The 247,710-nt window shown below is 37.7% G+C and overlaps 1 protein-coding gene and 2 long non-coding RNA genes across 6 annotated transcripts; 1 reads left to right on the top strand and 2 right to left on the bottom strand.

Annotated features, from left to right (window-relative positions):
- The first annotated feature begins 5,195 nt into the window (after positions 1 to 5,195).
- Positions 5,196 to 23,192, top strand: LOC112676151 (uncharacterized). The gene is made up of 4 exons (XR_007407410.1): positions 5,196 to 5,273; positions 5,809 to 5,897; positions 20,551 to 20,713; positions 21,434 to 23,192. It is a non-coding gene; the product is annotated as an uncharacterized LOC112676151 (long non-coding RNA).
- Positions 23,193 to 55,846: 32,654 nt separating this feature from the next.
- LOC112676153 (uncharacterized) lies at positions 55,847 to 81,905 on the bottom strand. Of its 2 annotated transcripts, XR_003146328.3 has the most exons (7): positions 81,779 to 81,905; positions 78,521 to 79,289; positions 78,337 to 78,429; positions 78,138 to 78,250; positions 71,943 to 72,030; positions 65,305 to 65,353; positions 55,847 to 55,982 (listed from the first exon to the last, which is right to left on the bottom strand). It is a non-coding gene; the product is annotated as an uncharacterized LOC112676153 (long non-coding RNA). The 2 variants fall into 2 exon arrangements; XR_003146327.3 differs by having other exon boundaries at positions 78,337 to 79,289.
- A 2,426-nt stretch (positions 81,906 to 84,331) lies between these two features.
- On the bottom strand, positions 84,332 to 205,440 carry SPRED1 (sprouty related EVH1 domain containing 1). Of its 3 annotated transcripts, none has more exons than XM_025473244.3 (7): positions 205,268 to 205,440; positions 144,017 to 144,191; positions 127,638 to 127,806; positions 123,975 to 124,024; positions 107,667 to 107,819; positions 93,302 to 93,403; positions 84,332 to 90,268 (listed from the first exon to the last, which is right to left on the bottom strand). In XM_025473244.3, the coding sequence occupies exons 1-7, from the start codon at positions 205,297 to 205,299 to the stop codon at positions 89,618 to 89,620; spliced, it is 1,332 nt and encodes a 443-aa protein (XP_025329029.1). In that variant the 5' UTR covers positions 205,300 to 205,440; the 3' UTR covers positions 84,332 to 89,617. The 3 variants fall into 3 exon arrangements, with proteins under 3 accessions (XP_025329029.1, XP_025329030.1, XP_025329031.1); XM_025473245.3 differs by having other exon boundaries at positions 144,017 to 144,185; XM_025473246.3 differs by lacking the exon at positions 93,302 to 93,403.
- Between the last annotated feature and the right edge of the window lie 42,270 nt (positions 205,441 to 247,710).

The raw sequence follows: 247,710 nt of genomic DNA, 5'->3' as shown, positions 1-247,710 counted from the left end.
GCTTTGATTTTGGCTCAGGTCATGATATCTAGGCCATGAGATCAAGCCTGCATCAGAGTCTCTTTCTCTCCTTCTCCCTCTGCCCCTCCCCATTGAGTGCTCACTCTCTCTTGCTCTCTCTCTCGGAAAGAAAGAAAGAGAAAGAAAGAAAGAAAGAAAGAAAGAAAGAAAGAAAGAAAGAAAGAAAGAAAGAAGGAAGAAAGGAAAGGAAGGAAGGAAGGAAGGAAGGAAGGAAGGAAGGAAGGAAGGAAGGAAGGAAGGAAGGAAGGAAAAGAAGAAAAAGAAAAAGAAAAGAAAGAAGAAAGAGAGAGAAAAAGAGAGAGAGAAAGAAGAGAAAAAATTCTGTGGACCAATTACTCGTAGGAACAGAGAGCTACACTTAGTTAATTGAGTGTGCAAAAGTCACACTCAGATCTTTACAATACGTGGTGCTGGGCCAGTGGGATAGCCAAATCTTGACCTATATCTCATTCTACATACAAAAAATTAATTCCAGATGGGCTGTAGGTACAAGTTAAAAGATTACCAAAGTTTCTAGAAAATAACACTAAATAGCTTCATGTACTTGGGATAGGCAAAGATTTCTTAAGCCTATTGATTAGAGCTTTTGTGTCTATCTTAGGAAATTTTTGCCTAATTCTACAGGACATGAAGGTACTGTATATTATCTGGACTACTTTTTCTTTATTAAAATCAAATTTGTGAAAAACACCCTATTACAAAGTTGAGAAGATAAGCTACACAAGTAAGGGAAAATATCTGCAATACACACATCTGACCGGGGTTCATATTCAGATCATGTAAAGAAATTCTTCAAGCCACTTAAGACAACTCAAAGGGGACAACTGGTCAAAAGACTTGAATAGGCACTTCACAAAAGAGAGTGTTCAGGGATCCCTGGGTGGCGCAGCAGTTTGGCGCCTGCCTTTGCCCCAGGGCGCGATCCTGGAGACCCGGGATCGAATCCCACGTTGGGCTCCTGGTGCATGGATCCTGCTTCTCCCTCTGCCTCTCTCTCTCTCTCTCTCTGTGACTATCATAAATAAATAAAAAATTTTTTAAAAAGAGAGTGTTCAAATGGTCAGTGACTATATGCAATAGTGCAACCTCACTGTCAGTAAACAATGAAAATTAAAACAATAACTGTCTACAGACATAGAGATCTCTATATACAATTTCTAACTACATAAAGAATGGTTAGAATTTCACACACACAAATAATTGATGATACCTAGTGTCAGCAAGAATGTAAAAACTAGAATTCTCATACATTGGGAGTGTAAACTTTGGCAGGGGTTGGTGATGAATTAAAGAGTATTTGTTATGGCTAAATCTATACAGGCTTTGTGGCCAGCACCAACAGCCATGTGCATGAATGTTCATAGCAGCCAAGGATTAGAAACAATCCAAGTATCTATTTACAGTAGAATGGATAAATAAATTAAGGTATAGTCATACAATGAAATGCTATATGCAATGGAAATGGGTAACCAGCTGCTACATTACAACATCAATGAATCTTACAAACACAATATCGAGCAAGAGAACACAGGCATAAAAGAGTTCTTTATATAAACTGCATGATTTGAAAGCAGACAAATGATAGAAGTCAAATAGTGATTTTCTTTGGAAAGGGATAACAACTAGCAGAAGTACAAGAGAGGGGCTTCTCTGGTGTTGTAATATTTAATATCTTGAACAGATGTTTAATTTACAGAAATTCACTGCACTATACACTTATGAATTCTTTACTTGTTTCTATGTATGCTTAACCTTAACTTTTAAGTTACTTTGAAGAGAGTGCCATACACCTAAAAATGGTTAAAATGGCAAATTTCATGTTATATATATGCTGTAATAAAAAAATAACGTAAAGTGCTTGAAACAATGTCCAGTATACAGTAAACACTTAATAAATGGTATCAATTTTCTTAGCCTGGGTTCCTTAGAAAGCAGAGTTTGAGGCAAAAAGCTTAGGGGCTAAGACAGTATCAGTCCGTTCAACCCTCGGAAGAAGATGGATGGAAGAAGGGAGCAGGGCAGGAAAGGGGAGCAAATATGTGAAGCCAAATTGGCCACAGCTAGGAACAACAATTGGTCAGCTGTCTCTGCACTGATGTCTTATGAAGCAAACGTATTTCTCAGATATCTCTCTGGTTGAGTAAGGAAGACTAGCAGCTAGCTCACGTCTCCACCTGTCCAAGTTTGCTCCATGCAAACAATGACTCCCTCACACTTCCAGGTTACTTGTACACCTCAGCAGCTACATGGACTCCCCAGGGCAGGAAATACCAGGCACATGGCATGGGTGTAACTCTAGAGTATACCCATAAGTGCAGCCATGACAATGAGGCCTACAGCCTGGGGGTGCAAGAAAAGCAGCAACAATGGCCTCCCTAGCCACTTAAAAGCACAAGCTGTTAGGGGCTGCTCTGGCCAGAACCCCATGCATGTGCATGAGCTCTGGATGCTGCATGAACTAAAGCCTGTCCATTTGGCCCTTGCTTCACTCTGAGCCACCTTGCACCCTCTTAATATATTTGGGACTAAATCCCTCCCTTCTTCCCTGACAGGAGAGATGCAAGATAACTGTCAAGGTAGTGGACACTGTCACCTCCTCAAAAGACTTTAAAATGGTTAGCAAACCAAGCTAGAGTCCTTGATGGTCCAGGTCCAAGGTGTAATAGGTGCATATTATCTTCCTCCTCCATTACTATGGTTCCCGCATGCTTGGCAGCATTTCAGTTCATCTAAGTTGGCAGCCATGTTTGCTGAAATTAACCATTTGCAGTCATAAAAGGGACAAGAGCAACAAGAGATGCTCCATTAAAGATTCTGCATTTCAGATAAATTCCTGCCTTCATGGTGTAGCAGCGACCTGAGATGCTCATGGTAAACACCTGTCAGTAGAGTAACTATTGTTTGCCTCCAAGTTCATGGGCAGAAGGAGCCCAAATTACAATAAAAGAATTACTATCCTCAGTCAATATCCTCCCATCCTGGGAATCAGGACGTCTAAGAACCTACAGTTGATGAACCAGTAAGCACAAATTCCATAGGTATGTCTTTGGGAGTGATGGTGAGGGAGCCAATCCTACTTTCTCCCCTTAGTTCCTGGGCCCCTGTATTCTAGCTAATGGGTACACCACTACAGATTGGCTGTTGGTTCAACTCATATACCTTTAATTGGAAATCAGCACCCCAGCCTGCAGGATGTTGAGCCTAAGCTCATGAATATTCAATAGACCATTTTGCCATTCTATCAGGACATTCTTCTCTTGGGTACATGGTAAGTAGCACCTGTAAACACTTTGGAGTTTCACCAATTCTCTCATCATCTTTGCCATAAAACACGTCCCTTATTTCAAGGTAATATTGTCATAGGTAAGATGTTCTGTGAACCCTTAACAGGTGAGGCATGCAGAGAAATTGCGAGCAAAAAAGATAAACTCTAATCCAAATTCACAACCCTCTCCAAAATGGAAGGTAACCAATCTTCCACCAGGTGGCTGGCTATTATCCCTAAGGAAAAAGCCATATTCAGGTCTCCACTGCTGGCATGTTAACCTTTAGTGGAGCAGTAATGTACTTCCATATATTTGCTCTCCTTTCCTGCCCCAATTCCCTCTTCCACCATTTTTGTTTCCCTAGGATCAGACATATCAATAAAATGTTAGGACTTAAGCTTTCACCTCAAACTTTTTTTTAACAGGAATCCAAACTAAGACAATAGATAGCATTAAATGTTTACTATGTACCCAACACCATTTTGAACACTTTACCTGATTTACTCATTTTTAAAGTAAATTTTTTAAAAGAAATTGAAAGCAAAACATATATATGAATAAGTGCAGCCTTGATGAAGGGAAACTCAGGTTTTTTGGGGGAAACAAGCAGCTAGAGGTCCAAAGGGAAATCCAAGGAGGCACATAAAATCTATGAAAAACATACGCATGCAGGATCTGATAATATGCCATGCTGGATCTGACTCTTGCATACCTCTCCAAACCCATCTCCACATCATTCACTACCCTGGCCTCTGATCAGTTTCTCTGTTGAACTGTGTCCTCATTCCTTAGAGAGTGTTCAGTAATAATTTGTGGAACGAATGGAATGGAATAAAACAGAACCATAGTATCCAGAGATACATTGTTCTTGATTCTGCAAAATTCTAAAATTTCTGACTTAATTTCACCTATAATCAGAAGGTATTAACTTCTGTGGCAATTTCTAGATTTCATTCAGATGAATTTTACCCCGAAGACATCAGTAGTAGTCTAGGACATGATTAGGCAGTTACTGAATGGTTTGATTACAGAGAGGAAATGATAGTTCCCGTACTCAGGACTAATTATATATGTTCCAGTCCTGGTGCAAAATGAAAAAGCTAAAAATTTATTAAGAATTCAAGACAGCAACAGTAGAGCATTAAACCAAGCATTGAGCTCTGGTAAGAGCAGATTCGTTTTAAGTTCAGAGGTCACATGCACATTAAGCTGGCCCTCCTTGTACATCAAAAGGCCCAGAGGAGTTTATGAATTCTAACTTTGAACCACTGAAGGCTCTGCAGCAAAAACTGTACTTTTTCATATCAGCCCAGGGAACCTATCTGACTGATCTTAATACAGACTGATATATTCAGAAAAATGGTCTGTGTTCAAACTTACCTTCTGGACCAAGGAAACTATCTCTATCTTACTAGTTGCCAAGGATACGTGCCCCACCCCCTTCGACTGTGTGTATAGAAAAATCCATGGAGAGTGTCTACTGAGCATCACACAAATTAGAGAAAACAATGATAGCCAAAAACTCTTCTTGATACCAGCTCTGTGGGCCCCTAACACAGAAATAAGACTCTAAAAGATAGATATGTGGGACTGTACTTTTGACCAATACACAGTTACTATGAAAAGAATTTGAAGTGGGCCCTACACAAAGAGTATACTCAAGGGGTCTAAGAATATCTTGAGGGGTGTTTACAGGAGATACAATATATAAAATTCATTGGAACACTTGCTGTCCTTGAAATTAGGTGTGGGGAAAGCACATTTGGAAAACACATTGAGATTTGAAATAAGATCCTTGACTTTGCATAATAGAACCTAGGATTCAAGATGAATACCTGACTTGAACTAACCAGATGTCTGGAGGTGGGACGTTCTGCTCTCTCCATGACACCAACTGTGATTATTTTCCATTGCAACTCAAGCCAGACCTTCAACGTGGCACTAGGAACTTGGTACGACGAATGGCTTTGCAAGTGGATGTAGCAGGTACCTCCTTGCACCTAGGACTAAATATTCTGAAATTATGTTATCTTCATTTCTAATAAAGGGTTCATTACCCAAGCTGGGAAGAGATATTATTGTGAACCCCAGAGAAAAATGGGTGGTCCCCAGTTAATGCAATATTATGTACAGTACAGGCTTCCAATTATGACATGAATAAGTTTGGAGAATAAAAGATACAGCATAGGGAATACAGTCAATAATACTATAGTAGTATTGTATGGTGACAGATGGTAGCTACACTTGTGATAATCACAGCATAACATAGATGACAAATCACTACATTGTACACTTGAAACTAATGTAATATTGTGTGTATACTCAAAAGCTTTTTAAATATTATGTATGATAGGGTAAGCTAATTGCTATAAAACCTCAAAATCTCAGTGAATTAAGATAATCTTACATCTTCTTCATGTCATAGTCCTGTGAAGTGTTTGGTGGGAGGGTATGGTATATACATTGTCACCAATGCCATATTCGGTTTAGCAGAGTAACTTTGCCACTCTCCCATCAACAGGTTGAGTTTATTTCTCTATTGAATCAAGGCAAGCCTGGTGGCTACTTTAATCAATAAAATATGGTGGAAATGATGCTGTGCCACTCCAGGTAAAGTCCTTAACTTGTTGGTTACTTCTATTTCCTGCCTTTTAGCATGTATACTTGCAAGAGGCTTCTTCTTAGAATCCAGAAACCAGGCTAAGAGAACTTGGAGCTACACAGAGAGGCCACATGCAGGCAATTCAGTGGATAGCCTCAGTTGAGTACCAAACAGATAGCCAGCATCAGCTGTCAGTATGACAGCTTGGTCAACCATCTCAGTTGATCCTCAGATGGCTGCAGTCTCAGCCAAGAATGGCCTGCAATTGCATGAGCGATCTCAAGTGGGAACCACAAGGTGAGCCTAGCCAACTGACAGGCCATAACAAATAATAATACACTGCTGTTCAAACCAGTATGTTTGGAGGTGGTTTATTATGTAACAGTAGATAACCAAAACAAGTATTTTCTATACAGTGATTCAGGGACCTAGGATCTTTCTTGTAACTCTGCTATTGTGACATAGCAAGCAAAGTCAGCAAAGAAAGGAAGATGAAAGAATGGTAGATTATACAAAGAATTTCATGGTAATAGCTGGGGGCATCACAATGCCAGATTTCAGGTTGTACTACAAAGCTGTGTCATCAAGACAGTGTGGTACTGGCACAAAAACAGACACATAGATCCATGGAACAGAATAGAGAATCCCAAAGTAGACCCTCAAGTTTATGGTCAACTAATATTCGACAAAGGAAGAAAGACTATCCACTGGAAAAAGGACAGTCTCTTCAATAAATGGTGCTGGGAAAATTGGACATCCACATGCAGAAGAATGAAACTAGACCACTCTCTTGCACCAGACACAAAGATAAACTCAAAATGGATGAAAGATCTAAATGTGAGACAAGATTCCATCAAAATCCTAGAGGAGAACACAGGCAACACCCTTTTTGAACTTCTTACAAGATATATCTATGAAGGCAAGGGAAACAAAAGCAAAAATACACTATTGGGATTTCATCAAGATAAGAAGCTTTTGCACAGCCAAAGATAGTCAAACTAAAAGACAACCTACCAAATGGGAGAAGATATTTGCAAATGACGTATCAGATAAAGGGCTAGTTTCCAAGATCTATGAAGAACTTATTAAACTCAACAGCCAAGAAACAATCCAATCATGAAATGGGCAAAAGACATGAAGAGAAATCTCACAGAGGAAGACACAGACATGGCCAACAAGCACATGAGAAAATGCTCTGCATCACTTGCCATCAGGGAAATACAAAGCAAAACCACAATGAGATACCACCTCACACCAGTGAGAATGGGGAAAATTAACAAGGCAGGAAACCACAAATGTTGGAAAGGATGTGGAGAAAGGGGAACCCTCTTACACTGTTGGTGGGAATGCGAAACGGTGCAGCCACTCTGGAAAACTGTGTGGAGGTTCCTCAAAGAGTTAAAAATAGATCTGCCCTACGACCCAGCAATTGCACTGTTGGGGATTTACCCCAAAGATACAGATGCAATGAAACGCCGGGACACCTGCACCCCGATGTTTATAGCAGCAAAGTCCGCCATAGCCAAACTGTGAAAGGAGCCTCGGTGTCCATCAAAAGATGAATGGATAAAGAAGATGTGGTTTATGTATACAATGGAATGTTCCTCAGCCATTAGAAACGACAAATATCCACCATTTGCTTCAACGTGGATGGAACTGGAGGGTATTATGCTGAGTGAAGTAAGTCAATCGGAGAAGGACAAACATTGTATGTTCTCATTCATTTGGGGAATATAAATAATAGTGAAAGGGAATATAAGGGAAGGGAGAAGAAATGTGTGGGAAATATCAGAAAGGGAGACAGAACATAAAGACTCCTAACTCTGGGAAACGAACTAGGGGTGGTAGAAGGGTAGGTGGGCGGGGGGTGGGGGTGACGGGCACTGAGGGGGGCACTTGATGGGATGACCACTGGGTGTTATTCTATATGTTGGCAAATTGGACACCAATAAAAAATAAATTTATTTTTTAAAAAAAGAATTTCATGGTAAGGCCTTGAAAAAACCACATCACTATCTGCTTACAATGCACAGATTAAAACTCAGTCAGTCATATTATCCCAACCTATCTGCAGGGAACCTGGAAAATATAGTCTCCCTGTGTACCTAGAAGAAAAAAAAAAGGTTGGTAAAGCCATTGCATTTTTTTTCTACCAAAATATTCTTTCAAAACACTTATCTCTACAATTAGAAACTTATCTCCACATCTGGCAGAAAGTATCTGACTAAATGCTCTTGATCCCACTTGCTGGATAGACATAACTCTCTCATTATGGCTCTTTCCTGAAAGTTTTTTTTCTAGTACTGTGGATTGTAATACTGGCCTGTGCTGCTGTATCAGCCTCCATATCTCAGAATTCTGTTGTTTAGAAACTAATCTACAAGAAAATAAAAACAAAAACAAATCAGGAATAAAAACTCAACTCAGGGACACCTGGTTGGCTCAGCAGTTGAGCGTCTGCCTTCAGCTCAGGATGTGATCCCAAGGTCCAGGATAGAGTCCCACTAGGCTCCTTGCAAGAAGCCTGCTTCTCCTTCTGCCTAGGTCTCTGCTTCTCTCTCTGCCTCTGTCTCTCATGGATAAATAAATTAAAAATCTTAAAAAAAAAACACCTCAGATTAGCTTACGTAATAATAGTTTAGATACCTTAAAAGTCCAAGTCTAGGCCTCACACATAGATTTGTCAGAGTGCTAGCTCTAATTATCCATTTCTCCATGAATTCCTGTGCTTTGGCCTCATGGCTAACTTCATTTTCGGAATGATCCCCTTTATGGGCAGTAGGAACGAGGCCACATGCTTCTTCATTTACAAAGGCAAAGAAAGAATGGCTTCCCAAAACCATTGGGAAAAAAAAGAACCAAACTAGAACTTCATCTAATTGAACTTCCAATCATTCAGTACATTGGAGATGATTGGTTGCCTCCCTGATACCCATTCCCCATACATCTTTCCTAATAGAACTTCAACTTAGACATGAACACCTTCTCCATGCAACCATAAGCATAAGGTAAGTTGGTCTCACGTTCTCTCTCTCTCTCACTCTCTCTGCCCCTTCCCCTCTAAAAAAATGTCAAAAATTAAACATAAAGAGAGAATATTAAAGGCAGCAAGGCAAAAGTAACTAATTACATACAAGGGAAAGAAACTCCATTAGGAAATCAGCTTATTTTTCAGCAGAAATGTCACAGACCAGAGCAAAGTAGCATGACATATTCAAAGTGCTGAAAGGAAAAAGCCTACAACCTGGAATATTTTACTTGGCAAGGTTATCATTCAGAACTGAAGAAGAGATAAAGAGTTTCCCAGAAAAATAAAATTAAAGAAGTTCATCACCACCAAATATCAAACATACTTCTTTAGGTGAAAAAGAAAGGCCATAACTAGAAGAAAATCATGAAAGAAAAACAATCTCACTAGTAAAAGCAAATATATAGTAAAGGCATTGGAGCAAGCACTTATAAAGATTATAGAAAATTAAAGACAAAAGTGGTAAAAATCAACTATATTTCTAGTAATTACTTTCAGGATACCCAAAATAAAAAGATGTAGAGTATGATGTTGAAAACAAAATGGGAAAGAGGTGTAAAAATGTACTGCTTTTAGATTTCATTTGAACTTAAGCAACCATCAACTGAAAATAAATTGCTATATACAGAGTATGATATATGAACCTCATGGAAGTCACAAACCAAAAGCCAATAACAGACACACAAAAATAAAGAAAAAGGAATTCATGCATAACACTGAAGACATCATATCACAAGGGAAGAGAGCAAAAGAAGAACGAAACAGAGAAAAAATACAAAATAACCAGAAAAACAACAAATGGCAGTAAGTACATACCTATCAATAATTACTTTAAATGTAAATGGACCAAAAGCTCCAATCAAAAAACACAGGGTGGCTAGGTAGAGTTAAGATGGTGGAGGAGTAGGGGACCCTAAGTTTTTCTGGTCCTTCCAGTAGAGCTATATAGTTATCAAATCATTCTGAACACCTGCGAGATCAATCAGAGATCTGAGAAAAGAAATGCTGCAATTCTACAAGTTGAAAAGTGATCACTTTTTGGAAGGTAGAAGGTGTGGAGACTTGAATCCAGGGTGATACATCTGAGGACATGGTGGCGGGAGGGAGCCTGCTTAAGGAGGCTACTGCAAAGCGTTACAAGCAGCAGAGTGAAAAGTTGGAACTTTTAGAGGTCTGCTACAGTGGATACATCCCTGGCTTAAAGGTGCTCAGGTGGCAAGGCCGAGCAGAACCCCAGGTGGGACAGTGTAGTCTCAGGACTCCCCGGGTCACAAGAAGAACAAGGGTGCCTGAGTGGGGCAAAGCTCCCAGGCCTCAGAGTGAGAAAGCCAGCTAAAACAGCGAGTCTAGGTGCTGGCTGTCTGCTTGGTGTCGCCATAAATTGCAAACTGCTGCACTGTCATGCCACTGCTTTCCGAGCAGGAGTCTAGCAATAGGCAGAAACCCCCTTCCCTCCTCTGGAAGGAAAAGCATGGGTTGCACTGCAGGAATGGGTAAAATTTGGAGTTTTGAAACTCAGTCTGAGATAAAAAGGTTTGGTTCCAGGCCAGGTGAACAGAGTTCTGACAGGAACCAGGGAGACAAGAGTGACTGACTACTTTTCTATTAGGGCTCCCTGAAGAGTGAGGGAGAGACCAGACCAGGGTGCTACCATATTCGTTTTGCCCATCAGTGCTGAAAGCCTTCAGGGAGCAAAACATCACCACATGGTGGAATCCAGAGCCACTCACACTGAGCCCAGCCCCCTGCCAAGGGAGGTGCATTTCCACAAGTGCAAGGGCACCTGAGAATCTGCATGATAGGCCCCTTCTGCAGAGGACCAGCAGGTGCAACTGGCTAGCACCAAGTTTATTGATCATAGAGGTCTACAAAGCTTCAGGTCTAGGGGAAAATAGTATATAACATTTTTTTTATTCTTTATTCTTTCAGTATTATTTTTTCAGTTATTTTATTTTTTTGACTCTTAAAATTCTTTTTTAATATTTATTTATATATGTTATATATATTCATTTTTTATTTCCTTTCATTGCATTTTATTTTATTTCATTTTATTTTTGTGTATAAGTTTTTCTTTCTTTCTTATTTTGGGATGTAGTTTCTTTTAACAAGCAGACCAGGGACACCTGGGTTGCTCAGTGATTGAGCATCTGCCTTCAGCTCAGGGCATGATCCTGAGGTCCTGAGATCAAGTCCTGCATCAGTCTTCCCACAGGAAGTCTGCTTCTCCCTCTACCTGTGTCTCTGCCTCTCTGTGTGTGTGTCTCACAAATAAATAAAGTCTTTAAAAAAAAAAAACAGGCAGACCAAAATACATCTAGGATCTAGATTTTTTGAGGGGGGTGTCTTGTTTTGTTTCTTGTTTGGTTTTTTTTCTTGTTTTGTTTTGTTTTCTGGTTTCTTTTTTTCCTATTGTGTTTGCCATTATTGTTGGTTTTTTCTCTTTCTTCTTTTCTGGACGAAATGATGAGATGGAGAAATTCACCCCAAGAGAGAGAACAGGAGGTAGTATTCACTACTAGGGATTTAATCAATAGAGATATAAGTAAGATGCCTGAAATAGAATTTAAAACAATTATAAAGATACTAGCTGGGCTTGAAAAAGGCATAGAAGACATTAGAGAATACCTTAGTATAGAAATAAAAGAACTAAAATCTAGTCAGGTTGAAATTAAAAATGCTATTACCAAGATGCAGTCTGAAATGGAGGCTAAAAAATGAGGATGAATGAGGAAGAAGAGTGAGTCAATGATATAGAATATAAAATGATGGAATATAAAGAAGCTGAAAAGAAGAAAGATAACTACTAGATCATGAAGGGAGACTTAGAGAACTCAACAATTCTATAAAACAAAATAATATCCAAATAACACAGGTCCCAGAAGATGAGGAGCAGGAGAGAGGAGCAAAAAGTTTATTTGAAAAAATTATGGCTGAGAACTTCCCTAATCTGGTGCAGGAAACTGGCATTCATGTCTAGGAGACACAGAGAAGACCCTTCAAAATCAATAAAAATATGTCAACACCTCAACATATAATACTTACTGAAACTTGCAAATTTCAAAGATAAAGAGAAAATCCTGCAAGCAGCTCAGGACAAAGAGGTCCTTAACCTACAAGAGTAGAAACATATGGTGGGAGCAGACCTATCCACAGATACTGGGCAGGCCAGAAAGGACTAGCATGATATATTCACTGTGCTAAATGGGAAAATTATGCAGCCAAAAATACTTTATCCAGCAAGGCTATCATTCAGAATAGGAGAGATAAAGCCTTTCCAGTACAAACAAAAACTAAATGAATTTCTAAACACTAAACCAGCCCTGCAAAAAATAATAAAGGGGATCCTTTGAGTGGATAGAGACCCCAAAAGTAACAAAGACCAGAAAAGAAGAGAGACAATCTACAGGAACAGTGACTTAAAAAAAAGATGTTATTTATTTATTCATAAGAGACACAGAGAAAGAGGCAGAGACACAGGCAGCAGGAGAAGTAGGCTCCCCACAGGGACTACTTGTGGGACTCAATCCCAGGATCCTGGGATCACAACCTGAGCTGAAGGCAGACACTCAACCACTGAGCCACCCAGGCACCCATGGAAAAGTGACTTTACAGGTAATACAATGGCACTAAATTCATATCTTTCAATAATTACTCTGAATGTAAATATACCACATGCTCCAATCAAAAGACATAGGGTATTGAATGGATTTTAAAAAAGACCCATCAATATGCTGTTTCCAAGTGATTCATTTTAAACTCAAAGAGACCTCCAGATTGAAAGTGAGGGGTGGGGAACCATTTATCATGCCAAAGGACATCAAAAGAAAGCTGGAATAGACATCCTTAGACAAACTAGATTGTCTTAAAATTTTTTAAAGATTTTATAAATTTATTCATGAGAGAGAGAGAGAGAGAGATAGCATGAGTGGGGGCGGAGTACTGAGGAAGAGAGAGAAGCAGACTCCCCACTGAGCAGGTTGCCTAATTCGAGGCTTGTTCCCAGGACTCTGGGACCATGACCTGAGCCAAAGGCAAATACTTAACCAACTGAACCTCCCAGGAGCCCCAGACAAACTAGATTTTAAACCAAGGACTGTAATAAAAGATGAAGAAGGACATCATAATAAAAGGGTCTGTCCAACAAGAAGATCTAACAACTGTAAATATTTATTCCCCTAATTTGGGAGCAACCAAATATATAAGCCAATTAATAACAAAATTAAAGAAACTCATTGATAATAATACAATAACAGGAGACTTTAACAGCCCACTCACAGCAATTGACAGATAATCTAAGCAGAAGATCAACAAGGAAACAAGGGCTTTGAATGACACAGTGGACCAGATGAATTAACAGATATATACACAGCATTTCATCCTAAAGCAGCAGAATACACATTCTCCTTGAGTGCACATGGATCATTCTCCAGAATAGATCACATACTGGGTCATAAATCAAGTCTCTACGGATACAAAAAGACTGAGATTAAACTATGCATATTTTCAGATGACAATGCTTTAAAACTTGAAGTCAACCACAAGTAAAATTTGGAAGGACCACAAATACATGGAGGTTAAAGAACATCCTACTAAAGAATGAATGGGGTAACCAGGCAATTAAAAAAGAATTTTAAAAAATACATGAGAGCAAATAAAAATGAAAACATGATAGTTCAGAACCCTTGGGATGCAGCAAAGGTGATCCTAAGAGGGAAGTATATAGCAATATGGGCTTTTCTCAAGAAACGAAGTCTCAAATGCACTATCTAACCTTTCACCTAAAGGAGCTAGGAAAAGAACAGCAAATAAAGCCTAAGTCCAGCAGGAGAAGAGAAATAATAAATATTAGAGCAGAAATCAATAATATAGAAATCAAAAAATAGTAGAACAAATAACAAAACTAGGAGCTGGTTTTTTGAAAGAATTAATAAGATTGATAAACCCCCAGCCAGACGTATCAAAAAGAGAAAGGACCCAAGTAAATCATGAATGAAAGAAGAGAAATCACAATGAACACCAAAGAAATACAAAGAATTATAAGAGCATATTATAAGCAACTTTACACCACCAAATTAGGCAATCTAGAAGAAATGGATGCATTCTTCGAGGTGTATAAACTACCAAAACTGAAACAGGAAGAAACAGAAAACCTAAACAGACTGATAACAAGCAAAGAAATTGAATCAGAAATAAAAAATCTTCCAACAAACAAGATTCCAGGGCCAGATAGCTTCCCAGTGAAATTCTACCAAATATTTAAAGAAGAACCAATACCTATTCCTTTGAAGCTGTTTCAAAAGATAGAGAAGGAAGGAAAACTTCCAAATTCATTCTATGAAGCCAGCATTATCTTGATCCCAAAGACAGACAAAGACCCCACTAAAAAGGAAAATGACAGACCAATACCCTTAATGAATATGGATGCAAAACTCTCACCAAGTTATTAGCTACTAGGATCCAACAGTACATTAAAATGATTATTCCCTAGGACCAAGTGGGATTTATTCCTGGGCTGCAAGTGTGGTTCAACATCCTCTAGTCAATCAACGTGATACACCACGTTAATAAAGAAAGGTCAAGAACTATATGATCCTCTCAATAGATGCTGAAAAAGCATTTGACAAAATACAGCATCCTTTCTTGATAAAAACTCTCTCCCATGTAGGGATAGAGGGAACATACTTTAATATAATAAAAGCCATATATGGAAGAGCCATATATGAATATCATCCTCAATGGGGAAAAATTGAGAGCTTTCCTCTAAGGTCAGGAACACAATAAGGATGTACAGGATGTACAGTCTCACCACTGTTGTCCAACATGGTACTGGTATTGGGAGTCCTAGCATCAACAACCAGACAACAAAAGAAATAAAGACATCCAAGTCAGCAAAGAAGTCAACTTTCACTCTTTGCAGGAATGATACTCCATGTAGAAAATCCAAAAATCCAAAAGACCACCAAAAAATTGCTACAACTGACACAGGAATTCAGCAAAGTTGCAGGATATAAAGTCAATAAACAGAAATCAGTTGCATTTCTATACATTAAGGTAAAAGAAAGAGAAATCAAGGAATCAATCCCATTTACAATTGCACCAAAACCCAAAGGATACCTAGGAATAAACCTAACTAAAGAGGTAAAGGATATGTACTCTGAAAACTATGTAACACTTAGGAAAGAAATTGAGAAAGACACAAAGAAATGTAAAACATTCCATGCTCATGGATTAGAAGAACAATTTTTTTCATATTTTATTTAAATTCAATTTGCCAACATATAGTATAACATCAAGTGCTCATTTCATCATGTGCCCTTCTTAATGCCCATCACCCAGTTACCACATCTCCCCAACTACCTCCCCTTCTACAATCCTTTGCTTGTTCCCCAGAGTTAGGAGTCTCTCATGGTTTGTCTGGAAGTATAAGTATCATTAAAATGCCTATACTCCTCAAAGGAATCTATACATTCAATGCAACCTCTATCAAAATACCATCAGCATTTTTCACAGAGCTGGAACAAACAATCCTAAAATTTGTATGGAACCATAAAAGATCCCAAATAGCTAAAGGAATGCTGAAAGAGAAAACTAAAGCTGGAGGCATCACAATTTTGGACTTCAAGCTGCATTACAAAGCTATAATCATCAAAACAGTGTGGTACTGGCACAAAAACAGACACTTGGATCAATGGAACAGAATAGAGAACCCAGAAATGAACCCTCAACTCTGTGGTCAGCTAATCTTCAACAAAGCAGGAATGAATATTCAATGTAAAAAAGAGTCTCTTCAACAAATGGTGTTGGGAAAATTAGAAAACCACATGCAGAAGAATGAAACTGGATCACTTTTTATACCATACACAAAAATAAACAAAATGGATGAAAGACCTAAATGTGAGACAGGAATCCACCAAAATCCTAGGGGAGAACACAAACAGTAACCTCTTTGACCTTGGCCACAGCAACTTCTTGATAAACACATCTCCAAAGGCAAAAGAAACAAAAGCAAAAAATGAACTATTGGGACTTTCATCAAGATAAAAAACTTGCACAGCAAAGGAAACAGTTGACAAAACTAAAAGGCAACCTACAGGTTGGGAGAAGATATTTGCAAATGTCTTATCAGATAAAGGGCTAGTTTCCAAAATCTATACAGAACTTAACAAACTCAACACCCACAGAACAAAAAATCCAGTCAAGAATTGGGCAGAAGACATGAACAGACATTTCTCCAAAGAAGACACACAAACGGCAAACAGACATTTAAAAAAATGTTCAGCATCACTCAGCATCAGGGAAATACAAATCAAAACCACAATGAGATACCATCTCACACTGGTCAGAATGGCTAAAATTAACAAGTCAGGAAACAACAGATGTTGGCAAGGATGCAGAGAATGGGAGCCCTCTTACACTCTTGGTGGGAATACAAACTGGTGCAGCCACTCTGAAAAACAGTGTGGAGGTTCCTCAAAAAATTAAAAATAGAGTTACCATATGACCCAGCAATTGCACTAGTCAGTATTTATCTAAAGGATACAAACATAGTGATTCAAAGGAGAACAGCAACCCCAATGTTTATAGCAACAATGTCCATAATAGCCAAACTGTGGAAGGAGCTGAGATGATGTCCATTGACAGACGAATGGATAAAGAAGATGTGATAATGGAATATATATATATATAAAATATATATAATGGAATATTACTCAGCCATCAGAAAGGATGAATACTTACCTTTTACATCAACATGGATGGAACTGGAGAGTATTTTGCTGAGTGAAATAAGTAAATTGGAGAAAGACAAGTATCATAGGGTTTCACTCAAATATGGAATATAAGAAACATAGCGTAGAGGATCATAAGAGAAGGGAGGGAAAACTGAATAGGAAGAAATCAGAGGGAGACAAACCATGAGAGACTCTTAACTATAGGAAACTGAGGGTTGCTAGGGGTGGGTAATTGGTGATGGAGTAATTGGTGATGGGCATTAAGGACAGCATGTGATCTAATGAGCACTGGATGTGATATGCAACTGATAAATTATTGAACACTACATCTGAAATTAATGATGTACTATATGTTGGTTAGTCGAATTTAATTTTTTTTTAAAGAGGAAATGTGCAAAGAACTGGAATTGACATTTTTTCCAAAGAAGATATATGAATGGCCAACAGATACATGAAAAGATTCTCAGCATCTCTAGTCATTAGGGAAATGCAAATTTGAAACACAATGAGATATCATCTCATGCCTGTTAGCATGGCCATCATCAAAAGCACAAGAGATAACAAATTCTGGCATGGGTATAGAGAAAAGGGAACCCTTGTGCACTGTTGGTGAGATTATAAACTGGTACAGCCCTACGGAAAATGGTATGGAAGTTCCTCAAAATTTAAAATAGAACTACTATATGACCCAGCAACTCCACTTCTGGAAATATAAGAAAGTGAAAATACTAGCTCAATAAAGTATCTGCAGCCCTGTGTTCACAGCAGTATTATTTAGAATAGCCAAGATGTGGAAACAACCTAAGTGTCCATCAATGGATGAATGGGTAAAGAAGTTGTGGGATGTGTGTGTGTGCATGCACCTACATGTATGCAATATAATGGAATATCATTTGGCCATAAAAAATGAGGAAATCCTACCATTGGAACAACATAGATAGAACTTGAAGCCATTTTGCTAAGTAAAACAAATCAGTAGAGAAAGATAAATACTGTATGATCTCACTTATATGTGGAAGAAGGAAGGAAGGAAGGAAGGAAGGAAGGAAGGAAGGAAGGAAGGAAGGAAGGAAGGAAGGAGCCACAAAACTCATAGAAAAAGAGATCAAATTTATGGTTGCCAGAGAAGAGTGTTGGAGAGGGGGAATTTGAGGTAGGTGGTCAAAAGGTACAAATTTCCAGTTTTAGAATAAATAACCAGAGATATAATATACAACATGATGACTATTATTTTCACTGTTGTAGGATATATAGGAAAGTTGTTAAGAGTAGATCCTAAGAGTTCTCATCACAAGCAGAATTTGTTTTTCTTTTCACTAGACCTATTGCAATCATTTTACAATATGTGTAAATCAAACCATCATGATGTACATATTAAACTTACACAGTGATACATGGTCAATTATTTCTCAATAAAACTAGGGGGGAGAAGAACACAGTTGAAGAATTAACACTACTTCATTTCAGGATTCTCCACAAAGATACAGTAACTAAGATAGTGTAGTATTGTAAAGAATGGTATATATATCAATAACACAAAATAGATGGTACGCAAACAAACCTACATATGTATACACCTTTGTCTTTTGACCAAGGTGCAAAGCCACTTCGGTGAAGAAAGAATAGATTATTTTTACAAATGGTACCAGAACAACTTAAATATTCATAGGCCAAAGAAAAAAATAACTTTGATCTATACCTTCCACTATATAAAATTTAACTTAAAATGGATCAGAGACTCAAATGTAAATCCTAATAATAAAAAACTTCTAGAAGAAAACATAAGAGAAAATTTTTGTGACCTTGGTTTAGACAAAGATTTCTGAGATATGACACCAAATGGACAATCCAGATAAGGAAAAAATTGATAAAGTATACTTCAGGAAAACGAAAATTTTTTGCTCTTCAAAACAACACCATTAGGAGAATGAAATGCAAGCCATATACCTCGAGAAAATATTTGCAATTCAAACATCTAATACAGGTCTTATATGCAGGACATTTAAATAATTCAACTCAAAAAAGAAGAAAGCAATTCAGCAACTCATCATTTAAAATGGGCAAAAGATAACACAGGCAGTAATTTCTTTGACATTGGCTGTATTAACTTTTTTCTAGATTATGTCCCCTGTGCAAGAGAAACAAAATCAAAGTTAAATTACTGGAACTGCATCAACATAAAAAGCTTCTGTACAGTGAAGGAAATAATCAACAAACTCAAAGGCAACCTAAAAAGAATGGGAGAAGATACTTGCAACTTACATATATAATAAAGGGTTAGTATCCAAAGCACATAAAAACTCAACACCCAAAAACCAAAATGATCCAAGTAAAATAAAAAGGGGCAGAAGATATGAACAGACATTTCTCTAATGAAGACATCCAGGTGGCCAACACATGCTTGAAAAGATGCTCAACATCACTGATCATCAGAGAAATGCAAATTAAAGCTATGACAAGATATCACCACACACTTGTCTGAAGGTCTTAACTCAGTAACATAAGAGACAGCAGGAGTTGGTGAGGGTGCAGAGAAAGGGGAACCCTTATGCACTATTGGTGGGTGTGCAAACTGGTGCGGCCACTATGGAAAACAGTATGGAGATTTCTCAGAAAGTTAAAAATAGAACTACACTACAAACCAGAAATCATACTACCAAAGAATACAAAACACTGGTTCAAAGAAATACATGCACCTGTGTGTGTACGGCAGCATTATTTACAATAATGAAGAAATGTAAACAGCCCAAAATAGAGGAGTGGAACTGTTGCATGGAATGGTATTGCATGAAGTATTGAATCACTTCCAATAATTACTCCTGAAGCTAAGACAACAGTGTAGGTTCACTGGAATTAAAATAAAAACTTTAAAAAAATAAAAATAAAAACTTTTAAGATATGGTGTGTGCGAATGGAATATTATTCAGCCATAAAAAAGAATGAAATCTTGCCATCGCAACAACATGGATAGAGCTAGAAAGTTTAATGCTAAGTGATATAAATCAGAGAAAGACAAATATCATATAATTTCAGTCATCCGTAAAATTTAAGAAACAAAACAAACAAAGAGTAAAGAGAGAGGGACCAAGAAACAGACTCTTAACAAGAGAACTGATGGTCACCAGAGGGGAGGTATGTGAGGAGACAGGTTAAATAGGTGATGGGGATTAAGGAGGGCACTTGTCATGAAGAGTACTGGGTGATGTATGGAAGTGTTGAATCACTGTATTGTACACCTGAAACTAATATACCACTGTATGTTAACTGGAATTAAAAACTTTTTTAAAAATGAGCAAAAGGCGCCTGGGTGGCTCAATTAGTTAAGTGTCTGACCTTGATTTATGCTCAGATCATGATCTCAGGTCGTGCGATTGAGCCCCAAGTCAGGCTCCTCACTCAGCATGGAGTCTGCTTGAGATTCTCTCTCTCCCTCTGCCTCTGCCTTTCCCCTTGCTCACATGTTCATGGTTTCTCTCTTTCTCAAAATAAATAAAATCTTTAAAAACGGGCAAAAGATTTGAACAATGACCTCACCAAAGAAGATATATAGATGGCAAGTAAATTCATAAAATTATGCTCAGTATCATGGTCATAAATACAAATTAAAATAACAGTAAGATACCACTCTTTATCTTTGAGGATGGCTAATATTTACAAGACTGACCATGGCAAACCATAAGAGACTCTTAATTATAGGAAACAGAGTTGCTGGAGGGGAAGTGAGGTGGGGGGATGGGGTAATGGGTGATGAACATTAAAGAGGGCACTTGATGTAATGAGCAATGGGTGTCACATGCAATTGATGAATCACTAAATCACTAAATTCTACTCCTGAAATTAATAATACACTATATGTTAACCAAATTAATTTTTTTTAAAACATTTTACTTATGTATTTGACAGAGAGAGAGAGAAAGAGAGAGAGCGAGTACACATGCAGAGCGGCAGAGGGAGAGGGAGAAGCAGGCTCCCCACTGAGCAGGGAACCCAATGCGGAGCTCAATCCCAGGACCCCAGGATCATGGCCTGAGCCGAAGGCAGATGCTCAACCAACTGAGCCACCCAGGTGCCCAACTAAATTAAATTTAAATAAAACAAAAGACTGATCATACCAAATGTGGGCAAGATGTAGAGCAACTAGAATTTTCACATACCAGCAGTAGGAGTGTAAAACTGTACAATCACTTTATAGTATGGAGGCTTCTTAAAATATTTAATATACACCTACCAGCTGGGCCTCCATTCCACAACTAGACCTTTACCCACTAGAAAGGCAAGCATACGTACAGCCAACATTTGTAGGCTAATGTTCATAGCATTGTTTGCAATAGTCCCCAAATGGGAATCATTCAAATGTCAATCCATGGTTGAATAGAATGGATAAACAAATTGTGGTACTCCCATAAAAGAGAATACTACTCAGCATAAAGAAATGAACCACTAATATATGCAACAATATGGATGAATCTCAAAATAATTATGATGAAAGAAGCCAGATAAAAAAGGAATACATAGTATGTGATTCCATTTATATAACATCCTAGAAAATGCAAAGTAATCTACACTGACAGAAAGCATATCAGTAGTTGCCTAGAGACTGGTAGGGGTGTCAGGGTGAGATGGAGGATTACAGAGGAACACAAAGAAACATTTGATTGTGGTGATGGTTTCATATATGTGTAAACAACAGGTCAGTGTTGATTAAATTGTACCCCTTAACGTGTGTGCCATTATGTCAATTACACTTTAATGAAACTGTATTTTCAAATTAATTTATGTGATACAGGTACAGCATGGCAGCTGTCACCACCCTCTTTGTACACCTATGACTTTTATATCAGTGGACAATCACCCAGTCTGCTAAGCCTAGAGTGGAGTTCATCATTCTTACCACAGCTCCTTTTCTGAGCTCTGTTACTCTGTGAGAGCAAACAAAGGTGAGGGATGGGAGGAAGCAAAGTTACCTATGTAAAATGATAATAAAATATTATGAATTCTATCTTATACACTTTATATTTAAATAAGATGATCAATTCAGCTAAATATTTTGCTCTTCTTTTCACTGAACACTTTAGCCTATGCCACATTTAGGACTCTGTGCTGCAATCCCTGAGATTGAGAAATCTCAATCCAAACTGGCTTAAGCTACAATGGGAATGTGTTGGCTAAAACGAATTTATACAGTCTAAGTTTTTGTGAATGGGTTGACCCAGAGACTAAATAGTGTTACCAAAGCCTGGGCTCTATTTCTCTGCTTTGACCTCTGCAATGCAGGCTTTGTCCTCAGCTTTGGTTTCTTGCCTCTTTACGTCACAAAGGAGGGTCTCTTCTGGGGATGCTCTCAGAAGGAGAAAGTTGAAAGAGAATTTCTCAGCCGTATCTCCTTGCTTCTCATTGGCCCAGTCTGGGTTCTGTGCCCATTCTTGCGCTAATCCCTGAGGCCAGACAGAAAGGTTGTTCACATTGATTTAAGCTTATCAGGCACAATCCCTGAAGCTGACAGTAGGGTAAGCTTCCTCTTTACACAGGGGCTGTGCAGACCTAGAAAGAGGATACCCAAACAGCTAGGGAAATGTTCCTGACAGGAAGGAGAATAAATCCTGGGCCACCTAAACAGCAAAGTTACCTTGATGATATTATATTTATGCTTTTTTGTCAAATTATAATATAAATATAGAATATATATATATATCCGTATACAAAGTCAAGTATTACATGAGTAAATGTCTTATAGAACATTGTATGTTTTTTCACATCTGTAGTGAGATACACTTGACATATAATAATGAGCAAGTTGGAGGTGTACAATGTGTTGATTTAATCCACTTACATATTGCAAAGTAATTATGACCATAGCATTAGCAAACACCTGCATCTTATCTCCTAAATACTATTTCTTCTTTGTGGTAAGAACATTTAATATTTATTCTCCTGGCAACTTTCAAGTATATAAAAATATATAAAATGACTATTAACTATAATGACTATGCTGTACTTTAGATCTCCAGAACTCCTTCATCTTGTAACTGGAAGTTTGTAGTCTTTGATCAATATTTCCCTCATCCCCCAGACTCTGGTAATCACCATTCTAATCCGTGCTTCTATGTGGTAGGCTTTTTTAGATTCCACATATAAGTGACATCATACAGTATTTGTCTTTGACTTACTTCATTTAGCATAATGTCTTCAAAGTCCATTCATTTTATGGCAAATGACAGGATGTCCTTCTTTCTCATAGCTGAATAATATTGAAATATATATATATATGTACACAAACATACGTAGACTCACACACTCTACACCCTCTTTATCCATTCAACTGTTGATGTACACTTAGGTTATTTCCATATTTCTGCTATTGTGAATAATGCTGCAATAAATATGGGAGGGTAGAAACCTCTTCAAAATCCTGTTTTCATTTCCTCTGGATAAATATCCAGAAGTGGAATTGCTGGATCATAGAAATAGTACTATTATTATTTTTTAAATGTTACCATATTCTTTTTATTGAGATTTGATATAAAATATTGTATTAGTTTTAGGTATACAACATAATCATTTATGTATATATTATGAAATGATTACCACAGTAAGTTTAATTACCATCTGTTATCACACAGTTACAAACTTTTTTCTTATGAAAAGAAAAATGCTAACTCTGGTATATGATTTATTAACATTGGATTGGTTTTTAGTTTCAATCATTTATGATGAGGAAGAAGATCCTGTTCATGATCATGAAATACATAAAGTATTTGCAGAATACTTTGTATTTTAACCCATATAATTTGTTCCAGCTTCAAATTTCAATCTGCCTTTTAGAGGGGATGATATTCTTCCCTGGGTTGGTTCAACTTCATAAAATCTTCAAAGACAATGTTGTATAACTACCATTTTACTAGGATCTTTGGTGAATTGTGATGCCTATCTTGTGAGCAACACTAACAATTTAAAAAGGAAAACAATTTCAGAAATATTACATCTAATAATATTCTGTTTTCCCAGAAGGAAATAATTTTATTATCTTTGTAAAAAACAAAAGTCCATCATTTCTCCCTCCACCGAACTGCTTAGCTTTATGCTTAGAATTCAAAAGCCTTACTTGCTTCTAAAAGTTTTGGATGAAGACCAATAAAAATTCCTTTAACACTAAAGTGGATTATCCCAGAACACTCCCCTAGAAAGTTCACCAAATAATCCTTTTTTAAAAATTTACTGACATTATAAATATACTTAGATGACTAGAATCAATTGCATTTGTTTCTGCTGTAATCTAGTTACTGTTCCTCTATGCCTTGTGTGATCAGAGTCCAAAACCACTCATTAACTGGTTCCATCTTTGAATAATCTTCTCCCACAGTCCAGAGATTCAAATGATCAGAACTACTGATCATTGAGTAAGCACCTTTCTCTTTAATTAGCACTTTTCTCACAATGAAGATAGACAGACTTTTCATTTTTGCTTAACTTTATCCCAATGCTCAACTAAAAAGGCATTGTAGCAGCTCACAATGGAAACCAATGCCATTACTCAAGTAGCTCTATGGGACACAACTTTGTTTTTCAGTCCCCAGTTAAAGTTAATATGAGTTAAATTCAACTCTTTGAAAGAATACTTTTTTCAGTAAATTCAGTTGTAGTTCAATCTAAATGTGAAAATATCCTATGATCTGTGTGTCCCAAGACAGTAATGGGTTCCAGAAAGGATCCCTGTATTGACACGACTACACCACTGTAATTTATGTAGCATATTTAACCATGTATTGAATATGGTAGAAATCACCAGGATGTGTATCAAGACAGAAGGGGGAGGGCGGAGGGGGGTAAGGGGTGGGAGGTAATTATTGTAGTCATTAATTGTGGCAATTTTAAAACATGCCTACAAATTCTTTAACTTGTGTACCACTAAGAGGTGGAAGCTATATCTTCCCCCTTGAATGGGGGAGGACGTGTGACCAACAGACCAATAAAGTACACTGGAAGGGATGCTATACTCTAGGCTATGCCATCAAAGGCAACACAGTTCATGACTTGTCTTTTTGAGACACTGAACTTTAGTGCTTTCCTCTGCCATATAAAAAGTCTGAGGCCATTATGGTAAGAGGAAGCATAGTCCACCTGAAGAAGCATTCTGGCCTAGAGCCTCAGCAGATGTCCTACCTAACAGTCTACGTCAACTTCCAGACATGTGAGGGACAAAAACCTTCAACTGATATTTGCTGCCCAGAATCATTACCTCCAGCTTTTGAGTCATCTCAGTCAAGGTCCCAAATATTGTGAAGAGAGATAAGCCATTCCCATTGCATTATTTCTGAATTCTTGACCCAGAGAATCCATAAAGATGATGTAATAGTTACTTTAAACTAGTAAGTTGGTTTGATAAGCAGGATAGATAACTTGAACTTAGTAGTAAAGGAAAAAATTCTAGAAAACAGATAATCAAATAGATAAGATCTATATTGGGCCACCAACAGTCACTCTGTCTTGGTCTACTGTATTCACTTTTCACTTGACCTTCAATATCTGCCTTTCCACATTCCTATATACATTAGGTTTTTGCACTGAAAATTAGTTATACAGAATTAGGACTGGTAGGACAATGTAATCTTGGCTTTCATGTGATGCTAGATATTAAGGGAAGATGTCCTTGGTGACACAAGCTAAAAGCATTCAAATCCATGTGGAGAGTTTCCAGTAAAAATGGATAGGTACTGCATAGCACAAGAAGCCAAAGTCCCACAAGAAAATAGAATCAGAAAACATTCTCCAAGGACTAATTTAGGATAAATATTATAAACTCATTCCTCCCATGTCTCTGTTAAAATTTAGCTAAAGACCACAAAGCACAAACTTATAGTCTGAGAAAATCAGATGTATTGATTTGCAATGAGAGAGTACACTGCAGAGGAAGTGTATTAGTCAAGATTCTCCAGAAAGCCAGAGTAGGATTTCTAGGTGATATATATAAGATTTGTTATAGGAATTGGTTTACACGGTTATGGAGACTAAGAAGTCCTACAGTCAGCTGCCTATAAACTGGAGAACCAGGAAAGCCAGTGATTTAATTCAGTCTGAATCTGAAGATCCGAGAACCTGGACCTCTGATGTCCAAGGTAGGAGAAGATCATGTTCCCGTTCAAGGAGAGAGAGAGAGAAAGAGAGAGAGAGAATTGGCTCTACTGCATTTTTGTTCTATTTGGGCCCCCAATGGATTGGATGACACCTGCCCACATTGGTGAAGGTGGATCTTCTTTACTCAGTCTACTGAATCAAATGCTAGTCTCTTCTGGAAATACCCTCACAAACACACTCAGAGATAATGATTTATCAGCTATCTGGCCATTCCTTAGCACAGTCAAAATGACTAATAAAATGAGCCATCACAGGAACCGTGTCATGCCACTCAACAAGAAGAAAACATCTTACATAAGGTATGGGTTGCACTAAAAGATTCTAAGGCTGATCTGGGAAGTGGCCATCCGTTCTGGATTGGTTGCTGTTTCTGAGATTGGGATTAGGAGAAAAGCAGATTGTCCACGGTTTGGGTGCTATCATGAGGTGTCCCCTGCAATATTTGAGTATAGTAAAACAGGTCCAAGGGCATCAGTGGTAAGAAAGAAGTGGTCAAAGAGCAGGTCACCATGCTGCTGGAAAGCAGCTGTTCTCTGAGACTGCTGCTCATTTTAAGACTGCTTCAGCCTGGAGTTGCCAAGGGTTATTTTATCATCACGTAGTAGAAAGAAATTGTCCAAAGAGGAAACAAACATGGACTAAATCCGAGCTGGGACACACTGGAGCTAACTAATGTGCTGCGCTAACTAGCTAGCTAGCTAACTTCAGCTGTGTCTGAAAACCTCTCTCTTGAATTCCCCACCTCAGAAGCCAATACATGCTTGCTTTTGTTTAAGCTACTCCTTAAGACCTACTCCAGACTAATAGAACCCTGATAACATCTCCTAAGGTTCTACAAATCAGACTGATCTCTAGACACTCCTTCACCTGACCCCAGAGAGAAGTTTGCAGTCTGCATGTGTGCATTCATGTGTGTGCGAGAGCCTGTGTGCATGCATACATGCATAGATGGGGTGGATTTCATAGTACTTGCAATGCTTTGCTTTAGTGTAGGATTATCACTGCAGTCCAAATGCCCTTGACATTTACATGAGATTATATTTCTTTTTTTAAATAAATTTATTTTTTATTGGTGTTCAATTTAACAACATACAGAATAACACCCAGTGCTCATCCCGTTAAGTGCCCCCCCTCAGTGCCCGTCACCCATTCACCCCCACCCCCCACCCTCCTCCCCTTCCACCACCCCTAGTTCATTTCCGAGAGTTAGCAGTCTTTTTTTATAATAAATTTATTTTTTATTGGTGTTCACTTTGCCAACATACAGAATAGCACCCAGTGCTCATCCCCTCATGTGCCCCCCTCAGTGCCTGTCACCCATTCACCCCCACCCCCCCGCCCTCCTCCCCTTCCACCACCCCTAGTTCGTTTCCCAGAGTTAGGAGTCTTTATGTTCTGTCTCCCTTTCTGATATTTCCCACACATTTCTTCTCCCTTCCCTTATATTCCCTTTCACTATTATTTATATTCCCCAAATGAATGAGAACATATAATGTTTGTCCTTCTCCAATTGACTTACTTCACTCAGCATAATACCCTCCAGTTCCATCCACATTGAAGCAAATGGTGGGTATTTGTCGTTTCTAATGGCTGAGTAATATTCCCTTGTATACATAAACCACATCTTCTTTATCCACTCATCTTACGATGGACACCGAGGCTCCTTCCACAGTTTGGCTATTGTGGACATTGCTGCTAGAAACATCGGGGTGCAGGTGTCCCGGCGTTTCATTGCATCTGTTTCTTTGGGGTAAATCCCCAGCATTGCAATTGCTGGGTCATAGGGCAGATCTATTTTTAACTCTTTGAGGAACCTCCACACAGTTTTCCAGAGTGGCTGCACCAGTTCACATTCCCACCAACAGTGTAAGAGGGTTCCCTTTTCTCCGCATCCTCTCCAACATTTGTGGTTTCCTGCCTTGTTAATTTTCCCCATTCTCACTGGTGTGAGGTGGTATCTCATTGTGGTTTTGATTTGTATTTCCCTGATGGCAAGTGATGCAGAGCATTTTCTCATGTGCATGTTGGCCATGTCTATGTCTTCCTCTGTGAGATTTCTCTTCATGTCTTTTGCCCATTTCATGATTGGATTGTTTGTTTCTTTGGTGTTGAGTTTGATAAGTTCTTTATAGATCTTGGAAACTAGCCCTTTATCTGATACGTCATTTGCAAATATCTTCTCCCATTCTGTAGGTTGTCTTTGAGTTTTGTTGACTTTGCTGTGCAGAAGCTTCTTATCTTGATGAAGTCCCAATAGTTCATTTTTGCTTTTGTTTCTTTTGCCTTCGTGGATGTATCTAGTAAGAAGTTGCTGTGGCTGAGTTCAAAAAGGGTGTTGCCTGTGTTCTCCTCTAGGATTTTGATGGGATCTTGTCTCACATTTAGATCTTTCATCCGTTTTGAGTTTATCTTTGTGTATGGTGCAAGAGAGTGGTCTAGTTTCATTCTTCTGCATGCGGATGTCCAGTTTTCCCAGCACCATGTATTGAAGAGACTGTCTTTCTTCCAGTGGATAGTCTTTCCTCCTTTATCGAATATTAGTTGACCATAAAGTTCAGGGTCCACTTCTGGGTTCTCTATCCTGTTCCATTGATCTATGTGTCTGTTTCTGTGCCAGTACCACACTGTCTTGATGACCACAGCTTTGTAGTACAACCTGAAATCTGGCATTGTGATGCCCCCAGATATGGTTTTCTTTTTTAAAATTCCCCTGCTATTCGGGGTCTTTTCTGATTCCACACAAATCTTAAAATAATTTGTTCTAACTCTCTGAAGAAATTCCATGGTATTTTGATAGGGATTGCATTAAACGTGTAAATTGCCCTGGGTAACATTGACATTTTCACAATATTAATTCTTCCAATCCATGAGCATGGAATATTTTTTCATCTCTTTGTATCTTCCTCAATTTCTTTCAGAAGTGTTCTATAGTTTTTAGGGTATAGATCCTTTACATCTTTGGTGAGGTTTATTCCTAGGTATCTTACGCTTTTGGGTGCAATTGTAAATGGGATTGACTCCTTAATTTCTCTTTCTTCAGTCTCATTGTTGTGTATAGAAATGCCATTGATTTCTGGGCATTGATTTTGTATCCTGCCACGCTACCAAATTGCTGTATGAGTTCTAGCAATCTTGGGGTGGAGACTTTTGGGTTTTCTATGTAGAGTATCATGTCATCGGCGAAGAGGGAGAGTTCGACTTCTTTGCCAATTTGAATGCCTTTAATGTCTTTTTGTTGTCTGATTGCTGAGGCTAGGACTTCCAGTACTATGTTGAACAGCAGTGGTGAGAGTGGACATCCCTGTCTTGTTCCTGATCTTAGGGGAAAGGCTCCCAGTGCTTCCCCATGGAGAATGATGTTGGCTGTGGGCTTTTCATAGATGGCTTTTAAGATGTTGAGGAATGTTCCCTCTATCCCTACACTCTGAAGAGTTTTGATCAGAAATGGATGCTGTATTTTTTCAAATGCTTTCTCTGCATCTAATGAGAGGATCATATGGTTCTTGGTTTTTCTCTTGCTGATATGATGAATCACATTGATTGTTTTACGAGTGTTGGACCAGCCTTGCGTCCCGGGGATAAATCCTACTTGGTCATGGTGAATAATTTTCTTAATATACTGTTGGATCCTATTGGCTAGTATCTTGTTGAGAATTTTTGCATCCATGTTCATCAGGGATATTGGTCTGTAATTTTCCTTTTTGGTGGGGTCTTTGTCTGGTTTTGGAATTAAGGTGATGCTGGCCTCATAGAATGAATCTGGAAGTACTCCATCTCTTTCTATCTTTCCAAACAGCTTTAGTAGAATAGGTATGATTTCTTCTTTAAACGTTTGATAGAATTCCCCTGGGAAGCCATCTGGCCCTGGACTCTTGTGTCTTGGGAGGTTTTTGATGACTGCTTCAATTTCCTCCCTGGTTATTGGCCTGTTCAGGTTTTCTATTTCTTCCTGTTCCAGTTTTGGTAGTTTGTGGCTTTCCAGGAATGCGTCCATTTCTTCTAGATTGCCTAATTTATTGGCGTATAGCTGCTCATAATATGTTTTTAAAATCGTTTGTATTTCCTTGGTGTTGGTAGTGATCTCTCCTTTCTCATTCATGATTTTATTAATTTGAGTCTTCTCTCTCTTCTTTTTAATAAGGCTGGCTAATGGTTTATCAATCTTATTAATTCTTTCAAAGAACCAACTCCTGGTTTTGTTGATCTGTTCCACAGTTCTTCTGGTCTCGATTTCGTTGAGTTCTGCTCGAATCTTTATTAACTCTCTTCTTCTCCTGGGTGTAGGATCTATTTGCTGTTTTTTCTCTAGCTCCTTTATGTGTAAGGTTAGCTTTTGTATTTGAGTTCTTTCCAGTTTTTGAATGGATGCTTGTATTGCGATGTATTTCCCCCCCAGGACTGCTTTTGCTGCATCCCAAAGATTTTGAATGGTTGTACCTTCATTCTCATTAGTTTCCATGAATCTTTTTAAGTCTTCCTTAATTTCCTGGTTGACCCTTTCATCTTTTAGCAGGATGGTCCTTAACCTCCACGTGTTTGAGGTCCTTTCAAACTTCTTGTTGTGATTTAGTTCTAACTTCAAGGCATTATGGTCTGAGAATATGCAGGGGACAATCCCAATCTTTTGGTATCAGTTCAGACCCAATTTGTGACCCAGTATGTGGTCTATTCTGGAGAATGTTCCATGTGCACTTGAGAAGAATGTGTATTCAGTTGAGTTTGGATGTAAAGTTCTGTAAATATCTGTGAAATCCATCTGGTCCAGTGTATCTCGTTTCTTTGGAGATGTTGTGCTTAGAAGACCTATCAAGTATAGAAAGAGTTAGATTGAAGTCACCAATGTAAGTGTATTATTATCTAAGTATTTCTTCACTTTGGTTATTAATTGATTTATATATTTGGCAGCTCCCACATTCGGGGCATATATATTGAGGATTGTTGAGTCCTCTTGTTGGATAGATCCTTTAAGTATGAGATAGTGTCCCTCTTCATCTCTCACTACAGTCTTCAGGGTAAATTTTAGTTTATCCGATATAAGTATGGCTACCCTGCTTTCTTTTGAGGACCATTTGAATGGTAAATGGTTCTCCAACCTTTTATTTTCAGGCTGTAGGTGTCCTTCTGTGTAAAATGAGTCTCTTGTAGACAGCAAATAGATGGGTCTTGCTTTTTTATCCAGTCTGAAGCCCTGCGCCTTTTGATGGGGTCATTAAGCCCGTTCACGTTCAGAGTTACTATTGAGAGATATGAGTTTAGTGTCATCATGATATCTATTCAGTCCTTGTTTTTGTGGATTGTTGCACTGAACTTCTTCTTAAAGGGGAATTTTAAGAGTCCCCCTTAAAATTTCTTGCAGAGCTGGTTTGGAGGTCACATATTCTTTCAGTTCCTGCCTGCCTTGGAAGCTCTTTATCTCTCCTTCCATTTTGAATGAGAGCCTTGCTGGATAAAGTATTCTTGGCTGCATGTTCTTCTCATTTAGGACCCTGAATATATCCTGCCAGCCCTTTCTGGCCTGCCAGGTCTCTGTGGAGAGGTCTGCTGTTACCCTAATACTCCTCCCCATAAAAGTCAGGGATTTCTTGTCTCTTGCTGCTTTAAGGATCTTCTCTTTATCTTTGGAATTTGCAAGCTTCACAATTAAATGTCGAGGTGTTGAACGGTTTTTATTGATTTTAGGGGGGGATCTCTCTATTTCCTGGATCTGAATGCCTGTTTCCCTTCCCAGATTAGGAAAGTTTTCAGCTATGATTTGTTCAAATACATATTCTGGCCCTCTGTCCCTTTCGGGCCCTTGGGAACTCCAATTAAACGTAGGATTTTCTTCCTCAGGCTGTCGTTTATTTCCTTTAATCTATCTTCATGGCCTTTTCATTATTTTGTCTTTTTCCTCAGTTTCCCTCTTTGCCATCAACTTTTCTTCTATGTCACTCACTCGTTCTTCCACCTCATTAGCCCTTGTCGTTAGGACCTCTAGTTTGGATTGCATCTCATTCAATTGATTTTTAATTTCTGCCTGATTGGATCTAAATTCTGCAGTCATGAAGTCTCTTGAGTCCTTTATGCTTTTTTCTAGAGCCACCAGTAGCTGTATAATAGTGCTTCTGAATTGGCTTTCTGACATTGAATTGTAATCCAGATTTTGTAACTCTGTGGGAGAGAGGACTGTTTCTGATTCTTTCTTTTGAGGTGAGGTTTTCCTTCTAGTCATTTTGCTCAGTGCAGAGTGGCCAAAAACAAGTTATATTGGGAAAAGGAGAAAAAGAGAGGAGAGAAAGAAGGAAAGAAAAGAGAAAAAGAAAAAAAGAAAAAATGAGAAGAAAAAGAGAAAGAAAGGGAAAAAAAAGGGCGGGGGAAGCAAACAAATCAAAAAGCAAAAAAAAAAAACACAAAAAACAAAAAAACAAAACAGAATCTTCTGATTCTGTGTACTTTAAGTCCCTTGACTTCCCCTGGAACTGGTCCGTCTAGCTGGTCTTCTGGGGGAGGGGCCTGTTGTGCTGATTTTCAGGTGTTAGCACTTGGGGGAGCTGCTCTGCCCCCTGCCTGGTGCAGGGCTCAGTGGGGGTTGTTCACCCCGTGAGGCCCCAGAAGGAACAACCCCAGTGGCTGCGGCAGCTCTGCAGCCCTGGAGTCAGCCCCCGCAGTCACCACAGAGCTCTCCGTCTGCAGGGCCTGGAGGCTCCGGGGCGGGGCCGCTGATCTGCTCAGCTCCGGGCAGGAGCGTCCTCGCTGTCCTGGGCCCTCCCGGCCTCTGCCTGTCCCGGGGGAGGCCGGATCCTGGGTGTGTCCCGGCGCCCTGTGCTCCGGGGCCTGCGCTGGTGGATTCGCGCTCCCGCCCCGCAGCCCCCTCCGCGGAGCCACCCCCGAGCCCCCCGAGCCGCTCCCGCCCCGCCTCTCTCCTCGGAGCCACCCCCGAGCCCCCCGAGCTGCTCCCGCCCTGCAGCCCCCTCCGCGGAGCCGCCCCCGAGCCCCCCCGAGCCGCTCCCGCCCCGCAGCCCCCTCCGCGGAGCCGCCCCCGAGCCCCCCGAGCCGCTCCCGCCCCGCAGCCCCCTCCGCGGAGCCGCCCCCGAGCCCCCCGAGCCGCTCCCGCCCCGCAGCCCCCTCCGCGGAGCCTCCCCCGAGCCCCCCCCGAGCTGCTCCGGGTCCCCCGTGCGCGCTGCAGCCCTTAGGGAGCTCGGCGCATCTCCGGGGCGCAGGTGTCTGTTAGTGTCCCCGGGAGCCCGAGGGCATCCCCGCCCTCCCGGGTCCTGCTCCACCTCCCCGCGAGCCCCTTTCCGCCCGGGAAGGTCGGTGCAGCTCCTGCGTCTCCGGGACGGGGCTCTCCTGTCCTGGGGACACTCGCCCCGGCCTCAGCCCGGCTCCTCGCGGGCCCCTCCCCCTCGGAGGCCTTTTGTGTCTTTATTTCTTTTTCCCGCGAAAAAGAAGCGCAGGAAATGAAATAGAAAATAGAAATGTTTCTATTTCTTGATAGAAGCGCGAACTCCTCTCACTGTAGCGTTCCAGTTGGTCTCTCTTTAAATCTCAGGCCGAATTCGTAGATTTTCAGGATGATTTGAAGGTTATCTAGGTAATTTGGTGGGGACGGGTGATTTGGGGGCCCTGCTCCTCCGCCGTCTTGCCCCTCCTCTCGAGATTATGCTTTTAAGTAGCCAATAACTAAGCACCTAATATTCAATAGATTCCGTTGAGTACACATTTTGTAGAAGGTACTAACTATACCCTGAGGAGGAATGAATAGTAATCCAATATCATCCGGGTCTTCAAAGATCTAAGTCTTAGTCAAAGCCAAAAGTCATATAGGCAGTGAGCCTCAATAGTACCTGGGTGGGACCAGAGACCCTTATAGGCTGGCAGACACAAAGGGAACTCCCTACTAAGCACAAGAGAAGGTAAGATTTAAACATGGGTAAGAAAAGAAGATATTTTGGAAGAGACTCAGATGAAGAGGTATAAAACAATTATGGAAAGAATAACTAGAACGGTTTGGGACAGGAGAAGAGCTCCTAATAGGAGAGGAATGGAACATAAGTTTGGAAATGGAAGTTCAGATCAGTCTGCTGAGACTCTGAAATACAAGACAAAAGATTAATGTCTTGTTTGGTTGGAAGTGGCAAGTCATTATAGATTTCTGATTAGAGTAATATCAAAACAAAAAGAGGTGTTTAGAAAAATGTGTTTGGCAATTTGATGTTTTTGATGGGAAGAAAATGGAGAACACTGGATCCTGTTGCTATTGTCTAGTTGTAAGGTGATGAGGTTGTGAATGAGCCATGGGGCAGGAGGAATGCAAGGGTAGGGACAGATAGTTTACTTACTGAAATGGAAGAAGAGGTGATCTTACCACTGATACAATATGAGAAAAGGGAAGAAGGAAGAGTCATAGATGAGGTAGTACCATTTTTTAAAACTGAAGAGCACTTGGAGATTATCTAGACCCATTTCGCAGGTGAGCTGTTAAGTCAGGGCAGCTGAGTGACTTTTCCAAAATTACACATGCGATTCTGGCCACTACCAGAGCTGAGGAGCTGCCATAAAACCCAAGCCTATCCTTCTGTCTCCAACCTCCTCTGGGTGAAAACTCGGTCATCAGGACATCACAGGACAGAGTGATGGAGGAGGCTAGAAAGACTCCAGAGCAGAGCGGTGTGACTAGTAAATCACTGGTAAACTACAAGTAGATGAGATAATAGCCCAGGGAGAAGAGGCTGCAGGAGGTCATATTGATCTAAGCCTCCCTCCACTTCATTTCTAATATGAAGCCATCAAGATATCAGGGAGTGGAGCCTCTACTAGAAGTAAAGGAGTTATGAATATCTGAGAGCTGATAGGGCTGGGCCTTCCGAGAGATCTGTGTGAAGAGAAGGCATTTAGAAGCTCACCTGGAGAGAGTAGGGCCCTGGAGAGAGGCATCTAAGGAATGTTACTTAGTTTTAACCATCACCTTTCCTTCTAGCTTGGTCCAGCTTGGTTCACCAGGAAAGATCAATAGTTAAAAATCCATGCTGGTACCTACTGTCTGAGAATAAGGATCACATCTAGAGCATCAAGGGCTTTATGTCCCAAGAATGAAGGAAGGAGAAAGGTGGGGGCAGTAGATGCCCCCTAAAGGCAGCTTCCTGGCTTCTTGGTTCTGATTCCTGAGAGCAAGAAGAACAGAGATGTTAGCAGAAACCCAGGAATCCCCAGTGGGAAAGCCAGAAGAAGAAAATGAAACACAGTTTTGTAAATGCCACCCTCACAGCCCTGGGGGTTCCTTCCCAGTCTTCTTTCAGCCAGCGAGAGGATGCAGCTCATCTCCGGTACCTCTACCTCCCACATTGCCACCAAATGGAGTAATTCCAGTTTATCTTCTTGCTGGTCTCCATTTTACAAACAAAGCTAACATTTCCTTGAAGATTTCTAGCCAACATCGTTGAGGACCACTACTGCAAGGCACAGCCCCAGCTGCATTTTGGATCCTAGCTTCTCAGTGTTATTTGATGAAAAATGTGAAAACACGGGGACTTGATTTACTTCACCTGCACTCGCCCAGAAGCAGGGATGTCTGTTACTCAGAGTCACCTGGAGGGCTTTCTCCACAAACACATATCCAGGCTCTATCCTCAGAGATTCTGATCCAATGAAAGAGATGAGGCCTATGAATCTGTGTATTTTAATGTTCTTCAGATGATCTAACGAGACTAAGGTTTGGAAACGACCATTGTACTAAACATTTACATATATTTTGAATTTAAACAATAGCATAGATCAGCTAGCTTCCCCTTTGAGTTGTACATTTTAAGATATTAATAAATAGATTTTTAAAATATATTCCTGAGTGTGGTAGAGCAGGGAAAGGTGAAGAGACTCAGTGAGTTACCTTGTATTCTGCTCCAGTCTTTTTGGTTCTCGAACTATTGCACACATACATCCTTCTCTCACCAGTTGGTCATCACGTGCAACTTTTATGGCTTCTGATCTCTACTATTCCAGTAAGCCACCACTTAGAGTGCAGGTAATCATCACACCTTTGATACTTTGCCTTGTCTGGTTTTCTCCAGTCTGAGCCACTGCTGTAGCAGCTGGAGCCAGGCTTTTACAGGCTACTCAGGTGATGCAGATGGTCGGCCAGATTTGGGAACTGCAGCCTAAGTGCTGTTTTTGATAGCCTACCTTAGCTCTCCTGAACGGTGTTGTGTCCCTTCCAGGTGAAAGATACAAAGGAGATACATCCTACTATTCCTTTGGAAGGTTTTGAAACAGATCAACAAAACATTCAGGTCATTCATAATCTGAAATACATTTCTCTACTCAGATATCAATAGAGACGCACAAACATCTAAGCCCTGGATAAGTGTGTCCATTAACACCTATTTCCCCACGCAGAAAAGAAGAAATAAGACCTTCTTAAGGGTGGGTTTGTAAGGAAAGAGGGATTCAAGTTACAAGATTTCCTACACTTGAGTAAGGAATAATGTGAACAAATAGATTAAAAGCACTCTTTAAATTTCACTGGATAGTTCTAATCTGATGGGATTTATAACTAAAAATTCTATAAACGCAGCAGTTTCTGAGTTCAAAATATTGCTTAAAAATGAAACAAGAGGGCATCCTGGGTGGCTCAGCGGTTTGGTGCTGCTTTCAGCCCAGGGCGTGATCCTGGAGTCGTGGGATTGAGTCCCACACCGGGCTCCCTGCATGGAGCCTGCTTCTCCCTCTGCCCGTGTCTCTGCCTCTCTCTCTCTCTGTGTCTCTTATGAATAAATAAATAAAATCTTTTAAAAAATGAAACAAGAAAATGCTATCATGTATCAACTGAAATTCTGCCCAACCAGCAGTAACTTCTAAAACACCTGTTTGGAGAGCTTTCTAAAACAAAGGGAAGAGGAGGAGGTCAAGATGGTGGAAGGGTAGGGTCTTCAACTCATCCGGTCCCACCAACTCACCTAGATAACTTTAGAAACATCCTGAACACCTATGAATTCGACCTGAGATTTAAAGAGAGGACAGCTGGAACGATACAGAGAGAAAAGTAAGTAAGCAAGCAAGTAAATGAAGGGAAGGGAAGGGAGGAGAGGGGAGGGGAAGGGAGGGGAAGGGAGGGGAAGGGAGGGGAAGGGGAGGGAAGGGGAGGGAGGGGAAGGGGAGGGAAGGGGAGGGAGGGGAAGGGGAGGGAAGGGGAGGGAGGGGAAGGGGAGGGAAGGGACACCTGGATGGCTCAGTGGTTAAGTGTCTGTGATCCTGGATCTCAGAATGGAGTCCCACATTGCGGGCTCTCCGTGGGGAGCCTGCTCCTCCCTCTGCCTGTGTCTCTGATTCTCTCTATGTGTCTCTCATAAATCAGTCAATCAATCAATCAATCAATCTTTTTAAAAAATAAAGCAAAGTGAAATTTCTGATCAGAAAGACTTCATTAAGGAGATTTTTGTGTGTTCTTGGGGACCTATCATATATAAATAAACATTTTTCTCTCAGCTTTTAGGATATGGAAGAAAAGATTGACTTTTTCAACAAATATACAATTTGATTCCCTCAACTGAAATAGCCATCAGATTCAAGAAAAAGATAAAAAGTGCAAGGATTTTTTAAAAATTTCATGCTAGGTAAAAAATATTTTGAGCTTGTGCTAGTGATGGGAAAGGTCTGCTAGAATTTGGTGCAAGTTATAAAGATATGTACTAATCAAACTCTAGGACTAAGGCATGGGTCAGGTTAAAGAATGGTAGTTGGTCATGGTTATTAAGAAAAATACTACAGAAATAAATATTTCTTTATAATGTGGCACTGCACAAAGATAAACAATAGATCTAACAGCAGTTTCTTTCAAGGTATGGGTTGTAGACTGTAAGATTTTCAGTAATCTCAAGATATTTTAAAAAGTAAGTAATAGAAAGCAAGAAATAATGTGTTCATAAATTAGTCCCTTAACAATCAACACATGTGTTCACAATGACTAGTGTTCACAAATGATTAGTCCCTTAACAATCAACATGTTAACAAAAGACGAAACTAGATAAATTGGACTTCATCAAAATGAAAAACTTTTGTGCTTCAAAGAACACTGTCAAGAAAGTGAAAAGATGACTGATAAAATGGGGGAAATATTTGCAAATCCTATATCTGATATGAAACATGTACCTAGAATATATAAAGAACTCTTACAACTCAACAATAAAAAGACAATAACTCAGTTAAAAAAATAGGCCAAGGATCTGTGCATACATTTCTCCAAAGTAGATGTACAAATGGCCAATAAGCCCAGGAAAAAATTATGGACATTATTAGTCACCAGGGAAATGCAAATTAAAAACACAACCACTAGAATGCCTATAATCAAAAAGCCAAATTATAATTCCCATCCTATATATTCATCTGTTTTATTTCTTAAATTCCACATAAGAGTGAAATCATATGGTATTTGTCTTTCTCCAACTGACTTATTTCACTTAGCATAATACTCTAGTTCTATCCACATCATTGCAAATGGCAAGATTTCATTCTTTTGATGGCTAAGTAATATTCCACTGTGTGTGTGTGTGTGTGTGTGTGTGTACTATATCATTATCCATTCATTAGTCAATAGGCATTTAGACTCTTTCCATAATTTGCCTATTGTTGATAAATATCAGGGTGTATATGTCCCTTTAAATCTGTATTTTTGTATACTGTGGGTAAATACCCAGTGGTACAATTGCTGGGTTTAGGGTAGTTCTATTTTTAACTTTTGAGGAACCTCCATACTGTTGTCCAGAGTGGCTGCACCAGTTTGTATTCCCACCCAGAATGTAAGAGGGTTCCCCTTTTTCTGCATTCTCACTAATATCTCGTTTCCTCTGTTGTTAATTTTAGCCATTCTGACAGGTGTAAGGTGACATCTTATCATGGGTTTGATATGTATTTCCCTAATGATGAATGGTATTCGGCATCTTTTCATATGTCTGTCAGCCATTTGTATGTCTTCTTTGGAAAAATGTCTATTTAGTCTTCTGCTCTTGTATGTGAATGTTTGTAGCAGCATTGTTCCCATAGTCAAAAAGAGGAAACAGAAGCACCAACTGATGAATGGATAAACAAAATTCAGTATTGTCATACAGTGGAATATTATTTGGTCATAAAGAAGAATGAAATGCTGACACATGCTATACTGTGGATGAACTTGAAAATATGCTAGGTGAAAAAAGTCATAGAAGACAGTGTATGATATGTATGATTTTACTTATATGAAATGTCCAGAATAGATAAATCCATAAAGACAAAAAAATATATTAGTGGATATTAGTGGTTACCTAAAGCTGGCGAGAACAGGGAATGGATTTGGGGAGTGATAGCTAAAGTGTCCAGGGTTTCTTTTTGAAGTGATAAAAATAGTCTAAAATTGAAGGTCAGAGGTCCCACATTCCTAAGTGTGTTGGTACAACTTGTTTGTACAACTCTGTGAATATACTAACATACACTGAATCGTATACTTTAAGTGGATGAATTGTATGGTGTGTGTGCTATATATCTCAGTACAGTGGTTAAACGCCCCCACACACACACACAAATTAAAATGACATGTTGAATTTGAACTGCCCGAAGCAAAAAACAGATTTACCAAGGTCCCCATGTGTAAGTCTAATTCAGAGATGGTGTATCAGTAAACCCACTTGGCCACACATTGAAAACCACACTGTCCAATCAGCTTTATTAGGCAATAAAGATTTTTTTAGGGGTGCGTGGGAGGCTCAGTCAATTAAGTGTCTGCCTTTGGCTCAGGTCATGATCCAAGGATCTTGGGATGGAGCCCCAAGTCGGGTTCCCCGCTCAGTGGAGAGCCTGCTTCTCCTCTCCTCTCTGTTCCTGCTCTCTCTTGCTATCTCTCTCTGTCTCTCCCTCAAATAAAATCTTTTTTTAAAAGATGATTTTTAAAATCTACATCTTTATAAGTCCTATATATGCACCTTTCACCTGCTCCCAAACTCTGGGGAGGAAGAGAGAGGTGTAATAAGGCTGATCATTAAAACTTCAGTATAGTATTTCAGCTTTTTGTTCAATTCCATGAAGCTATCTCCCAACTGTCCAAAACATTATTTTTAATTTAAGTTACTTTCTATTTGCTTGCCACCAACCAGAGCAAAGGGAAACCTCACTCAATAAGTATTTAATTGAAGCTAAAATTTATAGTAAAACCAATTTAATTTAGGAGTAAATGTTATAGAATAATATTTAGATGCATTTAAAAGGAAAGAATCCCTTTATCCAGAGTCCTTTAGCTGCTTCCTATGACTTCAAAATACCCTAGAGTCCAAGTCCTGTATAAATTATACTGTTGACGGCGGACTCATTTTTCATTCCATTCTCATCAATCCTATTTTATTACCTTAAGTTGCCAGGTTTCTCCTAAATTATAGCCAATTCCATTCATTACTATTTTGTGGTTTATTTCAAATTGATTACAAGACAAATTTAATGATCATTAAACTAGAAGGGACCATGATTAAGATTTCTGAAAGTAAATTTTACCTGGAGTCTGGATGTGATATCTTTTAACATATAATTCTTCTTTCCCCAAAGAAATAGTATCAAATTAGTCCTTGCTCTAATAAATTATTACATAAAACTATTTTTTAAGAATCAAGTAATTTTCATGTCATTCTAAAGTGCATGCTTGAAAAAAAATAGGTAAGATTTAGCACTGTTGGAAATGCAGTAGTCTCTCAAAACAAAATTAGTATCTTTATACCTGAAATGAAAAAAAGCATAGGTATGTCACAAGTCCCCCCCTTTTTTTTGTATAATTTGTGACAAATTTCCAATGGTTATGTTTTCTTGAAATGCTAAGATAGATGTTGGCCTTGTTACTTAGAGTGATGAGGTCATATTACATTGTGTGCTGCAAACCAGGAGTCTGAAATAAAATGGATAGGCATTGAAAGGACACTCAGGATATGAGATCACAGAAGAATCTGGGAGATATTTTTGAGCCTTGTTTTATGTATATATATATGTACATACACACACACACACACACACACACACTCTATAAAGCTCGATTTTTTACAAGCAGGGAATGCTAAAATGCTGATTATCCATATAGAGTTTGGAAATGCCAGGCAGACCCCAGCATTCCAGCCCCCATGTCATCCTCACCCACTTGCTCATTTCTAGAATTCCACCAGACATCTTGTGTCAGTGTTTTGGCTTGACCTCGTGTCAGTCATTGAGATACAAAGGCCACCCAGCTCTGGGATTCATAATGGTTTAGAAACTGGACAAAGTGGGAAGAACTTGTGTTTTAATCCCCAGCTCATCACATGTTAGACTACAGAAACTCAACACGAGGACTTAGCTGCAAAGACTTGGCTTGCCATCGTACCTGCCACAGTACTGAGTATTTTATAAAAGCTCGTTGAAAGAGAACAAATGCCCCAGCATTCTGCTCCCGCAAAGAAAGCATCAGACTCTTACAGGCCTCTCTGGGACCAATCCTTTAAGATCACCACCTGGCCACTCCCAGGAGAGTTGGGACCTTTGCAAAAACTCAGACCATCCCAGAGCCAATGCCACACTTGTCCACCAACCGCATCCCCATGCTACTTTAGGGCAATTTTACTTCAAAGGACCTTTAGCCAGGGTCCATCTCAGTGGTCCACTCAACAGGACTCCCTAACTTTGACTCTTTCAGGGTACAGAGTTTGGGATATCAGTTCCTCCACCCCAGGAGACCCAAATCTCCTTATGACAATTGTTCCACTTTCTCCCCTGGGGCTTTGCTTTCCGGTTCAGACTGCTTCCCAGTTTTCCGAGAGCAACAACAATCTGTGATATTTGGCCAAATCATAGAACTTTATCTGAAGACACAGGGAGCACTTTGTTATGAACTGGTGACAGACTTTACTAGATAGTAGAGGGTGTTCCTTCTATTCTCACCACTCTTGTTCCACTTTAGCAAGGTAGCAGTTGGAGTGGAGCAGATCCAGACAATGCCAGAGCAAAAGTGGGGAGGGGAGCAGAAGGGGGCTCTTCTTGCGAGGGTCATGCCATGCCAGGGGTGGGGCATCTTATCTAGGAAAAGCAATGCCTAGCAATGATCCCAGAGCCATATGACAGAATGGGAGAGGAAAGGGATGTGAAGGTGGGTGGCAAGAGGATGCTGGAATGTAGAAGCACGCATCAGGTATTCTAGCACAGGAAGGAAGCAATTTCCTGCGAAGACTGGGTCAAAGGCTATTGTTTAGTTGCAGGATACATAGTCTTTCGTTTACATTTTTAATTTTTAAAACAAAAGCTGAGATGATTGGCTCCTAAGACTAGAATATTTTAAAATCTAAAGTAAGTACAGCAGACTCCTCTAACAGAGTTGGCAGGGAGCTTAGAGTTATCCAGTTCTCCAATAGCTCCCTGCATTGAACTTGCCCTCCAGCCAGCGACTCCCACAGCCCCTCCTTGGACACCAGTTCTCTCACAAGGCAGCATATCCTGATCGTTGGACCAAATTATTGGATTGGCAGGCTCTCTATCAGACTCCAAAATGGATGGATTCAATGTCCCCAAATCACTACTATTCACAGATCTGCATCCTAGATTAAAACAAACAATGTTACAGTCTATGAGGTTTCAGTTCATCTCTCAAGAAGGTTTTAAAAAAAAAAAGGAATACTTTGTTATTGAACAAAGTGTTTATCTCTTCGGGGACCATTATCAGGAATCCAATGATTCTGAAGGGAGAGTAGCCAAAGGAAATAATGCATTTTCCCTATGAAACCAGATGGGGTGTCATATACACACAAGTACCTATCCATTGTTTTATCCAATCAGCACATACTAAGGACATACTATGTGCAAGACTTTATGCTCAGAAACAAAGGAGTCCAGCACTCGATGAGCTAGTCTACAACTCAACAAAAGAAATTTCTAAGACCCCAGGGCCCTTAAAGATACCCAAATTGCTTTAAGAGGTTAAAAGAACTGCTTTGGTTCTCTTGTAGGGCTTTGGAACACAGATCAACAGAACTGTGCTCAAAGCGAGCTGGGTTTCCCACGAGTGGACCTTTGGAGGTGCTGTGTCCCAAACCCTCATCCCCGATGTCTCTGTATGCCTCGCTCATGTTCTCTCTGGGAGAACAGGGGAAGGATTCATCTGAAGAGGGTAGGCAACTTACAAAAGGGGAAACGAGGAATTTCAATTACCTACTGTTCCCATGCTTCTGGGACTTCTTCTCATCTGAAGCCATGCAACATAAAACAAAAAGCCCTGAATATAAGTGATTTCAAAGAGATGCAGAACTTGCTATGATTCTCTAATTCAAACACACTGGAGCCACCAGCTGGCAGCCAGTGCAGCCCAACAGAATAAGGAGGAGGCTCTAGGAGGAGAAGTGGCCACTAGGGGGGACCGCAGCTCCAGGGAGCAGAGGGAGAAGCCGCAGGGACGTTGTGAGGGTATCGATTTCAAAATTCTTACCCAGAGGATTTGTGCCTCTTCTCTGAAATATCCACTAGCAGGAGAGCACCCAGTGCTGCATTTACACATTAAAAACAACCGATAGAAACAAAAGGATATTAAATACAAAGTAATTGAGGTCTCCATGAAGGGTCAGGAAGTTGAGAGTCTCATCTCAACCTGTCCTTTTAATTCTATCATAATTTTTTTTTTACTTTTTTAAAATTGAAGTATAATTAACATGCAATGCTGTATTAGTTTCAGGTGTATGACATACTGATTCAACAACTCTGTACGTTACTCAGCGCTTACCAAGACAAGTGGAGTCACCATCTGTCACCATATGAGTTATTACAATATTTTTGCCTATATTTCCTGTGCTGTACTTTTCATCTCTGTACTCATTTATTTTATAACTAAGTTTGTACCTCCTAATCCTCTTTATTTTTTTCATCTGTCCCCGTACAAGTCTCCCCCCAGGGAACCACCAATTTGATCTCTGTATTCAATAATCTGTGTTGGGGGTGCACCTGGGTGGCTCAGTCTGTTAAGCATTCAACTCTTGATTTCAGCTCAGGTCATGATCTCAGGATTGTGAGATTGAGCCTCACGATGGACTCCATACTGAACGTGGAGCCTGCTTGAGATTCTCTCTCCCTCTCTTTCTGCCACAACCCCTGCCCCGATCCCTGCTCACGTGTGTGCCCCCCACCAAAAAAGGAATTTGTTTTTTATTTCTTTGTTCATTTGTTTTGCTTTTTAGATTCACAGTTTTAGCACGAACACAAAACAAGAGCTAGACGAGATAGAAGGGGGGGAAATCTCATATGTTAAGGGGCAAAGATGCTCAGACCTAGTAATGGGATCGTGATGGAGAGTAGAGTCATCGCCCCACCCTGCTTCACCGAGGTCAAAAACTTTCAAACTGTACAGACTGGCAAAGGTAATGTTTTAGAGGTGAGAGGCATTTCAGTTACTTGCATCTCTTATCAGCTCAAGAATGTGACGCCTGCCTCTCCCTGAATAAGACAGGTGCCTCGCTGAAAACACCCAAGACAGGATGAGCTCAACTTTCAGAAAATTCACAGTAAATTCGAGATTGGATGGAACCTATAAAATAACAAGATACAGACCTCTATTCATGTTACAGATGTGCTCACATTACAAAAGCACTATCACTTTTTAAAAGGATGTGCTTGTTGTGGGTTTTCATTTGAATAAAATCTTCCTAGTATATTTAAGATAGGTGAAATTGCAAAAATTTAAAATATGTGAATTGCCAGAATTTTAGAAACATACCTTTTCAGCAATGTATTTATGGCACGCTGAATTACACTCATAATAGACAGAGAAAGCAAATCTTTATATGAAAATCAGTGCCATTGCCATCGCTTTTTTATTGAGGTTAGTCATATGCACAACATAATTATCTAATAATGGTGGTAATTAAAATATTAGATGCAAGACATTACCATTTAAATTTGCGGAGGAAAGATCAATTGTTCAAAAAACATGACAGACACATAAAGGGCAAGCTTAAGAGCAACAGGAACAAAATCTCTACTCAAATTGTTTTCTCCTTTGTTCCTAAATATTTAGCACTTCAACCACTTACTATTTAAATGCGAAGATTTCCATTCTACCACTGAACTGGAAATTGCTGAGATCTTCAAAAATATAACTTACAAAGGGAAAGAAAATGTGCATGAGCCCTCACATTAAATAAAGTTATGGATATACATTTTTCAGGAAAGATTTGAGCTTCTGGTTAATCATCTCTGCTTCTGACTAGAGGTACCATAGGCTCTAAGAAAAGATGGAATACGAGGAACTTGAAAGGCCCATCCACCCTAAAATAGCATCTGTTCCTCCCACCCCCTGGCAACCAGAGTGTCAGGCAAAGAACACCTCTGGCAGCGAACCGAACCAGTAGGGTCTAAGTTTTGCACAGGAATGACCCAGACCCAGGAAAGCGAAACACCCAGCAGCTGGGCCTGCAGGTCTGGGGTAGGCAGCGGGGGGTCAGGTTAAGCAGCTGCGCCCAAGTCTCTTGCCTCCAATCCAACCCAAGCAGCTACATCTGTTTACAAATTGGGCTTCCAAGTACGATTTTATTGGAAGAAAAGATTTTTTTGCTGCTAAAAAATATTAACTAGAGGACTTAAAAGTGCTGAAGACTTCTCTCTGGATGATTTTTATTTTGGGGATCATCAGTGATTATTCTCCTATTTTTGCATTCCACATCTGCAGGGCATCCTCATCAGGTGGAGGCCAGCAGGTAGTGACTAGCAGCGTGGTGAAAGAATTCACCAGAGGCAGAGCAAAGGAGATAGAAGTTTATTGAATACACAACAAGGGAGGGGTCGGCGGGACAGCAAAGGAGAGACTGTCTGTCCCAAAGAAGGAGGCAGTCGGGGAGGGGGCTGGAGTTAAGGGGGAAGGTGAAAATGTGTGGGAACGTACTGAATTCTCCTTCTGGGTTACGTGTGCCATGCTGTAAGTAGCCCCTTGGCTACCAGTAGCTCGGGCTCCTGGCTATTTTGAGGTGGGTGACCCAATAAGCCTGTCTATTTTGTGAGTGGGGTCCCTGTGGGCCTTTCTACCTGACTCAGGCTTCCATCATTCAAGTTGTTTACCTAAAAGCGGCCTCTCCAGCATCTTCCAAATTTTCAACCATGAAAAGTCTTACTTTTATTATAAAACCACACACAAAGTTATATCAAAATAAAAGAATAAGTTTTGCCTACTTCTCCAAAAAAAAAAAAGTGCTGAAAACAGGCTTTCCGCTAGGATCAGGGCATTTTGAATGTGAGTTGCAGTTTTCAAACATAAAGCACAGCTGTTTTGTCTCTTACCCTGAAGCTGTGAAAAAGGGGAAAGATTCTGAAAGCAGGAACAGGAAAAGACGATTGAGAAAAGTGGCTGCTATTTCTAGGCTAATGTCTCCCTGGCAACACTGTTCTCAGAGGCGATGCCTTCTTACACGGTCTTATTGGGATTCATGAGTGATGAATCCAGAGGATTCACTGGACCCAAAGTCAGCAGAGACCAGGAGAGATTTGAGACGAAGCAGGGAGTCAGAGCAGGCCGGAGAGATGTGATAGACCGTTCACTGCAGGCGGTGCAGCCTCATGAGCAGTGCAGCCACCTGGTCCCCAGAGACAGGCTGTGAGGTAGGAACAGAAAGGTCTCACTGGGCTGACAGCCATGCAGGTAAGGATGAGGGTCCTGGGATGCAAGAGGGTGGAAGACCTCAGGGACTATGGCTAAAGAAAAAGTGCAGCTTCAAGAACAGTTACAAAGAGCAGAAGGTGAGCTTAGTCACCAGTTGGCCCATACAGGAAAACTGAAGCATCATAAAAAAGTGGTACTGGAAATCGGGAGTAAGAAATGATTTAGAAGTGAGAAATTCTAAAGCCAACGCCATCCAAAAACAAACAAACAAACAAAAAAACAAAAAAACAAAAATCCCACCCACACAAAAACCCTAAGCCCAGGGCAATTTTAGAACAAAGTGCAACAGATAAGGCTAGTCCTAGTTTTCCTGACTAGATCACAGAGATTCTCTGTTCATTTGCATAAGGCAATACATGAATGCATGAATGCAAGGAAACAGCGATACACCAGAGATTTAAAAAACAAAAACAGGAAACTTGCATCAGAAAAGGCATAAAAAACATACATAATGGAAACTGGACTGCACCTGGTACAGGGAGAGCCTGAGTGCCCTTGGTAATCATACATCTGAAGCAATGGCTCTCAAAGGACGGTCCCCAGCCCAAGAGTTCCAGCAGCACCTGGGAGCTTGTTGGAAATGCAAATTCCCAGGCTCTGCCTCAGACCTACTGAACCACGAATCCCACCCCCCCTGCAGTGAGGGTCAAAAGTTTGCTTTAACAAGCCCACCAGATGATTCTGATGCTCACTACATTTTCAGAACCAGTGGTCCACAGGCATTAAAATCATCAGGAAAAGCTGACTATTGAACACAGCAAAGCAAGGAAAGCAAGCAAAGAGCATTATGCCAAATGCAGCCCCTCGAGGACTGTGACTCAGCGCTCAGTCCCCATGGCTAGAACGCTTACCAGTGTCTCTACCCTAGTAGTTCAAGTCGCCACTCTCGCCTGGACTACCATCGCAGCTCAGTGACCGTCTGTCCTGGTTTGGCCAGGGAAGTCCCGGCTGGAACCTATATGGTCCTAATGTAAAAGGTCTCATTTTCACTCTCAAAATTGTCCAGATTTCTTTTTTAAAGATTTTATTTATTTATTCATGAGAGAGAGAGAGGGAGAGAGGCAGAGACACAGGCAGAAAGAGAAGCAGGCTCCATGCAGGGAGCCCAACGTGGGACTCGACCCCAGATCTCCAGGATCAGGCCCTGGGCTAAAAGCAGCGCTAAACCGCTGAGCCACCTGGGCTGCCCTGTCCAGATTTTAAATATTATATGGCTCCCCTAGTGACAGCCTCCTGATCACTTCTGCTGCTTCTACCTTCGCTCATCTTCAACGTGTTCAACATCTTTCCAAAAGCCAAAAGTATAAATTTTCCATGTTATTCTTCTGCTACAAAACCATTCAATGACTTTCCATTGCTTTGAGTTAAAACTCAAATGCCAGGGGATCCCTGGGTGGCTCAGCGGTTTGGCGCCTGCCTTTGGCCCAGGGCACAATCCTGGAGTCCCGGGATCGAGTCCCACGTCAGCCTCTTGGCATGGAGCCTGCTTCTCCCTCCTCCTGTGTCTCTGCCTCTCTCTCTCTCTCCCTCTGTTTCTATCATAATAAATAAATAAATAAATCTAAAAAAATTAAAAATAAAAATAAAACTCAAATGCCGGACAATGGCCCACAGTGCCTACCTTCCATCTTCATTTAATTCCGTATCACTCCATGCTTTCTTTGTTCCAAGTACATTAGCCTCCTACCAGTACCTTCCCAGGCCAAGTTCCTGGACCTCAAGGCTGGTCCTTCTTCCTGGAGGGTGCCCCAATCTCCATCCCTCTTCCAATGTAGGCTCTTGTTTTCATTTAAGAATATCTCAAATGGGGCAGCCCCCGTGGCGCAGTGGTTTAGCGCCGCCTGCAGCCCGGGGTGTGATCCTAGAGACCCGGGATCGAGTCCCACATTGGGCTTCCTGCATGGAGCCTGCTTCTCCCTCTGCCTGTGTCTCTGCCTCTCTCTTGCTCTCTCTGAATGAATAAATAAATATTAAAAAAAAAAAGAATATCTCAAATGATTTCTCAGATATTCTTTGAAGGTATTATTTTAATAACTGCATAATTTCCCATCATGTGGACGTGACATGATTCATTTAGGTATTCCCTGATATTGTTGATTAAGACTCTTCCCTATGTGTTTGCTATTATTAAAAAAAACTGTTGTATGAATTAGTTATGGTTCTTGGTTGCAACCAACTCAAAGTAGCTCAGGCACAAAGGGAAATTTATTGGAATATTAGAGTTTCTCCATAAATGGAACAAGGGTTAAACAATGAAACTGCAGGAAAGGCAGGGTTAGAAGTACATCTGGGACCAAGGACGTAAATGTGTACCAGGACACACTCAATAGATGATTGATAGATAGTATGTACATGTGCATATACACATACACACACACATATACATATATGTACACACACACCCATATATGTATATCATTCTTTCTACTTCCAACTTCAAAATTCCCCAAGGAAGGATTCTAATTGGCTCAGCTTGGGTCAAATGCCCTCTCTTGGATTAGTCAGCTTTAAATAGCATCTGTACAAACCCCATGGTTACCGAGGAGGATGAAGCCCAGAAAAAAGGGACTGCTCTTCCCAAAACAAAGGCAGAGAAATTCTGATCAAACACAATTATGAACATTTACTAGAGGTAAAGATATTTTCTGTAAGGAAACGGGAGAGGGTTTTTTTAAAAATCACATGCATATTTTTAAATAACTTAAAAGTCGTAAAAGGAAATGGTTTTTAAAACCCCTAATTTCAATCTCCTAAATGTCTTTTATTTTTTGCTATTTCCCCTCAAATATTTTCTCACATGTATAAGTTTTAATCAATTGCATTCAAATTAAACAAAAAAATTATATATTAATGATTTAGCTATTTAATATTTTATCAAACATCTTTTCACACTTCTGCATTTTTTTTTTCCTGGCTTTTCTTTTTATCTCATTATAAAAATATATTTGCCCACTTACTACTACTATTAATACTAATGACTAAAAAAATAAAATAAAAAATACTAATGACTAAATTTTGTATGTTATAGCTTGTGTGCTGGACACTGTCCTATACACATTATTATATTTTAATGCATTTAATCTTGGCTCACCTGCCTTAGTCTTGACTTCATGATGTGGGTGCAATTACTATCACAATTTGTTGGGAAGAGGAAACCAAGCACTGAGAAGTTAAGTGACATGTGCCCCAAAGTTGCAGAGCCAATCCCAAAGAGGCCAGCTCTTAGATCATCCACAGTAGCAACACATAGAGGAAGCTGGAAAAACACCACATGTGATCCTGACTCCCTCAGGCTATGTCTATTTACATTTTGGTATAACTTCCTCACCTCTCTGTTTTGTTTGCCTTCTCCTTAAACACCAACAGGATGGATGGCAAATATTTGGCAGGAGTCACACCATTTCCTCCCCTGATCCCCATCCCACCCCAAACAACAACACCCCATGTCTGCTTTCATTCACACCATTCTGCCCACTGAGTTCAGATATGGCCTCAAAATCTACCTGAAAAAAAAAAATTAAAAGGACTGACTCATCATCAGTTCTGGTTGATAAACAAGATAAAACTATATACAACTCCTGTAGGCTGTAGTACATATCATTCTGATTCTTGCAGAGCCTCATGTTGCTGAAGATCTTTTAAAAACATCACTTTTAAGCCACTTTTCCATTTCCTAAAGATGATCATTTAAATCATTTAAGTATTTCCCTATTATTAATAGTATTTAAAAATAGGGCTATTTTTAAATAATACATAGGGCTGGAATGAATAACATAAATTTTGTCTTGACTTCTATTTTTTTTTTTTTTTTTTTTACTTAGAATAGGTTCCAGTAAGAAGCAGAAATGTCAGACCTTTTATATCACAACTTCCTCAATTTTCAGTTTTTCATTTGTACTTATTGTTCAGGCAGCTGCACTGGGGCGGGGGGCAGAGGGGCAGGAAAAGGAGGTACAGATTGATAGAGCAAGGGAAAAGGAGATGCTTCTTCCTTACTCCTGATATCACCAGTGGAACACCTGGCCCCCTTCACACCCCCTCCCTCACTTTTTGTGGGTGGGAGTGAGAGTGGAGAAGTTTGGGTCTAAAAATCAGGCATGTTTGGAATTGCCCTATTATTTCTGAATCAAGCCTGCCCTCAGGAAGCATCTGTTATGCTCAGCCCCTGCATGCTGAATGTTTACCAGGACAGACATCCACGTCAGGGAGATATTTGTGGGTACGGCTATCTCATCCTAGCCCTCAGTTAGCAAATCCAGTAGTTCATAGACACAAGCCATATTCTCCAATAGGAGCTTTGTCAGTAACATACGGGGAATATTTTAGCCCATCTGCCCAACTTCTATTTCTAAATCAGCTCAGAACTTGGGCACAAAAGATGGGTGCTGTTCACTGTTCCCCACATCCTCAATAAGTTGGAATACTTACAGTAATTTTCATATTTTCCAAACTCTAACATATTTTAAACTATCTTTGCATTTTTATATACAGCTATGCCGTGCCTAAACTTACTTGTTTATGACCATTTGCCTCAAAATTTTGGCGATTTTGCTACATTTGCACCTGGCCTTTTTGTTTCACAAGTGAAAGATCTGTGGCCGGCCTGGGTGCTGTTTCTTTATAGGTAATTTTGCTCCTGCATGAATGTTTTTAAAATCATTTCTAAAAATTACTGTTGATTTTTCTAAATTTCAGGTTATGCTTAAAGATGACTTTCTTTTCACTGATTTTGCCTGGAATGTGGTAAGCTAGTTCCATTTATATATCCTATTTATTTGATTTTACTTTTTAAGCTTAGGAAAAAATATCTTTATCTTTGGTCATGGTATATGCCCCAGTCATCCTTGTTTTTATTTGTTTGTTTGTTGTTTGTTTATTTTAATTACCAGAAACATCTATTCCTTCTGGATTAGACCTCCAATTCTTGTCCTCAATGTCGTTCATCTTCTCAGCCACATTCATCTCTTTGTTCTCCCTGCATTTTTTAAAATCTTCTGAAGTTTGTCTTCTACATCTCCGATTTAATTTTTACCATGTTAACTCTGCTCCTTACTACTTCTGTTTCTGTGCTTGGCACATAGGTGAACATTACATATTTTCTGAACAAATAACAAATGAATGATTACTACTGGATTTCAGTTTTTCTATCTGCTCTCTTCTCTCCTCTCATGTATCTCTTTTCATTCAATGCCACTTTTCATGTAAGCTATACTTTTCCTAGTTTTTTGTACACATTTCATAGTCATGTCTTCCTATATCCTAGAAGTACTCCAAACAATTTTCTCCTGGTTCTTATGATAAACCATTTTTCAGTTATCTGTCTTTTCTCTGAATCTTGAGAAAGATGCTTTTTTCCTTTTATTCAGCAATACTTTTCCCCATGAGACCCACATTTCACTCTGTCTTCTCATCCTAGAATGAGGTGCGCTCCATTGAGAGCTTGTGTTGTCTGATACCTACATGGAGTGCATGCTTTTCACTTGGCCCCACTCCAGGTGGGGTGCATTGAGTACCTTCTCAGATCTACACTTGATGTCTGTGGATGATGAGTTGATGCACACAATTTTTAGCTGGCCCCCAATTTCTGGCAGGATTTCGTCTAATAGGGATAAGCTGAAATGAAATAGAATCTTGCCATGCCGCACCGCATGAGTCCCAGATGCTCTGAACAGATGGAATTCATAAAGCACGACAGTCCCCATGCACCAACAATGCTTCCCGACCACTCCCACCGCAGCTCTTTACTTGTGGGAATCAAACCTCCCAGGATGAAACTCAGTCCTCCATTACTTCCTGCCCAGTTGTTTCCTGAAAGTGTGTTATTCTGCTGAATACAGAAAAAAGAGGTACAGATGGGAAACAGGGACAACACAGGCTGCTTCAAAAGAAAAGTGCCAACACAGGAGAGGGAAGTCTGCCTATTTTTTCATTTGGTACAGATCTTCCATTTCTGAATGACAGATGAAAAGTGGCTCATCTCATCTTTGTTCTGGTTTGCATCATAGCATGTAATAGATGACCAATGGTGTCCTTAAAACCAGCTACCTGGCCTTTATAATTGCTATAAAATTCTTCCAGATTCTGACACTGGATTGACTAGTAGTCAACCAACATTAGGAGGTGATTTTCATAATGTAAGCTTCCAGAGTCAGAAAGGCTTCCATTTGCATCCTGGCTTCTCCATTCACAGGCTTGTTGACCTTGAGAAAAACTCCAAGTCTGGTTGGCTCATCAGTAAAATGGGGATGATAATAATGTCCACTCTATGGACAGTATGTTTAAGAAAATAATTGAGTTAAACATCTATCACATGGTAAATGCAGAGACTCTTAGTGCTGTTGTGTTTCCATCTTTGTATCTCCACAGGCTTTACCAACTAATTTTTCTGTCTTATAGAATTAATGTATATTCATTGTATAAGATTTGGAAAATGTTGTCAAGCAAAAAGCAAAATAAATATAAATCACCAAGAATCATACCATGCAGAAAAAAATGCTTGGACATATTGTGTGTTTTTTTAGTTTTCTTCCCATGAGTGTTTGTGTGGTGGGGTAGATGGGGGGAGGTGTGGGTGCATATACACAAAAGCAAGCCAATCCTATTTTTCTGACCATTTTTTCACTGTTTTCTATAAATGTTTTCTCTGTTACTATTCTTTGACATCACTTCTGATTGGCTGCATAATATGTCATTGTGACATATTATGGCAGAGCTTATTTAATTTAACTTACCATTGGACATTTAAGATTCCTGAAATTATTTTACTATTAGCAACATATAGAAGGACATTCTTATAAACGTCTCCTCTTTATCTATGTTCATTTTCCAAAACAAATTCCTATAAGTGGAAGTGTTGGGTCAAATGACAAATGATTCATAGGTTTAGTAGGTGCCTCTTACATATTGCCAAATCACCTCTGCAAAGTCCATAGTGGTCATTAATAAGTATTACCTTCAACAGCACAAAAATGATAACTCCTTTTTGGTATAATTATAAAGAATGAACATTTTAATAAGTTTATCAGTAGTTTAAATTTCTTTTCCTTTTTTTTTTTTTTGTAAATTGCCTACTTGTGTTGTTTTCTGTTTTTAATGAGACCTTTTTTTCATTGACTTTTAAGAGAGCTCTTTATTTAGTAAGTACTTTAGTCCCTTATCAGTAGGAGATATTTCTTTATTAAATGTTTGGCATAATTCACTAGTCAAGTTAAATTAGCCTGTAATTTTCTCTGTGGGAAGGTTTTTAATCAGAGATTCAATTTCTTCAGTAGGTATAGGACTTCTCAGATTTTCTAATTCTTTTTGAATCAGTTTTGTTAAATTATGTTTTGCTAGCAATTTATGCTAACCCCATCTAAAATTCCAGAGTATTTACCAGAAATGACTTTATAATATCTTTTACTTTTTTAATTTGTAAGATATATATTGATGTCCTTTTTTTCATTCCTATTGTTAATAATTTGTGATATCTCTTTTTCCCTTGATTAGTTTTGCGAGAGGACTATCCATTTTCTTGGTCACATTGCTTTTACATGTGTTTCTACTGGCAGTGTATTGATTTACAAAAGTTTTATATTATTATGTAAGTCCATCATTTTCTATCTTTGTAATTACTTTTTTTCATGTTTTCCCCTCTCAAAATCAGATATTTATTTGTGTTTTCTTTTAGTTGTTTTTATTTCTTTAGTAGTTATTAAATTAAAATTTTAAAATAAAAATATGACCATATTTAAATAAAACATACCAAATGGTTCAGAAAGGTAGAATATGAAGAGTTACATTCTCTTCACCCCCACTCCCTATTTTACTGGATAGGATTTGTGTAATGGATTCTTGTGTATACTTCCAGAATTTATTTATGCCTAGACCAGCATATATGTGTGTGTGTGTGTGTGTGTGTGTATTATTTTAATGCATTTTCAAACAGACATGGGACTCAAGAATCTGCATTTTCAGAAAACCATCTGAGGCAATTTATACCATCCCTGCATGTTATGATTCTGATCTGGGGACCAGACAACTGGGGAAAAGGTTGCTTTTCCAGAGGAAGCAGGGAGAGGCATAATTTTTAAAAAGTAACAACAAACTGAAATAGGTGGCTGCCTATCACTAACAACTATCATTGATTAGACACCTCCTAGGTGTCCTGCACTCTTTCACCTTTTACCCCCTTTTTTCCTCACAATGTTATGATAAAATGGGGCAGCAGAGTTGAAAGAAGTGCTAGTAAGTGGTTCACTGTGCTGTGAACCCGTGCTTTCAAGGCCTATTCTTTTCCTGTTCTGTGCTGCCTCCACCATTGCTTTACCTGCATGACATAGGAGGTAGATGAGTGCACTCCTATCCATGTAGTGCCCATTGAATGGAGGGGTGCTGATAGTGGCAGAATTATTGGTGCTTATTATGTGGATGTGCCAAGTGACAAAGAGGAGAAGAATGGCTGAGTCCTGTGGGCATCTGGTGATATGGAGAACCAACCTGAACAATGAGAGCTCAAGTAGTTCTCAATCTAACTTGGCAGATTGGCCAGTGGCAATGCCTCATTCTCAGGCAACTCTTCAGTCAATCAGCCTGTGAGTCACCATCACAAAAAAACACTGAATGTGATTATAGAAACCCACCAGGCACCCAGAACAGTTAAGCATTTGGAGTCTGGGAAGGCCCCAAACGAACATTGCCAAGATCTCCTTCCTTCTAATTTTTAAATCCATGCGTGCTTCTTGGAAAATTTAATCCAAGTGTTTGGGGATCATTTATATTAAACCCATCAAAATGTAATTTTATAAGACCCACTTGAAGTCTGAGAAGCCTGATGTACTTTCTCTCTCTCTCTCTCTCTCTTTTTTTTTTTTTAAGATTTATTTACTTATTTTATAGAGAGAGAAAGACAGACGGCATGAGTGCAGAGTAGAGGCAGAGGGAAAGAGTCCCAAGCAGACTCCCTGATGAGCACAGTGAGACTCCGGACTCCATCTCATGACCTGAGATTATAACCTGAGCTGAAATCAAGACTTGAACACTTAACCGCTTAACCGACTGAACCACCCAGGTATGCCCCTCTTTTTTTTGTTGTTAATCCTACACCTCTAAAAGCACATCCTTTCTCACTCCTACCCCTAGCTGGAAGTTATATTTTGTCAATAAAAACCAAGCCTAGAACCTGAAAACAGGCAACCTCAAGCCTAACCTAGTGTATGAAAAGTGACAAGTTTTAAGTCTGGACAAATATGTTCTCTCATTTCCCAGAAAAGTCCCCTAGCAGCTGTGGGAAGAAAGCCCACCATGCTGCAGATTCAGCCTCCTCCACAGACAGCCCTGCGCCTGGCAGGGGAACACAAGATGTATTCCAGACCCTTGTTTTTAATTCAAAGAGCACTCTGCCCACTTTTCTCAGGGCAGCATTCTGAAGCCCAACAGTGATTCATTCCAGTGAAATCCACAGGATACCAAACCATGATGAATAGACTTCAAACTGTTTCTGTCTCACTCTCATGGAAGTGTTTCTTTGGGAAGACCATCCCAGCTTTTGCCAGGTGCTGATCACCCAGAGCCTCTTTGGGGATACCTGAAATAGAAGGAAAAGAGTGAGCATTATCCTCAGCACAGTTCCAAGTAGGGAAAGAGTAATTATATCCAAATCCATTGTTCATTATTTATTTCATATGGTTTTTCCCCTTGTGCTTTGCTAAGTTGGTTGTAATTGCCATATAGTTTTTCTAACTTGAGGCTATTATTAAATTACTAATATTTAGACTCTGTTTTCAGCAGTCTTCTCAAAAGCAAATCCAAATCCTGGGTGAATCTTTCCCTATCATGAGATTCCATTTAAAGTTAAAAGGGATAAATTGATAAAAAACAGTGTGATGATTCCTCAAGAAATTAAAAATAGAATTACCATATGATACAGCAATTTCATTTCTGGGTATATATCCAAAAGAATCAAAAAGAGAGTCTCAAGAAATATTTGTACATCAATGTTCATAGCAGAATTAGTCACAAAAGCCAAAAGCAACCCCAAGTGTCCACTGACAAAAAATGAATAAACAAAACATGCTGTGTATACACACACACACACACACACACACACACACATATGCACATAATGGAATATTATTTAGCCTTAAAAGGAGGGAAATTCTGACACATGCTAAAACATGGATGAACCTTGAGAACACAATGCTAAGTGAAATAAGCCTGGCACAAAAAGGACAAATACTGTCTGATTTCACTTATATGAGGTATCTAGTGGACACAAACTCATATAGACAGAAAGTAGAATGGTGGATGCCAGGGGCTAGGGGAAGGAAAATGGGGAGTTAATGTTTAATGGGTTTTACAAGATGAAAAGTATCCTGCAGGAGCATGTGGGTGGCTCAGTCAGTTAAGTGGCTGGCTCTTGATTTTGGCTCAGGTCCCCATCTCAGGGTCCCGGGAATGAGCCCTGTGTTGGGCTCTGCCCTCAGTGGCAAATCTGCTAAAAGATTTTCTCTCTCCCTCCCCCCTTACGCCTTCCCCAACTCTTGCTCTCTCTCTCTCTTTCATAAATAAATAAATTTTTTAAAAAAGAGTTATGGTGACAAGTGGTGATGGTTGCCCAATAATGCAAATGTACTTAATGCCACTGAACTATACACCTAAAAATGGTAGGATGGTAAATTTTATGTCTATTTTATCATTATTAAAAGAAAAAAGGAATAGATTGAACTCAATAGGTAATGAGTAGTTATTTATTGAAGTTATTTTGTAACACATCAGCATGTGTTTTGGGAAGTGTAATCTTGGAAAAAGCCTGAGGGATAATAAAGCCTTCTAGAATAGGTGGGCAGAGTGAAGTCAGATATTAATTACATCCTTCAAAACCCAAGAAAAACTATCCATAAATAAGCAGAATCAAGTGAGAAATATAGGCGCACAATCTTTAAAAAGTGGTGACCAAAAAAAAAAAAAAAAAGAAAAAGAAAAATGTAGAAGCTAACTTAGTACTCCTACCTCCCCCTCCAACATAGCCCTCTAAATCAGTGGTGGCAAAAAAAAAAGAGTGGAAAAAAGTCCCTGAACCAATGAGTTTAGAGGTGGGTTGTACTTTTTTACTTTTAGGTGTCTTATCCTTTAAAATACAGTTATACTCTAGAGTTATGGCAAAGAATGATAAACAATCCCTTGATTTTTTTTGACTTGGACATTTATCTTCATCTTTAACATTTTGAATGAGACAAGAATTTAAACAGCCCTTGTAGGAGAGAGATACTGTGTAGAAACAGATACTGTGTAGAAACATCTTTTCAAAAAGAGGGGGTTGTAGGTACATGCAAGTTAGGATAGAAAATGTGTGACAATATATAGGGGCTCTAGAGACTGACCTCTTGAAGAGGAAGGGAGCAGCTCAAAGAAAATGTGGGCAAAAGTTTTTGATCATAGATGAAATCCTGGAAGACAAGCATGCACATTGTTACACTTGTCTTGCGATTACATGTCCGGAAATGTGAGGTACAGACCAGAGGGACTTGAAAGATGATCAGGGGAGCTTTTGGTGGAAAAATGAGAATTTGGATCTCTGCCATGGGAGAAGTTCAAGGGATGACTGATGGGAGGATCCCTGTGCATTCTCTACCATACAACCGGAATAACATTGAAGCTCTCCCACAGTGAGTTCCATCTTGGATATCATATCCAAAGAGAGAAACCACAACCTCTATTTGATTCTTAGCCACTGCCTGACCAAACAGGAAGCTTGTCCTAATGTCTACAGAATTCAAAATGTTTGTGGAAGGTGGAAGTCTTGCCAGCACACAATGAGTCAGCCGCCATTAACCAGAGGAGTGAGTTAGGGCAACCACTTTGGACAATATGTTATTTTGGAAGTGAGGATTTCTTTTACAACATTTGAGCCTGGGAACATGGTGTGCTTTATATAAAGCAGAAAATAAATAAAAGATTTCAAGGAATTCCTCTCCCACATGACCAATTCAAAAACCCAAGCTGACAAAACCAAGTACTAAATAGATTCAATGAGGACGCATTTACTCCAACTTTAAAAATACAATACACATGAAACTATTTTAGAAGTTCTTTCTCCTAAAAAGGGAAGTTCCTGAAATAGAGACAATTGGCCACAATAATTTTGTTTTTTATCAAGTGTGGGCTTACAAATGACATCAAAAAGGAATACCAGAAAGAATTGGTCTTTTTCCATAGAAGGGTTAGGGATCATGAGTTTGATGTGATGTTAGAAAGCCAAAAATCAGTCCTATCCAAAAGAACTGATAATAGTTTAGCATTGGTGAGTGAACTATTTAAGAGTATCTTGTTTTGGGGCAGCCCCGGTTGCACAGCGGTTTAGCGCCACCTGCAGCCCAGGGCGTGATCCTGGAGACCCTGGATCGAGTCCCACGTCAGGCTCTTGGTGTGGAGCCTGCTTCTCCCTCTGCCTGTGTCTCTGCCTCTCTTTCTCTCTGTGTGTGTCTCTCTCATGAATAAATAAATAAAATCTTAAAAAAAAAAAAAAGAGTATCTTGTTTTTAGTTTGGGAAGGGGGCACTAAACACTACATTACTTCTTGTTTACTATTATAATGAGAGTTCTTTTGTGGCTGAATTACTTTTCCCCAATTATCCACCTTCTTCTCCTTCCATAATAAAACCCATGATTTTTAACTAAGCCCATGGCTGCTTGGAATAAAGACCATTGGTGTGGTCATGTGACTAATTCTGGCTGATGCAAAGAGAAGTGGTATATGCAACTTTCAAGTGCATCTTTAAAGAGAGGAGGCAAGCTCTGCTTTGCTCTCTTCCTTTGTGTAAGTCAGGATTCAGATGTAATGAGTGAAGTACTAATAATAAGTTAAGGCCATGGGATTCCTGAGAATGGAAGTCATGCTCAGTGAAGCAACACAATCAAAGGAGCCTAGGTCTCTGACACTATGCAGTGCCACAATTGTCCTGGACTGACAATCTCTAGATTCTTAGAACATGAAAGGAATAAATATCCACACTATATAAGCCATTGTTATTTTAAGTCTGTCTGTTACTTGCAGCCAAAGCTAATCCTAGCTAATAATCTATTTTAAAAATGTTTTGCTTGACTAGGGGAGTTGCAGAGAAGTCTAAATTCTCTAATATGTACAACTTAAACCTGGTTTTAAGATGACATGCTCATTATCAGCTACACTATCCCGGTCTATTATTTAGGCATTTGATCCTGTGGCTTCCAACACCTATGAGAGAACTGGGAGGGCTTTGAAATGGAACAGTTAAGAACAGTGAGGTTCTCCACCAAGAATAGATACAATATAGGCCAGATTCTGTATTTTGAAGGTAAAAAGGACCTGTGATTGCTCACATTTGTCAGGGAAAACTCTGACTGAACGAAAAATCCTAACGCTCCAGCTTGACATCTCATCACTAGGGTTTTGTTTTTGTCTTTTTTAAGATTTTATTTGTTTATTCATGACACACACACACACACAGAGGCAGAGACACAGGCAGAGGGAGAAGCAGGCTCCATGCAGGGAGCCTGACACCAGACTTGATCCCGGGTCTCCAGGATCAGGCCCTGGGCTGAAGGTGGCGCTAAACTGCTGAGCCACCGGGCTGCCCAGGTTTTGTTTTCTTTAGGTTAAATCTTTAGGTACATTTCTCTTTTAAAATACAAACTCACTGAAAGGCAAGAGTAAGTCCCTTACACTTTAGTGTAAAGCTTATCCTATTTCATTACTGATTTTAGAAAAGTCTTTGAAAGATAAAAGATAAGTATGTTGGAGGAGAGGAAAGAAAAATTTGAAAATTGGGGAGTTGGAAGTAGGAGAAAAAAGTGACTCAAAAAACTATCTTCAGAGATTTCATAATTATGCCAAGCAACGACCATTCCCTGGGTGTCTAAAACCATAATAATTTATGGTTATTTATTATTATTTATTATTTATTTGGTCTAAAAAAGTGACTCAAAAAACTATCTTCAGAGATTTCATAATTATGCCAAGCAACGACCATTCCCTGGGTGTCTAAAACCATAATAATTTATGGTTATTTATTATTATTTATTATTTATTTGGTCTAAAACCAAATAAATGACAAGACAATTCTGTGGAATATGAATCACATGATCTAAGCTGCAATTTTGCTCAAAAAAGTGTAAAGAAAAAAAATAAAGAAAAAAAAGTGTAAAGAGGTTAAAACTCAGTAGGAGAAGGAGAGTGAACACAGGTATTGGTAGGTTGTATGACATTATTCAAAACAATCCATTTGGAAGTTTCAGTGTTCACTTGACAGCAACCATTGAGCAAATTAATCAGCTGTGCTTTCCAACCCCTAATGAAATAATGAAGCTAGACAATAATCATCGATGACTGCTAAAACTATTCATTAAAAGCTAATAGGGATTATAAAATGGATGGGTCAAGCTGACAACATCAGAAATCTCTGATCAATCTTAACATCACAAATGAGAGACAACAAAGCAGTACAAGCTTCCTGATGTGATAGAGTAGCAAGTACATGATGCCACCTAGGAAGACTTCTTGCCAAAATTTGGAACCTGAATCTGATCAAGCTTCTGGCTCTAACTACTCATTTCCTGGGAAATTCAGGAAGTACAGAAACATGGTGAAGCTCTCTTGGGGATGCAATCAACAAAATCTAGGATGTGGGAAACTCTAGAGATAAATGAATGGCAAGGAAAAAAGACAACAAAAGGAGGACCTCTTCGATTTAAAGAGACTTGAGAGACTTATCACACAGATGCAATTTATGGTCTTTGCTTGGGTTCTTTGGTCAAACAAACACCAATAACAAAAAGACATTTTTGAGATCATCACAGAAACTTGGATATTGACTACAAATTTGATAATATTAGGAAATTGTTGTCATTTGTTTAGTTGTAACAATAGTATTGTGACCTTGGATTAGGCAGCAATCCTAAACATGACCCCAAAAACACAAGCAACAAAGGAGATAATAAAATGGAGTTCATCAAAATTTAAAACTTTTGTTCATCAAAGGACACCATAATGAAAGCAAAAAGAAAGTTCACAGAATGGGAAAAAACAGTTATAAATGATATTTCTGACAAGAATCTTGGATCCAGAATACATAAAGAACTCTTAACAAGGCAACAATAAAAAAGATAAATAACCCAGTTTAAAAATGGGCAAAGCACTTGAATAGACATTTCTCCAAGAAATATCTATAAATAGCTAATAAGCACATAAAAAGATGTTCAACATAATTAGTCTCTGGGAAAATGCAAATCCAAACCACAGTGAGATATCATCTCATACCTACCAGGATGATTATAATTAGAAAACAGATAATAACAAGTGTTAGCAAGAATGCAGAGAAATCAGAACCACACACATGGCTGATGGGAATGTGAAATGGCACAGCCACTTTGCAAAAGAGTTCAACAGTTCTTCAAAAAGTTAAACATACACTTATCATACAATCCAATAATTCCTCTTTCTCTCTCTCTTTCTCTCTTTATATATATATATATATATACACACACACACACACACACAAGAGAAATTAAAACATACACTCTCACAAGAAGTTATATGTGAATCTTTATGGCAGTGTCAATCACAATCCCAAAAAGTAGAGGTAACAACCCAGATCTCCATCAACTGATAAATGGATAAACAGAATGTGGCATAGCCATACCATGGAATATTATTCAGCTACAAGAAGGAATGAAGTACTGATAGCTGCTATGACATCAATGAACCCCAAAAACATATATGCTATGTGAGAGAAGTCAGACAAAAAAGGCTACATATGATAAAATTCCACTTATGTGAAACATCCAAATTAGGTAAATCTATACAGTCAGAAAGTAGACTAATTATTGCAAGGATGCAAGAAGCATAGAATTGGAAGTGACTGCTAATGGGGTCCTGGAAATGTACTGGAATTTTCTGTGCTCACTAGGGTGAAGGATAACTGTAAACAATAATACTAAGAGCAATTGAATTGTATACTTTAAAATGGCTAAAATGGTGAGTTTTATATTTTGTAAATTTTATCTCAATAAAAAATTTTAAATAGTAATAAATATAAAGTCTTTAAAAAGAATCCTCATCCATTAAAGCTGCATAGTATGTTTATGAATGGCATGATGATACCTTGGATCTGCTTTTTTAAAATCTAGTGGGGTGGGGAGTTGGGGGTTGCTTGGGAACTAGAAGGGTATGGTTGAAACAAGATTGGCCATGAAATCATATTTATCATATTTATTGAAGTGTTAAGTACATAATAATCTGTTATATCATTCTCCCTATTGTTGTATGTGTTTGAAATTTTTCACAAATAAAGAGTCAAGTCAACCTATTGGTTGCTATTGGATCACAAATGGGTTGGCCCTTAATAATAGTGGCAAAGTCCTAGCATGTTAGGCATAGATGGGTCCTTACAGATCATCTAATTCAGCTTACTCTTTATATTTAAGTGGAAATTGGTACCCTGGGAGAAAAAAGTGTTGGCCCAAATGGGCAGAGATAGGTTTAGAACAGAAGTCTGCAAACTGTGAGGAGACATATAGTAGATATTTTAGGTTTTGCAGGCCAGTTTCTGTTGTAACTAATAAACTCTACTGTTAGTATAGAAACACTACTCTCCCAAAGAGTGAAAACACTAACTCAAAAAGATACCTGTACAATAAAGTTCATAGAAGCATTATTTACAATAGCCAATACATGGAAACAACCTAAGTGTTCATCAGTGGATGAATGAATAAAGAAGTTGTGCATACAGTGGAATATCATTCAGCCATAAAAAATGAGGGAATCCTACCATTTGCAACACCATGGATGGAACTTGAAGTGAAATAAGTCAGGCAGAGATAGACTAATAATGCATGATCTCATGAATATGTAGAATCTAAAGGAACAAAAACAAAACCCAAAGTCATAGAAAAAGAGATCAGTGAAATGACAGGACACCTGCACCCCAATGTTCCTAGCAGCAATGTCCACAACAGCCAAACTGTGGAAGAAGCCACGATGTCCATTGACAGATGAATGGATAAAGGAGATGTGGTCTATATATTCGATTGAATATCACTCAGCCATCAGAAAGGACAAATACCTATCAATTACATCTACGTGGATGGAATAGGAGGGTATTATGCTGAGTAAAATAAATTAATCAGAGAAAGACAATTATCATACGGTTTCACTCATATGTGGAGTATAAAAAATAGTGAAAGGGAACATAGGGAAGGGGTGGGAAGACTGAATGAGGAAAAATTAGAGAGGAAGACAAACCATGAGAGACTCCTACCTCTGGGAAACAAAGGATCACAGAAGGGGAGGTTGGTGGGGGGATGGGGTAACTGGGTGACAGGCACTAAGGAGGGCACTTCTTGGGCTCTCTTTATTAAACTATGGTTGCTATTATTTAAACCTCATCTACCAATTATACATTTTTGTGTGTGTGGGTGGGAGGAAAGAATCTGATTAGTAAATTTCCATGCTGTTGCTATTGGGCAAAAATTGAAAGATGTTGCATTTTTGTATTTTTAACAAATGGCTTCAAGACTCACTGAAATTTTTTTAGCTACAAAAATTTAAATAGGCTAGAAAACTATGATTCCCACTTTTAAACTGCTGTGCAGATGAGAGATTTTTACAAGTGCCAACCTGATATCATTTGCAAAACCAAAATCTTGAGGTGATGGAAATGTTTTTCAAACATTCCTTTTTCAAACATTCTCCATAGCACAAATTTCTTTTAGAAAGTGGTTCCTTGCTTACTGTTAAATATCATCGTTACTTTAAAGGAGTAGACCACGAATATTAGTTTTTTTAAAGCTGCTAGGTAATGTATAGACTTGTCTAATTACTATGCTGTATACTTGAAACTAATGTAACATTGTATGTCAACTATAATTTTTTAAAAATCTGTTAGGCAGCATACTATCAATAACCAAATGGCATCAGAAAAAAATATCAACAAATTTAGTACACTTCATCTTTCACAAAACAAATCTTGTACTTTGTCCTCCCTTTCAGTGGAATTCTGCTTCCATCTTTGGTGGACTAGGTTGCTTCAGAACTACATTCCTATTTAAAATAACTAGAAAAATTAAAAAAAAATTAAAAATTTATTTGAAAGTATTAGAGAGCCACTTAAGGTGGTAAGGAATTGTGGTCCAAGACACAAAACAGAGTGGAACCCAGAGGTGGCCCCAGCATTTAGAGCTGCTTTTTTTCCTCTGGGCAATTGCCAGTCTAAAAAGTGATGGCTGAAAGGCTAAGCAAGCTTCCAACAGATTCATAGGAGGAGCCCTGGTAAATATTTCACAGGCTAAACCTCTAAGTACGTTGAACAGAAATAAATTATCCCTCTCAAAGACTGAAACCTAGCTTTGAAGCATGTCAATTCCTTTTTGAATTAAGGTTATATGAAGTTGCCAGCATCCCTTACCTAGATGACAAAGCAAAAGGAAGATAACATAATCCAAAGCTTTAGAATATTTCTTCAGTGTCAAGATATCAAAAAAATAAAAACAAAAACGGGCATACAAGAAGGTAAGGCATAACTGACAATCAAAAGAAAAAGCACACTATAGACACAAATACACCAAGGATCCAAATAATGAAATTTTCTTATACAACCTTAAAATATAGATGATTAATATATTCAAAGTAATTTAAAAAACAAATCTAAGAATAATGGCAGAGAACTGGAAAGTGTAAAATATAATCAAATAAAAATTTTGAAATGAAAAAACAATACATGAAATTAAGACTTCAAAGGGTGGATTTAATAGCAAATTAGGCACAGCTTAAAAAAACTTGTAGGCTGGAAAATAAGTCAGGAGAAAATATCTAAACTGAAGTGTTAAGAAATAAAAGGATAGAAAATAAAGGAGATAGACAAGTACAGACATACCTTGGAGATACTGATGGTTCAGTTCCAGCCCACCGTAATAAAGTGAATACTACAATAAAACAAGTCAAATTAATTTTTTGGTTTCTTAGTGCATACAAAAGTTAAGTTTATACTCTACTGTAGTCTATTAAGTGTGCAATAGCATTATGTCTAAAAAAATCAATGTACATACGTATTAAAAGGTACATTATTGCTAAAAAAAAATGCTATCATCTGACCTTTCAGCGAGTCATAATTACTACTCACAGATCACCATAACAAATATAATAGCAGGCAGCCCAGGTGGCTCAGTGGTTTAGCACCACCTTCTGCCCAGGGTGTGATCCTGGAGACCCGGGATCAAGTCCCATGTCAGGTTCTAGATTCTAGGGAACCACCTCACTATTTTGAAAACTAGTAAGTTGAGGGAAAGAATCAAGCATCTATCCTGCCTGTTTGATATAAGCCTAATGGTAACCCAATAGTTGCTGAGAAAACTTCCCCTTCCTGGAAGCATCCTAGTTCATAAATGAAGAAACAGAAGAATCGGAACAGCATCATTTTGTAGTGTTTAATGAATTATTAGAACCAAACAGTGAACACTGATGGCTAATAATATCACAAAAAGAAAAACAGCCATACACCATCTCCTAATAGAAGCATGCCACCCATGAATTTATCTCACCAAGGAAAAACAAACCTGCATCTGACCAAGACTCTTGATCCAATTTCCAATTCCCACAAAATACCAGGTACATACTGGGGGATGTTAAATCACCAGAGATATAATCAGTAAAATCCAGACCTTGGAAACTACAAAACAAACAATGTCATTTGATCTTCAACAAAAATTTGCAAGGCAAGGACACCTGGGTGGCTCAGTGGTTGAGTGTCTGCCTTTGGTTTAGGGCATGATCTTGGGGTCCTGGGATCAAGTCCTACATCAGGCTCCCTGTATGGAACCTGCTTCTCCCTCCACCTATGTCTCTGCTTCTCTCTCTCTGTGCATCTCTCATGAATAAATAAAGTCTTTTTAAAAATTTTGCAAGGCAGAAAAACAAAATAAATTAAGAAAGACTTAAGAGACGTATCAACTAATTAGAGTGTATGAAACTTAAATGGGTCCTGATTCAAATAAGCAAACTGTTTTTAAAAAATTATGAGACAGACAATGAGATATGAACATCGACTTGGATATTTAATTTTAAGGAATTACTATTAACCCTTTTTAATTCTTTATAATTGTATTGGTTATATTTTCATAGGAGTCCTTATTTTTTAGAGACACATATTGAAATATTTACAAATTAAATGATAGAGATCCAACATAAACCTTTTAGAATTTTCTTTAGAATATTTGAGATAGGGAGAAAGTTAAAGTATAAATAAATAAGATTAGCCATGAGCTGATAATTGTTGAAGATGGGTGATACGTATTTTGGATGCTTCATCTTATTTTTATCCCATCTATTTTTGCATAGGTTTGACATTTTCATAATAAAACCGCCCCCCCCCCAAAAAAAACTAGTGTGCTATCTCAAACACAAGACCTCCACAGATGGTATTCACAGGGCACCAACCAGGCTAACAGGATGACTGCGGACAGAAGTCCAGCCCTGGCCTCTCTTGCTAAGCCATGTGTCTTGGAGGGCAGCGGTGTTAGCAGGAAGAAGGAACATATTTTTTTTAATGGTTCATTTAGAGAGATCATCTTTTTACTCTTCATAGAGGGGAAATTATCATTGAAAAGCTCGCACAAAGGTGACTACCAGGTAGCTCTAGAAAGGGGTGGCATTGAAGAGGTGGCACCACTGAGTAGTACAACCTCCTCTCTGTTTGGAGAACTGGCAGTGGAGTTCTAAGAGCAGCACCGACATTGTACCAGGAGGTGCTTTGGTAAGATCAGTTGAGAGAGAAGTGCACCAGCTGCATTCTTCCATGCATCTGCAGAAGGGGACATGGCTCCTATGAGCTCATGACCACTAGGAGGTGTATTATGCTCACTGTAGCCTTGGTGATAGGCAGGGATAAAAGGCATTCCTAGTTCTGGAAAGTGCTTTGCATGAGGCTCAAAGCATCCAGCTTGGAGTTATACTCCAGCCCATGTCCCTAGGATGGGGTAGCCTCAGGAAACATAGGCCTACAGAACACATGCACACATACCACCCTATCCCAATGCATTAATAGGTTCTTGATACCCACATGATGCTGGCTAATACGTCAGAGGTGGCCACTCACAGATTTCAGGCAGCTATGTGAACCTGTGTCTTCCCAACCTAAATCTATGCTTATTAGGTAACTAGACATTAGGAGCTTAGTTTTCAATGGGTGCATTTCTAAATGGTGATTGGCTTTGCTTCAGGGCACTATTATTCCAGAATGGCTAAAAATGTGTTTAAATTGCAGGCGGTCAATTGATTAGAAGTCAGTGTCATCACACTGCAGCACATGGTGACTTTCTCCACACCACTCCTCACACTCAAGCATGGACACAGTCTCCACACATTCCCACACTGCATGTGTACAGACGAGAAAATGTCCGTTTTCAGACTCGCCACATGGGGAGCCGACTTGTCGGCTTCCTCCCTGGTGATTTCCCAACTTGGCTTTCTGCAGGAAGCAGATCTGCTTTTCTCCCAGAGGAGGCCAAATGTCATAGAGAGGAAAAGGCTGCGAGCAACAAGGGGGCCCCAAATGAGAGAGCAGGAGAAAGGTTGGACCCAAGATCCTGAACAGATCATTTTACCAGAATGGAGAGAGAAAAATGGTTTTTCTAGGGCTGATTCATTTACTCCACACACTTCTCATCCTGATGTCTCTGCATTCCTTCCTGGATTTTGTCCCCCGCTCCCATATAACCCCTTCATTGCTAGTTTTGGAAATCAGTGAGTGATAGGTTAGCATGGTGATCATCCCATGGTGTCACCTAGCAACATGATGTTCATAAATAGCCACAATCATCTTTTCTCCAAAAATGGCTAAAACTTCTTTTAAAGACATCAGGAAAAATGCTTAGCTCTTTCAGAGCTGGTATAAAATATTCCCTTGTCTCAGCCCTCCCACTCCCAGCCTTCCTCTTCCCCTTCTCAAGTTGACCTCCCAGTATGTTTATTGTTTATACTCTGCTTTTTTTTTTTAATGCACATTTCCTTCTACAGGGTCACATAACAGCTGTTCATGTAAGAATCTCCCAGTAGTTTTGTGAACTTCCTTTAGCTCAAAAACAACTCAAAAGCCAAAAACAGTCCTTTTTTTTTTTTTTTAAAGATTTCATTTATTTATTCATGAGAGACACAGGCAGAGGGAGAAGCAGGTGCCCTGCCAAAAACAGTCCTATTTAACCCTCATCCTTTGCACTGTAGAAGAATTCAAATTAACAGTCATAGATTACTAAAGCTGAGGAAGAATTACGTCTAGGTAAGACCATATCAATTAGATGACACTGACATACAGTGACACAAAAGTCTTACACTTTTGGGGCAGCCCCGGTGGGGCAGCCCCAGTGGCACAGCGGTTTAGCGCTGTCTGCAGCCCGGGATGTGATCCTGGAGTCCCAGGATTGAGTCCCACGTTGGGCTCCCTGCATGAAGCCTACTTCTCCCTTTGCCTGTGTCTCTGCCTCTTCTCTCTCTCTCTGTTTCTATGAATAAATAAATAAGTAAAAAATCCAAAAAAAATAAGTCTTACACTTTTGTTAAGAGTGTAAATATAAAAGAACAAAAAGGGTTCCTTTAACTAGACCAGTAATCAGCAAACCTTATTAACTCATAGATCCAACACATATATTTTGGGTATCTACTATGTTTCAAATACTGTGCTAGATAATAATACAAAGATGAATAAGTTTACACCATTGAAAGGCTCAGTGTGTTGAGAAATGGCAGGAAATGTTCATTGCAGATGGACTACACAGCATTCAGCTAATTCTGTGGGCATTAAAAATGGAGAGCTTTAAAATGGAGGGCACAGATGAGCAACCTTTACATAAAAGGTGAGGACCCAACAAAATGCCAACATTTTATAATAGTATAGAGTCTCAGGTCCTTGACTTGAGCAAGGGGATGTATGCTGGTACCATGGCTCAATGAATGGACTATTATAAGAGCATGGGCAAGGAGAACAACAAGTGGTGGTGAAGCTCCCTGAGACAAACCACAGCACAGAAGGTTGATCAGCTCTGTGCCTGAAGGGACAATGGGAAGAAGGGTGGGCTTACCAGAAGCCAGAGAGAATAGCTGTGGTCACTGGAGAGGGCCGACTCTGATAGAGGGTACTGTCTAGCCATGGTGAGCAGGCAAAGAGGAAGACAGGGGAATGCACGCTGGACCTCACTCTCCTCCTACCTTCCCATCTATTGCCAATGATCCAATATCTTTCCCAAAGAAAGATAGCTTGGTGATGCATAATGCATAATGCCTAATGGTCAGCCTCAGAGAGACGGCACAGAACAGAAAGGAGATGGGAGGAGAGTGAATCTAGATGGGAAAATGAAAAACATCTGGCATTGCATTCAAACAGAGATGTTAAGAAGGTTCTTTTGGTTATTCCAGTCTAGGATTCAGGGAGGGTTAGACTCGGAGATATAAATTTGGGAGCTCTTCAGTTAAAAATGGTAATGAAAGCCATATCCCCGATGAGATTACTCAGAGAAGACAAAAAGGCTGGGGCCTGAACCCTGGAGCACAATATAGCAGCTTAGCAGAAGAAGAGCTAGCAAAGGGGTCTGAAGAGGAGAAACTGGACAGTTTAGGGAAAACCAGAAAGTGGTATCCTTAGAGCTAAAAGATGTATGTTTCAGGAGAAGGAGGAGAAGTCTAGTGTCCTGAATTGTTTTTCACATAGAGATAAAAGGATAAAAAATACTCCACAAAAATGTACTCATTTTGTTGAATAAGTGGAACTTTAGGGCACAACAAAAAACAACTTAATCCCTTTCTCACAATTGCCTTAATAATTCTTTGAGTGGGCTAATTTTGCCTCAACCAGAAGCATAGAATTTAGGCCAGGCCCATGATTTTTCTGGTCACTCTCAGATATAATTACTTTAATTATTCATGGCTTCCTGAATGTTCCTTCTGTTGGCTATCAAACCCAGACAGGCCCTTCGATCTCAGGGACCAGTGGGCAGATGCGTTCTGTCCCTACAGGATCTCCAAATAGACAAACCCACATGCAGAAGCAATCCCAGGTATCAGGGGCAGCAGGGATGTCCTACCTAATCTTCAGCCCTCTACATTTCCTCTTCCAGGGGTCACTCACTCTCTGTTGCACTATTGTGGATCCAATGATGTCAGTGCCTTTCTGGGTGATTACAGACACTGAGGAAAACAGATCTACTAACTTGAAGTGATCTAGTCCTGAGGTACTTAGGCCTCGAGATAACCTAAGAGGAAGAGGGTAATGCTTAATAGTATTCATTTATTTTAAAAATATTTATCAAGCTCCTACTCTGCTAGGTGCTAGGGATTCAAATGACGAACAAAAGTAAACATAGTTCCTGGTCTAATGGGAATTATAGCTTACGATTTATCAAACAATCACATGAGTAAATGTCAAGTGCGTGCATAAAGCCATGAGAGAGCATAACTGATCAGGGAGTCCAGGGAAAGCTTTCTTGAGGAAATGATGCTAGGCTTCTCGAAAGGTGAATAGGAGTTTGTCAGGAGAGGAGGTATAGTGAGGGCTGTCAAGCTGGGGACTGCACAAGCAAAGGCCTTGTGGTGACAGTATGGATGGAAAGAATGAAAGAAAGCCAGAGGAGCTAGAGCCCTGAGGCTGAGGGGCCTGTAGAGAGCCTGCAGCACCATTAAGGGGCCAGTGGGAAGCCATGCAATGGTTCAGACCAGGGGAGGCACGTGGTCAGATCTGAAATGTAGAGAAGGGGTTGAAGGAGATGGGCCAGGGCACAGATGAGTGTAGGTGGCATAGTCTGGGTGAGAGGTGATGGCAGCATGGCCCAAGGAGGTGGTGCTGAGCTGTGATCCCAGGAATGGGGCTGCAGAACAGAGTGGATCTGAAGGATGCTGGGTTTCTAGCTTACAGATTGGTCTGATGGCAATGACAATCACTGATTCACAGAGCAAGGCAAGGGTAGAAGACCACAAGTAATGTGAGGAATAATGCCATCTCTTGGTAGAACCTGCTTTCAGCCATTTCTGTCCTTTCTGGGCTACCATCACTACAAAATAACCACCAATTTTGTTAAGGAAACAGTAAGCTGCTGAATGTAGTATTTCACTCTTCAATATGGGCAGGACTTTGCATAAGATGCCTAAACATTTTCAAAGCATGTTCACAACCAGCATTTTATTTTATCCTCACCATAATTTCATGAGTTCCCCCTACTCATCCTTATTTAAAGATCAGTGCGTTCACAATCTCGATCCAATTGTGGTGTGTATTTCTGGGCACATCATCAAAAACCTGCAGCTGCTAAATCCATTCTGAAATCTTAGAGTCTCAGAGGTTTAAGGGAACATTAGCTCCCAGTTACTTCCAAACCACTCATTTTACTTAGGCCCAAAGAGCTAGCTAGAGACCAAGCCAGGATGATAGTCAAATAAAACAAGTACACATCCAATGAATACTCACAATCTCTGATAGTTACTATATGACTTTCATCTAGGGTTAAAAAAATACATAGAAAAGTTAAGACTTACCTAAGCATGTCTCCATCATGCTAACATGACAATCCAGTTCTTCTGGTCGTCATCAATCAGCAAAAGGCATGTGGCTCCCTGCAATGTGCTATTGGCACAAAAAGACAAAAAAGGCTCAGTCCCCTCTCCTCTGTCCCTCCTGGGAGGGGGCTGATCCACACTAGGCACCAACTGTCCTCTTTTAGAAAGCTGCCCCTAGCCCTAGAACTTTGATAGAGACCTTCCCAAAGGGTGAATAGGTGAATCAGTAATGTCCGCTCTACCAGGGACCTGGGGTAGTTCTTTGAAGGTATGCTAGGGTATTGTAAATTGGGTAGTTGCCTGGAACTTACTGGTTGGGGATTTGAGGACAAGAAGACAGATAAAGGGATAGGAGATGATTTTTTTTTTTTAAGAGTTGATTTCTTTTTATTCGGGAATAACTATGGTCAACTTTCATGAAGGTAGAAGTTGACTGAGAAATGTTAAGAATCAAAGTGTAGAATAAAGCTGATACCCATATTTAACATTGTAGTTGGCTTTCAGTTACAAAATATTTAGAATTTCTCTCCCTAAAACATTCACAGCAGAGGTGTTCATCTCACTTGCCTATTTCACCTCTAAATACCACCACAGTTAACTGGGATTGTGTGAGGTAAAGAAACAAACCCAATGGCTATTAACCCAGCGTGGCTCTCTGGAGTTCTGACAGAGAAGCTGCTTACAGCCAAGTCTTACAAAGTGCTTAAAGCTCAACCTAAGACCTTAAATAAAGCTAAAATCACTATTGCCTGAGTCAGTTGCATGGTGGTACTAAAACAAACAAGTAAACCAACAGAGCTCCACACATATAAAATGAACCCCAAAACTCCTAAGACCACAACAGTATTCACAATGAATTTTTGTGACTCCTTTACTTTTTGAGTTGCCCTTGATGTTTATTTGTATCTGATATGTTCTGCAGGAAGATGCTAGAAGCAAGAAATGAGAACGTTCCAAACAGAGGATTGTCCCAAATTTAAATCTGATCTCTCACTCTCAGGACTCCCTCTGCCTCAGGTCACTTGTTCAGCCAAGATTCCTTGAGTTCTCGTCAGTGCTAGGCTTCATGATAGGATCTGAGATCTTGATACAAACATGGAAAAGACACTTTTCCTGTCCTCCAGGGGAGTATAGTCTAGTGAAGATCCAGACTGCTCAACAGATAACACCATATAAAGATTGGTGCTCATTGGCACAGGAACCAGGAGAGACATAACAAAGGAGATGGTGTTTCACTGAAGTTCTGGAGTACATATAATTCGACAGGCAGCTAAGAGTATCCTGGGAAGAGGAAATAGGGTATACACAGGGCACAGAAACATGGAACCACGGAGAAGATACTGTCAGGTGATGGTAGGAGATAAAGGACCGGAGGCAATCCACCTCAATACATTCTATATATGCTCAGGGTGTTGGCACACCCTGTAGAAGCTCATTTTGCTACAGTGATGATGAAGAACAATAACCAGAATCTCAGTGGTTTGCAGCAACAAACCATTCATGTTATGTATCAGTAGTAGACCACCTGAGATTCAACAGCTTTGTGACACTGAGGTTCTGCTCTAGGTTGCAGGTGGAATGTGTGTCAGCCCCACATCTCTTCCTGTTCTAGGACTCAGGCAGACTGAGCAGCCCATCTAGGATACTCACTGTTCTTATGGCAGAGGGCATGGAGCAAAGTGCCCCCATATCCTTAAGAGCTTCCACTTAGGAGTCACGTCTACTCACATTTCCATTGGCCCAAGCCAAACAGAGGAATAAGGAAGTAGACTTACCCTACAGGAAGTTATAACAAGGATGGTAATGTAAAATGTTCCTTCCTTTTGAGGGAAGGAACAGATGATTGGAAATGATAACACAATGTGCCACAAATGGATTGAGAAGGAACAAGGAGAGGTTGTTGCTGTAGTGAAAAGTTAATGGCAGTGTTGGCTGCATAACAAATTATTCCAAAATGTAGCGGCCTAAAGCAACGACAGTCATTTTTATTATTGTTCATGGTTTCTGTGGGTCTAGGATTCAGGAAGGGCTCTGCTGGTTGGTTCTAACTTGGGGGTTTATAATGTACTTGCAAAAGGAGTTCAAGTGGACTGGAATAGCTCTTTCTCAGGGGCTCTCCAAATCATCTGGTTTGCTTTTTTCTACAACATGCTGACGCCAGGGCACTCAGTCTGCTTATGTGGTGGCTGAAGCCTTCCAAGTTCAACACTGCAGTCAATAGGAGAGAAGTGCACTACCTTTTATGATCTAGCCTAGGGAATTATATAACATCACTTCTGTTGTACTCTAGAGCAGGGATTGATAGATAGCCTTTTTCTATACAAGCCCAGACAATAAATGTTTTAGGCTTGGTGGGCCATATCATAGGTATCTGGCACAACCACTCATAACTACTTACGTTGACCACTGTAGTACGAAAGTAGCAATGGTCAATTCAAATCGAGAATGCTTAATTTATGGAAAATAAATTTGAATTTCATATAATATTTATGTCATGAAATATAATTCTTTTGACTTTTTTCAACCACTTAAAAATGAGGGAAACAAATTCTTAGCTTGCAGGCTATGTAAGAACAGACATCAGGTCAGAATTGGCTCCCATACTATAGTTTACCAAACCCTGCTCTACTGGGGAGGTGTCCAGTTGGTTATGTTCACAGGCAATTGGAAACACAAGTTTTACACTCACAATAAATACTGTGACCAGCATTACAGAATTGGGTGTCACCTGCATATGAGTGGCAGCTAAAGCCCCTAAAACCAATGCGATTTCCCCAGAAGTGTGCACTTTGTAGGAAGTCAAGATATCCTGGGATGGAATCCTCAGAACTCAAGAATTCAAGGAGTGATTTGAGGATCCAATAAAGAAAGGCCAGAGTAGAACCACAGCCCAGCCTCCCTTTCACCTTTTTTCTCCACTCTACATTTCAATATTTTTGTCTCCACCTCCCATTCCTGTCCCCAACACCAACTTTTCACTCCCAGACACTATTTTCAAAGTGCGAGTTAGACAGCAAGGCATATGACACTTGTAATTTGGAGGAGATATGCTTCACACTCCTTTCTATCCCATTCACTCATGCAAAAAAATGTAGTAACTTTATTTATGAAATCATGTATTATTTAAGTACTAGGTGGCATTATTATATGTTAAAGATTTTCTTAAAGCTTGCATAGTTACAAACCATAATGTTTACCAAATATAGAAACAGACCAACAACTTTAACCATATGAATTAGTATTATTAGTATTATTTGCACTTTATTGACTGAGAAGGAAAATAAATTTCTGTAGAGGAAGCACTAAATTGCAGCCTTTTGAAAGACTGGAAGTTGCTTAACTATGTTTTCTCCACTTTAATCTTCAAAAGTCTGTTCAAAACTTCTTCAGAGGAGGGGAGCTAAAACCAGGTAAATAAATAAGGTAATGAACCCACTTTCTATCCAGTGTTGAGGGGGTAGAGAATGATAGATTTCTTGGTACATAAAATGTCTGTACAGAACAGGAAGTAGTATTTGATAAGCAAGGTATTAGAAGAGAGTACAGATAATTTTGCAAATTGAGGCCAAGATAAAAATGACAAAAAGAATCATTAGTATCCTAATGTATAAAAGTAAAGTAGTATCCTAATGCAAAAGTAGTACAATCATGTGACAAGTTCTGAGAAGACAGGTTTCTAAGTGTGGTGAGTTAGGAATGTGGGAGATGGGACCCTTGGGGACCTTCCCCTTTCTGTGATTCACTGATATTGTTCCATGTGGCTTTAAATAACATGTAGCCAATTATTCACTTATTCAGCAAATATTTAGTGAACTTCTAAGCCGAGATATAAATCAAAATGAAGAGTACTCTGTCAGGCTGGATGATAAACAACATTTAAATAACATTCAATCCCTGCCCAAGGGAAATTATACCCTGTTAGGGAAGATTCCATATGTACATGAAAGGATTGCAATAGCTGACCTCCTTGTCTAGGCTGAGATTACTGGAAACTCTGCCTCAGGAAACTGTCATTTCAAAGTCTGGTTTGCTTGTGGTGCTGATGGACATTGGTACCCTTGTTTAAGAAAACACCCTAGAGATGGGGTGCCTGGGTGGCTCAGTTGGTTAGGTGTCCAACTTTTCATTTTGGCTCCAGTCATTATCTCATGGGCCATGGGGTTGAGCCCTGCCTTGGGTTCTGGGCTCAGCCGGGAGTTTGGTAGAGATTCTTTCCCTCTCTCTCTGCTTCCCCATCCTTGCTCATGTGCATGCTCTCGCTCTCTCTCTCAAATATACAAATCTGAAAGAAAAAGAAAGGAAGGAAGGAAGGAAGGAAGGAAGGAAGGAAGGAAGGAAGGGAGGGAGGGAGGGAGGGAGGGAGGGAGGGAGGGAGGGAGGGAGGGAGGGAGGGAGGGAACCCCAGACAGTGTTTTTATGCAAATCAGGTTCTGGAGCCCAGTCTGCAAGACTAAACTTTCCAGCCAAATAATCTAAGAGATTATCTGCTATCTCCTTGACAGATAGGGGAAATTGTTGCCTAACTCTGAATTGCTAGAGGTTACTTTAGAATTTATAGTATAAATATTTACCAGTCAGCCTTCAAGTTCTAACATTTCATATACAGTCTTAGAACCATATAATTCTGTTTCTCTCCTCCCAGCTTTTGTGCTATTGTCATAAATTCTATTTCTACATCTTTATAAACACATACTACATTGTTTTTTGGTTAAACAGTTAATATTTTTGTAAAAAAATTAAATATGAAGTATTTATTTGATCATGTAGTTACTACTTCTAATGGTCTTCACTCCTTTGTTTAGATCCAGATTTCCATCTGGTATCATTTTTATTCTGGCTAAGACTTCTTTTCACATTTATTATAGTGTGGATTTGCTAGTAATGAATTATTTTGGCTTTTCTATACCTGAACAAATCTTTATTTCACTTTTGTTTTTAAAATATTTTGCTGGATATAGAGCCTTGATTTTATTTGTCCCTTTTTATTTGGTCCAATCTTTCCAGAGATTTATCAATTGTATTAGTTTTTTTCCAAACCAACTTTTAACTCTGTTAATCTTCTATATTGTATGTTTTTCAGTTTATTTAATTCCTACCTTATTTTCTTCCTTTATAATCTTTCTTCAACTTTATTATACTATTTTTCCTATTGGCTCTTTAAGTAGCACATTAGTTTTAAGACTTTCTTCTTTTCTAATATTAGAATTTAAAGCTATACATTTCTCTCCAAGTATTGCTTTAGGTACATTTTACATGTTTTGACATTTGATATCTGTAATATTTATTATTGCTTTGGTCTAAGGAATCTTAAACTTTTATCATAAGTCCCTCTTTGAACCATAGGTTATTTAACAATGTGATTCTAATGTACCTTCTATGGTTTCCTTTTTAATAATTATAGTTTTATTCCCTACCTTCAATGAGATCAGAGATCTGTCTGTGATCAACCTTTTAAATATACTGAAATTTGTGTTATGGCCCAATATATAGTCAATTTTTGTGACTTTTCTAAATGTACTTGATAATAAAATATGCTCTGCAATTTTGGGGTACAGTATGTGTTCATTAGATAAAGCTTACTTATTATGTAATTCCTAATCCTCTGAGCCCCACAAAATGAAAACTAAAGGTAAAAGCAAAATAACATATACCAATTTTACAACTCTAAATCTGATTGCTCCTTAAACTAATTTATATATTTAAGTTCCTATTCAACATCTCCATTTGGATGTCTAATAGTCACCTTAAATGTGATATGGCTTTCTTTTCCACCCCCATCAAGACTTGCTCCTTCCCTAAGCCTACATACGTCAACATCCCTCTAGACTTAAGCCCAAAGATTATTCTCTTTCATTCATTCCCTCCTCTCACACACTCCTTTTAGTCCATTAGGAAGTCCTTCTGATGCGTCCTCCAAAACTGCTGTGGAGTCTGTCCACCTCTGTTCATGCTTCCTAACACTACCCTGATCCAAACGAGATAATTCATGAAGACTACTATAACAGCCTTCTAATTGGCCATCCTGCTTTCTGTTTTGCCTTCCTCCTCCTCAATCATTTCTCCATAGAATTACCAGAGTAATCTTTTAGAATTGTAAATTATAAAATGTCACCCCCCAGTTAAAACCCTTTCATTATTTCCTCTCATACTTAGAGTAAAGCAAAAAGTCCTTACCTCAGTTTACAAAGCCTTTATGATCTGACCTCTGTTTTCCCATGCTCACTCTACTCTTCTTCTGGTCTTCTAGCTCATCCTGAAAGCTACAAAACTTGTTCCAACCTCAGGGTCTGCATGACACAGGATAGGATAGGTTATGTTCCTGCAATATAAAATCCCCAAGTCACACAAAATATCCGGTGGGGCTAGGCAATACCATAAGACAACTGATGTCCATGATGAGGACTCAGTAATTCAGGCAGCCTCAATCTTGAGCTTCCACAATTTCGGTATGCAACTTCATCAATATCTATTGTAGTAGAAGAGAGGGTCATACATCAGCCAGAAAGTTGTTTCTATCACTTTTTCTCATAACCAGTTTTCCAGAACTTGTCCATTACCCCATGTACTTGCAAGATGGTGGGGAAGTATAATCCTTTGTATGTTAAGGAGAAGCAAGTCAGATAGGAGTTCCAGAACTGTTCTCTATTCCTGGAATGTACTCTTCTCATTTTCATATAGCTGGCTTCTTATTGACATTTGGGCCTCATCTCAATAGCCAGTCTCTTAGGCTGTCATTGGCCACTCAGGTACTCTGTATTCCAACTAAATATTGAATTTCTGTACACAACTTTCAATCCTCTGATTTAGTTGTTTATTGAACACTCTCTTCCCTACCTAGAATATAAGATGCATGAAAGCAGGTAACACGTCCATCTTGTTTATCCTGGTATTCCCTTAATAAATATTTGTTGAATAACTTAAAATAATCTCTTGGGGCATCTGGGTGGCTCAGTCGGTTCAGCATCTGACTCTTGATTTTAGCTCAGGAAATTGTACTTAGGGCCCATCTGCATAACCCAAGACAATCTATCTCAAGATCCTTTTGTTAGTCATACCTGCAGAGACCATTTTTTAATATAAGGTAACACAGGTTCCAGGGACTAGGACCTGTTATCTTTAGGGACAATTATTCAGCCTATTACAGTAACTTAAATCTTTTTTTATTATCCTCCATAACTAAATCTCAAGTGGGCTTTTGGAGGCTATACAGCTTTCTCAGCTTCTTGTTGGTGAAAGTTCAGTGGTCCAAGGATTGATTTAAGTCTTGAACACCACTTTCCCAAAGTTCTTGTTCGATTCTTCTTAATTGATTTCTTCTACAATTTTCTAAATCAGATGAGAAGCACAGGAGAGTTTGGAAATTAGATACTGCTACCACTAATAAATAACAATTTATTTCTGCTTTAAAACACTATCATGGAGCAGCCCAGGTGGCTCAGCAGTTTAGCGCCACCTTCAGCCCAGGGCGTGATCCTGGGACCCTGGGATGGAGTCCCATGTCGGGCTCCCTGCATGGGGCCTGCTTCTCCCTCTGCCTGTGTCTCTCATGAATGAATAAATAAAATCTTTAAAAATAAATAAATAAAACACTATCATGTATCATTAGATTTACTCATATTAAAAATTGAAAAAAATTAAAAGCTGAAGAAAAATATTCATATAGACAAGGATAATTTTTAAATGTTGAAAAGGAGAAATTCTCTATTAAGACACACAGATTAAACCAAAAATAGAGATGGTTTTAATCAATTGTGGATCAAACTACAGGAAGAAATGGATGAGTGCCAGTATTTATTAAGCACTATAGACTTAATGTTATCCCATTACCAGGAAGAAAATAATGGCCTCTTTACCAGAATGTAAGGCACTGCAGACATATGCTACTGAGGCTCAGCCTGACTTCCCAATTAGTCATCTTCTAAGTCTTCAAGACACAACACATATGCAGACTTAATATCTTTTTTTTTAAGGTTTTATTTATTTATTGGAGAGAAAGAGCATGTGTGAGAAAGCATGAGGCAGGTGGGGCAAAGGGAGAAGCAGACTCCTCACTGAGCAGGGAGCCCAACACAGGGCTCCATCCCAGGACCCGGGGATCATGACCTGAGCCAAAGGCAGATGCCTCACTGACTGAGCCACCCAGGTGCCCTCAGGCTTAACATCTTTAAATGGCTTTTATGTAGATAGCAGTTATGAAACTAATCCTACAGACGGCCCTTTGAAAATCGAGTATTGAGTATCATTTGTGGATAAGAATAGATCAGTGAGTATAATAAGAGGAAATGCAGAATGTGAGAGAAAAAAACCCGAGTCAAGAATTTGAAGGAAAAGAAGGCAGAATAAGCAAAAGCAATAAAGGAATATAAATCAAAGTTGAGGAGAAACCAGGGACTTCAGGAGGGGACAATGGAGGAAAACCCCCCAGAGGCAGAACAGTGCCAGGAAAGTGGGAGTCAGAAAGAACAGGGTTTCGATTGCAGTTCCCACTATTAAAAAATGTAGGTAAGTTTCTTAATTTTGGTATGCCTTCAGTTTCCTAATTTGTGAAATGGCAATAATCATACCTACTGCAAAAATTATTGAGAAATTAGATAATATATGTGAACCTCTTCAACACAGTGCCTGGCACCTAATAGGCATATACACATCAAGTTCGCTTTCCTTATTACCTGACCACAAAGTACAAGTGGGAAAGAAGAGGAGATAATTGTCATTATGAAAAGAATATATCTGAAACTATGATAATGGAAAACACAAATGTTCAATGGACAGAAGGTAATAAATCAATTCTAAAAATAAGAGACCTGAGAAGAGAAAGAGTGGAAGCAGGAAGCTGTCACGGAAGTACAGGTAAAAGGTGAGTGAGGCTTGGACTAAGATGGTAGTGGTGCACATGACGAGAACCATTCAGATTCAGTCTATCTGAAAATCCTTGATGAGGAAAAAAGCATTCCTTGAGCAACTGGGTAAACGATGATTATTTCTTAAAATAAGGCAGATTGGAGGTAGAACAGGTGTGGAGCGGGAGTCAAGGGTTGTTGTGGTCTCATGGAAATGGAAATGCCAGAGATACCCATGTGGAGATGTCAAGTAGAAGACCTAACTGTGGATACCACTAGCATATGTATGACAGGTAACTGGGACTTAGTGAAATCTCCTTGGGGGGAGTACTTCTAGAGAGAGAATCGATTACTGTATCCCAAGGAATTCCAAACTGTAAAGATTGGAAAAGGGGGGAGGATATTAGCAAAGAGAAGAGGGACCAGTGAAACAGGAGGAAGTCAGGATAGTGTAGTGTGAGAAGGAAAGAATATGTCAAAAGCTGTTCAATGAGGTGAGGTCTATCTAAGAAACATCCATAGGATTTAGAAACGAGGTTGGGGAGAAACGTGAGTTGGTGGGGGACTTTATTGAGAGCATTTCAGTGAAGTGGTCAGGACAGAACTTGAGGTAATACATGACAGCCCAACATCCAAAACCAGTATTGAGTCTTCTATTGAAAAAAACAATTCACTGGGGTGCCTGGGGGCTCAGTCAGTTAAGCATCTTCCTTTGGTTCGGGTCATGATCTCAGGGTCTTGGGATCGAGCCCCATGTTGGGCTCCCTGCTCAGCAGGGAGTCAGCTTCTCCCTCTACTCCTTCTGCCCACTCCCCTCCCTCATGTGCTCTCAAATAAATAAAATCTTAAAAACAAAAAGTTACATAGGAGGCAGACCACTTTTGATGTTTCTTTAGGGAAAAAGTCAGTTGTAAAAAGCAAAGAAATCCTTTTGAATATGGGCTCACCTGATTATGGAGCTACTCATTTACTTACGATGTGATTAGCAGTAGGATCCCAAAGGTTTCCAGCAATGGACTCTTCTTTCATCTAAGCTCTTATAAAATGACCACCACCACCACAAATAGATGAGCTTTTATTATGGCAGGGGGTGGGGAGGAAGCTTTAATAAAAGGTGAACATACAGTTTAAAGTTTATCAGTTTTGTAAGTTCGTGCCTTACAGTTCTGTTGCTCTTAAGTCCCTAACTGGTCCTAAATGCCAAAGTATTCTTCAAAGTCCCTATCATTTGATGCCTCAATCCCACCATAAAGCATTTCTTTTGTCTGAACCCGGGTATATTTCATTCTAGATGTCTACTTTTTATCATCATCTTGTTGCAGCCTAAAGTGCTTTGCCTTCTAATCGTATTTTAAAATATAGACCATCATTTTTTATTAAAAATAAAAATGTACAAGGAATTCAATGCCTAATCCCCAACTGATGTTGGCATCAGTAATGAGATGATGTCTACTAGTATAGTGGCAGTGACAATAGAGAACACAGGTTTGAGGGACATGCCACAAATAGAACTGTAAAAAAATGTGAATTAATGGTGGAAAGTAAGAGAAAATGAGAAACTGATGATGACCAGGTTTGTAGCTGAGACTACTGCATACACAGTGCTGTCACTACCCATCAAGAGAGAGAAGAGATAAAAAGGTTTGAAGAATGGAGGTATATCAGTTTGGCCCTTACTGAATTTGAGGTGCCGGCAAGAGATACACTTCAAGAAGCAGGATGCATGGTTTTAAAAATACAGGCTGTGTTATTGAGTGAATGACCTTGCATCAACAACTTAACCTCCTTAGGCCGGTTTCTGAATTTGTAAAATAAGCGTGCTGTGTGAATCTGTAAAAAGGGATTAGTATAGTCTCAATCCTAAAATGTCAGTGACCTCAACTTTATCAGCAATTTTAAGTACTTTGGTTTGCATCCTTTTTTCCTTAAAGTTTTGGAGTATTATCCTATGTGCATTTCACCTTAAAAATTTAATAATAACTTTAATAAGAACCATTAACTAGCTAGGAGTTCACAAATTAATACATCTTGTTTTCTCTTAAATTTTAAGTGATAGTCAAACGCTGGTTTCCCTTACTGATGAAAGACCTATATTTAAGCTTCCTGGTCATTCCTGGGAAGAATATAAGCATTTTAAAAAGAATTGTAATATACTGCTGAAATTTCTTCTCCATGAATTTTTTTTTCCCCTCATGAATTTGGAGAGGTTGGAGACATTCCTATAACAGGGACAAGGAGGGAGGAAAATGCAGAAGATGCAAAAGGGGTTTATGTTAGACAAGTAATACCCTTAAGATATTCTCTATCACATTTTAAAATGAAAAAAATCATTTAGATAAGTATCTTACAATTTTACAATGCAAAATTAAGAATTAACAGAAATGAAAATTAAACAGGTCTCCTTAAAGTTTTATCATCCAGAAAGATCTTATTGCAGTATTAAGAATTGTGGAGCTCTTCCTGTCCTGTCTTCCTGTCCTTTCCAAATTGCACCCAACCTATAAACCAATATAAATTATTTCTAGGTTAAAATGAAGTTTGAGGGAAAGAAAGGGGACACTAGCCTCATGGTGACCCGTGTGTCAGTAGCCCTGACACTAAATGCAACTCTGGTTCAAAGACCGGCTTTCTGAAGAGTTGACATACAAATGGCTCACTATTTGAAAAAAAGAGTCCAGAATCCAGGAGAAGACTCATTCTGAGAACATTGTTTTCTACTGCCTCAACAGGAACTATCACTGCTTTGGTGAAAAAGAATCCCTCAGATTCAGAATCTTTAGGGAAATGCCATCCAATTGAGCCAAATGAACAATACCACAGGCTGGACAGCATGTATGTCTTCAGTACTTTCTTTTTTTTTTTTTTTTTTTTAAATTTTTATTTATTTATGATAGAGAGAGAGAGAGAGAGGCAGAGACATAGGCAGAGGGAGAAGCAGGCTCCATGCAGGGAGCCTGATGTGGGACTTGATCCTGGGTCTCCAGGATCACGCCCCGGGCCAAAGGCAGGCGCCAAACCGCTGCGCCACCCAGGGATCCTCTTCAGTACTTTCTATTGGATCAGCACAAACTGATCTATCTTGATGAAATGTTTAAGTACTATCACAATCTTATTCTTTCAATTTTAAGGATGCCTACAGGCCAGTTGCATAGTGCACCACAACTTAGTGAGGTAGATGAATAGTTCAACAAGAACTGAAACAAAAAGAATTAAGTTATTACTTATAAAATTTTCCAGTTTACAGAAAATTTCATTTTAACAGAAAAAGTAATTCTGTTAAGTACATCTGTAACCCTGATTACACACAATTGAAACACACAATTGTATTGTGACTAAAAAGTAAGACAATTTGGTTCGAATCCTGGTGCCTCTAATGTGATCTTGGGAATATTTTTTTAACCTCTTGAAGCCTAAATCTCTTTAGTAAAAAAGAAAAAAAAAAAAAAAGAAAAAGAAAAAAAGGATCATTTAAAATATATTACATAACAAAAATAAAACCTGTTAGACAAAAGAAAACACCATTTCAACTATGATTTTGTTAGACTTTTATTATGAATATATTTTTTTGAGCCATCATTTCAAAGGATCTCTATAAAACTGCAAATCTTAAAGCAGTTAATTTTAAGAGTCAACAAGTTTTATTAAGACCAATGTTTTTTTTCTTTCAGGACCACTGTGAGCATGGACCACTATGATGGCCAAGCAGAAACCCTAGTTTTCAATTTCTCTAATGTAAAAACTATTTTACTTACTTGTGGATATTAACTTGATTGTGAAGAATGTAAAGCAAATTTCTGAAAATCTGTAAATAAACACGAGACTACATTTCATAATTCATGGCAAACAGTTAATTCTTGATTCTTCAAGTAAATATAACTGTAATATAGTAATCCAAAAGTTACTCTGGTGTTGAAATAAGCTATTATTTTTGAGTACTGTCCCCTTATTAATTTATCATCTAGATTATTATTTTTGTATATTACAAATGCAACTCTGAAACCGAGTAGGACACACAAAAAATCAGTAGTAGTCTTGGGCTAAAAATTTCCCACATATCATTCAAGGATTATCATTTAATCCAGATTTAGCAGTAACACGTTCTCAAACCAATAAATATAACGTGTATATTTATTGTATGTACCTATTTATAGGTACCAGACCATAATAAATCTGGATACAGTTAAGGATGAATAAATGTCAATAAAATGAACTATATACATGAATTTTCAGTTAAAAATATACCTTAAAAAATGACCAAAATAGTCCATTTTTACTGCTTTCTCCTTAATTATTCTCTTATGTGACAGTTACCCTCTAGAAGAGTAAGAAAAAGTCCTTTCATATTTAATGATAGGTTTAATCAGGTAATTAAAAACAAATTCTTATGATATCATCTGATATGTCCAATTACACGGGTATGATGTAACAAAAACAGTTACAAACTTATATATGCATATTTACATTATATATCCAAACTATCAAGCTAATCAACTATATCTAAGGAGATACATCATGACATGAGTTAAACAATTTTTCATTGCTTATTAGAAAGAATGCAGTCAGGCTTTTAATGGAATATACAAGTGAGGCACTTCTGAGGTCAAGAAAAAAAAGCAAATGACACTACATACTTGCAATGTTCACAAAAATCTCTGTGTATCTTTAATACAAAGGTTTTTCAACTAGATTATTCTTGAAAAGTTTCAAAACTAGCAACTTATGCAATTTAAGGAGCTTTCAGGAACAATGGCTAACATCAGTGTATCAAAGCATATGAAAGTTTTATAACCACCTGGCTGCTAGGCAAACAGTACCTTAATACCTTAAAGCCCTTCTTTTGTTGTTGTTGTGGATTTTTTTTTGGGGGGGGGGGAGGTTATATAAATCATCTCAGGTTGTGATTGCTTAATGTTTTGACTCATTCCAAACACCTTATGGTACTATTATTATCATGGTTTATAGGCCAATTTTTTTTAAGTGCAACAACAATGCAAGTTTCTAGTGCTTTCCCTTCTACTGAGAAATGTGGTCCTGGAACTCAAATTAAGAATGAGAATATTTGGTGAAGAATCTGTTTTCTAGGTAACTAAAGTTTTCAAAGTTTTATATGTCGAAATATGTTACACTTGCTTAAGGTATCTTTGGGCTAAAATTAAAAACCCAATCTTCCCGCATATTCCAAACAGTAATACCCGAAACCTAAATTTCAACAAAAGAAACATCCTCTAAATTGCCCATCTGGAAGAAAGTACGTTTTCTGTACTTTGTAGCTTTGTATGTATGTTAGAAAACACCTCTGTGGTATTCAATTAAGGGGGGGGGGGCAGTGGGGAGAAAAAGAAAAGAAAAAGCAAGACTTACCCAAGGTATCAGATGGCACTATACACATGAATTGAAAGTGCATTTGTATTACTTCAAAAGTTCATTTTAGGCACTGCTGAATAACCAATGAAAATAGGTAGTTTCAAGTTTTCCCCTTTAAATTTTAACCCCTGTCCCAACATCATCCCAGAGACATACACACACTCTCTGAAGTTGTCATGATCAAATATAGGTGACGTTTATTTATTTTTTTAAAAAAAACTCTCCCTGGCTGGTAATGGGAGGAAAATTAGAATACCATTTTGGTAATGGCTTTTGCAAGTTAAAAGAATTGGTTTTATAAATGCTTCGGCACATCCATTAAGTTTGATTGCCAGTTCTGAATATCAATAAATATTTTAAGACAGAATATGTAAGAAAAAAGTGCTTAAAATCTTTCAGTGACCAAAAGACACATTAGAGAAAAGGTTCATTTTACAGTTCCTTTGAGATATTTAACTCTTGCTTTGTTTGGAGGTGGCCACTACTTAAATAGCCCTTTTTATTGGTAGTAGTGATGAACCTGTCAGATCCTAATTGCCACCTTATGTCTCTGGTCTATGAATCATCCAGTAGGTGGTGCTGAAGTTCCATACCTCAGATTTCTTCAGAAGTCAAATGATTCCCCTGTCAAGGCAGGAGGAACATCATTTATGAATTATTAGTTCTGAACACAAGAAGCCTTCAGACCAAAGTCTTTGTTATGCCATCTAGACGATTTCGTTTTCAATATTTACTATAACTTAAGCTGGTTTAGCCATTTGTTTATGCTACCAGATTAAAAGCAAAGAGAAAGGTTTCAGAGGAAAAGCCAGTTAGTTGGCAGTGCCAAAACTGTCTGCAGAAGAAGAAAATATTCTTGAACAAACCTATACAAGTTTTAAGAATGAGGAATTTAAACTATCCTTTTTACACATTCTAATTCACTCAAGAGAACATTTTGACATAGGGATTCAGGTAACATTATATTATCAGTTAGTCTTCTAAACTGGTTTGGAATCTGAGTGTGTTAATTATAAAGATCCAAGGTGAAATAAAAAACATTTCATCACTATAGTTTTTAATGAAGAAACTTGTTTAAAATTGTAAAGGAAAAAAATGGGAATGGGATGGCAAAATCTTAGCAGCAAAGTGGTTAAACAAATTGAAAATATTAATGCACAAACATTAAAATATTAAAGCATATATGTTGCATATAAAATACAGTACAGAACCAGGAGTTGCACTATACTGATTAGTGCTTAACAGAAGAAATGATTAAATTTGTTCTTCCCAGAAGTATATACACAGTTCATTTCCACAGCATATTCCTATAAACCCAGCAAGTTATTTTCTTCAGTTATTCACACCTTGCTCAAACCTGAATTATGAACTCAGCACTTACAAATAAGAAAATTCATTCACAAGGAAAATCAATATTTCCATTTTACCAATAAAAAGTAATTTTGAAAGTTAACAGTCTATTCTAGGAAACCAAGTTTAGCTGAAAACTTCAGGGATGAAGATCATCTGATGTAGCAGTGTTCAATTATATAAACAGTAAAAATAAGTCTTAAAACTGCTGCTACAGTGTCATATTTTGGATTTAGTTCATCCAATTGATTTTTTAATACAAAACTAGAAATAACCTCTTCTTCATAACATCTATAGTTATCAATATATTTTTCTTCTTTTCAATGTGAAATAATACTTCAAGATGATCTATATACACAATGTTGTCAGTTCAAGCTGTCATATAAATATAAATGCTTTCTTAAAAAAAAGTATTTTACAGACAGTGTTATATACATTGTTCAGTTTGATCTGGGGCAAAAGAAGAAAGCTAACACAAGCTTAAATATGGTATGTAAAAAGAATGATACATAAATGACATTTTAAAACCTGCATAGAAATGAGCTTCAAATGGTAGTGTGATTTTAATCTTATCACTTCTGAAACTTCAAGCCATTAAAAAAAAGGCACACTTCTCAATTTTATCCCTCTAAGGGAATGTTCTTAAAGAACCTTTACTTGTTAGAGTTTTAATGTAACACTTACCAAAAACAAAAACAAAAACAAAAAACCAAAAAAACAACAACAAAACACCCAACCAGACAAATTGAACCCAACTACTTCAAACAATCTGTTGGAACATTTATCCAACTACTTTGTAAATAAAACATCCAGCAATACAATGCTCTGCAAAAGAAATAAAATTATATGTACAAGATATTTCATTCACAATGTTGGATTAAATACTTTCCTGGGATAGTTTAGTATTTATTTTAACATAAAATAATTTTGCTTTTGGCAAGTTTAAATAAAGTAAAATGCAACTGGGAAAAGTTATTGTTACATGAATAATATAAGCACTGAGAATGAAGCTAAAAGATGATTAACACAGCTGAACATATTCTAGTTTAGCAGAATGATAAATGGAGATCTCAGGAGAAAACTTTTACATGAACTATCCAGTTACATTTTTTGCTTTGTAAAACATTTGTAAATGCAATATGATTTTTTTTGAAGGAGGAAAATCTGAAAGAAAACAACTTGCTGGTTGAATACCACAAAAAACAAAACAACAACCCCAAAACCTCACTTTTTTCTATGTTTACTCAGTCTTTTTATATAAAAATAAGTGTTACATTCCCATCAGAACATTAGACAATTACATCTGTGCTTAAAAAAAAAAAAATTGGTCACTCAAGGCTATTAGAATATTTTTAAAGGTTTTAGATTACCAGAATGTATTGAGATAGAACTCAATATAAACTGTAGCCAAAGGGAAATAAGGATGAAAATATCAAATCATTCACATGGAATAAAAACGTTATTAACTAGATGAGTAAAATATTCAAAATATAATGGAATGTGACAGTAGATATATGTACATCTACTCCAGAACTAGGAAGGGGAAGAAAAGTTTAATATGTGATAATTCGTACCTTATATTTAGTTAAATATAAACATTTGTTATTTATACATAAAACCGCTTTCAAAAAACAACTAATAAATGATTTAGTTGTACTTGTTTTACTTCTTACAATTCCCAAGTGTTAACTTTTCTTAGACTGAAATCAACTGTCCCCTAGTGCACTTTTAGTTCATGTCTTAATGAATTCAAACCTTTAAAAGTCCCATCACCTAATGCATAAATATACAAAAATGCCAAAAATTAATCCCTTTTAGTTGGATATTTTATGCTCACTTTTTATAACCAATAATCAGAAACTGTTTCCTTTTGCAAATACTCTTTACAACCTGTAACAAAACATGCCATGCACTGAAGGGAAAAAGTTAGGCATGGCTAGCATCTGTGAAATGCCAAGAACTAACAAGTTCTGCTTCCTCCACGTGTGGCCCCAATGATACCAGGCAAGATTTCATATTGCTTGCCAAAAGCTTCCACAAATCCAAGTTATCTAATTCCTGGAAACAAAGATTTTAAGCTCATTTTGGCACTGGATCCTTTCATCCAGCAGCTTTATGTTTCCCGCCACAGCACCCACATGCCTCACCACAACGATGGCACATTCTCAAAGGGACATAGCAGCACATACATGGTACAATGAAAGACAAAGCTACTAGGGCTAACCATCGTAAGCAGAACTTGTCATCACTAGTGTCACATGAACAGGGATCAGAAAAATCTCCCTCTGAGTCTGACATACAATGATATAACATGCTCTCTGCACAGAGCATGCAACTAACTTGATATATGCATCTTTTAATAGGGTCTGGAGCATCCTGACATTTTCCCCTGCCATTTTCTTCATGATTAAACCTTTCCTGGCAGTATACGCAGCGGGAACGTTCACCATCTTCTTTTCTTCGTTTTGACTTCTTAAATTTTAACGAGGAAGGCTGTGTCTTAAATACCACAGAGTCTTTGAGTGAACTTAACTTAGTCTCATCCCCACAAGAGTACAGATAGTCTGATTTTTTACTGTCTGGTTTTGAAAATTGAATATTGGAATCAGTATCATCTCTCTCTAAGTCATTTTTCCACATGTCAGGATGTCTGTAGTCTGCATAACGACGTATTAAGATATCTCGAGGGTTTATTCTGACAATCTCATCCTCATCTTGAAAGCTGACATGTCGGATTGATTTCAAAGGGACCTTAAAAGGAAAGAAATGAAATTGGCAATAAGAATGGTGAAGGTTAATTTTACCTGTCAATTTGGAGGGGCTGCAGTGCCAAATATTTGATCAAACATTATTCTGGATGTTTAAGTGAAGATGTTTCTTGGATGAGATTAATCTTTAAATTCATGGATTGTGAATGAAGATTATTATCTTCCACTACATAAGCAGACTTTGTCAATTAGTTGAAGGCCTTAACAGTATAAAGGCTGACCACTCCCAAGCCAAGTCAGAATTCTGTTAGCAGACTGCCTTTGGATGGGACTGCAACTCTTCCTCAAGTCTCAGGCCCGAGAGCCCACCTGCATATTTTGCATATGTACTTCTATTATTTCATGAGCCAATTCCTTAAGATAAATCTCTGTGTATATATACACACAACTAGTTGATTCTGTTTCTCTGAAGAACCCTGATTCATTATAGATTCTAGTACCAAGAATTGGAGTGTTGCTGTTAACAAGGACCTAAAAATATAGAAATGCCTTTGGAGCTGGGTAATGGGTAGAGGCTAAAAGAGTTTTGGGGTGCATGTTACAAAACAGCCTGAGGAGACTGTTGGTAAAATATGGACATTAAATGTGCTTCTGGTGAAGGCTTAGATGAAATGACACTGGAGGAAAGGTGATACAATAAATTGGTAAAGAATGTGGATGAATTATATGCTAGTGTTCTGTGGAAGACAGAATTTGTGAGTGATGGACTTGGATATCTGGCAGAGATTTCTAAGCATAGTGTTGAAGGCACCCGGTTTCTCCTTGTGGCTAATACTAAAATGTGAGAGGAAAGGGATAAAGTGAAGTAGAAATTTTTAAGCAAAAAGCAGATCTTAAAGAGTTGGAAGTCTACGGATAGTGCAAAAATTGAGAAAGCACGTTCTGGAGAGAATACCAAAGGTGTGGCTGACCAATCATATAATAAAAAGATTACGATGTGATTCCTGAATCTAATCAACCATCTCAGTGACAATGCTGCCACATGGGACTACAGGGAACAGGTAGGATGAAATGAAGAACAGCTTTTGCACTTCTAGGATTTACAGGACTGGCAAATAGAGCTATCTGACTGAAAACATGTGCTATCCTTTAAGAATAGGAAAGAATGATCCCAAAGGTGAGGCTCTCTCACTTCCACAGGGCAGGGTCAATTCTCAGCTTCAGTGGATCAGAAACCTGAAACCTTGGGTATGAAGCTATATTACCCACTGTTGAGGGTTTGGGATCACCACTCTGCTGGGCCCACAGGACAAAGCATTGAGCCAAAGCCAAAGAGGATTATTTTCAAGGTTTTAGACTTGCTTAGGACTCATGACTGCTTTCTTCTTTCCAAGATTTCTTCCTTTTCAAAAGGGAGTATCTATTCTGTCTTTCCCATCATATTTTGAAATGCTGTCTTGCTTTACAGGTTTCCAGGTAGAGAGGAATCACATCTTAAGTCTCATCCACATTTGAGCTAAGATAAGATCCAGGACTTAGAATTGATACTAGAATGGGTTAAGACTTTAAAGGCTGTTGTGAGGGGATGAACCTGAGAAACCAGAGGGTGGGATGTTATGGGCTGAACTGTGTACTCCCTAAACCCCAGTACTTCAGAACGTGACTACATTTGAATACAAGGCCTTTAAAAGGTAACTACATATAAATAAAGTCTTTACAATGGGTCTTAATCCAATTTGACTGGTATCCTCTCAAGGAAATCTGGGGGCACCAGGGTGGCTCAGTCATGTAAGTATCCGACTCTTATTTTCAGCTCAGGTCATGATCTTAGAGTTGTGAGATCGAGCCCTGTGTGGAGCTTCACACTCAGCCAAGAGTCTGCTGGAAATTCTCTTCCTCTCCCTCTAACCCTCCCCCTGCTCACAAGTGCTCACGCTCTTCCACTCTCTAAAATAAATAAATAAATCTTTAAAAAGAAGCGGGAGTGGGGTGCAGCCCGGGTGGCTCAGCGGTTTAATGCCACCTTCAGCCCAGGGCGTGATCCTGGAGACCCAGGACTGAGTCCCTCGTCAGGCTCCCTGCATGGAGCCTGCTTCTCCCTCTGTCTGTGTCTGTGTCTCTGCCTCTCTCTCTCTGCCTCTCATGAATAAATAAAATCTTTAAAAAAAAAAAAAAAAAGAAAGGTTGGGGGAGGAAAGAAAGAGAAATTTGGACATACAGAGAGAGGCACCAGAAATTTGGGTACACAAAAGAAAGACCATGTGAGGATAGAGCCAAAAAGTAGACATTTACAAGCTAGGAAGAGAAGCCTCAGAAGAAACCAAAGATGCCAACATCTTAATTTTGGACTTTCAATTTTCAGAATTGTGAGAAAATAATTTTTTTGTTTAAGCCACTCTGTCTGGTATTTTGTTATGATAGCCCTTGCAAACTAATATATAGACATACATGTATACAGCTTGGCTATATGAATCTCTGAAAATGACTTAAAACACACTACACTCACTTGTTCTCATTTCCTCCCTTTCTGCCTTCTCCCACCCCCTTTCTGAGTAGACGTCTTCCTGAGGCCAGGGAGCAAATTAATCTTTTTGGGGATAAATCAAATGGAATCTAAGTCAAAATAACCTTTCCCTTTAGTTTATACAAGTGGGCTTCTTGTAGTCACATTTGTATTTCCTAGTCCCAGTCCCTGGACACAGTGACTGGCCTACAGGATAGCACCTGATCCAGGTTGAGACAAACTTCCATTCTCAAGATATTTGGAAGTGGGGCTAAAAAACACCTTTAGATCTGGGCTAAAGGTGGAATGATGGATACAGTCTATTCAATTAACAATATATAATTCCTATTGGCTTTATCCAGTGATAAATACACAGTGGCAATTCCCAGGCTCAAACCAGAAATTTAAATGAAATTTAACTAATAATGTTTATAAACATGCATGTAGCAAATCTATACATGAAAAAAAAGTTTTCTAGTATAATTCAGCCACATGGAAAATAGAAGGACTAAAAAAACTTCACTTGTATGCTAATTATATTCCATATCAGAAGATAAAACTAAGATCACTTACCCTATTTTGGGACTTTAGGCTTCCACATTCCTTGGATATTTGCCGTTGTACATATTCTATACTTCTGTCCTGAATGTCTAGGCCTGGATGACTGAACATTATCTAAAATATAAACAATTTCTACTTCAGTGACAAGAGAATGTATTTATTTTTAATAAAACTATATACAGTGTGTATTCCACAACTTCCTAGCCTATTAGTAGAGAAGTTTTTCAAAATAGTTTTAATAAAAATCATTTGAATCACTCCATTTATTATTTAAAGTCGGGTCATCTGTTACACATTTAAACTTTAATTTCAAAAGTAACATGAACTTCTGGTTTCTGATTCTGCATGTAAGGAACTTAGTAATGCTACTCTGTCCTAACAAGTAAAAGATCCAAATAGAAAAAATTTCACCAACTGTTCTCAGATCTGTAAGAGAGAGGAGTACACAGCACAAACCATTGCTTCCAAGACTGGAGAAAGACAGGAAAATAAAGGGAATCACAGCTCACTAGAGCAGATTCATGAGCAGAAACTGCAGCAGAAACCAGTGCTAAGGTAGGAAAACCTGAACTGTAATTGATGAGTTGCCGGAGCTCAAGGTATATAACTCAGGGTCAAAAACTCTAGGTGGACCCAGTCATGGTGAAGCTCTCAAACTTCTGAGTTACTGCCAAGAGCTCAACCAGGTTCTTGGGAGTAAATATCAGAAAAATCCCTGCCTGCTTTCCAGAAGGGGGAGGGGGATAAGGAACCATTTTTGAACTGTGCTAGAATACTCTGGGTATTATTGTTTGTTTGTTTTACAAGGTCTGCCCTCAGAAGAAACTAGTTAATCAGAGCCTGACCTACTAGAATATTATCAGACCCTACATGACCTAGGAGAAGAGAAATAGCCAACTCTAGTCAACTCTAACCACCTGACCCAACTAAAAAGTTAGAAAAAAATGTGAAATACTTCTGGAGTTCACAGTCTAAAAGCAAAGGCTCATTCTAAAAGACTAGTCCTAATCACAGGACTACAGAATGCTTCCCCTCCCCAGCCATACCTCACTACCACATACTAACGCCCTATTTATAGCAGTTCCTTTTACCCAGTACATCATGTCTAGCTATTAAAAAAACTGTAAAACATACTGAAATGCAAAAACACAATTTGAAGAGAAAAAACAAGCATCAGAACCAGACATGGCAAGGATGCTGGAATTAACAGACTAAGATTTCAAAACAACTATGATTAATATGCTAAAGGTTCTAATGAATAGATAGCATGCAAGAACAAATGAGGAATATAAGGAAAGAGAGTAAATTCTAATAAGGAACCAAAAAATGCTAGAGACGACAAACACTAAGAGAAACGAAGAATGCCTTAGCTGAACTAGACTGGACATTACTGAGGAAAGAATGGGAGTTATTTAAAATAGTAACGACTGAGAATTTACCTAAATTAATGTCAGACACCAAGCCACAGACACAGGAAACTCAAAGAACACCAAGCAGGATAAATGCAAAAAAAAACCCCAACCAACCAACCAACCAAACCAAAAAAAACAAAAAATAAAACAAAAAACAAAAACAAAACAAAAAAAAAAACACACTATACCTAAGCATTTCATTTTCAAACTAGAAAAAATCCTGAAAAATGACAAAAAAAAAAAAAAAAAAAAGACCTTACTTATAAAGGAATAATTACATCTGACTTCTCCTCAGAAACCATATAAGAAGGAAATGGAGTGAAATATATAAAGTTGGTGAAAGAAAAAAATCTGCCAACCTAGAATTCTGTGCCCTGACAAAACAAACAAACTTCAAAGGAGATACAGACTTTCTCAGGCAAATAAAAACTGAAGAAATTTGTTGCCAATAGGTCTGCCTTATAAGAAATATTATGAAGTTGTTTAGAGAGAAAGAAAATAATACAGATCAGAAACTCAGACCTTCATAAGAGTAAAGGAATATTAAAGAAAGAATAAAATAATTTTCACAATAAAATTTTATTTTTTCTTATTAATTGAGCTAACAGAATAGCTTATTCAAAAATAATAACGTATTCAATCATATATGATAATGTATACATATGTATGTATATATATAAAGTGAAATAAATAACAGCAATGATATAAGAGATGGGAAGAAGGGATTAGGATTATTTTGTTATTATAAAGTAATCCCAAAGCTTGTAAAGTGGTTTAGTGTTCTTTGAAAATGAACACAGATAAGTTTAATATCTTACATACTGCAAACCACAAGGCAACCACACAAAAAAGGTAAAAACAAATATAATTTACATGCTAAAAAAAGGAGAAACTGAAACCATATAAAATGTTGACTTAAACCACTAAAGACAGAAAATAAGTGAAAGGCAAAAATAGAAACAGAGGACAAAGGTGACAAATAGAAAACTGTAAAAAAAAAAAAAAAAGGTATTAATTCCACTGTTTCAATAATCACTTTGTTAATGTCCTATAGGTATCAGTTAAAAAATAGAGACTATCAGAGGGAATAAAAAAAGCTAAGACCCAATTACAAAAAAATACTGTAAGTATAAAGACACACATAGAGTAAAAGTAAATGAATGGAGAATACTACACTATACTAACATTAATCAAAAGGAAGCAAATTTAATTCATTTCAGACAAAGCAGACTTCAAAGCAAGGAAAGCTATCGGTCAAAACAAAGGAGCATTATATAATGTTATGAGATTAATTTTCTAAGAAGACCTAGAAATCCTTAATGGTACATGCTTAAGAACAGAGCATTAAATTACACAAGGCAAAACTTGATAGAACTGCAAGGAGAAATAAATGTACCTATTACCACAGCTGGAGTCTTCAATGCTCCTCTATCGGAAATGGAAAGACCCAAAAGGCATAAAAGCAGTAAGGATCTAACTGAACCCAACACCATCAATCAAGTGAATATTAAGTGAAACCTATAGACTACTTAGCAGCAGTATTTTCTCAAGCTCACATAAACATTAACCAAGAGACCACATTCTGGGCTATAAAACAGACTTTAATAAAATTTAAATGAATAGAAATTATACAATGTTCACTCTTAGACCACAAAGGAATTAAATCAGAAACCAGGGCAGCCCGGGTGGCTCAGCGGTTTAGTGCCGCCTTCCGCCTAGGGCCTGATCCTGGAGACCCGGGATCAAGTCCCACGTCAGGCTCCCTGTATGAAGCCTGCCTCTCCCTCTGCCTGTGTCTCTGCCTCTCTCTGTGTGTCTCTCATGAATAAATAAATAAATATCTTTAAAAATAGATAAACAAACAAACAAATAAATAAAATAAACCAGAAACCAGCAACAGAAGGGTAAGTGAAAATTCCCCAAATATGTGGAGATTAAACAAAATAACAAATTTCCAAATAGCAAGTAGATCAAAGAAGAAATCAAGAGAAATTAAGAAGTATTTCGAACTAAATGGAAATGAAAATTGTGGGATGGAGTGAAGGAAGTGCTTAAGACGGAAATTTATAGCATCAGCTATGTATATACATATTAGAAAAGAAAAAGCTATAAACAATAATCTAAGTTTCCACCTTAGAAAAAAACAGAAAAAGAAGATCAAATCCAAAGCTAGAGTTTCTAGCTAATTCAATAAGAGGAAATAAAAAGCATATAGATTGAAAAGGAAGAAATAAAACTGTCCTTGTTCACAGATGACATAATCATCTATGTGGAAAATCTGAAAGAATTGATAAAATAACTCCAAGAACAGCAATTATAGCAAAGTTGCAGGATACAAGATTTATATAAAAAAGCCAATCACTTTCCTATATACGAACAATAAATACACAGTTTGACATTAAAAACATACTATTAAAAAATAAAAAAATAAAAACATGATACTATTATTCACAGTAGCACTCCCCAAAATGAAATACTTAGGTATACATCTAACAAAATATGTATATAACATCTGTATGAGGAAATCTATAAAATGATAATGAACAAAATAAAAGAAAATCAATGCAGAGATATCTCATGTTCACGGATTGGAAGACTCAATATATCAAGATGTCAGTTCTTCCCAAATTGGCCTATAGATTAAATGCAATCCCAATTAAAACCCTAGCAAGTTATTTTGTGGATATTGACAAACTGATTCTGAAGTTTACAGAAAGGGGTAAAAGACCCAGAATAGCCAACATAACACTGAAGGAGAATTAAAGCTGGAGGACTGACGTTACCTTACTTCCAGGCTGAAGTAATCAAGACATTGTGGTACAGGCAAAAGAACAAATAGATCAGTGGAACAGAAAGATAACCCTGGTTATGGCAATGACTTTTCGGATACAACACAAAAGGCACAATCCATGAAAGAAAGAACTGATAAGCAGAACTTCATTAAAATTAAGTCTATGTGCTCTGCAAAATACAATGTCAAAATAAGAAGAAGACAAACCACGGACTGGGAGAAAATATTTGTAAAAGATATCTAATAAAGGAATGTTATCCAAAATATACAAAGAATTCTTAAAAAACAATAAATAAACTACCAACTCAATTTAAAAAATGGGCTAAATATCTCAACAGGCACTTCACCAAGAAGATACACAAATGGAAAGTAAAGAAATGAAAAGATGCTACATACCTTAAGTCATCAGGGAAATACAAATTAAAACAATGAGATTTCACTACACAACTAGTAGAATGGCCAATATTCAGAACACTGACAACACCAAATGCTGGGGAGGATGTGGAGAAACAGAACCCTTACTGACTGACTGCTGGTAGGAATTCCAAATGTTACAGCTACTTTGGAAGACAATTTGGTAATTTCTTGTAACACTAAACATATTTTCCCCATATGATCCAACAATTGCACTCCTTGATATTTATCCAAAAGATTCAAAACCTTATGTCCACCCAAAAATCTGTACACCAATGTTTATAGCAGCTCATATTTGATTGCTAAAACTTGGAAGCAACCAAAATGTCCTTCAGTAGGTGATAAAGTGTGGTATACCCAGACAATAGAATATTATTCAGTATTTAAAAAAAAAAAAAAGACGTGGAAGCATTTTACATGCATATTACTAAGGGAAAAAAACAATCTGAAAAGGCGATATACTTTATGATTCCAACAATATGGCTTTCTGATACAGGCAAACTATAAAGGTAATAAAAGGGTAAGTGGTTGCCAGGAATTGTGTTTTTGTGGGGTAGACAAGAGGTGAATAGGTGGGACACAGAATTTTTAGGGCCATAATGATACCATAATGATGGATATACGTCATGTATTTGTCTGAATCCACAGAATACAAAACACTAAAAGTGAACTCAAATGTAAATTATGGACTGTGGGTGATTATGATGTGTCAAGGTAGGTTCAACAATTTTAACTTTCCACTGGAGATACTTTTCACTTTGGCACTATATATTTACATACACACTCATGTATGTTTGCATTTATGTGGATCTTTGAAAATTTAGTGCTTCCTTACACTTGTTACATTATAGATACGTTTCTGTTTGATACATAGAGCTTTACCTTATTTCTTCTTAATATTCCATTGAATGAATGACTTAATTTATGTAACTAGTCTGATTAATATAGTCTTTCCCCAGCTTTTGCTGTTATAAACACAGCTGAACAATATCTTTATACAATAACTTTTAATACACATGTTCAAATATATTTGCATCACAAATTCCTAAAAGTAAAATTGTTGGATTAAAAAGTTTGTATACTTTAATTCAAAAATGAATTTAAATGGATATATCCAACTTGAACCAACTACTTAGTAGTGTCTTAAACAAAAAAGAAGTTTAATAAAAAGTTGAAAAAAATAAAAAAATAAAAAATAAAAATAAATAAAAATAGTTAAGGATTCAAAGAGGTTATTTCATTCCCAGCCTTGTTTCTTACTGTTTTATAATTTTACTTTCATTAGCACTTTAATCACATAGTAGGACCATAAAGAGAACAGAAGCAATCTAATTTTAAGCATGAGGTAGGACTAGAGGATTAATGTAGGATGAAGTACAGTTTCTGGATTATGGTGTTTACTCTCTCTAACCTGTCTTTATTATGCATTCTCCAATGTCTACCTTCTTCTATCTAGTGGGAAAAATTATGAGCTACTATTTCCCAGTTTTCCTTTTAGTTTCAATATATTCAACTCTATTTGATATCCTAAAAAATATATAGTACTAGGCATTATGGGAAGCATGATGTAGAAAAAATGGTTCTTAACCTTACTGACATAAACTTATGTAATTATAACTTAAGGTGGAATATGTAAGAATTCAGGAATTAATGGGAAGAAATCACTGGATTCAATAGTCTGGGATGGTGTCATGAAGAAAATGGGACCTGAAGTAAACACAGAATGAAGTAAGTATTTGGGCAGATTTAAAAAAAAAAAGGATCTAAAACATGCAACTTGATATATGAAGATGCAGCACAGCTTATCAGTGGGGGAAGTAATTCAATAAATAGTATGAGGACAATTAATTATCTATATGGAAAAAAATAAAACTGGTTCCCTACCACAGAAGAGGAATTAATTTGAAGTGGGTTACAGATAAAACTTTAAAACTTTTAGAAGAGGGAGAAAATCTTTGAGATAAAAATAGGGAGAAATTTGTAGAAACAGCATCAGGAAAAGAAGGGTAAATCAGTTGCATTAAAATTTAGAATTCATCAAAAACACCTTTAAAGAGAGTGAAAAACTACCATTAACTAAGAGATATTGCCTATATATAAAACTCAAAATGGGGAAATATCAATGAAAATTTTATTACTTGGATTGCTTGGGAACAAGGTCATATAGAACACTACATAATGAAAATCATTTTATAAAGGAAAAATCATCTATAATTTTGCAAATGCTCAATAAATATCTTAGTTATAGAACACATGAATCCTATATGCTAATTTGTCTAATTTGTCCAGAGTCTTCTGTACACATCAATGTCAAAAGCCCATTCTTATACACCTGAAGAAACTCTTGCATATGAATAGTTGGAACAAGAAAGTTTGTACTAGCAGTATGTTTAATAACAACAAAAATATGGAAATTACTGAAATATCCACTGGCCAAAGAAGAAGAAATAAGTGGTGAAGATACCAAGAAAAGCACAGGAATGCAAAGCAAACAAAATCCAAGGTAATGGTTACCTCTAGAATGAAGGCAAGGGGATAGGACTGGGGGTGCTCCTCTCTTTGTTTGCTGGTTTCTACATATATTGTTTTCTATGTATTAAATATGTCATAAATTTTCTATCAGAAGCTCACTGATACATGTGCCTTTATTTGTCCACAATGAAATGACCTTCAGGAACTTGAAAGTAAGCAAAATCGAGTAAAAGAGACATAATGACTTCTAGGCCTATTAGACCTAACTAATATCTGACTGAGAGCATTAGCATTTTGAAAGAATGTACCTATCCATCAAAAGGATTTAAATAGCCCATGGAAGCACAGAAAATGAGTCAAAGACAAACACAATGCCTACCTAAGCATAACTTGAGGAAAAGCTAGTGTTTTTTTCAGCTAATGTTAGGTAACAATTCTCCATAGGTCTCATTTCTGCACATCTAATGAGGAAAGATGCCTCTGTTTCAGACTATCTATGCAAAGATGGGTATAAAGCGAAACCAATGAAAGATAGTGTCTTTCCTGTTTTCAGTTAGGTTTGTTTAATATCCAATATGACTATGACACTGTGTCTTCCCTGGCAGAAATCAGGCAAACCTTACTATCCTTTATAAAAGACTTTGGGTTCCCTAAGCCCAGGGTTCCAATGCTGCAATGCAAACCAGAGTGTGCAACATCCACCCTGAGCAGCTTAGCACCATCCCCGTGGGACTTGGAAGTTCAGGGGACCAACACAAACATGAACCTCATGCTACTTCATTGTGCTATACAGTAATAATGTCCTTTGTCTCTCATCTACCAGTCTTGTCTTCTGTCAGCATCCATACAATTGGCAGGTTAACCTGTTAGCCAGGATAAAATCTCAGACTGTTCATATTTCTTGACAGTAAGGAAGGAGTCTAGTCCTTTTGGCAAAATTGTTCTTCTGTTGTAGAGAAGAAGGCTCCATCAAGCTACCCAGTCAAAGGCAATTAAACATTCAAAGCACATAAGTACTCTGCTGAGCATATAAGCATGAAGCTAGATTTGGGCAATGATCTACATCTCATAAAAGACCTACTTTATGTAGACAATGTACTAAACAAGTTACCTCTAGTTCTACAATCCACAGGATGGCTTAAATTTTACATTCTAATTTTTACATACCATTTTCTTAAATTTAATTATTTTAATCCATGAAAGATGACTCCAGTCTTAACATCCTGACAAAATATGGTTTCTTTTTTTTTTTTTTTTTATGATAGTCACAGAGAGAGAGAGAGAGAGAGAGAGAGAGAGAGAGAGAGAGAGAGAGGCAGAGGGAGAAGCAGGCTCCATGCACCGGGAGCCCGATGTGGGATTCGATCCCGGGTCTCCAGGATCGCGCCCTGGGCCAAAGGCAGGCGCCAAACCGCTGTGCCACCCAGGGATCCCTAAAATATGGTTTCTGACCTTCAAATTTAAGGACACGTTCTGTTGTACTATGGGAAATTCACCATGTGAGGCCTATTGGGTGACATCCAAATGGAGAAATTATGCCACTATAACAGGGCTGTGCCAAATACAAGTGTGTATTATTCCTGTTAAGAAATTTCTGTAATTACTTATTAAATTCATAGGTAATATCTACCATAGCTTTAAAGGAGAATACGTGCTATATTCTAATTCCTAATAAACTGAGTTTGCTTATTTTAACATCAGCAAATGTGTGTAATTAAATGTCTAGTTCTACAAACTCATAAAACGTAACTCTTGTTTCTCTATGTCACATCAATCTTGGAGATAAGGAAAATATTGTAAAAAGCCTGGAATTTAGACCCAGAAACCATGTTCAAAATCCCTATGCTAAGAGCTTCCTGCCAAATGTTGTTTATTTCCCGGTTTGCAGTTTTCTAGCATTATTTTGTACTTTTCTTCATGTTGACCACAGACTTCAACCACTCCCACCACTATCATTGCCATTTTGGGAGAAGGGCTCAGTTTCTTCCCTTCAGTCAAAAGAGTAGCTTAAAGTTTATAGGTAGCCAAAAAGGTAGGTCAAATAATTCCCAGGGTCTGGGATCATAAATATTAGTCTATTATAACTTTGTGTTACATTCACGTTTTTTTTTTTTTTAAGATTTTATTTATTTATTCATGCGAGACACAGAGAGAGCGAGGCAAAGACACAGACAGAGGGAGAAGTGGCTCCCTACATGGAGTCTGATGCGGGACTTGCCTGGGATCATGCCCTAAACTGAAAGCAGACACTCAACCACTCAGCCACCCAGGGGTCCGTACATTCACCAAGTTTTTTCTCACTGCTCAAACTATAGGAATCACTTGTCTAGTTCAGGATGTACATATATCCACTCTCTCCTCCACTGGTAAGTTTCTTCTGCCCATCACTCAAGATACTAGAACATATTTTGTATTTAAAAGTGTCAAACTGGGTATCTCTAATCTTAAATATCTTATTTCCTAGGATGTCTAGAGGGTGCTGATCAAATATAACTCCAGATGGATTATTTTGATTCCAAAATCCCTGGAACAGTGTAAGTGAACTATTTTCAGCCTCTATTTTTGCTATTATTTTTTCTCAAAGTAAGACAGGCTTAAAATTACTTTCTTCCTTCTTGTACCAATATTTTAATGTTTTTCTTAAATTTCTTATAATATTTCATAGTAAACTTAGAAAAAAACATGCACAAACTATAGACAATTTCTGTCCCCCAAATGAGGCAGTTTGCCATAGCAGTTGTTGTGAAGATCAATATGAGTTATATAGTGCTTTAAACAGTACTCAGCATATACTAGGGACCAGCTATGATAAGAATTAATAGGCCATACTTATCAGACTTAATGAAATATAAAGCTGCTTGTTTGCCATAAAACGAAATATTTTAATCTGTGCTAGAATACAAAAGGAGGAAAAAGGATGAAGGTAGAAACATTAACATTTGTAAATAATCTCAGAATTCTAATAATTCAGTAAGTATTAATCTAGTGACTTTGTTAAGGTATTTAACGATCCTATGCATGAATTTCTTCAGTGATAAAAACTAAAGATACTGGCTCTGCTAAAATGAAATACTGGAATCAAGAGCAATTAGTGAAGTACCAAAAGACTATAAAAATCTCTTAAATAGTCTTCTTGATTTCCTAAGACAATTACAAAAGTCAGATAAAATTATTAAACATGAAAACACATATAACACTTTAACAACTAATCTGCAAATAATTAAATATGAGAAGGAAAGTCATCTTCCAAAGTAAAACCAGGATGATTCTCAGAAATCTGAGTGTTGCTTTCAGTAAAGTTTTTTTATGTATGCAAAACATCAGGAAAAAATACTAACAGGTCTAAAAAAAAAAAGTAATAGGTTTCATTATGCCACTTCTACTATGATACTAGAGGGGGAAAAATGTAAAGAGTATCACTATAATTGCAGTTGTACTTTCTGGGGGAACAGAGACCCATGTTTGACAGAACAAATTAAGACAATCAAACACTATCAAAGAAACAAGAGTCTTATCTTCTGAGAAGGAAGAAAAACCCTAGCAATAGATGATATTTGATAAATGGCCAACATGAACATGAAAGGAGCTATAAAATCTGAAGTCGGTGGGGAAAGTAAAATTTCAGTTAAGTAAACAATTAAAAACTATCTGATAAAAAAAAACCTATCTGATCACAAGAAATGTTTAAGATCCATCTTTTACCACCATGAGATAATCATGGCAGTTTATTTAATCATGATACTAGTCATTGAGAATATAAAAGCCTACATGTCGTAACATACAACCTCTGAATATTAGGCAAATCATCCACTGTGCTCTCTGACAGGACTGAGAAGTGGGAGTGGTTTCAGAGGTAACTCTCCCAGTCTTCTCCATCTCAGATAATGGCAACATCACTCATTCAACTGCTTAGACCTCAAACTCAGAAGGCATCCTGGACTCTAATCTTTCTTCAAGACTTTTTTGGTTTTTCCTCCAGAATTTACTCCTTATGTAATCATTTCTCATCATTTCTGTCTAGTCCAAATCACCAAAATCTTTTACCTGGATAAAAACAATAGTCTTCAAAATTGGTATTAATTCCACTTGTGACCATATCCTAACTGTCTATTCTCCGCACAGAAACCATAATGTTTTAAAAATGCAAATGAGACCTTTACTGGAGGTTTAAAAACCTTCCAACTGCTTTTCATTGAAACTAGAAAATGAGTCCAATTCTTCCCAATAGTCTGTCCTATCCAAACCTTATCAAATTCTCTCTTAACTTGTAGTAATATACTACACCTTTACTCACTAAACTGCAGCTCTATCAGCCTGTTTCTCTGAAATACCAAGCTGCTGCTTGGATAACCCGTCCCTCATCCCTGGATTTTCATATGGCTATTATGTTCGTTTTGATATTATTCATATCTCCATATAAAAAGCTCCCCAGAGGATTTTCCCTATCATTTTATTGATCTGTAGAAGTCCCCCTTTATATTCATACTATTCTACTTCCCATTACTTTGTTTCATAGCACTATCACTATCAGAAATATTATTGGTTTAACTTATTTACTGCCTGTCTCCCTTACCAGCATTTCTATCTTTCATGAGGCTAGGGCTCATACCTTTCTTGTTGACAGCTATTCTCAGGGCTTAAAATAGGGCCCAGCACATAGTAAGTGCTCTGACATTTACCACATGCATATATCTCAAATACATATCAATGCATCAATCAGTGATCTGCTTTAGCCCCTAAAATAATACTATGGGAGTAAGTTTTATTATTACTGATATTTACATATGAGGAAACAGGAAGATGGAGAGCATTAGTTTTGTAATTGTAAGTAAATTAAAAGGACGAGATTTAAAACTAGATCTGCCTGCATCTGAAGCCCAAGATCTTACCCACTGTTGGAGACATTTCTGTCCAGGGAATAACTTTTCCCCAATGCCTAGTTTGGGTCTATTAAGCAAACAGACCTTATGCAAAATGGAAAAATAACAAGTTTAGGCAGGAAATATAAAACTCACGGCTTAAATTTACACAAGACAAAAAGAAACATCTCCTTGCTCAAAGGTTGCCATGATTCGCCTTGCCACTCTGCCCATCAGCTGTAATTAGGATTAAACCAGGATTTGGCATTTGACCCAAAGGCAAACCATATACTTGTAAGATAGCCTAGAATAAGAATGGCAATGTTGGATGGAGTGTGCATCATTTTATCTCTTCTTTACCTAATTGGCCCATCTTGCAACCTTGGAATGGACAGCCATACAGAATTTATAAATAAACTTGCCCTAAGTTGAGCCAATCACTTCCTTCTTATAAGAATATGGAATTAGTTTGGGACTATAGGGATCTAGGCTGGAATGTCAGTCATGTCAACTAAAGAGCTGAGCCTGACACTCTGATAGTCATAATACATTACTAATCAATGAAGCAACGAAGAACCTAGGCCACAGAGAAAAAGAAGAGAAGGGATATGTAAAGAGAAACAGAGAAAAATGGCCATGCTGAGTTTATATGAATAAGATAGAGGGCAAGGGTGGGAGTAGGGAGAGAAGCTAATGCCTAGCATCTCAATAGCTCTAGCTGTTATTTATTCTAAAATGAATTCTGAGGAATGCCACTGAGTCACTAAAATAAAGTCCATTTCCTTAAGCTACTTTGTTTTTTTGTTTTGTTTTGTTTTTTTAAGATTTATTTATTTATTCATGAGAGACGCACAGGGAGAGAGAGAGAGGCGCAGAGACACAGGCAAAGAGAGAAGCAGGCTCCATGAAGGGAGCCCAACGTGGGACTTGATCCCGGGTCTCCTGGACCACGCCATGGGACAAAGGTGGCACTAAACCGCTGGGCCACCCGGGCTGCCCTCCTTAAGCTACTTTGAATGGATATGTTATTTGTAAAACCAAATGATCCTAAATGCTGAATGATAGGACCAGGAATAAACAGAGTCCAAACATCATTTGCTTCCAAGGTGATGCTGTTAGCATTTATTCATTGTCTCATTCAATAACCAGAGGCTCACTTCATTCAGAAACTTCTGGGTTTCTAAAGTTATCAGGGAACAAATAAAAAGTACAAACAGAAAAATAATAAAGTCAGGAAATGATAAGTGTTATGAAGAAAAATAAAGGAGAATAGGGATATAGAAATAGAAAAGTTGCTATTTTATTTAGAGTGCCCAGGAAAGGCTTCACAGAAGAAGTGACCTTAAATCAGGAGCAAACTCGGTGAAGATCTAGGGGAAAAGTGTTCCAGATAGATGGAAGAGCAAATGCAAAGTAAATTTCTTCCCTAACAAGCTGCATGTTTGAGATCGCTCAAGTTAAAATGAGAATCATTAAATGAGAATCAGGTAGGCTTTAGTCATAGCTATTATGGCCCTGGACATTGATGCATCTTATAAATATCATCTATCAAGAAATATTTTATTTTTTGAGAGAGAGTGTACACATGCACACACGAATATGAGAGAGGAGGGTGAGAGGGAGAAGCAGACTCCCCACTGAACAGGGAGCCCCATGAAGGACTCAATCCCAGGACCCTGGGACCATGAACCAAGCTGAATGCAGTTGCTTAACTGACTGAGCCACGCACGCACCCAAGAAGAATAAATATTTTAAAACATTTTTTAAAAACCACTTTGGTTGGCTTCTGACTTTGTAGACATATACCATAGGGTATGGTTTAAACCACATGAGTTCACAAAACAACTAAAATGCTTATTTAACAATGAAAGCACTTGTTAATACCACTAAGAGAAATGGAGTCAAGAATGGTCTGACAGATTTGGTAACATTTGTGAATGGCATGAAAATAGAGTTATAGCCTATCATTAAGGTTTCCTTTTGAGATCAAGCTGGAGCAATTAGAAGGTTGAATACCCAAAGGAAACACTTTCACTGAGCGGATTTAGGAGTACATTATTAGTATGTGAGGTGAAGCTACAAGAAACAACTCTATGAAATTTATCAATGTATTTGCCACAGATATATTTGCTTGGGATATTTTTCATAGTATCTCTGATCTGAGAAGTTTCACGTAAAGCTCAGGAAACTTTTGGTTCCTAAGAGACTGAAATGCCTTTTTCTCCCAGATAATGAAAATGTAATATACTTTCTTTTTCACTTTTGTCATCAAAAAATGTGATGTCAAATTTATGGTTTGAGTAAGTCACATTCTCCTTAGATTTTTGTTTATTTTGTCTAATAAAAGGAGATGGTCTTAATGTCCTTCTCTAATACATCCAATTTCTATACATATGAATAACACACTGAAAAGTATTTAATCTTCTCACCTGATTGGCTGGGTTTTGCAAGTAAACTCTTCTGGCATTCAGATCTTCAAAGGCAGAAGGTCTTGAGCTTCTATATGGCTCACTGGTAACAACTGTCTCTTGCTGGAAAAGATGATCTTTCACTAGAGAACTGGAAGTATCCTCTTCAGTTGCCTAAAGGGAATAATCCCCAAAATTCATTAGTTGCCAGAACATAAACAAAAACAAACTAAGATCCTTTCAGTCTAGCAAGTATTTAGCAAATCATTATTTACCACTACCATCACATAAATGGCAATTCCCCAAACTCAAACAATCATGATTAGAGGCCAGGTCAAAATAAAATATTAATAATAAATCAGCTTTATGAGCAAAATGGGCTTCCTAAGAGAAAACTACATAGGAAGAATTAGAAACCTAACTATGGCTCGTGAAAAAGATAATCTAATTAAAATAAAGCTTTAAATTTTAACCAGAAGTGATACACATACACAGAAAATAAAGAAATTATTAGAGAATACAAATCAACTGGAAGTGTTATCTCACAAGTTAAAAAAGTATATACCAAGGACTGTGCTGTGCTTAAGATACAGGGGATCAAAAGAGAAAACAGCAGTCCATGACCTCACTGAATGAAAGATATGGGATATGCCCAATGACAGTCCCTAATGACATGCTTTTTTTAAAGAAATGAGATCATTATTTGCCATTACTTTTCTTATTACCATATAATTATTTGAAAAGATTGTGACAGCCAAATAAAAATGACAGAAATACCTTCACTGGCTTAACCTTAAATAATTGGAGTAATTACAACAGGAGTAATAATCTTAAAGGTATAAACCTTTATGAGCTTTAAAAAAAAATTTTTTTTTTTAATTTGGTGCTCCAAAACGGAGCAATAGAATTCACAAAATAGCTAACATATTTTAGTTTATAAATTCACGTTCTAGTCCTTTGCTCTGGAACAAAGTAGGCTTGTGACATTTAATTTCTTTGGAATTGGGGCACCTGGGTGGCTTAGTCAGTTGAGCATCTATCTGCCTTCAGCTTGGGTCATGATCCCCGGGTCCTGGGATGGAGCCACATGTAGGGCTCTCTACTTAGTGAGGAGCCTGCTTCTCCCTCTCCTCCCTGCTCATGCTCTCTCTCTTGCTATCTGTGTCTGTCAGATAAATAAATAAAATCTTTTAAAAAAATAATTTCTTTGGAATTGGTTTTCTCAATTACCAAATACTTTTAATATCTATGCTATTTTATTACATGGATTTTCTTAAGGATTTAGTGAGATGATAATAAATGTGAAAATGCCCTAAAGCAATTAAACCTTTAAAAATATATTTGAGAATGTGTTATCATTGAAAACTAAATATGTTAAACCCAGTTAATTGTTTTTAAGTTAATTTTCATCACAGTTGTCCCTATGTGTTGATAGTTAATGCTAAATTAATTACTGGAAAGAAGTTGGTTAAATACTTATAACCAGCAAACACACTCTTTCAAAATGCATGATCAAAACTGGAAACAGTAAAAATTTCAAGAAATATATTTCCATGTTCTAGACACTTTTGAAAATAAATGACTCAAGTTAATTGTCTAAAATCATAAGCAAACTGAATAAAAGAAAAACATGAGAGGTGGGAAGGTTAACATTTAAGAAATTAACTTCTCTAAATTATGGGTTTATTATAAGTTGGTATATTTGTACTAATAACTTTGGGGTTACCTGAGATACTCAGATTAAAATCTATAAATAAGCATGAATTATTACTGTAGTTGTAGTAGTAGAAGTAACATCAGTAGCAATTACAAAATAATTATAATGGTGACAACCATTTGGATCAGGTTGTTTTTACTGAATTCCAATCTGAGGAGTCATTTAAGATTTGTAAGGTAAGGGCAGCCCTGGTGGCTCAGCGGTTTAGCGCCACCTTCAGCCCAGGGCCTGATCCTGGAGACCCGGGATCGAGTCCCACGTCAGGCTCCCTGCATGGGGCCTGCTTCCCCTCTGCCTGTGTCTTGGCCTCTCTTTCTGTGTCTCTCATGAATAAATAAATAAAATATTAAAAAAAAAAAAAGATTTGTAAGGTAAAATAAAGCCTACTGAAAAATCCGTATCTGAACAACAAAAACTTGTTACATGACACAAGTATTTTACTCTACTGACTTGGGTTAATTCTACTTATATTCTGTACATTAAGCAAAACTTTTTTTTTTTTAAAGATTTTTATTTATTCATTCATGAGAGACAGAGAGAGAGACAGAGAGAGAGAGAGAGAGAGAGGCAGAGCCACAGGCAGAGGGAGAAGCAGATGCCATGGAGGGAGCCTGATGCGGGACTCAATCCCTGGTCTCCAGGATCATGCCCAGGGCTGAAGGCAGTGCTAAACCACTGAGCCACCTGGGCTGCCCGCAAAAACTTATTTTTGATTAAGAATTCATTTACTTTTTAAAGGCAACTATCAAGAGTGTTATTTCATTATTAAATAAATAAAAATGTGTTTATTGTTTGGGTAACACATGATTTAGCTGGACTTAAAAATGTTTGACAAAATAGCTAGAATTAACCTAACTGCAGTTCATATAAAACAGTAAATTTATAACTATGCACCTAAATGGGTCTCAGCTAATAAATAACAAAAACATCCTTCAGGTGTCTCATATGGTAAAAGCACCCCCCCTCCCCCACCTCAATCTGTTGTAGAGTTTAGAACTTACAATATTGTGAGAAACAAACTAACATTTTTATAGAATCCTAAACTGGGAGAATATTTTCCTACTACTTAATTATACCTCCTTCAGCAGTTTATAAATTTAGATGTATATGACAAAGTTTAAAAAAAAAAAAGTGGTGATAAGTAAAATGGCCATTCTTATTCATTCCTAACTCTATATAGACAAGTAAAATCTGGAACAACCATTTATGAAAAGTGATTTTAGTAGAACTATCAAAAACTTTTAAAACAAACACTTTGAAAAATTCTTGAATCTAGCAAAAAAAAAAAAAAGTACTAAATGGAAGAAGCTTTAGGAAAAAGTATTGTTCTCAGAATTACTTTTAAAAGCAAAAATGAAGAAATAACCCAAATGTCCCCAAAATAAGGGAATGGTTACATAAATTATGGTATGCCTACTTTATACTGAGTGGTCATTTGAAATTAAGCTTATGAATAATATCTGCTATCTGGGGAAATGCTTAATGTTAAAAAGTCAATATGCAAAATTTTATGTACAGTATTATCATAATCATTAAAAATAAAAATGAAAGGATATAAAGAGGAATGTTAATACCTATGCTTGCTGATGATTATGAGTAATTTTCCAATTTTTCTAGAACTTGCTTACTTTTATGTTGACCACAATTTCTCTTAAAATCTAAGTATATACTTTCTCCCTTGTTTGTGATACAGAATTGTCATATTTTGAAATATATTCTATTAAAATATCCAAGTAATTCAATGAAGGAATTAGTCGTATGCTTTTTGGCTTAAATATATTTTTCCCTGACTCTGTATCTGAAAAAATCAATTAAGACATTCTTCAACCCTTGCCCCAACCCCTTCTGGATTCGTGCAAAATACCCATCGATTAAAAAAAATTATTTTCTAAGCAAGTTCATCTTCTGAGTATCTTTCAAATCCATTTTTTCTCATGCAAGCCCTTACTATCTTTTTTGCGTATCTTATTTCAGTAGGATTTTAACTGATCTCCTGGTTTCCAGCCTTGGGGAAGGCTATTCATGCAAATCTATTTGATTTTTTGCTCAGAACCCTTCTAAGATTTCCAATTATCAAAGCTCTGTTGGGGAATCCTGTACATACAAGATAGGAAAGTAGAAGGGAAGAAAATCAGTATTATCTGAGGAACATCTTCTTTTTTTTTTTTTTTAATAATTTTTATTTATTTATGATAGTCACACAGAGAGAGAGAGAGAGGCAGAGACACAGGCAGAGGGAGAAGCAGGCTCCATGCACCGGGAGCCCGATGTGGGATTCGATCCCAGGTCTCCAGGATCCGCTGCGCCACCCAGGGATCCTCTAAGGAACATCTTCATAAGAAATGTAATTTACACAAATCTGTAGAAGTGCCCCCCCCCCAAGACAACACTGACATGCAAGATAAAAGTCCAATTTTATTTCATAGAGGGGAAAAAAGGAAATAAATACGTGAAAAGATTGAGCTTCATTTCTAATTAAAGTCATAAAAACATAATGCCAATTTTTTTATATAGACTAGAAAAGATAATACTTCGTGCCAACAAAGACATGGGGAAACAGGAATATTTTTGCACTGCTGGTGGTAGTGCAATTCTTTGAGCAAGTGATTGTATACGTAGATACACACACACACACACACAAATTATGGTAGCACTACTTTAACAAAAAAGAATAGGAAAAAAATAAAACATCCTTTGGTTATATCAGCAGAGGGCTGGTTAAAAATTATAAATACATATACACACAAACACACACATATGTATGAATGGTGGAATTCTATACAGCCAATAAAAAGATCTATACACAGCACTCACAACAGCTAAATGAAAGAAAGGTATAGAACTGTCAGTAATGACATGATCTCGTTTGTCTGATAGAATATTTTAAAATTTTTTCAGTACCAGGATAGATAAACACTGATACATATTTGGTATTTCCCTAAAGAAATATTTTCTATAAAGAATTACATATACATAATGACTTAAAGAATGAAAAGAATGTGTATACTTGTTACTCAACTTTAGAAAGAGAATATAACCAATAACATAATGGCTGCTATCTGTTTCTCCATGTTTTCATCCCCTACTTTGATTACCAACAGGAAAACACAATCCTAAAGTTGTTTTTTTTTTTCATTTTCGTACTCTATGGTTTTACCACACAAGTGTTCTTGCTAAAGAATATTTAGTTGCAGATGCTTCTGAATTTTATTTGACTGATATGATGCTATAAGGGACTTACTTTTGGGGGAGCTAAACTCATTCATGTTGACATGTATAGCAATAGCTCATTCACTGTCACTTCTTGGTAGCAATGATAACTAACACATATTGAGTATCAGATATCGCCCCAAGTACTTTCCATGAGTTAACTCATCTATATCCCCACAGCAACCCTTCAAAGTAGATAGTATTCCCTCTCTACAGACCACATAAAGAAATTAAAGCTCAAAGAGATGATACAGGGGTGCCTAGATGACTCTGTCAGTTAGGTATCTGACTCTTGATTTAAAGTCAGGTCATGATCTCAGGTCCAGAGATTGAGCCCTGCCTCCTGCTGAGCATGGGGCCTGCTTGGTTTTCTCTCCCTCTGCCCCACCCCTTGCTGTGTGCACTAGCATATGCATGCAGCTTGCATGCTCTCTCTCCAAAATAAATAAATAAAATCCTTTAAAAAAGGAGAGAGATTAAGTAACTTGCTTAAAATGAAACAATTAAAATTTTCTGCTATTTCAAACAATGATGTTAAGAACATTCTTTTACAGATCTTGCTGTATATATGTACAAGTTTTTTTCTGGTAAATATCCAGGAATAAAAATGGTAAATTACCTACGTTCCAGTTTACATAATAAAAATTAGTTTCCAAGGCAGTTCTAACAATTCACACATCTACATTCTCACCAAACCCAGGCGTTATCACTCTTACGTATCTATCTACTATTTATTTCTACAATAATGGATCAGTCTTACTAAAAATTACATAGTATTTTCTTTCTGCAAACAAGAAATTCTAAGAATGAAGAAAAGAACTAACAAAAGAATGCATAGGTTTGTTATTTTACCATGGCTCCTAATACTATTTCATCCTCAAATATTTTGGTTTCAAAAATATTGATGCACTTGTTTCTTACCATCTTATCACTTTTATTCTTTGTACAGGTCATTTCCTCTGCCCACAATGACTATTTTCAATTTTTCCACAAGAAAAACTCTTTGTAACATCAGCTATAAAATCTCTTAAGTCTTTGTTGATCCACTCCCAACTTAATCATTCCTTCCTCTAAAGTTACTCAAATATACTTGTATCTATCATCCTATATACTAAGTGTTCTTTTCTTTATTTCTACCCACAGTCAGTAATGGGAGACCTTGCCTAGTCTAGAGACATTTTATCTCTAGAATTTATAATTATGCCTATCATACAGTGAATATCTCTATGAATAATCTCTAATATGTAACCATCCACAAGCCAGATCACATTATAATAATATGAAATCTCGGGAGTAAATTTGGCATAACAGGATAAAAAAAATGTAGAAAAAGAACTCCTTAACAAAAAAAACTTCACCCACAAATGAAATAATTTTAATAACTGTAAAAATTCAAATTACACAAAAAAATTGTTCCCATAATCCCAATCCCAAGGAATAACAGCTACTATTATTTGACACAGAGCTTTCCAGACTTCTTCATGCATGTACCTTGGCTCATATCCTATGTACAAATATGATTCCATTTATATTGTAGACATTCTATCTGTGTGATGCTTTTTTTTCACTTCATAATATATCATGGGCCTCTTATCGCATCAACATATAAAGATGTATGTACCTTGTGCTTTGAAATGCTTGCAAAGTTCAGTATTTGTGTGTGTCAACTATTCTCTAAGCAAGACAACTGATGGACTTTTAGATTACTTCCAACCTTTTGTTATATATATTGCAATGCACGTCCTTATACGTATATCTGATGCAGTGGTAATATTATTTCTTCAGGATTAATTCCCATAAACAGAATCCCTGAATAAAGAATATGCATATATTCCCATTATATTACCAAGCTACTTTTATAGGGAGCTTATGTATTATTTGAAAACCACTCAATAATATACGACTGAGGGACCATTTCCTCACATCACTGTTCACACTGGGTTTTACTACTTACTGATCTTTTGCCAATCTAGTAAGAAAAATATTTTGTTATTTTCCAAAAACATTACCTGTACTATTTTCCATATTTAAATTAATAATAACCACAACACGTAAGTTGGATACAAGTAAGTATTCACATTTAGTCAAATTTGAATGTTTTTAACTGAATTACAACCCCTTAAAACTAACAATTACTATGGGAACATGGACATTTTCTAAAGTTGGTTGGTGAGAAATGCCAAAAATCCTTCACAAAAGCAGAAAATTTAACACGATACACACATTTGCATGATCTCCAGCTTTAAAAAAATTATCTATAGCAGTCATATACATTCATATTCAATGTTTTTAGGATTGTGCTGGCATAGGCTTATCTGTATTATCTATATAGTAACCTATGCCAATATTTGATGTACAATGGAAATCTGTTTCACTCTCAGAGGCTAGTGTAATAATTATTCTCCTATGGTTGCTATGAGATTGTTTAGCTTTTTCTTCTTCTAAGACTACTAAAGCAATTTTATGTGTATAGGCAAAAGGATGCTGGGTAAAGCCAATAAAATAATTCCAGCTGTAGCTCTCTATCAGGACATAAGGCTAGATGACAGTTGCATAGAAAACAGAAACAGACTTTGCTTCTCTTCCCACTTTGTCCCCTCTTACTGTGTAATTCTGAGTAGAGACAACTTAGCGTTGTTCTGCAAACCTTTTTAAATACAGGACTCCAACAAATAATTAGGTGTGAAAAAAGTATTACCAGTCTACCTATTGCTCAAGAACTGGACTCTTGTAGTTGTGTATTACAAAACACAGGTTTGAAAATGCATGGCTGGGTTATATCCAACAAGAAGATTTTAGTAATTATATTATTAATTTTAACATGATGAAAGAATTTTAAAATGTTCTTTGATAAGGATGTCTTAAATTTTAGCATTGCATATGTTAAAAATGCTACCAAAAGTGCTATTCCTTTGGTATTTAAAATTATATACTCAAATATGCAAACTTGGGAAGCACAGAAAAAAATTATAACTATTCCACAAGCCCAGTAAAATCACCATTAATATTTTGGTACAGCACTCAGTACAACAATTCATTTTAGATTTGAACACAATTATCTTCTATTCTGTTCATTAGATTCCTTTAGTTCATTTGATTAGCTTAAGGGTAAGAACACACTAAACTGTGGGGTTTTTAATCTTGCATTTGTCTATGAGCTTTGTCTAAAAGCATTAATAGCACATATAGAATCTTAGCACAGTAAGCAGTAATGAAACAATATGGAAAGAATGATAAATGTATCAAGATTATGATATCTTACAAAAACAGAAAAAAGAAAACAAGTCCTCCACCCTAGATTAATCAACACACAAACTAAACTACTTTTTCTAATAAAGTTAGCTTGACTAATACCTAATACCAAATGTGGTATTATGTTTTCAGGAATTATTGTCTGTAAATTTGTTTTTTAGTTATGAGGCAGCAGTTACATAGTTCCTAGTAACTATATAAATCTTTACACAGTCCTTTAACTGATAAATCTATTTCTAGGATTCTATCCTAAGGTCACACTTGGAAATACCAACAAAAATTAAGGTTAAGAGTCTGTGGGAAATAAAATAAATGTTCAATAAAACATGAATGGTTAAATAAATTGTTTGGCAACAGTTACACGATTATAATGACTAAATACAAAAACTCTGAAGTTGGACTTTGTGAGTTCAAATTTTAGGATTTATACTACTTACATTCCAATTACTACTATCACTACCGTCAGCAATGCAAATGAACGCCTTTCAAAACACAATCGAGGGGTACCTGGCTGCCTCAGTTGGTGGAGCATGAGACTCTAGATCTTGGGGCTATGAGTTTGAGCCTCACACTGGGTATAGAGACTTAAAAGTAAAATCTTTGGGCAGCCCCAGTGGCGTAGCGGTTTAGCGCTGCCTGAAGCCCAGGGTGTGATCCGGAAGACTCGGGATCGAGTCCCACGTCAGGCTCCCTGCATGGAGCCTGCTTCTCCCTCTGCCTTTGTCTCTGCCTCTCTCTCTCTCTGTGTCTCTCATGAATAAATAAATAAAATCTTTAAAAAAAAAAAAAGTAAAATCTTTAAAACACACACACAATCAATCAAAACAAAGAAGAGACTGATTCTCATGGTACTTAAAAAAAGAAGTATGCATTCGAATACAATACAAAAGAACAAAGAAAAACCTAGGTAGAAGTATCTAAAATATTAATAGTGGTTATTTCTGGGTAGGAATAAATGATTCCTGATTCCTTCTTTACAATTTTCTAACTATCCAAATATTCTACTTGAAGAAGTATTATTAGTCTAAGAGTCAAGAAAAAAAATGTAAATAACAAACATCACACAAAAAGGTTATACAGTTCTTTTGCTCCCTTGTTAGATAATAAAATTCAATCTGAAGTATACTAAGGTTTTGGGAACTCAACCATGAGCAACTACTTAATGTAGGATGGTGATAGTCACAGTAATATAACATCCATTTGCTAGCTAACTAATGCCTATTCACAGGGTGTTGTGGTGGGTCTATTCATTGGGTATCCGACTCTTGATTTTGGCCAGGGTCATGATCTCAGGATTGTGAGACTAAACCCCTAAGATTTTTTTAAATCTTAAAAAAAAAGTGTATATCATAATCTCTTAAATCATTTTGGCTCAGAAATGATACTATCAAATTCTAAAAGAGTAAGTTAGTCAAGTATTTCTCAGTAGCCAAAAGAAAGAAGACAATTTTCACTTCAGATCAATTAAGTGTCATCTTTCTTCTTCCCAAAAACATGAAATCTGAGATCTTTTCTTCTTAGAACCACAAGCCTGTTGAAAGGTGCGTCTTATGGGTTTTGTGACCAATCTAGCATATCTAAACAAAAAGAGCTGTTCTATGGTCGGAGAAGCACTTTAGAAATGTTCTTGTAACAAATATGAGCTAGCATTTAAAAACAAAAACAAAAACAAATCTTAACTGGCTCATTAAAATAGTCAAAGAAAAGAACCAATGAAAACAACATTCATACCTTTTTTTTACAGCTGAGGTTAAAATCCTAAGTGTGAAGGTTTTTCTTTAAAAAACCCTACTTGGGTACCACATAGGTATATGATCATCACTGTACTAAAAACACGAGGGATAAAAGATGAGAAAGATGTGATTTTAAATCCAAATGATGATGTATTTCATATAACCCTTCAAAGACAGATATGAAATAAAAAGGTAGATGTCCTTCTGTTGATTTATGATAAAGACACTCAATTGTTGAAAGCTGAAAGGTGACCAAGGGCAAAGAACTAAATGTCTAGTATAGCTATAGAACAGAAAAGGTGCTCAAGTAATTGTTGAATAAATTAATAAATAAAATGAATGGCACTAAGGTAACTTTTAGAGTTTCCTTAGGCAGTTTTAATTCTGGACATCGGTTCTTTAAAAAACTTTTCAAATAGGAGGTTCAGAAAAATTTATCTCACATATTTGCTAGCATCTCAATATCCCCTACTCCTTTCTTGATATAATTAGGGTTAATATATTATATAATCAGGTCAGACTTTTTTAAACAATAAAGATGACTTTTTTCCTACCTGAATATACTCTTTATTATAGAAGGGCTATAAAAACTAAGATACAACACAATTTTCTATTAAAGACAGAATTCAGCATAAGCTAGAGATCATCTAAAAAACTGAGAATAAATGAGGATTAGGGTTAAAGGAACATGATAGATATTAGCTTTTGTTCTCCTATTTCCTTTCTGTTCATGTATTGGTTAGCTATTCCTGCACAATAAATCACCACAAAATAGCAGCTTCAAAGACCAAACATTTATTATCTCACAGTTTCTGTGAGAAATTTTGAAGCACCTTAGCTGAATAGTTCTGACTCACAGTCCTTCAGAAAGTTGCAGCAAAAGTAATAGCCACAGCTGCAGTTATCCGAAGGCTTGTTTGGAGCTGAAGGAGTTTCTTTCAAGCCTGACCTGTTTCCTTTCTGGCTGCTGAAACAAGGTCTCAGTTCCTCACCAAATGGATCTCTTCACAGAACTGTTCAAGTGTCCTGGCACATAGTAGCAGGCTCCTCACCTGGTGAGTGATCCAAGAGAGTAAAATGGAAGCCACAAATGTTCTTAGGACCTACCCTCATTTCCTTCACATTTTATTTGTTAGAAGTGAGTCACTAAGTAGAGGGACACTCAAAAAAGCCAGGAATTAAACTAAAGACAGGAGTATGAAAGAATTTGTGGACCTATCTTAAAACCACTATTGTTCACCACTCTTTGGAAAAATAATTTACTGTTTTCTCACATGCAAAATACACTCATCCCCATCCCCAGACTCCCCAAAAGTCTTATCCCTTTAGAGCAACTTCACATCCAAGGATGTTGCTATCTAAATAGATCCATGTATGGATGAAACTTCCCAGGTATAGTTCCTTAAGACAATCCGGAGTATATTCTCCCCCAACATAAAGACCTGGAAACTAAAGTGACAAATCATCTGCCCTACACACACCCAAAATACAACAGTAGGACAGGCAGAGGAAAACTGCTATAACACCATCCTGTACAAAATAAAAGAAAATGGGAAGCACAAAGAAGTCACTGATCCAAAATAATTCTGAAATCAAAGTAGAAACATCTTACAAGTTGCTGGAAGAGAACCTGGACCTAGGAATAATTCTCCACGGCTCCTGGCTCTGCCCTTGGAGATTTGGTCTCTGATTTCTGAGTCACCCTTCCATTTTATGAAAGGTAGCCCATGTTGTATACATACATGTGTATAGAATGTTTTAACCTGCCTCCTACCAGTAGAATATTGGGTATCTAAAGGGTCCAAATTGATGATACTTCTGTCAAAATAACTCTTTGAAAACACTGTGGATCTCTTGTGATTTTTATTGGAGTTCACATCATTAGATTAAAAAGCACTGTCAGATATCTGAGATAAACTCTTCTCTATTTTAAATTTCTGCTAAGGGACACCCTAATCTGATTATAAACCCTATCACTTTGATGGAAAGGGTCTTGAAGGCACACTTTAGATCTTTCTGAGGTCGTAAGAAAGGATTTTTTAAATCATACACTTGCATTAATCTTTAGACAAAGCTATTCTGAAAGCACCTTGGATTTGACCTTTGCCTGGAAGCCATTTCCTAATTTTAGCATAGTTTGATATACTGAGAGGATGAGCAGGTCCTGGCTCCATTTTGTTTAGGAGCCCTTCCTTACCCTATATACTATAAGTAAAAAGAAGAAACCAAGCAACAGTTTTAACCTTTTGCTTGAAAATCTCCTTGATCACCTAGCTGATTCAATACATGTTCTAGGGCCCACATTACATTTTTATGTATTACTGCAGATGACAGTGTGCTAACCTTTCTGCCACTATATAGTGACTCCCTTTCTTCCAGTTTCCAATATGGTTTTCATTTAAGCCTTTACTAGCAGTCTCCTCAAATGCTTGACATTAAACTTCCCATCGACTGTCCAAGTTCAAAGTCTAACCTGCATTTTAAGTATTTGATATGGCAGCACCCCATTTATGGGTGCCTAAATCTGTATTAATAACAAATTACCCCCAAACTTAGAGGCTTCAATTAACACTAACATTTTATAATTTTCGTAGGTCAGAAATTCAGGAACAGCTTAACTGTTAAATAGGTTCTGGCTCACAGTCTCCAATGAAGTTACAGTCAAAACATCAGCTATAAGGGCGCCTGGATGGTTCAGTCAGCTGAATGTCTACCTTTAGCTCAGGTAATGATCCCAGGGTCCTGGGACTGAGCCCCACAATGGGCTCCCTACTCAACGGGGAGGGAGCTCCCTGCTCCCACTCTCCCTCTGCCTGCTGCTCTGCCTGCTTGAGCACTCTGTCAAATAAATTAATAAAATCTTAAAAGAAACAAAAACAAAAAATACATCAGCTATGGCTTTAGTCATCTAAAGGCTTGTTTAAGAGTAAATGACTTGCTTCCCAGATGGCTCACTAGCATTGTTATTATCATAAGACTTCAGTTTCTCACCACATGGACATCTGTATTGGATTACTTGAGTGTCCTCATTCCATGACACTTGTCATTTTCTAGGACAGGTAATCCAAGAGAACCAGAAAGAAGCTGCAATGTCTTTTATGACCTACTCTTAGAAGTCCAAACATGTCACTTCTACCATAGGCCTATTTGTTAAGAAACAACTAAGTATAATGCATACTCAGGGGGAGAATTAGATTTTATCAAAAGGAATATAATTTAAGAATCCATTTTAAAAACACCACAGAATGTAAAACCAAGAATTAAAACTTGACATAAAAATTGCTCTTAGTAAAATTACATTTAAATGGAAGCTTACTACTATAGTCTCTAGTAACATTGCATATTTTCTATCTTATTATGAAAATAAAAAACCAAGCAAGTGATTTAGTCTAATAAAGCTAAAATATAAATAAATAACTCTTTTAGGGTGGTATACGTGTAACATTTTGGATTAAGGGCATTAGAAACATCTTACTATGAAGTAGCTGTCCCAAAGAGCTAGGAGAATAACTATCCTTACTGCTTTTCGTTATATGGTAACTGTACTAGACTCTTCCTAATTTTAACTTTTTACTCTTTCATCTGCTTCTGTGATAAATTTATTATTCTTCACTCATATTGTCCCCATTTTTTACTCATATCAAAACTTTGACAGGTACAAGTAGCAAATATGATCATGAAAACAATAGTTTTTTACAAAATCCATTGACTGTTGTATGTACAAAATGGTATACAAAGAAATGAGGTGAAAACAAATCACAAGATATAATGTCATTTTAATATTCTTGTGATTGGTTTCACCTCATTTCTTTGTATACCATTATGTAAAGGAAAAATTACTCCAGAACATAATTGTTTGCAATACTTTGTACATGAGTGCTCACTTCAGCAGCACATATACAAAATAAAAACGTTAAAAATTATAAACTTGAAAAAGGACACAGAAATAGTATATATTTCAGTGGAAAAAAAGACTACAGTATAGTGATATAATAACACACGTACATACACATTTACGTGTATACAGAAAAAATCCCAACGGCTGTATTTAAAAATATATGGTCATCATGGATGGTAGTGTACTTATGTTTGTTTGTTTTTTTTTTCTTTAAACTTTGCTATCTTGCCCAGCCCCAGTGGCTTAGGTGTTTAGCGCCGCCTTCGACTCAGGGCATCATCCTGGAGATCCGGGATCGAGTCCCACATTGGGCTCCCTGCACGGAGCCTGCTTCTCCCTCTGCCTGTGTCTCTGCCTCTCTCTCTCTCTCTCTCTCTGTCACTAATAAATAAATAAAATCTTAAAAAATAAACAAACTTTGCTATCTTTCTCAAATTTTCCAAAATAAAAACATTTTCATTTTCTGATTATAAATGCACATAAAACATTTTGCCATATTTTTAGGTCATAACTATTTTTACAGTAATATAAATAACTGATTATTAATACTGGGTATATAAAAATTTGGGTTCTTTTACTGTTCTAATATTGTTATGAAGTATTAATACTACATCAAACTTGAAAAATATGGAAAAGTTCTAAAAAGAAAGTCATATAAGCTCAGAATCCCACAATTCAAAAGTAATAAAAATATTTAACATTTTAGTGGAGTAGTAACACCATATAATTTTTATGTTTTTATTACTCAGTATATTATAAGTGAATTAATAAATAGTTAAATGTTTAATGATTGCATGATAGATATATTCTAATTAATTCAATCATTCTGTTTCTCCTACTTAAATGGCTTATTTTTTATTATCAATACTTTAAATACACAAAACCAAAAATCTGTGTGTAAAAAATCTCTGTGCAAGAAAAAAACAAAAACAAAACAAAAAACCCAAACACTTTGTGCATTTCTATTCCTTAGTATAAATTACTGAAAATCTGTTCACTAGGGTCAAGAGGCTTTCAGGTTTCTGTTTTGAAGGCTTTTTTTTTTTTTTTTAATTTTTATTTATTTATGATAGTCACACAGAGAGAGAGAGAGAGAGGCAGAGACACAGGCAGAGGGAGAAGCAGGCTCCATGCACCGGGAGCCCGACGTGGGATTCGATCCCGGGTCTCCAGGATCGCGCCCTGGGCCAAAGGCAGGCGCCAAACCGCTGCGCCACCCAGGGATCCCCAAAGGCTTTTTAATATATACTACCAAACTGCTTTCTAGAAAGAATCTACAATCCACATTTTTTTCCAGCAGGGCATCAATCTGTCAATCTCAGAGACAGTACCGGGCAGTGTCAATTTTTATTTTATTATTTTAATTTTTAAAAGATTTTATTTATTTGAGAAAGAGAGAGAGAGAAAGAGAGAATGAGAAGCAGAGGGGTAGGGGGAGCGACAGGCAGAGTCCACACTAAGCATGGAACCTAACACAGGGCTGATCCAGGACCAGGAGATCACCACGGGTTGAAACCAAGAGTCAGATGCCTTTCTTTTTTTTTTTTTTAAGACTTTATTTATTTATTCATGAAAGAGAGAGAGAGGCAGAGATACAGGCAGAGGGAGAAGCAGGCTCCATGCAGGGAGACTGATGTGGGACTGGATCCCGGGACTTCAGGATCACACCCTGGCCCGAAGGCAGGCACTAAACCACTGAGCCACCCAGGGATCCCCCAAGAGTCAGATGCTTAACCAACTGAGCCACCCACACGCCCCTAGAGGGGAGTGTCCATTTTTAAACCTTTATTTCATAACTAAAAAATGTTAATTTACACTACCTGTTGCTTACCATAGTTCATATGTGCTTATTTTATTAACAATTTGCAATTTCTTTTCTGTGATCTCAGGGTCCTGGGATCAAGCTCCCCGCAGAGTGGGGCATCTGCTTCTCCCTCTGCCCCTCCCCACCCCCATCTCATGCTCTCACTCATTTGCTCTCTCATATAATTAAATAAAATCTTTTTAAAAAATATTGTGCAGGTATTTTCAGATGTGACTAGTATTTAAATCAGTACATTCTAAGTAAAAGATATTACCCTTCATAAAGCAGACAGGTCTCATTATGAAAAGACTTAAAGACTGAGGTTTACCAAAGAGGAAGGAAGTCAGCCATGAGATTCTGCCTTCCAACTCAAAATTGAAACATCAAAGTGTATCAAAATTGTGGTACATGCCTGCCTGCCTAACCTGTACATTTCTGACTTGTCAGTTCCCACAATCACTGAGCCGATTCCTTTAAAAACAAACCAAAAAAACCAACCACCACCAAACCAATCCAAGGAAACCAAACAAAACCAAACTTTCTATAACACATGCATACCTATATACATGCCCATATATCCTATTGCTTCTGTTTCTCTGTATTTCTTGACAAATACAGTGTCTTAGAAATTTATGTAAGTTGCTTATTTATTAAAGATAGTGATTTCCTCCCCACCCTTTATGTTCAGAAATTCCTTTCAAGGCAAACTACTTACTTGTAAGTCATCTTCTGCTCCTCCAGCTTCATTTTTAAATGTTGGGCATCCTAAAAAAACCAAGCAGATGTTAATTAAGCAAAGAATTTTTGTCTTAGGTTTTAGTATTATTGACTAATTGATTGAATCATAATACTGTAGAACTGTTCAGAGATCATTCTGGGCTGCCTGGCAAAGTCAGATGTTGGCTACCCATATCTGCTTCTTTGTTAGAAGAATAAAGTGATTATTTCCTTCTTCTACGGGTATATTTCTAGTTATTTATGAAAGAGGTTTTCTTGAAAGCTATCTCTAGCTAGCCCTGCCCCTGATTTTTCTAAAATGCGCAAACTGCTACACAGAGTACACACATTACAACTCCTCTTGTGTTTAGATGACAGTATTTATTCTATTTTCTAAATATTCTTACCCAGAAAATACCTCAAGATATTAGTTGCTTTTTTAAGAAAGAAAACAAGCCTTAAACCACGATTGATAGCCAATAACCAATTGTTGCTATTGATCTTTGTGCATCAATGTTTCTCTGCACGTTTTCATGCTGTTGAAGAGTGCGTTTAGTTTCAATAAATAAGGAAGGATGTCTTAGCAAACTATGAGTTTATGCTAACTTTGAGAGACGTAGGTAGCATCGAAGATGAGAAATCTGTCCTTTGGAAAGGGTTGCATGGTTTATTTTTATTGTCATGGAAGACTAAGAGAGATTTAATGGGATTGCTGAAAGTCTACCAGTGGCTGGTAATAACAGTAATCAGTATGTTTTAAAAAATGTTCAAAAATAATGAGACAGATTAGTACTATAGCCTACTCTACCTGGCTAGGAATTTTAAGCTCCTCCATATATATCTAAACTGTCCTTTAAAAAGTGAAACCCAGGGACACCTGGGTGGCTCAGCAATTTAGCACCTGTCTTTAGCCCAGTGCGTGATCCTGGAGTCCCGGGATCAAGTCTCACATTGGGCTCCTTGTGTGGAGGCTGCTTCTCCCTCTGCTTATGTCTCTGCCTCTCTCTCTCTCTCTGTGTCTCTCATGAATAAATTAAAAACAAAAACAACAAAACCCCATGAAACTCAATCTATTTGATACTAGTGAAAAGAAATATGCTTTTATGAAGACATGAGTGTGGGCTTATTAAAAGCAATAAATACTTTAGGGAATACAAACTGGTGCAGCCACTGTGGAAAATAGTATGGAAGTTCCTCACAAAGTTAAAAATAGAACGACCCTACAATCCAGTAATTACACTACTGGGTATTTACACAAAAAATTCAAAAATACTAATTCAAAGGGATACATGCACCTCTATGCTCACTGCAGCATTTTTTATAATAGCCAAATTATGGAAGCACCCCAAGTGTCCAATGATGGATGAATAGATAAAAAAAAGAGGTGGTATACATACACACACACAAACACACACACACACTGGAATACTATTCAGCCATAAAAAATTTGCATAACATGGATGGAGCCAGAGAGCATAATGCTAAGCAAAGTCAGTTAGAGAATGATAGATACCATGTCTTCATTCATACACAGAATTTAAGAAACAAAACAAATGAGCAAAGGAAAAAAGAAAGAGACACACACACAAACCAAGAATCAGACTTTTAATTATAAAAAACAAACTGATTGTTACCAGAGGGGAGGTGCTTGGGGGATGGATGAAATAGGTGAAGAGGATTAAGAATACACTTATCATGAGGAGCACTAAGCATAGTATGGTTCAATCACTATGTCATACACCTGAAATTAATGCAACACTGTGTGTTAACTACATTGGAGTGAAGATAAAAAGCTTAATTAAAAAAGGTAAAAATAAGTTAAAAATTCTAGCAGCCACAGATAATGATTGTCTTTTTAAAGTACTGGATCTTGGACACTACCTAAATATCAGAGTCAACTGGCAAACTTTTAGAAAATATACTGGTACCATAGTATATTCTCAAACTGGTATTGTCAGAATCTGGGATGAGGCAGGCATAGGACATCACATATTTTTTATTTCTTGCAGTGGTTTGAGAACCACACCACTACTGGAGAATCTCAGGAACTTTCCCCCCCCCCTAAATTCATTATATTATCATTTTGCAATTTTCCATCACATCTGAAATAGATAGGAACGTGAAAGAAAGAAGAAAAGAAAGAAAGAAAAGAAAAGAAAAGAAAAGAAAAGAAAAGAAAAGAAAAGAAAAGAAAAGAAAGCCCCAGCTCCCCTCCCTAGATACACAGACTTGACTAGTCTGGAGTGGGGACCAGTTTTTCTATTTTCCAAAGTGTCCCAGGTGACTGAAATGTATAGCAAACAATGAGAACAATCTAGAAAGAACTTATAGGTTCCTGTCATAAAGCTAAAATGACTGCTACTATTCCATGGAATTTTTCTAAACTGTAAATCACTTTGTTTACCAATCATTAATCCCTGAAAATAGATAAATAGATTATTTAAGCACAGGTTCATGCACCAGCAGTACAGATTTATACTAAGCCTTTCCATGTTCTTGCCTATTGCCAGTCTCATAGTTCATTCATTTCTTCTAACTTTCCTATTAAAATATCTTCAAAATATACAAATCACAATGCTAATATATTTTGATTATTACTTTATAAGAAGGTTATTTCTATTTATAGAGACAATTTTCCTTCTTAATTAGAAAAACAAATCAAGCCTTAATTATAACCTCGTTGTGGGAAAGAAATGGGCCTTAAAGTGCTTCTTTTTGCTTAATTAAGCAGAGGCCAGTCTTACACGTAAATACATTCTTCTTCCTTTTAAAACCTGCAAGCTTTAGAGTTAATAATCTTAACAGACTGGCAAAATATACAAAGAGGTAGATGGGGCTGTGGTCTCTGCCAATCCTCAATAATGAAACCAGAAAAAAAAAAAAAAATGAAACCAGGTAAAAAGCTAAGAGTTTCAAGAAAGGGTTCGCCATAGGAAAAAATAGAGTCTACATATGAAAAAGAGAAAATTTCTAATAACCCAATTCAATTGAACCTTGAACAATGCAGGTGTTAGGAACACCCACCCCTGCCCCGCCCAAATGCAGCTGAAAATCCACACATAACTTTTGGTTTCCCAAACACTAAATAATCTACTGTCCACTGAAGCATTATCAGTAATATATACAATTAACACATATTTTGGGTATCATATGTATTATATACTGTATTCTTAAGAATAAAATAGAGAAAAGAAAACATTACCAAGCAAATCATAAGGAAAATACATTTATAGTACTGCACTGTAAAAAAAAAAAAAAAATCCACATATAGTAGACTGGCACAGTTTAAAACAATGTTGTTTAAGGGTCACCTGTTTTTGATTATTTAAATTTTTCTTTTTTATTACCAAAACAAGGATATAATTGATATAACAACACACAAAGATTTTCAAAGTTCTGACCGCTCCCTCTTCTTCATGCTGTTACTTAGAACCATTGGAATCATCTGAAGTCTGTACTGATGAGTTTGAGGTAATACATGTAAGTGGTATATATTATGATGTGACAAATATAAAATGGATTTTAAAAAAGCATGATTTTATCTTTGCCTAGAGTGAGTTTTCAAAGCTAATTACATAAATCACAAAAGCTGTCTTGCTTAAAGTCACTCTACTCTACCATATAGGTTAAACAAATTAAGAAAGCAGTTAAGAAAACCTACCTTGAGAAATATCTTCTATAGCTCTTCGAATGCCTCTATCAAAAGCCCTAGCATCAGCAGGACTTTGAAAGGTAAGGCCAAATTTCTTGTCATCAATCTTCCAGTGGTGAAATGTTGGAGTGACCTTATTGTAAATGAGGTCTTTTTTAAGCATACATTCCAAAACCACCTGCCAAGAGTTAAATGCCAAAGATTACTATACTTATATCACATAATCTAATGTAGCTCTTAAATACAAATGGAGGTGAGAATAAGAGCTATTCTATTTTAGTAAATGCATTTCCCCCTTCTATTAATACAGACGTCTTGCTAGTTAATCTACTTCATAAAGTCACTCAATACAGAAATCAAAATGGGATTAAAGAGGATTCTGGAAGATGACAAAGTATGAAGGAAACTTTCTCCCCACTTAGACAATAATTACATTGGCAGAATCTGTCTGATGTAACTATGTTGGAAATCTGAAGTCTGTTGAAGGTTTGAACTCCCAAGGGAAGACGTGGACAGCAAACTGGGGTTAACTTTGGTCAATCTCTGCATTAGTACAATAGCAACTATCCATTTCCCATGGCAGGAAGATATGCACAACATATTCCTGGAGCACCCTGCACATAAATCACAGGAGCCAGGGTGGGTAAAAAGAACCCTGTCCTCCACATATCAGGGATCTGTGCTCTGATTACTGATGACTAACTCTGATCAGATAGGTGCAAAGAAGGGGATAGCCATAGTTGTTATATCTTCCCTTACTGTTTCAAGTCCCTCCTCAACAGAATCAAGAGATGTCTAGGTTATTTAAAGGATCAGCATCCTTTTTTTACCTATCATTTATTTTTTCCCATTTGGGGTGCTAGACATTAAAGACCAGGACATTCAAACAAAATTACATTCATGGGGAAAATTAGAAACTGACTATTCATACCCAGGGAAATACTCAGAAAAGACATGAGAAGATCTAAATTTATACGTTAGGCAGATCCTCAGCATAGAGACAACCTACAACGATTAAAAAAATAAATAAAATCTTACAGAAGGGACAACCTGACAATCTGATTTCCAGAGTTAGCACACTATTTGATTTAACGTTCAGTGTTCAACAAAAAAAACCTTAAGGCACACAAAGAAACAGTAAATTCATTTTTTCCTTTTCCCATTGTAAGAAAAAAAGAAAATCAACAGAAACTGTCCCTAAAAAAGGCCTTACGGCAGATTAGGCAAAGGCTAAAAAAAAATCCCACAAAACTGTCCTAAGGAGAAAGTCAAGAAAATGATGTACAAACTAAAGTATCAATAAAGAGACAAAATCTAAAAAGAAATTCTGGAGCTTTAAAGCATAATAAATGAAAAAAAAATTACAAGATTTAAAGCAGATTTGAACAGGCAGAAAAAGATCTATGTACTTGAAAACAGACAACAGACATTACTGAGTCTGAAGAACAGGGGTAAAAAAGATTAAAGAAAAGCAAACACAGCGGGAACCCTAGGTGGCGCAGTGGTTTGGCGCCTGCCTTTGGCCCAGGGCGCGATCCTGGAGACCCGGGATCGAATCCCACGTCGGGCTCTCGGTGCATGGAGCCTGCTTCTCCCTCTGCCTATGTCTCTGCCTCTCTCTCTCTCTCTGTGCTCTGTGTGACTATCATAAATAAATTTAAAAAAATTAAAAAAAAAAAGAAAAAGAAAAGCAAACACAGATTAAAGGACTTGTGGGATACCATCAAGAGGACCAACATAGGGGTGTCTCAGTTGCTTAATGTCAGATTCTTGATTTTGGCTCAGGTCATAACCTCAGGGTCATGAGATCAGGCTCTGTGCTCAGCATGGAGTCCACTTGGGATTCTCTCTCCCTCTCCCTCTGCCGCTCCATTATGTACCACCCACTCTCTCTCTCAGAAAATAAATGAATAAATCTTAAAAAAAAAAAAAAAAGAACAAATACACTGTAGGAGCTGCAGAAAGAGAAGAGGAAAAGGGGAAGAGAGTATTTGAAGAAACAACAGTTTAAAACTTCATACATTTGATGAAAGACATCAATATTAACATCTAAGAAACTCAACAAACTCCAAATAAGATGAATTCAAATGAGAGCCACATATCAGACACAGAGAGAATCTTGAAAGCAGCAAGAGAGATGTGAACTGTCACATTCAAGGGATCCCAAAAGAGTATTAGCAGATTTCTCTTTAGAAACTTTGGGGGACAGAAGATACTGGGCAGATATATTCAAAGTATTAAAAGAAAAAGAAGTCAATCAAGAATCCTTTATCTAACAAAACTGTCCTTCAAAAGTAAGATAGAAACTAAGACATTTCCAGATAAACAAAAGCTGTCCACTAGACTTGTCCTACAAAAAAAGGTCAGAGAAATCCTACAAAGTGAAATGAAGTAACAAGAGACAGTAACTTGAGGGAGTATGGAGAAATAAAGATGTCAATAAAGGTAAGTGCATGAGCACTTTAAAAAAACAGTAAAATTGTAAAAATACTGGTTTGTAACTGACACATAGTAAACCTTCAATAAACAGGAATGGAAATGGTGATGTTAGTCATCAGGTGATACCACTAATTCATAATACAACAATTGCTATGAAAAACTAGGAGACCATTACTTATGAGAAGAGACTTTTTTTAATAAAGGAGGAGATATTTGAATGATAAATAAAGGCATTCAGGAGCTCAAAGAGCTTATGGGTAGATTCTGAGAAGGTGAAGTCAACAGATTCTAAAGCCTGTGAAAAATTTCAATCTCTGATGCTTTTCCTTCTTCTGAAAGAAATTTTAGGGTATTTTATAGGGGAGGGGGTGAAGAAAAATGCCACAGTCACTAAATAACTAAAACTTCTGAAGATATATTCCGAGTTATTTTAGGAAATATAGAGCAAAACTCCTGTCATAAAATTACTGGACTGTTTGCCAGAAGTACTTTAAATAGACCAAGTCAAAAATGGGTACAAGTGCATTTTTGTTTCATTAATAACAACTAACAGTTTGGGAGAGCAGAGTAAAATTAAATATGTACTTTCAAACTATGTACTTTATTATAGTTGCTACCTTACAAATAGATAATTACATGTTTACAAATTGTATTATCTAAGAAGTAGTATAATTCGTAGCTAGACAAATTTTTTTCAGCAGTAACTTTCTGAAATATCTTTGACTCTAAGGAAATATCATTCCATTTTTGAAATAAAAATGCCAAATTCAAATTAAATTACTCCTAACCAAAATCAGTAATTGGTAGCTCATATAGTTGTTTCATATTATGAGCCTTAGTTTTCTGGATACAAAAGCTAGTATCCTTCATAAAGACACCAAGAAATATGAAATTATGCATATTATCAAATACATAATTTTACTAATTATCTATTAATAAAAATTTATCTTTAATGCTATGCTCTGAGTTGAGTTGGATTTTAGACATTTTTATAAAGGAACAGAAGGAGCAATGGCAGTGTTTCTCACATAACAGCAGTTCAGCGAAAACAGAAGGGAGGGAGCCAATATTCTTTAAATATATGCATGTCATAAAGGAGACTGGGGAACTGCTCCAGATTAAAAGAGAATAAAGACATGTGACAGCTAAATGCTATGTGATCTTGTACTGATGGAACAAAAAAGTTATAAGAATATTATTAGGACAGTTGACAAAACTGGAATATGGACTGTAGATTAATGTAGCATGTTTATGTTAAACTTCTTAAATAGGATAATTAAACTATGACCTTGTAAGAAAATATCCTCATTCTTATTTTTTATGATTTTACTTATTTATTCATGAGACACACAAAGAGAGACGCAGAGACATAGGCAGAGGAAGAAGCAGCTTCTCTGTGGGGAGCCCAGTGCAGGACTCTATCCCAGGACCCTGGGATCACAACCTGAGCCATAGGCAGATGCTCAACCACTGAGCCACCCCAGCGTGCCAAATACCCTTTTTCTTAAGACAAATACACTGAAGTACTAAGAGGTAAAAGGCAGAATATATGCAATTTACTTCAAAAAGTCCAGAAACAGGGATCCCTGGGTGGCGCAGCAGTTTAGCGCCTGCTTTTGGCCCAGGGCGCGATCCTGGAGACCCGGGATCGAATCCCACGTCGGGCTCCCGGTGCGTGGAGCCTGCTTCTCCCTCTGCCTGTGTCTCTGCCTCTCTCTCTCTCACTGTGTGTCTATCATAAATAAATAAAAATTAAAAAAAAAAGTCCAGAAACAAATAAGCGTGCATATGTATGTGGGTGTGTACACTGGGGGAAGGAGAGACACTGATAAAACCAACATGGCAAATGTTAAAAAATTGGTGTATTTGGAGGAAAAAATTCGGTGTGTTTGGGTAAAAGATGCACAGGAGATCTTATACAATTCTTGTTAGAAGTTGATTCTTTGCAAATGAGAAATGAAATGGATAAACAAAAAAGGCATAAAAGCACAATAAATGGGGGTACCTGGATGACTCAGTCTTAGGTGTCAAACTCTGTTCCAGCTCAGGTCATGATCTCAGGGTCATGAGACTGAGCCCTATGTTGGGCTCTGTGCTCCTCTCTGCTTAAGGTTCTCTTTTCTCTCTCTCTATGCCTGCCCCACCCGCCGTGCACTTTCTCTAAAACAAATCCTTTAAAAAAAATACAAATCATCAATATTCAGGAATGAAAAGTAAAACAAAACAAAACTGAAATCACAGCAAAACTTTAGAAAGAAAGAAAGAATACAATGTAAGGTTTTATAAACCCAAATTTGAAAAACTAAATGAAATAGCCAATTTCCTAGAAAAACTGTAACTTAATCAAAACTGGTTAAAAAGGAAACAGAAAGTCATTAGAGACCTGTAACCATCAGAGAAAATCAATAGGAAGTGAAAATAAAAGGGGATGAGGGATTGTAAAATGAGATATACTGTGATTCCTTCAGCACCTCTGAGAAGTCAGGCACTAGAGACCACAATCAAAAAGGTTATCCCCTGTAGAGAATTTAGGAGGAATTACTATCAGCAGAAAGAGGAGAAAACTGTAGTCCCTGACTTCTAATTAAGACACTGTTCTAGGGCCAGCCCTGGTGGCGCAGCAGTTTAGCGCCGCCTGCAGCCCAGGGCGTGATCCTGGAGACCCTGGATCGAGTCCCGCGTCAGGCTCTCTGCATGGAGCCTGCTTCCCCCTCTGCCTGTGTCTTTGCCTCTCTCTGTCTCTATGAATAATGAATAAATAAATAAAATCTTTAAAAAAAAAAAAAAAGACACTGTTCTAACTCCCGGTGCCCACACAAACAACAACATGAAATTCTTGGGCACAGGCAATAATCCCTGCTTCTTCACCTGGCTCTTTCTCAAGCCCCCATAGGCGGTTAGATGTCTGAATTGCCAGAGTAATACTAAACAACCTTAAATAATTCTCTTCTCCCTCAACTGGGTCTGCATAATTTGGAGAGGGGCCCATACAACTTTGAAGAAGCCATCTCAATGATCTAAGGATCTAATAGCCATGAATCTTTATTAATCAATTTATACAGCAATATCTATATAACATAAAAACCATTTAGAAACATAAGAATATTCAAAAACATAATAATAGTTGGAGAGTTTCAGCATCCTTCGAGCTGAAGTAGACCAAAACAGAAGAGAAAGGATATGTAAGAGTTGAAAAATTTAATAAACAAGGTTAAACTTTATAAACCCAAATCTTTATATTACAGTGAATTGAAGCTTTTCAAAAGGCTATGGACATTGGAATGTGGAAAGGTCGCAAATCCATAACTGAAGTTCCTCCCCAAGAAACTAGAACAAGAAAAACAGAGGAAACAGAAGGAAGAAAATAATAATAAACAGAAACCAATCCATTGAAATAATCAATCAGTGAAAACAGAAAAAAAAAAAAAAAACAATGAAACAAAATGCTGGTTTAAAGAAAACACTAAAATTGATTAATCTCTAATAAGACTGACAAATTAAAAATGAACACACATCACCAATTTCAGGAATGAAACAAAGGATTTACTAAAGATCTTGCAGCCTTTAAAACTATAATTGATGTACTAAGAAAACTTTTCCTTCATAAATTAGATAACTAGAAAGAAATGACCCAATTCTCTGAAAATTGTGTATTATCAAAACTCGATCAAGATAAAAGATAACCTGAATAGTCCTATAACCATTAAAGAAATTGAATTTGTAATTAAAAGCTATTCAAGAAATCTCTCTATATTAAAATGATTTAACTGGAGAATTCTACCCAATATTTAAAGATGAACTAACACCAATTGTACAATATCTCTTCTAGAAAACAGAAAAAGAAGGAATATTTCCCAATTCATTTTATGAGGTCAATATTACTTCAATACCAACACCAGACAATGATAATACCAAAAAAACCCATAAACAAACAAAACTACAGACCAATACCTCTCATAACTTAAATACAAAATTCCTTAATAAAATAGTAGCAGCAAATCAGGACACCTAGCTGGTTCATTTGGAAGAGTATGCAACTCCTGATCTCGGAGTCATGAGTTCAAGCCCTATATTGGGTGTACAGATTACTTAAAAAAGTAAATAAACTTAAAAAAAAATAGTAGCAAATCAAATCCAATGATATATAAAAATATTATACATCATGACCAAGCAGGACTTATTCTAGGCTACAAGGCTGGGTCAACATTCAAAAATCAATCAACAAAATCTGTCGTATCAACAAGCTAAAGATATGATCATATCAGTTGCCTACAAAAAGCATTTGACAAATTCTAGCAACTATATATGATAAAGAATATCAGTAAGCCAGAAATAGAAGAATTATCTTAATTCATGAAAGAGCACTATAAAAAAACTGTGCAGTAACATCTTACTCAAGGGTAAAAGACTGAATGTGTTTTCACTAAGATCTAAACAAGGCAAGGACGTTTCCTAATACCATTACTCTTGAACAAAGCACTTAAAGTTCTGGTCACTACAATAATCAAAGAAAAAGAAATAAAAAGCATACAGATCAAAAAGGAAGGAATACTACTGTTCCTATTTGTAGATGACATGACTATCTATATTTAAAAAAATCCCAGGGAATCCAAACACCTCATAGTTCAACAAGATAACAGGACACAAAAATTAACCACATCTCTATATAATGAGCAAGCAGAAATCAAAATTATAAACACCAATACCGTTTACAATTGCTCCAAGAAAAATAATACACTTAGCAAAACAAATACAGGAGTTACATGCTGAAAATCACAAAATGCTAATGGAAGAATTCAGACCTTACTAGAGACAAACCACATTCATGAGTTAGAACATTCAACATAGTAAAGATGTCAATTCTCCCCAAACTGACCCATAGGTTTAATACAATTCCTATTAAAAATCCTAGTAAGGATTTTGGTAGACATAGGTAAGATTATTCTAAAATTTATATAGAAAGACACAGACCCTAGAATAGCTAAAATAATCTTAAGAAAGAAGAATAAAATGAGAGAAATCACTATCTTATATACAAGGGAAGGGAGGGCTTAAAAAATAACTATAGTAACACAAGTGATACTTGTGGAGGGATAAACAGAGTAAATGGTGCTGGATAATCTGGACATTCACAGGCAAAACAAAACCCACTTTTACCTTAGTATTATACCTCATATAAAAATTAACTCAAATTTGACTGAAGACTTAAATATAATATAAAATATAAAAACTATAAAACTTTTAGGAAAAAAATAGGATAAATCTTTGAGACTTAGGACAAGACAGAAAGTCCCTGAACCGGACACTAAAATCATGATCTGTGAAAGGAAAAAAATGATACACTGATCATAAAAATTTAAAACTTTGGCTCAGCAAAAGACCCACGAAGAAGACAGAAGAAAAGCTACAGACCGGGAGAAAATATTTGCAAGCCATATATCCCAACAAAGGACAAGTATATAGAAAATAAAAAGAACTCTCAAAACTCAACATCAAAAACAAAACAAAACAAAACAACAAAAAAACACACACAATTCAATGAGAAAAATAGCTAAAGGACATGAATATTTTTCTGTTCAAAAAGCACATATAAAGATATTCAACATCATTAGCCATTGGGAAATACAAATTAAAACCATGATGAGCTCTCACTACATACCTATCAGAATGACTATAAGAAAAAATAGTAACTACACAAAATGCTGGCAAGAATGCCTAGAAATTGGATCGTTTATACTTTGCTAATGGAAATGTAACAGCATAGCCACTCTTGGAAAAAATTGGGCAGTTTCTTACAAAACTATCATATACTCAAGAATTGCACTCTTGGGTCATTTATTCCAGAGAAATAAAACTTAGGTTCAGAGAAAAACTTGCACATGAATGTTCAGAGCAGCTTTATTTTCAATAGCATAAAATTGGAAACAGCCTAGATGTCCTTCAATGAGTCAATGGTTAAACAAATCTGGTACAAAGACATCACAGAACACTAGCCAACAATAAAAAGGAAGTATTGATACACTCAACAATCTGAATGAATCCTCAGGGTACAACAGTGAATGAAAAAAGCCAATCCTGAAAGGTTACTTATTTATGATTCCAATTATACATTTTTTGAAATTACAAAATTACAGAAATGGAGAATAGATGAGTGGTTGCCAGGCCAAGGAGGAGGTGGATGTGGTTATAAAAGAGTAACAGGAGGGATGATTCTTGTGGTTACTGAGTTATTCTGTATCTTTTCTGTGGGTGGTAAAACTGTATGGTTCTAAATACACACCAATTTGTACATGTAGGAAAATCTGAATATGATGACTTGTATCAATGTGAATATACATTCTGATTATGATTATACTACTGTTTTGCACAATGTTACCAATGGGAAAACTTGGTAAAAAGTAACAGGATCTCTTCATATTATTCCTTACACCAATTAGTAATCTATAATTTGTCTGAATAAAAATATCAATTACAAAGTCTCTGGAACATACGCAAAACTAGATTTCAAAAAATGAATATCAACTTCCATGAGGGAACATAAGAAACATTAAGGACACTTTCTTATAATAAAGGATATCTGAAAGCAGTAAGTAAATCATACTTGTGTCTGCAACACTAGAAATTCCATTAAATTCACAAAGAAGCCAACATTAGCACAAACATTTAACCTTATTCTGAAGTTCTAACTATACAATGCTATACAAAAGGAAGATAAGTTGCATGAATGAGCTTTAAAGGATATCAGAAATGATCTCCCCCCCCCAAAAAAATCATTTACAACAGTCACACATTTTTTATGTATGTAGGCAAAAAACTTAAATGAGTGTACCTATACCAAAAGAAAAATTGTTTAATGTTCTGAATGAGCAAAAAGGGTAAAGACGAATAATGAGGGGGGAAACTAGTATTAGCAGATATTAAACTCTACATAAATTAAAAGTAGTTAAAAAGTGAAATATTTGCTTAGCAATTGACAAACCAGGAGAACTGAATAAGCACTGGTATGGATTGAACTGCATCCTTCTGAAATCAAGAAGAAAAGCTCTCATCAGAAAATGAATCAGTTGGCATCTAGATCTCTGACTTTGCAATAAATTTCTACTGTTTAAGGCAGCTATCTGTGGCATTTTGTTATGGGTGCCAAACAGACTAATATGAGAAGTCTATACTTCTTCTTAATATAAGAAGACTTCTTAATATAAGAAGTCAAACCCTCAGACTGCATATCATAAACTTAAAAAGTCTAGCAGATAGAAGGCACTCAAGTACCTGTTGATTGATTAAAAGAATAGTATCAATCAACTAATCAGTTAAAGGTATGCTACATTATATTTAGATTCTAATAAAGCAAAAGTAGTTAGGAAATGTTTATAGCTGAAGTCAATAATTTGGGGTCCAAGAGTTTGAGCTTTAATTTAGCTATCAGGGAGGCTATTAGCTATTGTTAATAGTTTAATGGCAGTTAGAATGTAATGGAAGGGATGTGCAGTATATCACCATCAGGTATAAAGCAGAAATATGAAGCCAAGATAATCCTGATGAGCCTGAAAGACCATATTAACCAGTATAAATCAATCATTAAAGAATGAAATATTACTTTAAAACTAATAATTAAATATTAAAGAGGAAGTATACTATAGGTAGTTAAAGAGAGTGCTGAAGCAAGTGTTAAGCTGAAGTTTTCTGAAAAGACAAAATAAAAGCAACCAGAAAGGTAATGTGGGACATACTCCAAATCTTAATTTTCAAGGAACAGCTATTGCTCGGCTCCAGAAGAGAAAGAATAGAAATGACAACAGGCAGCTTTTTTTCTCAAGGAATATTGGCAAAGAATAAAGAATTAACTCTTTAATTCTTTCTCTGCTGGGAGAAAGTCGCAAAATTCACAGCAAGACATATAAGTCATTAATAGTACAATTTATTATCTTTTCAATGGATTGACCCTAAAAAGAATTGGTAATTTTGGATTAGATGAATATTATTAGCATTTCTTGCATTCCAATTCTTCCCAGGAAAACTGGTTTGCCCAAGGTGCTTTCTCTAACACAATTTTCCTGTTTTTTCTATCTGTGACCTTACCTGTGACAATAAAAAGGCAATTGTTCCTTCTGTTACCATTTCCTCAGTACTCACAAGCTGTCTGCCTACGTTCTCTATTCCATATAAACTCTTAACATGCTATCTTTACAGTTATTTAGTTAATGTAAAAGAAGGGAAGGCATTTCCATAATTTCAGTACATGCTTTTGGTGAATCATGAATGAATAATGCAACATCATGAAAAGGGACTGCTTTGGGCAATAGGCAGATAAATTCAAGACAGCTAGGAAAAAAAAAAAAAAGAAAGAAAAAACAAGTAGTGACCAGATTATAATTTTTTTTGTGTTGAGATAAGGAGACAGAACTGTCTCAAGGTAATTTTTGGATTACTAAAGAAATATTAGACCCAGGTTTTATAAGTTCAGTCTGATAAGCAATATAGAAGCTAGAGAAAGTTAAGTAAAACTGGGCCATGAAAATTATTAGGAGCTTTATCTACAGGAATACAGGCAAGACAGGAGAATAGCAGAGATGAAAAGAATGAAAGAGTCACTTTTTATTTAAAAACCACTTTTTTTAATAAATGGAAGAATCGCTAATTTCTAGGTCTACGACTGTTACTGTTGAACGATATGAATCCATTCACCAAGTCCACAAAAAAAGTTCAAGATCTTGCATAGTGTAGCATAAAGTCTCAGCCAAAAAATACAGATTCCTCTACTTTAAGGATACTCAAGACTTGAAAATTCAAACATATAAACTAAACATAAGGCCTTATCCAAATAGAAATCTTTACTCAAATGTTACCTACTTTTTCTCAATAAAACCTTCCTTGGTTATCCCTACCTAAAGTTTTAACAAGCCTCCTTACAAAAAATTCCCTATCTCCTTTCCCGGATTTGTTTTTTCCCCTTAGCACTTAGAACTGTCTAGCATAGTATTTGTTTTGTTTATTATAATATTTCTTTGTCTCTCACCAAATGCATATTGCCTTAAAAACTGGGATATTGTTTATTTACATAACCCAGTGCCTAGAACAGTGTCTAGCACTAAGTAGCTACTCAATAAATATTTGTTACATGAAATACTCACTTTTACAAAGAGAGTATTTCTTTTTAGTAGTGCAGGATTCAATGAAGTTCCTTAAGTGCAAGGTGAGCCAAGAACTCAGCACATACTGGCGACTGAAATATGAATGAGCGTGGTTTGAATGATTGACAAGAAAAATTTAGACTGGCTTAAAAAAGAAAATAATAAGAAAGATACTGAAGCCAGAAGGAGTCTAGTGAAATCAGGAGAAAATTGGAGGTACAAAGTGATACAGTAAGCAGAACACCCTAAGAGCAAGAAAAGGGGAATAAAATAGAAATGACAGGAAATTGTAAAATTCCTCAAATAGAACAGCTTTGAATAACAACCAGATCCAGGAAAGTAGGTTGCTGAAATAAAGACCAGAAGGTCAAGACTATGCAAAGAAAAGCCGCCAAAAACAATGATGAGGCTCAGATGTGGAAAAGTTGGCTATGCAAAGGAACTGCTACGGCCAATGGATGAAAATGAAAGCTAGAGAATGATCTGAATGGCATAGTGTCAACAGAGGGATGTATATACATGGATGATCGAGTAATATTCTACATAAGAGGAATAAGGAGCAATAAAAATGCTGAACTATATCTACTCCCACTCTTCCCCCTAACTCTGTGGTATTATGGTTATGGTGAATAGAATCAGTAGCTTTCAAGAGACAGAGCTCCTGAATCCTAAGAGAAAAGCTAGTTAATTTAATTGATTTTCAGAGAAGGAAAAGTTCTCTAGAAGGACTGAGGTTTCACAATGGAATAACTCACAGAGGCACAGTGGGAAGGCTAAGCAGAAAATCGTTGTTCTGTACTTTTATAAAGTTCATTCCAGGGCAGAAAGATGATCAATCTTACAAGGTTTCCAAAGGTGGAGAGTAGGGGAGTCTCATTTTTAAAAAAGCCACTGCTATATATTAACCACTTTATTTTCTTCCTAGGAAACAAACATTCTAATTTTGTTTTAGGCTCTAGTAACCAGAAGGAAACCCCATTTTAAAAATGTCTTTTAAAACAATAAAACCATTATCTTATAGGCATTTTAACTTTTAAAACCATTTCTATCCACAACCTATTTACTTTAATCCAAAAAACAATTTTGAAAACTATTCCACCCAACCCCAAGTGTCTAGAAGAAAGGTAACATTTCATTATCTCAGGCTACAATACCAAAGCCTGGTGTTTCTTTTTAATTCCTTCTCAATCACCAATAAAGTATGAAAGTCAATGTAGAGCAGAACTTCCCAACTGCTTCCTCAGGCATACTTAGAAAAAGAACATTTGTAACACAACCAGGAAAGAGGAGGAGCAGCTAGCTGGTGGTGAAGAGGCAAGGAGTCTAGAGGCTCCAGCCACTTTAACCTATTCATGGCACACAGGTTGAAAAGCTCTAATTTAGAGTATGAAAGGGTAGCCTGAGAAATAAATTCTACCTTTGTAAGCATCATAAAAACAGGCAAGTTATAGGTATGCATCATAGTAAATAACTTCCAACCTGTCTGAATGAATGAACCAATAAATGAATGAATGAGTACTGACCTAATTACACAAAATGCTACCTTCCTGATAAAAATCCCAATCAGCCTGCTCTTTATTCATGCTCTCTCATAAAAAAAGGTGAAATATAACCCTTTGCGAAGTGTAACAAGACATTTTTAGTACAAGTAAATGTAAATCAAATGCTGGAAAAAAATCTTCTACCAAAGTGTTTTTTACCCTTGAGAAAAGCCATCTTTCTTCTTCACTACTATTAATGAAATCAGTATTCTGACTTATACATATTCTTTTTTTGTTTTTTAAGATTTTATTAATTTATTCATGAGAGACACAGAGAGAGAGGCAGAGACAGGCAGAGGGAGAAGCAGGTTCCTTGCAAGAAGCCTGATGCGGGACTCGATCCCAGGACTCTGGGATCACGACCTGAGCTGAAAGCAGACGCTCAACCACTGAGCCACCCAGACGTCCCTATGCATACTCTTTAAAATATTACCTAGTATTTCTTTAATTAACTATACAAGTGGTCTCAGATTACTAATTACTGATTCTTTCTTAAAGGACACAAGTTTTTTTAATGGGGTATGAAAGGCAGGTATGTTACTTCATTTCTAGAATTCATGTAAGGTAGAAGATTCTAAGATGTAACATAAAAAATGGGTACAGAACACAATGTTTACCAAGCGTTGATTAACTATTACATAGGGACAACAGTAAAATGCAGTTTACTCACCAAAGATTTTAAAGTCAACCATCATTAACCTGGGAAGAATTTTTAAGCTTACAGACTTGATAGTCATAAAGTACTTTTTTTTTTTTTGATAAATCATGAAACTAGAATCCAGAAAAGTGGATTAAATAAAACCAAGCAATAAAAATATCTACAGATAAGGATATTAATGATCCCAAAATGTGGTGATAATGAAAAAGATACATACTTCAATTCTATTATTGTTTTAGAAGTATCTTGGTCAGATGTGTATTACCCAGGAGAAGGGGCCAAATAATCTGTTTATTTCAATGTCCCTGTCCCATTTGTCTTGAGATTCCACAAAACTTTGCTATTTTCAATTTATATCCATGCATTACTTCCTCTGCCTTTGGTCACACAGGTCCCCATAACTCTAAAACTCTTTACTACAGCTAATCCCTATTAAGTGGCAAACTTCCAACTGAAAGTGATTTTCCTTTAATGTCTATACAGAGATACACTTATCATCCCTGTCTCAAAAATAACAAGATTCCTCTAGGTGAAATGGTCAGGTGAAACAAATGTTCTGATTCCTAGGTCAGTGCTTCTTTCAGAAAAACCTATTTTCTTGTTAATCTATTATTATGACTCTATACCCTAGGATTAGGTTACGGCCTCAAATTAAGTCCTGACATAAGGAAATAAGTTTTGTGTGTTCTTTCTGAATCCCAGTTTTATTCTCAGTAGCTTTATGTCAAAGCCACACTCTGAACAACCATCAATCAATCAATCTGAGCTTTCTCTGACCAACTTCACTCCTAGTTAATGCAGATTTAATCCTGTATTGAATTATCTATCCTAAAGTAAACTATCCATTTTTATTAATGTAATTAATATTCTGTTTCACTCTGATTTTCTTTTCTCTAATTGACATCAAGGTCATCATTTCTTTGTATTTATGCTTTTTCTAGCAAGCTTTTTTCTCCAACTCTTTCTCCATCTTTGACCTCTCTTCTTTTTTCCTAAATTAAAACATGCCTTAAATCTTCACTATTTCACTCAGTTCCTAAAATCTACAACTTCCCCAACAACACCCGTTATTATGAGCTCAGACAAGCATAAATTCCAAGGGAGGTGACCATAGGTTCTTGGTTAAAAGTTTATATGGCTTATTTAAAGAAGCATTAGTATATGCCATCCACCATCTTATGCAAGGTCAAAACCACCTTTAAATATTTAAACTTTTAGAGATGATAGGTTAAATTTATTATATACACTTATGACTTCAACTGGGGTTTCCTACAATCCTAAAACCACATTCTGGTTAATTGAGAGACATTATCAGGAATGCATCATAAACTCAAAAAACAGAGTTGGAAAGCTTTCAAGAGCATTTACAGTAACTCCCCATTTAACTGAGGCAGAAACTGGGGCATAGGCAAGTCGGGCAACTTGCTAAATAACTAAAGGGATTCAGTAGTAAAAAATAACTAGAAACCAAACCAGAATTAAAAGTAATTATTTAAAACGTTTGTGTATTAAAAGAATTATTTGGAACTTAAAACACATTTTCAATAGAATAACATTATTGATGCTAAGTGGGCTCACAAACTAGTCCACAATTGTGCATTGAAAGGAAATTCTAGTTATTTTCAAGAGTCTTGGAAATTCTTGGCATTTTACTCTCATTTTGCTTCGAAATGCATGCTTTCCTTTTGCTTGATGCAAAATGACATTAACATTACTCAGCTTTTCAGGTATGATCACAGTTGAGTTTTTTTGAGGGAGGCTCAGAAATGAAAGAAAAAAAAGAGCTTTCTACACCAATTAAAAGAGAGTAAATGCCTAACACTATCAAAGTTTAGACTCAAATTTTAAAATACATGGATAGAAGAAAATACTCATCTGAGTAGAAGATAGTAGTGTAAAAACTAGGCTGGCAATCAGTCTTATAAGCCTAGAATAACTAAATTAATAGAGAATTAAGAGAAAGAACCTGAGAAAACAGAGTCCAGGGTAGGAGCCAGTAAAATTTTCCATGAGGGTCCAGATACTTATGGTCTCTGCTGCAACTATCCAGTTCTGTCATTATAGTATAAAAGCAGCCACAGATAAAATGGAAGTGAATGAGCTAGGTTATGTTTGAATAAAACTGGATTTATGGACATTGAAATTTGAATTTTATGTAATTTTCATGTGTCACAAAATTATTACTCTTCTTCAGTTTTTTTTTTTTTTTCAATCATTAAAAAATGTAAAAACCATTCTTAACTCATGGGTCATACAAAAACATGTGGCAGGCCTGGGTATTTCCTAATACCCAGTGGAATATAGTTTGTCAGCCACTAGTCTTGGGGGGTAGTGAGAAAGAAGGAAAGGCAGAGGGTAGCTGGTTTAATAGCTGGGGGGACTATTCATGCATTAAACCTAATTTTTAAAAAAATGCACCTTCCTTCTAACACATACATATTAATGAGTACCAGTTGGAAAGAAAGAGGCATATTTCTCCGTCTTTAACATTAAAAAAGCTTAGAAACATAATCACTGATCCTGGGCAAAAATCATTTTCCTAATGGTATACTAATCAAACTTTAAGTAGATAATTCATCCTATAGAATCTTAAAATTATAACAGTAGACACATTATTACCATTTTGTCCCTGAGTCGCTCTCCACGGATAAAAAAGTCAGCACAGCCATTCTCTTCCTGATGAGGGACTTTGAAGACAGTGACGCAGCTTAGTCCACTCCCTCCAAGTGGTAACCATCCACCACTTGAGTCATCCCGGGTCATCACCACAGCTCGCACTCGTGCATAACTATTACTAAAACAGATGCAAAGATTAGAAATTAGGTTTCCCATAAACAAGAAACAGCCAAACTGTCAGTCTTATTTGAGAAATCAAAGACATTAATTAATGTGTGGTAACTAAAATGTTTCCTATTTCCTTGATAGTCCACAAAGTAACCTACTTAAAAGAGGTAAAAGAACCAGAAACTAACTTAAAAGGTTAATCTTTATTTTGAAGACAAACCTTACAATCAAAGACTGCAGATCTCGTGTTTCAATTCATCATTTGAGTAGTTCAAGCACATGTGATTGCCATGGAATAAGTAATAAAAGATCCCCACAGATAAATACTGTAAAACTATATAGACCACCATCAAACGTCTATTTATGTCCACCTGTTGCAATATAACCAAGACAAATCACTGCTGTATTTTAGCACATTTAATTGTGACATCTCTACGTTTCTAACATTTCTAGACCATAAATAAAATGCTGAAACAAACACACTTAGTGCAGATGCCACATTTCCTATTTCTTCTAACAACTTCTAATCACAGATCATATAGAGACAAATGTTTTATTTCACGAACTTATCAAGCAGATTCATCTATAGAAACTCTTCATGCTCTCTTTTTAACAGACTCTAAAGAGACCACTTTCTAGTTCTAGCCAATATTAACCACAACTGTTCTTTATGTAAAATCTAAGAAATGCATCACATAAACTAATATTCTAGATTAATGACATCTAAGTATTTTAGTTCCAAACTTTTAATATAATATTAATGAAATCCTTTCTACAAGTGGTGTACCTTGATGACTTCTTAGAAAATTATATTAACTATAGCTTAAACTTATCTTGGTTATGTGCGTATCAATTGAGGATCTATATAATAGTTCTATGCTACTTAGTGTCTTTGCATGTTCAAAGTGTTAGGATGCTGGCTTTCATTTCTGTTGTCCTAGTCCTTGTCTAAAATCTCCTCCTAGCTTTTTTTTTTTTTTTCCCGCTTTCCATATTTATTTTGCTGAGCTATACTTTACATACAATAATATACTGATCTTAAATATAAAATTCAACAAATTCTGACAAATGTACACATCTGCATAACCAACATGACAATCAAGATATGGAACATTTTCATGACTCCAAAAAATCCCCTTAAGCCTCCTACTCATCAAATAGATGACCACTGTTCTGTTTCTAACAAATAACTAGTTTTGCCTGTTATGGGCCTTCAGTATCTACAGAATCATACAATCACCATTTGTACCCTTTTTGTCTGACTTATTGGACTCATTATGTTGTCGTATTAGTTCACACTTTTTTTTTACTGCTAAATAGTTTCCTCACTGAATAAATACATCACAATTCATTTATTCTTTCTTACGTTGATGGGCATTTGGATTGTTCCTAGTTGCCGGCTATTACGAATAAAGCTGTTAAATATTCTTGTAAAGGTCTTTTTATAGACAACTGCTTTCATTTCTCCTAATTAGAGGAATGGAACTGATGGGTTAACAGGATAGTATGTGTAACTACAGAAGAAATTAACAAACTGCTTTCCAAAGTGGTTTTACCATTATACATTCCCATCATAATACATGATAATTTCAGTTGCTCCATATCCTTGCTGATATTTGGTGTTTCCAGTCTTTTAAATTTTACTCATTGTAGTGAGTTTGCATATATTGAGTCTGCAGTGGTAACCCATTATGGTTTTAATACCAATTTCCCTGGATAACTCCTGGTGTTGAACAACTTTTCATATGGCTATTGGCCATTTTTATGCCATCCTCTTTTTAAGTCTTTGGTCATTTTTCATTATGCTTTTATTACTGATTTTTAGAAGTTCTTTATATATTCTTCACAAAAGTTTTTCATCAGAAAGCTGTATACTTTGAAAGTGTCACTATGTTGTGGTTGAATGAGGAGTCTAAAGTCGTATTTTCACAAGTTAGATCCTGGCTCAGCAACTTACTAGCTGTTTGTTCTTGAGAAAGTTACTGTATACACTTTCAATAAATGTAAGCAATGCCTGACACATAAACAATACAGAAGTACTAATTATTAATACTAAAACAGAGAAATAAAATTGTAGTCATCATCCTGGTAATTCAAAGACCTGGGAAAAAATAAAATGTACACAGTCAACCAGAATTCTCTGTTATTGGAGTCAAACTAATTCTTTAAGGGAAGTGCTACAAGTCTTTAGCTTTACAGGTTCTGTTCTAAAGTTTTTATTATTCAGTTATTTAGAGGCCCTGATTCCTCTCTAGACCCCATTCTTACCAATCTTCAACTCAAGAGAACTGGTTTATGCTGAGTACATTGTGTAAAAGCTGGTCTGACAAAGGTATCAAATTGGAATCCTCCCCAGGATGGATGGGGAGGATGAGATCTCATCTTAGGATGAGACAGAACAAGTACTTCTACCATAAATAAGTATGACATGTATACCAAGAAGCCAGGGAAGCCTGTTACACTGAGAACCAGCTTGGAGGGATAGAATCAATACTAGACAATGGGCGTTTGGATTGTTAACTATTTAACCTAAGGATTCCACAGAAGCATAGCACATAACTTAGAAATATTAGGTTCAGCTTAAATGTCTGTGAACTATAAACTCATTCATTTAAAGGTCAATACCTTTGAAGTTTAATGAAGTCACAAACGTAGAACTTGGGTAAAAACCAAAATTCAAGTTCTCAACAAGCATTTAAGTATTTATTTTACTGTAAGATCCTGACTCTTCCTTATCTAATTATGCAGTAAACTGGGACATTTAAGAATTTTATCCTAGGTTCTACAAGACTTAGAAAACCCAAGGAGTAAAATAACCCATTCAGAAGCTCAGGGTATATTTTGATTTTAGAGTATAAGAGTAGTTAACTTCTTTAGAGAACAGACCCTTATTTTTTCATCTTTGAATCTCACTAATTCTCATTTACAATTTGTATAATGTTTCTCGGCATATTTTTTATTTTACAAAAATGTTTGTAAAATAAACATACAAAAAAACTCCATAAATAAAATTACTAGAAAAAAATATAAAAACCTTAGGTAGCTTTTTGGGATGGTGAAGTAAGGTATTTTCCCTTCAATTCTGTTTCTTCCAAATTATTTTATAATTAATATCTATAAATTAAAAGTAATTTAAATATAAAATTTATATCTTAACTATCTTGGCTTTACTCAAGATACTATAAATATTTTAGAACTTTTAATGCATTTTTTTTAAAGTATCCCTAACATTAATTCGCTTTGCTACCCTGATTACATTTTCTACTTTATAAAGTGCCACCTAGAAGAGATGTATTGTCCTTTCCAGGAAAGTCAAATAAAACAAAGATCATTTTAGGTAGAAGAGTAAGGCTGCCTGATTCACTGTTCATTTTACAATAAAAAAAGTTTTAAAGCTGATCAGTAATTTATATACTTTTTAAAAATCTCATGCTTTCAACTATACCAAATATGTCAGTTTCCCTTATCTATTCAAGCTGATCCTTCAAGCTTTAAAGTATTCCATGAGCTTATATAAATAAATTTGTATTCCCCCCACCACAGCCTTTATTAGTTTATAATTTAATAACAGCCTCCAGCTTCAAGACCTAATATTAGAATATGTACCATAAAATTTTTCAAGTTGTTCCATAAATGTGTGGGGCAGGGTTTTTTGTTTGTTTTTAAAGACAGGCCTTCCTTCCTGCCAATGTTAATCTTTTCACCTGTGCTTCTAATTCTTATAATCTATTTACCTTTCTATAATCTATCTACTTACAATCTATTTACCTTATAATCTATTCAAATGTATTCATCCCAAATAAAAGTAGTTAACTCTTTTGTCTAAAATATGTAACCTCATCTAAAGAGTAATGGCAGCTCATACAAGTTGTCATATCTGCCTTGTAGCATAATAAAATTTGTACTTGTCATCCTCTCCTTAGATAAAAGTGACTTTAACTTTAGAGCAAGGAACCAAATTGTATTATTCTATTCAAATTAACAAAAAAACATTTTTCCCTGATCATGTAAACAGAAGCCCATTTTAATAAATGTGGAAAATAAATAAAAATAATACTTGGAGTTAAAATGCTAACAACTTGCTGGATTTTCACTCTCTCTGTGTATCATATTTGTAGTCTATCACTCTTAGACAACAGCTATTTATGATGACAACTTATTCTTTTTGCTAAGAACGCACAATTTCTTTCCTGAGCTGCTTTAATACTTAGTTGAAAGGTACTTGTTTTTAGTGATTCATGTTTTTATAAAAAGTCTATCTGACAATAATTAGTTCTTTAATATAATTTTCTGAAACAGTTCAAACTAAAGCTCTATTCTTCCCTGTGGTGGTGGACTACATAATAAACACTTTTCAGATTAGCTTTTATTCTAATTAAATTTAGAGGCTCTTATTGTAAAACATAGCTGGGTTTCCATTATATTCTTCAAAATCTAAATTGTATCTCAACTGCTAATCTCTGATCTCAGCTGAACAATTGTATCAAATATATTCTTTCTCCTATAGTCAGCAAATTAGAAAACTAATGCAGAAGTCCAGGTGAGAGGTAATGCTGGATTGGCCTTGAGTGACAATAATGGACACAAAAGAAATGAACTGATTTGGGATCTATTTCAGTGAAAGAGCCAGGAGGACTTATTGACTGGGTTAAGCAAGTGTTCTAAACTATCTAAAATTCTTAGTCACCACCCTTTACTTTCTAGAATTTTCAACTGGTACTTCAGTAAAGTTAAAGGCAAAAGAAGAGGACCAAATACGAAGATAAATTTTGCCTGTCTTACGTTGATCCATGTGGTTTCTTCTGAAATAGCAGTACTGTGTTATACATATTTCAGAATAACTCTAAAACTGTACATTATTGTAGTTTATGGTAAATGCCTATTACAGTTGCATTTTCAAATTTGCACATTGGAAAAAACATTTATCAAATCAGTACAGTTATGGAAAATCCTACAAGCCCCAACACTCTAATATACAAAATATCCTTGGCCTAAAAATGGCCTTCTTTTTAGTTTCCCATCTCCCTTATAGAATACTCTTGCTCTGTTATTAGTAAGCCTATTATATACATCGACCCAAATGCCTTCTTGCTCTCTTCATTCTTTCTATATTATCTCTGATTTTCAACTGAGTTGTCTTTCTTCTACTGATTTGCATAAATTCCCTATATAATAGATGGTAATCCTTTGCCAATTATGTGAATTATAAGTATATTCTGATCTATGGCTTTTTTAATTTTTGTAATGTCTTTCAAAGAACAAAGCTTTTCTTCTACCATGGTCAAATGTATTTCTCTTCCTTTATGATTTGTGCTGGTGACTTTCTATAAGATATCATACATACCTATTTTAATTTTAAAATCATTTAAGCAAACAATTCTCTACTTCCTATGAAAGTAAGAAAGTCCTGAAAATCACCATGTCTGGAAGTACAAATATTCATGTATCTACTGAATTGTATAGCCCATGACCACTGATCAGAAATTAAATCCAACTTGGTCTTTGCTTCTCAGACTTCTGTTCCCCTGGGCATGGCAATCAAATCTGCTGTATATAGTGCTGGTGAATTGAGACCTACCTTTATTAATTTCTTTTTCTATCTAGGGTCCACTCTCGTCTAATATGGATTTGTACCAGAAAATTTCTCCATTCCATTTCTTTTTTTTAAAAAAAAGAAAAGATTTTATTTATTTATTCATGATAGACATAGAGAGAGAGAGAGGCAGAGACACAGAGGGAGAAGCAGGCTCCATGCAGGGAGCCCGATATGGGACTCGATCCCGGGACTCCAGGATCACGCCCTGGGCCAAAGGCAGATGCCAAACTGCTGAGCCACCCAGGGATCCCTCCATTCCATTTCTAAGCTTAACCCAACCTCTAAATCTTCCTACCCTTCCATGCTTTACCACTTCTAGGTGTATCTTTTTTTTTTTTCAATTTCACCTTTTCCATTACTTCAAATGGAGCTCAATTATATTTTCACCAAAACACTGCCCAATTATTACAATGATGTTGCCAATATACATCATTTACGCCCTTACCTGAGAAGGTTCCTACCTAAAGAGGATTTTTCATATATAAACTTACAAAGCAAAAAAAAATTATAAAGCTTGAAATTACAGAAAAATGTTTAACAAGGAGAGAATGGTTATTACTGAGGAAGTTATTATAACAAATTTTACATACTAAAGTACCTTAGTAACTATATTTACATAAATAATTCTGATTATCACTTTGTCACAATACCACAACCTGTAGTGGAATGTGGGAAATGAAGTCTATATTTCCAGTCTATATTTTCCTGTGTGCCCAACTAAAAATTGGGAGAGAAAGAAAGAAAGAAAAAAGGAGAAAAGAAAAGATACAAGGGACTATCAGCAGTCTCTAGCAGAAAAGAGGGGGAAAAATCACAAACACTTAAGACCTTGGAACCAAACTGTTCTCAGAATGAAGTCCATTAGGAGCACTGGGATCGGACAGGAAAGAAGAAAGAAGAGAAGGACAGAGAGAAAAGGAGAGAAAAAGGGAAAGTATTTCAGAAATGATAACTTTAAGAATAGTCAGTTAGACCATTAATGGCTGACCAATAGGCAATTAGAAAGGTACACATTTAGGAAACAGATCTGAGAAAAAGCTAGAACTGTACAAGTAATTTTGTTTGTTCTGTACAGTAATGGTTCTTAAATTGGGGACTCAGGGTAATCACTGATACTACTGAAATTGTGATTAAAGCTACAAACTATCTCCCCTGAAGAAGATACATATATAGCTTTAAAAAAATCATATTTGAATACAATTTGGGGGATTCACAGTCCCTTCCAAGAGGTTTACAAGCCTGAGATTAAGAATATTCTATCTAAAGGGCAAGGGCAAAGATGCTCCGCAAAAGACTTTTAGGCCCCATAATTTACAGATTTGTGAAGATGATATTTCCATAAATGAGTTAACCTGAATGCTGGTTAGGTGGAGTTACATTATTCTCTCTTAAGCAAATCATAAAAATACCATGCTTCCAGTATATTCCATGAAATACACTAACATCCAGAAAACAAAAATGAAACTAAAGATCAATTGAAGTGGGAAAAGGGGGCAGAAGAGGAAGTCAGAATCAGAGATTTGAAGATACTATACTTCTTGGCTTTGAAGATACAAAAAGGGGTCATGAGACCATGAATGCAGGCCTCCAGAAGGCTGGAAAAGCCAATGGAATGGATTCCCTAGATCCTTCAAAAGGAATGCAGCCCCACTATACCTTGATTTTAGCCCAGTGAGATCTATTTGGATGTCTAACTTTCAGACTACAATATAACAAAACTGTGTTATTTTAAACCACTAAGTTTGTAGTAATTTGTTATAGTAGCCAACAGGAAACTAATACAAAAGATGAGGGCAAATCTTCCTGAGGAGATAAAACCAATTCACACACAGGAGGCAAAGATAACTATTTTCCATTCCCCTCCAAAAAAAACACAAAAACAAAAACCAGAATCCCTTAAGATTTGTTCAGTACAATAAGACTTTATATTTTTTCATAAGGATATATTTACAGTGACCAAACATTCCATGTCTTCAAGAGTATATTTAAAGTAAATACTACTATCCAGGTATTAAATATTATTACAGAGGCTGAGTATAAGAGTTAAAAAGGAAGCATTTAATAGAAGTAAATTACAATGATATAGAACTTCACAGTAGAAGTACTTGTTTTCTCAACTATAAAACATGCAGATGATATTCACACGATAATCCCATTACTACCCATTCATCTATTCACTTATCCAGTAAGCATTTATTCATATGCCTCATACATAAACAAAATTTAAAAGTTATGATCTCTTCCTAGAAGCTCAAAATTTAGTGGGAAATGTTAACACAAAATGGGAAGTATAAGAGATAGCTAACATTCATATTTGATGTGGGTTTTTAAATTTTTTTTAAAGATTTATTTATTTATTTATTTATGATAGAGAGAGAGAGAGAGAGAGAGAGAGAGAGGCAGAGACACAGGAGGAGGGAGAAGCAGGCTCCATGCCGGGAGCCTGACGCGGGACTCGATCCGGGGACTCCAGGATCGCGCCCTGGGCCAAAGGCAGGCGCTAAACTGCCGAGCCACCCAGGGATCCCCTGATGTGGGTTTTAAACAGCAGTCTATCACGTGGAAAAAAAGCTAATGACACTCCACAGAGGGTACATGACATAAGTATGTCATGTTTAAGGACCAATATTAAGTTAACTTTCTGGACCTTTCTGTATCAAGTCTTTCATACCATACTCAAGGTTAGTACTCTATTTTATCACAATAAAGAGACCACAGGGTGACAACTATCAACAGAGTAGAATACTCTCATCTATGTTTCTAAAAATCTCTCTAAGACCAAGAATAGTAGAACTTGACTGCATCAACCCTAATGAGATAGGCTATTTCAACATTTTACAGATAAGGATATGAAAGACAGAGTTGGATTATAAAGATAAAGGTCTCGAATTACTCATTTGTATTAACAATTTTAAACTTGGAGCAAATATTATTTTCCACAGTAATCACCAAAGCATCACATGGCAATTAATAGCATTGTGTTTAACAGTCAGACTTCTTAGATTCCAAAGGCATTTGCATCATTTAAAAGCTATAATCTTGAGCAAATTAAATTATTTTGCTCTCCGTACCCCTAGTCTCCTGGTCTGTAAATGGGGATAATAACTATCTACTGCTGTGTTTGAAAAGTGAATAAGGAAATCCAAGTAAAGTGCTTAGTATTGTACCTGGCTCACAGTTTGCTGCCCAATAAATATTACTATTTTATAATGCCTTCACATATTAAAACAACTATATGATGTTAAAATATCTGCATTATGAAATTGTCTAAATTTCTCATTCTGCATTTATTTGTTAATAAACCCAGGAGATAGCTTTTTACTTTGAGTAAGAATTGTTAGCCACAGCTAAGTATTAAGTACCAGTTCTCTAGCTCTTGCACATACTGCTTATATGATGGAAGCACTTCCAACCAAGACATAGGCATCTAGGGAAGTCTTCCAGAAAAAGGAGAAACAAAACTAAAATCTAAAAACGATAAAGGGTTACTCACAAACTATCCCTGTAGAGTCAACTACTCTAGGTTCTGCTAAACAGTATCATCAACCTACCAAAGTAGTTTAAAACCCTTACAACTTTGTATGTCTCCTGCTTCTGGACCCAACACTGTTAATTCTCCCGATTCTTTAATCACCAGCACTGATGATATGATTTCATCTTTTGAAGTACTTTGTTAGTATTTTGTTAGAAGACTTGAACTATAAAAAATAGTCATTGTCACTAAGAGATCAGAACACAGAAGACAGGGAACCAACAATACCAGAATTTGTGATGAGATAAAAGCATTCAAATGAAATGAAATGAAATGGTTAAGTTTTAAAATAATCTTACAGGGCAGCCTGGGTGGCTCAGCAGTTTGGCGCTGCCTTCAGCCCAGGGCATGATCCTGGAGACCCGGGATTGAGTCCCGCTTCGGGCTCCCTGCATGGAGCCTGGTTCTCCGTCTGCCTGTGTTTCTGCCTCTGTGTGTGTGTGTGTGTGTGTCATAAACAAATAAAATCTTTAAAAATAAATAAATAAATAAAAATAATTTTACAGCATGAAAGGCCTAAGATCCAGAGGCCATTACAAAATAAAAGGATAAATTCAATTATAAAAAACAACCCTGCATAGGAAAAACACCATAAACAACATAGTAAAAAAAAGGAGTAACAAAATGAGAAAAAAAATGTATAGCATAGGGGAACATAAGTGGTTCAGCAGTTGAGCATCTGCCTTCAGTTTAGGGCGTGTCTTAGGGCATGACCCAGGTTCAGGGATTGAGCCCTGTATTGGGCTCCCCGCAGGAGGCCTGCTTCTTCCTCTGCCTTTGTCTCTGTCTCTCTCTCTTATTAACAAATAAAATTTTTTTTAAAAAAATGTATAGAATATACCTATTCATTTTCTATTGTTTCCATAATAAATTACTGAAAACAGTGGCTTACAACAACACAAATTTATACAGTTCTGTGCCCTGGAAGTCCAAAGGGCTGCACTGAGCTATACTTAAGTTGCTAGCAGCTTTGTATTTCTTTCAGGATGATAAAGAAGAGAATACATTTCCTTGTCTTATCCAATTTCTAAAAGACACCCACTTCCTTGGATTGTGGCCATTCTCCAAGCCAGGAACATTGCTTCTCTCTCATCCTTCTGTAGTCACATCTCTTTCTGACCACAGTCTCACTGTCAGGAAAAGTTTTCCACTTATAAGAATGCAATACTATTTAGCCATGATAAAAATGAGGAAGCTCTTTATAGTGTCAAGTAAGCTGATCTCTAAGTTCTATTAGGTTTTGGGTTTGTTTTTTTTTTTAAGGTACATGAAAAATATCTTAATATATCTTTGCTAAGGTTCATTAAATATACATTTAATAAGGTACCTTATTAAAAATAAGGTTCAGGTATCCCTGGGTGGCTCAGCGGTTTAGTGCCTGCCTTTGACCCATGGCGTGATCCTGGAGTCCCGGGATCAAGTCCCACATCGGGCTCCCTCCATGGAGCCTGCTTCTCCCTCTGCCTGTGTCTCTGCCTCTCTCTCTCTCTCTGTGTCTCTCATGAATAAATAAATTTTTAAAAATTTTTTTTAAAAATGTATTTACCAAACTCTTAAACACACACATATGCACACTTTTTGAAGGGCTATGATCTCAAAATGGTACTTGTCTGTAACAAGAGCTAGCAGTTTTTGTACACTTGTCATTATACTACAACAATGAATTTTTAGCAGAATGCAGATTGATTTTTAACAGCCTTGTTGCCCTCCCTGATGTCAAAACCTGCCCCGCTCTGCAGGCTGAATCCCTCCCAAGAACCTGAAACAATCAATCTTTGTTCCCATCTATTTACAATGTATAGTTCTCCCTAGAAACAGACTTGTTCAAATATAGCCTAGCATCTCAGCCTCCTCCACACATTTCCATAGAACAACCCACAAATTAAATTACATCATATGCATGTATTTCTTCTAAAGATACTAAGCTCATTAAGGAAGTAAGGTTTTGCCTGAAGAAAGTTGGATACTCTCATGTTGGATATATAAATAATAGATATATTATAAAGCAATACAAACATAGAAGGTGGAAAGGCAGGGGAGGGAATTCCTTAGTCCTCCTAATATTTCACCCCAGATCAAGGTTTTGCGAAGGAAAGGCTTGAGAAGGATTCCAAGCAATAGAAGAAAAATGATTTCTACCTTTGAAAGCAGACATAGCTTTAGCAGAGAGGAATTCTTACAGACTCCAAGGTGAACACGGGCAATCTCTAATGACAGTACATTATCTGTATTATTATAGATATTATTATATTTCTTACTTTTCAAAAAATCTTCCCTAATGCCTATCATTAGGCTGAGGACCTTTTGTAAATGCTTCCATCATATAAAGTGTGAACAGAAGACTCAACATATTTCATACTTGATAGTTAGCTATGATTAATAATTCTTCTTTAAAGCAAAAAACGGTGACACTGTCCCATTTTTCTGATTTAGGTAAGGTACATGATATCCTTGTGTATATCCCTATGTAATTATATGAGAAGTTCCTTTTTTTTTTTTTTTTTTACCACACAGAAAGACACAGTAATCTATTTCTCTCGTTTCTCGTTGTCTTTGGTAAAATTATATTGCCTGATCTTATCTGTGCTACCAGAACTATTAATGAAAAATTTGTGGGTTTATGACTAAGATGAAGTAATTCTCATCTAAGTACATCAGGTCAATAGCAAGAACATCTGGTAAGAGATTACTCCTCTTTGGTCAGGAAACAGATGCAGGGAGATTCAGATGTCACTCCTGAGAAAGTAATTCTTTCATTGTCAACATAAATAAGATGTTTTCACTAAAGAATTCAGCAGAATCCTTTATATTAGGATCCCCAACTTTTTAATATGTTGCCAATTCCTTCTATATGATTTTACACATGTAGCCTTATTTAGTAGAAATGTTGAGCATTTACTTTTTCAAATACATCTAGAGGCAAATATTGAGTGAAGCTTTACCCATGCTGAGAATGTATACAGTGCCTTGGCATTTAATGGCAAGGAACCGAGGAATAATGAGGATAAGCTGACAACTCTGTTTATCTAGGATGCCAATTCTTCACTGATTATGCAAACAAGGTGAGGATGCTATAAAGTTATGGAGCCAGTGGTAGGGACCAAAATTAATCAGCAGAATAATCTCCTGAGAAAAAGGAAATCTCTCTCCATACAGTTATTTTAAAAATCACCAAAATAAATATCTAATGGTTCTGGATATGCCCAACACTTGAAAGTCCTAAGAGTACCTCCATAAAGCAGATATTTAATAAATGCTTGTATAATTGAATCCAGAAATAAAAAAGAAAATCAGATGAAGAAGCACGAAGAATGCTCAGAAATTCTCATAAATATCTATCAAGAGTGTTTCTGGAAAAAAATCAGACAGCCCAACTTGACTTAAACACTTAATCAGGGGCGCCTGGGTGGCTCCGTCAGTTGGGCATCTGCCTTCAGCTCAGGTCATGATTCCAGGGTCCTCGGATGGAGTTCCACATGGGGCTCCCTGCTCAGTGGGGAACCTGCTACTCCCTCTGTCTGCTGCCCCCCCCTGCTTGTGCACACTCTCTCTCCTCTCTCTTTCTCTCAAATAAATAAATAAAATTTAAAAAATAAACAATCAGATGAGAATCTAGTCAACATTTAGGAACCTTCAATAATGTAGATACATAATTACACAATGTTAATAATATTTCATCCTATAGAAGTTTAGAGGTTCCCTAAAAATGCCATACTAGTAGTCTGAGAATTAAAAAGTATAATGGCAAGGATCCCTGGGTGGCTCAGCAGTTTAGCGCCGGGATCAACTCACACATCAGGCTCCCTGCGTGGAGCCTGCTTCTCCTTCTGCCTGAGTCTCTGCCTCTCATGAATGAATAAATAAATAAAATATCATTAATAAATAAATAAAATCTTTAAGAAAAAAAAGTATAATGGCAAATAGCTAATCCTAATTGTGCAATTGCAGGACCTTTGAGAATTTCAGACATTACTTCACTGAAAATGTAATACCTTACGGCAGTGTGGTCTAATAGAAATATAATGCAAGTCATATATATAATCTTTAATTTTCTAATAGTTACAATTAAAAAGCAGAAAGAGTAGGCTGACCGTGAAAACACCAGAGAAGGTTAGCTCCAAGGGCCGACCCCCTCAACAGAAATACTAAGAAGCAAAGCAAATAGAATCAACTTTGTCAGAACTCTAGAAAATAGTCAAAGATTTACAGCAACCAAGCAAATGTTACATCTAAGGGCAACTTAAGAATGGTAGGAAAGCTTTGTGGCACTTGCCCTTAGTCTAACCCCATCTCCAAGGTGGTCTTAAACATGGCAACCTATGTTCTCAGCATGGGATCCTGGTCCCTGGCTCTGGAGAAAGTAGAGCCAGACTTCAGTCTCAAAGAACTACATCTGGAGGCACGTAAAGGTGCCTGCATTCTTCAAACACATCGTAAGGCAAACAAACCATCAGCTGCTGTCAAGGGCAAAATATTACAGATGGCCAGTAATAAATGTACCAAAAACCTGGGAGGAAAAGCTGGAGAGACAGTTTTAAGTAATTAGAGCAATCAAAACTGATGTTATAGACTGGGGAATTTAGAAAACCACATGCACACCCAAGGCAGAGAAGCTCTAAAAGACTTTAAAAGTTTGAATCTCGGGCTGAACCTCTAACCTCAGCACAAGTGGGAAGTAAAGGGTAAGGCAGCTATAAATGGCTTGGCTAAGCACTGAAGAAGTGCTCTGATAAAGAGATAATGTGACAAGACTGGGAGAGTTTTTCTGTCTTTCTCAGCTCCTAGAGTTCAAGGAAATGTCAAACATGAGATGATCCCAGGTTATAGGAAGAGAGACTTCAGAGACCACACACAGCAAAGAATAAAGACCTTATAGTTTAGAAAATTAAACAACTACAGCCCACAACCAGCAACAAATTCTGAAGAGTGGGAAGAACCTGATTTCCAGAGCTATAACATCATAATATTCAAATTGTTCAGTTCATCAAAAATTTACAAAGCATAAAAAGAAATAGGAAAGCCTGGTCCATTGACAGATGAAATTAACAGAAACTGTCCCTGAGGAAGCAAAGACATTTGGACTTATTAGACAAGCATTTCAAATAAACTGTCATAAATGACCTCAGAGTAAAGAAAACCAGGAAAATGATTAAAGTTATGTATGAACAAATAGGAAATATTAATAACGAAACAAATTATAAGGGGCACCTAGGTGGCTCAGTCAGTTGAGCACCTGATTCTTGATTTTGGTCCAGATCATGATCTCAGGGTCCTGGGATCCAGTCCTGCATCAGGCTCTGGGCTCAGTGCAAAATCTGCTTGAGGATTCTCTCCCCACCTTTCCCTCTGCCCCTCCTCCCACTCGAAAGAAAAGAAAGAAAAGAAAGAAAAGAAAGAAAGAAAGGAAGAAAGGAAGAAAGGAAGCAAGGAAGGAAGAAGAAAGAAAGAAAGAAAGAAAGAAAGAAAGAAAGAAAGAAAGAAAGAAGAAAAAGGAACCACACAGAAATTCTGGAACTTATAAGTATAGCAACTGAAATTCTTAAAAAATTCACTAGAAGGTTTAATAGCAGGTTTAAGTAGGAAGAAGAATTAGTGAGCTTCAAGGTAGGTCAACTGAAATGATTCGGTCTGAATTGGAGAAAGAAAAATAAAGAAAAATGAACAGAGCCTAAAAAATTTATGACGCACTATCAAATGTACCAACACACATTAAATGGAGAATCTCGGAAAGAAAAAAGGGAAACGGGCAGAAAGTATATTTGAAGAAATGGGAAAAAAAACATTTACAAATATGATAAAAGACATAAATCTACACATCCAAGAAGTTAAACTCCAAAAAAGATAAAGAGGTAGTTTTGAAATTCAAGCACATTATAATCAAATTGTTAAAAGACCAAAAGTATTGAAGTAGCTGGAGAGAAACTACTCATCATATACAGGGATTCCTAAGGGATTAGCAGCCAATTTTTCAAAGAAAACAATGGAGGCCAGAGGCAGTAGAATGACTTAAAGATCTGGGGAGAAAATGTGAACCAAGAACTCTATATATACAAACTATCCTTCAAAAATGAAATTAAAATAACTAAAAAGCTGAAGAGTTGCCCCTAGTAGATCAGCTATACAAGAAATGCTAAAAAGAATCATTCAGGATGACATAAAAGGACACTAGACAGTAATTCAAAACCATATGAAGAAATAAAGAACTGTTGTTACCACTTAGGTAAATATAAAGCCATTAGTATTCTATTTTTGGTTTGTAGATTTTGTTTCCAATCATTTTAAATCTGTATTAATGGGCCCACTAATGTATGAAGATGTAAGCTGTGACAATAACATACAGTGAACCTGTATAGAAGTACAGCATTTATGTGCTATTAAGACTAAGCTAGTATCAATTTAAACTAAGTTATTATTATTTTTTTTTAATTTTTATTTATTTATGATAGTCATACAGAGAGAGAGAGAGAGGCAGAGACACAGGCAGAGGGAGAAGCAGGCTCCATGCACCGGGAGCCCGACGTGGGATTCGATCCCGGGTCTCCAGGAACGTGCCCTGGGCCAAAGGCAGGCGCCAAACCGCTGCGCCACTCAGGGATCCCTAAACTAAGTTATTATAAATTTAGGATATTAAATGTAATCTCCATGGTAACCACTAAGAAAATATCATATATACATATATATACATATATACGAAATCAAAAGAGAATTAAAAATACACTATAAAAAAATAAAATGCACAAAAAAGGGGAAGAAAGAGGAAATGAGAAACAAAAGGTGTAAAACTACAGAAAAATGGCAAACAGGCAGAAGTACTTCATTATCAGCAATTACATGTAAGTGGATTAAACACTGCCAATCAACTGGCAGACAGGAATTTTAAAAAACATCATCCAACTATACACTGTCTACAAGAGACTCACATACATTGTCTACAAAGGACTCACTTCACATCCCAAACTACCAACAGGTAGAAATGAACATATGGGAAAAAAATATTCCATGAAAGAATAACCAAAAGAGAGATGGAATGGATATATTAAAATCAGAGAAAATAGTTTCAAAGTAAAAAAAAAGTTACAAAAAGAAGGTCATTATATATTGATAAAAAGGTCAAGTCATTAAGAAGGTCTAACAATTATAAACCTACATGCACAAAACAGCAGTCCTAAACTATACGAAGTAAACTCTGACAAAATGATAATCTGCAGTAAGAGTTGACTTGAAAACCAAACTTTTTTTTTTTAAAGATTTTATTTATTTATTCATGAGACACACAGAAGCAGAGACATAGGCAGAGGGAGAAGCAGGCTCCTCACAGGGAGCCCAATGTGGGACTCGATCCCAGGACCTGGGATCACACCCTGAGCCAAAAGCGGACACTCAACCGCTGAGCCACCCAGGCGTCCCAATATTACATTTTTAATATTGAATATAACATCATCTATAAAAAAGAATTAAACACTGATATGTAACAATGTGCAACCTCACAAATATTACTCTAACTTAAAGAAGCCATACACAAAAGGTTACATATTGTATGATTCCATTTATATAAAATATCCAGAATAGGTAAATCTATAAACAGAAAATAGGTTGTTGGCCTTCAAGTTGGGGAGTAGCTGCTTAACATATATGGGATACTTTCTCAGGGTGATGAAACTATTCTGGAACTAGATAGAGATGATGGTTGCACAACACTGTGAATGTATTAAATACCATTAAATTGTACACTTTAAAATGGTTAAATATGGGACTTTTTCCTCAATTTAATAATAGTAAATTTTAATTAATCCAACATATCAAACATAACGCCATTTTAATAGATAATATAAAATAATGAGAATTTTCCATTTTTTCATACTAAGTCTTTGAAATTTGGTGCACATTTTACATACAGCACATCGATTCTGACTAGTGCTCTACAGTGATGTATGACTAAGAGCTACCACATTGGACAAGGAATCTAACAAGACTAAAAAAAAATCACTGTCAGGTGAGCATATATTGAAAGACATTCTTAAAATCTGGAATGCTCACTTTTTCTCATACAACACTCGCAGCTAATCCCCGATGCCTTCTTTTGGTTACAAACTGAAGTAGTCACCAAATACATTAATATATGCATATTCCTACCTTTCATTTTATTTTCTCTTCTGGAATGCTCTTTACAGCAATACAGAAGGCTTCTCCTTCTGGTGAATTCTGTGTATTTATTATCTCTATCTTTCATTATGCGGTTACTAGTTATGATTCCTCTAACAGTGCCTTATATCATTTAGCATTAAACTTCACCCATTTACCCTATCTTAAATTTCCCATTCCACCCATAGTGCCCTGTAAAGACCAAGAACTTGATTTGACATTCAACATCTTCCTGTTCCATCATGAGTCTACTACAACTAATGAATACTATTTCATCTGCAGGTAATGATAAAATCAAAAGAACATCTACAACACTTCTCTAACCAAAGTCCACACAATGTGAATTAGCTATTTAGCATCCTTAACTCAAGAAGACACCGCACAGAAACACAACAGAGCAACTTCAAGACATTCTCTTCAGCAAGAGTCCCCACAGCAATTCAGGGGCAATTCTTTTGCTCCTTAACTGATAGTTCAGTTGTGAGGGAATAAAATCCTATGGGTATGAAATCATGAGCGTACAGAATCATTCCTAGTTTAAAAGCTCCACAAAGGAACCAAAATATCTGATAACAGCACCACGCACATAGCTTTCTAAATTCCTGGAAAGGGATATGCCCAAGTAAAAGAATACATACCCCATGCTCAGGGCAGAGTAAAGCTCTGGCTTTCTCCCCCGATATATAGCTTATTCACTATTTTCCCAGTCCAGATGTTATTTACCAATCAGCAATGTTGCCTAGTAACACAACCCACATTCCAGAGGACGAGAGCTTAAGAAATTAACCCCAAATCATTTTCCATCCAGAAGGAGAATGGAGGGGCACCTGGCAGGCTCAGTCAAAAGAGTGTGCGATTCCTGATCTCAGGGTCGTGAGTTTGAGCCCTACACTGGGCACAGAGATTACTTGAATAAATAAAACTTTAAAAAAAAGAGAGAGAGAACAGATTTGGTTAAGTTTTTACTATTATCGAAAACAGATTAACTGCCAATTAGACAAGGGCACGCATATATACTGTTTTATTTAAAAAGGTGCTAGGTCGGGGCGCCTGGGTGGCACAGTCGGTTAAGCAACTGTCTTCAGTTCAGATAATGATCTCAGGGTCCTGAGATCAAGGGTCCCCACATCAGGCTCTCTACTCATCAAACAGTCAGCTTCTCCCTCTCACTTGCCCTCTGTGCTTGCTCTCTCGCAAATAAATAAAATCTTTAAAAATAAACAAACAAAGAAGTGCTTGGTCACTGTAACTCATTCTATTACTATCAGCTATCAGAATATGGATATTGCCTCATTATATATAACTTACTCACTGTAATATTCTAACTGTACAAGAATAGAAGTCAATAAAACAGGACTTTAGTACACTTACACATGTTCTTTAACAATCTGAGTCATAAATCTAAAAGCATTGCTGCTGCTCTTAACGAATAAGACCTACTCTAACAATAGATTATCTAAAATGTCATTGTTTAATAAAGGGAGGAAAAAAATCCAGTAGCATTTTATTTAAAAAGTGGACTGTGAAAGAACCTTTTGAAAGAACAGCAAATATGTACCTGGAGTTGTGGGGAGAGAACAGGAGAGGAAGTTCACAAGACCTGTCAGTCAATTTATACTGGAACTAAGTAGATTTTTAAAAGTGGGAAGACAGGACATAGGCTCCTCTGAATCAAGCATTCTGAGGAGAAAGTCTGTCAGCCTACAATGAACCAAAAGAACAGGGACCCTTTTGGGGATCAAAACAAAGACACTTGATAACATTTCTCTGGTTAAGACTAAAATAACTTGGGACGCCTGGGTGGCTCAGCGGTTTAGCGCCACCTTCGGCCCGGGGCCTGATCTTGGAGACCTGGGATCGAGTCCCACATCAGGTTCCCTGCATGGAGCCTGCTTCTCCCTCTGCCTGGGTCTCTGCCTCTCTCTGTCTCTCTCTCATGAATAAATAAATAAAATCTTTTTAAAAAAAACTATTTAAAAAAAAGACTAAAATATCTTGGATTCTATTGTAGAGCTAGTTTTTCTTACAGTGAGATTTCCTTAAACCTTCATTTTTACCATACCCAACTAAATAGATAGTGATAGAGCAAGGTTTCAAATACAGGTCTGGAGAGAAAGCCTCTGCTTCTTATCATCATTACAACCAAGCCAATGCATGGTTAATGTAACTCACTGATAAAAAAATTGTATTCACATTATTAAGTATACATCTACTCAAAAATACATTTTTATCTCAAGGTTCCAAAAGCTTTAGGATTCTCACAGAGTAAGTTAAAATACTATTTATCTTGCACATGTCCACATACACACATGTGCATACACACACCCCTGCCTGCATGTGGCTACAATATAGAACTGCCAATATGGGAAATTTAGGATTCCTGCTATTATACTGTTTGAAGTATACTAACAATACTTGAAATGAAAGGGGTTTTAATTTTCTAAAAAGTGATGTCATTTTAAAATTGGCTCTAGGGGCACCTAGGTGGCAAAGTTGGTTAAGTGTCTAACTCTTGGTTTCCACTCAGGTCATGATCTCAAAGTTGTGAGACTGAGCCCTACATTGGGCTCCACGCCCAGCACCAAGTCTGGTAAGACGTTCTGTCCCTCCCCCTCTCTCTGCTCCATCCTATGCTCACTCATTCATGCTCTAAAAAAATAAAGTTGGACCTAGTTAAGATTCCTATTTATCTCCCTAACCCCATTAACTCCAAATTCACAAAATCCTCATAGTTGCAGCAGAAACTGCCTCTTCTGAGTTCAAAAGTCCTGGAATTGAGTCTCATTCTCTCTGATTTGCCTAACTTGGGGTATTGGATAATTCCTAAATGAATCATACCCATGGAAGGTCATGTAACTCAAACCAAAGGGCCTCAAAGTAAAGAAGGGATAATTTGCCCCAAAAGGTAGGGAGCTCTTCTTGTAACAGAAGAATCAAGTTATGGTTGGCATACTAAAACAATGGATGGCCATTACAAAATTAAAGAAGAAAATACGGGGATAGATTCAAAGTAAAAAAGTCATTTAAAGTAGGTGGAACATGATGAAAAAGACTGAGTGAGTGTACAGTGTATATGCTATTCTTGTGTGAGTTGGAAGATTACTGAAGAGGAAACAAATTAGATTAAATAGGAATCCTATTGGTGATGGCTCTGCATATTCAAAAGGGAACTGTTTTCTAGGCTTCTGTGCCAGGGGCAAATCATTGAATTGGTATTGAAGAATAATTATATTAAAAAACAGAATCAGGAAAGCTTGGAAGAATCAGGAAGCAAAGACAGGCAGCTAGGAAGATGCTATATGAATATAAATACTATTTCAGTAATGAACTCTGGGAATACAACAACGTCTTTACAGATAGAAGTACAAGGCAGAGTCCTAGAGCCATTCTTTTAAACAAAACTCACAGAACAAATATTATGAAAGTAAGAAATAGAGAATACAAAAAATACAGGAGTCAAACATAATCTCCAGGATTGTAAACTTGTAAAGATTCAGTCTAGTGGTGCTGCACGCAGTGCAAGGGATGCAGTTGTCAATCTAGAGTAGGAGTTCCATTGTCAAGTGTAGTAAGAACATTCAAGGGAAATAACTAAAAAACCATGGAGAGCATAAGTAATTCAACAGTTCCTAGCACATAACAGATAAGAAAAATCAAATAGATGCATGGATGGATTGGAGGTCTTTCACAAGCCAAATAATATAGTGAGCAAAAAGTATCCAAAATGAATAAGATACAGTCTTTGTTCTCCAAGAAGTCACAATCCAACTAACCAGAATAAATAATAAGGGCAAGGATTTTTTTTTAAATAGCCATTAGGGTTCAGAGGGAACAAATGATTAATTCTGGAAATGAACTTTGAAAGTGAATCCAAAGCCTGTGTAAAAGATAAGTAGAATATGCTATTAAGACTAAGCTTTAGGAGAAATATTCCTCCTTTTAGGAGGAAAGGAGTCAGTGATTGGGGTCACAGTACTTAAAGTAGGCAGGAAATTCTGAGGAATAAAGTGTAATGAAAGCCAAGACAATGGTTTCGGTCTTAAAATGTGAAAGAGAAGTCTAGTTTATTGAAAGTATGATTTGAATGCAAAAGTACTAATGGATTGATACAATAACCGTGGAACACAGAGAATTATTATTCAGATTCTGTTAATATCTTTTTGTTAAGCCATATCATTTTAAGTAAGACAGTCTGCCTTTTATAAGGAATAGCTATAAAATAAATATTTGAATTTTGTATCTCTTCTTTCACAAATGAGACTCAGATTCAGTCTATACTGATAACTGTAACACAGGTTCTTAAGCAGAAATCAAAACAAACTGAAATAAGAAAGATTACTGCTTTTAAGTGCTTATAATACTTGCAGTGGTAGAGATTATGTCCATCTAAAGGGAACACTTGACACTCCACATTCTACTCCAGCAACTGCCTTACAGAAATGTAGGCTCAGTATTATGAGAATGTTTTGATCTTTTTTTTAGAGAAACTGGAAATCTTGCCTATATGAAATCTGAATTCAATACTGGTTTGTTTATATATGGACTAGTTTTACCTAAAATTTTCGATTTCTGTTTTAAACAAATAACAATTCTTGAGTTCAACAGAAATATAAATTATTTTTATCCATTTTTACCAATACATTTCTCTTTCCTTTTTAAACTAGAAAACTATACAAAAAAATGTAGCATGGGGATGCCTGGTTGAGCGTCTGCCTTTGGCCCAGGGCGTGATCCTGGAGTCCCAGGATTGAGTCCCACATCGGGCTCCCTGCATGGAGCCTGCTTCTCCCTCTGCCTGTGTCTCTGCCTCTCTATCTCATCTCTCATGAATAAATAAATAAAATCTTAAAAAAAAAAAAAAGTAGCATGTTTTCCGATCTCTTCAACAATGCAAAAAGAGCAATTAACCAATCAGTACTTTATTCTTCATTCCTTAAACTGACACTTTTTTTCCTTAAACTGACACTTAATACATTTTTCATTTTAAAGCACTAAATACACTTTGCTCTTAAATATGAAATATAAAATTTGTATAATCTCAATAAATTCAATTAATAATAACCAAACAGGTAACCAAAAACCACGGACAATCTTGTTCTAGATAAAAATTTCATTGGTTCAAAGACTCCACAAATAATCATCCACTTGTGTCCTTTGGTCAACTAATTTTAACTTGGGGGAGGGACTGCAGAAGAAGCAACTCTAGTGAAATAGCTACAAAGAAGTAGATTCTTAAAATCCAAGCAAACCCCCCAAAATATAGAACTTTTCTCAATTATATGTCATTCTAAGAAGACTACCCGAGTGATGAGTCTTTCTAGGAACCAAGTGTACTCTGGATCCTAAGAGAGTGAAGGATGGGTAAAGGCAAATTAGAGACTGAAGGTAGAGGGTAGTAAAGGAAGGGAAAGAAGAGTTTCCTGAAAGACTACTTTATGCAACTGAGACCACTTTCTTCAAGAAGTTCATCATCTAAACAGCATTATTAAATGGCATTACAGGGGCACTAGGGTATAGCTCAGTGGTTGAGCACCTGCCTTTGGCTAAGATTGTGATCCCAGGATCCTGGGATCAAGTCCTGCATCAGGCTCCCCACAGGGAGCCTCCTTCTTCCTCTGCCTGTGTCTCTGCCTCTCTCTCTGTGCCTCTCATGAATAAATACATAAAATCTTAAAAAAAATTTTTTTTAAATAAATGGCATTACAGACAGTACAAGCAGCAACATGACAATGTGCACATGAATGAAAATACAGAGAAACATAAGGAGCTAAATCTTAAATATAAATTTGATAAATTTAATAAAGTGAAAAATATTATTTTTAAATAGGTATTTACATATTATTTTATATCCCAAGATTCAAATGCTGAAAAAAGAAACTACACTGGGAATCAATAGTTTCAGAAAAACTTTACTACCTTCAATAATTCTTTTAAAAAATTTTTAAAAATTCAACATCAATTCTTGAAAATACACTTTGTAAAGAACTGTTAGAACGGTACTTCCTGGTGTGCCTGGGTAGCTGAGTCAATTAAGCGTCTGCCTTTGGCTCAGGGTCATGATCTCAGGGTCCTGAGATCAAGCTCCCCTTTTGGGCTTCCTCCCTGCTCAGCTCCCCTACTCAAGCACGTGCACAAGCACTCTCACGCTCACTTTCTCTCAAATAAAATCTGAAAAAATACTTCCTTTAAAAAAAAAAGGAACTTCCTTAACATGGGAAAGACTATTAAAAACTCAATAATTGGAGTAGCAGAGTGGGGGGGCACCCCTCAATAATTATTACCATACCACAAAGTGAAACACCTGGGGCATTTCTATTATAGTCAGATACGAAGATATTACTGAGGAGGTTAAAAAAAAATTAAAGTTACAATATTATGATCAAAGAGGAGGGTAGAAAAAAATAAGCATTGATTAAAAATTAGCATTATTTGCAGATTTTATGATCACTCACCTAAAAAATATAAACCAAAATTTTTATTAGAAAAATAAAAAAGTACTTTAGGTTTCTACTCCAGCCTAAAAGTTGCTTTAAATCCACTAGTGTGGGGCAGCCCGGGTGGCTCAGCAGTTTAGCACCTCCTTCAGCCCAGAGCATGATCCTGGAGTCCCCGGATCCAGTCCCATGTCGGACTCCCTGCATGGAACCTGCTTCTCCCTCTTGCCTGTGTCTCTGCCTTTCTCTCTGTGTCCCTCATGAATGAATGAATGAATGAATGAATGAATGAATAAAATCTTTTTTTAAAAAAAATCAATCAATCCATCAATCCACCAATGTGGGGCAGCCCGGGTGGCTCAGCCGTTAGGCGCCACCTTTGGTCTAGTACATGATCCTGGGGACCTGGGATCAAGTCCAACGTCGGGCTCTCTGAATGGAGCCTGCTTCTCCCTCTGCCTGTGTCTCTGCCTCTCTCTCTCTGCATCTCTCATGGATAAATAAATAAAATAAATTAAAATAAAATAAAATAATAAAATGAAATAAAATGAAAAATAAAATAAAATAATAAATAAAATAAAATAAAATAAAATAAAATAAAATAAAATAAAATAAATCCACCAGTGTGTGCAAACTGAAAAGTCAACAACTCTTCCTGAGCTGTAAAAGAAACGTAGTCACAGACCAAACCACTGCCCCCAAAATTGGAGACAGGCAGATAAATACAATGAATCACAACTTACTGGAACAGAAAACTGAGAGAGACCTCTGCAGGAAACTGCGGTAGGATAAGGAAACCTGACCTGAGTTGTGACAGACAAATTACTGGAGGCTCAATGTGAACAACCCTGAGATTAAAAACTCCAAAGGCAACCAGACACTAAAGCTCCCCATACTTTTTTGAGTTTTACCTCTCGGAGTTCTACCAAGTCCTCATGGTGAATATCAGAGAAAAATCCCCTGATGCTTCCAGAAGAGAAGAGCACCCTGTTCTTCCTAACAAAATTTGCTCTCAGGAGAAATTATTTAAGCAGAGCTTAATTGACCTCCTGAAGTTTTATCCGAACCAAAGTGACCTAGGGAAACGGAAATCCAACTACAGCTCTCCCAGTCACCCTGTCCTATTTAAGCAGGGTGAAGGGTAAAAATCACTTCAGTTCACAGTCCATAGGCAGCCCTGGTGGCACAGTGGTTTGGCGCCACCTGCAGCCCAGGGCGTGAACCTGGAGACCCGGGATCGAGTCCCAAGTCGGGCTCCCTGCATGGAGCCTGCTTCTCCCCCTCCCTCTGCCTGTGTCTCTGCCTCTCTCTGTGTGTCTATGAATAAATAAATAAAAAATAAAATTTCTTTGATGGTCTCAAAGACATTAATAGACTAGATGTAGCTAAGGAATCTCTAAGTTTGAGGATATCTCAGTAGAAATCTCCAAAACTAAAAAGCAGAGAAAAAGGTCTAAGAACTGTGAGACAATTAAAAACTGTGTAATAACAGAAAGAAAACTGAAAAACAGAAGAAATATTTGAAACAATAAAGACTGAGACTTTACCCAAAATAATATCAGACACCAAATCACCGGTCCAAGGAGCTCAAAGAACACCAAGCCGGATATAAGTGAAAAAAACTCTACCAAGGCACATCATTTTCAAACTACAGAAAATCAAAAATAAAGAAAAATAATCCCAAAAGGGAGAGAAAAACAATTTACCACTACAGAAGCAATGATAAGAATTGTATGACTCCTCCTCGCGAAACCATACAAGCAAAAAGAGACTGGAGTGAAATATTTAAAATGTTGAGAGAAAAGAAACAACTGGCCAAAAATCAGTACCCTCCGAAATTATCCTTCCAAAGTGAAGGAGGTATAAAGATTCTTAAGCAAACAAAAATTGAGAGTATTTGTTGCCAGAAGATCTGCTCACAAGAAATGTTAAAAGAAACTCTTCAGATAAATGAAAACTAATATAGGTCATGAAAACTTAGATCTGCATAAAGGAAGAGAAGTGAAAATAGAGTAAGTGAAGGAAAAATAAAATCTATTACTATTCTTTTTTTTTAATAAATTTTTTAATTATTTATTTATGATAGTCACACAGAGAGAGAGAGAGAGAGAGAGAGAGAGATAGGCAGAGACACAGGCAGAGGGAGAAGCAGGCTCCATGCACCGGGAGCCCGATGTGGGATTCGATCCCGGGTCTCCAGGATCGCGCCCTGGGCCAAAGGCAGGCGCCAAACCGCTGCGCCACCCAGGGATCCCTCTTATTACTATCCTTAACTGATCTAACAGAAGTTTAAAATAACGATGTATTTAATTATATATGTTTATCCCTACGTGGATATGTGTATGTGTAGTATATATATGAAACAAAATTATATAAGTCAAAGAAATCTTAAGACATTTAAACATATTTTTAATTAAATAAAAATTAAAATGAATTTGTCAAAACTTGTGAGATGCAGTGAAAGCAGTGCTTGGAAGAAAACTTAGAATACTGAAGGCATCTATAAGGAAACACCTGGGGGATCCCTGGGTGGCTCAGAGGTTTAAGTGCCTGCCTTGGGCTCTGGGCCGTTTCCTGGAGTCCCAGGATCAAGTCCCATATGGAGCCTGCTTCTCCCTCTGCCTGTGTCTCTCATGAATAAATTCTTTAAAAAAAGAAAAGAAAAGAAAAGAAAATCTAAAATCAATTACCTCAGCTATTAAGTTAGCAAAGTAGAAGAGCAAATGAAATACAGAAAAAGCATAAGAGATGAAACTAAAAGTTAGAGCAGAAATCAATTAAATTGGATGCAGAAAATTAGCAGAGTAAATCAGTAACACCAAAAGCCAAAAGCTGGTTCTTGGAAAAGATCAATAAAATTGATGTATCTCGCCAAGCTAAGAAAAAAAGAGAGAAAATAAAAATGATCAATACCAGAAATGAAAGAGAAGACATTGCTATAGATTCCACAGACATTAAAAGAATGATAAAGGAATACTCTGAACGACTGTATGTCCACAAATTTGATACCCTAATGAAATAGATCAATTCACTGACAGACACAATCTGCCAAAATTCACATTAAAAAAGTCTGAAAAGGCCTAGATATATTTTAAAAATTGAGTCAATAATCAGTAACCTGCCACAACAGAAACCTCTAGGCTTACTTTGGTTCACTGAATTCACCCAAACATAAAAGAAACTTTAAGAAAGTATACCAGTTTTCTACAATCTCTTCCATAAAATAGAGAATACTTCCTAACTCAATCTATGACATCAGTGTTACCCTAACATCAAAATTAAATAAAAACTACAGACTAATATCTCTCATGAACACATAAGCAATATGTAAAAAAATGTATAAAAAATTTACAATATGTGAAAAAATATTATATACCACCACCAAGGGATTTATCCCAAGTATACAAAGCTGGTTCACCATTTTAAAAAACTCAATTAATATAATGTATTGTGTCAAAGGCTAAAGAATAAAAAAATCACATAATTTTATCAATAGCTGCAAAGCATGTGACAAAATCCAACAGCCATTCATACATAATCAAAACTGTCAGTAACCTAGCAATAGATATGGAGTATCTTAATAGAGAATATCTACAAAATACTACTGCTAACATTATACTTAATGGTGAGAACCTAGAAGCTTTCCATCTAAGACAAGGAAACCCCATCTCACCACTCGTTTTCAACAATATATTTTTTTTAAAAATTTTTGTTTATTTATGATAGTCACACACAGAGAGAGAGAGAGAGAGGCAGAGACACAGGCAGAGAGAGAAGCAGGCTCCATGCACCGGGAGCCCGACGTGGGATTCGATCCCGGGTCTCCAGGATCGCGCCCTGGGCCAAAGGCAGGCGCCAAACCGCTGCACCACCCAGGGATCCCCTTTCAACAATATATTATAGAGGTCCTAGCCAATGTAGTAAGACAAGAAAAGAAAATATATACAGATTTCCTAACACTATACCTGAATTTCTAGATAATTCAGTTAAGACAAGAAAATAAAAGGCATTCAAACTGATAAGGAAGAAATTTTAAAAACCATGACTGTTCACAGATGATATCATTTATGTAGAAAATCTGAGAGAATCAGCACTTAAAACTTCTAGACTGATAATTATAGCACAGTTGCAGGATACGAAGTTAATGTACAGCAGTAGAGAATATAAGAAAAATTAAAAATTAACTGGCTTTTCTATTTACAGAGGAGTTAGAAATTGCAATACAGGGGATCCCTGGGTGGCTCAGCGGTTTGGTGCCTGCCTTTGGCCCAGGGCACGATCCTGGAGTCCCGGGATCGAGTCCCACGTCAGGCTCCCGGCATGGAGCCTGCTTCTCCCTCCTCCTGTGTCTCTGCCTCTCTCTCTCTCTCTCTCTATGTCTATCATAAATAAATAAATCTTAAAAAAAAAAAAAAGAAACTGCAATACAGAAAGAGCCAATTCACAATAAAAAAATACAAAGTTATTAGAATAAAATGTACAGATCAATATGAAGAAATCTATAAAGCTTTAATGAAGAATATAAAGGACTTGAAGAATAAAGACTTCCGTTATTTTTTTTTTTTTAAGATTTATTTATTTGAGAGAGAGAGAGCGAGCATGAGCAGGATGGGCAGAGGGAGAGGGAGTGAATCTCAAGCAGACTATACACTGCTAAGCGCAGAGGCTGACATGGGGTGGATCTCATGACTGAGACCATGACCTGACCTCAGTGGAAAGACTCTGATGCTAACTGATTGCAACACCTTGGCGCCCTGATGTCCTAGGTTTTCTAAAAGCAAAACTCAGTATTATAAAAATGACAATTCTAAATTGTATGTATTAGAAATACAGTTTAAAATACCAGTGGACTTTTTTTGAGAAAGAAGGTAGCTTTAAAAAAAAAAAAAAAAAGTCTTAAGTACACCTAGAAGCCAAAAACTTTTGAATGGTCTTTTAAAAACATAAGTCAGGGGGCACTTCAGTGGCTCAGTTGGTTAAGTGTTGGATACTTGGTTTTAGCTGGGGTTGTGATCTTAGGATTGTGAGATCAAGCCCTCGGTCAGCAAGACAGCACGGAGTCAGCTTGAGATTCTTTCCTTTTCCCTCTGCCCCCACCCCATTGTACGCACTCTCTCTAAAAGAAAGAAAATTTGGGGCACCTGGGTGGCTCAATGATTGAGCATGTGTCTTTAGCTCAGGTCGTGATCCCAGGGTCCTGGGATCAAGTTCCACATCAAACTCCCCACAGGGTGCCTGCTTCTCCCTCTGCCTATGTCTCTGCCTCTCTCTGTGCATCTCTCATGAATAAACAAATAAAAATCTCTGAAGGAAAAAAAGAAAGAAAAATCTTAAAAAAGAAAAAAAAAAAGTAAGGTCATATGATTCTTGCTTAAAACCCTGTAAAAGGGACAGCCCCGGTGACGCAGCGCTGCCTGCAGCCCAGGGTGTGATCCTGGAGACCTGGGATCGAGTCCCACTTTGGGCTCCCTGCATGGAGCCTGCTTCTCCCTCTGCCTGTGTCTCTGCCTCTCTCTCTGTGTGTGTCTCTCATGAATAAATAAATAAAATCTTTAAAAAAACAAACAAAAACCCTGTAAAAGCAACATTTTTCATTCACAGTAACAGGCCAGTCTAAAGACCCAGTTTTGGAGAAATAAAAAGATAAAATGTGTACAATATGCCATAAAGAAAAAACAATCTGAAAAACTTACAAGTAGCATTTGGAGGTGACCTTTATTTTCCTCTTTTATAATCACAAAAACAAACTACCTAAAATGAAACAAAGTAATCCAAGCTTTTAATAACACTTAATAGTAAACATTTGTCTAGGTCTTATTATCTGCATAGCCTACTTTGGGTATTTGTTCAAAGATATCTTCCTTAATTCTGAAAATACCTCTGCAAAATGGTGTTATTCCATATCACAGCTGAACAACTGAAGTTTCAAAATCTTAAGTGACTTGCATCACTTGAAAGTACTGAGCAAGGATTTAAAACCCATGCTGTTATACTTTTGCTCTGCAACCTAAGTCGCTGTGACTATAAAGGAAAAAAAGTCACTCTTCATAGTATTTAATATTAAGAAATATTTGGAGTAAATATTCTCTATCAGTTCTGTTTTTCAGTTTTCTACAATTTCATAAGCCTCAATGAAGCTCACAGCATCTACTCAAAAAAACAGGATTCCACAATTATGATTCCCCCTCCTGCACAGAGCAAATCAAAACCCTATAACCCTATTCCAGGAAGTAAACATCTCCACCTTGACAACACATCCTTTATATAATGCTCCTTACACCTTCATCCTCCAGCCCAAAAATGTTCAATTAACCCATGGAAACACTAAAACTTAGAAAACACTTTTTAACTGTGAGCAATACTGGATTTAAATTGGCATCATGGTCCTCATACACAGTAGTTTAAGAAAACACTTAACAAAACCAGCAAGCCAGTAAGGACATTACAAACCTACAAACCATGGTCCCTACATGGAAGAAAAACACGGAATGGTGAAATAAAAACCATCATGAGGCAAGTTTTAATCATCATCAGACAAATTATAATCTATCAACTTTAATTTCATAAGTCTTTTTTTTTTAATTTTATTTATTTATGATAGTCACACAGAGAGAGAGAGGCAGAGACATAGGCAGAGGGAGAAGCAGGCTCCATGCAGGGAGCCCAACATGGGATTCGATCCCGGATCTCCAGAATCGCGCCCTGGGCCAAAGGCAGGCGCTAAACCGCTGCGCCACCCAGGGATCCCTATCACCTTAATTTCAAAAGTTGTAATGAGGGGTGCCTGGTGGCTCAATTGATTAAGAAACCCACTCTTCATTTTGGCTTAGGTCATGATCTCAGAGTTGTGAGATTGAGCCCTGCATCAGCAACCTGCTTAAGATTGTCTTCTCCCTTTCCCTCTGCCCTCTTGAAGGAAAATAAACAAAACAAAACCTGGCAATAGGCAATAAGTAAAAGATTACAGTAAAAATGCATAGAGGTACGCCTGGGTGGCTCAGCAGTTGGGCGCCTGCCTTTGGCTCACCTGGGCTGAGTCCCACATCCGGCTCCTTGTATGGAGCCTGCTTCTCCCTCTGCCTATGTCTCTGCCTCTCTCTGTGTGTCTCCCGTGAATAAATAAAATCTTTTTAAAAAATTAGAAAGCTGTATAGAACACATTTCCCACCGACATTAGGAAATAAGTAAACATGAAAATTTTCAAGAGGTCCCAAGATTCGAAAACTCTAAGCATTGTATAATACCAGTAATCCATTTTGTAGCTTTTATATCAGACACAGCTGGAATGAATCCATGGCTTCTTGGGCAGAATAAGGAATAAGGAATGCTTAATACCTATACAGTAAACCCACACCCTTTCTCAAAAAGACTTTATTTATGGACCATGTAAGCAATATTATAGACCACGGATGATCTCAGTAGTTTGGTGTCGACTGGAATATGACAATTCAAGGCTCAATCATTTAAAATAAGTGAAAGCTTTTTCATTCCCATAAATAAACCTCTTATAGATATATGTAAGTTTATATATATATATATGTCACAAAAATGAGATTAATGGGGACCGACAGATTTTTCTTCATCTATAAATCTCAAACTACAAGTTTTGTTTGAAAGGTATGCATTTTATATATACACAAAAAAATATGAACCTTTCAGAAGGTGGAAACCTCAAAACCAGGGTGGTGTACTAAGTGTATAAAAATGAAAAATATGGACTCAGGAAGTTATAAGGAATCTGAAAGACCTAGACTACCCTGACACACAACACAGCACTCCTTTCAACAAGATCCATAGAGATGGATCCTTTCTCAGTCTGAAAATAACAAGAAACCCCAGACTTCATGAGACAGTCCATTTCATTGTTAATCAAATTATATCATTTAGGAAGTTTCTTTTGTGTAAAACAAAAATTTACATCACCCTTTAATTTTCACCCACTGCTTCTAGTTTTACTAGAAGGAACAAAAGAGTCTAATATATTCCTAATATCTTATGAGGTTTATCAAGTATTTGGAGACAGCTAATATTTTTCATTGATCAACTCTTCTCCAAACTCAGCCTGGCAAATTCCTACAACTTTTTCTCATCTAACCTAAATTCCTAAATACCTCATCATACTAGTAGATTATGAAGTTATCACAATGGTTATGTGCATCTAAGAAAAAAACAAACAATAATCTTTTATTTTTTTAATATTTTATTTATTCATGAAAGACACATAGAGAGAGAAAGGCAGAGACACAGGCAGAGGGAGAAGCAGGCTCCATGCAAGGAGCCCGACGCCGGACTCGATCGCGGGACTCCAGGATCACGCCCTGGGCCAAAGGCAGGCGCTAAACGCTGAGCCACCCAGGGATCCCCAAGAATAACCTTTTAGATATGGATATTAGGTGATGGGCTAAGCTCACTTGGCATTTAATGCTCTCCCTTTTAATGTGCCATCCATTCTGCAATTATATTCCTTTTTTTATTTTTTATTTTTATTTTTTAAAGATTTTATTTATTTATTCATGAGAGACCCAGAGTCAGAGAGAGAGAGGCAGAGACACAGGCAGAGGGAGAAGCAGGCTCCATGTAGGGAGCCCGACATGGGACTCGATCCCGGGTCCCCAGGATCACGCCCCGGGCCGAAGGTGGCGCTAAACCACTGAGCCACCCGGGCTGCCCTATTCCTTTTTTTTTTAATAATAAATTTATTTTTTATTGGTGTTCAATTTGCCAACATACAGAATAACACCCAGTGCTCATCCCGTCAAGTGCCCCCCTTAGTGCCCGCCACCCAGTCACCCCCACCCCCCGCCCTCCTCCCCTTCCCCCAACCCTAGTTTCCCAGAGTTAGGAGTCTTCCATGTTCTGTCTCCCTTTCTGATATTTCCTACACATTTCTTCTCCCTTCCCCTCTATTCCCTTTCACTATTATTTATATTCCCCAAATGAATGAGACCATATAATGTTTGTCCTTCTCCGATTGACTTATTTCACTCAGCACAATACCCTCCAGTTCCATCCACGTGGAAGCAAATGGTGGGTATTTGTCATTTCTATTCCTGAATGATGGTCAAGAGATCACAATTTAAGCAGTTCTTTTAACAATTGTTTTTGCTTATGAAAGAAAATGTAGCCTGCTGATCCATATACTCATTAACTTCATAAATATAGTGTCCAACCAAGTGTCCTAAATAACCAAGGTGAAAATACAACATTTTTCATCTCTTAGTCTATCTTTAGATAAAACAGATCTAATAGCATAACTCAACCATAATTACCACCATGAAAATAATAATAGATTAAAAAGAAAAAGATGTTAACAGTGATTTTGGATGATAATGATACACATGAATGTTAATGTACTTTGCATTTCTCTTTGTGTTTTAAATTTCTTTAAAAAATACGTAAGCATTCACCCAAAAGCTATTTCTCACTGAGACCCTATTTGATTAACAGGAGAACCTAAACAGTGTTTTTAGAAAAGCTTTTTCATTGACCTTTTGCTCAAAGGGATTCTTCTGATCAAAAGCAGTATTATGCTCTTATAGGCTCTGAAGGCAAATGAGACATTTCTCTTTCAAATTACACTGGTTATATTTTAGGAATCAGTGTTGATTACTGGTATCAATGATTCCTAAAAATAAAGAAAAAAATTACAACCCTAATAAATGATCTCCTTAAGAGATTGGGGTTTCCATGAACACTGGGAAAAACATCAACAGGAGAAAGAACACAGAACAGTCACAAAGCTAATTTCCACTGAGACTGACATATTGCAACTGCAATATTTTGGGCAAGTTATTTTATCATTCCAGCCCTTAGTACCCTCATCCAAAAAAAATCAGAGACACAAGATGCCATTTAATCAAAATCTTTTCTCCTTCTAAATTTCTCTGAGTCCATGACATACACAAGGCTTCTAACATATCACAGGTAGCATCCCATAAATAAATACTCAACATATTAGTGTTTATTCTATGGTATGAACTTTTAATGTTCCTTTGCAATGAATTACTACTTCTGCTAATAATAGTATTAGGAGGCAGCTAACACTTCAGTATTTGCTATGTGCAGACACCATACAATGCCTTACATGGATTACATTTAATCCTCACAATAACTTTTCAAAAGAGATATAGTTATTACCCTTTTACAGATGTCCAAGATCCCAAAACTGGTAAGTGACAGAGCTGGGTCTCAACCTTGGCAGAATGAACTCAAAACCCCAAAAGAGGTATATAGAACAGACTTGTTCACCAAATCTTCAAAATCAGAACTAAGGGACACTCTGAAAGCCTAAATAAAATACATATAGAACAGGAACAGTATTTCACATAGTAAACAGTACAAAAGCTGGATTTAAATAACCTTATTTTTATTAAGCTTTATAACCTCAGGCAAGTCACTCCATTTAAGTCTCTTTGCTCATTTGGAGTATGAGAAAAAAAAAAAAAAAACAAGATCTACTTAAGATGCTATTGTAAGAATGAAAAACAACATAAAGCGCTTACATGTGATTAGCAAATACATCGTGTAACGGTTGCCCATTACTAAAATTATGAAATGACAGTGCACTGAAAGAAGACACATAAATACATGTAAATCTAAATACTACATACTTATGTCATACATATTTATCTGTAATACATAAATCACTAAGCCTTTTGGAACCATGGATAAGTAATTTACAATAGCTATACCACCTGTCCCTCTCTACCCCTTAACCATATATTAGGGGAGAAAAGTCACAGTAAACAAGCAAAAAAATGTTCTCAGCAAAATGTCCCCTCAAAACAAGTACACACATAAATACTACCAATGTCTACGACAAACTTACCCATATCAGGCATATAATAAATATTTGAGATTGTAATGACTATTTTCTGTCTTGAAATAGTTATACCTATTACTGTCAAATAATTTTCTTGAATATTAGAATTAGATTATGCCCTGCTCTTGCCAAGAAAGACAAATAACAAAATTAATGGAAAAACCAGTGTAAAAAGGAATATTATAGTAATATAAGAGAGTAAATAGAATCTGTACCCTGGACTGAGAAGGCCTAAGTTTATGTCCCAACTCTATCACTTTCATCTGGGTGTTTTGAACAAAACTTTTAACTTTCATTTTAGTTTTCTTCATCTGTAAAATGGGTACCACCAACCTCATCCTAATGCCAAAGAGCACACCTAGCACTGGGATAACAGCTTCTAAATATAATTCTCCAATAAAAGGAACCAGAGTTCTTTGCATAAATGGAATTACTAAAGCTGAAGTGAAGAACATGTAAGATGAGCCTGGAATATTTTGTGAGGCCAAAAAGAAAAGTGCTCAAAAAATAAAGGAACATGTCAAAAGGGCACAGAAGCCAACCTGATGGGGCTCCCACTGGCCAAGTATAGGTCAATAGAGCACCAAAATCATTACTGCAATACTGACAGAAATACTTAAATAAATGTAGAGAGAAGAGAAAGCTTCTCTATAGAATTCCGTAGTAGTAGAAAGAGTGATGGAAATAGAAAATCACCCTTGGCAATCATCACAATAATTGTTGCAGGCAAAAAATCAACAGATGTCAAAAAAAAGTAGGCAAGTATGTGATAATAGGATATTTATATAGTCTCAAAGTATCTCTTCCCACAATATGCTTATTATAAAAAGAATTTACCAGCTGAGAAATCTGGCAGACATCACCTTAACCAAATGATCAAAGTTCATTATTATCAGTATGGGATATATCAACATCATGGACCTTCTGATTTGAAGCATGAGGATATCACCACTCTATAGCAGTGTTGCCAGAAAGGCTCACCTTGAATTTAATCACAAGTGAGCATCAGACAAACACAAACTGAGAAACACTCTATAAAATACATGGTCAGTATTCTTCAGAAATTTCACAGCTAATGAAATAAAGACTGAAGAGCTGTTCTAGGTTAAAGGGGACATTAAGGGGATCCCTTGGCTCAGCAGTTTAGGGCCTGCCTTTGGCCCAGGGCGTGATCCTGGAGTCCCAGATCGAGTCCCGCAACGGGATCCCTGCATGAAGCCTGCTTCTCCCTCTGCCAGTGTCTCTGCCTCTGTGTGTGTGTGTGTGTGTGTGTGTGTGTGTGTATCATGAATAAATAAAACCTTTAAAAAATATAAAAATAAAAAAATATAGGGACAATACTTCATATGTGATGCAAGAGTATATCCTGAACTAGAAAAAGGATATCTGTGGCACTATGAAACTTGAATAATATTATATCAATGTTAAATTTCCTGATTTGGCTATGTAAGAGGTTAACATCTTAGGAAGCTGACTGAAGAATATATTTTTTCCTACTTGTAGGTCTAACATTATTTCAGAGTGAGTGATATGTATACACATTAGAATTTTCTGAAAGAACACAGCATTATAAGAACTAGGTTATACTTAATTTACCAGTAGTTGCCACATATCTTTGAATGACAGCCCTTCAGGATATAATAGTGAAAAACTTTTCAAGATTACATAGGATGGTAAGAGGCACTGACACACCAGCATGTTTATACAATCCTTTCAATGCTCCTACCTTGACCTCTCATCCATAAAATCTCCAATTTTTAGTACAAATAATTGGGAGGAAAGGAAGAAAAATTATGGTTCAGTAGATTAATGACAAGTTGTTTATGGAGTTTGGAACCACAACCATGTACTTCACCTAAAATGCCCCTTAGTCTTTTAATCAGAAATCTGGGCTTGTTTGGACCATTTATCTGATTTAGAATGACACATCTTATGCTCTCATATTAAAGTCTGACCCAAGTGGGCTAAATAGTTACCAATTACTCATTAGCAAGCTCTTCTTAATGAAAGAAATTATTTTCTAAAAAAAAATGAAGGTCCTACACATTCTATAAATAATGAAGTATCATCCATATATAAAGTTTTATTTATAATAAAGGCTAAAGTTATAAAAACACTAAGTTCACAATATCTGATGCTAAGCTCTAAGTTCACAGACACTGCATCTTTTACCTTTCTTACAGAATCAATACTGCCACACAAATTTCAAAGTCAATCCATAAGACTGTAGCTACTTTGTCACATTACAAGACCACTGAAGGGTCTATAAAGTTAAGCATAACACATAAAAATGCCTCTTCAAAATGAAGTAATTTTTACTCTGAACAGTTTTTCTCACTCTTCTGGGAAAACTATATTTTTTCCTAGCAGAAAAATCATATTTCCAAGTCCTTCATTACCAAAAAACCACTTATTTCTAATACCAGATTGGGAAGTGAGGGAGGGCAAAAATATTGCTTCTACTCATCTACTTCCCCAAAGCCTACTGCCTTAACACCAAGAACACACTAAACCTCAAAAATGTTAGTTTCAAACCTTTCTTTGACATAATATTCAATAAATGTTTGTTGTAGCTATTTCATTCAATATCAACATTAATGGGTGTGCCAAACCTAAGAGCATTGTAAAATCCAGGAGAGAAACTAAATTTGACTAACACTGCAACATTCTGATCTCTGTTTGGTGCTTCTATCAGCCTATCATTCCACGGCACATGTGCATTGTTCCTCTTGGACCCACTGCACTAAAACATTGAACTACCATGAAAATATGCAGCATACACATAATGGATTTGAACTAAAAGATTTTTCCTTACTGAAAAAGGCCTAAACACTGCTTTCACAAAACCTAAACACTTTAACATCTGAACAATAAATAATACCTTATTTTGGCAATGTACATGAGTAATTAGGTGTTTATTATTGGGTTTGACACTTTGTCATTCAAAAATTATTATGCCAATAAATTATCATCTATCACTAGAATTATAATTTTAAAATAATATTTTATCTCAGAAAAACTCAGTACTTAAAAGATAAAACAAAAAAACCCAAAACATCTACTAAGCATGTAGCAGGTGATAAAAATGATTGGCTTAATAAAGAACTATCTCAAGGACATTACCTAGAAATGTTAAAGGAAAGAATTTCAATCTGTTCAGGAGATATATGTACAAAAGCTTATGTGGAGATCAGTATACACTCACAGCCACTCCGGAATTTTTTTAGCTGCTTAATACATTAAAAATATTCTATAAAAAAATTAAGAGTTAATATAGAATTATACAATGCAATAAAACATACTAAATTGTTTCACATTTTAATACTACAAAGAGAAAATACAAATAACAGATTATTCTAAAATTAAACTGTACAGAAAAATCAAATTATAAAACATTAGAGCCAAAAATGCTACAAATCATCTGAACCATCTTACTATAGCAATGAAGAAACCAAGCTTTTGTGAGAAACTGCTTTTTAAAGGGAAGACCACACAATAGACAGTGCTAACACACAATAAAAGGACAAAATAATCAACACTCACCATTACAAACATGTATAGCCCAAGAGATTGATGGAAGCAGGGGAAAAAGAGAAAAAGAATATAAATGCATAAATATGAGTATTTAAAGAGTTACAATATCACATCAGTTAAGAGGCTGGGCTCCACAGCCTGACTAATCTGAATCCCAACTCTTTCATTTACCAGTTTAACCTCAGTTTCCTCACTGGATGTAACAGTACCTACCCAACAGGGGTGTTGTGGGATTAAAAGAATTTATTAACTCATGCATTTTTATTAATTCATGTATTTAGAACAGTATCTGGTACACAGCACTGAAAAACATTTTACCAAAAATCATTAGATAATAATAAACTAAAATTTTATATCTGGTCTTATATTGCTAGTAGGGAGTACAAACTATTTGGGGACACAATTTGGCATGACCTTATAAATTTTAAATCCACACATACCTTACAATCCAACTCTTTTACTCCTACCTATATACTCAAGAGTACCTTTAGCATGTATGTGTCAGAAGCATATGACAAAAATGTTCATAATTGCAATGTTCATGATTGAAAATATCTGGAAGCAACTCAAATACAAGGGTGTATAAATTGTGGTCACTTCAAACTATATTACAAAGCTGTAGTTATCAAAATAGTGTGGTACTGGAACAAAAAAAAAGACACACAGATGAATAAACAGAATAGAAAACCCAAAAATGGACCCATACCTCTATGGTCAACTAATCTTCAACAAAGCAGGAAAAGAATATCCAATGGAAAAAATAACGATCTCTTCAACAAATGGTGTTGGGAAAACTGGACAACAACATGCAGAAGAATGAAACTGAACTGCTCTCTTACATCATACACAAAAATAAATTCAAAATGGAGGAAAGACCTAAACGTGAGACAGGAATCCATCAAAATCCTAGAGGAGAACACAGACAGCAACCTCTTTGACCTTGGCCACCAGTAACTTCTCACTAGACATGTCGCTAGGCAAGGAAAACAAAAGCAAAAATAAACTATTGGGACTTTAAGAAGATAAAAACTTTCTGCACAGCAAAGGAAACAATGAATAAAACTAAAAGGCAGCCTATGGTATGGGAGAAGATATTTGCAAATGATAAAAGGTTAGTATCTAAAATCTCTAAAGAACTTATCAAATTCAACACCCAAAATACAAATAATCCAGTTAAAAAAATGAGAAGACATGAATAAACATTTTTTCAAAGAAGACATCTAGACAACACATGAAAAGATGCTCAATATTACTCAATATCTGGGAACTACAAATCAAAACCACATACCACACCTGTAAGAATGGCTAAAATTAGCAACACAGGAAACAATAGATATTGATGAAGATGTAGAGAAAGGGGAACCCTCTTACACTCTTGGGGGGAATACAAACTGGTACAGCCACTCTGGAGAACAGTATGGAGGTTCCTCAAAAAATTAAAAATAGAACTACCCTATGATCCAGCAATCGCACTACTAGGTATTTACCCAAAGGACACAAAATACAGATTGAAAGGAATACACGCACCTGATGTTTACAGCAACATTATCAACAACAGCCAACCTATGGAAAGAGCCCAAAAGCCCACTGATTGATGAATGGATAAAGATGATGTGGCACGCATGCGTGTACACACACACACACACACACACACACACACACACACAAAGGAATATTACTCAGCCATCAAAAAGAATGAAATCAGGATGCCTGGGTGGCTTAGCAGTTGAGTGTCTGCCCTTGGCTCAGGGCATGATCCTGGAGTCCATGGATCCGGTCCCCAATCCAGTCCCCCATTGGGCTCCTTGCATGGAGCCTGCTTCTCCCTCTGCCTGTGTCTGACTCTGTCTCTCATGAATAAATAAATGAAATCTTAAAAAAAAAAAAAAAAGAAGAATGAAATCTTGCCTTTTGCTAACACATGGATGGAGCCAGAGTGATTATGCTAAGTGAAATAAGTCAGTTAGAAAAAGACAAATAAAAAAATAAAAAATAAAAAATAAAGAAGAAAAAAGAAAGAAAGAAAGAAAGAAAGAAAGAAAGAAAGAAAGAAAGAAAGAAAGAAAGAAAAAGACAAATACCAGATGCATTCACTTATATGTAGAATTTAAGAAACAAAACAGATGAACATATAGGTGGGGGGGGGGAGAGAGAGAAGGAAGGGAAGCAAACCATAAGAGACTCTTAACAGAACAAACTGAGAACTGATAGAGGGAGGTGGGTGGGCAATGAGCATTAAGGAGGGCTCTTGTTATGAAAAGCATTGTGTGTTATATGTAAGGATGAATCACTCAATTCTACCCCTGAAACCAATATTACACTCTATGTTAACTAACTAGAATTTAAATAAAAATTTGGAAAAGAAAGTCAAAGAATTTATTTTCCAGTATGTGCTTTCAGAAGTTTAAAAACCAAAATGATTGAATTTCCTGATGAATAACCATCCTATAGTAATTCTATGATTCTCATCGTTATAAATTTCAGTGGATACTAATTCTAATATTTAATTTTAATATTATGATCAGGAAAGTACCTCAAGTCATACGTTACAGAGGGGTATAAATAAAAATTCTGATTAGAGACATTTTAGCGATATAGTCTTTTCTCCATGTTATACTACTAAACAGACAACTATTTTGACACTTTTCAAAATAGTGTGCAGAGAAGCTCCAGATATAAAAACTACAATTTAAGGGGTACCTAAGTGACTCAGTTGGTTAAGCATCTAACCCTTGGTTTTGGCTCAGTCATGATCTCAGGGTCATGAGACAGAGGCCCACATGGGATTCTGTGCCCAGCACAGAGCCTGCTTAAGATTCTCTCTCTCTATCTCCCTCTGCCCCTCCAGCATGCACAGGAGCTTTCTTTTTCTCTCTCTAAAAGTAAATAAATAAATCGTTTTTTAAAATTTAAGAAATTTAAAAATTGCAAAGGTGCATTCTGTACCTTGATAGATAATTGTCAGTAACATATGACTAAAATTAACATTCACATTTTTGATACATTAACATCAAGTGTATACAAGTCAAAGCATTTTAAAGTCATACCGTAAATTCCTTTTGTTCTTATACCCATTTGTTGTGTAAATCATCATGAAATTATTTGATTCACAGCTGCTGTAATCATCTTGCTAAGTTGCTAAAATGATTCATAATTATTTTATGATAGTTTTCTTTAAATGAAATAGTTAGATATTCCAAATACATTTTGTCATTGTATTTGACTGCATTTCAAATCATCTATTAAAAATGGTAAAATGTCATCTATTTTTTAATGTCATCTACTTAAATGGATTGTTCTTTAGTATAAAATCTTTTGTACACTCTTCCTCTGTGCATTTGCATTCACTTTAATTTTTCAGTGAGAAAGCTTCATCACAATTTTTAATCACATTCAAAAATCACCTATTGCTATTAATGTTGTATCTTTTATAATTTGGTTACAGAGCAATCAAAAGACAGTATATAGGTCACATTTATAAAAGCCAAATGTATTAAATACTCAACTAATAAATTTAAAATTATGTAGTGGCCCCTTAAATATCCTTTTCTTGCTCTGATCTTTATTCTTAAGAGGTCTTTTACTTCTGTCACTAAAAATGTTTAGATATCTCAATATTGTTGCCATTCACAAGAGATATGAAATCATGATTCTCACAGTTTTAGTCATACTAACTAAAGACTTCCTCACTTTAAATTGTTTAAATAAATGTTAAAGGAGGGATGCAAGGGTAGCTCAGCGGTTGAGTGTCTGTCTCTGGCACAAGGCATGATCCCGGGATCCTGGGATCAAGTCCTGCAACGGTACCCCCATGAGGAGCCTGCTTCTCCCTCTGCCTGTGTCTCTGCCTCTCCTCTGTATCTTTTTTTTTTTTAATTTTCATTTATTTATGATAGTCACAGAGAGAGAGAGAGAGAGAGGCAGAGACACAGGCAGAGGGAGAAGCAGGCTCCATGCACCGGGAGCCCGACGTGGGATTCGATCCCGGATCTCCAGGATCGCGCCCTGGGCCAAAGGCGGGCGCCAAACCGCTGCGCCACCCAGGGATCCCTCTGCCTCTCCTCTTTGTGTCTCTCATGAAAAAAAAATAAAATAAAATGAATGAATGAATGAATGAATGAAAGAAAGAAAGAAAGAAAGAAAGAAAGAAAGAAAGAAAGAAAGGGAAAAGGAACTGGATATCAATTTTTATTTACTGATTGGATTCCAAATTATGCACTTACTTTTACTTACCTTAAATCACTTCTATAATTTTTATAAGACTTTTATTAAATAAAAAGAGGCTTAAATAATACATTTTTATTAAATAAATTATATTTCACTTTCCCTATTCCCCAAACTGATCTTATACTCAGTGTTAATAAAAAGCTAGGTAGAAGACCTAGCTTGAGGTAGAAGACAGAGCTGGGGGATGAAGCCTAAAAAGGGTTCCTAAAAATAAAAGGGAGGGGAAGTGTGGGGGAAATCTAGTTCTGGTTATCACTCAAAAAATTGAAACGTCTACTTTTTCGTTCTTTTGTTCCTAAACTGTCCCCTTTATTCCTCAATTAAATACAAAAATTCAGTGAAGGGTTAAAGTGTGCTGAGTATTTATCACAACCAAGGAAAAGCAAGAGAAATAAATTCAGGTATCTTCAACTATGTGTAGTTATGTTATACACCACTTAGAGATGGTGAAATCTGACCATCACTGATTTTAAAAACAAGAAAACTGACACATAAGAAGATGAACTGATTTCATGGTGACCTATAGACCATCAGTGATACCACCCTAAACGCTAAGCTAAAGTATTTGACTATCTTGCAGTTTGGAAAATAAACTTCCAATTTAAATAAATAAATAGGGGATCCCTGGGTGGCTCAGCAGTTTAGCGCCTGCCTTTCGCCCAGGGCGCGATCCTGGAGTCCCGGGATCGAGTCCCACGTCGGGCTCCTGGCATGGAGCCTGCTTCTCCCTCCTCCTGTCTCTGCCTCTCTCTCTCTCTCTCTCTCTGTCTATCATAAATAAGTAAATAAATTTCAAAAATCTAAAAAATAAATAAACAAATAAATGAATTAACTGGTCACTCCACACAGTGGAATATTATACAGTGGTACAAAGAAATAAAAACGTATGCCAAAAAAACAAATACATCTTAGTATTACTGAATATAAATAAATAGATAGATAGATTAAAAAAATCAAGTTCCAGGAATTGACATATAGTAAATATATTCCCTTTGTTAGGCATACACATATATGCGATAAAACTTTTTTCTTAAATAGGAAAGGAATAGTAAACACATAACTCAGGATAGAGTAACTAACCTCTGAAAAGAAGTCAAAAAAATATGATCGAAACATATTAGGTGAGTGCTAGTTATCATTAATGTCCTGATTCTTGGACTGTTCTGTATTTATCAAGTAAATGAAAAATTAAAATAATAGGCTACAAAGGTCCATACATAAACCAATGATGATAATGTGAACCAAAATAATGATTAGGCCAACTCTGTGCACCCAATTTTTTTTTAAAAAAAGGAACAATAGTTATGTGTAAACTGCTTTAGAGTGAAGTATTAACTGAGGTAATTCATGTCAGACATATAGCAAAATGCTTAATACATCTTACCTTCTGTCTAAAGTGGCATGCATTATCAGTTATTATAGCATAAAATACACTTAAAAATGTAAATCTCTGAAACTAATACAATACTGTATGTTAACTACACAGGAATTAAAATTCAAAAAAATTTTAAATCTCTTCTCATGGGCAGCCCCAGTGGCTCAGCGGTTTATCGCCGCCTTCAGCTTCAGGCGTGATCCTGAAGACCCGGGATCGAGTCCCACATCAGGCTCCATGCAGGGAGCTTCTCCCTCTGCCTGTGTCTCTGCCTCTCCCTCTCTCTCTCTCTCTCTCTCTGTGTGTCTCTCATGAATAAATAAATAAAATCTTAAAAAAAAAAAAATCTCCTCTCACTCTAAACCAACCTCTTTCCTATTTCACCAAAGCATTTGGAAATCACACCTAAAAAAGACAGAGTGCCTCAGCAAACTGGTGTCACAACAGGGCAACTGATTCTCTACCAATTCAGCTCTCCTTGCACTAGAGATCAGTATGTCATACATTTGTTCTTCTTTTGACATTCACTACCATCATCAATTTTTCACCTTAAATGTGGTACCACATATATTACCCAAAAAATGTTCCTAAAAGATTTTAATCACTACAGCCAATTTAAAACAACAAATCACAAGCATAAATAGATAGTAACTGTAAAATGTAATACAGTAAAACTCAAACTGTCTACCGGAGACTGAGGCTGATATTACTCCTTCCTTATTAAACACACACACACACACACACCATTTTTCTTAATTAAGATGCAAAAAGTATTGAGAAAGGAATAACTTTTCAACTTAATGTCATGTTTGTAAAACAACTAAAATTATCTTACATACCATACTTTGGAAGATTACCTCCCTATTTTAAAAAATTAGAGAGTTCTTCAACAAACTGGCTAAGATTGAATACAAAACATGTCACTGTTTTCAAAAAATCTGCGGAATTGAAAGATTAGAAATTCTCAGGACCTATGCTATCTAATACAGGAATTACTAGTTACAAGTAGCTATTTAAATTAAAATTTTAGTTCCTCAGTCCCACAAGCCACATTTTAAGTACTCATTAGCCAAAGAGCCACACAGTAGCTACCATGTTGAATAGCTATTACAAACAGAATCTTTCTACTATCACAGGAAATTTTATTGGAAATGATTCATTAGATTCTAACTAAGTGCCATATGGTAGCAAAGGTAATAAGGAAAATTTTAGGGGAGAAAAAAGTATCCTTCAATAAAGTAACAGAATCATTTACAAAGAACTGTGCGAGGGATGCCTGGTTGGCTCAGTGGTTGAGCGTCTACCTTTGGCTCATGGCGTGATCCTGGATCCCCGGATCAGAGTCCCACATCAGGCTCCCTGCACAGGCAGGATACTCTGCCTGTATCCTGCCTGTGTCTCTTCCTCTCTCTCTCTCTCTGTCTCTCTCATGAATAAATAAATAAATCTTAAAAAAAAAAAAAAAACTGTGAGAGACAATGAATTAAAAAGCAAGTAGTAAAAATATATTTTCTTTTTCTACAATTCCTTTATAGTCTGATAATTTCAAAGGCTGGACACATACTAAAGCAGGCAGGAATCCCTCTACAACTAAAGAGAAAGCTGTTATTGCAAATGAATGAACTTTAAAATTTAAAATATAAAGACTGAGGCCATACCTGAACGCATACTGGTAAACAGTGCCTACTGTGTACCAAATACTGTTTTAACACATGAGCCTATGAAAACTCTTAAAATAACCTCAATTTCATTAATAAAGCAATAAGGAAGCTCAAATAACAGAATGTCAGTAATATCTCTTTTTAAAATAATGAGTCTTGTATAATGAATTCTCATCTACCATCTCCTGATCAACTTAAAAATGTTTGGGAACTCCCTACCTGCCCTATAGGATCTCAACATCCTTGTGAATTTATTGTTTTGTTGTAAACAGTGTTTTAAAAGGTAATTTTTCTAACCCATTTGATACACCACTCAAATGTTCACTTTAACTATGCAGATATTTTGCAAAGCTTCCCAATATATAGATTATATAACCTTTCACTTACCTAACAGACTCCTTACACAGATCTCAGTATCTTCCAGAACAGGCTCAGGCTCATTTTCCTTGCTTTCTTCCTCTCCCTAAGGTTTTGCTAAAAACCTTTTATTTTTCTGTTTGCCTTTCACTTTACCTCCCTGTTTTATTCCAATCCTCTAGAAAACCCTCCTTTTTACCCTCTATGTAAATCAAAACTCTTCTGTAAATAAATCTGCTTATTTACAGTTTTCACGAAAAAGTATTTATGGATGAGAAAAGATTACTGTCCTCATTAGCACAGACACTAAAAGATTTTTTTCTAAGTCACATAAGTGGTAAAAATAAGACCAGAATCTGAGTTTTCTTTTCTTTCATATGCAGCTTTGCAGATTTTCTAGAGTGCCAATTAGCACAATTTTATTCTTTCTAATGCAGGTAATTTACTGTCTATATAAATTGTATGATCTACCTGATGTTTTTATAAAAACCAAAATTTTTTTTAAAGATTTTATTTATTTATCTGACAGCACACATGCACAAGAAGTGGGAGTGGCAGGCAGAGGGAGAGGGAGGATACTCCCTGCTGAGCAAGGAGCCTGATGCAGGGGCTCCATCCCAGGACTCTGGGATCATGACCTAAGCAAAGGCCAACACATTGTGATTGAGCTACCCAGAAGCCCCTAGAGAAACTTTAAATTTAAGATCACTCTTATATATTGCTGCCTTTATAATACTTTAACTATAAATAAGTGCAGAAAAGAACATTTTTCAATGGATAATTTCCCATTGTCTTCCCAGTTTCCTACAATGTAATTATATTGCTTTTGTAATTCAGAAACTTTATATTAACTTTTGCTGGGTCCAAAGGCTCCTACTTGTTTGAAAATGGCAGCCACTATAATTATAGGACACAATCATGCCCTTCACTTCGGACCAACACCCTGATGTACCTCAAACACTGTCTCTCAGCAGAACACACTTCCTCCAAGGAATGTGCCACACCAGATAGAAACACACACTGCCTCAGGATATAAACATGCAAAGATTTGATGGTTAAAAGCTTTCAACTTTTCTCTAATATAATCAGAAATATCTCATACTGGAAATACAACTATAGTATTGATTAAAATGCAAGATTTACATGAATCTTTGAGATCGATTACTAGATTTCAAAACAATTTTATACCTTTTAAAGGCTGCTTTGGGATGCATTCCCTTATCATTTGGAACACTTCAGTGAAGAAATCTAGCAAGGACGTAACACTTGTTACCTATAATCTAGATAGAGCAATTCAAATATGAATTCCTCTGAAGTTCCTCACAACTTGACCTTGAAATGCACTCCACTGAGGATTCTAAGCCTTTCAGTATTATCTTATTTTCATGAAATAATAAGCTGAACATAAATGTAAATCTTTAGTAACAATACATACATCCTCAGAGGACATCCTATATGCATTGTAGTTCAGAAGTGGGAATTTTTAACTACAAAGTCTTGACCAGCGTTATGTTTTTATACAGAATAGGGAGTGGGCACAAAGGGATAAAGGAGAGTAGGAGGTACAGGTTTCCAGTTATGAAATGTGTAAGTCACAGGGATGAATGGTACAGCATAGGGAATACAGTCAATGGTACTGTATGTAATAGCATCGAATGGTGACAGATAGATGGCAGCTACACTTACTGTGGTGAGCATAGCATAACATGTAGAGTTGTTAAATCACTATGTTGGACACCTGAACTTAATGTATTAACAATATGCGTCAACTATATCTCAATTAAAAAAACAATACAAAAATTGACTTGTGTCATCACAGTATGTCTAAGCTGTTCTACGAAATGATATGTCTATCTGAATGTATGTATGTATGCATGTACTTTTTACTGCCACAGTCAAAAGTTTAAAAGCCTATTTCAGGGAACACACTTTAGAGCCTACCAGCTATGTAATCTTTGCCAAATTCTTTAAGTTTTTGATAAGCTCCTGTTTCCTCGTCTTTGTAAATGGTAGTACAGTAATTGTAACAACATTTTAAATGGTTGCTGTGAAGACTAAATCCAGGGACGACTGGGTGGCTTGGCAGTTGAGAAAAATTATATGTATGGAACTAAAAGCAATTGAAAAATCATGCTGAGTTTTTTCTTTCTTTCTTTCTTTCTTTGAGGTAATTATTGCTCCTTGTCCTCCTCAAAACAAAGAAAAGTCAATGTCTTAGTCCATTCAGGCTTCTATAAGGAAACTCCACAGACTGGGTAACCTATAAACAACTAAAGTTCTGGAGGCTGAGAGGTCCTAGATGAGGGCGCCAGCATGGTCAGCTGAGGGTCTTCGGCCTGGTTCATAGCTGAGGCCTTTTCACTGTGCCCTGACATGGTAGTCAGGACTAGGATCTCTCTGAAACCTCTTTTTTAAAAGGCGGAAGCCTTCGGCTCGGGTCGTGATCCCAGGTCTGGGGATAGAGTTCCACATAGGCTCCCTGTGAGGAGCCTGCTTCTCCCTCTATGTCTCTGCCTCTCTCTCCATGTCTCTCATGAATAAATAAATAAAGTCTTTAAAAAATAATAATAATAAAAGGCACTAATCCCATTCAAGGAGGGCTCTACCCTCTAGATTGTAAGCACCTGCCAAAGTCCCCACCTCCTAATATCATCATCTTTGAGGGTTAGGATTTTAAGATGGATTCCCAAAAGGACACAAATATTCAGACCATACCAGCCAATTAAAGGATTCAGCTCAGTTTCACCATTTTCCTACTATTACCTAGCTAAATCTGAGACAGGGTAAATGCAAAAATGTGACTTAAAGTTAGCCAGTAATTATAAGTCTAACTATTTTTATGTGGTGTAGGCTGCAGCCTTGTACACATGACACAGGTTCAGATTCGACAGCAATAGGGTCTATATAGTCAGATAAATTATTTTTTTTTTTGGCTCACTTAGAAGCTAAGTTTGCTCTCTCCTGAAGGAGCAAGTAGAGGAAGAATTGCTAAGGAAAACTAAGGTGGTTAGAGGCTAGCTTGTCTCATTCATCTGTTTCTCTCCTCTTCCTTTTCAAATTTATCAAATAAGGAATGAAGAATATCTTAATCTGACATATTTAAAGTTATTGGGCATATGTTCTTAACTTTTACTAATTAAGTCTGGGTTTTTGCATTAAATAATTCTCAAGAGAAAAAGCATATATAATTTTCATCATCATTATTTTTAAGTTCCTGATTATGTTCATTCAAGACAACTTCAAATTCATCCCTAAATCAAGTTTCAGTACTTATGTATCTAAAGCAACTATTTTTTAATTAACAAATTACAGTTTCAGAATAATAAGCTAATTAGGCTACATGAAAATATAAACAGACTTTTGCTTTCGTTTTTGGTAACTAAAACAAACTAAGTTTACAGACCTTTAGTGGTCCAAATTATAGGTAACAGATTAAATCCAGAGCTAGCAGATTTAGTCTATCTCATCTAGAAAGTAGAAATCTTAGTTTGACTACAGCTGCAAAAAATTAAATGTCTAAATCTTTAATAAGCTGAAAAAAATCTTCCTCTCCACCTTCTCTCCTACAAAAGTAGATTTTATGCCTTCCATATAATGATATTTTCCTGAAAAAGATGACTTTTTCCATTGAAAATGACACATGTCAAATCTACTCATACTTCCAAAATGTACTCAGGTATTAAATTGCTTTAATTAACAAGCTCTAGAAATACACTCCTTACATAATTAGTAGTATTAAGTGTCAAACAAAAAACTATCTAGAGCCAGGTCTTTGCCTGGGGTCTTGCTCAACACTTATTTATTTTTTTTAAGATTTTATTTATTTATTCATGAGACACATAGAGAGAGAGGCAGAGACACATGCAGAGGGAGAAGCAGGCTCCATGGAGGGACCTGGATGTGGGACTCAACCCCAGGACTCCAGGTTCACGCCCTGGGCCAAAGGCAAGGCGCTAAACCCCTGAGCTATCCAGGGATCCCCTAAACACTAGTTATTAACCTAGCTACCTCTTCTCTCATTCTTTGCTTAGAATACAAAAGAAGGGACGCCTGGGTAGCTCAGCGGTTGGGCATCTGCCTTCGGCTCAGGGCGTGATCCTGGAGTTCTGAGATCTAGTCCCACATCGAGTTCCCTGCATGGGGCCTGCTCCTACCTCTCTGCCTGTGTCTCTCAGCCTCTCTCTCTGTGTCTCTCATGAATAAATAAATAAAATCTTAAGAAAAATACAAAAGAAAATGTTCACAACATAGATTTTTTGCTTGTTGGAATTTTTTTTAATTTATTTATTTATTCATGAGAGACAGAGAGAGAGAGAGAGAGAGAGAGGCAGAGACACAGGCAGAGGGAGAAGCAGGCTCCATGCAGGGAGCCTGACGTGGGACTCGATACTGGGTCTCCAGGATCACACCCTGGGTTGAGGGCAGCGCTAAACCACTGAGGCATCCGGGCTGCCCCTGCTTGTTGGAATTTTTAATGTTTTTCCAAAAAGGGGCTTCCTTAACATTTAATTTGAAGTACAATTTTTCCAGCAGGTCAATAATCCTTTTTAAAAAGTAACCCTACCTTAGACTAAATAAAAATGAGCACTGATTAATTCACGGACATAGTACGTTTCTTCTCAAGAACTAAAAGTTCTTTTTAATATTCTCTTATCTCTAATCAGAAAATGTTTGGCCAGTGCGTGAGGTTACTTTACCTTAACATCCCTTGAAGTAGTGACATATTATCCTGGTTTTACAGATGGAGAATCAAGCACAAAGACATGTTATGTGATTTGCCACTCTTAATGTGGCAGTCAGCAGTAACTGCAGGACCATGTTAATTCTGAATACCAAGTTAATATAGAAACTTAATTAGTGAATTGTTTTTGAAACGGACTTTCTAACTACATTATAACTAAAATACCCCCCCAAAATACAAACCCTTTTTTTTTTTTTTTTTTTTTTTTTTATTTATGATAGGCACACAGTGAGAGAGAGAGAGGCAGAGACACAGGCAGAGGGAGAAGCAGGCTCCATGCACCGGGAGCCCGATGTGGGATTCGATCCCGGGTCTCCAGGATCGCGCCCTGGGCCAAAGGCAGGCGCCAAACCGCTGCGCCACCCAGAGATCCCAAAATACAAACCTTTTGCCAAAGACAGATGTATCTGGATAAAACACTACAGTATCCATCAACATCTTCGTTAGGCTCTCAGAAAAAACTTCTCAATAAAAGTTCTCAATAAAATCCAAATCTGGAAAATTTATTCACATATCTATCTTCCCTTCTCTAAATCCCAACATCCCTCATTCCTCATTGCACCATTATTACAGGAGATCCAATCATTTCCAATACTCTCAACTCTTCCCAGCTAGACCCTTCCCTCTCTTCTCCTCCCACTGACACCCTCCTTCTTCAACTTCCAATCCCCAAATCCTTATTCCAGTCTCTTCAAATCATAGAGGCAGATGTCCTACTGTAAGTCGCTCAATGCACGCGCGCACACACACACACACACACATTAAATGCATTGGTGCTGGCTCAAGATTCCTTTCCATCTCAACTCCGGATACCATCCAACCTAGCAACTTCAACAGCCATATTGTGGACCTTTTTTATAAATATCCTAGCAGATCCTGGTTTTCTACTTCAACAACCTTTTCTACTTTAATATTCTCTCATCTATCATTACACTCTGGAGTCTATCTTCTCTGATCAGTATTTCCTTTTTGATTTTTTCCACTTCCACTCTACATGCTCTTTAACTTTACCAAAACTTCCAGTCCCTCAAAACAGCTGTCAATTATATGCATCACTTCAACCTTATTTTTACTTTAATATCAAGTCTGGCCATTAATGGTATGAGATACAGTGTGATACGAATACAATGCAATTTGGATCTCACTTCAACTACTTACTCCCTTGTGTGGCTATGAGCAAGTTACTAAACCAGTCTTAAGTCTCAGTTATCTCCTCTGTAAACTATGGATAATACTTAGCTCACATGGTCGTTAGAAGGATTATATCTAGCACAGCATATGACAAACGGTAAAAAGTTTGATAGACTTCTCTTTCCTGGACCTTGTTCTACCTTTTGCCCAATCTTTCCTTAAATGTTTTTTTCTCTTCCTCTCCACTATTAACATCACCTCAACAATAATCTCATCCCCCAATTTTCCCAAATGTACCTCTATTTATTCATTACTTCCCATTTTGTCTTTAATACTTTCTCTCTAATCTTTCCTACCTCTCAAGACTTTTCTTTTGGTGTCCTTAAAAACATCACCGTTTCTCACTATTCATCTCTCCATTACTACTACTAAATATTCTTCTTGGGTAATTTCTCCCTGCTTCAACTATCACATATGCTGAAGACATCGCTTCTAACTCTACCTTCTCAACCTTCTTTGGACATCAAATCTATATTTAAAACACCTTATGAGACATCTTCTACCTTGATATCTAGAGGTAGGCAAGTTTTAAAAGGCCAAATTTGAGATGTTCTCCCATTAAAAACCTCTGCCTCTCTCACTTCATTTAAAAGCAACAGAGACCCAAATTTAAAACTCTGAAGTCATCTCACACTCTTCCTACTCATTCCTTCACATCCAGTCAAGTAATCATCTAGACACCTGAAATGCCCCACAAATTCATCCTCAACAATTCCAAATGCACTATTTCCTGTTTTGCCTTGATTATTCCATCTTCCTTATCAATTGTAGTTCATGTTCTTCTCCCTCCAATCAACTGTCCAAAGGAGTCTCAGTATTCAGCTTTCTACACAAATCTGATACCACTTCCTCACTTAAATTAACAGTTCCGCACTGCCTACCTGGTAAAGACTTAAACTGGTGCTTCTCATTAAGTATCCTTACTGACCTAAGACTTGCAGTTAGGAGTAAGAAAGGCAAGAAGCACAAAGAACAAATTTTCTTTGAACTCTCAGTGCATTATCTGAAAAATTAATGTGAACTCTTCAAAATTGTTATCACTGACAAAATAAATGTTCTCATCTTGTCAAGAGAAACTGGGGGTGCCTGGGTAGCTCAGTCAGTTAAGAGTCCAACTCTTGATCTCAAGGTTGTGAGTTTGAGCCCTATGTTGGGCATTCCATACTGGGTGTGGAGCCTACTTGAGAGAGAGAGAGAGAGAAACGGATTTTCAGGAACTTCTTTCACATTCATCTTGTGTGGGTCATGCTCCTGGGCTAGCCACCATCCTTTGCCCTAAGGATGCTGATAAAATTTAAGCACAAATCTAGACTTCTCACAATCGCTTCCAACATTCTTCTCTTCCCACCACTCCTGAAAATAAGCATATCCAAAAAAGTACTGCTTTTCTCTCAACTTTCCATTTCTCCTTCATGCTTGTTCTTGTTTTGTTTTTCCCCCTCCCTTCTTGAAATGCCCTCCCCTTTTTCATCAACCTTATCTCTGGCTGACTCCTAAAATTCTACCTCTTTTCTGGAGCTTTCCTTCAGCCAGCTCCTACACTGCCAGGCATAATCTTTTTCTCCTTGAGCCTTGAAGAACTTCATATGCAGAACACACATCACATTTCAGACATTTCAGAGGAATCCGGTTTCCTTGTTGGATAGTGAAAGCAGTTATCAGGTTTACTTATCTGTGTATCTCCAGGGCTAAGGAAAAGTCAAGTACCTAGCAGGCACTCAAATGTCATTGCACTAAAATTCTTGAAGAAAAAGTTACTAAGGTATCTGTCCAGAAATACCAAGAAATTCATATATATAATGCAAGCAACTGAAAGTCTGAAATGCTTTTATATATTATTAAGAGGGCAAACCCAAAACTGACCCCTAAAATTGATGAAAACATCAATGTAATTCACAACAAAGCAGTATAAAAAAGTTTGGTGACTTCATGCCAAATAAAACATTCTGATATGGTAAGTTATGATAACTGATAAAGTGTATCAGAAAAGTCACAATTCACTAAATTCCATCTAAATTTTTGTGATCCTACTACAGGATGTTAATATTAGAGAAGCCATCAACAAAAACTGTGTATTTGTTAAAATAATCTCTAATCAGGTGAATAGACATCATGCATCTAATCATATGCAATAATATTATTAAATATTCCTAGGGAAACAATTACAATCTACATTCCCAAATCATAATGGCCTTTATCTAAACTATTATCCCTGTTATATACGATTTAGAAATAAAATTATAAAACAGGAAATATATTAAAATTTAATTTTCAATTACTTGAATGTAAAAAAGCTTATTCTTTGCCTTCGAATGTAAAAAGAAAATGCCTTCCAAGATAATTCAAGAGGTTCAGATACAAGGTAACTTCCACCAGTCAATCGTACCTTTATGAGTAACAGGAATGATACATTAAATGTGAATTTCAGAAGCACAAAGAATATTACTTAGAATTCTAGAATTCTTATACCAAAAACTATCCTAAAGTTGACCATATCCAATACCCTCGTTTTAAATGAGAAATATTAAGTCTATAAATCTAGAAAATAGAAAAGTAATATAAACCTACAGTTATGAATACACACTATAAATCTATAAATTATAAACATTTACATCCATATTATGGGCAGAGACTCAATGACAATACTGCACTTTTGGCACTTAAGACTGTATTATTTCTCTTCCTTAATCTTCAAATGTAATAAACTACATCAATTTTCTCACATTAATCTATTCATGAAATGTCAAGATAAACCCAGTCTGACTATGAGGCCTTGTTTTGTATTTAGATCACTGAATTGGGTTTGATTTGCTACTTCTTGAAAATTCTCAGCCATTATCTCTGAATATTTCCTCTCCTCCATCATCTCTTCTTTTGGAACTGTTTGATGTATGTTGGACTTCATTTTACCATTCATGTTTCTTAATCTTCCAATTTATAATTTCTATCTTTGGGTTCAGCCTTCTGGGCCTCTGTCTACAGCAAGAGATTTTAACCTTTTGTGCCAATAGACTTCTTTGGCCATCTGATGAAGGCTATGCCCCCCTTCTCAGAACAGTATTAAAGGCCTAAAACAAAATACACAGGATTACAAAAGAAATCAATTATACTGAAATAATTATCAAAATATTAATAATTTTGACAGTAATATATGGGGTTTATTAACATTAAAATACATATAAGCCCTACCCATGTTTAATAACTGTAACTTCATTTATTTATTTTTAAGTAAGCTTTACACCAACAGGGAGCTTGAACTCATGACCCTGAAATCAAGAGTCACGTGTTCTACCAATTAAGCCAGCAAGGCATCCCTACTAGAACTTCAAAGTAATGATGACTCCAAGCATTACTTCAATACATCTATAACAAATGAATAGCAATTGTACTATAACAAAAAAAAATCTGATCTATATTGGTGTTATAAGTTGAATAGTATCCCTCTATTAAAATATGTTGAGTTCTAACCCTCTATCTCAGAACATGACCTTATTTGGAAATAGGGTCACTACGAGGCAAGAGGGGGGTCATACTGGAGTAGAGGTGGCTCCTAATCCAGTAAGTCTGGTGTCACATGACCACTTGAAGATACAGACACACGGGTAGAACATCATGTGATAGATGAAGGCAGAAAATGGAATTAGGCAGCTGCAAACCAAGAAATGCTAAAGATTGCCATCAACCACCAGAAGCCGGGAAGAGACAAGGAAGGATTCTCCTACCAGTTTAATGGGAACACGGGCACTGCCAACACCCTGATTTTGGACTTTCAACCTCCAGAACTGAGATAATAAATTCCTGTTGTTCTAAGCTATCCAGCTTGTAGTACTTTGTTACATTAGGGCAGTCCTAGGAAACTAACTACTGTCACAAGTATCTGTAATGATGCTATGGTTTGTTGGAATTTCCTTCAATTAAGAATGTAAACAAGTTTCGATCAAAGATTAGTAAAAACACTCTTAATTCTAAGAACCCTATGTCTAAAGCAATGTAACACCTCAGTCTAAAATCCACTACTAATGAACTATGTTTCAACAAAAATAATGAACTACATTTAAACAAAAATACATGAATAGATCTTTCTCATTTCAATCCACTCTAATCCACAAAACAGTGCCACAAAAACATCTTCAGGGATTTGTAATGACTTTGGCTCTGTATTCTAAAACGAGATGCAGCTATAACATAAAATTTGTCATAAATAGTGAATTAAATATATTAAAGAAGGGCAGCCCCGGTGGCGCAGCAGTTTACTGCCGCCTGCAACCCAGGGCATGATCCTGGAGACCCTGGATCGAGTCCCACATCAGGCTCTCTGCATGGAGCCTGCTTCTCCCTCTGCCTGTATCTCTGCCTCTCTCTGTGTGTGTGTCTCTCTCATGAATAAATAAATAAAATCTTAAAAAAAAAAAATATATATATATATATATTAAAGAATGAAAAATTCATTATCTGTATTAAATTAATTAAGTGTAAAATTATCCCTAGTCTTAGGTTAATATAATTAGTATGAATAAATAACCAATTGAAAAGCCTTACTTTTGACACTTCTTAGTCGGTAAGTAAGGCATGAGAGCGGTCTCTTACAAGTATAGTAGTCTTTTTAGATCTACCCAAGTTGGCATTTAAGCCCAATAGCCTTTTGCTCACTTATTCATCCAGAGGCTATATTTATTTAAAAGGAAAAAAAAAAAAAAAAAAGGCAGTACAAAGAGCTCCATCTGTGAGGTGTGTGTGTATATACACACACACACACACACACACTCACACAATTAAAGACATGTGGTTATTAAGCCCAAAAAATAAGATCTTAAAAGATTATGAATGTACCGTCTCCAAAATGTTTTATCTTGGCTCTTCAACATTCATGCTTTTACTTCAGCATCCTACCAAATCTCTACTGGAAATCTTTCATTTGCTTAAATATGTCAAAAACAATATAATAAAATTTATCCAAAAAAAAATTAATAAAGACATATGTTCCAAGTCCGTGTCTTGCAATGTGCCTTTCACTGTATTACTTTAGGGTAGTTTAGTACAGGAAGGGCCAATAATGATGCTTAGCTCAAATTGCCTAAACGAAATGAGAAAACTGAGGCCCACAGAGGTTGTACTTGTCCAGAATCACAGAATAATTAGTGACAGCGAGGACAGAAAGGCATCTCCCAATTCCAAGTTGAATGCTCTTTACATTATACCATACTACATAAAAACTGGTAAGTTAAGTAAATTATCTGCAAAAGGCTTTTGTATGATCATTTTAATTCTATTTGCAATACAGTATTTTTTTTAATCTTTTTTTTTTTAATTTTTATTTATTTATGATAGAGAGAGAGAAAGAGAGGCAGAGACACAGGCAGAGGGAGAAGCAGGCTCCATGCCCCGGGAGCCCGATGTGGGACTCGATCCCGGGACTCCAGGATCGCGCCCTGGGCCAAAGGCAGGCGCCAAACCGCTGCGCCACCCAGGGATCCCCTGCAATACAGTATTTAAAAACACTCTGGCTGCCCAAAACAATCTAACAAGTTTTGGGAGCTTTTTAATCAATTTCATTTTCCCATCTAGCACATTTTAAAAATAGGAACATTGATCTCATTTCCACCTTCAAAATTGGCAAAAATGTTTTCAAAGAGAACTGGACAGATCCTTTAAGACATAAGCACACTCACATGAGTTTTTTCTTTTCTAGAGGACAATTTAGCAAAAAAGACCAACTTAAAATTTGCATCCCCTTTAACTCCATTCCTACACTATCTTAAGGAAAGAGTAAAAGATTTGGATGGGGACAGAACTCAGGATCAAATGCAGCACTGCTCAGGAATAACAATATCCAATAGTAGACTGGTTAAAACTAACCTCTGTTATGCATTGAACATAATGTAGCCATTAAAAACTATGTTCTAGGAAACAGTCAATGACACAGGAAAAGAGTCACAATATATTTGGGTATGAAGTTTCTACAATGCAATTCCACTCTATAAAGAATATATGTACATACATAAAATAATACAGGAAAAATTCATCATAGTGCATGGCATCTAGTAAAAATCCAGTCAGCGAATAGGACTCATCATCGACATCATAGGAAAGGTTTGATTATAGTATATCAAATGTTAAGACTTAATATCTGAGTAACAATACACAAATAATTATTACTCCCTTAAAAGATTATTTTGGGGCGCCTGGGTGCCTCAGTCGTTAGGTGTCTGCCTTCAGCTCGGGTCATGATCGCAGGGTCCTGGGATCAAGCCCCACATCAGGCTCCCTCTGCCCAGCCGGGAATCTGCTTCTCCCTCTTCCCCTCCTGCTGCTCATACTCTCTTCTCTCTCTCTCTCTCTCTCTGTCTCTCAAATAAATAAAATCTTAAAAAAAAAAAAAAAGATTATTTTGAAGATTATCTGAAATTCCTACTTTTGTAAGGAGGAAAGTTGTTTGTTTTTTAATTAACACTTCAAATCAGTTCCAGTTATTATTGAAGGATGGAAAAGGGACTTTACCAACCTTTCCTTAAATTTGGCACTGTGTAAGATCAAGTCTTACATGTAAAAGATCCCTCATTAATTATCGATTAAATATACACTAAGAATCAACTTTTGGTCTATCTATTTCTCCATACAGAACTCTAATCTCAAATAATAGAGCGTGTATTAGAGGATTTCAAAATGAGGCCTCTAAAGCCCTTACTGGATTTTACCACAATGGTTACCCAAAAAAGTTAATAGTTTCCCCAAGATACTGGTGATTTTCACTTTTTAAAAGTGGAAATCAGGTGAAAAAATATTCAAGTGTTAAGAACAGTCTCTAATGTAATTAAATTCCTATTGATTATGGCTTCTAAAAAAAGGAGAAAAGAAAGTAGAAGAAAATTTATGTAAGGCCCAGATAAAATCCGTATTACAGGGCAGTTTTACTATGCTGAGGCTTTAAGGGCATCTACCATAACATACATTTATCTTTTGTGTCTTCATACTATATACAATTACAAGTAATCAATTGCTATTTCAAAACATTACATATTAAAGATAAGGTAAATTATGGGAACAAAAACTACATTCCAAAGAAATTCACACTTTGTGGTTTAGGTAATGTACAATGTTGGCTCTAAAAAAAAAAACCCGATTATCAGGTGAACATATCATTTCCTAAAATAAAATAAAATAAAATAAAATAGTAAAACCCAAGGATTTGTCCCCATGAAGATTCTGTATCTCATTAAAAAATACATAATCTAAAACATTTTTTTTTCCTGTTCTACCAAAACTAACATAACAAAGCCCCTCGGGAATAACTTCTTAATAACGCAGGATAAATTTGTGAGAACAGAATTCTAAAGGTCTGGGTGAAGTGAAGTAATATACTTTTAACTACATTTAAATACAGCTACATTTAAATTATAAAAAAAAAAAAAAAGGAACTCTCCCACCTTGTCATTTGGTGTCTCAAATATCAACATCTTCGTTGTTAAACTACTGGGAATGTTTACTCATTTCCAGCTTAACAGCAGTATCATTCACCAATATCATCAGTTCATGAAAAAACTTGCATTCTTAAGTCGTCCATGGCAAGTATTATAAAAAGAGCCCACTTAGAAACAATACATTTTACAGATTTGTCCATTTACATTCCCTCCTTTGTTTTTCTATTAGATGCATCCGAAAAGGGAACACTAATATTTTGCTTTAGTATGGTAATTCGTCTTTCCTCATCAGTAAAACAGAATTTGACATTTTGATCCAGGCTACTTTCTTAAAAGATACCGGTAAAAATTACCGTCCTCCCGTTCAGGATTTCTAGCAGTTTTCCCCCTAACTAAGCGTTATCTGAGATACTTCTTGATCTCTCTCAAAGTAGGTCTAATCTGCGGAAGGCAGTGAGACAGTGTACTGCACTGTGAATGGACAGCCAGGTATTTTATGAATGGAGGCGATCACGTGATCCCAGCACCTCCCCGAACTGATATTTCCCACATAACTGTGTCAACATTCTGAGAACAGGGGTAGTTGTTTGTGTGTGCGCAGGTTTTTGGATTTAACCTGTAACTTCGAATTCTCCTTGCTCCCTGAACTCAAAAACGTACATGCAGACAGACAGTCAAGCTTTGAGTTTTTGTCCTGGGAAATCCTTTCAAGATGTCCAAGGTGATGGATGTTTAATTATTTTTTTATGAATGAAGAGTGTGCTATGCAAATGAGGGCGATTCACAAAAAGAGAGAGAACATGGCGGCCACTTCTGCTTCTGGACTGCACTGACACTGCAGCGAGCTACCTTCTCCCACACCCGCTCATCAGAGGAGTGTGCTGGGGGAGGGGTGGAGGCTGCAGGAGGAACGCCGCCTGGCATTTCCCAAGCTAGTTTACGCTAAGCAGGCCTGGGCTTCGGGTTTTAAAGTTCGCTCAGAAAGGTCTGACTCGAGGAATGCACTTTATTTAAAGGAATGCATCCTAGGACTTAGTCCTGACTCCCCTTAACTCTTTACAACCCTCAGAAGATAAACAGAACTTGAACTTCGTTACGAGAGAACGGGCGCAAATGCCCGGCAGGGAATTAAATCCGGTCTCAGGAAAAACTGTTACGGCACCATTATTCTTTCTGGAGGCCGTTACGTTAAAAGCAAAACACTTAAAAGGCGGCGTCTGTCGTCTGGAAAACACACAGCCCAAACAAAAACAAGAACTCGAACGGGGCACGCCAGAAGGTAATGAATGAAGCCATCAACACAGTCAGCGAGGTAAACACTGTTCAATCAAGGTAAACGGTTTTCTCGACACAGCTGAAGGGTACAAATTAACATTCAATAGTCCTCAGTGCCCCTGATAAAGACCTGCCCAGCATTCGCAAAGGTAAAATGTAACAGCCGTTCAACAGCTCCCCCCCTCCAGGTGCCCTTAAGGTCACTAAAATCTCAGTGTTTCCCTAGTCCCAATTTTTTTTTTTTTTTTTTTTTTTTTACAAGACGCTTACAGGTCATAAGTTTAAAAGGGGGGGAGGGGAGGTTTAATCGGTATTTAAGAGTCACTGACTCATCGAATCTTAAGATTCAAGAGCGGTTGCTGCAGGGGGTTGCTCCCACACAGTAGTTTCCAAGTAAAATAGCTATAAAGGAAGCGGAGTGGATATTCAGCAGGGCACGCCGGCCGAGTGTGCTAAGGCGAAAAAGGGCAGGCCAGGGGTCTTCCCGGCGAAGAGGGCACTCGGGCCCCGCCACCACCTCCACCCCCCCACCCCCCCCACCGGCGTACACTTGCCACCCCGCCCGCCGAGGTTCACTACCCTCCCCCACAAGTAAGCAACTAAATGCGGGGGGTGGGGTGGGGTGGGGTGGGGTGGGGGTGCTGCCATTAAATAAAATGGCTAAAGAAATCAGAGGTCCTCTCCGGAACGAGATGCGCCGAACTCGGCACCCAAGTCCCGGAGGGGTCGGAAGGGCTGGGGTGGGAGGCGGGGGTGCTGGCCAAGACCGATGGGCGCTTACTCGTTGTCAGAAGTCGCCGTCTCCTCGCTCATCTTTCCCTCACCGCGATCCGATCTGGAGATGGAGGAGCGACAGCGGGCGGAGGAGCAGCAGCAGCACCGAGGGGCGGGCGGCGGCGGCGGCGGCGGCGGCGGCCGGGGGGGCGCGGGGGCAGCGGCTCAGGGGCCTCACCATGGTGGACGCCTCACCCGGAGCGGTGCCCCCCCAGCCGGGAACCCCGGCCGCCCCCGCAGGGGGGTGGCGGCAGCCACCTCCGCCGTGGCGACCCCAGCCTCTTCCTCCGCCTCAGCGCCCGGCCAGGGGACCCGAGGAGGCCCGGGAGGGTGGGTGCGGAGGGAAGGGGACGCGGGGCTGCGGGGCGCGGAGGCCGACCGGGGAGCTGCTCCTCGCGCTCGCGCGCCCGACCGGGGTGGAGCGCGGCGGGGTCCGGCCAGGAAGGAGCGGGCGGGCGGAGGAGCCGGGAGCAGAGGCGGCGCTTCCCTCAGGGATGCGGCGAGGAGGAAGCGGAGCTCCGCTCGGTGGGGGCCGGCGGGAGGGCGCCGAGCCCAGGCTCCGGGCGGCGGCGGCGCGGTCCCGCCGGAGCCCACCCCACCATCTCCCACCTCGCCGCCGGCGGCCCGCTCAGCGCCCGGCGGCGACCGGGGCGGTGCTCAGGCACGAGCGGGACCGGGCGCGGGGGCCTGGCGGCGGCGGCGGCGGCGGCGGCGGATTCCTGCAGACACGCTCCAGCCGGGACGCCTCCCGCAGGGGAGGAGGGGGCGGCGGGGAGCGCGGGGAGCGCGCGAGGCCGGGGCAGGCGAGCCGACCTCCCCGCCCGGCGCACAGGGTCCCGGGAGGCCGCGGGGAGCGACGAGAGCGGCCGCGGGGCCCCCGCCAGCCGGTGCCCACCAGCAGCTCGGCGGGGCAGCTCCTCGCACCCGCCGGAGGGGAGCCGCGAGGGGGCGGCGGAAGCGCTCACGCCGCCCGCTCCTTCCGCCGCCGCCGCTGCCCGAGCCGGGGGCGCCCACGGGAGACGGAGGCGAAGTAGTCCCTGGCGACGGGTCCGGGCCGCCTGCCTCCCCCGGGGGCCGCGGCGGGCACGGGGTGGGGCTGCGGAGCGCGCCGCCCGGGCTGCGAGGGCGTGTGGGGAGGGCTAGAAGCCGCGGCCTCGGGCGAATCACAGCGACTCCAAGTCGTGTGCGGCATAGCAAGTTTCAGGAAAGTAGTTCCCTCCTCCCTGCCATTTCCCAAATCGCCGCGGAGCCACCGAGCGGGGAAGGGAGGGGAGGCGGAGGGATACGCCAGGCCCGCGCTCGGTGTGCGTGCGCGCGCTCCAAACTCTTGGCACGCCGCGGAAGGGGCGGGGGTGCGAGCCGCCGGGGAGCCGCCGGGGAGCCTGCATTGTTGCGCCGCGCTGCTCCCCGGCGCTCCCCGGCGCTCCCCGTTACTCGCCTTGGAATATCCGGGTCGTTAGAACGGGGAGGCTAGGATGACAGTGTGCTCGAGGGGGAAATTGGAGGCTGCTTTGTTTTGTTCTGCAGTGTGTGTGGAGTGTGTGTGTGTGTGTGTGTGTGTGTGTGTGTGTTTTCCTTGCAGAGCAAAGAATGGAACTGGCACGAGTTCATTTTTTAGTCGGTGGGGGTTAGAGGGAGGGACCGTACAAAGAGAGCTCCGCCTGCTGTCCCTCTGCTTGCATTGCTGCAGTCCCTTAGCTGCCTGCACAACGGGAGTGTGTGCGTGTGCGTGTGTTAGAGTTAGTTTTAATACCTTGGATTCTGACTGCGCAAGGGGTATGCTGTGCAGGGCATTCATCTCCGAAAGCTAGGGTGGTTGTTAATGGAGAACGACTTCCATTGAAGCCCGGAGTAGGCGTGTTACATGAATCTGGCGCAGCCAGAAGCACAGGAAATAACTCCCGCTGCGAGTGAGGTTGCATAACTATAGCGCAGAAGATGCCTCTGTGGCACGAACTGCTCTGAACGGAGGCGGAACGGTTCTTGAATAGGCAGCTGTCACTTTTGCATTGTTAGAGGACAATGTATGCATTCATCTCGAGAGGTTTTTGCACAGAAACCTGCTGGGGTTCCAGCCGGGAGTCTAGGGTCTGCGGGACCGGAGAACTCACAGCTCCTGGCTCTGTAAATTCTGTTACTTAGCCCTTTTCTACCTAGAAAGCCAGCCTGTATCCCGTGCGGCGGGGGACTGAATCCGAAGTTCCTGACGCATCTCCCTAGCTATTGGTCTAGCTTTGTGTACAGTGCTGTTCTCTTCGTTCTGGGGCTTGTGTGACCTGAGAGTAAGGGTTGCTGCTCCTGCCGCCTTGAGGGATAGAACGGTTCCCCGGGACAAGGAAAGTGGGAAGACGCCCCCCCCCCCTCCCAAACAGGCCAGCCCTCCTCATCTGCCCTACGTCTCCAGCAGGTTTCAGGATTGCTGCTTTCTAGAATGCATGTACACTAGCCTGTTAACAGTGTTTTACACATAGTCGATGCTTAATAAGCATCGGAATAAAGGAGCCAAACTACTCAGGTGGCCTCCCCAAAAAAAGCCCGTTGATTTCCAAGGTTTCTTTATGTAACTCTTGCTTCTTGCGTGGGCAGCAGCATTGTCCTTGCTGAGAGGGAGAAAAGGGCAGTGGTGGTGGCTGGAAGACGTGAGGGGATCTGTGACAGAAGTTACCCCCTGAACCCTAACCATGTTTTGTTGTTGTTGTTGTTGTTTTGTTTTATCTTGTTCCTGGGAAGACCCTGTTACTGGGAGTGTTGGTACTGGCCTGCTCTCCTTCCTACAACTGCTGCCCACTTTGGCTTCTCAGATTTGAATCAAGTCCCATCAGTTATAATTTGTGTGTTCCATGCAAGTTACCTGAAGTCTGCCTGTGGAACATGGGGATAATAGTGCCTAATTCATGGAGCTGCTGTCCTGATTAATGAGGTGATAATATACATGAAGCACTTACAACAGATTAAGAGCTCAATAAATCCTAGCTCTTACTCTGATACTGTAAAATGGAGATGATGGTACACTCACTCCATGATGAGATCGTGCCAGTGGCTCTGAAGGTGAAGCGCAGCTTCGTTTGCTCATTCAACAAATAACTATGGCTTTTCTTCTGTGTGCCACTCTTGCTAGACACGTGGCCTGGCCCTTAGCAAGCTATCAGTAAATGATTGCCCTGTGAGAGTCATGATTAAGTACAAGGAAAGTTGAGTCACTTGCAAAGGCCTCCTTTCCTTTTGAAGAAATTTGCATCTGCTCCAGGTTCAGCTGCATCAGGGAAGGTATCCATTACAGGCTTTGGGAGAAAATACGAAAACCGTCTTGGCTGTCCTGTGCAAGGAACTGTGCTGGCCACTTTCACGCACATTGCTTACCTGACGGGGCAATATATGTTCACTAGTCCAAATTAATGAGTTTTAGATTGTTCCCAATCCTATAACCAAGACACAGGCCTGAAACTTTCCTTGCCTTTGGTGTCCCCCATACCACTCTCAGGACATTTTTGTGCCCTTCTTTTGAAGGTTACATTTCTAGCCCTCACCTCTCACCTAGTTGTTGAAGATCTTACCAGATTTTTTTTTAGAAAATTGTCTTGGTCTGGACAGAGAATTCTACTTTCAAATAATCGGAAATGGTCCTATGTCAAGATTCAGGGGCCACTTTCTGTCAGCAGCTACCGTAAGCTCAAGAGGCCGCATCGCTCTATCCCAGTGTCTGCACCTTTACCAGTACAAGAGACAGAGGGATCCAAATGCAACGTGTGGATCCTGATTTGAACAAATATTTTTCAATTTGAGATGATTGGGGAAACAAATGCTAAATGGAGATTGATGATGATAAGGGACTTTTTAAAATATTAGTGTTGTGGTTGTGTGTTTTTTATTTAGTCTTCATCTTTTTAGAAATACATACCGAAATATCTACAGATGAAATGATATATCTGAGGTTTGCTTCAAAATCCTTCAGTGGGGTGAGGAGTGGGAAGAAATAGGGATAGAGATAAAACAAGATTGGCTATGGAACAACAATGAGCACATTCTCATTATTATTTCATACATTTGAAATTTTCTATAATAAAAACTTTTTTAAATATACTGCAAGAATTGCTTTAATGCAGATTTCTTAGCTCCACTCCCAAGATTGTGATCAGCAGATCTGTAATGAAACTGACAGATCTGCTCTTCCAGAAGTATGCCAGGTACTTGGTCCTTCTTAGCCGTTCACAGTCTTCTCCCCTTTTCCTTGCAACTACTTTTCATCCTGTCTCCAAACACATCCCTACCTAAGAACCTCCGTTCCAGCAGCACACAGGAAAGAATGGCCCAACATATATCATAGGCTAAGACAGATCAAGGCCAAAGAGTTGGTTCAGCTAGGGAAGGGGTATCTAGTAAGACTTGAAAAGCTGTGTGAGAAGATAAATACAGATACAGATCACAGTTTCTACCTGAAATTCCAACTCCATTCAGTTGGCACAGCTACCAATGAGCACTAGTCAAAATTCTGTGGCCCTGTCATGGGTCACCAGGGCTGAGGTGTGCTTGTATTTACTTGGTTGTGTTTTCTCAGGTGGGTCTGAGAAAGAGGCTGGTCATGCTAGCTGCTGCTCACAGGTGGCTCTCATTACTATTGTCATCAGTTTTAGGAATTCACCACGACCACTTACAAACTTGTTAAAGATGATTAATTATCAAAAGCATGTATGGGCCAACAGTACAAGTGCCAAGTAACTGCTGGGATAGGACATCATCACAGTTAAGAAGGAACAAGTGGGGGACGCCTGGGTGGCTCAGCAGTTGAGCACCTGCCTTCAGCCTGGGATGTGATCCTGGGGTCCTGGGATCGAGTCCCACATCGGGCTCCCTGCATGGAGCCTGCTTCTCCCTCAGCCTGTGTCTCTGCCCGTCTCTCTCTCTCTCTGTCTTTCATGAATAAATAAATAAAATATTAAAAAAAAAAAAAGTACAAGTGGGTTCTGGGTCCTAGGTAGGTAGGGTTCAGACCAGGGTTCACAAGGTCAGCAAAGGTGGCCTGTCCTCACAGAGACACTGGCAGATGGCAGGTAGCACTCCAACTCTTCCTCAAGGCGCTCTCCCTCTTTCCAGACTGCTCAGTCCATGGCGATCATCTTTCTTATGAACCCAGATTGTATCTTCTCAAATTTTTTTATTTTTGCCTGTACTGTTTTACCCTTGTGTTGATAATTCTCTCTCTCTCTAATCAACTTGTTCTGGATTTATGTTGGTTTTCCCAGTTAAATTTTAAGTGACTTGAAGGCAGGGGCTGCATTTCATACATTCCAGCAGTTGTTTTAAGTATTGAAGGCTTTTCCGGTGAAATATGATCCCAAAGCCCCTTTATGTATAAAAATGAAGCTGTATTGACTGACACAGTGATGGAAATTCAGAGCCCCCACCCCCACCCCTCAGCTACTTACTGCGACCTGAACACTACAGCATTACAGCAGTTCAGCATTTCACACCCGCCATCCCTTGTGCTAATAAGCTCTCAGCAGAGATTCGTATACTTGAAAAGCCAAAAGAGGAGATAATCGTGCCAACATGTGAGGTTCTAACAGTGCATAAAATACATATTCACATTTTCATTTCTAAACATTACCCCTGCCTGAGCAGATGTTTTAAAATTTTAAATTTGAAAACCATAGTTGAATGTGCCTAAATCAAAGGGGGTTGATTCTATTTTCATGCTGTACTTTAATGAACAATCTTTTCTTCATCTTCCTTTTTTTTTTTTTTTTTTTTTTTTTTTTTTTTTTAAGTGTAACCAGTGTCTTGGCTAATGAGCTCTGCCTCTCAGTGGAATTACTAAATGGTAACCATGTTTCTAAATAGTTTCCTTGCCTCTGGCATGGGTCTGTTTCTCCATCACTAGGGTTTCCATGTTCCTCCAAACTAATACAAAGTATAAAGGATAAGTATGCTATTTTATTTTTCTCCCAAAGGACTACAATTGTTGGTCTGGCAGTATCCGGTGAGTGTGAAATCAGTTTACTTTTAATGCTATAACTGCCTTTTACAGGAAGTTTCCACAAGATTACAACCAGTACAAGGGAAATGAGCAGTGTGCGATTTCCTTTTTTTTCAGCATAATCTTAGCAGGGAGGATGCTTACCAGGCTCCACGCTGCTAAATAAAGCACTTCTCCTTTACCATCATTCTTCCAAACGGATTTGTCATGCATGTTCCTTGAAGGTTATACCCCATTACAGTAAATCTAAAGGATTGAAATATCTGTTACATAACATTTCCAAGGCTATGTGCATGCAACAAATTCAGTACAACAAACGGTCTAGATGATTCCTTGGATTTTGTTTTAAATATGGCATTTGACTTCCCTTTTAGTAAATAATACTTAGTCATTGTATACAACTATGAAATCTGGAATGTCCTTTAGGAACTTACCTTCCTAACACCTTTGCCTACTAGGTATTATCACCAATTCCAATTTACAGAAAGAATTAGGACCTGACGATTAGAGAGTCTAGATGACTTACCAGAGGTCACATGTTCGTGAGGCTGTAGCTAGAGCTCAAACTAAAATTTTCTCCATGAAAAACCTGTGTGTGTTTTCCTTTTTTTTTCCCTCTGTGTGTTTTTGTGTGTGTGTGTGTGTTTGTGTGTGTGTGTGTGTTTTGCTATTAGATATAACTTCTCAAAGATGAGGTCCTTGGTGGGATGGATATGCCTTCTATTTCAAGTCGTTATTACTGTGGGTGATGACTTGGCAGGAGAACTGGACTTTAGAAAAACTGAGGAGTAAATCCCTTGGCTGTTATAGCTGCCTTTTATGGTGCTCAGGTACATCAATTCCCTTACACCATCAGTTCCAGAAGCAAAAACATCTGGTTGTCTTTTGGTTGATGCTATTAGCTCTCATGGTCATTGTAGCCACTAGCTATGAGTGGCTGTTTAAATTAAAATCAATTAAATTCAATAAAATTAAAAAATTGGCTCAGTGGTTGAGCATCTGCCTTTGGCTCAGGGTGTGATCCTGGAGTCCTGGGATCGAGTCCTGCATCAGGCTCTGCCTATGTCTCTGACTCTCTCTGTGTCTGTCATGAATCAGTAAATAAAAAAATATTTTTAAAAAAAGAAGTCAATATTAAAAAATTCACTCAGTGGTCATACTAGCTACATTTCAAGTGCTTAACTACCATGGGTGGTTAATGGCTACTATTCTGGAGTTCAGATATAGAATACTTCTACCATCACAAAAAGTTATTTTGGGTACTTTCATGTGCAGATGTGTTGCTTAAACAACACAGGTATTTATCTTGTTATTAATATAGACATCTAACAATGATGCTTTCAAATATGTTATTAGTTTGAACTGTACATTGTATTCCCTCTTTTAATCTAAGATATGTCTTCGTTGCCATCAACTGAGTTTAAAAAAGAGGATAATTTCCTACTTAGAGCCTTTGATAAACCCACAGAAGATATCTATATTGAGAGGCAGTAATGCATTTATTTATGTATGTATGTATGTATTTAATAAAAATGCTTTAAATCCTTATGTTAAATACTGTATGTAAATCCTTGCTACTCAAAACAGCATAGCTTCCCCTGGGAGCTTGTTAGAAATGCAAACTCTTGGGCTCCACCCCAGTCCTGCTGAATTATAATCTGTATTCTAACCAGATCCCTAGTTGTGATTCAACTGCACATTAAAGTTTAAGAAGCCCTGCTGTAAATCATCTCTGTCTCTGGCAGGTGGCTTTTCCTAACCTTGACTAGGTGCATCATTCTCCAGGCTTGTCTAGCATCAAAATATATAAAAGCCCTTGTTCCTGCTCCTTTTCCCCCAAAAGAGGATTTTGTTCCTATTTTCTTTTATCCTCTTCTTTCTGGTCTAGAATTTAGACCACTCAGCATCTTCTCTCTGCTCCCCCTAGACCAAGTCCAGAACACTCGGAGGCTCCACATAGTTCCATGACTCTCCGCCAGGGAACTGTGCCGTGAGGGCTGCATGTCTCCTCCTCCCTCCTCATCTCACTTTTCTCTTACATCTCCCTACTTCCCTAAAAAGCATTCCTTTTTTCCAACTCTCTTTTTCTGACTTACCTGAAAGCTTCCTCCTCTTTCTACTCTGCAATATCATGCTTTCCATGAGACTTCATCACACTCTCTTGGGCATGTTAAAGCCTGGCAGTTGTCCACAAGCCACTCAGGGGGTCTGAAAACAATCCATCTTTGCTATAACTTCTATTTGCTCTATTCTGACTTAAAAACAAAACTTAAGGACGCTTGGGTGATTCAGTGGTTGAGCATCTGCCTTCAGCTCTGGGCGTGATCCTGGGGTCCCAGGATCAAGTCCCACATTGGGCTCCCTGCAGGGAGCCTGTTTCTCCCTCTGCCTGTGTCTCTGACTCTCTGTGTGTGTCTCTCATGAATAAATAAGTAAAATCTTTTGAAAAACAAAACAAAAGTTATGACCTGTCATTTACATACCGAATTGGCCCTTCCAGCCCTCTACCTGGGATGGTAATGTATGTATATGTTTATATATATAATCTATATTGTTTAGCAGTTGTAATAACAAGAATATAGAAGTTTAGGTGATGGGGTGGGAAGAAAGCTATAAAGGAAATGTCAGTATTAGAGGGAAAAGATAGCAGTTATTTTTATTACCTGTTTTGTATACCATCTTGTGTTATCTAAGTGTTTCCTTTTGGTTTTCTGTGTCTTCCTAGATATGTCGTAAAATTTTGGAGACCAGCAAAAAGGCTGTTGCAAAGGTCTATGTAAGAGATAATTAGGGTATTAGTCAGGGGCTAGAGAGAAGAGGATGGATGAAAGATATGTAGGTGAGAGAATATTCAGGGCTACTTAGATACTAGGAGGAGGCCTGCTTTCCAGAAATCTACAGTCTAGCTAGGGAGACATGAAAAACCAAAAGGAAACATTTAGAAAAAACAAGATGTTATCTGAATCAATGCCATGACAAGTAATAAAAATAAGTGCTGTTGTTTTCCTCTAATGACACTAATCTTCTTAGCATCCCCAAATACGTCCATTTTGGAATTCTATGACAGTATCTTTAAAGGTCTGGGTAAGAAAATCTAAATATACGCCATATTGAAGAATGCTACATTTAAAAATTCTTAGATGCGAAAATAAAATTATTAGATGTGGAAAAATTCCATTCTGGTTACATCTGGCCAGTCCTTACCTTACCAGACAGAGATGTTTTCTTTCTCCCCAAGATTTTAAATCCTAAGAAGACACTGACCATCCTTCATACTACAGAATGCCACCCTCAGCCCTAAAGCTCTTTATCAGGAAGCTAAAACACTTCACACCCTTATTGTCTTCTGGGTCTTAGCCAATCTTTGTTTATTTCAAGTTTCCTTCCTTTGTTGAATCATCCCAGTCTTCCTTCTGGGGCCCCTGCCAAGCTGTGCCAAGGACTTAGTCTCTCTTAACCTGCCTTATTGTACTTGCTTATTTTAAGTGTGTCTCCTGATATTTTCCATGGAGCTTTCTAGAATTGATTTGGGAAAACAAAATTGCTTGCTACACCCTACATTATTTGGTCTAGTCTACATCCTAGAAATGTGGTTATTCTTCCTACATCCCATGATTCTATTCTTAACTGTGTATTTGTTTAATGTCTATATTTAGTTACCCATTATTTCCAAGTTCTTCTAAACTCCAACATACATCTGTGTCAAATTATTTTTGCATAATAACTTATAAAGTGAGATGTTTGGTAGGTGCTTATTAACTGTCATTTTATACAGTACTGGTAATTGATTGCTCTTAAAGGACAACTTTTAATTTATATTTTGTATTTCTATCTCTGAAGCTCCTACTCATTCAAATGTATAAATGATATTAGAGATTTTGGCCAAACTTTCATTCAAATTCATAAATTCTATTTATGTATTATCCCAGGTTGTCCTTTGCTTTTCATGTAGCTACAATATCAAATTTCCTTGGAAATCACTTGAATGTAACTCATTTAATTCTGACAATAACCATTTCTTGTTTTGTTTTGTTTTTTAATTCTTCCTCATGGTGTTCACTTCTGATAGAGAGCTTTTACAAAACCAAAGTACTTAGTAAAAGATAGAACTTTCAGATAACTATCATTAGGATTTGTTAGAGAGTGGTCCTTAGGAGCAACTCTCAAAGGATCCATCTTTGATACAGTCACAGACGATAACTATTATCAGAAGAATTCATTAACTAATTAGTTACTGAAATATGCCAGGCTCAGTACTAGGGATGAAATTAAAGCAGCACTTGACTTCAAGGAGCTTGTGTCCAGTGAAGATGTAAATACATAAATTCCCATTCCCATGGGAAGTGCTCTGTGTTATGAGTGAAGTGCTATAGGAGCAACTCATTTGCTTCACAGAAAATGGAGGATTAACAGTAGGAGAGCGTTTAGGGAGAAACTTAGTATTCCCCCTTTTGTGTAGGGGAAAAGCCCAGTTCTGTGTTTTCTCCCCTGCGTGTCTCCTTTACTTTTACACAACACACTTCACTTTGAGGCAACAAATAGGTGGAGCTTTTTCCCCACACCAAGTATTTTCTTGCAACACCAGCTGGGCATCCTACAATTTAACTCATTTCTGATACCATCTACCCCAAAGTGGCATCAGATTCCACAGGTTAAGGCCCTCAGTCCCATAAAACTGTCTGCCCCTATCCTCCCACCCCCACCCCGATCCTGACCACTGCCCCTGCTTTTGCCCCAACTTCAGAAGCCAGTCACAAAAAAAAAAAAAAAAAAAAAAAAAAGAAAAAAGAAAAGAAAAGAAGCCAGTCACAATCCCAGGCCTTCTAACCAACAGGCTCTAGATCAGAGGTTCCAACAACACCCCCCCCCCAGGTTTGTTTAATTTGCTAGAGTGGCTCACAGAACACAGGGAAACATTTACTTACATTTACCAATTTATTTTAAAAGGATATGATAAAGGATACAGATGAACATCCAGATGGAAGAGATGAGTAGGGCAAGGTATGTGGGAAGGGGTGCAGAGCTTCCATGCCCTCTCCAGGCACATCACTCTCCCAGCACCCATGTGTGTTCACCAACCTGGGTGCTTCCTGAACCCCTTACTGTTGGGATTTTATGGAGACTTCCTCACGTAGACATGATCAATTATTAACTCAGTTTCTAGCCTCTCTCCCTTCTGTGGAGAATAAGGGGTATGGCTAAAAATTCCAAGCTTCTAATCATGGCTTGGTCTTTCTGATGACCAGCCCCCACCCAGAAGCCATCTAGGAAGCCACCCAAAGTCACCTCATTTGAACAAAAGATGCTCTTAATGCTCTTATCACTCAGGAATTTACAAGGGTTTTAGGAGGTCTGTGTCAGGGACGGGGTCAAAGACCAATATTAGAACAAGAGATGCTCCTAGTGTTCTTATCACTTAGGAAATTACAAGGGTTTTAGGAGCTCTGTGCCAGGAACTGGAAGCAGAGACCAATATATGTACTTTCTACTTTTTCACAGTGAGTTACCATAAAACATTACTGTGAAACATAAACAAGGACAATGAAATGAAAAACCATCCTTGAAAATGGCTTCACCCATGTGTTCAAGGAAAGTGTGAATAGGAAAAACAAAATGCTGATGACTGTTTTATTCATGTAACTTCAACCTCTAAAGGGACAATTGGAGCTAAGAGAGATCCGATCAATGTTTGGTTCTTTTTTGCATACTTACAAAAGAAGGTCAGAATGCTGAAGATGAAGCCCCCTCTAAGGATGAAGTGCTCACAGCCACTCCCCACCCCTCAGTCTGTTTAAATATGTAACCCCTTTCACCAATACCTATCTTCATTTTCCTGGGGAGAACGTCTGATAAACTATGCAGTGATCTGATGGATATTTATGTGGCTGGCTTATTTATTTTCAGTTGTATTATCTGGAAGTTATTTATGGTTGGTTTATTTCAACAATCTACTAATTAGTACCAAAATGCTCCAAGAATATAATCTTTTACACAATGCACTTTGTTTTGATTCACAGTTCAAGAACCGTCTATGGTTGCTTTTTGTATACTAAATGCCCAAGGCCACCTGTCCTGCTTCTTATCTCATCCATCCCAATGTTGTTCCCACTGGACTTTCCATTTCTCTGGTCTCTCTACTGAGTGCATGTAAAAATTCTCCTGGACATTATTCTGTGTCTATTTTAATCCACAAAGTGTTCTTAGGTTCCTAGGGTATGTCTTGAATATCAAATTAAGAAAACAGAAGTTCTGCTTTCTAAGATTTCTTTTATCTTCCCAGAATGTCTAGTGTTGTACCCTCAACGATGTTGAGATGGAAGTTGCCCATTGTCTTCCCAAAATCTGAAGGGAGCTCATGTGAACCTGGGTCATCGTGAGCAATTAAAAGCAGTAATATTAAAAGGCATGAAATAATTAATATCAAGATGAAGAAATCCCAAGACTTAATCAGCTACCTCAAGCCAGATATATTGGAGTTGAAGTTTACTACAGTGAATTTAATATATATATATCATCACAGTAATCCCCAAGTGCAAAGACACAAATACCAAACTGCCTTTTTTGTCTTTTATTTTTTTTAATATTTTTTTAATTTTTATTTATTTATGATAGTCACACAGAGAGAGAGAGAGAGAGGCAGAGACATAGGCAGAGGGAGAAGCAGGCTCCATGCACCGGGAGCCCGACGTGGGGTTCGATCCCGGGTCCCCAGGATCGTGCCCTGGGCCAAAGGCAGGCGCTAAACCGCTGCGCCACCCAGGGATCCCTTTTTTGTCTTTTAAAACTAAAACAAGTGCTTCTGGCAAAAACTTAGAACTCTACAGGAAAGCAGTACAGAGTAAGAGGACTCCAATTTCATATGTCTCAAAGGTGACTACTATTAATAGTTTAGAATATATAATTTTAGATGCTTTTCTATGTATTCACACATACACATAATACAAACAAATTTTATATATTATTCGCCTTCCTTTTTAACATACCATGTACATTGTCAATTAGTATTCTTTTAAATGGTTATAAAGTATTTTATAATATATTATAAATTATGTATCTATTTTTCTCTATCAATGCACATCAGTCTGATTATTTCCAGATTGGGGTGTTTTTTTTAGTAGAAACAACACTTCAATGAGCATCCTTGTTTACTTATCTATGGGCTTAGGCATCAAGATTTCTCTCAGAAAGATTTGTTTAAGTGAAATCACAAGGTCAAAGAGAATGCACATTTTAAATAAGAGAAGATAATGCCAAATTGTCTTCCAAAAACAATCTTCCATTTTTTTAATCAATTATCTTCTCAGCAAGAATGTATGAGAGTACCCTTTTCTCTACACCCTCAAAGTGGATATTAACAATCTTTTCATTTTTGTGAGTGTAAGGCCACCCAATATGGTATCTTACTGTTGTTTTATTTTGCATTTCCCTAACCACTAGGTTTCATGTTAGTCATATTTCTTCTTCAGTGAATTCCATAATCCATCTGTTTTTCATTAATTTATCTGTCTCAATTTCCTGAGATGTACTCTTAGCTGAATATTGTTGTGAAGTAACCTTTATGAATATACTTATTTCTTAAACATGGTTATCAGTGGGCCACTTTCTTTTCTGGCAAAAATAATAAAAAGGAAAAGTATTGTTTATAATGGCTTTTCAAATTTTTCTTTCCTATATTCAATATTCTATTTTTTTTTTCAATATTCTATTTTTAATTATGTACTTTTATTTATTTTTTTAAGATTTTTTTTAAAAGTATTTATTCATGAGAGAGAGAGAGAGGCAGAGACATAGGCAGAGGGAGAAGCAGGCTCCGCGCAGGGAGCCCGACGTGGGACTCGATCCGAGGTCTCCAGGATCACGCCCCGGGCCGAAGGCGGCGCTAAACCGCTGAGTCCCCCGGGCTGCCCTATTTATGTACTTTTAAAATTCGCTTTTTTTCCAGTCACACAGAAACACTGTATACGATGTACTCAGACTAGCAATAACAACACATATACTCTAGGCAGGAATTCAATGGAAGTGCATATGATCTATTACTGTAAAATATTAATTTGTCCATAATGATCCCCCAGCACAGCTTCCCCAACACAAAGGTGTTAACCAAAATTAGCATTATTCCTATTATGAGGAATAACCAGCATTATGAGGTGGATACCTAACTTTCTCCTCTCCCAGGCTAATAATAATAATGTACAATAACCCTTTCGATAAATACAAGTAGGCAAATGTTGCTGGACTTTTCTATATAAAATTGTGGTACAGTTTTCTTCCCTGGTGGAGGACATGAAGACCCTCATAATAGCTAACATCGGGTGCTTACTGCATATGCCAGGCTCTGCTTCATATGTTTACATATATTAATGCTAATCTCATCGTGGGATAGGGGATTAGTATCATCTCTGTTTTAGGAATGAAGAAATGAAAGCACGTAATGCTAAATACCTTGCTTGAATAGATTGCACAGCAAGAACGCAGCAGAGTCCTGATTCAAACTCAGGCCATCTGATTCCAGAGCCCCAGTCATAGCCAGAATGCCTGGCTTGCATGATCCGTGTTTGACTAGAGTAGTAACAGAGGAAAATGAACCATAAGATAAAGGACATGGACAAGGGAAGAAAGCAAAGAAGTGAAGAATAAGAGAAAGAAAGGAAAAGAGAAAAAGAAAGAGAAAAAAGATAAAGGGAAAGAAGTAAAGAAGAGGGAAAGGAAGGAAGGAAGGAAGGAAGAAAAGAGAAAAAGAAGAGAAAGAAAAGAAAGACAAGCTGAAGCAAAAGAAAAGGGAGGAGAGGAGATATGCAAGAAAGAACCCAGGGAATTAGCCTCCCACCCTCACGCTACCAATTCAATGGCCAACTGACTGGGCCTTGGTCACAGTGTCACTGATGAAATGCACCGCGTTGTGGGTCTAGTGTTTCTTGAGCTCCCTAGCCCTTGACCCAACTACCCGTTCTCTCTCTCTCTCTCTCTCTCTCTCTCTCTCTCTCTCTCTCCCACACACACACATGCACACACACATGCCCCATGCAGACTTTCTTCTTCCAACTTGGAGACTTATCCTGGTTTGCCCTTGCTGTACTTCACGGAGTCACAAAAATTGTAGAGATAGTGGCTCTTACAAAGAAAGGTGGGATGGCCTCTACACTGGTTGTCTGATTTGTGCTTTTAGGCATAATACAAGCAATAATCAAATGTTTACAGAGTGTGCCCTTAAGACAATTCTAGAAGAAACACTGTAAAAGCTGGATTTGGATTTCAAATTCTAATTCTTTAGACTCACTTCATCTTGAATACAATAAAAAAAGATAATGGGGATGTGCTATGACAGTGGTTCTCAACTGTGGGCGATTTTCCCTTCAGGGCACCCTTGGTGATATCTGGAGACATTTTAATTCAGTGTCACAACTGGGGTAGGGAGGTAGGATAAGGGAGGGAATTCCACTGGCATCCAGTGGATTGAGTCTGGGGATGATACTATGAACAACCCCTCACACCAAAGAACAATCCATTTCAAAACATCAACAGAGCCAAGGTTAAGAACCTCTTTTCTGAAAGGCAATGCTACTCAGGTCAAATACAGCTTCTCTTCAGTGGTATGGGAATTTGTTCCCTAACAGAAATACAAAGCAACTGAAACTTTTCCTTCCACCCAAACTCTACTTTTTCCTTACAACTCCTTCCTTCCTGCCTGGCCTAAGGCCAAGCCTTCATGGAAAAACAAAATGGTGCAAAACAAAAATAGTATAAAGGTCTAGTCCAAAATATTTGAGTGCAATTTCTTGCTAGAGTTTTCTACCTCTGGCCATGAAATATTTTGCAGAAGGATTTTATTGATGACGTTATTTCGATATTTTTTGTAAAGCCATGGATTGAAATGAAACTAAGTATGTGTTTTGAGGGCTAAGTATAACAGAAGAAAAGAAAGGAAATCCTTTATTCTAATGAAACTAAGGAATAATTATTACTCATTAATTAGACTAGGATATTTGGGTTTTCTCAGTGCATTTTTTATTTTTAAATTTGAATTCAATTAATGAACATAGAATGTATTTTAGTTTCAGAAGTAGAGTTCTGTGATTCATCTGTATTATATAACACCCAGTGCTTGTTACATCATGTGCCTTCCTTAATACTCATCACCCAGTTACCCCATCCTTCCACCGCCGTCCCTTCCAACAACCCTCAATTTGTTTTCTAGGATTAAGAGTCCCTTATGGTTTGTCTCCTTCTCTGATCTCATCATGTTTTATTTTTCCCTCCCTTCCTCTGTGACCCTGTTTTATTTCTTAAATTCCACATATGAGTGAGATCATATGATAATTGTCTTTCTCTGATTGACTTATTTTGCTTAGCATAATATCCTGAGAGGAGGATATTATTCGTTATCTTAAGAAGAATATTCCTTATCTTAAGAAAACTTATTTTACAGATTTGAATATTGCCTTATGTGTCAACTAATAATGTGATATATTTAGAGAGCCTAAGAAAATAATCGATTAATAATCAATTTAAGATTTATATGCTACTTAAAATTTTATGTATCAGATAACTGCTTAGTCCTATGTTGGTCATCTCATGTCAGCCTCAGGTACCCATTTAGCAGATGTGGAAAGTGAAGGCTCAAGATGGTGAACTTATTTGCCCATGTTTACAAAGCTGGTAAGAAGCAAACCAGGATTTGAATTCATGTTCTCATGCTCCAACCAAATCTAGAATTATTTGTACAAGATGTTTCTGCTTTGGGACGCCTGGGTGGCTCAGCGGTTGACTGCCTTTGGCTCAGGTCGTGATCCCGAGGTCTTGGGATCGAGTCCCACATCAGGCTCCCCGTAGGGAGCCTGCTTCTCCCTCTGCCTGTGTCTCTGCCCCTCTCTCTGTGTCTCTCATGAATACATTAATAAAATATTAAAAAAAAAAAAAAAAAGATGGGCAGCCCAGGTGGCTCAGCAGTTTAGCGCCGCCTTGAGCCCAGGGCGTGATCCTGGAGACTCCGGATCGAGTCCCACTTTGGGCTCCCTGCATGGAGCCTGCTTCTCCCTCTGCCTGTGTCTCTGCCTCTCTCTCTCTCTGTGTCTCTCATAAATAAATGGATAAAATCTAGAAAAAAAAAAAAGATGATTCTGCTTATCTCATCATCCCTGTTTCTAAGAGCATTCAAGAAATGGAATATAGTCCTATTGTTGATTTTTGAAATACAGTCCCAAATAAAATCAACACATACATTATATACATATACTACTATATTAATATATTATGTTCATTATAAAACATGCTCAAATAAAATTTTTTAAATGGATGAGATATAGAACAAGTAGAAATAAAAGTTCTGATACTGTATTCCTACACCTCCCTGGATGGTCGTCTTTAATACTGCCTGGATTCTCCCACCTCCTTTGGAGAACCCTGGAATAATAGGGTCAGCTCCTCTTTGCTGTATGCATCAGACTAAGAGACCTGGCCTGTATCAGTGCCTCCTCAGATATCCCATGAGAAATGGCTTTCGTCAGATCAATATTAGAGTCCAATCCCAGTTCAGACGCACACTTAAAATCAAATAACGCAACAGTGACAGGAGAGTACAACTTTCATCCATGAGAAAAGTGTGTGCAGAATGTGGCAGGAAGGGGACTTCTGTGCCTTTATCATCACCAAGATAACTACGTCGTCTGTGACAAGGCGGATACACTACGCACAAGATTGAAAGCTTCCCAGCACTGGGTCCCGAAGCCCTTTATCTCAGAGTCCCAAGAAAATAGGCTTATAATTCTTCTCCAGTGCTTCCTGCATAGAAATCATTCAATAAAACATGTACTGGGGCCACTCAGTGAAAATGAAAAATGATTCTACTGTAAAGAAATCTTGAAAAAAAAATAAATCTTGAGGACATGAATTATAGGCAGAAAGGCAAATTCTAAACATGCCATTTAGTTACGTTATTTAATTTGACTGTGAGACGTCACTAAAGCTTCTTGAATTTTCTCCTGTTTTACTTCTTACCAGTACCCTCACTTCCACCCTTTGTGCCGATGGAGCCCTATCTCAGCTGGGACTGAGGTAAGGTGAATAAAATATCAACATTTTAAAAAAGATTTTATTTATTCTTAAGAGACACATAGAGAGAGGCAGAGACACAAGCAGAAGGAGAAGCAGGCTCCATGCAGGGAGCCCAATTCAGGACTCGATCCTGGAACTCCAGGATCATGACTTGAGCCAAAGGCAGGGGCTCAACCACTGAGCCACCCAGGTGCCCCAAAATATCAACATTTTTAATGACAGAGGAGTCTATCATTTAGCTTTCCTGGGATTGTAGAAATAATATCCATTCTATCTCATTTCTCCGGTTAGGCAAGAAACTACTTTATTTAACTCTCTGATGTCCTGAATGAAAGTAATCCTTTAACCCCACCCCAGGTAACAGATATCCTGTTTTGCAGTCTGCTCCAGTGAAAACACTTTATGTCAAAATATAATGCTTCTATTTGGCCACCCTGCAAGGTCCATAATCCCTAAAATCTTTGACTCCTAGAAATGAAAGAGATAGTACATATATTGGATGTAATTATTTTCATCTCAATTACTAGATGGTTTAATGGCTAAGTGGCTAATTTAGTTCTTTTAAATGGGGAATGTAATGTGAGGATTCTAAGATATCTAATTACACAGAGGACAGGAATGCATTGGGCCTAATTAAGAATCATGGATTTAAAAGTTGTATCTGTCATTCTGTTCGACTTCTGTGTCAGCTTCTTTTCTCTATCTATTGGCAATTTCTACCACTCAGATCAATTTGGGGGAATTTGGCCAGCAACCAGTAGCAGTTTGTATAGTCCCAGTTTCAGCCACCAGAAGGCTGATACTAATATTTTGATTCCAGTTCTAAAATTCCATGAGGAAAAAACCTCATATTGGCCCAGCTTGGGAGTTCCTATGCCTGGACCAGTCAACACTGGTCCATGGACAGGGTTAGATTGTATGGATTTGGTGATTAGTAGTATGGTCCCACTGTAACCCCACATATGATGGAGTCGAAGGAGGGCAGATCCCCTACTAAGTGGGAGCCTGGCAGGAAAAAAAAAATCTGTATCTGCGCAGAAATAATTTAGGCCTAAGTCTTTCATATAATAAATGATGAAAATGAGGCTTAGACAGATGGGTTGACCAAGGCTAGTCAGAAAGCCAGAACTGGATCCCAGGTCTTCAGAGTGCCAGATTCATGTTCTCTTATTCAGTAGACCTTTCCTGAGCATTCAGTGGTGCCAGGCCTGGTTTCAGGTGCTCTGGTGGATTACAAGAGTAAACAACAGCCACAAAAATCTTTGTCCTCACTCTACTGCTTGCTTGTTAGACCCATCAGATTATCTCCAGATCTTCCTTCTTCTGAACAGCTTCTTTCTTTATCGCTGCCCCAAATCTTCCTTACTGAACACTCCAGAATATATCTGTCTCTCTGCCTCTTCATTGCTTTCCCATATGCCAATTGCTTCCAACATTAGTTTTTTCTAGAATCCACATGAAGAATGACTACTCTGATTGACACCCAGTCATGAGGTGCATATTTAAACATACACAAGGTCTCTGAAAAGATAGGGATGTTTTCACCATATAGGAGCCATGTTGTAGGTGGAGAGGAAAAAAATAAACACCTTTAGATTGTAGTTATAATGCCTCATTTACTACTTTCCCTCAAAGAATGAAAATTTATATGTAACAGCTGCAAGTTCTTTGGGAATTTTTATGCAACTTCAAGAAGGAAAGAAAATTAAGGAACAGATGTTAAATTGAGTCTTGGTTTATAGTCAGACATCACACTTTCCATTTGCTAGTTACGTGACTTTCAGGAGTTCATTAAACTTCTCTGTGCCTTAGTTTCCTAATTTACAAGATTGGGGACGAGACGGTTTACTGAAATTATTTATACTTTGTTTTCTTGCTATGTTCTCAAAAAGATTGGAGAAGCCAATGAACTATAGAATCCATTCCAATGTCAAAATTCCACATTTTCATGAAAGCAAGTCTTTTCACTATGCTTTGCAAAGATGAATAGCCCTTGAACTTTACCATTTGTACACAGATCCTAAATGATCTAACTATGTTCAGCAAATCAACCAGATTTCTTAAAACAAGATGGCTTTGTCTTCCAAAACCAAAGAAATGTCTATTTTGGTAGCCAAGAACATCTCATACTGGTCTTATAAGGAAAAATGCCACCTTTCCAAATGATTTCTTCTGTCCCTCCCTATATTAGAAGGCTGAGATATGGTATAAACAAATAAGTGATATTATTCAGCATTCTCCACACATTTCATTCCACAAAAATCTAAGAAAAGAGCAGTGGGGAGGAAATATATTTCATTATTGCTCCCTAGATAACTCCAATATGCCTACCTGATTAATTTTTTTAGGTCTGCTTTATTTTTTTTTTTAAGATTTATTTATTTATTTATTTATTTATGATAGAGAAAGAGAGAGGCAGAGACACAGGAGGAGGGAGAAGCAGGCTCCATGCTGGGAACCCGATGTGGGACTCGATCCCGGGACTCCAGGATCGCGCCCTGGGCCAAAGGCAGGCGCTAAACTGCTGAGCCACCCAGGGATCCCCTGCTTGAATTTTTTGAACCTGGTCAATGCATATTATTTTTTGTCTGGTACCAAAACATTTTCATTTGAATTCTATAAAAAAATAATATTGGATCCAGCATTTCCACCCTGCCTTGGGTTCCCTTGACTACCAGAGACAGCAATGCCTTGATGGGCCCTAAAAGGGACGGTATGTGAAATGTGCCAGTTCCCAGAAGCAGCATAGAGCCCCTGTGGCTGGATCCTAGATAGGCATTCCTGGAAGCAACCACTCAGGAGAGCTACTTTTAGCAACAATAGCAGCTAAGATATGATACAGGACATGAAGCTGTATCTTTTCTAAGTATCTTGAATGAGCCACTGTTTGTGGGTGCCTCCTGAGCTGATGGCTGAATGCTAGTCTTCATGTAACATAGCCATCAGTGTTCCCCCACTCAAAAGTAGCAACAGAGAAAAACTTCTGGAATGGCATCTTGGCAACAGAGGTCAAAAGTCTTAAAAACACACAAAATTTATCTCCATAATTCTCCTCCTTAATAATTTGTCCTAAGAAAATAAATATGTAGTATAATGGCTGACACATAGGAAACATGCAATAAATGTTATATATTATTATAAAAGTCATCACAGCTTAGTTTATAATAATGAAAACTAGATTGAACCTAAGTGCCCAAGAAAGAGAGATTGATTAAATAAATGGTATCATGTCTATATAATATACTTTTAGGGCAGCCATTAAAAAGTATGTCAGTGGTTTCCAGATTTAGGTATGCATCAGAATTGGCTAAGGAACCTGTTAAAAATGAAATTTCCCAGGCCCCATCCAAGATATTCTAAGAATAACTGGAAAGATCTATAGGTAAGAGAGAAATTAAGTTTCATATAAAATCAATATATTTAATTATACAATATATATTATTTAATATAAGGAATTATATATTAGGAATATTAATTTTGCTTGAAGGATGATTATTTATATGAAAGACTTGATGACTTGTCTTAGTTTCTCTCACCAAAAAATCCATCTATTTTAAAAGGAGCCATTTAGATCCTTCAGGTGATGGAAAATTGCTTTGACTTGAAAGGTCTATCTCATTCAACACATTTCTTTAAAGGGGCATTACTAGAGTGCCTGGGTGGCTCAGTCGGTTGGGCTTCTGCCTTTCACTCAGGTTATGGTCTTGGGGTCCTGGGACTGAGTCCCGCATCAGGGAGCCTGCTTCTCCCTGTCCCTCCTCCCCCTCATAGTGTGTCCTGTCTCTCTCTTTCTCTCTCTCTCTCTCTTAATAAAAAATCTTAAAAAAAAACAAAACAAAAAAAAGAACATCACTATAAAATATTTATTCCCCAATCCTCCAAATTATGTAATCCTGTCTCTCTATAGATAGATAAATAGATAGATATCTTTTAATAAAGTAATAACATTTTCCTTCAAGAGCAGAGTCCATTTGGAGTAATATTTCACATTTGGGACCATCTTTCAACCTGCCTTCTCTGTGTATGTTTCCATAACATTTGTATTACAGTGAAAGGTAGTTGGAAGGCTGTCATTGAGTATAGTAAAAATGTCTATCACCTCTGAAGATTGTTCCAGCCCTAAGATAAATAACTATCTATAATTCCTGTTTTGCTCACAGAAATATGAACGCTAAGAAAATGGCCAAAATAGTGTTAGATTGATTAAACAAGGAGGCCATCAGACTGAAGTGGTTCTAATGCCTCATAGTACCTGCTGAGGCAAACTAAAACCTAAGCCTGAAATGCCTCAAGGTTAAAAAATCAAAACCAAAGGACAACCACCTACAAATAGCCAACGTGGCTTTTCCAAATAAAGCAAACACTTAAGCTATAGCCAATCAAGTCATTTTCCTGCTTTGCTTCTGCCTCTCTGTAGAGTTTTTCCACTAGCTCTTGTCGGTAAAGCACTCTTAACCACTTCCGGTTTGTCTCTGCCCAATTTGAATTGATTTTTTTGCTCAAATAAATGCTTAGAAACTTAATATGCTTCAATTTACCTTTTATTCTTTTTTAAAAATATTTTATTTATTTATTCATGAGAGATACAAAGGGAGGGGGGTGGCAGAGACACAGGCAGAAGGAGAAGCAGGCTCCATGCAGGGAACCCGAAGTGGGACTCGATCCCAGGTCTCCAGGATCATGCCCTGGGCTGAAGGCGGCGCTAAACCGCTGAGCCACCCAGGGATTCCCCCTTCAATTTACCTTTTAGCAACAGTAATCGTTTTCTTTTAGACATAAACCGTCACTCCAAAAATTAATATAATGATTCTATTGTCATTGGAAATTCCAGGGTATTCCTTTTTTTCCTGGGTATTCCTTGCCTGCTTATCATTAGTATCCCAAAACAGGGAGTTGACCCAAGAGCCTCAGAGTGACTCAGGGAGTACTGATTTTTCACGTTTAGGAAGAGTGTTAAAGTCCTAGTTTCTTATTCCTTCCCACACAACTTCTGCAGTAGCAGCTTGCAATGATACAAACATTTATTACTTAGTTCTAACCCTGTAAGACAGCAGCCCATTTTACAGATGAGGAAATCTCACCCCAAGAAGGCTAAGATATTTGCCCAAGGTCACACAGTTACACACAAATAACCCATAACCACTCTAACAGCCTTCACGTGTAACCTCTAATCCCAGATTTTTTTCCCCCAGCTCTTAAGTATACCAATTGGGGCTGACCTGTGTCTCAACTACCTGAGAAGCTATGGGTGAGGGAGAGGATACAAGGGACCTCCTTGGTAGAGGGAAGTGCCTCAGGATAAAACAGGAGAACATTCTTAAGGTGGTTGGGAATGCTGCTTGGGATCCCTGGGTTGCTCAGCAATTTAGCACCTGCCTTTGGCCCAGGGCGTGATCCTGGAGTCCCGGGATTGAGTCCCACATCGGGCTCCCTGTGTCGGGCAGACCTCTCCCTCTCCCTGTGTCTCTGTCTCTGTGTGTGTATGTGTCATGTCATGAATAAATAAGTAAAATCATAAAAAAATAAATGCTGCTCATCTCTGCCTGTGACTGGCTAATGGCCCTCAGAAAAGGTATTTCATTTTCCTGAACCTTAGTTTCCTGTTCTGTAAAAAGCTGATAATTCCACTTTCATTATGTCCTCATAATGAAATAAGATAATATATGCACAATAGACATAGAGAAACCTTAGCTGTCGTCTGTCCCCACCTCCAATCAAAGGAAAGAAAGTTGAGATCTTTGAACTAACCAAACTGAAAACCAGGTCCCTGAGTAGACTTTCCTAAGGACTGGAAAAACAAAACAAAACAAAACAAAACAACAAAACAAAAACCTAAAAATAGATGGCAGTTGTAAACAATACTTTTAAATATACTTTTACTACATTTTTTTTTTTTACTTTCTTCCTTCTCCTTTTCTTCCTCCTCCATGTTCTTTTCCCTTCACTTCTCAATACAATACTTTTTGAAAACCTCCAGCTTTGACTCCACTAGGAGGGAAGAGGAGGTTTTAACTGAGGCCAGAAATCTATGGAAAGCAGAGTGCCCTGGGGGACATCCCAGCTGCAAAACAAAAACACAAAAGCTGGCTGAGCTGGGAGATGAATATTCTAGAGGGAGGAAGTGTTGGGGATGAACGAAAATTGCAGATTCCTTCCAGCCTGGGATTGACTTTCCCAAGTTCTACTTTTCTTAGACCGTTGATTTATTTACTGGAAAGTTGCCCTTTGCCTAGGCCATCTCACACTTCACTTTGTATTCCCTTAGACTCATTTCTATTGTTTCAGGCACATGTGGCTCACTTGCCATCCAAATTGCTGGTTAGAATAAGAAAATGCATCTCTTCCTTTAGTTCTATCTTTGCTGCGAAGGGGAGGAAATTGTGCTTTGGGGACAAAGAGCCCTGGGCTAAACTTCAGCTCACTACGTAGACTGGTGAGTTTGGGCAAATCACTAGGCCCTCTAACTTCATTTGTAAAGTGGATGTAGGAATAGTGACAACCAGAGGCACCTGGGTGGCTCAGTTGATGGAGCCGCTAACTCTTGGTTTCAGCTCAGGTCATGATCTCAGGGTCCTGGGATCAAGCCCTGCATTAGGCTATGCTTGAGGATTTTTCTCCCTCAAATAAGTAAATAAATCTTAAAAAGAAGAGTGACAGCCATAGACGTTTGTTTGATTGAGCTAGCACATGTAAAGCACTAGCAGAAGAAGGGAGCCTGAGAAGTATTTATGTACTGAGTACTCAGTTTAATACGAATTCAATAGATGAACTATATGAATGAAATGAAGATATACCATCCGTCAGGGCAAGAGATACAGCAAAAGCCTTACTTCTTTCCAAGAGGTTGAAAAATTTTGATGTTTGAGGTTATGTTTTAGACAAGAAAAGGAAACACAGAAACATGAAAATAAATACAGTGGGATATCCTGAATAGTTGTCATTGTGGTTAAGACATCTTATTTACATAAATGATTTTTGATTGTCTTAATTACCTTAGCAGAGTACCATATTATTTAATAAGTTCAAACAAACAAACAAACACAGGGCTTGGTTCCCATGAAACTAAAACAAGTAATTTGAAACAGAACAATTCCATTTTAAAGACTGAAGGAATACTTAGATTCCTCCCCTTGAATTAGCAACTTTTTAGGTAGATGAGGCTACCTAGCAGGTACATTTTTGCCTCTACGTAACTCTTTATTTTCATTCTAAGTGACTTGTTATTTCATAATATTTAAAATACTAAATACATATTTTATGCATATATCATGTACGAGGCACCTGGGATTGAAAAATGTACAAGCCACTGTTGTAACACTGGAAAATAAAAATAAGATTGCAAATGTCTTGAATGCATGGAAATTGCTACTCAAGTAATGTAGTCCTGCTCACTTGTATTTATTATAAGGCTAGAGTGTGATCAATCTGATCATTCCTTACTGTGTCCTGGTAATGGAAGGAACTCTGCGTCCATATGTATTTTCCAGGTTGTTGGTTTACTAGGTTAGGCGGATATTTATTTTCCAACTTGTGAATGACAGCAAAAATTTATGCCCTAGAGTCAGAAGCTTGGGTGAGCCATTTGCTAGGGCCCTGAAAACCACCTTTCTCTGTCACACAAGCAGTTGTTGTAATCAAATTGGCACTATGCCTAGAGCAGGCTGTGTGACTCAGTGACAGTTGCAATCAGAGCATGGAGTTGGAGACAAAGAAGTCATAGATCAGGAAATCACAGTGACGATGCCCAATTGGGATTGGATGGTTTTATATGAGTGGAGGGGTTTTTTTAGGAATGTTTTTTCTTTTATATCATTCATCAAAGACAAGTTTAATCCTGTTACTTTTGTGTGAGATTTAAACTACTTTTTGTCCTACTAATACTCTATTCGAGTGATTCTGTGCTAAGAGAGAGCCCCAAATATTATAACAACCATTCAGCATTTCCAGTGATTTCAGATCCATGCTTGGTAAGGGCATACATGCCTACTCTTACTTGAATTAGATCCACTTCTTGAAATTACTTTGATTTTAACATCCACCTCAGGCTACATCCAATTCATTCTAGTGAAAATAGAATTAATTTCCAAGAGAAATCTTAAATCAAAAGTTCTCAAATATTTTGAAGTCTACAATGTGTATATTTTATTAAAAAACGATCAAGCACTTAACGTTCATATCTAACTAGTTATTGTAGTTATAAATATATATGGCAAGTGATAATAAAGGTAGTTTTTTAAAAGATTTTTTATTTATTCATTCATGAGAGACAGAGAGAGAGAGAGAGAGAGAGAGGGAGAATGAGGAAGAGAGACATAGACAGAAGGAGAAGCAGGCTCTCCATAGGGAGCCCAATGCAGGACCCAGTTCCTGACCCCGGGGATCATACCCTGAGCCAAAGGCACACACTCAACCACTGAACCACCCTGATGTCCCAATAAAGGTACAGATTTGTAACTATTGATTAACTGCAAGGGGAAGGTGTAAAAAATTAGAGAAAAAGTGAATAAGGGTGGGAAGTTGTGGTTATAATACAATTTATTTCTTCTCTTCTACAATACCAGTTATATGGTCAAACAATGTGTAACTACTCTGGTAATCTCAGAGGCATTGTCCTTACCTGGTTGGGAACTGCACTATAGGGTAAGGATGAGCGTAACCTGGAGACAGTAACAGAGAGAGGTGCTAGATTCTGAAATAATATCTTCACATAAACTTAAAATATTAAACATGGGAGCAACTACTTCATACTATACTTGGTGTGCTTCTGGTATGAAAATGCTCTCATAACCCCTTATCATGGCTGTATGGGTCAGACTGAAAAAGCCATTGAACAAGGCCAGGGGAATTGTAATGCAATTTGAGACAGATGTAATTGTGTGAAGATTAGATCATATCACCTCAAAGTGAAGAGATATTACTTGGGGAAAGAATTGGAGTGATCACTGTAATTCAGTTGACCAGGTACTTAAAATGAAGACTTATGTGACTGGATCACTATATCAGGATCTCCCACCCCAAGAACCATATACCATAATAAATTTTATTTTTCATTCCTTCCTCCCAAAGGAATTTGTTTTTGTACTGGTTCATTGTTTGAAGATGGAAATTTTGTATTTTATTAGGAACATACTTGTCTGCATTGAGCAATGTATCAATATCACTTGCAGAAGCACCATTCAATCAATATTTATTGAGCAACTATTATATTCTAGATACTTCTTCTCTAGGTTTTGGAAGACAATGATGAATAAAATGGATAATGATGCCTCTCCCAATAGAACTTATATTTTAGCATGGGTGTTTGACAATAAATACTAAGTCTAATAAGTAAGTAAATTAAATAGTATGGAAAAGTAAAACAGTATAACAGGATATAGGCTGAGAGGATGGGCCTCACTGAGAAGGCAACATGAGCAAAGACTTAAAGGAAGTGAGAGTTAGACTTGTAGCTATCTGTAGAAATGGCATTTCTAGAAAGAGGGAATAATCAGTGCAAAGGTCCTACAGTCCTTATTTTCACATGGCTCATTGTTTACTTAAAGAGTATGGCATGCTACTCACGGAGAGGTTATTTTATTCTACTTTATGGAATTGGAAGAAAGATAAACCTTTTCCCAGCTTTCTATCTGGGATTCATAACCCCTGATGCCTTAAATAATTTTTGGCTTGAAAAGTGATTGTGACCACTCTTGGTCATATTTTATGGAGTTTGCCCGCCTCCTTCCTTCAACATGTATGGCATAGGGAACCAATTTGATTGTGGGGTATTATTTTTTTTTCCTGTTAAAACCTTTTGGGAAGGAACAATCATTGCATACCATCTATATCTATCAACTATAAGATATATGTATTTAAGAATAATTGTCTCCCCAGAAATGTAACTGAACTTGGAAGCATCATAACTACATTAAAAAACGCTGCATAATAAATGATTGATATGGAATACACACACCCCATATACATTTTTTCCTATGTGACATTTTGTTACAAAATTTTGTTTTTTTTTTAAAGATTTTATTTATTCATGAGAGACACACAGAGAGAGGCAGAGACACAGGCACTGGCAGAGGGAGAAGCAGGCTCCATTCAGGGAGCCCGACATGGGACTCAATCCTGGGTCTCCAGGATCATGCCCTGGGCCAAAGGCAGCGCCAAACCGCTGAGCCACCCGGGCTGCCCACAAAACCTATTCTTGGTAGTATTTAAAGTACGTGTGATATGTGATGTATTGGTACTGAAGGTTTATTATTTACTTTAAAGATTTTATTTATTTATTTGAGAGAGAGAGAGAACAAGCCAGGGCGGGAACAGAGGGAGAAGGAGAAGTAGACTTTCCACTGAGCAGGGAGCCTGATGCAGGACTCGATCGCAGGACTCTGGGATCATGACCTGAGCCAAAGGCAGATGCTTAACTAATTGAGCCACCCAAATGCTCTTGTCTTAAGTATTTAATAAGCAATTTCAGATGCAGAAATGCTATTTCATGCCATATAATATTGTGGCATCACTGATATAAGTGAATCAATAATATAAATAATTGATATAAATAATTATACATATGCATGTGTGCTCATGAGCACATACATGTATAAGGAAATAAAAAAGAGACTCATTCCAATTTAGGAAATATAAATAGAAACAAAAGCACACATATCACTTGCCCAGACAGAAAAATGCATTATTAGGCAAACCACAGAGATCATTAACAAATATTTAATGGGCACCTACTCTTGGTGGTCCTGTGGCAAGGGTCCTTGTTCTACTGCAGAACTTGAATTAATTCTGCTTCCATGGGGAACACAATGTAACCACCACTACCACCATCACCACATACTGAGTGCTTGTTACTTATCAGGGAATGTTCTAAGTGCACGTACTTGCATTATTGTATTATCGCAATATTGCATCATTTAACTCTACACAGTAGGTACTATTATTGTCAACCAATGAGAAAACAATGGTTTGAAGAAACTAAGAAACTTGTGTAAGACCTCAGAACTAATCAATTCTAGATCAGGGATTTAAAAGCAGGTATTGTTTCTAGGACTTGCAGTCTTAACCACTGTAGTGTGTTGCTTGAAAAGGATCTCAGAAGTAGTGTGAGAAGACTGAAGTTAAATGAGACCCAAGTTTAAATCTTATTTCTGTTTCTTATGTGGCCGTAGACAAGTTATTTAATCTTGGAGACTAAGAGATTAATAGTATGAATACTATCAGCTAATGTATAGTATTTGTAGTGCTACAGTATCTATATCTATAGATATGGAGATCTATAGTACTCCTATTTAATATGATAGATAATAATATTTTCTTTGCCCAAATTATCATAAAATTAGAGATAATGGACGTACCTGTCACATGGTTGCTACTCAATAAATGACTCAATAAATGATAGTTGTGATTTAACTGTTATCTCTGAGTCTAAATAGAGTCGCAGAAAAAAACTAATCCAAACTCAGAGTGCACCTAACTTTTCCTTTTTTTCACTAACCAGAGCTACTGGTGGTGATTTACTTGGTAATTTCTAGAATCAAGTGTAACCATTGCTGGAGGAAAGACCAGGCAATGCATTTGCCTCCGGCATTTTGCACGACTTAGAAAATGAAGACCGTTAATTTAATTTACACCAGAGTTTTGGCACGGTGTAAAGTCTTCCTCTGGAGAAAACAGACAACAAGCTAATGTCCCAAGGAGGGAGAAACAATTAGCTAATTCATGAACTAAGGTTGTAGTTACAGTGTACTCTTTTAGCCAAAGATAGTAATTTGTTAGCTTAAATAACACCAAACCAAGATTACCAATGTTACTAGAGAAAGTGCTCCTTAAGGACAGGTCGAGGGATCCCTGGGTGGCGCAGCGGTTTGGCGCCTGCCTTTGGCCCAGGGCGCGATCCTGGAGATCCGGGATCGAATCCCACATCGGGCTCCTGGTGCATGGAGCCTGCTTCTCCCTCTGCCTGTGTCTCTGCCTCTCTCTCTCTCTCTCTCTCTGTGACTATCATAAATAAATAAAAATTAAAAAAAAAAAAAAAAAAAAAAAAAAAAAAAAAAAAAAGGACAGGTCGAGCCCTACATAATGAAATTGAAATCCAGAAATGTTTGGGATGCTCAAAGATGTTAGGATTTTCACAGATGATTTTGCAATAAAGATAGAATATTAAGCCTGAAACAAGTCATTATCCTGAACAATAGGAGTAGAAACAGACCCTAATTAATGGGTGGGGTTTTTGTTTTTGTTTTTTTTGAGGTGATAATATGATGTCAGAGCTGGAAGGGTTTTCAGAGCTCCTTTATTCACACACACACAAACCGTTTTTGTTTTGTTTTGTTTTTTAGTAGAAACTGAAAACCAGAAAAAGGAAATGCTGGAGCCAGTTCCATACAATACAGTAAAATATTTCTCATCTTGATTCGCTCCTGGGTGAGGTGACCCGGCTTAGTGAGAAGCATAGTTTATAGGGGCTCTTAAAGCCAGGGGCCTTGCTAAATTTAGACTTGGTTCCTGCTTATGTAATTTTCCTTGTGTTTTCAATTATTTATACGAATATATTATTTATATGTCTGGAACTTGTGCTTTTAGCACTCAATAAACAGGAATAATTTATAGGATTATGGAGTGCTTCCTGTCCTTACCTTTCAGAATATGTTCTTTTGCATAGTTAATTAATTGTTATATTAGGTTGTGCACAACTTCCTCTTCCAGCAGTCTTGTGGTGATATTTAACCAGCCAGAGAGAGCTATATTAGAATCCACCTTTATTTTCATACTCAGATTCCAAAAATCCAGGTTAATCATCCTATCAGCCATTTCCCTAACAGGCTATCTACGGGGTTCGGGGGTGGGGGGGCTGAAGGGGGGAGGGCTCAATGACATGACCCAGCAAATCACGTTCCTTAAGGAGAATCAGACCAGATTGACAGATCAAGCAGACTTCTGTTTTTTTGTAAGATTTTATTTATTTATTCACGAGAGACACAGAGAGAGAGAGAGGCAGAGACACAAGCAGGTTCCACGCAGGGAGCCCGACGTGGGACTCGATCCTAGGTTTCCAGGATCACGCCCTGGGCTGGAGGCAGGCACTAAACCGCTAAGCCACCCAAGGATCCCAAGCTTCTGGTCTTAAATAGAAGCTGCTTCTGCTTCAGGTTTTTCTTCATTGCCTCCGCTTTTTTTTTTTTTTTTTTTTAATTTTTATTTTATTTTATTTATGATAGGCACACAGTGAGAGAGAGAGAGGCAGAGACACAGGCAGAGGGAGAAGCAGGCTCCATGCACCGGGAGCCCGACGTGGGATTCGATCCCGGGTCTCCAGGATCGCGCCCTGGGCCAAAGGCAGGCGCCAAACCGCTGCGCCACCCAGGGATCCCTTATTTATTTATTTATTTATTTATTTATTTTTTAATTGAATTCTTGACATGCTCCTTCCTCTGTCTGCTCTCATCACTTGTTATCCTTTTGCTGCCTTGCATCAACCATGGATACCAATGTCATCCTGGCTTGTGGGCCTGGGTCTGGATTGTCCCAAAGAAAAGAATTCCTGATTTTTTTCCTCTTTCCCTACACTTCCAAGATTCCCTATATCTGATCCCCTTTGTTCTTGGTTCTCACCTTGTCTTGGATTTCTGAGGGTCTTGCCCTGTAACCCACATGACTAAACAACAGCTGCTAGGAAGAACTTATATGGAAAGAGGTTAGGGCTGGGTGAGAGGCCAGTGTGCGGCCTCTGCTTTGCCCCCTTTTCTTCATTACCTCTTCAGCATTTCCAGAGCAAGTGGGAAGAAGTCCTCAGGTGTTTTTTCCAGAGCCTGGAGGGTTACAGCTCTGTAATCAGTTTTTAGGAGAGTAAATGTCAGCTACCTAAACCTTCCCTCTGTGGAAAGGGAGGACAAACTGAGATGGGCTGTCTCCTTTGCTACTGTCTCTCAGAGGCATGATGAGGTCTTCGGCTCTGGCTTAGGCCTTGGACCATGGGGGCCTTTCCTGGCTTTCTTCCATCTCTTTGATGGAGCCACCAGGTAAGCAGCCCACTCTCAGACCATTTAATCTGAAGGCAAGAAGTAACCTTCCCACAGTCATGAGTGTTTATGAGGATAGAGATCAAATATGTCATTGACATGAGAGACTACTGCAATATAAATGAAATAATTCTTAGGAAAAGTGCTATCGAGGGAAATTTCTTTCTTTCTTTCTTTCTTTCTTTCTTTCTTTCTTTCTTTCTTTCTTTCTTTTTCTTTCTTTCTCTCTTTTTAAAAGATTTATTTATTCATTTTAGGTGGGAGGAGGGGGGGTGAAGGGGGAGGGAGAGAGTTATTTAAGCAGACTCTGGAACCCAAGGAGAAGCTTGATCTCACAACCCATGAGATCATGACCTGAGCCAAAATCAAGATTTGGATGCTCAACTGACCGCCCCATCTGGGTACCCCCTCTCTTTTCTAAGCATTGCCAGTAATTTGTTTTCTACCTTGTGACATGAAGCATAGTAGTCAATCATAATACTAGGTGTCCAAATATGTTGAATGAGGGATCAGTGGGTAGATGAATGAGCATCTCACTGAAGATGTGGAACTCTCCAGACCAGAGCCTGTTCACACTGGGAACTTCTTGTAATACTTTGTATACATGTCAGGAGCCCTGACAGCAACTTTAAAACCATAAGGGATGCATCTGGCAAGGTACTTCCTTGTGTGGGACTGACCGGCCATGGCACTGGATGTCTGGAGCCTACACTTGGGGCTATTTGTTCTCTAGCATATTTCATGGATAGATGCCAGAAGGTTCTGGTGCCCTTTGGTGCCAACTAGGTGGCCAGGGAACCCGACCCAGTCCTAACTGATTAGGCCTTGTAGGTGGTAGTTAACTGTGTTAAAGGAGAAGGAGGGACACCTGGGCGGCTCAGTGGTTGAGCATCTGCCTTTGGCCCAGGGCATGATCCTGGAGTCCCGGGATCGAGTCCCACATTGGGCTCCCTGCATGGAGCTTGCTTCCCCCTCTGCCTGTGTCTCTGCCTCTCTCGTTTTCTCTCTGTCTCTCTCTCTCTGTCTCTCATGAATAAATAAAATCTTTAAAAAAAAAAAAGGAGATTGTTCTGAGAAATATAAATGCCCTGAGGCAAAGAATTTTCATACATTAATCTGACTACAAAATGTGTTTTAGCTCCATATTTAAAACATCTTAAATTTTAAGAGTGATTTATGTTTATCATAAAAGATGCAAAAAGTATGGATGAATAATAGTAAAGCCCGCCACCTGTGTAAAGCCCTAGTCCCACACCTGAGGAAGCTCAGCTGACAGTTTCTTGTTGATCTTTTCAAAAAGTGTTTAATGTACATAGAGGTGTATCAAATGGGCTGAACGAAATGATGGTGAAATCAGAAAAGTTGCTTTATTCTTCGCCTCACATACACCCTTCAAACATGTGCTACAAACCCCCTTGGATGTTATCTTGGGCAGATCCTGTAGCTTCTCCAAACAGGTGTAGAGTTAAAAACAGTCTTTCATTTTCCAATAGATTTAAAAGGTCAATCTGATCAAAGTCACAAGTTGCTTCTGGGGGTGCAGGTGGCTCAGTCAGCTAAGTGTCTGGCTTCGGCTCAGATCAGCATCCCAGAGTCCTAGGATAGAGCCCTGCATCCGGCTCCCTGCTGAGACTGCTTATTCCTCTCCCCTGCTCGTTCTTTCTCTTCAGATCTCTTTCTCACACGTGCTCTATCTCTCTCGGATAAATAAATAAGTTGCTTCTTATATCCAGTTAAAATTTTTCTTTCCTTCCCCTAAGTTTAGACCCGATTCTGGTTCAGAGGCCTCCAAGGAGAAAGAGTATGGGATGTGGCTTTTTACTCCCCTTCACCCTGCTTTTTCACACCCCCCGGGCCCCTTGCTGAACCTTGCTGCCTCCAGCCCTTCCAGGACAGGGCTGCGGAGGCCATATGAGAGGTAAAAGGACAAGGCCTTGCTCAACAGATGCCGTGTAATCAGACATCTATGCCCTCTGGTAGTGGATACCTAAGGCTGGCTGCTTCTTGCGTGGGGTGGTTCTAAGGATTTATTCAGACGCTCTCTCCGCCCGATAAGGGACTCTGCTCTCTGTTCTCTGAACTATTCTCTGTTGTGGAGATGCTCTTAGCCTAGCCTCTCATGACTCTCCAAGCTCTCAGATTCCAGCTTGCTCACGCTGGGAACTCATGCAATACAGTTCTGTGGCTCCCCTCCTCTCCCAGAATGTTTCTTTGGGGTTATCTTGCCCCAGCAGGCAGGGCTCTGGGGCAAGATCTTTTCAAGATGGCACTAGCCTGGCCACCTTCTAGGGTGATCACTTGGCCTCTGGGAAAACCTGACATTGTTGCCCTACCGAGCCCTAGAAGAATGGCCACTCCCACTGCAGCCCTCTTTCTTTGCTCTGCCCTTACACGTCATTCTAGACAACCATTGGCCTTTAACATTTCCTAGACAAGAGGCAGCCCCCTCATTCTGTTCCCCTGAGTTCTAGGGAACACAGATTAAGCTCACTTAAGGGCTCTCTCAACCACGTTCTATGAAAAGAGAGGCATGGAGGGACCTTTTGAACTTTTGCAGATTATCAAGCAATGAGATGGGGGTGAGAGGTTTGTTTTTTTTTTTTTCCTCTGTCTGGCAAGACTTTTCCTCTCTCAGGGGGTTTCTTTCTTCTCCCTGTCTTGGCACTTCATTCAGCCTCCCTCCTAAGAAACAAAATCCATGGTACTAAATACTATTAGACCAAAAATGCTTCTCCGAGCTCTCCTTTTCTTTCTCACTCTAACATCCTCTTAGATAGAGATTGAAGGTGGGTGATGAGCTAAGAGTCACAGTATATTTTGTTTATGTTTTTGGAGTTCTGAATGGATAATATAGTATCTCTATTTAGAATATGGGATGGGAATATGTCTCTTATTATTATGAATGTTGAAACCTCAGCCCAGATTCCGATAGAATAGGAAGTCTAACACACACACACCACACACACACACACACACACACACAGTTCTAGGTATTGTAGATCTTTTCTTGACCTCAAATGGGAGTGTAACTATGTTTATTGTTATAGAGCTTTTCTTAAGGACATGTCTTAGACTATGGGACCACTGGAGGATTGCATTATATGGCTGTTTCCAGATTTCTGTTATGACAAACGATGCTAGAGTGAAGAGTCTTTGTATCCTTTGAGAGTGTATCTGCAGAAATAAATTCCTAGAAAATGAATCATTTTGAATTCACAAGTAAAATTTTGATAGATGTTGCCATTTGCCAACTTTTATGTTTTCACTCTAACCATTAGAACATAGAATGCCCATTCTCCACACTTCTACTAATCAGGAGGTTTAAGAAGCATTTATGTATTTGTCAGTTTGGATAGGTAAAAAATTTGGCATATTAACATTATTTCAGTTTCTACAGTTTCTTTTTTTTTTTAAGATTGTATTTATTTATTCATAAGAGATAAAGAGAGAGAGGCAGAGACATAGGCAAAGGGAGAAGCAGGCTCCCTGCATGGAGCCCGATGCAGGACTCAATTCCAGGACTGCAGGATGACACCCTGAGCGGAGGGCAGACACTCAACCGCTGGGTCCCCCAGGTGCCCTAGTTTCTACAGTTTTTATTTCTCCAATTATTAGCATGATGGAACGTCTTTCTATACATTTCTTTGTCTTTCAAATCTTATTTCTGAATTGCTTATTTATTTCCTTTGCTCATTTTTGAATTCCTGATCTTCATATTGATTTTTAAAGAGCACCTTCTATGTTAAGGACATTTGCTCTTTTCTGATAAGTGAAATGAAACATTCATTGCTTCTAGTTCTTCTTTGACATGTTGACTTTGTGTGTATCTCTTATTTTTTTCCTGTAAAGAAGTTTTACAATTTTATGTAGGTTTTTCCTTTGTAGCATCAGGAATTTATGACATCTTTGAGAAAGTCTCCAAGTTTCTAAAAATATTCACCCATTTTCTTCTAGTGTTTTTATGCATTTTTTAAAATATTTAATTATTGATCCTTTAGGGTAAAGTGTGAGCCTCATTTTGCATCTAACAAAGCACACTTTTTCCTTTCTGGATTTCTTTAGCTCCTGTTTCTCTTCTTCATCTCACTGAACGAAAATCGAAGTTATACTCAGAGCCCCTCTTCAAACACATAGCTTCTCACATAGTTAAACCCAAAGACAAATAAAACAGGCAAAGCATTTTTTGTTTGTTTGTTTTGTTTTAAATTATGCCACTGCCCACTTTCCAGGATTCTTAGCCTATCTCTTCTAGGCATCAGTCCCTTGCACCCGTATGTATTTTCATGACAGTTCTAATGTATTTTCAAATCCAATGGTGAAAGAGGTAAAATATTTGCTCCTCCCCATTTTTACAGTGGAAGCCAAGAGAGGGGAAGCAAAAGGCCCAAGGTCACAGAGCAATTTAGGGTGTTGAAATGCAAGGTTCTGAGCCATCTAGCCAGTTGCACTAACCATCAGACAACATCACGTACAAAGGACAGGTAGAAAGCATTCTTCTTCTGATTGCATCATGCACCGAATTACATAATCCACAACAAAAACAGCTAAAGGGCATTGGACAGGGTAAAGCTTAGCCCATTAAAATGCACAGATGTTTCAGTGAATTGGGGAAATGGCCTGCTCGTAGAGATCATATATAATATTTGACAATGTGAGTCAGACTTGGGCATCATTCAAGATTAATTTTGTGCCCTTAATGAAATAGCTGATTGTTTTGACTTGTTCTTCTCTGCTTGTTCCGAGTTGCCTGACAGTGTGTTACAGAGACAGTTTTGCTGTTCTGAAGCTCTGTTCTCAAACGCTGAATTATGGAGTCCATTTACAAGTTCAGAAGATCTGTTTGGAGAGGCAGGAATCCAGTAAAGCTTCTAATTTTTCCATGATGATTGATGGATTTGGAGCACTCTTAAGGGGCGGCTGTATAATGCTAAGTGTTTAGCATGTGCCAGCTTTGTCACCTTATGTGAACCCTGTAACCACCTTTTATTCCAACCTCATCGTCTCAGGCTGCCTCTGAGGGAAGGAGAATTTCTGACTTTGGATGTTGGAAGAGACCAGAGGGAGGGTGGGCAGGGGTGATGAGGAGGCACTAAAGAAAACTTGTCTGTGTCTTAATTACCTGGCAGCTTCCCTTGCTTTAGTCTCAGAGGTCATTGGATTTCTCCCAGAAAAGTTGTTTTGTAAAGGGTGTGTGGAGTAGTGTAGGCCCTCTGGTGAATAAGATACTCCTTCCCAGCAACAGGATATGAGAGAGTTCAGCACCAGGAAGATCCCCGTGTCCAAAATGGTGGGGAGAAGTCGGAAATGGTCTCTGTCTGACCAGCTGCTATTTTCTCTAAAATCAAGTGGTTCTGGGGATTGGCTCCCGCACCTCATAATACTGGGAGACAGTGTTTAATCCTAGGTGCCTGAAGTTCTTCAGTTAGTCTGTGGTTTATGTGGTCAATGCTGACAGCACCAGCTAAGTTGGAGTTACAGGCAGTGATTTGCTTGTCACAGAAATGGTTCATTCCTTGATGTACTTTCAAGCACTATGTCCTATGAATCCTGTTGGCAAGAAAACTATCCTCCACCCTAGCACTTAGTTAATAAATATGGCTTGAAAAGCAGCCAAAAATGCATATGTTTTCTGTGCTGTTAGATTTCTTCATGAAAGGGAAAAGCTCTTCTGAATGTGATGCACAAAAGATTCTATTAATTAGGAGAAATTTGAATGTCTCCCTATAGAATAAAACAAAAATAGTAGCCTACATCACTATTCTATCAGTTCCTTTGTTGGATAAAGTTTATTGCTCTTGCTTTTAGCGGAGGGATTGCCTCTCTGAGCCCTCAGTTGTCTTTCTTATCCGTGCACTGTGCACACACAACTATTCATTAATGTCAACAAGACTTATGAGAGCATATCCGGTGGGGTGGAGGCAAGGGGACTAGATCCCAAAGTCAACATCTTCGCAATACATTCCAAGATGAAAATGATCAGAGTCCCATTACTCTTCAATGACTACAGAAAACAAAATAGAGCATTGAGGACACAGGTTAAAGATGGTGCAGAAGACTTTCATTTTCTCCCCCTGAATTGTGTCATATATATGCCAGACTCTAAAGCATTCCAAGCCAAACTTTTCTCAAGGTATTGTAGGATAGGGTCATGAGAGATCACTTGGAAGTAGAAATTCTCAAAAGAAATGTAAGCTTCCAGGAAGCTGAAGGAGCAAAGAGCAGCCACTCAGGCAGGAACCAGGTGCTAAAGATTCTGAAGCACACATGAGGGAGTAAAATCAGCTAAGGAGATGTGTGTATTGAATGAAGGTACCAGGGAGGGGTCTTTGTGTCTCAAGGAGACAGAGTTATTTCTTAGCTACTTTCTGCCTTGATGAGTTTGTAGTTATACTGAGGAGGGCTCCTAAGAAAACCTTGTCCCAACTCTAAGAACAATGCCTTCGGTATACTCCTTTCCTCCTTTGTTCACTCCACTGTAAATTTTGCATGCCCTTGAAGATTGACACTACACCTTTCTCTACTCTGAGCCCTATGTGGCTGATGTCTGTGGACTAAATCACCTGGGCTCCCTTGCCTCTGGCTTCTATTTGGGTTTGGCTGACAGGAGGGACTGGCAGGAAGTCAGAGGGAGGCAGGAGAGAGAGGTGGATTTGCTTATTCCCCAGTGCCCTTCCTGCCAGGCCTCAGGTTATTAGTGGCTGTGTTCTTCTAGAAAAGGTCACAGCTCCTGTTGAGAGACCCTTTCCTGCCATGCAGGTCTCACTGGGATTCAGCAACCACTTCCTCCCAAGGCCATTCGGGCCTAGGGTTGCTGGTGGTATCCCTCTCTCACTAGCCCAGGGATGTTTCACCATCCTTTGTCAATCTTCCTTACCCGTAATTATTGTCTTACATACCCATTGAGTGGGCCATCTGTTTTCTGCTAGAACAATGACATGTACATCTATCCATATCAGCAAGGCTGCTTAGAATAGGGAGCAAGTGGCCAGCCCTTGACCTACATCCAACAGTCATACTCTGTAGGAACTGTGGATCCCTGGTAGTTGTTCTACCTTTGGAGATGTTGTTCTCAAGCCCACATTTTTAAGTTGTCACTTTGTGCCATGCTGTGCTTCTATCCTCTGGCCATGTTAGCTGTTAAGTGGCAGTCATGGCCTCTCTGCTCTCTCTCTCGCTTTTGATGATCTAAGTGTTTCCTACAGGGCAGGTACTGTGCTGAGCTCTTTATCTATTTTATTTAATTTTCACAATAAATCATTACTACCTTTATCCTCATTTTGCAAACGAGGAAACTAAAGCTCAGAAAAAGTTGCTAAAGATCACACAGCTGGGAACTGTAGGGATTCAAATCCTGTTCTGCTCTAAACTACCAAACTGTTGGGCAGCCAAACTGTGGCTCAGCAGTTTAGCGCCGCCTTCAGTCCAGGGCCTGATCCTGGAGACCTAAGATTGAGTCCCGTGTTGCGCTCCCTGCATGGAGCCTGCTTCTCCCTCTGCCCGTGTTTCTCATGAATAAATAAATAAAATCTTAAAAAAAAAACAAAAACAAAAACTACCAAACTATGTACTAGCTGATCCTCCGGCTTGGTTCTCAGAGCCCAGTGTAATTGCATGCCACGTTTCTATATATATTGGTGCTTCTTCAGTGTTTTCTAAACCATGGAGACATCCTAGCTGTTCAGATTTCTCACTGGGCTTCTAGTCCTGGCCCATTTTCTGCTCCTCCCAATCTAGAACTTGATCTCTGTTTTAGTCTGCTAGGGCTGCCATAACAAAATGCAACAGACTGCATGACTTAAACAACAGAAACTTATTTTTCATAGAAGTCTAAGATCAAAGTGTTAGCATGATAGGTTTCATTCTGAGTTCTTCTCTGTTGGCTTGTAGGTGGTCACCATCTTGCTGTGTGTTCACATGACCTCTTCTTTATAGACACGAAGAGAAAAAGTGAGCTCTGTTGCTTGTTCTTCTTATAAGGACACAAATTCTATAGAATTAGAATGACCGTACATAAACTCTGTTACCTCTCTAAAGCCACATATACAAATATAATTACATCGTGGCAGTTTGAGCTTCAATATATGAATATGGGGGTGGCAGCAGAGACATAATTTAGATCATTACAGTCTCTCTTCCTGGGAACCTAGACTTATCATTGATTCCTGACCCGTAATGTCAAAAACAAAAATCAGACCGTCTTTGGTAGGAAAAAATTCCCTATCTCTCATACCTAGAAGGAAATAAATCTTCCCAAATTTTTATAAATGAGCATAAATATTTTTTTAAATGCCAAGATTTGGGAATATCACTTAAATCAAACTCAGTTTAAACTATATACATATGAGGACTTTGACAGAATATTTATAGTTAGAACATCATATCCTAACTTCAGGCAGAGGAGCAGCATTACATCATCTTGATAAGATGTGATCTGTACCATACTTAACCATTCTGTGTTGATTTTATATGCTCCTGAAGAATCTAGGGTTTACTTCTACAGTGTGAGAAGGGTGTGGGGACAAGAGCTGATAGTCATGGATAAAATGGATTGGAGGTGCTTGATTAGGGAACCGAAGAAAGGAAAACTGTGATGGTGGAGAGACAGAGGTAGATGAAATGTTTTGTCCTTTGAAAAACATTTTTTTGTGGTAAATCATATGATATAAAGTTTGGTCATGTAATCAGTTTACCCCCCCTTTCCCTAATCTTTTACCATTCCATTCCATTCCATTAAATCTGGCCAGCTGTTTTGTTTCTGCTGAGTTCTACCTCTATAGAAGTCAGTCAGATTTTATATAAATATAAAATATATACATTTTAATTCAGCATGTATAGTTATAGGATGTGTCTCAACACAGTTAAATCTTTGTGTTTTGTTTTATTACAATATACACTACAGAAAGGAAATCTAGTTTACACTTGTGGTACTGGCCATTGAAGGGGGGGCCACATCTAAGAGTATGCAGTCCAGACGTTTGTTTCTCCAAAGTCCTGCATATATTTTTAAACTGAGAGGTTAATAGAAAGAAGGAAAAAACTGGGGGTCCCTGGACAGTTACAGGTCTAGGGCAGCTGGCTTCTGAGATAAAGGAGACAAAAGTCCTTCCTGAGACACATAAATAAGATGTTTAACACACTGATGTGTCCTAATTTTACTAGTGTGGATTATCCTGATCTGTTAGGACTCTGATTTTTTCAGAAAGCAGAGTCCACAGTCTCCCTCATTAGGCCCATTTAGTTTATACTTCTCTCAATCACACAGATCTCTAGAAGTTCAATCACCGATGCTAAGTCTAAGCCATTGTGTCTTGTTCCATCAACAATGAAGCTAAAAATCAGCTAGTCTGCATAATGACTCTTATTCCTGAAAATGTTCTCTTCACTTTTTAAATATGTTGCCCCTCTTCAAGCTATACAAAGACAAGGGAAAAAAAGAAAACAAAACATGGGTGTGACATTAGATCGAATGTCCTTAGAAAGTCCTTTTTAAAAAAAAATATTTTATTTATTTATTCATGAAAGACACAGAGAGAGAGAGAGGCAGAGACACAAGCAGAGGGAGAAGCAGGCTCCATGCAGGGAGCCAGACGTGGGACTTGATTCCAGGTCTCCAGGATCACACCCCGGGCTGAAGGCAGCACTAAACTGCTGCCACCCGGGCTGCCCTAGAAAGCCCTTTATTCCCTCCAAATTCTCTGACTTTCACCTTTTGCTTACTTTCTTGAATAAGGGGATACATGGACCCAACATCAGAGCATGTTATTTTTTTTTTTCTCATGAGCAGAAGGGAAGGGTTTTGCAAATTAAAAAAAATAAAATGCTAACGCCATGGGGAAATCATGGCTTATCATCAGTGTAGCCAGTGTGGTTAAACTGTAATACAAAACTCCTATTTCTTCACATAAGCACCAAAGCATCACAGGGAAGCTACTTACATGAGATATCCTTTTTATCTTTCTTTTATTTTTTAAAATATAAGAGTGTGGGAAAAGACTTTCAGCCCTTAGATATTGGCCTTTATAACTTCCTTGTTGAAATTGTGAAATTTCGAAGTTAATGTTTCCCTCGGGGAATTTCCTTGACAAACTAAACAGTTCTTGCCTTATTCTTCCAATGTGGGACACTGTCAAGAGGGGAGGTCTCTCAGCCACACCTTTTTACAGAACATCTCATCATTCCACTCTGGAATGTGCCACCTACAGGGTCTGTGGAGGTGGGAATCCTGGGGACCACAAAACCCATTGTGCCTCTTCTGAAACTGTTTGGTCTGTTCAGAAACTGTCTAGATTGAGCTGGTGTCCCAACGGAGATGCCATGATCTATGGGAGCAAGTACATTTGGGAGTAGATCCCACGAATATTTGGATTAAGCAATTTGTTCTTCAAAACCCAGAAGGATCAAAACCTCACT

This window comes from Canis lupus, chromosome 30 (assembly GCF_003254725.2).
Source record: "Canis lupus dingo isolate Sandy chromosome 30, ASM325472v2, whole genome shotgun sequence".
Taxonomy (NCBI): domain Eukaryota; kingdom Metazoa; phylum Chordata; class Mammalia; order Carnivora; family Canidae; genus Canis; species Canis lupus.
The sequence above is the reverse complement of the archived record's forward strand: the minus strand, read 5'-3'. Positions and strand labels throughout refer to the sequence as shown.

Excerpts from the sequence above, each read along its gene's own strand:
- SPRED1 (XM_025473244.3), bottom strand. The coding sequence starts at position 205,299 with ATGAGCGAGGAGACGGCGACTTCTGACAACGA. Across the intron at positions 144,192-205,267 it reads ACGGCGACTTCTGACAACGA|TAATAGTTATGCACGAGTGC; the intron begins GTAAGCGCCCAT and ends CATCTGTTTTAG. Across the intron at positions 107,820-123,974 it reads GAGCAGAAGATGACTTACAA|GCAACTGAAGAGGATACTTC; the intron begins GTAAGTAGTTTG and ends TATTCCCTTTAG.